This window comes from Idiotropiscis lumnitzeri, chromosome 4, assembly GCF_059441095.1.
Source record: "Idiotropiscis lumnitzeri isolate Australia: NSW breed Sydney's pygmy pipehorse chromosome 4, RoL_Ilum_1.0, whole genome shotgun sequence".
NCBI lineage: Eukaryota > Metazoa > Chordata > Actinopteri > Syngnathiformes > Syngnathidae > Idiotropiscis > Idiotropiscis lumnitzeri.
The window spans coordinates 18,187,359-18,473,540 of NC_142394.1; the positions used below are offsets into that span (position 1 = coordinate 18,187,359).

Consider the following 286,182-nt stretch of genomic DNA (forward strand, 5'->3'; position numbering starts at 1 on the left):
ATGTTGTAAGAATTCGTAATAGAAGCAAAAACATAATTTTGACTTTTAAGAAACTCACATAGATCCACGATTGCATGTGCATGTTTGACTTTCTAACCACAAGTATTTTGAATAATTCTTAGCAACTTGATGACTATTTGGCAGGTCTCTGTTGTGTTGCTTCTCTCTGCTATCGCGATCGCAAACAGATGCACGTTGTTATCCTCCCCGCAAGATCACAAAAGGTAAGTTTGAGTAAGCTTTAAAACTTTTCAAATAGTTGTCAGCTTTTTTATATTAATTGAAAACAATTTTGCACCGTAATGGACATTTTCAGGCTGCAAAAAAGAACTTTGAAGTAACGGACATTCGACTTGCCTAAATGATCACATAATTAGTCATAATGATTAATCAAACTTAATTAATCAGTTAAATTGAGGTTCCCTTTTCATTTTTTCTAATTTCAAATGTGTTTTTATTACTCCTTGATAAAAATCAACTCACCAACATACCAAGATGCAGTGATTACGCCTATGTCAGCTTTTGCTATCGAGACTGAATGATCGTGTTTAAATGAAATGTACCTTTTGTGCCTTCAAAAAGCAGCCTTTGCACAGATGGCATGAATGTAGGATGCCTTGCACTTCCTCATGTTGGCATATGTTGTCTTTTCCAGATCAGGCTGCTGAACCTGTTCAAACAAGCCGAATTTGCACAGGGGTCACGTTATTGATAACGATGACGACTGGAATATTTACACACTGAACCGAAGCACACCTGCCTGATGGAAGCCATAGCAAAAAGGAAAATGATATCTTAAAAAAAATGATCATCATCATTCAAACTCGCGATGTCCCTGAATGGTCAGGTGTGTGTGTGCCAAAATCAGTGGTCGGCTGGCACATGGACTGTACGGTGGCGCAGCTGTGAATGCGCACACACAGATACCAAAAACACACACGCGCTTCCACAGAGCAGTCCTGCGCATCCCTAATTAGTTCAGTGACACGGAAAGACTACAAAGTCGAAAGCATCTGCCTTTTCCCTCCTTTTTTATACATGCCGACATTAATGTCCCTTGTTTTCCCCACAAAGAGAGCACAAAGCATCTGCCTATTGTCGTAAAATAATACATCTGTTATTTTAGCAATGCATGGAGGAACATAAAACCAGATCACATCACATTTTACACCACTTTGCCTTTTTTTTTTTTTTTCCCAAAAGCCCCGTGAGCATTTGTTACACACGTTCGTAAATGACGTGCAGCTCTGTTAAGAGCATGGTTGTGTCTTCCCCGAGACCACAAGATAAGCGGTTAATCGGTTCTTCATTTTTTATAAACTCAACGAGAGAACTAAAATGCTAACACCGAAAAGAGAAAAGCAAGTAGTAGATGTGCAAGAAAAAGTTGAAATAAAGTTGTGATCCCGTGCAGTAATAAGGGTTTAGTTGGGAATTAAGAAAGTCAGAGTTATACGGGAAAACTGTAATATGGTCAAAATGCTAATTTAGTGTGCCAACAAGAACTTTACGACACTGATGCCAGATTATATGGATGTATTTATGTCATAAGCAAATGGAAATATTTGCAAGTAAGTCTATCCACAAAAAGTACAATTGAATTAGAAACAGAAAAATGAATATGTTTTAGCTTATGTCCCATCGCTCAACAAGCTAACACATCAGTGTCGTAAAGGGACACAAATGTCGGAAAGCACAATGTTTGTTGTGGCAAACAACTTCCGTGAGTAAAATTCTTGTTAGCACACAGTTGTTTTTTTTACATATGCTTACACATAACATATTGGCACCAAAGATAATGTTCCACTTTGTGCCAATTGGAATCACCAAAGCTAGCCAGGATAACCACAATTCTCATTTACCAGCAATTTATTTTCATATTCCATGACCAGCTCAGACGTATGAAAACTGTGTGGCCTGTGCCGGAATTTCCACTAAACATGTATAGGACTCTCCCAAATTACAACTACAATTCGCGTAATGGTGAGTTGTAGCTTTTTTTTTGCCATGCTAGCTTGTTAAAATATGCACACAAAAAAGGTTGTGAACTGCTGTACTATGCTGAAAAAATATCAATGCTCGTCATTCAACCCCTAACTTAACTCCTTAAATTAGTCTGATGGCTTTACGTTCAACATTTGTATCAAAGTATTTTTTTTCCAAATATCCTTTATAAAATAAAGGTTAAATATCTTGACACCATCCAAACTAATATTTTCCCACATCTTCAATTTTGTAGATGTTTACAGTTTAGGGCATCCAAACAACTTCCATTTTACTGACATTTCATTGTGTTCTTAGTAGGAAATCAAACATTAGTTGTACAATATTCTCAGCTAGGACAAAATCCCTTTTAAAATATTAAATATTCAGTGTTTTGCAATATGAAATATTCACTAGCAGCCATTTAAGGGCTGCAACAGTGTTGAGGTCAAGGAAGCGAGTGCAGCAGAGTGGAGCGATGGGGAACTCTTTCTTCTTTTTCTTTCTCTCCCCGTCTTCATTTTTTTTTTTTTCGAGCAGTCATTATTTCCTGTGGACCCAAGTCAACAGAGAGCCCCCATATGAATGCGGCTCTGCATTTACGTCACCTCGTTTCCATCCATTATGCATTCCAAGATTCAGTGCTCACGTCTCTCTTAAACACCACTTTTCGACGAGCACACAGTGTCGGTTTAGTTGTTCGCCCACTGGTACAGACACAAAGCTCCACATTCGGTAACTTGAGTCAAAATGAACACTGTAACAATCACAGAGTTAAAATCAAATTGTGTTCATAAATATTTTACATAATTATGTTTAATAACATAACGGCTGTTCACTCAAATTTGTGTAAAAAAACTATTTAAAGGGGACGTCAACCCTCCAATAAAACATTTGTAATAATAATATTAATAATAATAATTCTGATTAATATTGCATTTGTGGAATATGAGTTAAGCAGCAAAATCAACCCATTTTCAGCCATTTCAGGTGGCGGCCATTTTCTAAATTCACACTTGGCTCTGGTAATGAGCATCAAGGCTCACCTGTTTTCTGAAACTTGGCCATGATTGGTCATTACTTGAGCCCTGGACAACTGTGATGTCATTTTCAATCCACAGAAGTGACAAAATGGCTGCCCCCTGAGATGGCAAAAAACGGCTTGATTTTGCAGCTTAACTCATATTCCACAAACACAATATTAATCACAATGTCATTTTTTGCCTAGTAGGCCGGCAGAGAACATATTCTTGCCAAGACTATTTTTGGGTTGACATCCCCTTTAAGTTTAAACAGGATAAGCCACATAGAAAATGCCTCGGAAGAGAAGTACCGTACTGTTGAATGGATCTAGAGTCTCCACGCCCCTGTTCAAAGGCCAGGTTCTTGTGATATAACATCATGAGACTAAAATAAATCATTAAAAAGTATTAACACTACATATGAACTGAAATGTACAACTCAACTGAAATGAAAAAATATATAGTTTTGAGAGGGACAACGAAAAATAAACAACTGAATGCAGCTGCACAGACATTCATACGGGTTAACTAACTCAAAATAAATTTCAGCTGCTCAACTCTCTAGCAGAAACCTAAAGGGTTTTGTATATAACAAAATCGCCCATACATGTGTAATTAAACATATAAAAAGTATTCAGGGTTTAATTAGAGACACTTTAAATGGTGACAAGTGTGTGCTGACTCCGATTTAACCCGAAATGGAATGTGAACAGCCACATAAAAGTTTCTCGTAAGAGAGTGTGCACGATTGTGCAATCACACTCTCGAAAATATTTTTCATCAACTGAGTTGTAAAGGTTACGGTGTAAAACGTTTAGAGTTCATTTGAATAAGGCTGTGCAGACTTTTTAATACAGTATTTCCTGTTCTGTGTATTATTCTCACCTCATGAATATACCGAAAATGATCCACAATTTAGAAAAGTTACCAAAGCAGACTTATGTGGTACTATAATGCATGGGAACAATTTCCTGGGGTTAAAATTTCCTATCATATCTGTGCGAGTCCATTGAGGGCAATAATGGTCGTAAAAGTTTGAGGCCAGCCAAGAAAATGCCACCTTGCACTTTGTTATTGAAGTGATAGACTGTATTGAGTTTTAATTGAATTTAGATACATCTTCATAGTTGTTGACAATCATTACACAACATATTTACATCCTTTATGAAATATTACAATTGGAATTTACATAAACTTTGTACAAAATACGCCTGACTTCAATGCCTGGATAGCGGGGTCCTTGTTAAGTCGATTGCGGAGAACAAAACATGGACCCGGTAGCCACTGGTGTCTGGAAGTGCTTTAGTTTCAGCAAGGAGGTGCTTCAAGAGTCCATTAAAAAGAAAGAAAAGGGAGAAAAGTCCAAAAAGCACATCAACAGCAAAGTTGTGAATTTGTGTTTCATTTTGTTCTTTTTTTTTTTTTAAGCTCAGTTGAATTGCTCGTTTCTTTTTTCTTTTTCTTTTTCTTTTTTTTTTTGACGGCATGGAAAATTATTTGTGTAATTCAACTGCAAAACAACAACAGTTAAATAGAATAAATTGATATTTACACAACGTGAGTATTGACTTATAAAAATGAATCATCTCTTTCTTTTAACATGATTTATATTTATCTACATTTTTTTCATAACAGAAACCTAACCACAATGAAAGGTATCATACTTCTATCATTCAATTCTACTGATAAAGATGATTGTGGATTGCCATATTTATGCAGCAACACATTGTAATGAAAGGGCAGCTGATTAATATCTTCTTCCACTAGTTTGTCCCGTTAAAGCCATTCCCCGCCTCTAAAGCTCTTCTCATCATGGCAGAAAGCAAGGAAGAGTCAAAAAGTCCTTTTCTGTTTGGAAAAAAAAAAAAAAACACCCAAAAAAAAACAAGGTGAAATGGACTTGATTTGGTCCGTGCTGCAAAAAGCAAAAAGCAAAACATAAAGGTCAAAATGTCCTCCTTCACCAGATGTCCATGATGTCTTTTTTTTTTCCTTTTCTAACCAGCATTGATTGGCACTGCCAATTCCAACTTCCACGCCGTCATCACTATCATCCTCGTGGCAACTGAGATGCAAATGAAATCAAACGTGAGCATGCTTTTTAAAGGATGTTTTGGATTTACAGTAATTATAGGAAAATAGACTATCAAGGATGACTCCTTTGAAATCATTTATAAAGCTTTCCCGGATGCAGACGGCTCGGCTACGAAGTAAATAGATACTAAACAAAACAAATCCTTAAAGTATATGCAAACACAAGCATAAATATTTGATCCACAGAGAGTAAGCTACGAATGACAAATATTAGTGATATATTGAAATTCCTGCACCATCACTGTCCTTTTTTTTTTTAAAACTCTTGTTTTGAAAGTGTTTGTCCAATCCGCGGAAGGTGTTTCCCAAATGCTAAAAGAGTCACCGCAGTGTTGGTGCTGCTGCTGCTGTCTGTCCAAAATGTCTTTGCGCTCTCTTCACGTCGCCTACAATGAACCCGCTAAAAGGTGGTGCACCGTTCATCTCTCATTCTCGCAATCACACCATTTCTCTATTCCAGCAAAATCCCCTTCTTCCCCATCTTCGCGAGCCTGCCTCCAGATGGCCGCCGAGCTTAATGGACGTAGTAGAGCCAGTAGACCACGTTGAAGAAGGAGAAGACGGTGGGGAAGATCATCCTGGACCACTTATCGATAGAGTTCACGTCGGACAAGTCCGGGATGTTGACCTTGAGCTGCGAGGCCCGTCTCCGTAGGCGCGACTTCTTCTGAGCGTGGCGCTCCAAGGCGCTGTGGCCATAGTTCTGGCGGGCCATGGCCGCCCGGCGGTACTGCAGCGTGGAGCTGTCGTAGGCCAGCATAGTGTTGCGGGGGTCTCCGGGCGCTCCCAGGCCTCGGGACAGGTCTCCGGCGCCCCCCATTTCGTTCTTCATCTCCAGGGTGCTGAACAGGATGTTGTCGTCGGGAGTCATCTGCAGCGTGAGGGTGCAAAGATAGGCGGAGCCATGAGAAGTGACTGCTCGTGGGAAATCCAAGAAAGCTACGGTCAGCTACACCGTGTACGAGACTTCATTGTGCCAAACGCAACAGAAGATAATGCAAATGACTCAGAAAAGACGTACATTGGAACCTCTTTGTCAGAAACAAAATTGCGAATTTACGGTGGCTTTAATTTCATGCCCAGCGTAAGTCTGAAACAAGGCTCGGACTAAATCTGTGCAGAGGCAGGCTAGGCTAAGTTTTAGTAATTTCACAGACCCATGTAAGTGGGTGCAGCGTAGCCCAGTTCAAGAAAAAGGTGTTTTGCGCCGTTTGGGTGTGAGCACCGCTGACTTGATTCAAAATGGCTCCTCTCCTCCCCTAAAAATTCTTTAAATGGATCGGTCCATCTTTTCAGCCATGATTGGTTATCCAGCGGTCCTGGTACGACGTACTTTGTCAGTGTTTTACTCATTTTGCTAGCTTGTGGTTTTAATATTACAGTAATGCGCTCGAGACAATTAGCATCTGGACATGCGTCAAGCGTCCATTATAGTAATGGCGAGAATCTGGTAACTTTTGAAAATAAATTATTTTTCAGCCTTGACTAATAAATAAAACAGAAGTACTGCAAGTGTTTTCTTTCATCTGTGCGGTCTGCCGCAAAGTGGCCCACGGACCGGTATCGGGCCGTGGGCCGGTGGTTGGGGACCACTGGTGGAAAACCTTTTTCATAATCTTGGAAAAAGTTTGAGAAGCACACTTTGAGTGGAATGCAAAATGCTTTCTGGTAGAATGTCTTGATGTGAGAGGCCTAATATGCTTCTGTTTTGTTTTGACTTAAGAGGTTCCACTGCACATTTTCTAAACTATTGATCATCTGAAAGTGTATGTGATAGTATAACCACAGCACTATGACATAACATTCCTGGAAAAGCAAAAAAAACACACGCCACAAACTAATTTCATCTCAGAATTTCAACCAGCGTGGCTAAAATTCTGGCAATTCACAACAAAGACAAACAGAATTAAATGAAAGAGAAAGCAAGGCAAAGGAAAATGTGACAGGAGAAGGTTGAGAGAAACTGTCGGGACTTGGCAGAAATGGAGGAGAGAGGCTAAGAAGGTTCAGGTGGGTCAGGAAAGGTGAATTCATTTGAACATTTCTTCATCCATCGCCTGACTTCTGAGGAAATTGTCCCAACATCAGCTAGACCTGTGAGTATTGTTTTGGAAGTGAAGCCACTCGGAGTCAGAACACTGAATGATCTCTAATGGAGCAATCCCATTTTACCCACAGTGACTTTTCTGTATTTGTAGATCAATGATTCGACTGTAGCAACAGATGCTTTCTCCTCTTGTGTCATATTTGTAATTGTCCGTCAATTTCAATGTACAGCTCAAGTTGATTTTAGGGAAAGCCTGCAGAAATCAAACTGCTAAGCCGTGGACGTCAGGAAAATGCATGAAGAGCAAACCAAGAGAGGGAGGAAAAAACACAATGGTGGGAGTGATGATCAAAGTTGCCTTAAAAAAAAAGTCTATGGAACTCAAAGAGATGCACAAAAAACTAACAGCATTTTCCTCTGATCGCGATCGATTCAGATTGATGACATCATTAGTTTTGACGTTCAAAACCTCCAGTACCTTATTTCTTTGCTCGCCTAGTCCTAATGCGGCATCGTCCACAAAGATGGGATCCCACATCGAGTCATACGCGTCAATTTCCCTCTGTTTCATTCTGGCATACAGAGCATCATCTCTCTGAACTACATTTCCCACCAGCCACTGCAAGCATACAAAATCAGCACTGTTACTTCTGGCAAATTGTAGCTTGCCACACTCACAAGGAAAGGTAGCTTCATTTCTTAAAAAAAAAGAAATATATATATATATATATATATATATATATATATATATATATATATTGCTGTTGTTGGCCTATAGCTTCAGAATACTTAAAAGAGGAAGGTCACATCCAGGGATTTTTTTTCCTGCAAGGCTCCTTGGCCTTTGAGAGAGACAGCAACATGGAGATCAAGTGTAACAAAGCCACTCATTGCTTCTGCATTCACTCCTTCGGAAGCACAAACAAGTATAAATGGAGTGTAAGAGGACATTTAGCATTGGTCACATTGATCTGCAGAGAAGAAATTGGCTACCACCACACATACAAACACACACACACACACACATAACGGTTTGTTTAGTTCACGAAAACAAATGAAATAACTCAAATTAAAAAACAAATCTTTTCCTTCATGAAATGAAATAAAGACAAATCTGTATTTAAATAAATTAAGCAAAACCATATCTTACATTAATAAAACTAACAACAATTATAGCAAAATTGTCCTTTGTTTTCATCTCGGTCAGTTAATATCATTCAATTTAAATGTATTCATTTCGGTATTGCTGTCCATGCATACAGAAGAAGGAAGAGAAAATATTCATTTGAACGCTGCAGTTGACTTTTTTCTTAAACAATCCTCTTTGAAAAATATTATCTAGCACTCAACAAATACGCCATGTATTTCAAAAAAATAAAAATAATACTAAAACTAATAAAAACTAACATTTTCCTCCATATAAAATTGACAAAATTTGCTCCAAAACCAAAACAAGAAACTCAAATTAAAAAACAAAAGCCAAACGAAATAAATACTAACTATAATGAAAACTCTAAAAATATTATAACCCTAACACACACTCACAAACACACACTAAAAAACAAATCTTCTCACATGAGTGGTGCCGGCACATGTACCTTGTTGGGGTCAGGTCTCAGCTTCTCATTATTGGCCGTGGCTGCCTTCTCGGCCGCTTTCTTCTGCCGCTGCGGGCCCTGGCCAAAGAAGATGTAGTTGACGAAGGCGTACTCCAGCAGGGCGAGGAAGACGAACACGAAGCAGCCCATCAGGTACATGTCGATGGCCTTCACGTAGGGGATCTTAGGGAGCGTCTCTCGCAAGTGCGTGTTGATGGTGGTCATGGTCAGCACCGTGGTGATCCCTGGAAAGCAACATTTGGCCACTTTAGTCGTGACAAATCCTCTAATGGCATTTTGTTGTGCACCTTTCGTGACCTCAAAGCATGTCAGTAATATCGGAAATCCAGAAGCCCCTGGCACAAAGTTAGAAGGCCACAAAAGGCCGTACAATTTGGAAGTCATATGATACTTGAAACTTATTATTTTGCAATATACGTCAATAACCATGTCCAAAGATGTACATTATAAAATAAACCTAAAGCCGTTGCTTTTACGTAGGTGTAAAAAACAGGAATAATGGATTTAACATTCAACAATTTTCCGTAAAAGCCAGAAAATATCTTGATATAGGCTTACTTCCTGTTTAGACTCTTCTTCTTCTTCACATTTACGCAATGGAAAACTAAATTTTGCCATCTAGTGGCTGATAGTGGATTTACACCTAAAATAAATGGGAGTCATAAACAAATTGAGTGATAAACTGTACCAAAAAAAATATTTTTATAATTATAACTATTATGAACAATATATTTATTATAATGATGATTATTATTATTATACTTGTTCATTATGGCTATAAAACGAAATGCTCCAAAATCTCCTAAAACCTCCTTGTAGTGAAAGTGCATGTGCGTGTTTTAAATGGCTGTTTATAATGTTTGCAATTATGTATTCAAATGGACAATAAACAAATTGTAATGCTGTCAAACATCTGCTATTACGCACAACATAATTCACCTGTTTTGTTTTTTTTGTTTTGTTGGTCTTATTTTTATTTATTTTTTTTATGAACACACATTGTTCTTGATACACATTAGTCATCTGCATGCACAATCTGCATTTGGTCAGATTCACACGTATTATAAATAACCCAGCGGTTTGTGTAGCTCGCAGCCTCCCATCTCATTGGCTGCACTCGCTTGCCGCTGCATGTTCGCAGGACGCTGCAAGCGGGCAGATCTTGAAATCACGGTTCGCCTCCAAACATCCCATGCGGGGCTCCAACCTGCATGCGTTCCACTTCGGAACACAAATGGCGCGTGACAAGAATGACACACATAAACGCTCGGAGCCGGCTCCTCCTGCGGCTCTGACCTTCCGAGCCCAACGCCAAAATTGAGCTTTGTGGCATTTCGTTTTAAATATGAAAAAGTGCATTATTGTAATGGGGCTTCACTTAGCTAGCCGGTGAGAGACAGACGGGCAGAGAGGAAGACAGCACGCTTCAAGGTCGAGCCGCTGCGCCTCTCTCTGCATGAGTCATGCATGGAGTCATCTGAACAACAGACATTTAGCGAGGCAGCCTATCAAAATCTGCTATCAGTGGCATGCTTAAAGCTAATGAGAAAACCAGTCAAAACACGCATCAGACACATGACAGACACAATGTATGTGAAATGGCTTTTTATGATGTAACTGGAGGTTATTGTTAGCGGCAGCCGGGCCATCCTACCCAGGGCCACTCTGGCGGCAGAGGCATCGTAGTTGATCCAGAAGGAGACCCAGGAGAGGATGGTAATCAGGATGGAAGGCATGTATGTCTGCAGGATGAAATAACCGATGTTCCTCTTCAGTTTGAAGCTGAGGGACAGACGGGGATAGGAACCTGAAGGAGGAAGAAGGAATGAAAATAGATTTTTACTCGATGATTCCCGCTGCAAGCAACTGTCGTATATGACGCCAATGCCCAAATATCAATGCGTGTTCCTTCACATATTTGCTGATTCGCTTATTCGGATTTTTGTGCTCAGGATAAAGGCCTGTCTAATATAAAAGTAGTGCATTGACACCATCTTGTAGTGTTTTGATGCCAAGGAACTATGTTGACATAAGGGGAGGAGCTTTATTTAGTTTACTTGGAAAGTAGAGCTTTGTCGCCATCGTGCCTCTGTGCTTGTAATTTATATTTAGTTTGAGAAGTTGCAGAAGGTTCAACAAATTAAAACGTTTCTCTTTTCCTGCTTCACTTGCGCATTTATTGTATTTGAGAATAGACTCGCTATCGGTCTCATCCATTGGATTATGCTCTCATTCCTTGCCACGATTGTATTTTCATATTCTAGATCGTTGCCTTGTTGGTGATGCAGAATATTAAAGTCATACTAATCGGTTCAACCCTTAGTGGCATCTATCTATAGGCAATTATAAAACGTTCAGTGTTTAACCTCTCAGCAAGACTGGGTCCGTATTCCACAGAACTGCTTTGGCCAGTGTGAAAGCAAGTCGTAAAGCAGAACTGAAGCATTCTTTCGGATACCTGTGGAGAAGACCACCTTGGTGGAGATGAGTTTATAGTCGACAATGGAAAACTGCGGCAACTCGATCCTGTCGACGCCAGACACCGCACCTTCTCCTCCTCGCCAGTAGAACTCGATATCATCTGTGGTGTAGCCATCTGTTGAGCACAAAGCAAAAGTTGGGGAACGATTTCACATCATTTAAGAACACATCACAACAACCACAGCGTCCATTGTGGTGCATTTCGATAGTGCGGGCGGGGAATATCACTTGGCAGGATTTCAGTTTTTAGCTTAACTACTTTTACGTTTTATCATAAATTAAAGGGCAGTTGTGGTATAAAAGCTCATGTTATAAGTAAGTACTGTGTACGAATATACTAACAGGTCTTGGGGCAGTTTCTGATTGTCACAGTAAAATGCTGCTTGTTATTTTATACGTTTTTATATTGCCTGGAAGGCACACATTTCCTCAGCAAAGGGCTTTATAATGATATCTAATATATTTTGGACTGCATTTGATTATCAATTTATAAAATTAACAACACAATATAATGTTATTTTCCCACTGCGCGATACCAACGCTACACGCTTTGGTTTTCCACTGAAACTGAAAAAACTACACCGCATTGAACACAACAGTCAAAGTGATATCAGAGCAACTTTATTCAGGCACAGACTAGAGGATGAGTAAGTTTCATTGTAATAAAGTTGTTATAACCTAAATAAATTATTTATAGCCATATGGCAAACTTTTGCTGGTCCCGTATGTCTCGGATCAGTACATAAAATATGGATTGTCATATTTTGTTATGGTAAATAGTATGCTTGGCTAAACAGTTTTGTATGTGTGGCCTCTGTCTGCATAAGAAGCAGCAGAGATGTGTTGTCCTTGCATCAAAGGGACTCAGGTGCCCAATGAATCCGTGGAAAATTATTGAAACGAGCACACGAGTCTTTGTTTCTGTGCTAATGAAAGAGAAATTGTGCAGGAAGCCCCTAATAATATCGCTGAGGACAATGTGGACGTGCACTTAAAATAACAGGATGCTTGGCCGTCTATAATGAGAGTCGTGTGACGTCATCCTTTGGACTCGTGTTCTGAGGGCTCAAAAATATGGCAACCTGACCATTTGCTATTTTTAGAACCGGACACAACCAGACTTGGATAGTAAAATGGCACTGAATGGAGTAGCACCTGGTCAAGCAATGAAAAAAAAACACAGACACGATATCTTACTGTATTTGAAAATTGTTGCCGTTTTCTTTTTATCAAGTATGTTTAAAATTATTTTGTAAATTGAAAATGTCTATGCAGTAAAAAAAAAATGGAACTGAAATCAGGGAAAATATAAATACATATATTTATACAGTTTCTTTCAGGGGACTTTTTTTTTCAATTCATATTGATTTTTGATGACTAAGCAGGCAGCGATTTTTGACATACAAAAGAAACAAAAAAAATAACCTCGCTAAAAAAACTGTCTGCAGCGTTACATTTGGTTTATTTCCCAACCATACACTCCTTGAAGAATAATTTGCAGAAAAATGTCAAAATATGTATTTGCTAACCACAGATATACAATATGTCATCTACATCAGGTTCTGTCAAATAACATGACATAAACAAACAATTATCCGAAAAAAAACGCTGTAATCGCAGAATTTTGTGCGGCTTTGTTCCAAATGAAATGTTTTGGCTTTGATGGTTTCGTTTTGTTTATTTTGTTTTGTTTTCGTAGCTGCGACACTGTAGGCAATACTTTAGTTGCACATTAGATGCCAATGGTTAGCTTTAATTGATGCATCTGCAGCATACTGAGACATTAAAGTGGTGCATATTGCTGAGATGGATGATACCCGGAAGGAAATTTTTCAAGGGCGTTATACAGATGCTTGTGTTAGATCGCTGTACTTCTTCAAGGTTGAGGGAGATAACGCAGGACTTCTCCGACGTGCACATGTAAATGGAAACTTGAATGGAGATTGGCTCTTTTGCGTTGCTACCGTATATTGAGTCACGAGGCACAATTCAGCAACAAAGATTTTTTTGCTTGACTGATCCATGTGGGGCTAAAAAAAATCATTTGTAAATATATTTTAGAATATCAAATAAAATACTGGAGAAGCTAACAGCATTTCAAAAATGATTTTTCACTATTAATATGACTATTAGCTCAGCCGAAATGTACTTAATGTTGAATGAAAACTGATATAATGTGGTTGCACAAATATTCACACTCATATTTTACCCAACATTTGGGAGATTTTGGTATGGTTGAATGACACCAAGGACAAACGTTAACGTTAATTTTAATTATTCTTATCAAAAATCTTCAGTCTTCCGCTAGAAAGCCAAAGAAAGTCAAGGAAAGCAAACTAGAACAGCTGAACTTTATTTGAGGTTAATCAGAGGCAGTAAAAGCCCATATTAGTGGTGGGAAATCTTTTGAGATGATTTATCTGGGTCTCGGGTTTTTTTTTTATATCACAAAAAATGTATTTAAACAAGGGTGTGTAGACTTTTTCGATCCACTTGACACTTCTGAATGATTAATGAAATGTTACTTAAAACATGTATTGTTATATTGATTTTATTTCCATTATTGACTTTGGAAAATTGCGAAAAATCAGAATTAAACAAATGTCGGACCTCGGTGGTTCCACTGTAAATCTTTGATGGCTCAGTTGCAACCCAGCATGCAAAACAAGTGACGGGAGTCCCTGCTGCTGGAACACGGGGCTAGCCGGGCTTTTAAGACCCGTGTCTGTTAAAAATGCATCAAGTTTATCAAGTCAAGTGAGAGTTCTCTGCGCTCATTAGTCTGAATAAAATAGCATGTTCTGGCATGAAGCGATTCCACCGTTAAAACCGCTGCCAGTTAATCCATATGAGAGCAGATACTGTCTGCTGATCAAAACCGGGCCTGCGTGCTTCAGTGTGTGTGTGTGCCTGAGAGAAGAGGAGGAGAGAGGGGGGGGGGGGTTATGAGTGATGGAGAGAAAGAGATAAAAAGGCTGCAGGATGAGAGTGTGTAAAGAAAAGAGATGAGGAAGTGGCGAGCGCAATGGAAGAGGAGCGGAGAGAGGCGGTTCTGACCCGCCGCTGTTTTTTCCGCTGCTTACCGCCGGCACTTAATTCCGGCAACACTGCGATGAAACCCAGAAAGAGTGAGCCCTACACCGCATCCCAGCCCCATAATCCTCCTCCCCGGGGACCCAGATAAAGCACGACGAGGACCTCATCTTCCCCCCTCTCCTCCCCTCCTCTTCACAGCGCGGTAAAATGACAAACTCCGTGAGAAAACGAGCTCTTTGTACCTTGCCAACATGGCGGCGTAACATCCACAAACACTGGACCTAATCAAGCCAGTGTAGCTGAATTAATTAGGCTGGATGTTATCAGGCGGTGAACCATTAGTGATGTTCCCCTTCTTGATCTGTATCTCCTCAAATCTCATCAGCTTCTCTCAGCATTTTACATCCCGCCTTATCACGCCGCTTTCTACCTTGCGTTTTCTTCAAAAACCCACAGAGCTGCATGCGTACGTGGGATCTAAATCTACGTCGGCGAGTGGGAGTGAGAGCCCGTTGTCAGGGACGACGGTACTTACAGCTTTCGATCTCCAGGGTGCAGTTTTGCTCATCGAGAGGGTAACGGCGCAGGTCCATCATGCAGGCTGCAGTGGTGGTGATCCTGGACACAGAAAAGACACCGGTCCGTTTGCTGCGAGCCTCCTTCGAGAGATAACAAGTCGCCATAAAACATGATGAAGGAAAACGTTCACACGCTCAAGAATGCTGTGTTGTTTTTCCTCACGCACTTGCTGGAGATATTTAGTCGAGTGGGTTACATCTGCTACGATGGTCAAGCGCAAATTTTAATCAGGAATTTTATTTTTGGCGATGATTTCAAAAATGTCTTTTCACTAACACATCTGGTTTTTCTGACTTTTTTTTCTTGTTCAAGTTTGACCTATAACATCTTGCGCAATACAGATTATTATTGTTTTATTTTATATTTATGATATTTCACAGAAAAAAGAAAAAAAAGAAACCTGATGACCAACCTAAACTTTAATTCATAAATATGACTAAATATATTATTCTACCTATGACATAATTAGTGCTGTCAAGTGATTACATTTTTTAACTAATCACAAAAAATTCCATGATTAATCACAATTAATCACATTTTTCAACTACTATTTTTTGTGAAGCTTGTAACAGATATTTACTTGAATCATCTTGGAATTAATGCAAAATCACCAAATATGAAGTATATTTAATTTTAATAGCTTTCTTTGATTCTTGAATAAGATTTAAAAGGAGACATTTTTACAGGCATTTTTCTTAGAAATATTTCCCAAAACTGCTCACAATCACCACACTCCAGCAGTGTTGGTCCACTGGTAACTTGAGCACGGTTTTTTGTTCTGAGATAATATGTGCAGGTAATATGGTATAATATTTGCAAAATATGTCAATTATTTTGAAGTAAATCAATCTGAGTTAATTGAGTTAAAACATTTAACTGAGTTACATTTTTTGGGATTAATCTCCTAAATTACCGCTTTAAATTTGATAGCCATGTGATTTTTATTATTTTATTGCTATGATTGTTATGAAAAAAAATAAACGTGCTACAGGAAAAACAAGGGTGGACTCGGAATCAGCGCTAAAAAAAATAAAAAAATCTAGGAGAAACCAGAGCCAAGAGGAACCAAGCACAACTGTAGCAAAGCGAGAAGGCGCAGTCTTGTGAAATGTACAAATAATGATTTGTTTACTTACTGAAAGTGATCTTTCGGACTTATATAAAGGTGGGATTAGTGTGTGTGCGCACATGCAGCCATTTCAATGTGTGTGTGTTTGTGTGCATGTACATACGCGTGTGCGATTCCTGACATTTCCCTCATGCACATGTCCCTGATATTTGCTCTTGGGAAACACAGAGTGTGCAAATTGTGAACGTAAAACTAAGAAAACAACATCATCCCGGCTGAGATTGTAAATGATTTGAAATGCATTTTTAATAGGAAGGCTGCTGCCATTTGTCTAAACAAGCTTCAATACAGACCGTATCTTAAGCCCGCGACACAAACCGTAAAATTATTTATAAAATGTCAGAAACCTTTCACATGAAAACAAAAATCCACATGTGGTCGCGGCTGCAATCCAGCCTGAAGGAAACTACAGGAAGGATAAATACAGGAAGAAGTCGAGACGCTAAACTCGGTTTTAGCTAATTAGGGAACAACATTGCTGTAGTTTTAGTTTGCTAACTCTTTTTTTAGTCATTTCTGTTGTGGCGACTGATTTCGGGAACACGGCACACAAATACAGTGAAAGTGAAATTTTGTATCTTGTATTTGTATCGCGGATTATTCGCTATAGCATCTGTGTTTCTTCGCGAGAATTAAAGTTGCTTTTTCTTCTTAATAATCGCGAAAAAAGTTGGAAAAGTTTCTAAATATAGTGTTCGTGTCACTAAATTGGCAAGTGTGGCTGTGCTTTTGTAAACTTGTTTACATGTTCATGGACATGTTACTTGAAGAAGCGCAAGCTAGCTTGAAACGGATAAATATTACATTTTAATCAATTCAATTTGGAAAAGGCTTCATTCTTTTAAATTAATAAATAGAAGATTAATTAATTAATACTCATGATATTAATCCAAATGAATACAGTTCCCATTGCATTTTGGGGTGGAAGTTTAAAAATCTATTTTCATATTTATTGTATTGAGGTTTACTGTTATCACCATTTTAAATACGGAAAGGCGCAAAAGTCCATAAACAAAACCTTTTTTTTTGCCTGAATTTAACTCACCCGCAAGGCAGCTTTTTCCATTTCACAGCCTTCAACCTCCTTGCCACTCATTTCTCTGACACTCGTAGCTAGTTTGCACATGTATAGAATTGGGATCGTTGCTAGATTATCTTTTGTCTCATAATATAAGAAAACATGCTTCATGCTGTGGTTACACAGTTCTTAAATGAATAAAAAGCGAGTCAGCCACATCCGACAGCTCCTCTCAACGTACTTTCTGGAACACACACACACACACACACACACACACACATGACAAGACGGTCCAAACTGAGTCAGGCAGGGCCAAAACCTTGAGGCTGTCTGGATGTAACCATGGAGACGTCATCTACGCCTTTAGGATACACACATACACACACTGACTGATATAAAACATGATAGCATCATGCCACCATAATAATAGTATCAGTACTGGTTGTGGCCTTCGGTTTACTTGACATTAACGATCACTCTCAACTTAGTCATTAATAAATTAAATTAGAATTGAAAATAACTGTGATGACCCACGAGGAGAAATCCTATCAGAATATGATTAAGATGTTTTTTTGGTTTGAATCAGGTGTTCGGTCAAATTTTCTATACATGAAGCTAGAAGGGGTGGGACATAGGGGGTCGGTGTTTACGATATTCGAGCGGACGGCATAGACTCATCTCATTCCTCTATTGCTAGTTTTTAGCTCCTCCCTCCTCTGTTTATGTTCTAACACCTCCCACCAGCAAGTCCATCAAGGAGGGCGGAGATGGCAAAGGGGCAAAGCGGGAAGAGGTCGAAATGTTTTGGGGTTACTTACCTGATGAACCAATGGGATCAGTCACGTCGGCGCGGGTGCTTGCAGACGTGAATATAAAAAAAGTCTGCGCCTCAATTATCAACATTATATCCCTTGACATGAAGAGCGGTTTACAGTTACTTCTTTTTAACTTTTGTTACTCACTGGTAGTAAATAACAAGACAATCAACTAAAATAGTCTCCTGGATAAGTCTGCTAAATTTGATGTCGTGTCATTGACGCCTGTCAGAATTGCACCCGTTGCGTGTCTGAATTAGGACTATTACGCTTTACGTTTCAAGGGGGAGTAAATCAAAGTCAAAGTAGCCCCTCTGTTCCATTTCGAAACATTGCATTACCTGATTGGTTGCCATGACAACAGAAATTGACAATATTTGTTTGAATCTAATATTTTACATGTGTGTATTTATTTACATATAAACCTTTATGATTCTGATTTTCTGTTCATTCTGGTTTAAATTATTTATTTTAAAAAGTCCCGAATGCTGAATGAAGCGTCACAGAGCGAGAGAGAAAGAAGAACGCGATCACTGAAGACAGGACAGTAATGTCGTGTGATGGACTTTTATTATCTTCCATTTATCTACTACTGCTTTACAAGGCGCCGGTACGTTATATTTAATTTATTTATTGAATGCTTGTGTCCAACAGATGATTGTAAATATTGATTGTAAATGCTTTGGAATATCTTTATGATGTTCCATAATGGACGAGCAATAAAACAATTGTGGACATCAGTACGTGGCGTGGTTCTTTCCTGGACTCGGATTGCACTGCGGACGTTCGTCACATAGTAAGTATTAATCGTTCGGACGTCACTTTGTCCGACACTTGCTGATGTTTCTAGAGAATAAAATTTGCACGGTTTAAATTTAAGTGAAAAAAATGTTGATCAACTAAAAATTTAAACCAGTCAGTCCTTCGTAGTAAGTGAAATGTGATATTTTATCAACAAATACCCAAAAATGTGATAGCTTGCTGTCAATTTGGAAGTCAAAGGGTCACGCACAATTGCATGTTAGAGCTTTGCAAATATCCAAAATACCACCAAAATGCATCTTCTGCATTAGCCAACAGTCGTGCGATACGCTGGAAAAGTGTTATTTGAAATGCTCCCATGTAAAATATGCCGGGCTGGTTAGGGATTTTATGTTTGGAGCTGTGGAGACATAGTCTTCCTCTCTCTCCCATTCTGCCTCCTTTTTCTTGCTCTCTGGGCTCTTACGTAAGAGCCAGTTAGCAAGGCCGTGGCGCATTGGGCGATTAACGCAGGAGTCAAAATTCCGCCCTTCTCTACCCATTTAGGACTAAAATGTTGTTTCGGTGTTTGGCGTTCTGGCAAGTCATCGATCGCTAACCGTCAACGGTGCCGCCAAACCGTTCCAGAAGCGCAGAGGAAGCGAAGCAGGGGAAAGGAACAAAAAAATGAGGCCAAAATGGCAGGGGTATAAATACCAGACTATTTATAGCCCACCTACATCATCAGCAGAAGTCTCGAAGCTTTTCTGTCTGACAGAGACTCTGCAGAGCGGCTTGAGCGTCCCTTAGCCGAGCTAGCATGTCAGATACGAACAACTAATAAGCAGCAAACGATGAGCGAGGTGATGAGACAGATTTTTGTGCAGGAGACGCCTCATTCCTCCTTTTGTCTTTGCTGCAGTGAGTGAGAGTAGACCTCCGCAGCATGCAGGCGTGTTAGCGCTTCATCTCCATCACAGCAGGGCCGGGCCGGCCCGGTCCGAGCCGGTCCCCGCTCTCGGCCCGACCTGCCGGAGGAGAGGCCTCGTTGGAGCATATCACGCAGATTCAAACACGCTACATTTGCTCTGCGTCCGAGCTAATAGGACATGCAGTTCTAAAAAAAGACTGTTTTTGCTGCATGTTCCCGGCCTAGCCTCTGAGTGTGTGTGTGCGCGCGTGTGCGTGGACCCCCCTGAGGGGAGCTGTGCACCTTTGTTCCCAATGACCTTGTTTACGGACATAGCACAACCACCACAAATTCCCAGACAGAATCTCATTTCGAGGCAGCGTCACAGCACAAAGTGAACTCAAGAGTGCGAGCTTACGAATGTGAGCGCGGCGTAATCAACCTGACATTTGCATCCAATCATATTTTACCCCGTAACAAAGCTAGACGTTGCAATGAAGATGGAGTAGATGCCTCCTCCATTTTGGAGAGAGAGCTCTCTGCGCAGCCAAATTTCAAAATAAAATGTCTGCTGTGCCAAAGTCCAAGCTCATCCTCCACACAGGGAACATACAAAGCGGCCTGGTTTGATCATTGGCTTGAGGGTGAGATTAATAACTTTAAATAACCAGATTGAGTGTATTGATTTGAAGAGGGCTGGATTCAATCCCTGTACCTCCACTCAGCATCTTTTTCCTCATCCTGGCCTGTGGGATGTCTTTTATTGAGCTGCGAGGATACGTCCGCTCACAAAAGGAGCGTGAAAGATAGCGAGAGGGGCGGGTCAGCGAGGGGAGGAGGGAGGGAGAATCCTAATAATTTCTCCCTTTTGAATGAAGTCTGACCTTCATGTCTCTTTCTCTCTGGATCTCCCTCTCTTGACCTTTGCCTATGAATTTTGAGCAACATGCTTCAGGAGGTCCTGTGTGGTCTTTTCCTCTCTCACTAGATGTTTTGTTGTGTGCTATCTGTGTTTACCGTGAGGATTTTTTTTTTCTTTTCGGGGGGGGGGCTGTGTAATTAGATCACACTGCTTCTCCCTGACATGTGGGACATTTGGGAGCACTGTTGTCATTTGCAGGTTGAGGTAACGGTAGACCAGAAATTGGGAAAATTTGGAATACACGATGATGCTGTAATTGCTAGACATCTATATATACATATATATATATATATATATATATATATATATATATATATATATATTCGTATATATATATATATATATACACATATATATATATATATATGTGTATATATATATATATATATATATATATATATATATATATATATATACACATACATGCGTGTGTGTATATATGTGTATGTGTGTATTTATTTTTATACATATATATATTCATATGTATGGATATGGATATATATATACATATATATATATATATACATATATACATACACATATATATATATATATATATATACATACACATACATACATATAAATATATAAATATAAAAATAAATACATATACACATATATACACACACGCACACGCACACATATTGACTTTAAGTATATGAGACTCTAGCAGGATTTCCATGCCAATGAATGATGTTGATACTCATCACGGTAACCCGTATCACATAAATGCACTGCGGTTCCGTGACTGGTGATGCATTTTCGTCCATCCTGTTTTCCCAGTGAGGACCCTTCACTCAGCTGGCCATCTTGCACACATCCACTACAACCATGCTGTTGAAACCAGGCGGCCCGTCTCTGCAGGTATGTGTCAGCCTGCTCAGAGCACTCCGGCATCTGGCCGGCCTGACTCTGACAGCAGCTTGTGTCTGGACGCGCTAGCATCAAATAAAACCTGAACCAAACCCACGAAGCAAATAATGGAGGAGCCGGGAGGCACTGACAAGGACGACGTATGTGAGGTAACAACTGCATCTCTCTGCTGCACGCACGCCCGCAAATTCACAACAAGCCCTCTCTCCCAGCCTCCATTTCTTTTGGCAGTTATGCAAAGCATATGTGTTGGGCTTATATAATTGGCTCAGAGTGTTATGAATTACATTTCTCAACAAAATGTTGGGATGAATAATCTGGTGCAGTGCAGATGCTTTAATATTTTAAAGGAGCATTTGCGCAAAAAAAGGCATCTCCGTGTCTGGCGAGAGAATGACTGAATGCAGCAACATCTTGAATTCAAAACAATTATCTTTTTTCCTTTTGGTAGCACGTAAACCAATCGGCGATTACGTGCAAATGTCCCAACTCGCTGTACGAAGGAGGAGGATGCGACGGATCAGCTGCACAGTGATAGACGGGCCGTGCCAGGCTGTGCGGCCACATACGCGGCTTCAGATACAGATTCGGTGTTTGTATTGAACTGCTACATTATTGATTGGGCGTTATCAATTATAGATTACATTCTCCTCTGAGGTATGCCGGTTCAACACCATGCAGAGACGACTTGCAGACGGGGTGAACCATCTTGGTCCAATCAGACAGATAGCTTGTTTGTATCGCGCTGCTTCATTCTAGATGTGGACCGATCAATTATGGATTTTCATGATCATCAAGGGACGTGGGCAGCTAAATTAGTGGCGTTTCTGCCAGACACACCTCACTAGAAAGATCGAAGCACCTTGGCATCCCAAAGTCATGAACAAGAATAGACAAGGCGAGGACAGCCCTTCTACCACTCACGCAAACATGGTATTCAAAATACAAGTTTACCGAGAATATACACCAACACGACTTACTCTACGGGCCAGAAAGATGGATAACCGAAAAAGTAGAGCTTTTTAAACAGAAGCTTGGGATGAAACAACAGGTAATGAGAGTTGTTTTCATTATTAATTAACAACAAGAGCAAAATGAAACAGATCAGACGGTGAAAGCCCCTCCAGCCTAACCAGGCAGGCCTTATGCCAGAAACCACCTGGGTCATGTCACGAAAACCAAAGAACACCTCGAGGAGGCCAAGAGGAAATGGGAAGAAGGTGGGCGAGATCACCCAGGACAGAGTAGAGCTATACCGAACCAAGCAGCGGCAGAAAAGTACAATGGCGAGGCTTAGCTCAACTCCAGTTGTGTGGTCCGGTTCGCACTTCACATTGAACATAACGCTCACGACGACACATGCTAACATACAGCAGCAGGGGAGGAGAAAAAGTGGCTTTTCGATTTACTTTTACAGGACAAAAGACAGGGGACAGCGAGAAAGACAGACCGCTGCAGCAAAGTGGAGAGTGTGGAGTAGAAGACTGCAAATTCCACAACTAAGGCACAACAACAGAGTAAGCTAATGTTAGCATGATTGTTTATTTTTGGCATTTGTAGCCATGTCCTCAAATGTTACTTTGACTTGTTTTACACACAACTAAATTCTTCTCATCTATGCAATGTCATTATAGCTAACGTAAACTGACAAAATACAGTAATTAAACCAAAACTGAAAAAAAAACATTCTCATAAATAAAGTAAAATAAAAACAAGATTGCTTTAAAAAAAAATAAGGATAACTAAAAAAAAACTATTGCACATTTCATGTTGATAAAACTGAAGAAAAAAATTAACTTAAATATAGTCAAAATGTTCTTTATTTTCTTCTGTCAATCAAAATCGTATGGTTTTGTTTACAATTCCCTCTATTCAAATCGTCTGAACCATCACTATACCACAAACAATGATCCCAAAATGCCAATTACTATTTTCTTATTAGCTCGGTCTTTATCACCATCTTGTGGCATCTTTGGGCATTACATAAGGAGCATGATTTTTTTAAAATGTATTTTTTTTTTTTTTTTTTTTTTAGCAATTAGCTTAAATAAAACAAAACTGGATTTATGGGTTAATTTTGAATAGTGAAATGCAAATAGTTCACTGTACATTTTAGAACAGAACGATAAATTGGATCAAACGCTTTTGACCACGAGTCCCTCCCCCAGCTTTAAACATTCGGCCTGGCTTAAGTGAGTCAAATCTAAACCACATTAGTTCCGATACACCAGCATACAGTACATTGTGAAAAAGGCCCAGTTAGATGCACCAGATACAACCTTGTTAGCTCATTACGCTTCGTAATCAATGCGCTAATCACGGCACACAAGAGGGGGGCAGCTTTAAGCGGCTTACCTGAGTCCATAAAGCACGGTGCCGTCGGGATGCAGGCGGATCATCCTGTTCTTGACAGTGACGCCGTGCACAAAGGACTTCTTGTCGTTAAGGAAGTAGGTGTCCGGGACCCACAGCTGGTCGGCCACTCGATTGTCCAGAGTGAGGTTGTAGGCGATCTCGGAGTAGGAGAGCCGCTTATCCCGCCACGCTTGCTGGAAGTACATGGTCAACGTGTAGTCCTACGGGAGAGAGGACGAAGTCAATGGATGGATGCTGAGCCGAATTACATAAATACAATCATCAAACACACTGGATGTTCCTTTGTGGAATGTTCTCACAAGGATTTTAGGAGGATTTTGGATCAAATGTAATGCGCTTTAATTAGTTGAAAACGGCAATATTCTGGAGGTTTGCTTTTTTTTTTTTTATCTACATCAAGCACCAATTGCACTGGACTACCCCCAACATTTCAAAAGAGTAATCGTCTCTCCAGAGATATACACTATAAATTAACCTACAGCCATCGCTGTGTGCATAAAAAAACAGGATTGGAGAGAATTCTACGTTCAAGAAAATAGTTTGGCGCCATTCAGTGGTGTAACAGTGCAATTACACCCAAAATAAACACCAGTCAGAACAAACTAGTTATATACTATACAAAAAAACCTCTTCAAATAAGCGGGACCACGAAGTCTGTATGATGCTTTCCATTCTACAGGTTGTTTCCCTTAACGTGAATTTTATTTTTATTTTTTTGTTATTACCATTATTTATTAATTTATTTATTTATTTAATTGGAAAGTAAACCACATTCTCTCACTCGAACATACCACTATATTTAAACATTTTGGCAAGATAAGTTTTTAATTCATTAAAAAAAATCAATTTAATTATTCGAGTTGTCCAAAGCACACACGTACAGTTTTTGTATTATATTTATTCATATAGCGTCTGCATAGGTTTGGTGGAGCACGCCTCATGTTTGCATTATCTTTGTTCGTGAACAAGAAAAGTTGAAGTAATGAAGATTTTTATTTTTTTTTGAAGACCATTCATGATGTACTGACGGATGTCTACCCCACACTTGGATGGTAGAATTGAGTGAAGTTGATGCTAATTAAAGTAGAAAAAAAATTGTCTTCCTTATGAATTCATGGTTCATTTACATTTATTTCAGCGTAAAACCTAATCTATATAACCAAAACATTTATGTTTAATAAAATCAATAATGTGTTTTGTAATACTGTTAAAATAATAATAATAATAATAAAATAATACTTGAAAATAATTGCACATTAAATCACAATTTCCAATTTGATACTATGACAAGAGTGATAATTTGCCAAAATTCCAATTAGCCCTCTTGTATTTCTTGTATAAATTCTTGCAAAGAAATATGTTTGTAAAATACGCCAGAGGTGAGGCATACATTTTCAGATCATGTGTAAGCGGTCATGTGTACAAATGAGGCAAAACGTGTACGCTGCACCATCAATCAAACTGCCAACAAAGTCATCCTGCACATAACATGTAAATATGACTCCATCATACATGTGTGGCCGCACGCTGTACACGCTCTACATGCTAAGGAGGTCATCCAAAAGGTCGTTCGCAAACTCAAAGGCCACCGCTCGTACCGCGGGCCATCTCCGCCGCGCTCGGCGGGTTCGAATTCAACAATCCTCTCCTAATTTTGACATCATAACCGGAGGGTAACGTTCTCAGCTGGCTGACTGTTGTCGCGCTAAAAATATCTGCTTCCGCTGGAACAAATGACGAAACTTTCCGCTTTATTGAGACAATTTTGCCTGGGATGCAAATAGCCAATAGCTTCCTCCAGCTGGGGCTTGGGCGCTCACTCGTCTCCTGGCTGGCTTTGCTTTTAATTCTGCTTCGTGATGAATAGCCAGAAGTACTGAAGAGATGGCAGAATGCGCGAAATATTTCTGCGTTTACACCTCATCTCTCTTTCTCTGCTTCTCACTCTTGACACCCACACACCCACAGAGAAATACAGCACTGCGGTGTTATGTGCTCTTTTACGGTGTTGTGCAGAGCCATTCCTGTAATGAAGGAATACAGCCTGTAAAACAAGGCCATCATCATGGCTCGTTACAGCAGTTTCCCCGAGTCATTCTTTTTTTTTTTCCCTCCCTTTCCAATGCGCACCGGCGTGACAAAGCAATCGCCACTTTTTGGGTCTCGCTCCCTCGCTACAGAAACGTTGTGTAAAAGGGAAGCTAAAAATACACGGGGCTTCTGCCATGTTGATGTTGTTGCGGGAGGGAAAAGTCAAGCGAGGACTTTGCCGTCCTTGCCCCGTTACCCAGAGTTCCCGCTGAACCTTTTCCTCTCACGCTCGCTCCCTCTCTGTCTCATTATCCGGCTGCCGATCGCACGGCTCCATCACCTATGGGATCGTTAGCTGCTGCTTGACGGCGCAGCGCCAGTTGCCATGTTGAGCAAGCACTACGTCCAAGGTTTAAGGTTTTTTTTTTTTTCAGATCCAGAATTTACATTCGGGCTAAAATTTATTTCAATTTGTTCAAAAACTGTTTTTATGGAAAATGGTTTATATCTAAACTATTAAAATAAAAAATATAACATCATTTATTGTCCCATTATTTAAATCTAGTATCCTTTATTGCATTCAACCAATTTTATTATTGGTTATTTAAGTATGTTTAAAACTATGGCCCATCGATATTTAAAAATATATAAAAATAAAAAATCAATTAGGGGTGAGTGAATAAAGAAACCATAAGAAAAACACTCATTAAAATCTTCATTTTAACATTCCAAAAATGTGCTGCATGATGGTTTAAATCTAATTATAATGCCCTTCGTTTTCTTCTTTGTCACATAAACCTTCAGGGTTAATTTTAAACATATTTCCGTATTACTGCACGTCTGTAGAAGGGAGCGTAGAACTGCAAATGTGGCAAAATTTTGGACTAGCAAATACATTTGAACCTACTTGCAAATATGTTTAAACATATAAATCTTTGAATGTACTGTTTTTCCCCATAAAGCTAACGATTCACTAATATGTTTAAACGTATTTGCAAGAATGTTTAAATGTATTAGCAAATAGGTTTGAACGTGATTTTTTTCCATCTTCTACTTGTCAAAAAGTCAATACATTAAAAAAAAACTAATACTAAAACTAATAAAAATGTAACCAACATGAAGCATTACAAAAAAAAAAAACTAATAACCTGCTCTAAAAACGTATTCAAAATATCTGAACTGAACAACAAAAGTAAAAAAAGCAAAATAAAACCCAACGATAATGAAAAAATTAAAAGGCCGCCCCTCAAGCACGCCCGCAACCCTAATGAGGACAAGAGAAAATTCTCGGACAGATAAACAGACATGTCAAATAAACATCGTTTCTCGACTTAAAGCAGCAAGCAACGGCAGCATATTATTAAACGAAAATGTCTTTGGAAATAAGCAAAAAGGCATCATAAATTCTGTCAAGGCGTCTATGTCTTGTTTTCATTCATGGTCAGTTAAGTGTGTGTGTTGTTGTGTACGTATGTGGCTATGTTGGCCTCGCGAACACCTGCATGCGGCCCTCTGGCCGTGCTGTGACGTTGCGAGTGCAATTACGAGTTTGCAGATGGCGCCTTCACACGCACACTACTGGGCAGATCTCGCTACTGATAGCCTTTAATGCGTCTTTAACGTATAACGCTTCCTCCATTTTAGTTATTAATGATTCATTTGAAATAATTTCACTTCATATGTGGCTATATGTCATCTTGGGTTTTTTGAAGTAAACAAGCAATATACATTCATCTGTATCACAATAAACCATTTCAAATCCATCATACCTAAATGTTTTGCTTTTATAGGTTCGGTTTATGCTAGAATAAAGGCAAGTGAACCATAAATTCATAAGACAACAAGTATGGCATAAACAAGTCAGTAAGTCATAAATCAGGTTATCACAATAATGTAAAATCTGTGACTTTATCACCTCAACTTTTCATGTTTTATGAAACAATGACATAAGCATGTGGACTGCACTTCTTAAGCATTTAGTCCATCCAGACCAGGCGTGGGCAAACAACGGCGCGGGGGCCACGTGCGGCCCGTTAAACATTTTAATTCGGCCCGCCAAGCTAGAAAAAAAATTGAAATGAATAAACCTTGTTACTGTTGTATTTTCTAAATACTCTGGTGTGTCAAACAGATATTTTGTTGTAATACTTTTGTTCATTTTCATTTAAAATTAAATGTATTTTTTTTTTCTCCAATGAGGTGAGGTTACCAAAACACTCCATCCATCTGCACCTGGGCCGGCCCCTCTGTCAAATTTTAGAACCCATTGTGGCCCACCAATCAAAAATTTTGCCCATCCTTGATCTAGACACTATCAACAAATAAATGAAAGATACATATACAGTGTGTGTGTGAAAATTCTATTAAATTTGATTAATCAGCTCTAATTCACACGCAGACCTTTTGAGTTTTCAGTGAAGTAGATATGCGTGCTTTGGGAATGTGGAAGGAAACTGAAAGCCTGAGCTGAGATGTAAACCACCAACCTCAAAACCGTGCGGCAGACGTCCTCACAATTAGGCCACCTTTTAACTTGTGTGCCTTGTAATACTTTATTCTTTATTTTAGACCCTGAGGGATCCATATCACAAAGTAAAATACATTGAATATTTTTTTTTTCAAACTTGCTATATTGTAGTGTTTAATATTGAACAGTTCTGTTTTTTCTTCTTTTATATTTCATTTTTTTTTATTCTTCTGCGCAATACAATGTACTTGATATTATTTAGTTAGCCTTGTCCTCTTACAATTTAAAAATGTGCTCGTCTCGTCATAATATGCGGCAAAGTACAATGCAAAATGGAGAGAGTTTGTGCTCATAATAAAAATAGAATAAAATAATGAATAAAACATAAACAAAATTCAGCAAAACACAACCTAGTAGAAGGCCCAGCTACGTCTTTCTTCAACTAAATATAGTCAAAGTTACTCTATGGAGTTTAATGTATTCAGAGCCGAGTGTCCGCATAGAAGATGGAGTAGAGACGGACGGTGCTGGGGGACGAGGCAGGTGAGAAAGGCGATGCAGCACGCAGCATCCCAAAAACGCTGCAGATCACAGAGATCCCGTGTAGGAGTGCGAGCACGACGAGCGACCTTCACTCTCCTTGTCACAAACTCCATTAACGTGCCGCAGACGGCTCAGTGAGCACCAGTGAGGGAGACATCTTGTGGAGTGGAGAGCATTGAATAAAAAAAGAAGCATGACAACACCCCGAATGCATAAATGCAGTGAGGATTCACAGAGGGCGCAGCCGGTTTGGAATGTATCAAGGCTGGTTGCACAGCGACAGCGGCGCCGCAGTCGTGTTTGTGGGGCTAACAACCCCCCATTAGGAATCTGACAGATTGACAACGACTATGTTTGTGTTTCGCCGAGAAATCTGACAGGCGACTGTTGTTACAAGACCTCCATTACGACTACATCAGCCGTCACAGCCGATACGGCAGGGAAGTGCCAATGAACACGCATTTATGTTGCACGGATTTGAAGGCTCCCCTTATGAAGCGTTCACTTCATGACGGAACTGCGTCCCGCTCTGTAGTATCAAGCAAAACACCTTGTTTTTCTGTACAACAGGGACGAAACGGTTAAAACTTTATCTTTATCACATTCCAAACGGAAATATCTTTCACCTGAGATGGCTTAGGGCCTCTATTTTTGTGTTCATCTCCACGCAGAGGCAGGTTAGATCCAAATCCATCCAACCATCCACGATCAATTCTGCTTCTCCTCACAAGGGTGACGGGGTCAAAGTTAATCTAAAACTAACGATAAAACTAGAACTAAAATTTAAAAAAAAATAAAAATTGTTAATGAAATAAAAAGGAAACAAACTGAAAATACATCGTAGGCTTATAAAACTGTCTAAAACAATAATTATGGCAAAAATGTCCTTTGTAATTTTTGAGGGTTGATCTAATTTGTTTTCATTTTTTTGTATTGCTGTACATCTGTAGCTTCAGAAAAGAGTTGTTTGATATTGGAGTTAACTTGGTGACATTTTCTTTTATATTTAACTCACTAGCTACTCTATAGATGTTTAATTAAAAAAAACTAAAACTAATACTAAAACTAATGAAAACTAAACTAAAAAAAGAAGCATTTTCCCCAAAATAAAAATTAACAAACCTGATCTAAAAATAATTTAAACTAACTGAATTGAAATGTGAAAACGAAACTAAAACTGAACTCAAATGAAAAATCCAAACTAACATAACCCTGGTTCAGACTCAATGTTTGTAATTTCGCGGACGAGGACAGGCTGGCGGATCTGCGAGAGGAAGAGCTGCACTGCTGTGGAAGTGGTCACAGCTGTCTTCCACTATTAGCAATCAAAGTGGCTTGACTTTAAATTCGGCAAGATAACCATGCGCTAGAGTCTTGACATAATTGGAGAACAATCCCCGTCCCTAATCGGTCATGATCTAAAAAATTCAAAACAATAACTCATAGGGTTTGATTCCATCTGTGACCTCAGAGCTCAGATTGTGTCTGCCTGTGCCTCAATCAAATTCAACAAAATCACGATAGCCTAGTTGCGCTAGTATTTACACAGTCTGAGCAGGCTTAGGTTTATACTTTCTGCCATCAAATTCTCCCTCTGCCGAGTGCATTTCAGAAAATCCGAAAATCAGGATCCACTAGCATTTGTGCAACACCGCAGGTGCACTGTCTATGTAAATCGAACCCTTTGGGACATGTACCAAAATAAATGAACACTTTTTGGCGTCCTCATGTTAGCGTACCAACTGCCGTTGATGATGCTATGAAACTGCACATCAGCCAGTCCTAATGCATTCGTTCAACTGCGCTCGCTGCATTTGCTTACATGCAGAATTAAATGCAAGGGCTGAAACGGCAATCTGAACGATTTCCCGCCTTCCACCCTTCCCCAAACCCCGAGGGACCCGATGATGCTCGTATGATTCTTTGGCGTTTGCAGTCAACGAGCTGTTTTTCAGCCACTTAGCTTCAGTGCAGAAAGTGCCTGACAGAATCATTAAGGAAGTCATCAACACATTAAAGGCCTTTAATGGAGATGTCTGACGAACAAGCACCAACAGCTTTTTGTCCCTGCATCAGCCTCCAAGACTGAACAGTAGGGTCAATTTCAACCAGCTGTTTTTTTTTTTTTCCTTTTCCACGGAATAATCTTGAAAAAAAAATGCATTCTTTTATTTTCACAGGAGAAATTGACAAATTAAAATTTTGTTGAATATTTATGCTTTTTCATTGTGGTCACTATGTTTAGGATATGACAGGAAATACTGGGATTTCTTTTCTTTTCTTTTTTTATTGAGTATTCCAGGAAAAATGTGAGTAAACTTTTGAGTAGGGGCGTCACGAAAACCGATTTGAATTGGAAAATGGGTAATCCTCATGAAATCGTTACATTTCAAAATCGTTACAACTTTGAATTGTATTGGACCTCATATATCGACCTGCGCATCGAACCAAATTTTATGAATAATGCACACAGACACAAAAATGATTGCTGATTTGTTGTTTCTTTAAATATAATTAACCTGAGATTTTACATGTTTGTGGATATAAACGTGAAAAAAGCTTCCGCCTTCAAATCAAATCCTAATCACACTCAATCGAACTGGACTGAATTGTTTGATCTCAAAATTCTAACCAGTGTGCTGCGGCAGATTAGAGAGGGATCATAAGGTATGTTGTGGGAAATTATCCAATGACATTTTTTTTTTAGTTGGACAAAAAAGAAAAATCCATATTAAAAAAAAAAAAAAAGCTTGGTTAATTGACCTATGCCAAACACGTATAGTAAGAGGCAGAACAATCAAATGCTTTTAAACTAGACGACAGAAGGTACATAATCAATGTATCCACTTTTTGTGACTCATTCTTATAAATTGCATGCCATTAATTGTTTTTTAATGTGAAATATGTGCCTTGGTTTTATCAAAGTTGGCAAACACTGATCTATATCTGTGTGCCCCGTGAGTGACTGGCGACCAATCCAGGGTGTACCCCGCCTCACCCCCAAATTCATCTGGGACAGATCCCCCATGCCCCTAATGAGGATAAGCAGTTCAGAAAATGGATGGATGAATAATATAATCATATACAGGTTTGACAATCAGGAATGCGGTAATGGCTCATGTCATGCGTCACAAACATACAGTACTTAGTATTTACAAACAAGGCCAGTCTCTATGGATTAAATATAAAGCGGAAAAGCCCAGTTTGCATGGAAGAAAGCCCGGGATTAAGTGTTGTTCTTTTGCTATAATTATGCTTCTGACCATATTAATCTGCGCGTCCACTTAGCATAACTAATGACTTTGTCCTGCAGCTGCCATTCGTATCTTAAAGCTGGCTGGAGAGCTCAGTGGAGTCAATGGAGCAGTCAAAAAGGCACAAAATAAGCTACTTTTTGTAATTAAGGCATCATTTATGCCAATAACAATGACGGATAGTTAGGAAATCAAAGTAAACCGGTGATCATTGCAAAGATTAATGTGTTGATTCTGTACGTAGGCATGAAGAAATCGGCATCATCTGCACGTAGCTCAGCTTCCCATTAATAATAGAAACTGAGTTAATAAATAGAAAATAAAATAAATATTCTATAATATTGTTCTTTATAAAAATATATAAATCATAAAATAAATTGATTATAAAGGAAACTTTGTACATTATATTTTAATGCTTCAACTCTGTGCTCAGTAAGCCCCCAAAAATAATTGCTTTTCGCAGAGGATAAAGAATATATTCCTGTCTACATGTGTTGCTTCGTTTGTTTTCAAACATCCAACTTTAAAGGGCTGTAACAACGCAAATATCAATGCTACTCGTTAGCCGATCCTTTGGCGTTTTCCATTATGTTTAAGCAATAAGCTAGCGTGGGAATTCCGAAGACAAACTTGTTTGGTTGATTCATATACACATGGTGTAAACGCTTATCTTTATTAAGAATTCAGAAACCGATCATGTTCTAAGATGATCGGAATTACAAAATGAAGACATTAAAAATTTCAGTCACTCAACAATTACTAATTATCTCATTCACTGCCATTGATGGATTTAGACGGCAAAAAGTAAATTTATCTGACCTGGGCTGGCAGTGAATGAGTTCATAAAAAGATGACCATTCATTTTGAACAAAAGGTGCTATGTATATGCTAGGCTATACTTCTATGCATATGCTAGGTCGAAGCTACAAACATGCGCTGGAATTCAACACCCTACGGAGGAAATATCTTTTATATTGCACCGATATGTCAATGGTCTTTGCGCCCTAAAACTGGAAGTTGCATCATAAAATCAGACGCCAGATATAAATGATTTCATTTTCTTCATCATTAACTGTACGCCATTTACTCTCCTGTGCAACAAAATACAAATATTCATAAAATGTGTTGTAATTGTATTATTCTAATTTGTGAAATTCATTTTTATTATTTGTCTTCATGGTGACTCAGCTGAATGGTAGCGTGGCTCCCTAGCGCTCTCTATTGACCGGCCGCCATTGTCCAGATGTGATGCAAATGCCATTTAGCCTACATCTCAAGGTCAAATGCCAATCAGGTCATAACTTCAGTAAAGCCAGAAGCAGAATAAAATTTTACATTGGCTAACGGGTAAGCCGGTGAAAGTCGGCATTCTCAGAGAACGTGTAAACTAATACACGTAAAAAGAATGCAGGAAATAAAACTGTGTATACCCGTCTTCTAGAATATAAATATTAGAAAGATGTTTTCTTCCCTTGACTTCCTCGGATTCAGCAGAAAAAGAGAGAGAGAGAAAGAGATTGTGTTGTCATGGCAACACTGAATAAAAATAACAAGCTTATTTTCCACACGCTGAAAATAAAATGGAGCAGGATCAGTTTGGACAAACACGATCAAAATTGTCGTTACTTCACACAAACACCAGACAGAGAATGCGTCCGTCATGCAGACGTGCTGAAACGTGTTACGTTTTTAATGCCCGGTCATGTGACGGTCACGTCCTCTTCCGAATGTCAGTGTAATGACGGTTCTAAGGGCGACGCTCACGCCCCGCTAATTCCTCCGTCGTGGAAGCCACCACAGCTGGTTTGCTTAAATCTTTTAATTCGCAGGCAGCTAATTAACATTCAGAGAGGAGTATTATATTGCAGGCGAGCTCAGGTATTTTACATGTAATTAACAAGCAGGATGAGGTGTGTGTGGGGGGATGAGGGGGGGGGGACAGCCTAATTCCAGCCTGGCACTGAATGTTGCGAGCTGAAAATGCTACACGGACGCATTGCTTGTATTAAAAAGCCGCACTGCATTTCTCATGCTCAGGTGTGATTTTGGTGGGAATTATGCGACCCGTCACCGTTTCCGACACCAGGGGGCGATGTTGCATTTGAGAGTTTGACAGCAAAGAAGAAAAGTACAGTCGTTTATTTTATCAGTCTCACCTTCATTATCTCCTTCAGATTCGGAATAGTGTGGTCACAATTTATGATAGAGAAACCTCATTTATCCCGCTAACGTAAGTATTCTTCTCTTTTGGTTACCAACTCACATTGCACAAAGTCTGACAGGTGGTCCATTTTTTTCTGTGCAATATGCAAATGTAATTTCAGTTGCTAACTGAGGAGGCTGAGTGATGGCGAGAGAGAGAGAAGGAGGGAGGAACATGGAGGGATACACGGCGAACGGGTGGTGTTATGGCCATGATATCACAGTTTGCCAGCACGGATGTGTGGTCACACCTAAGACTCGGAGGACTCTTCCCTTTCCAAGTAGCACATTTGTAATGTCAGGCTACCACATTGCTGACTTGACCAGCACTTTCTTACTGGCCCGCAACACGGCAAACCTTTGAGCCTCAACGGGCCATCGCTGTGCATCACAGAAGACCAAAAAATAAATAAATAAAATAGACTACATTGGATATTTTGTGTTTGTTAGTTAGCATGTTACTTTTCCCTGTTCATGAAGAAACAAACGGACAGGACTCTTCCATTTGCATTTTGGGGCAGAGGATCACAACCATGACACAGCAAAAAGAGTAAAGAAGGCAAGAAATACACTGCTGGTTGAAGTGCCCATTTCCGATTTAAAGCCAAAAATTTATCACATTTTTGAAGTAATCAATTTCCATGTAGTGGCACGGTGGTCAAGTGGTTAGCACATTTTGCTTTACTGCTATTCAGGATTCAAATCGGGGCTCAAGCGTTCCTGTGTGGCATGTTGCATTCTTCCCACATTCCAAAAACATGTACGCAAGTTTCATTAAGGACTTTGAATTATTTTATAAAAATTTTGCAATGAAACGAATACTAAATGCTACATTTAATTGTAATGTCAATTTGAAGATATTTATTGTGCAGAATTCAAAAATTGAAATCAAATCTCAAGAGTATTTTGACAGACAACATTACTGTTCTAAATATTTTGATTATATATAGGCCAATCCACCTTACGGTGTCAGTTTTGGGTTAGTTTAGCAATCAGCACGGCTTCTCCATCATTCCATGCCATTCCCGTTGTGAGAACGATACTTGTTAGAAGTATAGCTTATTTCCCGGCATTAGCGACTTAGGAGCAAGCTAGCTGCTGCTGCTAAGTAGCGAACTGAGTTTGCCTCGACCTCAGACTTGGTGACATGAGCGACGTGTGTGCGTCCAGCCCAGGTCAGCTTTTAGGAACCTCCCGGCAGGTGATTCTCAGTTTTGTCATTCAATGTGTTTTGATGAGGCGCAAAATGCTAATTTTGCCCCGCTAACTGCAATGACAAACCGCTCTAATTTTCATCCATATTCGGAAGCGGAAGCTAATCTGAGGATATTTAGTTTCATGCATTTTCATTGTGTCAGTTGAGTTACGCTGTGAAGATCCAACCTGAATTCCTCAAACAGATTTGCTTTGGTTTATTCATCATTGGGTCTGCAAGTCACTTCTCCGTTCATGGAGGATGACTTAATGGAAGGACTGAACTATTTATGGCTCTTGGACAGGGTAACAGTTTCATCCTGACTCGGAGAATGAAAATCAATCCCCATAACAAATAAAGTTTGATGAAATTTATGAGTGAGCAGGGTATTTGCTTTGCAGATAGAAATAGACAGGTAGGACTCAACCATTTGCCTCCTGTGGGGGGTGGGGGGGGACGGCCTAAGTTGTATTTTGTTATTCTATTTCGTTGGGGGTTTTTTTAAGATGTGAAACATGGTTATAGAACAAACCCAATTACAAATTCCTGTTCCACTCCAAAACAAGCAGCACCTCCGCCGCCTCAGCGCCTTCAATGAGCCCAACCAAAATGTTGAGTTCATTCTTCACCAGAGGCGTTTGGATCTTTAATTAGACGAGCGGGCAGCTGTTCACAACCAAGACCCGCTCAGTGCTATGATGACAGGCCAACACTGATCTAACGACAGCTACTTTCACATGTCCTCCATTTTGCTTCATCCCCATATCATGAAACGCTTGTTGTGAGGCCATGATGAAACGCTGCGAGTTAGTCCCGTCTACGCATGAATTAGAGAAGCCAAGGAACGTGATTGGTTGACCTGCTTTTAAACGCGAGGTAATTTCATTTGATTTCTGATTTTGCCATTTTTGTTGTGAGCTCTTCAAACTTGATGTAAGAACAGAAAATATACCTTTTTAAACAAATGTGGAAGTTGAAAGCCTACATGGCGACGGCAATTGTGTGGGGGGTACAAATATGAGGAGAAAGATAAAACATGCACTCACTGGCTGACAAAATATATCACAAGATCCAACACAAAAACCTTCTTGACAAAAATAACTACTTGTGAAAAATCTAATGCCTCCTACCGGACATCCTACTGTTGTTTATGACATCTTATGAAACAAATAAGAAACCAATAATACTTTAAGGGGCAGGCGTGGGCAAACTACGGCCCGGGGGCCACATGCGGCCCGTTAAACGTTTTAATCTGGCCCGCCAAACTTGAAAAAAATTATTTGAGTAAAGCTTGTTAATGTTTTATTTTCTAAATACTGTGGTTTTTCAGACATAAATATTGTTGTCATGCTTTTGTCCACTTTCATTTCAAATTAAATGTTTTTTTTTCTGCGATGAGGTGAGGTCACCAAAACACTTCATCCATCTGCTCCTGGTCTGGCCCTTCTGTCAAATTTTAGAACCCATTGTGGCCCGCCAATCAAAACGTTTGCCCACTCCTGCTCTAAGGTCAGATTCCTTTGCTGTGATAGTTTGATTTGCTTTATAGTGACTGGCCATTTTATTAGGTACTGAGGTAAGAACACAAGTATCTGCCTTTACAACAACGCAAACAAACATTTAGTCACATTCACACCTACGGACAGTTTGGAGTCTGTAATGAACCTAAGAAGTTTTTGGAATGGGAGTGAACGTCACACTGCAATTAGGGGGCACTCGAACGATGGCGCAGATATGCTTCAGTCATGTCCAGAGAGACTCTAGTGCGTCACATTGAAAAGGAATGAAATAAGCCACTTTGATTGGCCATGATTGAAGATGGCCGTGATCACTTCCTCATCGGCGCAGCCCTCCAATTTGCAGATCCGCCCGGCCTGCGCTCAACCATGAGATTAACAATATCAGTTCGAAATCGCCTCTGTGCAGAGATACGGCATGCGCCACTCAGGATTTGCATTGGTGACGAAAATAGAACCCTGATACTGCAGGTAACACCCTTGACAAGTTTATTTGTTTTGATCTCATTAGATTGTCGACAAAACATGGTTGATGTGTATTTGGATCTGGATAATAAGATGACACATCTCAAGATGAGTTCATCAGCTGGCCACCACGGAGACATAAAAAAAAGAGATAAATCCACACCCTCCTTGTGTTGTTTGTCAAAAGCATCCTAGCCCGATGAGGAAGATCAAAGCGGCCCAGCACCGGGCGGAGGTCACCAACTTCAATTCCCACAATCACGCTTGCGCCGCTGATATTATTGATTTCGAAGAGCTCAATCTCATCAGCTTCTCTGATCTCCTCCATGTGAAGAGAGGAGGAGGACATCGTGACCCGTTACGTAATTTGCACGGCTCCAGCGAGCAAGTTTGCGCAGAAATGTTGCCGTGTCAGATTCGAAAGACATGTGGCGGGCTTTTCGCAAGACGATTTCTCTGTCATGGCCACAGGGGGCTGCGTGACGTCAGTCACCATTCAATGTTTGAGCACAGTTTTGTGTTGGGCTCCGCACACGGATGTACGAAGCAGTGTTTTTTTCCACATGAATGCTCGCATGGACGCCCAGTTCTTAAGTAAGAGGAGCCTTTAGAGCAAGGCAGAGGTGGATTACATGGCTGCTGAGCCCAGAGTCACAGCCAGGGATCCAGTCAAAGCGGTGGGAGGGAAAGGATGGAGGCGGGAGGGAGAATGGGAGGTGAAAAACCAGTGAAGGGGTTTCTATTCCAAATCTCCCCGCGGACGCCCGAGGCACTTCCGCTGTGGCTGCATCTTCCACCAAAGCGAACCATTTTGCTCATCTCTGACCATTCCGTTGTTGTGCTCGTGCGGAGTGAGCAACTCTGTCTGTGCAATTTAGTAAATAACTTTCAGCGGCACCTCCAGCACAAGTTGGACAGGTGTCAGAGCTTTATACATATATATTGTGATTGTGAATTAATATGCCATTATTTTTTTTTCAAGGTCCTCTTCCTGTGTATTTTTTAACAAACAAAAGCAATAAATGAATCTGTATTAATTATAAGCATCAGCTTATATATATATATATTGGTTTTATGGGTTTGGCTACTGGATAATGAATAAAAAAATTAAAGTTTATTGACTAAGGCTGTGCACAAATCGGTGGTGACTCGAATTGAGTTGCGAATTGCCTCAACACGAACGTCCAATCAAATATTTTCAGATAGGAGTCAGAACAGCTCGTAGCGTACTGTCATCCGAAAGCAAGGATTGGATGGCCCTCACGTCTCTGCGCATGCGTGCATGCTACGTTCCACCAAACTTGAAGTAGTTGAGTGGGAATGGCACAGATGTCTGTAGTGTGTGGGAATATTTGGCTGTGTAGCAACACCTCGATGTTGGCCTTGCACGCCATTCTAGCGATCTATCGTAATGCTAATGAGCATGAGGCTAGTACGACACAACAGGATTTAAAATTGCACCAAAAAGACAAAAGCGTCCTGGGTTCTATCAACGGCCAGACTATGGCTCAAGATCCTGGAGACTTATTAAGTTATTTGAAACTAAAAATAAAAGGCTTTCCCTGGGTTGATAGTTAGTAGGCTGCGGCAACGTGCCGGTGTAGGCGACACTCCGATACATTTGAATGAGATATGTGAATATGGCTTTGCAAACGTATGATGAAGATAAAGCGCTATACACTATAAATGCACTTTATTTATCGTCTAACATTTTGCTAAAATTCGATTTTTCATTTGTTGTACTATGACGTGATTGGAATCGAATCAAACGTCACTTGTTGATGTTAGCGCGAATGGTGAATAAAGAGTTTGGGTGTGAGTCCGATTCCTAATTATTGCCTTCTTCAATTGGACTTGTTAACCTACCAAACATTTGACCTGCAGTCTTTTCAGTGTTCACTACAATTCTGCCAAAAAAGTTTGGTGTAAACGTCAATAAGTCATAAATTGGATTAGAATCCTAATGCAAACACATCTGCGGCTTTATCGCGTCAACTTTTGATGTTTCATGAAACAATGATACGCAGACTTATGGACTGCATTTCTTAAGCACTAACCCTCTCTAGAAACCACATAAATAAATAAAACGGACAAAGTAGACATATTTGGAAAAAAAAATAAAGCCTATCGAGTGACCAAATTGCAGCCTATGCAAATTGGAATTTGCATTGCGATGTCGATTTGAATTCGATTCATTGTTCAGCCCTAAGAGGCGCCCAAATCAAAACCTGAGGAGGACACTTTGATACCATTCACTTAAAAATGGCGCCATGAATAATTGAAAACACCACCACTTCCAATCCCTCTTACTATTTTCAAGCTATTATATAACAATTCTCCTCTGCTGGGCCATTTTGTGAATCCCTCTGCAAACACAAGCCTTGATATACTGTACATTTTTCTCAATGGACGTTGTGCCCCAATTAGTCGCAGTGTGTATCATCCCCTTAAGACATATAAATGCCTCCCTCAAATATCCCCCGTGAAAGAAAACTACTTTTAACTGCAATAACTTCTGTCTATACAAACTATTGTTCACACAAATTTGAACTCTATTGTAAACCAAATCAGCAGCACCTACTGAAACATGTAAAGCAGGAGTGGGCAATCAATTCCGGTCCTTGAGGGCAACTCTTCTGCATGTTTTCGATGTTTCACTCCTCCAACACGCCTGATTCAAATGACTCAGTTCATCAGGATACTCTACAGTAGCCTGACAAGAATCCTGAACCATCGAAAACGTGCAGGAGGACCTCGAGAACCGGAGTTGCCCATCCCTGATAGAAAGTTTAATGTCAGTCTTACAGATGACGTGAAATGTGACGGCAAATCCTGCGCAGTAATAAAGATAATCGAGGAGCGCTGCCATTTATTTGTTCCACCCAGGATGCCTCAATTCTTGCACTGTATGAGCATTTCTTTGTTGCAATGTAGAACTTTGTATGTTGTTTTAAATTTCAGTTTCATTTCACTAAAGTTGACAATCCTGCAATTAATTGATTTTTGCACAAATAAAAAAAATTATAACAGCCAATTGCACCTGGATGTAAACATATATTATGACCATATTTTTAGCTATCAGCATTAAGAAAAATTCTTCTGCAAAAATTCTTCTTCAATTTAATGCCACTCCAGCAGAAATTTATAGTCAAACTAACCTTTAAACAAAGAGAAATACATTTAGGGTATTTTAAACAAATGCATTGCTCAGCCTAAAAAAAAAATGTCCATTTAGACAAACAAACATTGACATGTTCACATATCGTTGCTGTCCTGTGAAAAACAATTTTGTCCGTTATTTTTAGTTCTTTTATTTTCACGGGAATGGGGTTTCTGCGTTACAGACATCCATCGCATTAGCGTGAACATTTTTTAAAAATAGTATAAATTGGACATATGTGTTTTTCACAGGACGCTGACAATATGTAATGACACTTGCACAATATTGTATGCAATATTTAAACAAATGGTGGGGTAACACAGGTACACAGATAACCTAACATTATTGAAATAATCATTTTTCCTCTACAAAAAAATGACAAATTTTGCAGCAATTTACTGAGTCGTGGCCATTTTGCATACACGCAACAGTACAAAAAAAGATGGTGTTATTTCTGAGAAATGTATGAATTTGGGAAAGTGTCAAAACAATTGCATGGCCGTTATTTTAAATGTATAAAGTCAAGAGTGTAATGGCTTCAATGAGTTGTTAAGAACATTAATGTTCTTATATCTTCAAAGTTTAAACAGCAACAAATTTAAACTGTGCAACTCGCATGGTTGCTATGAAGTTGCTTGTCTTATAAGTGAATTTCAATGGACCACCACGACTTACTCTGCGTTATAGTAATAATGCAAAGCAGAATTTAAATCATTAGCATTAGACTTGCATTTGACTGCCATAGTATTTGTATATTTCCAGCCATCCACAATCCAAAGCACAATTTCAAGCATGAGAAATATTTACACATATCAAACCAAAGTGGAATAAAAGCAAAATTCAAAATTGTGTGTGTGTGGGGGGTGCGGGGGTAATTAATAAAATTATATTGAATTGGTGGGCTTGTTATAATGACTCCTATAAGGTTTTATTTGATTTAAAAGTTGCACGATAGACCAGATCAAACGTTCCTGCGGGTCACGTATGGCCCCCGGGCCTAAGGTTTTCCACCCATGCACTAATACTTAAGAAGAGGAGCGTGTGCGTGTCAACAAAATTACACTAGTGGAGCAAGAGAACATGATGCACTCACACACACGCACACACACACCCGCGCACACGCACGCCCACACGCACGCCCACAGCTCTGAGCGCGCGTAGCCGTGCCAGTGCGTCTGAGTGCGCCACTGAGTGTGTGTTCGGAATTCAAATGCGGCCACTGAGCAGAGCTGCAAATGCGGGACTGAGTCGAGCATCGCGTCGGTGGCCACGGACATACAAAAACCGCATTCAGCAAAAACAAACAGACAAACAATAAAAAAAAAAAACATTTGATTTCATTGTATATTTACATGTAAAACGGTGCTAATTATCACGATCCCAACTGCGCCATGCATGCACATGATTTTGTGCAGGAATGAAGATGCACCTACCATGTTGACTTCGGACACCATGTCTATGCTGGCGATGTCTATGTTCATACCCACGGCCACTGGTGCACCTGCAAAAACAGGCAGCCATTAGTAGGAGGACAAATCTTCTCATATCAATTACATCTTCGTGACACAACACGCCGATGACCCGTTCGTCTTCGTCGTCTTGTCAGCGGTTTCCATCGACTTATTAATCGCATTTCGTTTGTCTAACCGCATTATGTCAATTAATGCAGATTTTGCGACCCATGTCATCACCGCGATGGCATTTCTGGCGGAGGAGGAGGAGGGGGTGGGGGTTGTCTTACCTCCAAAATCGGGCCTCAATCGAATGTCGTATCCAGTCATCAGTCTGTCCACCGTCTCTTTGACCAGAGGCATGTTGCTGGGATCTTTTAGATCCTTGACGCTAAAAAGGAGGAAAGGGAAAAAGGTGGTGTCATGCCCCCCTAAAAAAATGAAGGTAATCATCGCATGAAGCACAGCCGACGAGAAAACAATTTACCTTTGAGTCCAGACAAAAGTGACGAGCAGGGAAAAAGTCAAAATCCCAAAGTGGTTTTTCCTGATCCTCCCCATCTCAACAGTTTTTGAGGCGGTTTCGGGATGCGAGTGAGGAGCGCGCACATCCAACTTGCCGGAGACGGTGCAGAGGAGCCAGTGAGGTGCGCATGCGCACTGCCGAGCCGAGATCAAAGCGCGGAGACGGCTGATGGTGCATGAGAAGCTTCCATTGCGGAGGAAGAAAATGTATGACAGGCACAAGTGTATGTGCTTAGTAAAGACACTATGGGAGAGGAACACTTTTTTTAATGCCCACCACACTGCACCTGCATTTGTCAGCAAGGTCCAACATAGCAGTGGAGCGTTTAAATGGTAGACAAGTTTATTACCCCACACCAAGAAGGTTGTTGTCATCAATTTGTTTTTGTGCAACTTCTGACTACATGTTGTTTTCATTTATCAAGATGCCTGGCTTGTTTTAATGGAGAGTGCGGTTTCTAGCAATAATGGCCAAATTCTGCATTGTTAAGAGTTCAAAATAAAAAAAAATCCCTCAAATCTCCTTGTGTGTCATTCTGGACAGCAACAATCTCAATTCAAATTTAAAACGGAAAATAGGTGCTGCGCTTAGATAAAATTCAAATTTAACTAGGATCAAATCAAGCCTTACAATTAAAAAAAAAACAATCGACAAATACCGCAGTATGGTACACATTTAAATCAGAATTTAATTTATATTTTGATTTAAAAATGGTGAGCATTTTGGACACAGCAGGTTACAATGCTGATTTTGAACACGGAGATGGGAATTTAAATTCTAGATAGGGTGAATGGCGACATCCAGTTGGAATTTAATGTAAAACTAAATTAATCCAATCAGAGTATAATTTCATAGGATTTTAAAACTGAAAAAAAAAACCTGTTCCTGAGAAGCGACAGGATGTTTTAGCAAGGAGGGAAAGTCTGATTGGAACCTAAATACTGGTTGCGATGAGTAATTTAGTACAGCTGTGTGGGAGCTCAGCACACCTGAGCACGCCCAGGCCTGAATGCAAAAAATAAATAAAATAACTGGAACTATTTCAAAATTAAGAGGGAAAAACAAACGACTTACAACAAAAACAGCAATTGGTAAGAAATAATGAGGACGCCACCGTTTCTTAGCTTTAGGTTGATTTTTTTTCATAGCCACTTAGCACAGGGAAAAAATACATCCAGTGAAGACTCAGTAACTTCTGACGACACACACGGAGCTGATTTAACTCTTCCTCGACAAGCCTCGTAGGACTTCTGAATCCTTGACATCAATTACTACTTTCCTAAAAACACGGGCTACAGCAGCATCTTGTGGCATTTCAGCAAGAGCCCAGAAATACTGTCTGCAGATTTGTGGTGAATGCGTAAATAGCGAACCATGAGAAGGTTCACTTGGATCTGGAGAAGAATTTTTTCAACCTGGATGGAACTTGTTATGATGCCAGAATGTGTGAAGATGATTTTGTTGTTGAAATGTGACTGTGGGGATAAATAATTGTTTAATTCACTGCTGTATTTGTAGGATGACAAAAAAAATTATTTATCTTGACCGAGAATATCGGGTTGAAGATTGAATTTGGGCGGGTTGAAGAGGTGTTTTTGTGGACAGTTTTGAATATAATTGAAGTTTAAGTAAATGTGATGCAACATTCTTCGAAAATGTTAGTAACAAAATTTGTATTATTTTTAACAGCTATACACAGGTAACCAATTTTTTAGTAGCTTTAACTCATGGGTAGACTCTGAAATCAGTTGGGTCAAAAATGGACCGAAATACCACTTTCTGTGTTGCTTTGTAATAAACAACACAAGCAATTATGCCATTTTGGGAAAACACGTTTTATACAAAATGATACATGTATAAAAGGAGTTTTGTACAAAATTACACATATTTGTGTTTTGTGCAAAACAACCCAGAAAGTTGTTTTTTTTGGGGGGGGGGCCCAACTGTTTTTAGAGTGGCCTTACCCCTTGTTGGATCAAAACTCTTGACCCAACAAATCCTCAACCCAATTGTGCAGCGCATAAACAACCCAGCATTAGCTCAAGCCCTTTTGGACCGGCGCCGAGTTAGTCATTTCACCCAATTTGGGTTCATTTTTAGGTTGCATTTCTAATGATAATAGTTGAAAGAATTGTGTCATGTTTTCAGAATCAGCCCGCAGTAGAAAAAAAAATGAAGCCCCACCGAGATGCGCGTGGACAAAGGTAGGATGCAAAGCCCACCCTCACCATTCAGTCTCTCAGCTTTGAGCACATTTGAAGAGGGAAGTTGACTTTGATGTGCTTGTAGTGGCGGATGTGACTCTGTAGAGGGCAGTCTTCTGAAAGCATTGGTTCATTCTTGCATCACCAGCAGGTGCAGCCATCATAGATGATATCATCCGCTTTCTTTTTCATGTGACTTGTGCGCTTCTCGGGGTGCAACGCGTGCCGTTATCGGCCCGTCGTCGTCTGGTTTGAGGGGTCGGCAGGCTTGATAGCGATGGAGACCCGTGAAGGGTAGCTCTTCAGCCTACTGATCAGAACACAAGTGGGCAGCGGTCACAGCCTGTGAAATGAATAGATGTGCAGCAGCAGAATAAATGAGTTTCTGATTCATTTCCTCTGTCAGATGAGAGCAGAACAAATGCTGAGAGCTTCACAGAGAGAGAGAGAGAGCAGAGGGGGGAGGGTGGTCTCTCGCTCAGCACGTGCCCTTTTCCTGGTCCTCTTGCTTTTAAGAGGTTGGATCCACATCCCTGCGAGACCAGAATACATACAGCACAAGATTAGCCCATCTATGTGCACGGAAACACATGTGACTCCTAAGCACCGCCTCTCCTTGCAAAGTGATGCAGAGAAAATATGTGAAATTGTGATTCAGCTCTTCTCCACGTTCTCGCTCTCAAAACAAGCACAAAAATTCTCTGACAGGAACACGAGAAGCATGATGAGCAGATTTGCACTCCCCAGGCGTTACATAACACATCTCTCTGCCGCTCTTCTGTTTCTTGGTTGCGTTGGAGAAGTGGCCCACTTATTATGAGTCGCCGTTCAAAGTGAGCGCTGATTTATTTGCCTGTGTGACCAAGTCCCCGTGGAGAAAGAGAGTTTTCATTAAAGCATTCGGGGTTTTGCCGGCCCTCAGGTAACCCTTATATACTTTGTAAAAAGCATGATGCATTCACAGGCACGTGTTGTCCCGTAAATCTGTTATTATGATAAAAGCATTGTGCCTCGGCTCTAACATTAAGTCTACCATTCAGCCTATCAGGTGCGTGATGCTAGCAGCTAGTTATTGAACATGAATTCCAGATGGTGTGTTGTGTTGATGTTGATGGTATCAGGATAACATCTTGACTGAAATATTGAAATGAATTCAATAAATTAAACAATAATAAAGAAAACAGCCATTGGGAGTAAGTACATTGGTTGCTAGTCTAACTTGATTTGATGTTTTAAATGTATTATCTATAAAAGGAAATGGAAACTTTTATGCTGGAGGGGAGCTGAATTTAACCACAAAGTGTATTATTGGTTTCCAGTGCAAAGGCCTGAAAATTATGGTTGAAGGACGGCGCAAAATCTCTGAACAAGAAAAAAACATTCAGTGCAATGCTTCATTTTATATATATTTTTTTCAAAAAATAATCTCACTCACGTCATCAGTGTAAGCACAACTAAGAAATTGTGCCATCCAGTGGTGATTAGTGATATTACAACTTAATACTGAAGGTGACCCTGCATACACATACATTCCCAAGTTTTTATTGTTTTTTTCCCAATAGTTTTCATATTTTAGATTTTTCACATTTTGTGCGGGATTTCGCCTCCCCTTTCCCTCAGTTTGCTGAGGGGAACCTACGTGGAATGTTCAGCAGGTGATTTTAAGAATTTGAGTTTGTACATTTTATATATTTTTTATTTTTATTTAAATTTTTTGTATTTATTTTATTTATTTATTTTCATATTTACTAAGTTTGAGTCAGTGATAATAAATTAATTCACATGACATTATTTTCTATAGAAATTATGAAATAATAATAATGATAGTCAAACAGCATCACTGAAACAACTCAGAACTCAGAGGTTCCACTGTATTGAACATTTTATATTTAGTTTTGGTACCGTTTTCTGTACGCGCAGAAGGCCTTTTGCTATCTGCTACCTTTGTCATGTGTGTGTGCAGCTGGAGGTTAAATCCCGACCAGGAAGGGTAAAACGTCTGTAGGGATAGCTTATAAAATATTCCGCAGCAAAGTGCTACCTGACTCATGTTGGGGTTAAGCCGTTCATCCGTCAATGTGGTGCCACTTTGCTCATGAATATTTGTGACCTGTCGCTGCTCCTGATCCCATCTGGCTCAAAGGCCAGCTGACATGTACGATGCATGATACAATACATGCGTTGAATAGAATAATAGTAAGTTAATTTTCTCACAGTCTTGCTGAATTATTCAAACATCCTTCATTCTAAATTCCTTGAAAATCAACAATAGGTCATTCTGACAAGGTTTGTTGTTGGATGATCACATTGAAGCACGAGTGTCTTGTAGTGGGTGTACCTGGCTCGCTCCATGGTGTCCTTAGCCAGGTAGATGTACCAGTAGACCAGATTGAAGAGGCCAAAGGTCAAGGGGAAGAGAATGCGGGCGTACTTGTCGATGGGGCTGGTGCCGGCCAACTGCGGGATTTGGGGGAAAGCTGAGCCCTGCTGAAGGAATATCGGCACAGGCGTATCCTCGGCTGGTTCACTGGGGCACACCGAGTGATTTCTTCTCTTCAGGCCTTCTTGAGTGCTGGTGTTGGACTCCTGGGAGGAGGAGAGATGATGTAAGTGTGGCATTGCAGTGATTATAACGCAGTGTCACGTAGTATTGTTTGTTCCCACGGGAGCTTTTCAATGGCATGCAAGCATGCTTATAGAAGACAGCAGGTAATTTGATGAATGCCCATAGGATGCTCGCAGATTATGCAGTGGTGGATTTCTTCTCGCACTGAAGCTATTTTTAAAACATCTAACCATGAGTCCTGCACGTGAGACAAGTCCCAAGAGGATGCCATGGTGGCTTACTGTATTAGCATAAAGCATATAGACACAGATGAGAGCGTTCTAACAGAAAATATTACTATTTAATGTGTCGTGTGCCTTGAATTGGAATAATGGCGGAGGTGGGGTGATTACTGGGAACAACAACTGTAGTTTTATGTTCATTATTAACATTCTTCATCCAACTCCAATCCACACAGAGGATACAAATGTTCACCATTAGCACAAACTATGCAAATGCCTAAGTAAACTTGGGCCTTGTATTTTTTAGGGATTGACTAGGTACTGAGGTTATCATGGTTAGCGAAAACTAACAAAAGAGCTAAAATTGAAATAACATTTTCATTATGAAAACAAAAATCATTGCAAATGTAACTATAATTACAGAGAAAATGTTTTTCATTACTGTTTCGTTTCTCTTAAATTCATATTTGAACTTTTGGGTTTTATTTATTTATTTCAGCATTTCGGCCATCGAGAAGATCAAACAGTCGTTTTGAATTGTAGTTTTTAATTTATTACACAATACTCAGTAACTCTCTGAGTTATTATTATCCCACACAAATATGCCATACATATAAACAATAAAACTAATACTAAAACCCTAATATGGAAATTAAACATTTCCGAAAAACATAAAAACTACTAGCAAGGGAAAAAATATTTTAAAAAAACTAAAAAAACATTTAAAAATAAATGTATTGTAAAAACGGAAATCGAAATGAAATAAAAAACTAACTGTAATCCCAGATTATTGAACGTATAACAGCAGCAATGTAGTTGATGTCATGCTCTGTTTATTGATTTTGGTTTAGGATTTAGTTTCAGGTTTTTCCCTGTGTTCCCTTGTGTTGTTGTGATTGTGTCCACCTGTGCCTGTCGTCCGATTCCCATTCAATAATTGTGTTTATTAATCGCAATTTCAACATCAATTAAAATAATCACTAGTGTTTTGTTTTCTTTCATCAAATCACGCAGCCTGCGTGCAAAACATTAAGTGTGGCCCTGCGCTCACCGAAACTGCATCCTCATCATCGCTCGCTGTAGCTAAAACTTCCAGCTTGTCTTGTCTGGCTTTTGTCCTCTTTAGGCGGTTGGCCTGCAGCGTGGCAAAGTAGTTGACTGCCGCAAACTCGACGAGGGCCGACGCCACGAAGGCGAAACACACGGCGATGAACCAATCCATGGCTGTGGCGTAGGCCACTTTGGGGAGGGATTGGCGGGCGCTGATGCTCAAGGTGGTCATTGTCAGCACTGTGGTGATGCCTGCGGGGAAAAAAAACATTGCAAAGCATATGTTGTGAATGTCTCTTTCTCTCACACACACACATCTGTTAACAGCAGGTTTTCATGGTGCAAGTAAAAATGACACCACTTTTCTCACTGTATCAATATTTACGAGAATTAACAAACATGGGTAGATCTCTTTCCATTATTTTGATTTCCAATATACGATAGTAATATAACCATTTGCATTGCTGCCTCATTTTTGGCTCTCCAACCATTTTCTATAGAAATGTTAATATAAACTTTAAGCCACAGATATTTGAACGCATATGTAGAACTAAAATATAACAATACTCATGGGAATATATTCGGCAAAAAGCGATTCCTATTACAACAACTTACTGATTCATTTATAGTAGTTGTGAAACTCTTCTTCACTTGTGTATGCACGACTGTACTATTGTAAATAGAAATAATTTTATCTATGGCCTGACTGATTAATCGGCTGGCCGATTCAATTGACCGATATTAGCCATTTTAAAGTTGGCAAAAAATGCTGTTGATTTATTTAGTTGTTTTTTTTTGCTGGTTTTGGCTCAGTTGCTTTTTAAAATATTCCAACAAAAGATAAAGATAATGACATTCCCACATTCTCACCCCAAATAAAGATATGCCAAAAAGGTAGTGGTGGATATTTTTCTGCAAATTTTCTCACTGTTGTAAATTTAAAAAAAAAATACACAGGACAAAATAATGAAAAAACAGTCAAATCATCTGCCTGTAATTCATATATTAATTGTTGTAAAGGGACAGAATTTATTTTTTTCTTATTTTGTTGTAATTACTTATGGTCATATTGTACATGTTTAAATGGTATATAAAGAGGCGTATGTTCGCTTTCTTATCAAACATACACACAGCTGCATTTGAAATTCACAGTAAAGGTGACATACCGGCGACTGTCCGCGCAGGGACAGACTCCTTATTGATCCAGAAAGAGACTTGTGACAGTACGACAACCATAATAAGTGGAATGTACGTCTGGATGAGGTAGTATCCCAGCTTCCTCTGGAGGTGGAAATGGACCACCTGCACAGAGTAGTGACCTGCAAGATAAACAGCACGTGTGAGGAGAGCAGCCCTGAGGGACAGAGCGGGGCGAGTGCACAAACAATGCCCTTGCCTGCCCTTGAAACAAAATAGCTGCTGGGACATAGCATCGAGTAAAGAAACTGTAGGAGAGAGGATTGGGGTGGGTGGCCTACAGTGTCTTTATGCGCAACGCCTCTGTCAAAAGCATACGCATGCTTTCACAGAGCAAAAATAAGATGCACACACACACACACACAGATTCTCTTTCTTCTTGATGAATGGGTATCACTGCTCTATTCGTCAGCCTTTTCCTCTCGTTTTCAGCATTCCGCTGGTTTCCCGGTAGGGGAATGCTTCTTCATCTGGCAGAAAGACAAAATGCTCACACGTGGCCATCTTTGCTGTTTGTCGGTGTGTCGCTTTAAACCGTGTACTGTATTGGTATTTAGAGGTACACTATTAAGGCTGACCACGCACACATCTTGAAGACGCGCCAAATTAATTGGGCAGCGCTCTGTCAAGGTTTGAGGTTTGCGTAGTGGAGTGTGGGGGTTCCCAAGTGCAGGAAAACGTGAAGGAAGACTAGGGAACAGGAGTAATTGCAATTTATATATATATATATATATATAAATATATATATATATATATATAAATTAGTGCCACACGACAAATACCTCACGTATTAAAAAAAAGAATTAAACTAATACAAAATCTTATAAAAACAAAACAAAAGCAATAAAAAAAGAAACTGATCAAAACTAACAAACCTGGTCTAAAATGAATCAGAACTAAGAGAATTTTAAAAAACAAAATTCAAAAAGAAATCAAATCTAAGCACGAATGAAAAATCAAAAACTACTGTATTCGTGTGTGCGTGCACCTGTGTTGGACTTGAAAATCTCACTGGACAACGTCTGTCCCACCAGATCATATTGCAAAAGGCTCATGGACTCTTTGGGGCAGTCGACAGATTTTACAGGCCCCTTCCTCCAAGTGAAAACTATTTCACTGCTGGTGTAGGCATCTGAAATGTGAAATTTAAGAGAAAAGTTAGTCACATTTGTGAATATCCCTTCACTCCTTCTGTTTATCATAACCGTTCATATTACTCACAGCTTCCAAATCTGAGAGGACAAGCGTGACCATCCATGGGGAAGTCCATAAGATTCATAGGACACTCTGAACTAATTGTCAGTCTACAACAACAGGTTGAACAGAAATCATTTCGAAATTGTCAACAATAAATTGCTTACAAATAATAAATGTACATTGTAATCATTACCTCATTGTGTAGAGGACAGTTCCATTTTGCATAATACGGAAAAGTTTGTTAGGTGTGGTCATGTTGTGGGAAATGGATTTTTTGGAGTTCCGGAAGAAGGTGTCGGGTGTCCAGATCTTGTCTACCATAAGGTTGTTAAGCCGCAGGATTTCAATGGGACCCTCAAATTTGAGCCTCTCGTCAACCCACATCTGTCGAAAAAACATATCGGTGGTGTATTCCTGGGGGGAAAAAAGGCAGCACATTAAAATATTTTCGTCATCATTCCGCACTTTGCATTCATCCTCTCAAACAGTATTCTGGTATGCATAACAACACCAAAAAGGTCATAACAACTTTCTCCGCTTGCAGAAATAAGATGACAGTTGCTTGTCACTCATGCCGGATAATCATTAATCAGTCTATTAAGCCCTCCCTCGCTGACATGTTGTCATATTGATTCAGAAGTCATCAGTAATGGCGTTATGGAGCTGGTCAAACAGATTAGAGCTCATTAGATGCATTCATGGCAGGATGCCCATCGGGCAGGCAGTCACCGGTCACTGTACGTAAAGTCAAGGCGTCTTTTTGCATTCCAGAATTAAAATCGTACCATCTCAACATCTGACACAGGTCCAAAACTTGTGACAAAGATGTCTGTTTTCACCTCAGTAACTCCGCCTGCAAGACAAATCAACAATCATATAAAACAAAATGGATGACGTGCGTTATAATTAATGATATTAATTAGGACTGGGACGATACACTTTTGTCACGATCCGATACAGATTCTGATACTTGGGTGCGATTCATTACGTATTGCGATATTTGACTATTAGAACGCATTAACCTTAAAATATGCATTAAAAACAGAGGGATGTGTTCCCAAAGTGTCACAATTGAGAAGTGCATAAACCGTTCCAGTAACTCTTCCTGACACACAGGAGTGCAAAATATATGTATATTTTTTTAAAACTCCAACCACAGAGCGTAATCGTATCGACAGTATCAATATTCCTCAATGTATTTATAGGTGGTATCGGCTGTAATATTAATGTATGTGAAGATAATGATTATGATTTAACAAGGGAGGAAAGAGATAAACATCAACATGCAACACTTATTTCTATACGTTTCTGCAAGTGTTTACATTTTCAAATAATTCTACCACATTCCTAAGAAATCACTATGACTGCCAGCTATTTTTAGAACAAACTACAACTCGGCCATTCCATGGTGTATCCTGCTGGTTTTTGGATCATAGGGACACAGGAAAACATGAAAACTCTACGAAAGGCCAGAGCAGATATGCTATTGCTAACAATATTTTACCGTGCTGCACCTGACACATAATGTGCCTTGCAAATATAAAACATATCGTGTCCAACTGTCCTCAGAATCTTGGCAGAATTACCTCCAGATCCAGGTCGCAGTCTGTTGTCATAACCATCCAAAAGTCGATCCAGAATGAGAGTGATGTTGTCTGAGTAAATCTTCTCATTTGAATTCACATTGCCTAGACTTTAAAGAAAAACATAACACATATAAATCAAACATTATGTTTACCTCAAGCATTCTCGGAAAAATCTTGGACAGGATGAGGGCCTACCTTATCCCACAAATACAGGCAAGAACTGAATTAAAGAAAAAGATGGCCATCTCTAAAGGAAATGTGCTTATAAATCCCGATGCTATACTTTTCTATGATCAAATCATATATATATATATATATATATATATATATATATATATATTTGGTAGGAAATATTTATGTAAACTGAGTTCTTAATGGTGCGGTAACCTGTAGCTGTGCATACAGGCAGTCATGGACTTCAGGAAAAAACAAGTAATCCAATTAACAGATTACAAAATCCACTCCTGTTTTAGACAAACTATACATTCTGTTGCATTTTTCCACAAATAATTCAATAAGTCATAAAAACACAGTGGATGACCGATGCGGAAAAAATCCTAAGCGTTAAAAAGCTTTTTTAAAAACTTGTTTTTTTAATTCCTTACCAAATTTGCGATGTTGTCAAGAGACACAAGATGGCGCCGTGACGAAAAGAGTGCCGGAAATGACATCACTGCTGGAAAACGAGGAAGAATTTTTGCGATAAGAGTGGCGAGTGGCAACACAACAAACACAAATTATTGGAAGATTTGATCAAATTGTTATTTCATTACACTACAGGGGGGAAAAAATTAAAATTTTCATTACAAATCAATTCCACGCGAGGGGCATGTCGGTGCACTTCGACGAGAGGAGCGGGCTGGTTCCCTGTCAGACAAGCTGGGGCTCGTGGAGCCAAACTATGGAGGAGGTGTTCATCGAAGTCAACGTGCCGCCCGGGACGTCGGCGAAAGAAGTCAAGTGTCATTTGGGAACCAGAGACGTCGAGCTGAACGTCAAAGGGACAGAAATAATCAAGGTTGGCTGCTGCTATTCTGAGAATGACTGATTGGGTTAAGTGGTTACATTCGCGTGGCAAAAAAATATATATTCGAATTTAGTATGTTTGGTTTTTTTTAAACATCAGATTTAAGTTTGCCTGGCCCATAATAATGTTAGCAACTTATTATCTGATAACAGCAAATTAAGTCAGCCAGCAAAACTAGCGTAACAAATCTGTAGTGATCTGTGCACAGTAATAATACATATATTAATCAGTATTGCTGATGAGTGTGATGTATTCGAGTTCAAATGCCTGATTTTAATCAAGTCATTGCATACATGTTGAATTTGCTGGACTGTCATCAGGAAATAGAAATTGTATTCCAGCCACCTCATTGACTGTCCCATATGTCCATCCTTTGACAGGGCAGGTTATTCGGTGCAACTGTGTCTGATGAGGCAACATGGACACTAGGTGGGTTGTGATTATTTAGATTTATGCCTTCCCTCACTCCTCTCCACTAATCTTATCCACAGAGGACAAATGTCTCATTCGAATTGTACTGATGAAGACCAACCGAGAGGCAGGGAACTGCTGGTCATCTTTGTTAGAGGGAGAATACAGCGCAAATGCTTGGGTCCAGGACCAGATGCAGAGAAAGCTCACACTCGAGAGGTTTCAACGAGAGGTCAGTAACTCAGATTTTTTTTACACCCGTTTTCACTCCAATGATGACAGAATTATTTAAAAATCTCCTCCAGAATCCCGGATTTGACTTCAGTGGTGCAGAGATTTCAGGAAATTTCGCTGGAGGTGGGCCAGACTTTTCCAGTTTACCAAAGTGACCTGCACCAAAAACCCACATTGGGGGATGTCAGGTTGGCCGAATGAACACTGTTGTCTTCACAGCACACAGGACATTTAGCGCCTCCGTGTCAATAGACTTTGTGAATGTTCCACCAGTCTTTTCCCAATGGAGAACAAATAATTTGGCAGAAATTGGGGCCACTGAGCACAGTAATTATTCACTTGCCTTTTGACACGTGTTGATTTTGAAACAATGACGCATTCAGCCACAACTTTTCAATAAAGTTTTATTGAAAGGTACAATTCCATTTGTAGATGGTGTATTCAGTCCTTTTGAAATGTATTGGTTGGAACTACTCGTGACACTTGTCATATGACACAAACAGCAAAAGGAACTGCAATGCAAATTCCCAAAGTCACATTTCAGACTAAAATGTACCATTGTGTTCTCAATTGAAATCATAAAGAACATGTAGCACTTCACGCCGTGCCAATTAATCTATCAAATGGTGAAAACAACTCATCTGTAATCACTGATGACCGCCATATCAATACCTTCAACTTGCTTTATTAACAAAAAAAGAAATATCACCTTGGGTAGGAGTGTGCATTCAAGACAGCTTAGCAACCTAGGGTGGAAGTTAAGGATTTTGGGCCCGATTTCTTGGTTCCATATTTTTGTTTCGCAAAATCCTTCTCCCTCCTCTTCCACATGGTGGACTGAGGACCTAGGTGGTTCAATACTTATTAGCTTAAAACCAGGAACCCGTTCCAGGAAATGCCAAACACCGTGGTACGGATTCAAACAAGAACATACTCGCACTCACACACCCTCGGAAGGAAAATCGATCAGAAGAGTTGTGCCTAATTTACTACTTCCTGTTATTGCGGGAGGAAAGCATTTTCACTTAAAGAACGTCATCTCACAGATGAAGATGTTTAAGTAAAAAAAAAAAAAGTGAGCACAGTCACCTGACAAGTTAGAGCCAATCACATATGTTTTGGTCAGGTGACAAGATGGCGGCTAAGTGTTTAACAAGCCGACTCGGGTATGGTGGGAAGGTGAGTGATCTTGTAGTAGCTGTGCTTCAGCTGGCGAGCGGTTCTTCCCGAAATGGTCCAGCGAAGCCTCTGGCCGTTAGGCCTTGAGCACTTGGCGGTGGCGTACTCAGCCAGGCATTTGCCCACCAACTCACGCACACACACAAGATCGCCATCTCTAATCTGTTGACAAACAAGAAAATATAGTTGGTGTTTTTTTTTTATTTTTTAACCTAAATACAGTCATCTTAAATGTTCAGATATATGATACCTACATTTAGTAGCTTCTGCAGACTTTCCAGAGCCTCGAAGAGTTGGTCCCTTTCCTCTGGGTCAACTTGGTCCTCCACCTCAAGACACAGGAGAGCCATGGCAAGCAGAGATGGCTGGAGACAAATCAGAAGAGACGGGAGATTCACTTTAATGGGGGAGAATTCATCGTCCGTGACAATAAGTAGACTTTTTTTAAATAGATTTGGCAGGCAGGACTTTTTGTTTTCGCCTCTGTTCGCTCTGCCACACTGTCATATGGTGTTCCACAAGGTTCACTTTTGGGGTCCCTGTATTTGCTCCATCTTAAGAAAACATGGTCTGTGGACCAGACACTACTGGAGATAGAGCTTTTTTTCATAGTCTGTCCCTCACTTTTTATACATCAAGCAAAGCCATATTTCTGTCCAACTTTAAAACACTTTTTCTTTTGCTTTCAACTCAGCGTGATACTAAGCATTCTTTTAGCCTTTTGTGTTAACTGTTTTTAAGTTATTGTTTTAGCCGTCTTTTTTTTTTGTCTGATTTTTACTTCACGTACAGTACTTTGTATGCAGCTGTGGGTATACTCCGTAAATGAAGTTGAGTTGAGGTTTTAGCATGTAAGGCGTTAGCTTGTAATCTGATGGCAGAATGAGTGACACCTACCTTCATTTTGGAGAAGACGAAAGAACAGTGACATGCTTTCAATTGAGCCTCTATTCTCTCAAGGCTCAGTTTCTTCTCGCTGTGTTTACGAAGAAAAACAAAATAAAGCAATACACATTAAGAATTTTATCGTAATGATTCTACGAAACAATGACATTAGCCAATTATAATAACTTTTCATCACCTATCTGCACCAAGCTGCTCCTGGATGTAGCCGTGAAAGAGGCGGAGGAAGCGGAGGGCAGTGGGGGCTTTCACCTTCCAGTTGAGTTTCTCCATAATGATCTTCTCCATCCGCATCATATCAGACACCGTGAAGCGGTTCTGACTGATGCGGATCAGGTCGTTGGCAAGGGGGATGTTCTTATTCTCTTCGGAGGACTTCACAGCAATGTAGAAGCAGCAGAGACCCACGCAGGACAGGTGCTTTGGTTGAATCTGAACAGAAAAAGAAGAATGTCATTCTGGTATTTTAGTGACAAGATTAACAATTCAGGTATCGTCACACGAACCTTCATGACCGAGAGGAAGCGGTCGAGCAGGCTGATAGCCAGACAGAACGTCTCCGAGCTGAAACCGAAGAACCTGCTCAGAGTGAGCAAGTCCTTCACCTCCAGTTCCCTGAGTCTGCTGGTCATCCTCAGCCCGTTGTCCGAAGCGCTCTCAATGATCCGCAGACCGCTGAGCTTTGGCTGGTAGCGGCCCTCCAGGTCTGTTAAGGCCTTCAGCTGGACTGCAAAAGGCAGTGTTGTGGGTCCTGTCACTGTGTCAATCATCTGTGTGCAAAATGACAGAACATTTAGGAACAACGTCAAAATGAAGGAGACATCAACACACCTGATATGCCGACACTGAGGTTCAGGAGTAAAATTTGCATTCATGAGGTAAAATAAATATTCTAATTGTCCATTTTGTAAATATAGCTTTTATTTTACAATTTGAGAGTAGTCATTTTTCATTCAAGTTGAAATCTGACTGCATGCTCCACATGTGATAAAATTATGACAAACACAGACGAGGGCGTTTTTGGTTTGATGCACGTAGATAATTTAAATTTGGCTTTAATGCCTTGAATATGAAGAGGGCTCAAGTAGAGATTGTATATTTTATTTGAAACTAAGATACATTTTCAATACGGACACAAAGTATTTGGTGCCGCAACAAACCATTTTTAATAATGTAGCCTCTTTAATATTAATATGATGATTGTTTTGCTGATGTAATAAGTTAATTTTAATTTCCATTCCTCATATTCCAAAGGACATTTTTCAAAAATGTCAAGGCAGAAAATGCACAATTTGGTCCGTTGTCACATGTTAGACAATAGGCAAAAATGTTCAGTATTTTCCAAGGTAAAAGCAGATGTTTGTAGTTCTTTTATTTTGATTCACCAAATACCATACATCTGCTTTCATGGGGGACGACAGAAATCTGAGAATATTTATTGTTGAGAGGCTGAAATTCCAAGTCACATGGAGCCACTATTAAAAAAAAAAAAGTTTCTTCCAATCAACTAAAGTTTTTCCAAGTTACGATATTGCAGACTGGTGTGTTCTATTAAAATGCGGCGGTCGTGTTGAACGTTTCCCAGTCATTTAAAGTTAAGGGGCGTGAGGGAGTTAGGCCGTTCTTGACATGACCGAACATGTCCCTCGCCTACATAAAGCTATGCAACAGCGCTAACACTAGATCCAGCAACAACAACTACAAGAACAACAACAACAAACCAAGGTCAAATAACACTACTTCCAGCTAGATCTCTATTAAACTTCGGCAATCGTGTTGAACGTTTCCCAGTCTTTTAAAGTTAGGGGGCGTGAGGGAGTTAGGCCGTTCTTGACATGCCCGAACATGTCCCTTGCCTACATAAAGCTATACAACAGCGCTAACACTAGACCCGGTAACAAGAACTACATAACGGCAACAAAGGTCAAATAACACTATTTCCAGCTCGATAGCACAAACAAAATATAGTGACGCCCATTTAAGTGTGACATACACGATCGTTGTAAAAAAACCAAGCAACTAAAATGTACAAGGGCTATCTTACAAAGCTAATGCTAATAATCGCTAAATATGAAAAAACTACAAACGACCAATAAAACCTTTTGCATGTTACATACTTGATACATTTAAATGATTGCATCCTTCTTGTGGCATAGGTTGTTAAATAATATGATTACTTAATGAAAAATAAATCTGCCTTTACTTACCTTGGCTCAAATTACGTTAGTTGTACGATTAAAAAAAAATCCGGAGGTGGAAAAGTGGGTGAATTAGGTGTAAAACACCAAAAAATGAAAGTATGAACTTTCTTTAAGAAAGTTTTAAGCATAGATTTTGTACCTGTCTATGCACACCCCCGACCCTTGGTGTAAGGCGACGGGGAAAAGGATAGATTTGGAGTTTAACGGCCCTTAAAACCAGGCCCCTGTCCTAACACGGCGAGCTCTCATTGGTCGGCAATGGTGACGTTTACTGTTCTGTTATTCTATTGGATAATCTCTTTGTCTTTCTTCAGTAAATCCCGCCTTTTACGATAGGGAAACCAATCACGCGACGGGAAGCAAAGAGCCACTTGGAAAACGCTGTTTCGTCAGGTCATTTCAGTGTACAGTATTGTAAAATAATTATAATAATAAAATTAAATGTAGAATCGACACGAAAACGCTAAAATCCAACTCTATCCAATTCAACCTGGTAATTTAGTCACATTTTAAGGGCAAAAAACTGTAAGTGAGATGATTATGGAGCAATATAATAATTAACAACTGCATCTTTATCAAAGTCTATTTGAGGTCTTTGAAAAATCATTAGTTGTTCAAATTCAGTGCAGCAAAATGATATCCTGGCTAAGACTGCCGACCCCTTTTTCAACATGGACTTTGTTTGATCAAAACCTAGTGGGAACTTTCTGGAACAATCTGGAAGCAGGCCAATTTGTTTCTGAACACTGAACAGCTATTTTTTTTAAGTTGAAATCAAATCATGGGCCAAACGAGGTACACTTCAATAAAGTTTGTCTTTATTACATAAAATGGCCAACAAAGATCAAATATTTGTACTTACATACAGCGTGTGTGTGTGTGGGGGGGGGTGCGTGTGTGTGCGTGTGTGCGCGCGCTCGCGCAAATGACTCCACACAAACACCGTAAAATGGACATTCATTAGCCACATCATTAAAAGTAATTCTCTGAAACGGCTCAACATAAGCTCCCTCATTAGTAACTGTAATTTCTTGCTTATATTTCTTCATATTTATACTCACTGATGGTAATGTTCTTGCAATGTGTAAGGTCAGGGTTGAAAAGTGTTCCTAATGTATAACAGTAGTTTCAATAGACATTTCTGTACAAAATGGATGGCAGAGATGTTTTATTGAATCATATATCATCATAAACGTGAAACATACACATTTCCAGTTATAACTCTTTACTGTTAGTATGACAAGGTGCGGATTATGCTCATGGGAACCTACTGTAGTCTCTTCATAATATTTATTTGAAATTATATATAAAAATAATAAGTTAGTATATCCGTTACCAACAATTTCTTGTCATTTTATAGTAAATACAGTCTTATGTATTATTTCACAGTGTGATGAGTCCAAAAGTACATTTTAAATACAGGAAGGGCACGTTTAAAACTAGCACTTTTCCATGAAATGAATTTGGATTATTTGGGAGATGGTTATATGTCATGCACAATGCATGCTACATGGTAGAGGGTAGAACACACAAAGAAGACTTTTGGAAATTAATTCCCAGCGATTTAAGTGCATTTCTCTTAAAAGTGCTCAATCAAATGTAAAAAATTATACACTTGCTTGTCCATCTGCCACTTCGCGTCGGCGTAGTTAGAAAGTCTTCTAATTCAAATTCCTGGATGAGGTTAAGGAACACGCAGAGGGAAGACTAAAGAAGCTACGGGAAGAAAAGACAAAACATGAGCAATCGTATACACTACATGTTATCTGTTAGTAGAGGCAAAAATGCAACCTAGTAAATTGTTTTTAGAGGCACACCTGCTAATCCACTAAAATGCTAGATTCACATTCTGCATTAAAAAGAGTGGTGGTAGTAACAAGTCTTTGTTATGAGATAGACTTAGTGGGGATCGCATTGGGTACTCTTACACATTCGAATGAGCTCCAGTACATACATCCCGCCTTTTAAAATATATTTCATTGTGGCTGCCAGAGAAGTATTAATAATGTGTTTATTATTGTAGTTTGCAGTGGTAGAATGGAACTCCATCATACTTTCAGCTATTTATAATATTTTCTTCATCTTTGTATTGTTTGATTATCAAACGATTTGGTCTGACAGCATACATAAAAAGTCTACACACCCATATTCAACTGCCAGGTTTTTGTGACATAAAAATGAGCTCAAGATAAATTTCAAAGGTTTATAATAGTTTTCAGTTTAGTTGTCCAGATAATATGTCACTTCTGTGTCATAGTTGCTCGTTACTTCAATACTCGTGTAGCTCTTACGACCAGAGACAAATTCCTTGTGCATTTTTTACATACTTGGCCAATAAAGATTCTGAAAAAAATTTGAAAACCTATAAAGGTCTACTCTTTCGAAGTATTGAAACCGGGCAATTGAAGCGGGCTCTGTATACTTTACAAACACTGTATCTGTTGAATCACATTCAATTGTGCAAGGGTAACTAATGATGTGACCAGGCAGTGTTTAGCTTTCTGTATATAATAAAAGATTCCGGATTAGAACATTCGGAATGCTAGTGTATACTTTTCAACTAATCAATTATGAGACTATGAATTAGTATAATAATAATACACCACAGATACTGTAGTTTACAAAGATCAGTTCAATGTGATCAGCCCAATGAAAATTGTAAACACACATTCATGGCCAGAACATAAAATAACAGCTGCTATAACTATTAAAAACAGTCCATTGATTTGTTTTGATGTGTCTTGCAGAGTCAGCATCAATACAGTGAGCAAAGCTAGCGTTATCATCGGTAAGTACACAGTGGATTACAGCAGGCGCATTCATATTCACGCTCACACACCACCACAGTCTCTTTGACCGACGCTGATGGCGGCGGACACATTCATGGTCTGCCTGGATGATGTAAATCAACTGAAAAGGGACAAGACATACAACAACAAAATATGGCGGGAGGTAAACAAACACAGGATTTAAAACGTAAAAGGATGACGTGACAAGGGATGGGACAATGTGATCTCTCTTTCACGTCTTACAAAGTGTAAACTCTTGTCTTTAATTTTCTTACACCCGACAAAGATTCACTATTTTAATCATGACCATCAGGTGGGTATGCTTCCTGCACATAAATCCTCCTGACATATGGTGTGTCCTCCTGTGCAAAATAATTTGGTACTGTGAGGTCATCCGTGTCAGCAGTGAGACCAGTCGTATGTAAACACAATTGCCCCTGCCTGATACCGTCTGGCAGGTCAGCCCGCAGAGATAGAAGCATCAGGCTGTGTCAAACTGTGACACATCCTACTGTGTCTGGGCACATAGTGTCACTCTCAATCTGTCCCTGGATCAGTATCTGAGCAATACATGGCTCCTGGGAGGATGTCACTACCTCATTAATCACGCCCCGTCTACATAGGCTGCCGTGGAGAATATTGGCCACGCTTGCATGATAGGCTTTAATCACATATCGTTATTTGGCTTACCCAGCATGTGCAGAGGGAACCTCTCAAAACAAAATCTGTTACAGGATGTTGGTTCAATGATATTTAAAAAAATATATATTGCGAGTGGTTAAATTGTTGGTAATATGAAATCTTTAATCTAGACCTGGACACAAAACGGATACATTTGCATGCAAGTGAAACTTATTCTGTTGTTTGATGGCATCAGGTGAATACAAAGGTGAATTGTATCTGCTGCCATCTAGTGGAGGACTACTTAATTGTTCTGCCAAATGTATTATTTGTCATACATGGCGTATATTTTTCAGACCAATTTCATGAAATTGGATAATTTTCTCTGACTTTAGGGGCTAATTGTTCATACAAATGTGCGTCAAATTCCAATTTATATACCTTGAGGGCTGGTCAACAGTTCCAGATAAAAAGTTTTTTGCCTCATTATTTATTTTTTTTTATGAAGAAATTTGTCATTAGCGCCACCTAAAAAACCAAAGAAAGTGGGACTTACTTTTTCTTGTCCTTGTCCTTCTTGAGAGGCTGAGAGGCACCTTGGAGAGCCTGGCCCATCAGCGTCTCTGCAGCGACCCTCCTCCTATTGAAAGCATTCATCTCTTCCTCCAGCTCTCGTCGTTTCTCCTCCAGGTTCTTCTTTTCTTCCTGGTGCAGTCGTTTGAGCTGCTCAAACCGCTCATGGAGCTAGAGACCAAGGGCAAAATCAAAATTGGACACAGGTTCCTTGACGTGTTATTCGTGCTAACGGTCACCTCTTTTTCCTTTTCTTTCAGCTCTGCTTCCGTCTCCTTTACTTTGTTGACAAACATCTGCCTCATTCCTTCCTCCTGGTGTTGCAGTTCTCTAAGGAACTCCTTCCTCTTGGCTTCATATGTCTCCTGCAGGCTGAAGGGCACAGTAGTTGTAATTTTATTACATTTTATGTGAGACTCATTGTCAACTTATGTTACAAAATTCATTCAGAGACTAGAGTGGTAGTGTCCGCAGTACAAAATCAGGCTGGGCGACTTTGTTGGAAGTTGAAGTCTTATCCCACCTGAACGACTGGCTGTTGGGGTCTGCGTCCTTGAAGCCCATCTCCTCCAGCTTGCAGCGGCGGTAGAGCTCATAGTGGCGAGTGTGCGTTTGCTCACGAAGATCCTCCATGTTCACACGCAGCAGCATCTCTCTCAGTTTCACAAAATCACAATGGCTCTCATTCTCCACTAGGGGAACAAAAGCCGAACGAAAGAAATTCAGAATCTTGAATGACCTTTTAACAGGTGGAGACTTAAAATGCGTCAGTTGGACTCACCTTGTACTGATCCCCAAGGGTACAGTCTTGCTTTGACCATTTTATTGCCTACTTTGACATCTTCAACACTGCCAACAACAGCAAATGGCAGGTGAGTCTGTAGTAGAAGATGAAAACCAATGCTGTCACGTTATGAGTTGTTATCCGATGTTGATGAATGAGTAGGCTTTTTTAAGAATACTGTCAGCACACATTGCAATTAAAAATACATAATTTCAGGGACCAATGAACCACTGTACTATCTCATGTACCCCCAAGTGGCGGCAACCCCCCCTTGCAAAGTAAACTGCACCATTTCGTGGCTCTTCCCAGCATCTAAACGGAGCCCAAAAATTGAACACTAATTTGGTTATAACTCAATTTGATGTTTGGAATTTTAAAATTTGGATATATATTTAGAAATGAGTGTAAACACTGCCAAGTTTGACTACTAATTCCTGTAGAATCTCAATGTGAAACCCAGAATTAGTTATGCTGCCAGGGTGACCACCAATAAACGAGCCTCCTCATAAAAGATGGGCAATCTGCCCCCTGCTCTTCGTGTAAACCAGACAGTGTCCCACATTCTAATAAAAGGTTGCTGCATCCTGCACGTGTATTAGGTATTGTGTGTGCATGCATGCGAATGAGAGTGATGAGCAAGAACATGTGAGTGAGTGAGTCAGTGTGTGAGTGAGTGTTGTTTTTGTGACTGAGTGCTGTTATTGTGAGTGACTGCTTGTTTTTTGCGAGTGGGTGAGTGAGAGCTGTCAGTGAGTGAGTAAGAGCGAGAGAAAGAGAGGGAGAGAGAAAGAGAGCGAGAGAAAGAGAAAGAGAGAGAGAGAGAAAGAGAGAGAGAATGTGTTGTGGGGGTGAGAGAGCGTATGTGTCATGTTTTGTCGCGTGAATGTTGTTTTTGCGAGTGAGTTTTCCTGAGTGAGTAGTGTTTTGTGAGTGAGTGTTTTTTTTGAGTGAGTGAGAGTGAGAGAGAGTGAGTGAGTGAGTGAGTGAGTGATTTTATGAGTGAGTGAGTGTTGTCTCTGTCAGTGAGTGAGTGAGTGAGTGAGTGTTGTTTCTGTGACTGAGTGCTGTTATTGTGAGTGACTGCTTATTGTTTTTTGTGAGTGGGTGAGTGAGAGCTGTCAGTGAGTGAGTAAGAGAGAGAGAAAGAGAGAGAGAGAGAAAGAGAGAGAGAGAGATAGAGAAAGAGAGAGAGAGAGAGAGAAAATGTGTTGTGGGGGTGAGAGAGCGTATGTGTCATGTTTTGTCGCATGAGTGTTGTTTTTGTGAGTGAGATTTTCTGAGTGAGTAGTGTTTTGTGAGTGAGTGAGTGTTTTTTTTGAGTGAGTGAGAGTGAGTGAGTGATTTTATGAGTGAGTGAGTGTTGTCACTGTGAGTGAGTGAGTGATTCTATGAGAGAGTGAGTGCTATATTTGGGAGTGACTGAATGAATGAGTGAGCGAGTGTTCTGCATGTGTGTGTTCTGTTTTGTGAGAGAGTGCCTGCGTAAGTGGGTGACCAACTGTCTGACTGAGTGTGTGTGTTGGGGAGCCCCACATTCATGGAGGAGTTGATTTCGGCCACAGCCTCATCCTCTGTCGGAAACTGGTATATCTGCACTCCATTGCTGACCAGCTCGCTCATGATCTTGATCTTTAACTTGTCCAGTTCACTCCTTGACACGGTGTCTGCCTTCGCAATGACAGGAATGACGTTCACCTGCGAGCAAACAACAAACCAGACTAATTGTACTAACTGGGAGAATTATACAGAACATTGGGCGGCCACCTTGCTGTCGAGCTTCTTCATGGTGACGAGATCCAGAGACTTGAGGGAGTGGCCGTTGGGAGCGATGAAATATAGGCAGATGTGGATTCTCGTGTCATGGAAATTGCACAGGGAACGTTTGATTTTTAGCTCCTCTTGGAGGTATGTTTCAAACTGAGTGTCGATATACTCTAAAATGGGTTTATGACTGCAAAGGAAAAAGGAAAAACACAAATATTATTCTTTATAAGCTGTTTTTATTTTGGTCATTCACTGCTTTTAGCATCTATTAAGATAATTTGCTCAATCTGTAACACAGAGACCAGAGTTCAAGTGCCTTTCACATTAGTGTACATTTTCTATACAATTTTAACAACTCTACCACCTTTCTTCTTTGTTAATCTGGTCCCCAAAGCCGACAGTGTGAACGATGGTCAGCTTGAGATTGACGTTGCTCTCCTGTAGGTCATACGTGTGCGGTCGTAGAAGCACGTCTTTCTCGTAGTGGCTGGCCTCTTCATTTTCAAATCTTGTATTGAAAAGTGTGTTCATTAAGGTGGATTTACCGATTCCTGTCTCCCCTATGAGAAAAGCAGACAAACAAATGACAGGAGGTGAACAGACCTAAGGGAAAAAAAGAGGAGTGACTTGATATTTCAAATACAAAATAAGCATAAAAATTCTACTTGCCTATGCAGAGGATGTTGAAAGTGAAGCCCTGTGTGACTGATTTGCTGACCAACTGATCTGGAAGACTGTCGAAGCCCACGTGACCTCCGAGCTCCAAGGTTCGTTTGTCTTCATTCTGAAGAGATGGAACACAACACGGTTATCGTCCCTCATCACGGGTTCCGGGTTCACGGTCCTGCTATATTTTGTCCAGAATTGTCACAATTTTGTTCTGTCTCCTGTGTTTTTATTGTAATTCAACTGTCACCACTAGATGGTGGCACACTATTTCGTTTAAATACAATAAAAACAGGAAGTAGTTCTGAAATGTGAGGATTGGGTGGTTGTTGGGTACCACCAGGCTAGCAGCTTGGATAGCCTCCCATCCCGTGAAACAACATCAAGATAAAGAGCTCTTTGTATGTGTTTGTTGAAGAGGCCGAAACGGATGAATGTTGTCTTGAACACATCCCGGTTCTCATGCTGAGCTGCTTGCCAGTTTCTCATCAGCATGGATGAGCACTTCTCACTATGCATACAAACGCTGCAGCAGGTCAAATGATAGTCTGTCGATAAACAACATGCAAGATAATCAGTTAATCAGTTAATCGTTCTGTCTCAAGTGGCCAATTTACTGGTACATTTGTTGCAGTAAGCTTTTTGGCTGTCGAACTTCATTTTGTTGCGGACCATTCGGTACTTATGGCAGTCAAACCAAATACATGTTTAATCTTTATTACAGATACAGAACAAAATGATGGCCTACTAGTTTTGAAATCAGACGTCAAGGAAAATAGTTTGTTCAATTAGTGTTCAAATTACTGTAGAAAGGTTAACAAAAAAACCTTGCAACATCTCAACGTTATTGTTGATTATACATGACAATTTGAAATATTGATACAGATTTTAGAAAGGATCGTGTAAGATGACAAACAGGACTTGCTTTTGCGGGACACATAAAAGCATGTGGTGAGTCGGATCTGGCCTTGAGTTTGACACCTGTGCATTCGATTAAACAAAACAGTACCAGCGGGACTAGTAAGGCACTCATTCCACCAATGACCCCTAATCGTTCTGCTTGTTCGCTGACATTTCTGCACACTAATGGGACTTTGGCATTGTATCAAAACAGCCATGGGCATTTTTGCGCGGGTAGGCGACTAGGAAGCTATAATCCGCGATACTTGATTACTTGACTGGTTTATTTTACTAGTGCTCCACGTTAGTTTACCTTAAGTTGCATATCAAGCATATGGAATAAGTGCTCCAACGGCTTTCCATGCGTATTTGTCATAAAGTCGCAAAGCAGAAAATTTAAGCAAGTCACTTGACTCTGCAGCAATTTATCCGCTTAACTGCGTTGCTGCATGCCACCCCATGTTTCATTAACGTGCACGGATTTATGCACACACAAAAAGATGTCTACTATTTTTAAAACGACAGCGCATCATTTCTCTAAGTGCAGCCGCAGGAGAAAATCCGCATTCATCACCGAGTCATTGAGCACACACATTCTCAAAACATCCCCATCTGTTCATGTACATACACCCGAGTGAGAAAACTGAATTCGCATGATAGACGATCCTACTTACAGCGAAAATGTCCACCTCGCTGGCCGCCATGGTCACAAGTGTTTCCCTCCTCATCACAGACGCACGCTGTTATTTAAATATGGCCACTTGGAGGCAACACCCCGTGAGTACTGGAGGACGACATGGCAGCCCTCCTTTCAGTGAGTGCAGCGCCACTGAACAGTGGAGGTTGTTCTGCTTGTAGGAGTAATCTCCACAAACTGTTTTTCCAGTCTGGGCCTCTGGATGTCGCTGTTGCCATGGCAAACGAGCTGTGGTCAAAAACCGTTGTCCTAAATGTTCACCCATGGCACGGATATAAAGAATGGATAACAGGTTATGTACATACGCGATTAACCACCGCACAAACGAGTCACAATGACGAAGACGAAAATTAAATGATGAAAATAATGACTGGTAAAATTGTCTTTTTAAATTCATCTGTTTTGTAACATTTTGTGACCCACTCAGTGTTCAAAACCTTTTGAGGCAGTGTATCAATCAATCGATGAAAACTAATTTGGATAGTACGATTTACAAGACAATTAATGTTCAACCATATTTTTTACTGTATTTTATCAAAACTAGTTGGGACAGAAAATCTTTTTTTTCATGTTTGGGGCTAATGTTACTAAGTCAGTAAGTTATCTATGAATAATTAAGATGTTTCTTTTGTAGGGTTGTGTAGTACTTTTATTAATCTATTGTTGCCTATTTTGTTATATATATATATATATATATATATATATATATATATATTAGGGCTGTCAAAATTAAAGCATTAACTCAGGTGATTAATCCCAAAAAAATTTAACTCAGTTAACTCAGTTTGATTTGCTTAAAATAAATTTGTATACTTTGCAAATATTGTGCCATATTAGCTGTCGTTAGCACGTCTCAGAACAAAACACTGGTTGAAGTTACCACTGGGCCTTGCAAACCAACACTGCTGGAGTGTGGCGCTTGTGGGCAGTTTTGAGAAATGTTTCGAAAATAAATGTCTGCAAAGATGTCTCCTTTTCATATTCAAGAATCCAAGAAAGCTATTAGAACAGTATTTGAATTAAATATACTTCATATTTGGTGATTTTGCATCAATTCCAAGATATTATTCACGTAAATATCTGTTATAAGCTTTGCAAAAAATAGTAGTTGAAAAATGTGAATAATCATGATTAATCATGGAATTGTTTTAGATTAATTAGTTAAAAAAATTAGTCACTTGACAGCACTAATTATATATATATATATATATATATATATATAGTATTAATGATTCATGTTAATAATATTAAAAAATATATTTTTATTATAATAATAATATATAATAATAAAAATAATGATAATCTCTTCTCGCATCATCGATTTTTCAGTCAATTTACATCTTTTTTTTATGAGATTAATCTGCAGGCTTGAATTGTGGTGCAAAACAAAAATACATATTTTTAATCATATATATTCATAAAATTAAAAACAGATGTATCCATATACGTATCTTTAAACTACTTAACATCATATTTCGTATTTTTTATTCGGATTATGAAATGAAAAACGTTACACCACATGTCCTTGCTTATAAATAAATACACGACAGTCAGCCTTTTTAAAGACAATAATTCACACCGTTTGGTGATCTTGTTTTGGATCTCATTCGAGCATGTTGCAGTAATTCCAGTCATTAATTGACACAAAAAATGGCTGTTGGTCGATGTATTTTTTTCAGGGGGTTTAAGATGAAACTGGGAGTGTCACCATTAACAACGCCAAAAAAAAAGGAGCAAGGGGAGTGGGGGTGAACGCGCCGGAAGCGGCAGGTTGTCGCTACACACAGCAACCCGGGAGGAGATAATCCCTGCCGACATCGAGTCTTTATTTCTCCTCGCCTCCCAATCGGACTACAACGCGATGGCTTTAACCCAGGAGTCAGTTTTGTCTTTTTTACTGGAGCGAGGCGGCAAAGTGCGCAACGCCGAGCTGCTCGGCCATTTCGGCGCTCTCATCCACGGAGGCTCGCCCGCGGAAAGGCAACACAATAGGGAGCTGTTCAAAAAGTTGGTCAACAGCGTGGCCGTGGTTCGCCAGACGGACGGGGTGAAGTTCGTGGCGGTCAAGAAGCGGTACCAGGACTTTGTGAAAGATGTGCTGCATGAGTCTTTGTCCTGTTCCAACTCGACTTTGCAAATCGGTCATTCGGACGTGGAGAATAATAACAATGCGTGCTACCCGTCGCACATGAACTTGCAAAGACGTAAGTCAGACACTACTCTCAAAGTGTTGAATATTAGTAGAGATCAAGTAGGCAGCAGATCATCGGGAGCTGTGTTTGCCGTCGTAGCAGTTGCCTCTCCTCCTAAAGAGAAACCACAATCTATATCCGAACCTGAACTTCTAGTTTGCAATGAAGACAAAGCCCCACTAAATTGGAGAAACGGTTGCGTAGATAACCTGAGCAAAACGCAGGCTGACGAAGCCGAAAGCTGTGGGTCGGTACCCCTTGACCCCCTGACCCACGAGTGGCTGGTCAAGTGCGCCGCCGGGCTGTGGGGGCACGTCCACGCCATGCTCCTGCAGGACGCCCGCCTGGTCCAGAAGAAGGACTTCATGTCAGGCTTCACGGCATTGCACTGGGCCGCCAAGGACGGCAACGGAGAGATGGTCCACAAGCTGATGGACATCGCCCGCAGGAGAGGAGCGCACATTAACGTCAACAGCAAAGCCCACGGGGGCTACACGCCTCTACACATTGCCGCCATACACAGCCACATAGAAGTCATGATTCTACTGGTGCAGCTTTATGGAGCCAGCGTCGACGAGAGGGACAACAACGGCAAGAGAGCCCACCACTACCTGGGGGAGGGTGTGTCAGAGGAGGTTAGAGCCCTCGTGGGAGGTTTGCGGCTATCTAAATACGGGGACAAGACGGATGACGAGGATTACCTGGAGCAGCCGAAAGGTCTCAACACTATCAGTAAGCTGTTCCAGCCTCACAGGAAGCAGAAGCATGCAACAAGAGTCACGCATGATGAGTGAGACTGTCCAGTTGGTGCTTATCTTGTGTCAGTTATGTACCCTATCCAGAGAGTGGATATGGTTCATCTGTTTTTTTTTGTTCAAGCTCTGTCCTCCTCAGTAGGACAAAGTTGACAACAGTGGGCTACTACATGTAGTAAGTACTACATTATAAAATTCTACTAGTTGACTTCTAGCACGTCACTAGTTGTCTGCATATGTGAACTATAGTGCACAATTTTTGCCTCACTTCACATCGAGTTGTCCTACTTGAATGTCAACGCTGTCCTTTTGATGAGGATATATACATTCTAATACATGGACCTTAAACTGAATTTCAAAAGGATAGCAAAAACCTCTCTCTCTCTCTCTCTCTCTCTCTCTGAGATAGATATATATCGATAAACAGCACTGTACCTACTGTGGACAATGAACATACTCATACGTAGCACTTAAGTTGAATATAAAGGATATTGAATAAATGCGCAAATGACTTTCTGTATAGTAGGGCTGTGCACTTAATGAAAATGAAATTATGATTATTATTACCAACGATTACAAAATTGGCATAATCATAAAATTAGATTTTTTTTTCCACCAAGCAGCCCTACTATACTTGATGACCAAATTGTAAGTACTACCAACTGTACATAGCAATGTCTGTCATTGTACCAAGACTGCAAGGCGAACTATTTGTTTGTGTGTCTGGCAGTTGCAACTTTTTTTGTGTTACTAATACTTTTCACCCAACAAAAGCCCCAATCTTTTGACAAATGAAAATGTTGAAGAGGAACTATTATTTCCTCACTGGTTAGAGTGACTGGACAATTTCATACGTTTTGCTCATTTGAATGCAAAACATCCCCAGAAGGCGTTCTGTGGTTGATTGTGGTTCTCCCTAGCGATGCATCTGTAGTCACGCTAGATCGCATGAAGATGTTTCATCTAAATAACAAATGTGAAATTCAGCACTTGTTGCAAGCTCTCACTATCTGTGTATAACTTGTCTATAGGCAAAAAAATGTATTCTTACCTTCCTTGCCTCTTTCCTACCTACGTGATGAGTGACTGAAAGTTATTTTAACATTTTATGAATTCTGTTTTCACAAGAGGAGCGAAATCCTTTGAAAATGCAGTTGCTTTTTGAGGGGACTTGTATGGCGTTTGGTTATGCAGATCAGATCATTTTCTTGGTGTGTGTGTGCGCGCGCGTGCGTGTGCGTGTGTGTGTGTGTGTGAATGTGTGTTTGTCATGGATACAGGAGCATGGGCCCAATTCGCCGGCAGAGGAGTAGGATGGAACCTCCAAAGCTTTTGCTGAGTTATCGATGAGACACGAATGACATATTTTCATTCAAACGGGTCTAATTATAATTGTTCAAGAACAGATGTTCCAGTCTTGTCACAGTTTTATTTGGAACTGACCTAATACAAAAATATGACATTTGTAAAAATAAATTGTGCCGAGGTGCCTAAAAAAATGTGAATCCTTTGCCAATGGCGGACCTAGCTCGACCTTGAATAAAGAACTATGCATAATTGAGATGACGCTCCAAATGTTTTTTTACCACAAGATGGCAGCAAAACGCCTCTTTTGGCTCAAAGAAGTTTCTCAACTCACTTTCACATAGATTCTTGGTCCCAAGATGGCAGCAAAACAAGACCACTTTATTTATATAGCGCATTACACAATAGCAGCAGCTGTTACAAAGTGCTTTCCATATGGTGTAATAAAAATTAGCGGGAAATTAGAACACAAACTAAAACAAATAACCACATAATGACATTGGACCCGCGCATACGAGCAGTTAGGCAGTTTCAGATTCACCTTTAAATTGATTAAAAAAAAACTTTTTTCGGGGGGTGGGTATAATTTGCAGAGGTTCGCTGTATTATGTAAAACAATAACATATCATTGCATAAGGGCTTTGACAGAAATAATACAAAATATGAAATTATAATTGATGAACACAAATTAATTTGATTTGAATAACTTAATTGTAAAATACATTGAATCCATTTAAAAATCTCAAAATAAAGCTGCTGAAACGTCGCCCACGAGAGCCCCGCGACCTTACCTGATGACGCCATAGAGGTGACGGTTGATTGGCAACACCTGCCGCTAGTTGATCAGCGGCGCCACGTGCGCACAGTTGCAGCTTCAGTGCGGCGATTTTGTTTGGTCTTTTCGGCCCGGTTCCCCCTGTTTATTTTGCATGCATAAAAAGCAAATGTTGACGTCAGTTGCCCTTCGTTGTTTTTGCGCTGCACTGTTTCTGCTGCTGGTCAACAGCAGCCGCCCGTCGGCTGTTCGATCCTCTGTGGGCAGCACTGACTCCAGGAGCGACTTGAGCCAGTACGCTCATGGCACCATCTTCTCACCGCTGCTCAAAGCTCTGTCCGACCACGGAGGCTCCAGGTGGAACCCGGCCTCCGCGAAAAAGATCAAACCTGAGCAGAAGTATATCAAGTATTTGGCGGACACAACGTTCAAGGGAACGTCCAGAGCGCAGAGGAGTTTAGACGTGAGTGCGCGCTACAACGTCGTCAGACTGATCAAGCCGCAAGAGCAATGTCTTGCCAAAAGCGATAAAGGTGAGCAGAACTGCGACGTGCGCTATGAATGCAACCGCAACACCAGCACTATAGTGGGAAAAAATCTAGCAACAGGGGCGCAACTATCTACTTTCTGGAGGGTATGCAGACACAGCCCCCCCCAAAAAAAAAATTAAATTTTTTATATGTAGCCTCCAAATACATTTTGGGGGGAATATAACTTTGATTTCAAACTTTTATTGAACATTTCATTGAACCACAAGTGATTCTTACTACACTGAGCCATCACAACTTACTTCTACTGCTTATGTCTTTTAACCACTTCGAGAAGCTGGTTTTCATGCCTGCATCATCTTTATCCCTCTCCCTCTCCCTCTTTCTTTTTTTTTTTTTTTGACCCTGCACACTTTCTATTTTGCTTCTCCATCTTCAGCATCATCAGGCATTTGAATTGTAAGCACTCGCCGCTCGCGTACTTGAGGTGACAGTCACGGAGCTGGGGGGTACCTATCAGTGACGTACCTCTATTGGCATTAGTGATTAGATCAAACCATGCCTGTGAACAAACAGCTGTTTAATACATAAAATGGCCTCTCAAATCATTTTCCTCCCATCGCTTTGGCGCCGCCTCTAGTGCCCCTATGCGCAGCATATGCTGCATACATACTTTTTGCGCCACTGTATTGCAACATTTTGAAATGTGGGATTTATGGCGACAAAGTAAAGAATTAGTAACAAATACTTGTTTAGAACTTGTCAGAAATAGTAAAGTACAGATACCTGAAAACCTCTATAGCTGTGTGAAAGAGCCTAGTCTTGTTTAATTAATGGGGGTGGGGTAATCAAGTACTGAGTAACTGGTAAGTAGCTTCTGACTTTTTTTTAAGTTGTGCATCAATATCAAACAAATACAAAATAAAAATGTATGCATTAAAATATTGCCGAACAATGTCAGTTTGTTTTTTATTCAATGTAAAATAAACTGGGAAATTCAGCCAAAAAAATGGCTAATGAACAATGGCCCCAAAAAAACATTTATCCTATTGTAGAGCTGGAAATGTCAGAATATTATAGCAGCCATGTCATAGTTTAACTGTCATGATTTCCTCTATTTTCCTGCAGAGAGTTTCACACGAGATCTCCCCTACAGTCTAGATCAAGTTGGAGAAAAAGAGCAGCTCATGAAGGCAACGCTGCTGTACACCTCAACCCACATCAACTCTGTGTGCTTCCTGAGCATCAAGGAGCAGGAGCACTCCGATAAATGTCCGCTGTGTCCCGGCGTCCACAAAGCTGTAAACGTCACTTCCATCGCTGATGGCCCAGGAAGAGGGAAGTGGGTGGAAGTCGACATCACTCCGCTGTTTCTGCCGCATTCAAAATTCCCCAAGCACAGCGTTCACCTTCACGTCAAAGTCATCTGCCCAGAGGAGCAACAAGCCGGGAATGCCGGGCACGGAGATCCTCTGGAGTTCACCGTGGGGTCCCCTCCGCTGCTGCTTTACCTTCATGACGACAGCAAAGTGTCACACCAGGCGTTGCCGCCCACCACTGAAAACACGCTAAACGAGCAGATAATTTTCAAAGCCCATCGAGTGCTTCGAGCCAAGAGGCGGCGAAGGAGGGTGTCCGCAAAGAGCAAACGAGGCGATAAAAGCCTGGACATGCACTTGCCGGCGCTACTTCCAAGCTCGGAGTTCCCAACAAGTTACTGTGCCTTGTATGATTTCAGGGTGCGGTTCAGCCAGCTCGAACTGGATCACTGGATCGTTTTCCCGCCCAAATATAACCCGAGGTACTGTCGAGGCATCTGCCCGCGGACAATTGGCTTCATCTATGGTTCACCCGTGCACACTATGGTACAAAACATCATATATGAGAAGCTCGACTCCTCTGTGCCGAAGCCATGGTGCATCCCCTCCCATTACAGCCCCCTGAGTGTCATGATCTTCCAAGAGGACGGCTCGTACGTTTACAAGGAGTTTGAAGAAATGGTGGCCACCAGGTGCACCTGCCGCTAAACCAAACGACCCTCCGTCTCACCCCATTTCAAATGAATCTGACCGTAAACCTTTGGCGCACTAAATAGATGTTCTGACCAGGCTCTGTGATTTCATCAATGGTTAAAATAGTTGTGCATAAAAGATGTTTGTTCTGGAGCAGGTGTGTTTACTTCAACAATGTATTTTAACATTGGGGTAGTAAGTAAAGCAATGTTTATTTCGTTTTCGTTGATGCCTTATTAGAAAGGATGCAAATTCATCCAGTGTTTCACCTTTGCATGAGGGTGCCGATATGAAACACTTGATGACAAAAAAGAGAGTAGTACAGTATATGATTTCGTTTTTCTTTTTTTAACCTTAGTTTTTGTTAACTTATTTTGTGTGGGTGGGCTGTTGTTTTTGTTTAATTTAAAACAGTAAGAATTAATTCGCCCTGTTCTGGACCAAAGAAAAAAAAAGAAAGGCAAGATCAGTCACAAAATCTTATCAAACCTTTTACATGTTGTTTTATTTCTGAGCATTGGAGATGGCCGTCTTGAGTGCCGGCTATCTTGAAAATGTTCCGAATGAAAGCTGTCAAGGTGTCCGTGTGTATTTATTACTTCTGGTCACTAAGTGACTGCATACCTATAAATTTGTACTGGTAAAATGTGACTACATGCATGCCATGTGTATTTATGCAAATCATGTGAATTCACTGTGTGTCTGTGCTCAGCTTCTGGATATTCAAACTGATGAAAATTGTGACATTCTCTGAATAGTTGGGAAATAAAAGACAGGATGCATACAATTGGTCTTTAGTTTTTATGCAAATGAAAAAAGGAAATATCTTCATGCTAAAACACTTTTTTTTTTTATCGGTGTGTGCAGTCAGTACTCGATGGAAGCAATATATTTGTAGGTGAGGTTTATTTCTGTTGTGCTCAACAACAAATCAAGTTCATATATTCATTTTTTTTTTTGGGAATTAATAGCTTTTTTTCTTCCCATTAGATTTTTTTTTCTTTTCAGTTTTGCCTGTTTCTGAGAATTTTTCAAATTATATCTGAATAGTTTTTGTTCATGATTTTTTTTTCTATTTTTTATTTCTCCGTTTATTTTTCCTCTTATTTTTTTCGCCTGAATTAAGGATATTTATCTATTTTTTGGGAATATTTCTTCCGTTTATTTTTTTGTTGTTTTCATATTAACCTCTACCCACTTGAGCCCGTAACAATTCATTTATTTTGAGATCATATAAGAGAACATGGCCAGTCTTTTATTTTGCTGTGGGATAAAGACACTGGGAGTTCATTCTTTGAGTCACATTCGTTTTGTGCATGCCAAACACGTCATAGTGTTCGTCCAGGATCGTTGGACAGATTTGTCATGGGTGCGACATGTACCATTTGAAAAAAAAATACTCGGATTTTTTTTTTTAATTCAAAAACGGAAAATGAATTAATCAAAAGGAAAAGTTTAGTTTTCTTTAACACCACAACCCCCACGTAGCAACCCTCTAAGGATGTCTTTTGGCCTCCAATCCTTTAGATGGCAGTAAAGTATGTACGTTGGGCACCGTCTTTCACAAGGTCACTGAGGAAGAAACGGAGCACCTTTAGCAAAAGACGAGGACAAGAACGGTAAGCTTCAATGTCAAACTAATACGACTGATTTCGCGAAACTGTATGCGGCGACAATCTAGAATAACACTTACCAGCAGATTAAAAAGATCTTCCTCTGCTCCTGGTTTGTTTTCTTTAACGACTGGGTTTAAAGTCTCATGTTTGTACTTAAGCAGGCCACCGAGGCAAATGTTAATTTATCTTTTCAAAGTTGCTCGTTTGTTTCGCAATCATTCATTTGTATCCGGGTTGATTGGTCAAATTTACGTTCTTTAATTTACTAGTTTGTGTGATTACGCAGCTGCGTGTCAGGAACTCGCTCACGTTATGTGAACATTTCAAACGAGTGCTGCCATGAATACCGATAGAACGTGTTGTATTTGGATTGCGTCTACAAACGTTCTTTACAATTACTTCACTTGCCTAATGTTTTTATGCCCAGTTTGTTGTAGCGTTCACATTGAAATCACGTCCTCAAATTGTAGCCCTTTCTCCTTCACAGTTCGTCTACCCCCGTTGGGTTCGCATTTTGATCAACATGGGCCGCCACTTCGGAGACTTAGCCAGGGTCAGGCATATCATCACATACAGTCTCTCCCCCTTTGAGCAGAAGGCATTCCCCAACTATTTCTCCAAGGGAATTCCCAACTTGTGGAGAAGGTTCACGTCGTCTTTCTTCAAAGTTGCCCCTCGTGAGTATCTAATCACAACAGGTATTCCAAGAGTCCTGTTATGATGGCATCGGCTTGCGTTTTGAGGTTACAGATGGTGGACAAAGAACTATTTGGAGCAGGGACAGATTTTTTTTTTTTAATTTATGGCCCGGAAATGTTTTTAATTCAAATGTTTGCTGTACCTATATGACATTTTGAAGTTACAAACACAAAGTAGTTTGTGCAGTGGCATGAGAATATAACAAAATACGGTGGTGAGAGGGACGGTAGGTTCCAGAGTCCAGACCATCCAGCCACAGTAGCATATAAAAACATTTTTCTTTAGTTTAGCCCTCCCACACATATAATTTGTGTTTAAAGTAAAACAATTCACAATAACTTAAACACTAAGGTATCCCCTATTGCTTTTTCTCACTCTAGCTATCAAGAAAGGAGACTTCATACAACATCACTTTGAGAAAACAAAATTAAGACTCGCTTGGACAGTTATCTAAATAGCCACAGCGAGCTTACCTCAAGGTGTTTGTCAATCCTCAGTTTACTTGACTCACAAAGTTTACTTTTTGTAAAACTGGAAAAATTAAAAATTGTGGATTTAAACAACATTGTTAAACAAACCCTATGATTTCCTCTTGACAAAATTTTGTTAGCTACAAATACTAAACACTGTTGACAAATTTATAGAAATGAGCTTAAATGTTATGGTATTCATAAACCATCAAACTACACTAAGCAGCAACACATTGCTGGAGCATACAGTCATTGGGGACCTTCTCTGCCCCTTATTCTTGCTGTTACGCTCATAATGATGCTGCATCATACTGTTAACCTCGTCTCAAGTTGTATTTTGAAGTGCAGCCTTAATACAGAATTTTATGAATCAAGTGTTTATTTTTTTGCTTCTAAGACAAATTGTTGTTGAATTTACATTGACTTCACAACAAAATATAACTTGCAACTTTTGTTGTTAGGTGTAGACTGATACAAAAACTGAACTAAAAATGCATATCCCGGTGCATATGTTCAATTGCAGCTATGGCGCTCATGTACCTGACCTACACTTGGGGCAACAGTGTTCACAAGCAGAGCAAGAGGAAGAATCCTGCTGACTACGAGAACGAAGAATAATCCTTCAACAGCTCTGAGGCTTCTTCTGTTGTTAAATGCTGCTTCTGTGTCACTAATAAAGATGAGAAAATATTTATGTAAAATCAATTTAGACTGTTTATTATGCCTTTGTTCATGATGAGCTCATGGCATACCTGTATTGGGAGGTGGAGGTACTGGTGTACTGAGCAACAGACATCAAAAAGGTCGGCCAGTGATCAATTGTAATTTATGACAGAAACTTTGTGAGAGCTGTGAAGAAAAATCCAAAGACATCACCGCCTACCTCCACAGGGCAGGGTTGCAGGTATCACAATCCACTATTCGAAGAAGACTGAGAGAAGTATATAGACCACACCACAATATGCAAGCCACTCGAGTAAAAAAATACTGAAGGCCAGATTGGGTTTTGCAAAAAAAGTACAGCGATAAGACAAATGTTTTGGAACAAATTGTCCTTCAGTTATACAGCGCTTTTCCACCTATTAGCATCAGGTGCGATTGAGAATTTCGTATCTTGCTCAATGACACTTCGACATGTTCCCAAGGGCTGAGAATCAAATCCACAACGTCTGGCCTGACCCTTGTCCTGTCCTGCGTTAACACCTCGATACCATGAAATAAAAGCTGGAATTATGATTTTTTTTTATTTTTGTTTCATGTTCATCTTTTGCTCCGAAACTCAATTGTCTTTAGTAAACAAAAACGAATGAATTGACTGCCTTTCCAATACTTATGGAGGGGACTGTATCAGACTGAACATCGAACACGATGACGGAAAGGTTGCGTCCCAGCGCTACTCCTTTTGGCCTGTAGGGGTCGCACTCGCTCCCTATCCCGGCCTCGCACGGGATTGGTTGGCGACACGGATAGAAAATTCTTGAAGCCTCTCGCTTCATCTGCCGGTGTACCGCATGCTGCTGTGCTCAGCTTCATGGAACAAGAACGAGGTTGCACCAACGACAGCCGCTGAGTGAAATCCTAACCCTGTAGCTGCTCGCTCCTCATTTCACACGGAACTGTACCACTGCACTTCCCGGTGTATTCGCTCTACACTACTCTGCCCCGTTAACTAGTTATAAGATGTCAGTTGTCGGATTCGACGTGGGCTATTTGAACTGCTATGTAGCAGTAGCCCGAGCCGGTGGAATCGAAACTGTCGCCAATGAATATAGCGACCGGTGTACACCGTAAGTATGATGGCGATGGCTGGCTTTACTTTTTGTGCCGCCTGCGCCTAATAACGAGTCAGGAATGTTCGCGAATTCACCCCTGATCATCCTGTCGTGTGAAGCTAACGATGCTAACTTGGCGAGGTAGCATGCTAACGAATTTCACAACAGGAAACAGCATGTGAGTGCTACGGCTAATCCTAGTGTCTATCACTTAAAAGACGACCCATTTTTTCTTGTGTGGATAAAGTATTTTATTTGCAATTTGCATTTACGGTGAAGTACCGCGTCATTGTTACGGAATGTACTATAGAACAATTAAGGGATTTTTTTTTTATTGCCGGTGGGCACTGAAAAGCGCGTGATTGGGAGGAGGCCGTCGTGCACTGGCTGTCAAAACGGCTTGATCAATTGATTGTACTTTGTTATCCTCCAAATCACCAATGAGACGCTGATACAATTCAACACCATTGCACGAAACACATTGAAATGCGTCATGTGAAAGCGTATTGCTTGTGACAGGTTCATTGTAGCTACAAAATGTACAATTGTACAAAAAGGAGGACGAAACGGATATGTCTTCTCTATTCATAGAGCATGCGTTTCTTTTGGACCACGGAATCGATCAATTGGTGCCGCTGCAAAAAGCCAGGTATGATTTTATTGGAAATGGTATTCATGGTCTTGATTGCAGCATTATTTATGGAGGTTTTTGACAATGAGCATGTTTAGAATGTGGCATGAGTGGTGGTATCAAACAGAATATTGCAAAATGTGCTCACTCACTTGATAAGTTTGTTGACTGAATCTTTGTGGTTGAACAGGTTGTCACAAACTGCAAGAACACGGTGCAAGGCTTCAAGAGATTTCATGGGCGGGCATTCTCTGATCCATTTGTGCAACGCCTCAAATCCAGTCTGGTCTACGATGTTGCACAAATGCCCATTGGGACTACTGGAATCAAGGTAAGCTCATAGTGAGGCATTGTTTTTCTGTGTGCTTTACGTCGTCTCAAATAAATGCACCAATCCGCTTGTTAAAAAAAAAAAGCTTGTAGATAAAGACTTGCTGCCATGACAAAGTTCACCTCCTTTGTGTCATCATGCCCATGTCGGCATAGTGCACAACTCAATGAGTTAAATGTATGGCTTACTCAAGTGAATTCTCAATAAAATAACACAACCCAATGAAAACATATTACACAATGATGCATATTGAAAGGGATATCATCCAATCAGTTCTGTAACGCTGGTCCTCTTCTGAGTTTGTGAAATTACAATATTATTCCCCCTTAGGGAATAATGGAAATTGATTTAAGCTTCTCCAGAGACAAACTTGCCATTATAGGACCTTTAATTGGACAAGCAATGTCTTCAGTAACAGTTTAACAATATAATTTTTAATATGCTGTACAAGCGTGAAAAACAAATTGATCGGGACATCCCTAATCAAAAGGCAGAAAGACATGTAGTGCATTTGCAAATTGACCTTCATTGCCTTTTTTTTGGGAAGCGAGGGTCATTTCCTGTTATTTGCTTAAAAAACTATTTGCTGTTTTTGTGCACCGACGTGACATTTTGGTGGCATGGAACAATGTTAAAGTGAGTTGAGGTACTATCTTTGGACAAACAGTGCTTTGTCACAGTCTTGTGGCATTTCATTGCCAAGGAACTATGCTTTGCTGTCATTTTATAACATGAACGGCTTTTTAAGGGCGTCTAGAACCCAGATTTTTGCTATTCGTGGTAGAGCTCACCATGATGTATTACAGACAAAACTGAATATCTTTTTTTTTTCAAGGTGACATACAGACAGAAGGGCAGTACATTGCGGTGTTTTATGATCAGTATCGATTCAGCCATATAGATAGTTGCTAATCATGTAATCGATCGATATTTGTCTGCCATATTGGAGGTATTCATCTGACATTAGCTAGATTTAGATAGATCGCCAAAACTGGAAAAAAAAATCCTATCCTTAAATTTTACTAACCAGTTAGTAGTAATAGGATGAACGCTAAAAAGTTGACTGAATCTAGAGGCTTACTGAGGCAAAGAGAAGATGGGATTGGAACAATAAGTGTGGATCTCCAACATGGTGGCCGATGGGCAGAGCAATGTGTACTGCTTTCCAGTGTCACAATGCAGTCCATTTTTAGTTCTAATCAGAATCAGAATGCCCTTTCTTGTCATTGTACTCAGTGTACAACGAGATTGTAGCAAAAAATTTAAAAAAATCAATTGAATTAATTGAAGAGTAAAAAAAAAATGAAATTAAGTAAATAAAATGTAATATTTTTTTTACCCGCTGGTGAAACTCACGGTGGGGCTATTCTTTTAGGTCAGTGGTGTGGAACCTTTTTCAAAGTTTTCGAGGGCCATGTCATTTTATACTGTAACAATCTCGCAAATGCTTATTGTTCTATGAGAATTTGATTCATTGGTGTTCAATTGACCAACCCTATAGGTCATGTATATGGAGGAGGAGAAGGTGTTCAGCATTGAACAGGTCACTGCCATGCTTCTCACCAAGCTGAAGGAAACTGCAGAAAGTGCACTGAAGAAGCCCGTTGCTGACTGCGTTGTCTCTGTAAGTATCACAAAACGGCAGAATACTTGGAAAAATCTCAACCTTCATACACATCCTCGCCCCGCCTGTGTTGAGGTTACCTGCTGACTAGCTATCGTGGCGTGTAGCGCCCTGGAATTAAAAAAATGTTCAATTCAAGAATGCTGTTGGGGTGATGTAGGAAGGCGCATCCAATAGAAGGAAAGCTAACTGAGTGATTTTAAAGTGTTTGTTACCCATTTTTAAGGTTGAATAGAATTTCTGAAAACATGCCACAAAATAAATCAAATTCCTGATGTTTCCCAGATTCCCTGCTACTTCACCGACTCTGAGAGGCGATCAGTGGTTGATGCTGCACAGATTGCAGGACTCAACTGCTTGAGGCTCATGAATGAGACGACTGCAGGTGTGCGCCACTTTTTATACATCGTGTTTCACAGCAGCTGGTGAATGTTCTTTATGTACTGTAGGCTTATTAGCCCAATCAGCATCCTCGAGTACTCCTTTACAAGTACACGCTAGCTGAATTTACACTGATGGTCTAATTCCTGAATTCCAATTTAAGTGCTTGTACTTGGGCTGAAACGATTCAATGAAAAATTCTATTACAAAAACCAAGTCAGCTCAAAAACAAAATAGAGACGTACTAAGCACATTAATTCATAAGCTGCAACGGCTACAATGTGAGTTCCAGAAGACGCAACGTGCGGACCGGCTAACCTTTGCAAACAACAGTCAACCATGCTCTCGTTCGCTGATGCACATCACTCACAAGGCCATGCCTTTAGAGTCACATATATTCAAAGTCACTGATACAATAGTGTGGAACGGAAAAAAAAATTGTATTTTTGTTTGTTTAAAACTGCTAAATCAATTTGTATCCGATGAATCCATGGGAAATTCAGTAGAAGAATCAATGCCAAAAATCTTAGATAGATACAGTCCTGGCTTGTAGTACCAAAACGTACTGTATAACAGTTTTTCAAGTCATGAGCTGTCACTCTCTTTTTTTTATTTCCTGCTTGTTGCTATGAGCCGAAAAGGAAAGCCGCATTTATGGATGCACCTTCATCCCTTTACAGTCAAATACAAAGTGAAAACTCTAGCTGGAGCTTCCTTATTTCTGAGAGCAGCATTGACCTCTTTTTCGGGAATTCTCTAGATATTTTATGTTGCTAGGATACCAGCACTGTCTTCGAGGAGGTTCATATCGCCTCCTTGTCAATTAGGGAAAAAAAACTCTTTGTCATGGTCTTGACTACTGTGACCATTCGAGGCATATAAACTGTCTAAGCACTATGCATTTATGTAACTTGTGATTATTTTACACACGGGCCAGTTGATGCTTAACAAGCGAAGACGCATTAAGTATTGGTATTCAGCCAGATTTCATTTAATCTGTCACACCCATGCTTGTCCTGCCATGACATGTTTACTTTCACTACATGAATTACAGACAGATAATTACAGGGTTTGTTCTTTTCTGTCAAGGATATTAATTATGTGACAACTGTTCTTCTGCAGTGGCTCTGGCATATGGGATCTATAAGCAGGATCTCCCTGCTCCGGAAGAGAAGGCCAGGAATGTGGTGTTTGTGGACCTGGGCCATTCTGGGTACCAGACATCAGTGTGCGCTTTCAACAAGGGCAAACTCAAGGTTGGGAATTGTCCCGAAAAGAAAAGCCGCGCTATCCGAGCTCTGACAGGCTTTGCATCAACTCTTCCTCCCCTGTCTTGCAGGTTCTTGCCACAGCCTGTGATCCCGAGCTGGGAGGCAAGGATTTTGATGAGGTATTAGTCAAGTACTTCTGTGAGGAATTTGGCAAGAAGTACAAGCTGGATGTGAAGTCCAAGCCTCGGGCTCTGGTCAGGCTCTACATGGAGTGTGAGAAACTGAAAAAGCTCATGAGCGCCAATTCGTCCGACCTGCCGCTGAACATTGAGTGCTTCATGAACGAGATAGACGTGACGGGAAAGCTCAACAGGTCGGCCCAAGATGTTTCTTTCTCATGAAGTCAACTGTCATCTCACTTGTCGCCTTTTCTTCATTTACAAGGGGTCAGTTTGAAGAGATGAGCACTGACCTTTTTGCCAAAGTGGAGCCTCCCTTGCAGAGTCTGCTTGAACAATCCAGTGAGCCTCGCACCTTTTAATTATTTTTATTCATGACACATGTGCAATCCTCAAATCCTTCCACTTGTTTCTGTGTCCCCTAAGAGCTTAAAAAGGACGACATTTATGCGGTAGAGATTGTGGGCGGGGCTTCCAGGATCCCCGCCGTCAAGGAGAGGATCAGCAAATTCTTCGGGAAGGAATTGAACACCACGCTGAATGCTGACGAAGCTGTGGCCAGAGGAGCTGCTTTGCAGGTACATCTCACCACATTCTTTTTGTTGACTGACGCACATTTTTTCTTCTTCCGCCTGTGAATTTATCAGAAGCTTAACTAGAAATATTTGAAGCTGTTCTCATGGTGCCATATGACCACAAAACTATAAATGTCCGAAATGCACATCGACGAGCTGCTCTGATCGAAAAAGTATGGGTTCCTAAAGATGAAGATGAAGATGTCCTTTATTAGTCCCACAATGGGGAAATTTGAGATGTTACAGCAGCAAAGATATAGATCACCCAGAGTCGGCGGCGTAATGTAGCCGTTAATGTATAACATTAGCAGCAGACATTCATAAAAAGCATGCAAATATACACAGTATAAACGTATCTAGTGTAAGGAAACACTCCTAATGCCTGTCCATTATACAGAGGGGGAAACGCTGTAATGATAAAAACTACTGAATGATTGAAAATACTGCAATGATAAAAATATTGCAATGATAAAAGTACTGTAATCGTAAGAGTACTGAAATGATAGAAAAGTACTGCAATGATAGAAATTACTGCAATGATAAAAGTACTGTAATGGTAAAAAGTACCGCAATGATAGGAAACACTGCAATGATAAAAGTACTGTAATAGTGAACGTCCTTCAATGGTAGAAATACTGCAGTGATAGAAGTACTGTAATAAGAATACTGTAATGGTAAACAAAATACATCATTGGTCAATATTTAAGTACACCATTGGCTGAAAGTACAGTAGTAGTGTATATTGCATCCTAGGACTGCACAATTGCACTAATGCCCTCCCGTTTGTAGGCCTGACCCAATGTTCTTGTTAAAAAGTCTGACAGCAGTCGGCAGGAAGGAGCGGCGAAATCTTTCTTTGGTACAGCGAGGGTGTAACAGTCTATCACAGAAGGAGCTGTGGAGTGTTCTCAGAGTGTCATTGAGTGGGTGGGCTGGGTTGTCCAGCATTGATGACAGTTTTGCCGTCATCCTCCTGCCCCCCACTGAGTCCACAGAGTCCAGGGAGCAGCCCAGGACAGAGCTGGCCCTCCTCACTAGTTTGTCCAGTCTCTTTTTGTCCCGGCCCGAGATGCCTCCTGCCCAGGAGACCACTCCATAGAAGATGACTGATGAAACCACAGAGTCATAGAAGTTCCTGACGAGTGTTCCCCGAACGCCAAAGGACCTCAGCCTCCTGAGTAGGAAGAGTCTGCTCTGACCCTTCCTATAGAGAGCGTCTGTGTTGTCGCTCCAGTCCAGTTTATTGTTCAGATGAACACCCAGGTACTTGTAAGTTGAGACCCTCTCAACGTCTGTTCCCTGGATATTCACTGGTGCAGGTGGAGAGTGCCCACGCTTGCGGAAATCCACCACCAGCTCTTTGGATTTCCCAGCGTCGATTTGGAGGCGGTTCTGCTGACACCAGTCCACGAACCCCTGCGTAACCCCTCTGTACTCCCGATCGTCACCGTCAGTGATGAGGCTGACAATCGCAGAGTCATCAGAGAACTTCTGCAGGTGACAGGTTGTGGAATTGTATTTGTAGTCCGTGGTGTAGAGGGTGAACAGGAAGGGAGCCAGAACAGTTCCCTGCGGCGCTCCCGTGCTGCAGAGGAGCACGTCAGACACACAGTCCTGTGTCCTCACGTACTGTGGCCGGTTTGTGAGGTAGTCGTGAATCCATGTGATGAGGTGGTGGGCCACTCCCGCCTGCTCCAGCTTGTCTCCCAATAAGGCGGGCTGGATGGTGTTGAAAGCGCTTGAGAAATCAAAGAACATGATCCTCACCGTGCCCCCCGCCTTCTCCAGGTGGGAGAGTGAAGTGTGGAGCAGGTAGATGATGGCATCATCCACACTGATGCCAGGCTGGTATGCGAACTGGAGTGGGTCCATTGAGGAGCTGATCAGGGTGCGCAGATGGACGAGGACCCGTCTCTCCAGGGTCTTCATCAGATGAGACGTCAGCGCCACTGGTCTGAAGTTGTTGAGCCTCCTTCGGATGGGGTGTCTTTGGAACCGGAACCAGGCAGGATGTTTTCCACAGCTGGGGGACTCTGCCCAGCTTCAGGCTCAGGTTGAACATGTGCTGGATGATTCCACACAGCTGGTCTGCGCAGTATTTGAGGAGCTGGGAGCTAATCCTATCTGGGCCTGCTGCCTTCCTCGCCTTCATCTTCCTCAGCTGGTTCTTCACCTGAGATGTTGTGAGGAACAAGGCTGAGCAGAAGGAAGTGGTGGTTGTCTAATGAGGCTGGGAACTGGAGCCTGTGGAGAGAGAGAGGGGGAGAGAGGGTCTCGTTCGCAGTGGCAGGAGGGGTTGGTGGGGGTTGCAGCAGGGGAGCCTGAGCGGGGTCAGGCATTTGATCAAACCTATTGAAAAATAGGTTCAACTCATTTGCCCACTAAAGCCCCCCCCCCCTTCTGGGTCTTACCTGGTTGTCCGTGGCCTGAGATGGTCTTCAGGCCCCTCCGGACATCCCTGGCATTGTTCCGCTGCAGTTGTTCCTCCATCCGCATCCTGTAGGACTTTTTCCCCTCTTGGATCCTCCTTCTCAGCTGACGCTGCATTCTCTTCAGCTCGTCCTTGTCGCCTGACACAAAAGCCCTCTTTTTCTCCTTCAGGAGAGCTTTAATGTCCGGTGTGATCCAGGGTTTGTTGTTGGAGAAACATCTTACAGTCCTGGTGGGAATGGTGTTCTCCATGCAGAAGTTAATATAGTCTGTAATTGTGTCTGTTAGACCATTAATGTCCTCACCGTGAGCTTCGCTGAATACCTCCCACACAGTTGTGTTGAAACAGTCCTTTTGGGCCTCCTCGGCTTCTCCGGACCATCGCTGAACTGTGCGTGTCACAGCTGGCTGCCTGCGGACCAGAGGTTTGTACACAGGCAGGAGAGCAACCAAGTTGTGGTCAGCTTTGCCCAGCGGGGGGGAGGGGCAGTGATGTGTATGCCTCCTTGGTGTTGGCATAGAAAAGGTCCAATATTTTATTGTCTCTGGTGTGTCAGGTTACATATTGTGTGAATGAAGGCAGAGAGGAGGATGGAGAAGCATGATTGAAGTCACCAGAGATAAGGAGCAGGGCATTTGGGTGCTGTGTTTGTGGCCTGGTCACAGCTGCAGTCAGTACGTCACAGGCTGTCTCACTGTTTGCAGAGGGTGGCACGTACGCCGCCACCGCGATCACATGACTGAACTCTCGCGGTAAATAGAACGGACGCATGCTAACAGCTATCAGCTCAATGTCCCGACTGCAAAGTTGATCCTTAACAGTTATGTGCCCACGGTTACACCATCTATCATTAACAAACACAGCCAGCCCTCCCCCTTTCCTCTTACCGCTCTCCAGTGTCCTATCCGCGCGTAGTATTTGGAAGCCGTCCAATTCCACGACGGCGTTAGCTCTGTTAGCCACGACTCCGTGAACACCAGCAAGCTAGCCTCCCGGACAATCCTCTCGTGCCGGGTTAGCTCTGTTAGCTCGTCCATTTTATTGGGGAGGGATCTAACATTCCCCATAATAACGGACGGGAGGACGGGTTGTATCGTCTCCTCCTTGCCTGGCGTTTAGCCCCCGCACGACATCCCCGTCTCTTTCTCCTCAGCTCGCGGGGGATATTGGGTCTCGCTCCGGGAGCCGACGCGGGGTTAGCACGGAGTGCTAACAGCTGATCTCTTGAGTACACGATCGATCCGTAGCTCCGAGTTTCGTCTCCGGACACGATCACGCAAAAAACAGCCCCCAACAGCAGTAAAACCACCGCAAGTTGTATGTCCATTGCTGAGATGAGGTCAAAATAAAATAAAACAGGGTCAAGGGAAAAAACACACGAAAAAGGCTAAATAGTGAGCCACGCTGCTGTAAACAGGCAGCCACTTGCGCGGCGCCGGAATCGGAACCTTTGTGTTTCAGCTCCATGACAGTGGCGTGTAAATTGTAAGCGGAGCAGGCCTTCTCAAAATCAATCGTCCTTTGTTCTCTTTTTTTTTTCTTTGATTAGTTTAAACATTCAGTATTTTTTAATACTTTTGTTTTTGTTTCTGCATTATTTAATCCTGAAATGATGTCATCTCACTGAACTATTCAATTAAAGTCTGTAATTAGATGTAATAATTCTCTGAATGCATTTAGTTTGGGAAAATAGTCTTGTGTCCAAACTTCGCTCTTTTTGTGTTGCGCTTCTCCCTTCAGTCTCCTCTTCAGGAGGTGAAATGCAAGCTCTGTTGGGTTAACGAGGAATGAGATTGACTTGGCCAATCAACTTTTTCCCACAAGTCCTTTTGTTGTGTTGGCAGTGTTTTGGGTCATTCTTGTTGCATGTTGCTTCTCCCAATTAGTTTGCATCTATTTTTTGTAAAAGGCCAGACAAAATACTTTGGTGGACTTCTCCCTTCTACCATCATGAGTAACATCATCAACAAAGATGAGTGAGCCCATTCCCAAACAGCCATGTAACCACTGCATGAGATTATCTCCACTATGCTCCACTGATGAACTTGTGCGAGGTTGATCTTGGTCTCATCATTCCATAAAACTTTGTTCCAAAACATTCATAGCTCCTCTTCTGTACGTCTTTGCAAAATGCAATATGGTTGAGATTCTTTGTGCTGATTTGCATCTTGTGGTGTGGCTTGTATATCTCTTCTCTCCAAGTCTTCTTCGAACTGCTTTCTTCTTTGCTAAACTGCAAATGCAGTTTCTATAGGTGAAACCAAAATCCCAAAACAAGCACTATCTAACAACACCTCAGGAACGCGGAACTCCCATCAGCTAACATGCAAACCAAAGTTCTCATAACGGAAGCAGTTTTACCCAACGTGAAAGCGATACCTTTGCCTCCTTTGCAACATGTGACGACAACGCTTCTTCTCCACAGTGTGCAATCCTGTCACCTGCCTTCAAAGTGCGTGAATTCTCCATCACCGACGCTGTTGCCTATCCCATCTCCTTGAAGTGGCATTCTGCCGCTGAGGAAGGTGTGAGGTAAAATCAAACATACCTGCTCCATTTTATTCGCTCAACTTGTTTTGAAATGTAGCATTGATGATTTGACTTTTTTTTTTTTTTTGTAGTGATTGTGAGGTGTTTCCCATAAACCATCCTGCACCTTTTTCCAAAGTCTTGACGTTCTACCGCAAAGAGCCTTTCTCTCTGGAGGCGTACTACAACAATCCTAATGCACTGCCCTACCCTGACCCGACCATCGGTAAGCAACAAGAGTGAAGCCTCTAAGATCAAACACAACTTTTCCCATATAAAATATTGGAATTAGTCCATGCCAGGAGGAAACTGTTGACACTATCTTAAAAAAATGTAAAACGAAGTTAGCCACTGTGCGATAAAACAATAAAACCCGATTTATATCTAGATTTTTTTCATTGTGTTTATTATTTTTAAGAATCTTGTTCAAGCTTCTCGACGATAACGACACACTGAATTGTCCAGTGAAATTTGATGAACCAACCTCCCCAGGCGTGCTAAGGCTTAATGTAAAATGCTGACGGCCTTCTTTTGGAATAAATGGTAGGGGGGAAAAAAATAAAACGGCGCAGAATGAATCCGTTTATGCTTGCTAATTTGAGGTGACTTGCAGCACACTGAGGTGTTATGTGACATCATCATGCTTGGCGGCGATCAGAACATTTTAAGTTTGGGGTGACCAGACATCTGCAGTTTCATTGTACAAAATGTTTTTTTCACCCCCTAAAATTAAGTGCAAAACAAAAAGGTCTTCCTCAAAAGAAATCCTGTGATTATATTTTTTTGGTACTTTTTCTTAGCAAATACCCTTGCTGAAAATATTTTCTGTTCCAGAAAACGTTTGAGTTAGGCAACTAACTCATCAGGATAATGAAATACGAGCACATTAATTACCGTTGTAATATTTGTTTGATATTGATTCCTAATTCTTCCCTGTCCATTTTATTCAAACAGGTCAGTTTCAGATTCAGAAAGTCGTCCCACAGGCTTCTGGTGAGAGCTCCAAGGTGAAAGTCAAGGTCCGGGTGAACATCCACGGAATCTTCAGCGTATCCAGCGCTTCCCTAGTCGAGATGATAAAGTCGGATGAGACAGAAGAGCCCATGGAGACGGAGCAGGTCAATGACAAAGACGGGGAGGTGATAAATCTGTGATCTAAATTCTCAGTATGAGTTGCAATTGGGTTTGAGCTTGAAGGGCTAAAAAAAAAAAAAAAAAAACTTTGCTTGCTTTCTGCTCTGCAGAACAAGATGCAAACCGACCAGGAGGAGCCGGATGAGGGAGATGGTCAGAAAGAACAAGAAGAGAAGACACCTCGAGAGAATGAAGAGATGGAGGTGAATTGAAAATGTTTTTTAGCACAGGCGTGTGAATTATTTCCACAATATCAAACGGGCAATTTATTGTTTTGATTAGCATTGGCATTAATAGGGCTGACTGATTTTGAAAAATGATTAATGTTGCGATTACCGTTTATCATGCATTTTCTCCTCCCATTGATGTATTTTTGCCAAGCACAAGCATTAAATAATCTGTATTACAAAATCTAAGCCTTGCTATGTTAATGCCTATTCTAAAGTGTTATTTCAAAAGTCAACTTGTCCCGCTCCTTCTCAGACTACCACTGAAGAGGGCAAAGGCGAAAAGAAGTCTGACCAGCCACCTCAAGCGAAAAAGCCCAAAGTCAAAACCAAAGTCTTGGATCTTCCCATTGAAAACAGCCCACAGTGGCAGTTAGCAGATGACATGCTGAATCTTTTTGTTGAAAACGAGGTACTAACAACTCCACATGCTCGAATTACTAGACCAATCCGACCCTCATTTATTTACCCGAAGTGATGTCCCCTCAGGGTAAGATGATCATGCAGGACAAACTGGAGAAGGAGAGGAATGACGCCAAGAATTACGTGGAGGAGTACGTGTATGAAATGAGAGACAAGCTGCACGGCATGCTGGAGAAGTTTGTGGGCGAAGCAGTGAGTTGGCACTTCGGACCACTTGGGGAGCATGAATGAGGCGCGGGGCTCCTAATGCGATAATACTTTTTATTTTCAGGAAAGGGATGCGTTCTCAGCAAAGCTGGCGGATACCGAAAACTGGCTGTATGAGGATGGAGAGGACCAACCCAAGCAGATGTACATTGACAGGCTGGCAGATTTAAAGGTAATTGCAGGTTAAATTAATCCTTGTCTGGTTCTGTCAGATGGCTGAAATTATATTTTGACAGTCTTGACTATGGTTGCTTTTCTGTAGAAACTGGGCCAGCCTATCCAAGACCGCTACACAGAGGCTGAGGAGAGGCCTAAAGCGTTTGACGAGTTGGGGAAACAAATCCAGCAGTACATGAAATTTGTTGAAGCGTGCAAAATGAAAGTAAGCTTTTCAAAGCTTGGAACGTTTTCCGAATCCTCAAACCAATCCGTTCCCCCCAAAACTTGATTGCGTATTTTCTCATCTGACATTGAATTTCTTTGTCCGGCAGGAGGAGCAGTACGACCACATAGATGAGGCGGACGTTGCTAAAGTTGACAAGTTGGCCACTGAAGCGATGATGTGGATGAACAGTGCCATGAACCAGCAAAGCAAACAGAGCTTGATGATGGATCCTTCTGTCAAGGTTAAAGAAATTCAAGCGAAAACCAAGGTGAGAAGCTGCACAGTGTTTGAGAGGCTTTTGCTCATGAGAAATAATTCATACTTTATATTATAACCTCGAGTAAAAGTAGACAAAAAGGTGGTTGAACATTTTATTAGAGCTGCAACGAATGATTACTTTAATAATCGATTAGTCTATTAATTTTTTTTTTTTTGTCGATGAATCAAAAAAGATTTAATTTCCAGGCCTTTTGTCAATATCAGGACATTATTTCAAATGTACAGTGCAGTAAATGCACAAACAAGTTATGATTCAGTTCCTGGTTTGGTCTGTAACGTGAAAAAATTGGCAAGAATGTTGATCATTGTTTTACATATAAAAAAAGCTTTGTTAAGGTCTTTTTAAAAAAAAAAAAAAAAAAAAAGAAGTCTGCTTTCATGGAGGAATGTGGATAACTGTACATTCAAACAAGGTCTCTAAGATTAATTTATCAAAAATATTCAATTAATTTGATAATCGATTGTTGCACATTTTACTAAAACATTTTCTGTTGAACCAATCATATATAAACATTTGTACAAAAAACTGCTCTTCAAACATCAGCCTTATTTACGAAAATCCAAAATAACAGCCACTGAATATTTATTTTTCGTTTTCTTACATTGTGTTCCATTCTATAAAAACATTTCCAGGAGCTATTCTCTGCCTGTAACCCTACCGTGACCAAGCCCAAGCCAAAGGTGGAGCTGCCCAAAGAGGACACGCCAGCAGAGCAGAACGGGCCCGTGAACGGACAGGAAAAAGCCCAGGAGGAAGGCGCAGACAAGGGAACGAGCGAAAACACGGGCAACGCCTCCTCGGAAACAGAAACCAAGCCAGAGATGGACCTTGACTGAAGCGGCATCAAGCTCGCAAGTTTGGGAGCTGGCCGCTTGAGAATGAGTTGCTGTCTTGCGTGTGTTATCAGTGCAGGTCGAATGTTTCAGGAAATGCACTTAAGTCAACAGCAGGCAGAGTTTTTAGCACACTAATCCCAGCTGCGGGTGGTGGCTCTGTCTGATGCCATGGCATCCATCTCTCTCTCTCTCTCTCTCTCTTTCTCTCTCTCCCTCCCCCCCAAACCCTTCGATGACATCATTCTGAAGCCAGCTGCAATAAGCCTGTTTGACGAGCGCCATCATGATGGTATTTATTTCTGTTGTGTGCTCTGTGTTCTGGTCTGTGTCACAATATGATTTTAATAAAGGTATTGAAAATCACTTGTACTGTAAGAAAATTGCAAGGCCTAATTCTTAAAAGTGATCCAAACACTAAACTGACACATACTGAATATGCTCTGACTGCCCATAACATTGGTGGTGTGCTACATCGAATGTAGCTGAAAAATAACTGTTATTCTGCTTTTAAAATGAAAATGTTATTTCAATGACACAACTAGAATGGAATTCATTTCTTGGTGTTTCAGTAGGGTAAAAGTGCTGTCTGCGTTTCCAATACGTTGAGTCATGTAGTAAAAAAATTGAAAATCGACAACATTAAGAGGTGACAAACGTCATGGGCTACTGGGCTACACAATGGTGCATATGTAACATAAATAGGAATAGTGCAAATTCTACATTTTATCAAACATGTTTTCATTATATATATATATATATATATATATATAATACACATACGCATGCATACGTTTTACAGACGATGCCGTGCTTGTGCTTCGAATGACGTCACAAACGACGCGAGACGCATATCAACTTGAAATATATTTAGCTACATTAATATACTTCGTTTTCTTTTATTGAAACTTATGAGAGAGATCTTATACTGCAATTTATTTTCATGAAATATGTGAGAAAGAAACCTTTCACAACGTTGCCACAGGGACGTGATTTCCCACAGTAAACTTCACTTTCGTTATGACGTTCGGCTTGTACCAACAGGGGTCGACAGAGCGCCTTAACACGTTTGGAACCGTTTTGTGACATTAATCCATACGAATGCATTTTATATGTACTTTAATAATGTAATCATAACAAATTCAGTATTTTTGTAGAAACGTCTTTCAAGGCTTCACTAGTCTTTCTGGTCATCACGAGTTGCTAATACGCAGGTTTTGGTGAATGTTACGTCGCAAACTAAGCCCATCTAGTTTTGATTCGTTGGGTAGACAAACGTTTTTCTGAAAAATGCACTTGTTGATTTCACGTCAAAATCCTCGCAACCTTTGCCCCGGTGACATGGCGTCATTTCCGCTGCGAGTTCCGTATCCATCCGCCACTGCGCATATCACATGATCAGAAGACGGCGCACACACTTTGGGGCAAGCTGCCGCAACAGTTTTCTGTACGGTCTTTAGGGACAATAGTGTGCTTAAAGTTTTACCTTTCATGTGCTCTGAAAGTTTTTGCAGCTCTTATTTTTAACTCGCTCGTAACCTCAATTTTTTAAGCATACTATAACTGGATTAATTTACACCTTTATGAGTCTAAAGTCTGATCAGGCTGAAGTCTGATGTAGGTGTGTTGTCCTCAGTTCCACAGAGGTTAATTTGAGATTAAGTAGTGCAGCATCTCTCGCTTTTCCCCCTCTTTTTTTATACACAAACGGGAAAATGAAACTGATTATCCTCAATGACTACGACGCGTCAAGCGAGTGGGCTGCAAAGTACATCAGGAATAAGATTTTACTTTTCAAACCTGGACCCGACCGCTATTTCACTCTTGGTCTTCCTACTGGTGAGTATCCGATTGTCAACCTCGTTATTTTACGAATGCTACACTATTATGTGATCTTTTGGCTCAGAACCAGTGAAGTAGTCACAGTATACACTATAGTACAGTAGAATGTTGCAGCCCAAACTAATTTTTCTTTGACTTATCTCCAGGAAGCACTCCCTTAGGCTGCTACAAGAAACTGATTGAGTATTACAAGAATGGAGAACTCTCTTTCCAGTATGTCAAGACGTTTAACATGGATGAATATGTGGGTAAGTTATCACTCTAATGGAAATAGGTTGTGCTTCTTTTAACCAACACAATTTACAACAATTTCCATTTGTCTTACAGCGCCCCGGTTTTCACAGTTGAAAACAAAACCATATGGGAGCAGAAGGGGGCAAAAAAAAACAGACTGAGTTCCTGTAAATGGAGCACAGTATAAATTTTGGGGAAAAAAACAGGCTTGCATTACACACACACACACACAGACTATCCCATGAAGGGATGGGGTGTGGGATAGTGGGGGTGGAACATTCTAGTCCCCTTGCAGAGGGCAGGCTTGGCAGCCAAAAGGGTGCCACCACATGCATTCTGCAGGTGCGCCATAACAGAGGAAGGGAAACCAACGAAGGCGTTGATAGATAAGGTTGTGTATTGCTTTTGTGTGATCTTATTGGAGTGTGTATGCGTGAGTCCGTGTCTTCTGTCCTAATGGCACGCCGACACGTAGTCTCATTGCCATGGACCCTCGGCTAGCTTACAAACATGGCACAGGAGACTGAAGATAAGCCAACAACAATTCAGTTAATCTTGAGTTCTTCAATGCAGTTTTTTCACTGCAATCAGCATAGCTGCCAAATCATTGTTTTGCTACATTAGCCTCACTGTTGTGTGTAAAATAAGCTGAAGATCATAATAACCTCAAGTAACCTTATATAATCAGTTTGTGTATTTCTAATCAGGTTTTTATACACTAATTGTATTAATGATTGCACACGCACACACACATTTTTGCTCTATAGTTAAGTTTCTCTTGTCTAATCTAACTTTCGTTATGCGTTAATTTTCTGTTTCCTTACTTTCGTTGTAAGCCATGATGAGCTAGTTTTTGTTTTGTTATGAGTCTGCTTCAACCTCGAATGAAAGCGGAGGCGGCGGGGCGGAAGGCAGGGAGTCCGACGGAGCCGAGCTGCGAGCAGGCCACTGCTTGCTCTCTCTCTCTGTCCCTCACTCCCTGCCGCGGCCGGTAAAATAATCAACCTTGCCTGGTTCCTTCTGGCCTCGGCCACCTTTTGTAAGCTCTCCCACACGGCGTCAGGGCATTTAAACCTGACATGTGTAACAGGGCGGTGAAAATGTAAATAGTATTTGTATTGTGTATTGTGTGTTTTTGCATTGTGAGCCAAAAACAGATATGCTTCCGCTTGAGTGAAACAAAAAACCAAAACAAAATAGAGCCACGATGCCGATGGACTTTCAGCCATTATTGAACAGTCGCTCAAATCCGAAAATGATAACACTTGCAAGGAATCGAGCAGACGTTCACACTGGCCAATCCAATTGCCTTCAGCTCCCGATGCGACTCTGTAGGCAATGCCCCTTGAAGGCAAACGTCCACACCACTAACCCGGTGTCTGTGTGAATTTCATTTTAATTACGATAAATAAAAAACTAACCCGAAGAAAGAAAACAGGAAGTGTTTACGCTCAGCCAAGTTTTCTTTTCTTTTTTTTTGGTGGAGATTATTGAATGTGAAATTATTTTCAGTTCTTCTTTTTCCGCCTCTAGACAGTGATGGCTGTCGGTTCATTTATGTACATGTGAAAACTTGGGTAAGGAGTGTTTAAAAAAAGGTGTTTAAATATTGCGGTTTTCACTTATTTTGAGAGTCGTCTGGAATTTAACCCCCGTGATGGACAATGGATTCATGTATATCCATTATTTATCCAAATAATCAAGTCAATTTATTTAATGCTTGACCACTGTGCTTTGCAGGACTTCCCAGAGATCACCCTGAGAGCTACCATTCCTTCATGTGGAATAACTTCTTCAAGCACATCGACATACGAGCCGAGAACACAAACATCCTTGACGGCAACGCTCCAGATTTGAAAGCAGAGTGTGACGCCTTTGAGAAAAAAATTACAGCGGCCGGGGGGATTGAGCTGTTTGTTGGAGGTATTGAACCGAACTCAGATTAAGCGCCGTCTGTTTACGACAGGTCTAATCTGGCCGTGGCATCAAGACATCAATGTTACGTCATGCAAATGTTCCTTCTGTCACCTCAGGAATCGGTCCGGATGGCCACATCGCCTTTAACGAGCCTGGGTCAAGCCTGGTGTCTAGGACCAGGGTGAAGACTTTGGCAAGGGACACCATTGTGGCCAATGCTAGATTCTTTGATGGAGACCTCAGCAAAGTTCCCACCATGGCGCTGACAGTTGGAGTGGGCACCGTCATGGATGCAAAGGAGGTGAGCGTCACGATCAGTGTCAACGCTGCTTTTTTTAAATGTAATTTTATTTGAATACAGAGCATCTTACGACTGTACTATTGTGAGATGTGAGACAGTCGTGTCAACCAGTAGGTATCACAAGGTCACCGTGCTGCCCAAATATAATCATAAAGGCTGCGATTTTTTGTTTTTGTTTTTTGTTGTCTCGACAGGTGATGATTCTCATCACTGGAGCTCACAAGGCTTTTGCTTTGTACAAAGCCATAGAAGACGGTGTGAACCACATGTGGACCGTGTCTGCATTCCAACAGCACCCACAAACTGTTTTTGTGTGTGACGAAGATGCCACTCTGGAACTGAGGGTTAAGACTGTGAAATATTTTAAAGGTGAGATTTAAACCCAGCATTACAAAAGTGTATTGCCACCAGATAAAAAAATAAAATTATGTAAGGCTCACGATCATGTACTGCGTGTGTGAAAAGTAAATTGACAAAAATTGTTCATAAAATCCATGTGTCTTTAATTACGTGGGAAAGTGAAAGTAAAGATCAGAAAAAGAAAGTGAACTGATATTTCGGCTCGCTCTTGAGCAGTCAAGTGAGCCTAGAAAGACAATAAAAAAATCTGCTTTAGTGTTGTCTTTAAAAGCAAAAAGAAAATCATAATGACTTTCGTGGTACAAAAGATTTTTATCACCAACCCGCCCTGTAGAATTGAATTTGTTCATGTGATGGGCAATATTCTGGTTTCACACCTGTTCAGTCACTTCTTTTATTGTCTTAATGTGACGATATCTTAAATAGATAAACACATCTTGAAATAAAGTGATGATTTCATGCATATTGAAATAATGTGACAACTAGAGCTTGTGAGAATTATTTTTAATTGTAGCTTCTGTACATCAGTCAAGATACATTTAATCATTCTTGTTTTGTTTTTCTCTCCTGTAGGGATGATGCATGTGCACAACAAACTGGTAGAGTTGCCGGATTTAGAGTCCAAGAAATGAGGATGCTTCAAACAAGCGTTGTGATTACGCATTTCAAAAAATGTAAACATTCCAATAATTCATTTACATTTTGGCAGTGAAAAATGAATTTGGAAACAAATCTTTGGTTCTATTGCTCTTTCACATTTATAATAAAAACATTTAAAGTTGAACTTGGAATGATGCTTCTTGTCCCACAACGCATGTAACCTTTATGTGCACCGGGAACCGTTCATTAATCAATGAGTGCAGTTGTACGATTAAAAAAAAGTGAGCTCATAGTTTACGTAATTCGTGTTGGTTATTACTTCTAATAAAAGACAATACCCCATTGTAGTATTTATTTCTCGCTTGTAAATTTGTACTGAATTCGACTAGCTGTGCCGTGCTAGCAATTGACGTTTCATTTTCCGAAAGCCATGAAGGCATCATCAAACCTTGCTTGGAGGAGCTTGCGAAGGAAGGAAAAAGGTGGCCGACTTGAGGCAACCTCACAACTCCTCGTTCGTCGGCGAGGGCCGTTATAATTCGCCGTATTCTCACCTACATGGTCGTAGGAGGATATTTTAATCAACACACACATCATCGTCTACGATGGCTGAGCAAAACAGCAACGTCAGATATCAAGAGGTAAAGTCTAGTCAAGCATAATCGGCCGATGCTAGCATGCTATCTGCTTACGCTAGCTTCCTGTTAGCCTGTCATTGGCGAGATCGAACGCACCGTAGTTGATAATGTGTCTCTGTTGCCTCTATTAAATCCTACAGAAAACACTAAAAACGTACCATGAACCGTTTGTCAAGTGCATTTTAATACATGACACGGTTTTGTTTCCCCACCAGTGTCCGTTTACATTTAGCTGGTGTTCGCTTCGCAGAACTGAATGTTATTCGCCCATGGGGGCATTTTTAAAATGACACTAAATTACAGTAATGTCAGAGAATACAATCCACACGGATAGCATCTTGCAAACCTATAATACGTTGTGATATAACTACTAGAGCCTATATCATTTTTTAAAGCTGATACCGATTCGGATATTTAGTATACAATTCTGAAAACCGATTCATTGGCCGATTTTTTTAAACGTGTATATGATGAATAGAATAACTTATTTTTGTTCCATTGTTTCGCTAAGATAAATTCCAGTCAGAACATTAGGCTCTTTTACAATAGTTTGTTCTTTAGTATTAGTGCAACTCTACAACATAGGGGAAAATATCAATTAAATTTGGCTTTTTTTTTTGGCCCATTTATTTACTTCTTTATTTATTGGTGAGCTGGGAGGTTTAATGTCATTATCTTTGTTTTATGTTGTAAAGAAAATAAAAACAATCAGCAAAAATTGGCCAGTTTAGCCCATTTTAAAACAGCAACCCAATTTAACGGGCCGACCGATTAATCGATTGAGCCCTCACAACAACATGTAACTAGGCGTGTATTGTTGCTCATGTAATGTTTACTTCCCTCGTGCAATAGGGACCGGATCAGGCCTTGAATAGTGATAATCTGTACAATTCAAATGCATTGCGGGAAAAATATTACCACCCAAAATTTATTTAAAAAAAACATTGAGAAACATTCAGTATATGTTATATACTGGAAATGGAAGAAAAAAATACCCTCCAAGCGAAAAAGCAAACCCACAAATATCTGCTCAAAGACAGCAGGGATAGGCTTCAGCACCCTCGCAACCCTCGTGACTATAAGCGGTTCAGATAATGGATGGATGGATTTAAAAATAAAATCAAATATTTTATTATTTAGTACATCAACTGAAATATTTTCCATTTACTTGTTACGCCTGACGTAAATGCACATTATGCACTTTTAATATTGATTTAGTCATTATTCCGTTGATCTATAGGTGACACTTGAGTTAATGCGTTCCTCCTCGTCAGCATGTCGAGATTTGGCCAACGCGGCATTTGGTATTGACAAGTTGTTCCTGATCACACAGCTGGTGAACGAGGAGGAGCCTCTCCCGACATCTCAAGAGGGTCCTTCCCCTGATGCGCCCCCACCATACAGCAGTGTTGCTGCAGCTAATGCAGGTTCGGAACCTTTATTTTGCTTTATCACATACACGTAGTCCTCCAAGTTGGAACAAACAAGTGGGAGAAATGCTAAATGTACGTATTGGTCTGACACAACTGCGTGTTTATTTATTGTTTGTTACTTTTTTCACCTCTCCTGGTTGGCAATGTATGGGGATTAAGTATTTCTTATTCAGGAACAACAGGGGTGTTTGATGTACTCTCTTTTTATTTATTTGTGTTGTGATGGATATTTGAAACACAGAATGAGACAGCAGTAATAGTACAACAGTAATGTTACACATGAGTTGGATTTTATTGTGTGCATAAGAGTGGCAACGTTTCACCCTGTGAGTACCAATTAGGAAGGAGTCTTGGAGCCGCAGCGAAAAGAAAAATTCACATACAAGATGAATGATATCATAAGTCATAACAAGAAATCATAACTTGAACTAGTTGGTGTTCAAATTCATATGTCAGCAGCAGCATAAGATGTCTTTCTCTAGGATCCGGCCACATATAAGTACAACTTGAAATTAAGAAAAAGTAAAAGTGAAATTCTTATATGATACAGATGCATTTAATACCTGCATCTAAATAGCAGTGTGTCGGCCAATATCTAACTGATTTCTACATTTATCACATTCAATTGTTTTGTGTGGCTTGTTATCAGTTGTAAATTGTTGCTATTAAAAAAATGAAATATTACACTGTGTTGTGAGTGTATAAAATACGGCTTTAGAGTTTTCTGTATTGGATTGAACTACTAAAATGAACTACATTGTCCACAATCTTCGATTTTCTTTCTCAAGTATAGACATATGTTTTTTCCGACCACATTAAATTGTTCTTACTAATGACGTGCCAAAACGTTGATAGTTTGACATATATGTTGTAATTGGGCGTGAGTCCACTGCCACGCTTGATTGCTGCCAACACAAAGGCGGCTGCTGGACGGCAGCCACATGAAAGGCTTGCCTTGCATGGAATGATGGACCATTAACAGTAATGGATGCACATCAGCTTAATGTATTCCACCTTCTCCCTCACGCCTTTGCTTTTAGTAAATCGCCATATGCAGGCAGTCCTCGGTTGCGACAGTCGAGACATAACCTTTGTTGTGGGCCACCTCCTCAGATTTGCGGCTTAATTCACAAAAAGCAATATTAATCGCTACATTGTGTTTAGATTAGTGGGGTTGCATAGAACATATTTTCATCAACAAAACTTGAGTTGACTTCCCCTTTAAAGTTGAGTTTTGACCGTTGATAGTGATTATTAATCGTGATTTCAATATCAATCACATATTAGAAATATTACAAATAAAAATTCTCCTTGTCCTTCCCAGCTTTCTTTGAATTCAAGGAAGATGGCGGCAGATTCCCCAACCCTCCGTCTTACAGCGTCGCCACCACTTTGCCATCTTACGACGAAGCGGAGAGAAGCAAAGCGGAAGCTGCCGTCCCCCTCGTCACCGGAAGAGTCACGGTACTTTCTTGGCTCCGTCGACCGCTCGTCTGTTTGCTGCCGCAAGACACAAACCTCCTTTACTTCATCACTCACGTACTTGCTTGCAGGAGGATGACTTTGTGGCCCGAGATGACTTTGAGGATTCTGACCAGCTGCGAATAGGCAATGACGGCATATTCATGCTCACTTTCTTCAGTAAGGAATATATTCCTCCCTTTTTTCCCTTGGACATGTCCACTTTTAAGTGTGCCGAATCGCAACCGATGAAGTGGAACATGATGTATTCCATGACGCTGGGCCACCTCCATTTTGTTCATTTTATATCCATTTTCTAAAGTGCTTTTCATGATCACGATATACGCTGCTAGCAATGGACATAGCTGGATAATTTAAGCATACCAGTTGTTCTCCTAGTCTGCCAAAGTTGTACTACTAGTAAGACTAGTACTTGGACATTTTTACAAAAACAAGTCACTCACTCCCAAAAAAAAAAAAATCCACATCCTACAGAATGTTAGTCGTGCATGTCATTCAAAATCGCCAAATGAATAGGCTTGACTCACTCGGCTGTGCAGTTGTTCCCCGATGCGTCCCCTCGACATCATCAAGGGTACGCCAGCTCTTTGTCCAATTAAGCCACCTGATGCATTTGCAACACTATTGAGCGTTGTTTTTGGATGCCACTAATTTAGTAACTCCTCATGCATTTCAAACGAACTGTCAACGGTTCGCTGGTGTGCTTTTGAGGTCGAGGTTGAAATCTTTCATAGCTGATAGCTTTGTGTTAAAATTTGTTGAACAATCTGCCGACTTATTTACCTGAACGCTATTTTCTTGACTTTGTCTTTGGTCCTGGCCAGGAGCCCTCTTTCTTCTCTGCAGAAATAATCTTGGGTGTCGAGGCATACTTGTAAGACGTCTGTCATCATTTTTCAAGATAAAAAAAATAAAAAAAATCGACTTTCAACTTATATCTGCCTTGCTACTCTATTAACCTACTCTCGCCTGCGACCGACTTCAGACAAAAAGAAAAGCAATGTCAGTGATCATTTGCTTTTGGTGAATTCTTTTCAGTGGCATTCCTCTTCAACTGGATCGGCTTCTTCTTGTCCTTCTGTTTGACCACGTCAGCTGCCGGCCGTTACGGAGCCATCTCAGGCTTTGGCCTGTCCCTCATCAAATGGGTTCTTATCGTCAGGGTGAGAGCTCGTTCACGTTCATTATGTATGCGGACTGCAGCTCGTGTTTTGATTGGTTGACTGCTGCTCTTTGTAGTTTTCCACCTACTTCCCTGGTTATTTTGACGGCCAATACTGGCTGTGGTGGGTGTTCCTGGCCTTGGGTGAGTTTAACAAAAAAAACAGATTTTTCTTTTGTTATTTTTGCTCAAATGCGAGCTACACTTTGTTTGCATTGCAGGCTTCATGCTGTTCGTCAGAGGCTTCGTCAACTACTCGAGAGTACGCAAGCTGGCCGATCCCGCCTATGCCAGTCTACCGCGAACAAGGGTGCTCTTCATCTATTAGACCCAGGTGGGTGCGGGATGATGTCATTACGTAACACTGAGCTGGGAGTGCAGACCGGTTTACATGTTTTGACAAATGGGCAGATGACTAAAGATGTACATGGTGGGCAAGTTCTCAATCATCTTTGGAGATTCCACTCTGCTTGCATAAGAAAATTGTTGACCTAAATGGTAGAAATATGATCCTTTTTTTTTAAAAATAAATTAAACGTGTTATTTCTCCATGACAACTAACAGTATTTCTCTGTTCCCAATTTAGTTGGTCGGATATGGAGGACGATGACTTGACGACACGACAGAAATCAAGACGACTCTTTAGCAAACGATCCATTTGAGGAAATAGTCGACTTTTTGTTTGCCATTGTATTCATGGAAAGCGTTTAGCAGTACCCGTCCCTCAGTGTAGCCATTAGCGGCGCGTGTTTATCACCATCTTGTGCGTAACGTTTAATATGTGATGCCTTAATATTGCTTTGCTCAAATTACAAGCATGACTCTTGCTCTCCAGAGAGAGGCTGGAAGTCACAACAGGTCTTCATGATTCAACATGCGCCATATCAGCATGCGGCTCACTCTATAGCGCCACCTCATGCTTTTTATTGTGACTGTTATCTAGGCTCTGTTCACACTCTTGCACAAGCTTGCTGTAAATGACTACGCCACATTGCTCACGCAACTGTTAGCTTGAGGGTTAGCAGTGTTGTCTTCTGCCCCAAGTGATTCATTCAGGGCATTCTTTCCAAGTAAAGACACACGATACGTAGATAAAAGTACTGGGATGCAGGAGGTGTTTCCCAATACTTTAAGTCTATCTCGTGCAGTGTTTCCCAACCTTTATTCAGCCAAGGCACACGCCACCAAAACAGAAAAATGTCCAAAAAAATAAATACATGTAAATTGTAGCTTCTGACGTACAGTGGGAGAGTATTTCATTGTGATGCCTGCCACTATACGTCACTGGCATAGTAACATGAACATAGATACATTATTTGTGGGAAATAAATAATTTACAAAGCAATTCAGTGAAATTGGATATTTTTCTGTGGCACAATAGTGGCTGGGAATTACTGGTTTAGTGTACATGCTTGTAATGCATGCGTTTTGTACAACTCAGGTGCAGTGTCCAAAATTGCACCCTTGTGTCACGTGTGATTTTTGCCCGTTTTTGCTGTTTCTCAGTTCAGATGAAATACTTTGTCTTCAAAGTGGATTTAAAGTCAGTGTGAGATGTTGGAGAACATCCAATGACAAAGGAATAATTAATTACCAATATTCTGACGTCCTTTTTCCTACCTTCTCGACAAAAGTGAAGATATTTGGAGATTTGCCATTATGTATTTGAAAATGAGGAGGTGTGAGGTGTTTGCCATCTTTTGGGTAAACCCAAATCTTTTATCAAAGAATGTCGTATGCAGGTGCACTTTTTTTTCCCCAATACGCAACTGTCAGAAATTGTCAATTGACCGCAAGCTTAAACAAAATCCGAGTGTGGTTACTATTCTGATTTGCATGTCGGAAGGATTCTCCTTTGAAGCACAACAATTTTCTTTATAGCCTTAATGATTTCAACTTCACTGTCACAGCTTTGCTCATTTAAAGTGGTGTAGAACAACATCTTGGAGGTTTTGTTGTTATGACGTTGTACAGGAGGGAAGACTTAGTGCAATAAATGTCACTTTAAAATAGCTTTTTCATGAGTGGTCTTTACTTACTGTTGGCTAAAGCTACACAAAATAAAAGAGGTAAGCTTTGCTAGCATGTTTATTTTTTCCTCCCTTCTCTCAAAACAAGTTCACAATAGTCAGAGGGATATTCATTTTCCATCCATGCATATTTAGCGAAGGATTTTTTTTACGATTTTATGCATCAGAGTCACTGGCTCAACATTTATTCTAGTGCGTGAATGTCCTTTTTTTACTGTTTGAAAAGTGTTTTTCGAGTGTCCTGGGACTTTGCAACAACGATACTGAATTGAGTAGATTAGTGACAGACTGTCCAATTTACATTCAAATTTGTATTCTTAAAACGTGACGTCATTTGAACAGCATCCTACCCGGATGTAGCAATTCACATCATGGCCACTAGGGGACAGTTTAAGCAGGAACAATTGCTGGTGTGCGTGCTTAGTTGTAATATAAGAGGTTAAGATTTGTTAGCTGTTGATTATAATTTTGCAGTGCAAATATAATTTTGCACGTTACTTTTTATTATATCTCAAAACTGTTTTTCGTGAGCCATTAGCTTTGTATTGGCAGCTAACATTTTAGCATTAAGCTGTGTAGATGCTGCTTGATACATATCTGAGAATCAATTGGTGATTATGTAATAATAAAACTGTACAGAAGGATGTAATTAAGGGAAGTATCACATTATAGTATTTTTTCTAAAACACACTCAGTTGCGATTCATTAGGGCCAGTATCCTGGATGTTTTATGTGTATTTGGTCCGTGTGTTGCCGACCTCTGGGTTCGAGATACGAGCACGAGTGGTCTACATTCGTACTCGTAAACCGAGAACTATAGATTCAAAACTCTATAACGCCAGTCACCATGATTTTTTTTTTTTACACATTATTGAACAATCTAAAATGTAGAAAATAGCTTGGTCTCGTTCATGATGAAATATAAATGGTTTTGGGGGTCACCTGAAGTTTTTGGCCTGTCTTCCAGCGGTATGTCATTAAAGGCTCTGTTAGAAAATGTTAATTAGATAAATATTTTACGCTACACATTTTAACACAATTTAAACTAGTTTATATACATCCTTTTTAAATATATACACTTAAAAAAAAGTATTTTTCACAAGTCATCTTAACTCTCCGACTGAGGTGTTTGTGTTCGCAGCTTGCTGATTAGCATGCGGAGTTGGCTACTGTTACATCGTGTTAAATATTAGCCTGTTGTATTGGTTAGTAAACAATGAGCACATATGTATTAGAACTAAAAGGTGCTGTTAATATCTATGACGATGATCCGGTTACACAACGACCATTAGGTGACGGTGTTTCATAGGAAGGTCAGTTTTTGGTAAGCATGTTTGGGTGAAACCTTTACGGCTATAGATGAGGCTCTTTCATTGTAGCTGGCGGGGGAGGAAGAAGATGGCCTTTAGTCCAATGTTCGTTTTGGAACCCAGCTCAGGTTCCCCATTCTTCTTCAGCGCCACGTACCAGCTGTTCTCCTGATACTTCTGAGACCGGTAGGTGTTGTGATGATTCTCTTCCAGTCTCTCAAAGAAGTGACACTCGTCATTTACGTCAGGCTGTGAGGCAACATGCGAAAAATGGAAAGAGTCGTTTGAATCACATATCAGATAGTCATAATATTTAGTCATCTGGAATCCATGTTGACTGGCGGTGCGCAGACACACCGAAGTGTACAGTCGTCCCTCCTCGTTCATGGCCAAGTATTGTCCTGTTTTTTGTCCTTTGATTACCACCACACCTGGAGTCACAGCCGTGAGCTGCAAAAAAGCTGATAAAAATGGCATTTAAACACTAATAATCACCATAGTTGCATCACTATCTGCTGAAAGATGAAGAGCTGGTGAGAAAGCTGACACGGTATTGGTTTATCTATTTGAGTTAGGTCAATTTAATTTTATTCTGGTTCATTTAACTACAATAAGGGAATGGGTCCAATTTAATTTAGTTGGGTTCAAAATCCTAATTTATTCGGTGTTGTACTATATATAGTTGGTCTATCAAAACTCACACCTACTGATGATTTTGATTGATAATAAATGTCCCAAATTTAAGAGCTACCGCCTCTCTCAAATATTCTCACACTCATTTAAACAATTCCTATAATTTCAGTCCAGATCCTTCTTTAGCAGTTAGACGCAATGGCTCCAGAAATAGCATTTTCTAATTTTTGTATGTAATCATAGTCATTTAAAAAAACGTTTTATTCTTTGCCTTTCGACCCAGCATTGTTTTAGTGGTTTGTTTTTGCAACTTTTTTTTTAAAGCGTCTAATTTTTACCTTGTCCAGCATTTTGTATGCACCCGTTTTAAAGAAAGCTGAGATGAGTGATTCAGATGATGGTTAGATTGCTTTATAACCTGTTTTCTCTGGTTATCATCCCCTCTTTCTTCTGTAACTCTTAGTGTGCGTGTGTGTGTGTGTGTGGTTTGCAATGTCTGCACGATTTAATAATATTAAGCTATCAGTGATACTCAGTCTTGGCTCGGCTTTCAGTGAGGTTTTAAATTAGGTTATAATTGTGTCATACCTATGTTTCTAATATTTTGTCCATTTCCTCTACATAAAACTTTTATTTTTTTATTGTTTAAAATAATGTCAAAAGTAATACTGTCAAAAGTAATAAATTTCAATTTTATGCAGTAAATGCAATAGAACCTTTGTATTGCCTCTCCGTTGGATTGAACAGGTTTGCTAATATACGCAGTGTCAGTAAACGCCTCAGCCTACTGTGAACATCCGTGTCGTCTCTCTGGCCGCAGACGGTCCCGTCCGGTAGAATCTGGAGGTGATGTCCGCCGTTCATGCAGTACAGTCGGGTGGTTGTCATCTTCCAGCGGCTTTCCAATGGCGAAGTGGAACGGAAGTGTCTCCTATAAATGCTTCTAAGTGTACTTGTGCTGGGAGAAGGGCACACTGGGGGCTATGAAGGCGCGTCCCCGAGCTGCAACGCTCACCAGATGAAAGGACGGACGGCTAGCAGGGACAATTTTTATAGGCTCCCTTAAAATATCAGGTGATTTCGCATATTCGTCATGATGTAGTTATCTTAAAATATCAGGTGATTTCGCATATTCGTCATGATGTAGTTATCTATCTAAAAATACAAATGTCTTGTTGTCTATATATAGGCCAAGAAAGGCCATTACACACATTTTTGCATTGGGAAATCCAGAACAAACAAAACCCAAAAGTTAATTATAACCAATATTTGAATCTGACGTCCACCCATCCATCCGTTTTCTGTCCCGCTTCTCCTCACAAGGGGTGCTGGAGCCTATCCCAGGGTACTCCCTAAACTGGTTGCCAGCCAGTCATTCCAGTAAAACAAAAATCAACCCAGAGACCAAGTGGCAGGATGGAAAGCGCTTTTATTTGCTAAACTGGTGCTTGAACAGTGACTTACAAAGAATTACATGACTGCATTTTGTAAAAATCCAGAGTAAGAGCAAACTACAGCATGGACAATAAGGATGGGTGACAGGTAAAGAGCGCAATGAAAGAAACGAGGGGGGGGGGGAATGGAACAAGAGTGGCATTACAGTGGCAAGGAGAGGAAACAAAAACAAGAATGTATAGAAAAACAACCAAGTTCACCTTGTCTTTACATGGGATGTATATATCTATTTATATAGTGTATGTACATGAAAACGAAGCTCGTATTTGCCCTTGACATGTCTATAAACGTCTGCATATAATTTGTACAAAATTGATTTCCAAACAACAGTTGGCAAGTGCAAATCTTTTTCCCGTTCAAGCCGACTGATGACTTTTACAAACAGTTGGTGTGAAAAAGACTTGAATCCTATCCTATTCTATTCACAGTTTTACACAATGTCACCAAAGCTGTCATTTTTCCTTTTTACGAAAAACAAAATAAAATAAAAAACTGAAAAAAGAAGTTACTTGGTGAGTTTGTGGAGAATAAATGCTTTGGTCAGCTTGTAGTCAATCGAACGTCAAAATAGGCTTTGTGTGTGTGTGGTCTGCTCCATGTTTGTGTATGTGTTCCTGAACGTCTGGTCGGTATTAAAATAGCTTATATGTGACATGGTGATAAATTATCTGTCATTTCTATTGCATATTTTGTTGAACAGGAAAAAAAGATGGCCAGCTTTCTGAACAGGACGAGGCAAATGCGTTATTAGTACTTAAAAGTATTTGTGTATATATTTAATATATATCTATTTTATAAGTCTGTGATTCAAAAGAGCAGCAGCAGAGATTTGTGTTCGCTGAATGCGAAAGTAAACCTTAAAGACGGCGAAAAAGTGACTTTTTCCTGATAGGCAGACTTCTTATGGAGAAAAAAAAGCTAAGAATTAAGCACTTAAAAAAAAAAAAAAGATGAACGCGAGAGACAATCACCTGAGCCTGGATCAGACATTAGTAATCGGCGCCTCCAGATTTCAGCTTAATGAATTTGGCCTTCCACGGAAGCTGACGGACGTCATTGTGTGGATGAGGAAACATTGTGGTCTGGGCGACTCCACAGCTGGGTTACTTTTTAAGTTCAGTTGCTTTCAAACAGGCCATGAATATTTCAGTAAAAAAAAAAAAAAAAAAAAACATCCTATGGGATTTAAGCGAACACATTTTTGTTTAATCAGCAAGAGGGGGTTCCTTGTATATATTTCCCCCCAAGTAAGGGATGACTAGATTCAATTTTGACAAAAGTAGTGCCTTGGTGCCATGAAGTGATCTGAGGAGTTAATTTTGTCAAAAATAGTCCCTTGTTGCCATCTAATGGCATGTAAGTGCCAAGGAGTTATGTTGAATTGATTTGAGAAGTTTCATTTAGACCAGGGGTGGGCAAACTTTTTGATTGGCGGCCCACAAATGGGTTCTAAAATTTGACAGAGGGGACGGACCAGGAGCATATGGATGGGAGTGTTTTGGTAACCTCACCGCATCGGAGAAAAGAAAAATACATTTAATTTGAAATGAAAATGAACAAAAGCATTAGAACACAATATCTGTGTTTGACACACCAGAGTATTTAGAAAATAAAACATTAACAACAAGGTTTATTCATTTAATCTTTTTTAAAACGTTTAACGGGCCGCATGTGGCCCCCGGGGCTGTAGTTTGCCCACGCCTGAGTTAGCCCAAAGTATGGCTTTGCTACAATCCCATGGCATTTACAAGCAGTTATAAACCTTTTTAGAGTGGATGTCAAATGCTTGATTTTCACTAGACTCAATCCATATCCCCTGTGAACAAGTTCATGGATATTTGAAACATTGGTATTTTATTTAAGGACAAAATTAATAGTTCCTAGGGGCTAATAACTTTGACCTCATCAGTAAGTGCCTCGAGGGGTCCGTTTTTTTTTTTTTTTTTTAATTATTATAAATATTATTACGAGCATCTGTGGATTCATCGTTTTTTTTAGACTTATTAAAAGGGTCTTCACTGGCCCTTAAACTGTGGCATTAATTTCAACTAACATTTCCTTGATACATAATAGTAACACAAGTTACCATTTCACACGATACGCCAACTATTCACCATCTTTGATGACCTGTCCAATGGATTCATCCATATTTTGGACGTACTAAAATAATCTCACAATTTACATTCATTTGATAAAACTGGAGTATTTTGTGTTTAGCACACACAACAGATCTCGACGGCAGAGAATACCTTACACGGAGGCATGCACTTTGAACACAACGAGGGAGGAGCTCATGAAGCGCGGTAACAACATTTAACTTTTTAAGACAAAGCGCACACGGGGACTTAACGGGAAAGTGACTACCAACGACAGTATTTCCTCAAATAGTGGCCTTTTTTCTAATTAATCTCCGTGTTTGTTGTCGACTTGAAGAAACACTACAGACGATAATCGGACATAATCCAGAATGTGTACTCTTTTTTTTTCATGACAGATTTTCTAAATGTGTCATTCAGTAATAAAAAAAAAAAAGTTCAACTAAATTTCAACTCAATTAACAAAGGTCATTCCCATGACAAAACTCTAAACGAAGAGTTTTTTTTTTTTTTAATTTGCGCTGCCGTTCTGCCGTGTACGGACGCTAGTGTCCTCCTTGTCCATGATTTGTGTCAGGCCGCAATATTACCCGGCAGGTGTAGTAAGCTGTTTCACAACTTTGTTGACGTTTTAAAATATATATTTTTTTAAATTAATACTTGTGACCGTCTGAAGCGAAAGTACGACCTTCAACAGGCAGCGGACGGCATCTTGAACAAAGAGAACTATTAATGTGAGTCATTTAAGAAAATTACAATTTTGCCCATTGACGCAATTAAGGCTGTCACCGTCTAATCTTTTTAGACTTAATTAGCACATTGAATAATCGCTGCCACAAAAATAAATTCCTATTTATGGTTTGGAGGAAATGTTTTTTTGTGATCAACATAGCAAAGTTAGTTCATTTCCCCCCCCCAGCCCCTATCGTGGTGACCTGCAGTCTTTAGAGACACTCACCACAGAGCGTGCTTTAAGGGGGCGGGGTTTACAAGGAGTGACTCTGATATGCAGGTATTAGGTGGAGAGGGGGGGGGGGAAAGTAATCCGATTATTTTTCTCTGACATTTTTAAAAGTCACAAAGTGACAAAAAAGCACAAAAATATTGACAAATGTAGAAAGAATAGCACTTGCTTTGGTGAGCTCAGAAAATCTACGGCATCATCTGTTTACAGTGAACCCACCGGCAAAAAAAAAAAATAAAAAAAAAATATTTAAAAAAATCTATTTTTTTTTTTAATGCATTAGCGCAAAAATATATTGTTCGGCTAGGTCCCTGATGCAATTTTTCTCAAAATAATGAAATGCATTCTTTAGCATTTTGTCAAAAAATGCTTCATTTGCGATGTTTGGGTCCGAGGGAGGATGTAAATTCTAATATTTGGGAACCACTTGACATAAAAGATATAATATTGTAATTATCATAATACATACCATATAGCAGAACGATGTAAAAATTAAGAACCATGATTTTACGATAAAATTAAAATCGGTACAAAATCGCTCTTCTATGTCCTAACCTCAATACATACCTAGTACTCTTCTGCAGTCAAGTAAAAAAGCCACTATATGAGGAAATATGCTAACCATCAATGGATGTGTTAACTTTAAAGGTGTAGGTGGACATTTCGAGTAAAATACTGAGAGAGAATTTTGGTGGTGACACATGATCAGGATCACACACTTGCCATCATAGCCGCGGCGGCAGCCTTCGGATGCACTAATAAGCTCCAAATCTGCATGAAAATAGGATCTATTTTCTGATTGGTCGACGCAAATCACATTCTGTTAAATAGATTGGAGGGTTAAGGTAAACGAGCAAAGGGAGGTGCCAAATTGAGATCAAGAGGGCTAAAACCTAAAATCTTGCACGAAGACTGCGACGAAACCACAGTCGTCCTTCACAACAGTCTTTTAAAGCCTTTATAGTGGAGTCCAAAATGCTTACGTTGCACTTTGGCAATCTCATGTGTGGGATGGCGACTATTCACACGCACGTACGCACACACATCCGGTCAAAGGAGCAAGGAAAAACAGTCGTTTCAAAAAAGGAAGCGTTGCGACTGCATGTAGTACAATCAGGGTAAAGTTGCGACGGGCTGAGGAGAGGCACGCCCCCCGACATGTAGGAAGCGATAGCTGAGATGATATTTTATGCAACAACAAAAAAAAGAAAAGAAAAAAAAAGGCACATTTTTTTCCCTTTATGAATCGACGTGTGTAAACCTTGAAGAGGTCAGCTTGCGGAGTAAATCGTCCTTTTGAATGGCTAACGTAAAATTGCTTTTCATATCAAAACGGATCAAAGCGCTAAACAAAGCTGGATAATTAATAAGGTTCGTCTATATAGTCGCAGCTTCCTACGACAACTCATGAGTTTGAAAATACTAATTAGTCATGTTTTAGTTGGCTTCCACATGACTATAACCTGAAAAACTGCCCCCGATGCGAAAATACGATTCAAATCTGTACAGAGTAATTCATGTGTAGAATCTATGGGATCTAGTTGAGTATTTGAAGGAAGTCACCTGAGACAACATGGTTGTGAAAGCGCTTTCGTCTGCGAGACAATTCCTAAGAAATCCTAAAAACCTCCGGCCGCTCCCAAAGACGTACTCGGTCTTTTCACTGCGACTTTTCAGGGTGAAGGTAGGAGGTGTTGGTGGTGGTGGTGGTCTCGGGGTATTAAGGCATGGTGTCCGTTGGGGGCTAACGGTCATTTCTGGTGGAAAAGGAGCGCTTTGACGCCACCGGCCTTGACTTTGGGAAGCTGGTGGCTTATGACCTCGGCCAGCATCTCTGGGAACTCCACGCTCAGCGATTTATTCACAAAGGTGTAGAAGCAGAAGTTGAGAAGCCCGCCGACCATCTGCACATATGCACAATGACAACGGTCATGCAGGTGATTCGATTTTTCAACGTGATCACACTCACCTTGAGCTCAACAATTTCGGAGAATTGTGATTTTTTTTTTTTAATCGCCTTTAATATTGTGATTTAATGAGATTCTTTTTTCAAAGGTTCTCTTCTCATGAATTTGAAATCATTCAATGCATGTTCACAATGCAGTGCTGCGCATTTCTTCTTGCATGTACAATTCGTAAGCACTCGTTCCAAACCAACAATGCTATCCCTCTGATACATTTGTTTTCCCGCACTTTCTTCACTGCATTGAGGTCTCTTTGGATATCATATTGCTAGCTGCAGTCAGACTGCTAACAAATGTGGAAGTCAACACCTGAAGCACTCCAGACTTTTATATGCGTCATTTGTTTTGAAGCAACTAGGCAACGAACCGACCGGGAGAATCAACCAATTATTGTGCATACTTACTTTGCATAACATGACTTACAATTCCTAAATGGTAAATTCTATATTTGTTGTAAAATCGCTTTTAGTTTCAAATCAATATGTATTAATGTATATGACATGATTGTTACTCTTCTATGATTCTGTATGTTGACAAAAGTGCGATTGTGTCTCACCTCGTGCATGGAGTCCAGCAACTTGGTGAGCTGGTAGAAACGCTGCCAGTTCTGGCTGGAGTTCTCCTCTCGCTTCACAATGGCTTTTCCCAGTTCCTTGATGTACGACATCCGGATCTCGTCGAAAGCCGCCTGACTCTTCAGGCCGTCCTTTGGCACTGCAGAAGAGGAAAATAATGTCACGCTTCCGCGGATTGCTTGGAAGTCAGACGTGACGAGAGACTCACCTGTGCTGAGAAGCAGCAGGACCTTCATGCAAAGATACTCGTCGAGGGAAACCTGTAGCCGGACAAACTCGCTACTAATCCTCATCATTTGTTCGCACTGGTCGGCCATGTAGGGCAGCTTCATTTGTTCCCTTCAATCACAAAAGAAAAACAAGAAGGGTAAGGCGGGCGAGAGCAGTGCGTTCGAGAGGTTGGTCGTTCCGTTTTTGTCTCAGTAGTTCACTAATGCGTACAAATCTGTCACATACTCGTTCATGATAAGGTCCGGAGCAAAAAAGAGGATGTTGCCGTTACACTGCTGGTAAGACCTCCAGCCCAGGCTAAAAGACATGAGGAAGAGCCACGAGCACTGGAGAAGGGTCATCTGGTCATCAAGGTGGAGGTTCCTGAAGCCTGAATGGGAGGAAGACCCGGGTCAAGACTGAGAAATCTTGAACAATAAAAACTAATGAATATATAAAAAGGCGAAAGCCACCTGGCAAAGCCTTCGCCCATTTGACTGCAGAGACGAGCTGTCGGCCGCCAAGTCTGTTTAGGGAGGTCAAGACGCGCGCGAGGGTGTCAGGCAGGGTGTTGTCGTAGCCCGCGTAGAGCGTGTCGGGCTCGATAGCCTTCAAAAGGGACAGCATTGTGGGGGCCAGTTGAGGCATACACTTGGGGACAAGTGCTTGAGGTTCGGCTGGCTTTGGGGGCAGCAACTCGGGCGGGTTGCTCGTCTGGACACCTTTCACGCGATTCTTCTTGGCTTTACGCGCTGCACAAGAGTGAAGACGCACAAGTCAAGAACATCATTCAATGAACTTTAGGGCTGTTTTGCAATCAAAAGACCTTCTAGATTCATGCCAGCCATCAGACATTTGCGGAAGCGGCAAGCTGGGCAGTTTTTCCTCCGGATTTTATCGATGATGCAGTCATTTCTTCCAGCGCACAAGTAATTATGCTGGCCTGAAAAGAAACAGAAGAAGATTCATGTTAGCAAAAAAATAAAAAAAATTCAGCGATCCTCTGTTACTATGCAGTTCAACTTTCAAGACCGAGTTCTATCATGGATTTTGAAGCCATCATTTTATACGTGTTTAAAAAGCAACAGAAAAGTCAGAACTTTTTTTTTTTAAATATTGAATATCTATCCTGCAGATTTCAGGGTGGCACATAAAAAAAATCTAATCAAATAAAAAATGTGCAAAAAAAATGTGTGGAGTTTTTTTTTTTTTTTTTTTACAAAGTGAGAGGCAAAAAAAACAAAAAAAAAAATTCCAGATACTCGCCTCATGTCTCACGGAAATGTTCCGAAAGCTAGCGCTTCAGCCTCCTGGTTGCTGTGAAAGCTCTCCGCACCACACTCTTCCTTTTCTCCCTTCCGCTTCTCAAAACAGTCATGCGTGATTATAGAATCTCGTTTGATTATGTTGCAAATGTTCAGCCCTAATTCGTATTAGTATAAAGAGTCACCATTATCCATTTGTACATACTTGTAACGGTACTAAAAAGATCATTAAGGGACCCATTTTGTCATTTAATTGATATTTAATGACTGAAAAATTTGGAAACTCAGAATTTTCCTGTCAGTCTTTTGTGGGTTAAATTACTTTTACATTTTGACCTATTAAAATACTTCCTCTACCGAATATGTTTTTATATACATGTCATAAATTTACAGTTCCACTTCTTAATCTTCTGCCCATCACAATGCCTTGTTGAAAAGAAATTGACAGGCACTCAAGAGTGACTTGCAGGTAGTCTTTAATAATGTGTAACTTTACGTTTGTGCTGTAACTTCAGAACAGTTTTGAGAATGGCCAGTAATGCAAAAAAAAAAAAAAAAAAGGCCCGAATTACAAAGTGACAACAATAACCTTTTGAAGTTTTGCCAGAGAAAATGATTGATCCTTGCCATGTCATATAACGTGATCATGATGTCACATAACAAATGTGACATCATATAATACAACGTATTCCGACTTCACCTTCGACTGCTCTTTTGAAGAACACCTTGCAACTTCCACATGTGAGCACACCGTAGTGGCACCCGGAGGCCTCGTCGGAGCACACCAAGCAGATTTTGTGAGCGCCACTTTTGCCCGGAGCCGACGACGGTGCCGTGGTGGCTTCCGGTCGAGAAGTCGAGCTGAGGGGAGACGAAAAGAGCGGTGAGGGACAGTTCTCTAAAATCACATTCCTGCGTGAAATTTTAATATGGAGGAAAAACAATATTTTTGTGTTACAATTTACTACATCATTTTAATAATCACTCGCATAGCACTCGATGGTCAGGGCTCATCCACTCTTGGTGGATTTGGTGTCCCCGTTGTCTCCGACAGCCGTAATGTCCCCCACAAAAAAATAATTGATAACTGAACTTAAGGTGATTGACTCTCGCCATTCGCACAATTGGAGGATGCGCATCCCCTTTGATCGAAGAACAGCAGTTTTTAAAAAGGAGCTAAAAGCACACACTTTAACTGAAAACAGCATTTGATTTTTTCACTCATTTACTACAATTGACGTTTAAGACGTCAAAGATCCATTTTTTTTTTAACTCTGCCGGGGGGGCGATTATTTAAGACTTCTTATTTTTGTTTGATTTGTCGTTTATTGTATTAACTGTAAAACTTAGTTTCTGTTCTGAACAATTAGAAAATTAAAATTATTTTCAAATTGTAAAGGCTTTAGCTTGGGGTAAAAGATTTATTTAAATCGGCGAGGCTTTATTTTCTGTATGTATTTGTTTATCATATTTATTTTTTTAGTTTATAGATAAATTCAGTCAGAAGTCACTGTTTCGTGAAACATGAAAAGTTCAAGTAACACAGCCACAGATTCCATAATTGCTGCAATTTATGTTGACGCCACACATGTTTGGTAACATTTTGCAAAGTTGCCGCAATGAATGCTTAAAAGATTGCAAGTCAAAGTGTTTATTAAGTAAACAACTCTAAAGTAAATAACATGCCTAACATATCTCATGGTTCGTTTGCTTTCGTGTCAGTCTAACCTAAAAGACCAAAAATGTATGAGGATGAGCAGTTTGGAAAAAGGACAGAGATCGGATATTGTTATTGTAAAAACGATTAATTCGTTGCTCGTTTGTGTAAAAGTAAATGGGAAGAGGACCTTGAAAAAATAATATTACGATTCAAATACGTGATTGAGGGGGAAAATTCAGATTTTCCAAAATCATTAAACCCTAGTTTCCGTATTTTTTTTTTCATTCATGTATGACCGTATAACTTTGTGAAGTATTTTTCAATCTATTCAAAATGTTCTTTATAAATAAAACGTACTTAAAACTACTGTATAATTTAACGTCAATATCGTTTCAACAATGTTTTGTTTTGTTGACACAGTAGTAGTTTTCAATCTCATCGCGTTGTGCCTGCTGAGATGCAGTTCACCTAAACCACCACCAGAGGTCACCTGGCTTTTGAAAATGCATGAGAGGTCCACACCCCCTTTCCAATCCAGTGGCTTCATTGACAAACCAATCTCAAACTAGAGCTGCCATCGTCTGTGTTTGTGCATCTTTGTGTCTGAACTCTGTGCAAGCCTAACAAATAAAATAAATTAAATAAATAAAAAAATTGGGTACGTGTTCAGATCTGCTCGGGAGTGCACGGAGCGCACTGCTAAGCCACGTTTGCATAGTTACACAACGGAAAAGCGCACGCTTGATGAATGGGGGACAGACCGAGGCAGTCGGTGGGTGTAGAAGGGTGGGAAAACCTGAGAGAAACAAAAGGGCCTCACAGTCTAAGAATTCAGGGGCCTACATTAAGGAAGGGGTGTCATGGAAGTGCTCTAGTGTGGGAGGCACATTTTTATTTGTAGTCAAGAAGTTGGATCCAAGATAACAAGCGAGCTTGTTTTCTTTCAGCACAACAGCGCCATTAATAAAACACTAATCAAATTTCCATGTTTTCTCTACACTCTTGACTTCTGACTCAAAAACAGTTTAGTCATACGGAGAGTTTTGGGATTTATACTCTCTTTGGGATCATTTTAATGAATCCGTCTTTAACTTTCATTACCTAGTGGTAAACCAATTGCAGTAAACATGCACTGATGCGAAGGGTCATGTGGCAAATACATTGCTGAGCCACTGCGGGCAAGTTTTTCAGAAAGATCAGCGAGTCCGACATGCAAGGTGAGGCCAATAATGAGTCCACTGTGAAGAAGCTGATGATGTCACAGGGTGTGGAGGGCTAATGACGCCACCTTTCATTGGCCCAATGGAGTGGTGTCATTTGGACAACTTTCCTGTAAAGGCTTTAAGCCGCTTATTGAAATCCAATTACTTTCACACAGCTTAAAATGGAGGTAAAATTGTGTCAGAATGAGGAGGAAAGTAAGGAATAGGAAAAGAACTGGACTTGATCCAAATGTGGTGCATTGTGAAATGAATGGAAATGTCATTAATCCATTCCAGCTCACCGTATAACATCCAACCCCAAAATTGTAAGGGCTATTCGTAGTATGAGACATTATAAGACAGCAAAAGCAGGTCAGCAGATTTGTTTGTTTTTCGCAGAGGAAGAACATATGCCTCCGAGTATATTGTATGACTGCATATTGTCTGCCTATGTGTTAGAAAATGTGTCGCTTAAAAGGTTACAACTTCATCAATGCTCAATTTGTTAACCCATCCCCGGCCTTTGTCATTGTGTGTTAATTAAGATAGATTTGCGTAAGACAAAGTCATTTGGTCTGATTAAATACTAATAATTTTATGCGTAATCTTACAGCAAACCTTGAACGGGAGTGCCAGTGAAATTCTTGAAGCAAACACAATAGTGAAAGAGGAACAAAGCAGTCATTTAACAGCATAATTTCTGATCTGTTGAAATGAAATGCGTGCGCGCCGTCAAAAGGAAGTTGCTGCCTTCCCTTGGAGTTAACTATCGGTCAGCGCAGAAGCATTGAGAGAGGCCATGACTTGAGCGGGAGCTGGCTTGGGAAGTTAAATCGCTTTCTTTTTGTATGCGTCATCGATCAACACGGCTTTTATAGCGACAGGCTACGTTTGAAATAACGCTGGTGGCCCAGTGACCAGACTAACAATTTATAATCCCTTTTTACTCCGAGTGTCACGTGTTGTTTAACAGCTTTCTGCTCCACACACGGTGTATTTGTAGCGATTCTCAGTTGAATAGATCATTTTGTGTTTACCTAACATATCGGTTTACATCACGTTCGTCAGGCTCTCCAAGTGCAAACTGATGAGCTATATTTAATCACGTGATTGCGCGTCAGCAACAACCACAATATAATTTATGTTAAAATCATTATTTTATCGGAAAGGGGGAAGCAGATCCGTGAGGCCAACACAGCGGTATCTAGCAAGAAAATGTATTGTGGATCCACATTTCGGGTAATGTGCCGTATGGTTGGAAAACAGAACAATAGATTTTGTCAATTTGAGCCGAAGAATAACAACAATGGGCTTGATTATGAATAAGTGTGACAATTCTGTCCATGAGTCAAGCAAAACCTGGGTGAGCAACTCTAAGCAATTATTTGCGTGGAGTGTTGTTAGTGTGGAACCGTTGACACGGTGGCAGAGGTAGATTACGGCTCGATTTGCACATCACTACGGCCTGGAGTCATGACATGTGTTCGCGCATAAATTGTATATGTAAGACCTACTCATAAATAGCAGCTCATGACCATGTGATTGAGAGACGGGGACTAGGAAAAGGAATGCAAGGGACTGATTCACTGTTTTGCCAATGACAAGACACACTTATAAATAGAGATGCAACACTGGCGCAACAGCGGGATGATATGTCTTCATGAAGCAATTTGCATCGCTTCTGATCGCAATTTGATTCATTTGGAAGTAAAAGGCTGACATCTGATGGCTATGCGAGAATGTCACATGATTTGCAATTTCCGTAGCTGCCATATGCTCTCCCAAATGCATAATCCAGTAATTTGCAACCCAGATCGCACACTGGCAAAGTGAACGAAAACGTGTCTGACTGCGCTTTTATTTGGTTTAAGTAAAATAAACGAGGTGTAATATTAAATTGGCAGTTCTTCTAATTATTCACCAGTTAGCAGTATTTGTTGATTTACATTTTCCTGCTACAAAAAGTTGCTCATTTCAAAATTAATTTTGCTGTAGACATGTAGATCTAAAAACAAAGCATTATTCAGCAAAGGCCATACTGTTGGGGTCCCATCATAGAAAAGGAAAAATAATCAGAATAAAACCCTAATCACAATCCCCCTATACTGTTTTACCGCAGAGAAGGACTATCTGACTTAAAGAGTGACATGCTCAATCTCGGCTGATCAGTGCCACTGCTGTGATTCTAACTGATATCGCGTAGCCGAATCCACTTGTGTCATGCAAAGGAAAGCAGAGCAGCGACAGGAGGATGTGTTTCTTCCTCTGAGCTAAGAGCTACCAAAATAGAACGAGGAACTGGTTTGCACGCTGCGCATCCCTCTGACACGCAAAAGAGCATGGCTTCTAATTTTGGCATGGGGACACATTATTGGTTGAGGCAGAGACTGTGAGACAATATATTAAGGCAGCTGGAGGTGTTGAGTTGGGTTGTTGCATCCGACAACCAGCTAGGTCTGACGTAAAGCATCAAGCAGAATACTTCAGGTTTTTGGTCCTACTGACCGACAATTTTGTGTTCCATTCAAAGGATGTTTATGTAACTGATCCTAAGAGAAATACATATAACGCGATCCCCGGGTTATGCCGTTTCGACTGAACGACGCCAGAGTCTCGTCCGCCATTTTGGGTTTACACTGCAGGCAAATGTTTGGATATTTTTTGCCAGTATATGACCTGCATCTGATTTTTTTTATGACGGTCTGAATGGCTCGATTCCAATTTACGGCTGGCTGTAGTCCTAGATTGCATACGTATCAGATTTTTTGCAACGCGAGCACAGTCTGAACGGCCAGGTCATATATATCATGCACTCCGCAAAGGTCGCGGCGAAGACTGCTTGGGAGGGATATTGACTGATTTCCAGGGAATTTGCAGAGTGGTTTTGAATGATGGTATTGGTTTTATATTCACAATTAATTTAATCCCAATATAAACATGAAGTGGACATTTGTGGTGACAGTTGACGTGACGTGACGTCATCTTGATGTCTCCATGAAATGAGATTGATAAGACTGGCCTCGTTTCCGCAAAATGCCATATTTCTAGTTCCTCCTGAATCGCTCTTCATGCCGAGCCACATTTACGTCCGTAAACACGCCGCTGAGAGTGCTGACAATGCGGGTCACTTTGCGGAGAGATTTAGGGGGTAGTACAACAGTAATTCTGATTCTTGCGGAAATTCAGGTTGCGTCGCCAGCGTAGGAACGGAACTTGTTCGTAAACCGAAGACCATCTGCACCGAATCTCGATTTAACAAACGCAGAAACAACACACCCTGGATCCAACTACATAAAAAAATAGTGTCCACTGTCCAGTCTATTAAAATTGCCACTTTGGCACCTTTCAAATCCTGTTTGTTCCAGAATTGTCTACAATTTACCACACTGCCGCAGAGACAGAAACTTGTGACGGATTTCTGACTTGCGTTGCTCTCGCGTCAAGGATAAACCAACTTAGAGTCGACTAGAGCGGGCAAAAAAAGCGCACTAACGTGGCGGCCATGTTAACAGGCGCGACTGTCCCATTAAAAGCAACGGAAAGCGTGGACTCTACACGACTATTTGCATTGTTTTGGAGTGAAAAGGAGACAAGTTTTATTTTAGAGGAGACTAAGAGGAGCTACAAAACTGTGGCAGGAAAATGGAGATAGTGGCAAAACTCATCCGATGACTTATTTGATAGAATAACCGATAGGACGTGACAGAAGTGAGTGACAGAAAATATGAGTACTCTAACTCAGTTCAAGTGGTATCGACGCATCCCTACTCTTGATGACTAGCTAGGTAGCGAATGAGCTGTACTGTTACTCACGAGAGCCATGCGGACGTGTCAGATAATGATAGACAGTCACACTGCGTTGCAACATGAACTGGAAAAGCAGAAGCAGTCATACTACAGCTGTAGTACCAGTACTACTAAAACCATCAAGACAAATTCAACTTCTTCAATACATACTGCAAATTAAACAAAATATCACCCGATGATGGATGCGATGCGTATGAACTATTCAAATTTAAAAAGGTGTTTCTCCTCCGTTTCTGTTAAAAGTGCTATGAAAAAAAAAACAGATCGCATTATAATATCAAGTCCATCAGTTACCAGTGACTTGGCAGGCATGATTTCATTTAATTCATCAGGTATTTATTTTAATGTCTTATATAGTGTAGCCAGAACAGCTACTAATTCGTTAATGCGTGGAAGAAGAAAAACAACCCTCCCAAACAACTTGACTTTTCACATTAGTAGCCATAAATGGTGCAGTTTGTCAGTGTGTGTGCAGGTGGGAGGAGGTTTCCTGCCGTAAGAATGAATTAGAACCCCGCTGCTACTGTGCACACGGCTGTGACAGCTCAAGCTGGATGAGGGAGGAGCCTCCTAAAGTTTGCTGACTCGACACATGAACACAACGGTAAGACAAGGAGCTCAACCCGCACCCATACTTCGATGGCAAAAGCTTTGCAGCGCTTATATGGTGTCAAGCTAAACACAAGTATGAAAATGCACAATTGCGGTTTGGAGCCGGTGTGGTGAGAGAGCAGTGGTGACTGGAATGGCTGGCATTCCAATCCATCCAGTGTGTTCACTCCGCGGCAGCTGTGTAAAGGCGGGAAGTAAAAGTAGGTCAGGGAAGTGAGGGCTTCACGGCAGAGCTCAGTGGTTCCGCCTGGCTGCCTCTGAGGCACATACACACGCACACACCCACACACCCATGCATTATACACAAAGCTAACCGCTGAATGCAAGGTGATATAAAAAGCAGCTCGGAGACTTTGGTGTCAGTAAGGTTGAGGTCCTTGGCTAAGAGCCAGAGGTGATAATGGTAGAAGTTGAGGCCCCTCTATATTTTGACCCGGGACAGTATATAACATACTGTATGCAGTATACAGCAGCCAGCACAGCAATATGACCACTTAACCAATTCAAGAGTGCAATATAAAATTACGCCCTTGCAAAGATACTGCCAAGATCTGATCCACAGAAGTATTCAGTCCATTGTGGAAACGACGGTTGTAGTACGTCCTAGACTGCGCTGCAGCACAATGAGAGCAATGTTGAACATTTCTATTACCTCAAAGAATTATACGAGTCTTGTAAAAATATTTGGAACAGCTCTCAGTATAGTGGTAGGTCTACACCAATGTGGAATTTCCCTAAGGCCTCAACACACCAATCCGACGTCTCGTGTCGCGAGCAACGTTGGAAAGCGGCCGATTCAACATGTACTATCGGGATGTCGGGACAAATGATCACCACGATTGGCTGTCAGCTAGCGAATCAGTACACTGGGAAAGTACGGGAAGTGATGGAAACGGACAAACGGTGAAAATTGAAGCTATTCCTCGAGGACTAAATCAACTTTGCTTATTTTTCACATCCCCATTATGGATATAATGGCTAGCCAGACAGAAGAGCGCGAAGACGAATTAATCACTGTCATTCAAGAAAGGCCGTCGTTATTTGACATCATTGTCAAATGCTACAAAAGTTAAACCATTTCCCTTACTGCTATACGAATAAAATTAACATTCTTTTCAGGCTAAAAGATGTAATTAGATATAAATCTTCTCCTACAATTCCGTCTCCTACCCCCGAATGACAGTCTGGTCTGCGACGCAATAAACAGCCACTTATAAAATAGAAAGCATAAAAATGAGAAAAGCGTGATGAATTGAGGGCGACAAAATCTTGCATCGGACACAAACAATGCTCCCCATTCACGCAAACGTTGAGTTAACAGCCCACAGGAAATTCCAGCACCAACATGTCTTCATCACATTTAATACTACATGACAGACTTAAAAAAAGAAAAAAAAGGAATACTACTTATTTGAAAAACACAGTGAGGATCAAAATGTGGCACACTTAAAAAAAGAAAAAAAAGAATACTACTTATTTGAAAAACACAGTGAGGATCAAAATGTGGCACTGCTCAAGCTAGTTGCAGGCTTCGTCCACATGCTTTGGAGAAAATGTCATGTTTAAAACACAAGTTCAATGACATGCTGAATTAATGAGCTGTTACCAGCAACTACAGTCTGGACCTTCCCCGTTCTGTTACATAACTCAACTGTAGCGTAGATCCTACCATATCATTATCCTGTACAACTAACAGGTTTCAAAACAGAATGGATTATTTTTAGAATCTTCACAACAATGCAACCTTCATTAGCTGAGAAGTAACTGTTTGTCCGAAGTCCAGACGACAAAGTAGTGTTGCGTAACATGAACGCTTGCGCTTTGGGACTTTATATTGTGCCTTTCCAAATCATGTCCAATCAACTGAATTTAACACAGGTGGACTCCAATTAAGCTGCACGGATCTCTCGCGGTTCAGTGGAAACATGATGAACCTGAGCTAAATTTTCAGCTTGGTGGTAAAAGCTGACTACATATTATATTGTATTATGCACAAGATTTTTTATTTTTTTTTTTAAAATAGGTTTGCGAAAAAGAAAAGAATATCAGTTATTATTGCGTGTTGTGTGTAGAGTTTTGAGGGAAAAAATAAAACACTGATTACTTTCCCGGTGCACTGAAACTGAAATGTCTCGGCAGATGCGATCAGCGCACATATTAGATTTATTTTAACCTCTCTCTGACCAGAGGATCCAAGCAACCTTCCCCAAAGAGCCTAATGAGGGCCCCCAGTGGGCCAGCCAAAGAAAAACAAAAAAGACTTCAAACAACAGCACTGTCTGATTTGACCACGAAGGTCACTGGAAACACACTCTGGTATTCAAAAACGCCACCATCAGACGGGGGGAATACGTTCGTCCTTGATAAAATTGTGATTTGCTTCCGTCAACAGCGTTTCCTGTTTGGAGAGGTCTTCTGGGCTGCAGACTTTTCCAGTATAGCCCAAGAGTCCATGGAGAGAGAAGAACAAGGGGGCCTAAGAGGGTTAAACCACAGAGGTCACTCGGTCTTAACCTTGCATTTTTGCTTTGAGTTTAAATCAAGCTCCAAGGGAACTAACAGTATCATTCAGCTGTCTTTTCAGAATGAGAAAAGGTAAACCTGACTAATTATGAGTTTGCAAATGATATTGTACTACTAAAGCTTGAGGTGTTTAAAATAGACCCGTCAATTTGCAGGACTAGTGTCATTTTTAACTTGTTAAAAACACAATATTATAGAATTATTAGAGAAGCTGTGTAAAAGTAAAAGCATAAATATAACGGCTGATATGATACCTAGGATTATAATGTATTGAGCTAACTTGTTTTTCTTTATTGTAAATAGTGCTTTGAGCAGCTATACATGCAGAAAATTAATTCTCTACAAAACATGAAGTCCATCGAAACGGGTTCTAAGAAGACACCATCTCGACTGCTCTCCATCCACATTTGGACTGTAAAGATTTATACATGTGAATACTGTTCTCAGACCTTAGCTCAGCATTGAACGCAATCATTCTTCAGCAGGTCGTAAAAACACCCAATCACTTAGGACTTGATGTATCTCTCTGCAACAGGGTGCTGGACATCCAAACCGGACGACCACAAAGTGTGCAAGTCGGCAGCAGCTCCTCCAGGACCATCATGCTAAGCACTGAGGCCCCACAAGGGTGTCTGCTCAGCCCACTGCTCTTTACGGAGTAATGACGGCTATGTTGCAACTTACAACACCAATCACATCATATAGTTCTGGGAATACAAGATAGTGGTAGGCCTCATTACTAATGAGGCAGCCAACTTCAAAAGAGAGGTTAGACGGCTGGTCTAGCTGGGCAAAGACAACAATCTCTTCTTTAATGTGGTGAAAATAGAAAAGATCGTTGAAGACCTCAGGAAAAGTGTTTCACACCGCATGCAACCCGTTTTACTACGACCACATACTGTAGGTTTCTCATCTGCACGCTTACTGCCATGTCAAATTTTTGGACAATTGAAAGATCCGCCAAGGATTCATGGCAATCATGCCTGTCACATTTGGCCATCACTTCCATCCTTGTTGACTCATGACCGGTCTGTTTAATAATTGAATCGATCAGCGCAGCATGATAAACATTTCACAGGTAAAAAATATATATATATATAACATGAACAAATGACATCACAGTTAGACCAATCAGAATATTAGGTCAGGAGCTATCCACCTTATTCCTTCTATGAGACACCGGATGCAGCAGAAAGAAATTTTCCAGACCAGATTATTTGAATGTTTGTTTCTTTTTCAAAACAATTTTTAAATATGAAATACCAGGAACTAAAATGTTCAGACTCACGATAGCAGTTTTACTTACTTTTATTCAGCCATCTGAGCATGAAAGAGATTTGCGCTGCCACGCGGCTGTGGTGATTTTGGCATGGTTGCGTATCATGTTATTGATGTTAGAAATTTATTTTCATTGGAAACATTGTTCTAGCACATCAATTTGGGAGATATCTTCAGTTTTTTGCTCTTGGGTTTGAGCTGTAAAAGCTTACACGATACGGATTTCATCATGTGTTGTAATTTATAGCTAGGTTCCAGAAAGAAAAATACCTGTTGCAAAACCGGACCCTTAAATAATAAATATTACTAAATATCTTATCAGCGGTGTGCATCGTCAGTCTGTCACTAAGTTTCCATCAGTACTTCAGCCCGACCCACGTAGGCCCAGTCCGTCCCTCATCGGCAACAGCCAATTGGCATTGAAAACTAAAATAATCAAAATAATGGAATAAAATAATTTTCATGTCACACGCAGGCGCCGCACAAGAAGACAAACAGCAGACACACAAACGCACAGTGTGGCGATCGGTGAAATAAAAGCAATATGGGACACGTCATTGTGATCTTAGGGACAAAAGGTATACACCACTGTTTTATTTTGTATTTATTTAGCTCTGCATCAAATGTGCGGCACCATTCGGCTGACTTGCGTTGACTGGGCGGGCCTGAAATACTGACAAAAGCTGACAGGCGGACTCATGCACAGACGAATGCCCACATCTGTATATTACCATATCACATGGTATTTAATTTTTTATTTGATCATTTTAAACCAGAAAAAAATAAGAGGATCACACCTATTCAATAGGGCCCATCATCACTTGTTAAACGCATCCTATGTATGGGGCATCTGTGGATCACAGTGGCCCTGAGAAGACTAATGACCTTCATCTAATCTGTGGCATTGTTGAAGGAAGTTGATTTGTCTCTTGCTGATATATTACAGCGGCCATCACAAAAGAACTGATAGCCGTTTTAAATTCTTTGTGATCCTGGAAAAGTTTGGGGACACACTGCTCTGACTCTCTTGCGGGATCTGATGTTTTGAGCCTTCATGTGATTCGAACACCCTTTCTGCTCAGTTTTCTGCTTCAGTGCACAATGACCTCTGTCTGGTAATTTGTACTTGTAAGATTAGCTTTAATGCAAATTGTTTTTATTACTTTTAATTGCTTTATTGCTTTCACATGTTACTTGAAGCTTTTAGGAACAATCAGTCAAATCTCTGGTCAATCCCAACACACTACATTAGTAGGAAGCAGGATTATAATGTTGTCTCTTTTTAACTGTGACGATTGATTTTCCTACGCTGTTCAAGTCGGTAACGCTCATAGATAACGGTGAACAGTTCCGGTTTATACCGGAGGTCAAGTGCAATTCACTGTGGATAACTCCAGGTTTGGCCAGAATCTTATGCAATGCCAAAAAAAAAATTTTTAAAACAAGCTTATACAACATATCATTTTAAAGTAAAAGGTGTTTTAAAGACTTTGTCCTTATGTCACGTTGAAAGCCGTCAGAAATATCCATCGTCTAACCGCTTTATCCTATTTTTTTGTAAAATTTTGATATACATATTTTTTTGGTTTTACAATATACAATCAAAATAATTTTGTGATAGATGCTGTTGAATAAAAGGAACGGTAACTAATATGCCCCTTTTGTACTGCCTCTAATAGCCGAGACGTGCGTGTGAAGTTTAACACCTGGAGTCATTCCTCACTCCTGCCATTTCCGATGAGAACAACTACTACCGATCTGTCTGCAATGCAAATTATGTTAGATGAAACTAAACGGAAAAAGTCTGCGTGGCGAGTTAGTCAACTCAACTTTATTTTGGAACACTTTCAAATAAACAACCATAGCTACATACAGACAACAATGACAATCCATCTCAAATCAGTTAACCACTGCCAATTTGTCTTACCTGGGAAAGCTGGTGCGGTAGGTAGGAGTGGCTGAGAAGGCCTCAGAGGCTTGATTCAAGCCTGAGGCTGGCCCAGGAGTCAGGCCTCTGTTCCAGGGTGCACCAACAGTAGGAACAGGAACATACTGGCAGGTGACCGACTTCTGATCCTTCAGCGGCTGTGTATCGAGTCCAAAGTGGAAGCTCTGACCTCCCGAGGTGCTCACTCCGCAGATGGCGATGGGAGTAGACGTGGGCAGGTCAGGGGATGTGGTGCTGCTTATCTGGCAATAAGACATCTTCTCTTGTTTAATTGCACCTTGAGTGCAGAGCTGAATGAAACCATCTTTTTCTTTCTTCACCAAAGTGGGGGTTGGCGTTAAGCTTGTGGATACGCTTGAATTGGACTGATCAGGACTGGTGATGTTGTTGCCATTGAAAGTGGCAAGTGGGCCACTGTTGTTAGCGTTCTCAGTGGTAACAGGCTTCATTTCCTTCCCCGAGGTGACATCCACAAGCAGAGCATCATCTGCTAAGGTGGACAGGAAAGCGTCATCCCCAACGTAAAAATCTGATGGGGAGCCGGTGAGCTCAAAGTCACTGAGCAGATCTAAAGTGTTATCACTGAATAATTTCTGGTTCATGTCTATGTCTTTGCCAATGTGCTCAAAAGCATGGTCAAGGTCAGTAGGATCGTGACCTACTTTATCCAAAGAGAAATCCTCAGTTTTCATGGTGAAAAAGCTAGGATCTGATCCTCCGATAAGGGAATCCATGGAAGACGGGGTTAGGTGTGCTATTCTACCCCCTGACGGCATCAACGTCTCCTCGAAGTTTAGGCGGCTAGATGAGAGCAGCTTCTGATCTTTGGTCAGGCCCTTAGGTTGTGGATCTTCCTGCAAGGCGCTAATGGTGGCAGCGATAGAAGAGGACAAGACTTCCACTGGCGCAGGGCTGCTGTTGAGGCCGTTAGACTGTCCAGGCTGCATTAATTGGCTGGATGGGAGAGTAACAGAGGCCGGAAAACTGCTGGCACTGTGAGAGAGCACTTTCAATGGACTGCCCTCTTCAGAAGTTTGGATGTAGACCGGTTTACCTGTATGGTCATCTCTGCTTAATGTGATCTTTACTTCACCGTTGTCCATCTTTCCATACAAAGAGAGAAAGAGCGACATTGAGCGTGTGATTTCAGATTGGACAGCATAAACAGCCATTTTCACATGCAGAAATTGTTATTTTTCTCATTCCATTTTATTGTGAACCACTCCGTTCCTTTTATGTAGCTCTGCAGACTGTAACCGATTTTACAAACGGACTAGAGTCAGCGGTGACCAAGGGAATGTGGTGGTCAAAGGCTTCAGGCGGGTGGGAGGGGTTTCTTCTATTTATTTTTTTTTATTTTACGTTCGTGAAAGTCTTTTTATTTCTTACATAAATAATGATGTATTGCAAAAAAGGGGGGAGGGATGGTTACCACCCGTGCGCATGAGCTAGCCCAACCAAACGACCATAGTAAGACTAAAACAACCTCAACAACATAAATAAAGGTTCATATTGAGAATAATGGGCGTGAATTATTCAAACGCTGATTTATCTGTTGTTATTGCCACGCTAAGCTAGCTATATGAATGGCGTGCCAACACGTCTCGAATGACGCGAAAAGTAATGCTAATATTGCCAAGATGGCTGGGTGTTGAGCGTTCGCCTCCGTGTCCGTGTTTAGTCAACAAAAGCATCGAGCCAAACCTCGAGAAAAACTTTTGATTTACCCTTGAAATGACTTCCTGTTGATGGGAGCCCCCTGGTCGTCAGTCAACATTGTTATGGATTAACGTGGCCGATCACAACACGCCACTACTGACTTGCTACTTGTGAATTCCTCTGGCGTCGTATCCTCCTACATGTGTCGATGAAAAGAGGAAACAAAGCCGAGCAAGAGTTAGTTTCGTCTCCGCGTCCTTCGATTCTTTATGAAGGCTTGACAAGCAGATTGGAAGTGCAAGTAAACAAGCTGAGCTACGGTGCTCCCCAGCTAGCCATAAGGGAAGTACTGTACACGCTAACCTTCAAGCAAAACATACAAAATGGAGAACCAAGCAAGGGAATCCGTAGCTGAGCTCTTTGCAACCTGCAGCGACATCTGTCGGTCATTGCGGGTTACTACAGTCTATCCACAAAGTACAATTGCGTCTCAATAAATTCGAAATGTATCGATTTAAATTTCCTATTTAAAAAAACCTAAACTCATATTAACAGACAATTACTTTTCAGAATAGCAACCCATATTTATTTTCTACATTAGATATCATACTACTACGCTCTTTGTCCTTACTTTTAAAACAATTCGGTGTACAAGAACACTGCCTGGAACACACACTAGTTACGTTTTCAACCTACTGCTTTCTATTAGACCCTTCAACTGTATGACACACTTGTGGAACAACTTTGGCATACTAGTAGGATAACGACAAGTTACGAGTGAGGAAAAACTGCATAGTTTAGCTCACACCTCCGACTACTAGAAATGCTAGATGTTAACAAGTACAATTTTATAATACCACCTTAGTAGCAGTACTAATAACACATAGTTGTCAACTGTAGAACACAATTTTGCCTCACTATTAACATATTTGCTCTATAGTGAGGAACTAGTAGCACATCTACATGTTGCTTTTGATGCAGTCTGAATATTTATTGAAGACCCTTGATATCCATCTTAAAATCAAGAGCGAGATGTACTGTTCATGTACTACCATAGTCTTTGTCTTCACTAATAACACAATACACCACACGAGTAGAACAACAGAGACTTATTAGTAAAATGCTTTCTACTACCGCCTTTACCTCTATATAAGACGTTAGTTGACCTTTTGACCTTATTGTGAAACACTTGCAATATATTATTATATAGACACGGTATATGTCGTAGCTGTACCCTTGACAGACAAAAGGCCAATTCTTCCACTCCAAGGCATCACACTATTGACTAGGAAAGGAAACAGGAAGGAATATAAAGCAGGATCTCTTGCATGCATCTATTGACAAGTATTTGTTACTTATAAGTCATACATTGCATGTATTTGACTCACAACTATTTCTTTCTCATTTGTCATTCTTTTTCATGTTTCACGTCTGCAGCATCTTGTAACCCACCTGGCAGATTGTAATAGAAGACTATGCAAAAATGTTCGACTTTACATTCACACATAAAGATTTTCCGACATCATTTCCAGGTGGTAAACATTGTATTCTATTATTCATGCGGAAGCGGCATGATACTCAACTTCCCTCAGAAGATAGAATCCTACCTGAGAAGTGAAGGATGAGAGCGAGATTTACTGTTCAATATTAGTGTTTTTTTTTATTTTGCCTTTACACCACCACCATGTAATAGAAATAAAACAATCGAGATGTGTTTGCAATGTATGTTTTCAGCTTTAACTTAAGAGGTTTCAAAATTATAGAATTAATCGTTTAGGAAGTTACTGTCAATTTCTCAAAAAGGCTCAAAAAGTAAATATATTTGGCAAAATGTATGCTGCATTTTTAATATGGTACTTGGATTTAAATTCTATGAGGGCAATGAATTGCTGAATTCTGAAGTCCTTGCAAGTTTTGACTTGGTTATTTATTTAAACACAACACATTTTATTATTTTGTGTCATATTGAACAGTTTGCGTTATTTTAGCAGTTTAGCATTGATATTCCCCCCCCCCCGAGGTCCTATGGAGAGGGACAAAAGAAGTGACAGAATGCGCTAAATCAGAAAGTAAATTTTAATCACTCCCCTGTATGTACGCTACTCGCTAATGAATGAACTAACATCTATTAGATAACCGCAGTTGTTTGTTTACATTCAAACTTCAGCCTGTTATCTGGAGATTACAATTTCAGCATCCCTCAGGCGCTTTCTTCGTGGTCAGCGAAGACGTATGCCGCATTTACGAACAACTTCACACAACATGTTGAACTGCATAATGAGAGGGAATCATCTTTGGAACTAATTATGAGTTCATTAATTGTGGTTTATCTTTTATATTGGACTTTTTTTGTACAGCACTTTGTTACAGTTGTAGTTAAAAAGATCTATAAATAAAGCTGAGTTAAGTAAATCTATTTATAATGTCCAACTCAAACCCAAAGTATCTACCACATTGTGATTTTTGGTTACACTCCGAGCGATTAGACATTTGAGTTGTTTCGCCATTAAGCCTATAACCAACTTTGAAAATTGTGACACCCTTGCTCTTGTGCGTTGCAGTAACAATCAAACACAAGCATCAAAACCTCACAGCACCGAAAAATACATGCTTGTGTAGCTCTAAATCCCGTCTGTTTGAATCCCACTCAGTCCCCGGTGGCTGCTTAGCAACCCTTCTACAGCACAATGTACTTGGAATTAACAGGGCAAAGCGTGACCGCTGCCTCCTCAAAACCAGGAGTCAAGGGTGCTCCGCTATCATCAGCACTGTGGCAATAAAAGCCTCTGCTTTACAACAATGCGGCTCCAAACACACAACAAGCAAAAGAAGCAAAAAAAAAAAAAAAAAAAAAAGCAGTTGATGGGATTCGATTGGGCATAATTGTTCACATAAACATAAACATGCAGATCACTTAAGATACCAGTACATCAGAAGATATCAAGAATATTTGCTAAAATAAAAGAATAAACTATCATTTCAAACCTGTTTCAGTGTTGCTGGTTTTACTTTATTAGAAAGAAAATAAAATTAATGATGTTGTGAAAATGACCGAATTTAGCCACTTATGAGAAACAAAAATCACATGGCTATGTTCACACTCGTAGTGCCAAACGTTACGCAGATATGCAGAGCCGGGCACTTTTTTTTGCCGGTCAGTCCCCTGCCCTCCGGCCGCAACCTATAGATACTCCTCTGGCCTTATTCATAAAAATTGTCGGCCCCCCAACCCTTTCCGAATTGTAGTCGTTTGCCCATTTCGCTGAGTAGGTTGAGAAGAACTTTTGGCTGTCTCGCGACCACATCGCATGCACGAGGGCCGAACTTCGGCCTTCCTTAATCGCGCCCTTTTTTTTTAAATTTGTCACTCCGCACCGCTGCCCGAAAATGGGCGTCCGGCCCCGACCGTTCCTCCCTTGGGACGAACTGCGCAGCTCTGCTTGTAACCAATCTAATGTGTAGCTCAGATCATTAATAATTTAAAGTTATCAAGATTCTTTTTTTTTCTGATGTACATGGTGAGTTCTTCTGTTGCTCAAGGAAAGCGATTAAAACTTGAGAGTAGTCCAGGGGGCTCTTCGAAGAGTTTCACTCTTCTCCTATTGGAGGGCACGGCGGCACACTGAAAACGCAGAGTGCCTTATGTTCCAGATTTTATTGGCATGGTATGACTGTGGACATTGATGAATGCGTAAGTGTTACTATACCTTCCTGATTTGTTTGAACAACCAGAAATATTTGAGCAAGAGTAAACGCAGAATTACTGCAATATTGAATGCGCTTGCATATGGATTTTGTGTACGTGTATAGATTTTGTGTTTGTACATATATTTTTTCTCATCTGCTTTTTAAGCTGCTCAGGAATACTAATTAGTTTCCCAAAGGGGTGAAAACATTTCTAAGTTTCATAATGCCATGCAGTCATAAGTTATGCAAAGTTAGAAAGTTATAATACATTATTCTGCAAACACGAATTATATTGTGTATAAGATCCAGCAATATGACTCGTGCCAAAAAGTTGTCAAACCTCTCACTGATATGCAACCATTGCAGTGTTTCAAGGCTCCAAAAGGGATCGAGTCAATGCTGGGTTATTTAGGTTGAGGATTTGACCCAGCACGTTGGGTTGATGCGTTAAACCTACCATGCAATTGGTTTCCAGGTTATCAGTACAGCTGTGGTTCAAAGTTATCCAAATGTTATTTTTTTTAAAAAAAAGAAGAATAAGCACCTTTCCCCTGTTAGGGGTTGCCACAGTATGTCATGTTTGACAGTTTGATACCAGATGTCCTTCCTGACAGAACCCACCCGCTCTCTGTGGGTGGGCCATCCGCCCTGACTGGGAGTTGACCGCCAATCCCAGTGTCCAAAGTGAGCAAAGAACCCACTGAGCCATTCAGCCGCCACCAGCGTTCTCTAAGAACCTTCCAGTCAATGGAGTGCACTTCAACCAGCTTCCAACCAAATCTAATCTTCAACCCAATTTGCTGGCTCAAAATCATTTCCCAACCTTGTGTAAAAGTAACCCAATCTGCTCAAAATACACAGCAACTCAATCTGATGGGTCAAAAATAATTAACCCAACCTTGGGTAAATGTAACCTAAATTGCTCAAAATCCACAGTGACACAGCGAGTCGGTTAGGTAAACAACACAGCATTTTTTTTTAGTGTGAAGTGTCAAACCGAAAATGTAGTATACTGTAATTCCCCATGTCCCACTTCCTTTCTTTCCACTGCCTCACACAAGTCTTGGCTTCGATGTGAAGTGATGGCAATATGGAGAATTCTATGAGCGAAAGCCCCAAGCAATAACATGGCCCCCAGTCCTTCCCCTGAGGAATCCTGCCATCATAATCCAGAAAAATGTGACACAGGTTTGTTTCTTTTTCTTTTTTTTTAACCAATTCATCTGAGCCACATTGGGATGGACCTTACAGCAGAAGGTATGTCAAACATTTTCATTGCAATATGTTCTGTGCCCTCACTGGGCTAAACACGGTATTCTGATTAATTGTGTTTGTGTTCATGTTATAAAATAGAATAATCCACCTTTTCTCAGTCATTCCAGATGACATTCTATGCATCCCCGCTCACCTGTTTTCTGGGTTTGCTTTCCATTTTTCAATTATCAGTCTCAAACTAATGTCAGTGTTAAAGATGTTAGTGAGGAACATTGATACAATGAACACTGCACCTGTCTTCAGCCTCTTATAAACCTTTCATTCACCATGTGCGATGATGTAGTGTCATGGAAATATATGTTACTTATTCTTGTATGTCGCCGGAGTCGAGACAAAATAAAACACATTTTGGTAAATCTCCTATTTTAAAAAAAAAAAAATCTGTGCTATTGGGAGGGGGCAGCGGATGACTGGTTAGCACGTTCGTCTCACGCTTCGGAGGTTCAGGGTTCGATCCCGGCTCCGGCCTTCCTGTGTGGAGCTTGCGTGTTCTCTCCGTGCCTGCGTGGGTTTTTCTCCGGGTTGTCCGATTGCATCCCACATTTCAAAGACATGCATGGTAGATTGATGGGAAACACTGTATTCATGAGAATAATATATGCGATACTTTCAAACAAAATGACTCTCGTGAGAGTGTGAGGGTGAGTGGTTGTTTGCAAGAGTGTTCTTTGCGCTTGGAAAAAAAATTGCACTGATTAAAAAAATATGTGGCCCCTCCAGAGCAGCCATGGGAAAACTACGGCCCGGGTGCCACATGCGGGCCCGTTAGACGTTTTAATCCGGCCGGCTGAACTTGAAAAAAATTAAATGAATAAACCTTGTTAATGTTTTATTTTCTAAATATTGTGGTTTTTCAATGATATTGCTGTGATGCTTTTGTTCACTTTCATTTAAAATTAAATATTTTTTTTCTCCAATGAGGTGAGGTGACCAAAACACTCCATCCATCTGCTCCTGGTCCGGCCCCTCTGTCAAATTTTAGAACCCATTGTGGCCCGCCAATCAAGAAGTTTGCCCACCCCTGCTCTAGAGTTTAAGTTGCCGGTCCCTGGTATGGAGCCACGTGAATGTGCATTGAAGTCAGTTAGACCTTCAAGATTAGAAAATGAATGAATGTATTTAGATTAATTTGTATCTGTAAACCATGTCTAATTTTGAATCAATGATGCCAATCGGATGGATTTTTCCAATTGAGTTCAATTCGGGCGACAGAGAGAGAGCGTCTGGGTTAACTTCATTTCAAATGGATAATTCAGATGTTTGATGACAGCAACGAGACCGGGCTGCATGTGGTCCCACAGAGCTGTCACTGGTGATGAGCGCAAGTGGCACCCCCACCCCCACCCACACCTACACCGCCACCGCCTCTCTCTCTCTCTGGTTATGAGCGCACATGTAAATATGGGACAGCCCGTAACGGGATTAAAATGTGGAAGGCTGGATGATAAAACTGCATTAGTCGCCATTCCTTCGCGTCGACAGTGCCTGGGAGATTATTTTTTTTATTTCTCTCGAGCCCACACACATGAGGTCTTTCGCCATTCAAATGTCATTTGTCTTTAAGATGATGTAAGACATTATTGGACCCCGCGCTCTCTCTCTCTCTCTCTCTCTCTCTTTCACAGCTTGGCTCAACATGATTTTAAACCGTCTGCTGGCCGCACTCAGCACTTTGGATGGATGTGGGTGCGCACCGGAGTCCCACTTGCGCCCATCACCTCTACGAGCTTCCAGCGTCCAGTCAGAGTGGAATTGTGACTTTTACGCACTTGTCTTTGATCGTGAGAAAACAAGACGCTTTGTAAAAAGGGAATTTCTACTTTATTAATGGTGGTGAGTTACCGAGTGAAGATTATGTTCCTCTGTGGGCATTGCGGTGGATGCGTGTAACACGATGAGTTTATGATGATCGATTGCGATGAAAAGAGGATGCGCACATTTACGCACAGACTCGAAGGATTTAAACTGGGGACACACCTTGGATTGTGATGACTGAGGCTTCGGCTTGTCAGTGCTTTACCAGCATGCATCTGCACCGCGCGCCCTGAACTTGACGCCATCCATCCACTCACATTCCAAGGCAAGATTAAGAGGAGAGGGGGGAAATGAGCGAAAACTGCAAATCCGCCAAAGAGCCCGGCTCGGCACAGAGCCCTCCATCCGATGTCATCGAGCTAAACGTGGGAGGGCAAGTGTACTACACCCGCCACGGCACATTGACCGCCTTCCCAAATTCCCTACTCGGGAAGCTGTTCTCCAACAAGAAGGGCTCCTCCAATGACCTGTCCCGCGACTTTAGAGGACGTTACTTCATCGACAGAGACGGCTTTTTGTTTCGGTACGTATTGGATTACCTGCGGGACAAGCAAGTCGTGCTACCGGACCACTTCCCCGAGAGGGGGAGGTTGAAACGGGAGGCGGAATACTTCCAGCTTCCAGATTTAGTCAAACTTTTGTCGTCTGACGAGTCCAAATTCTTCCCGGACGACTACAGCGATTTGGACGATGCGTCCGTGGGCAGTGAGCATAGATTTTACCCGTCTTACTCTGTAGACAGGAGGTACGGCTACATCACGGTGGCTCTGAAAGGAGCGGCGGGGGGCAAACAAAGCGAGCCCGACTCCAAGAGTAGAAAGTTGCCGAGGATCTTCATCAGCAGCAGGATTGCTTTGGCCAAGGAGGTCTTCGGAGATGCGCTCAACGAGAACAGAGACGCCGACCGACCTCCGGACCGCTACACGTGCAGGTTTTACCTCAAATTCAAGCACCCGGAGAGGGCGTTTGACATGCTGTCAGAGAGCGGCTTTCACATCGTGGCCTGCAACTCCTCCTTGACCGCCTCCTCTGTCGCTCATTACGCGGACGACAGGCAGTGGTCCAATTACGCGCAGTACATCTTCTACCGTGAGTCGAGCGCACACACGCACTCATTGACCACCGCACACATTTTGCTATAACCGCTCATTACACATTTTTTTTTCCTTCAAAGTTTGTATTTTTCATATACGCTCTAAAACAGTTGTGTCAAAAATAACCCAAGAACCATTCCAAAAACGGTTTGGCCAAAAATAACTAATCGGTCAAAAAGAACAGATCCTCTACTTGGATCAAGTTCATTCGACCTTTTTGCACAAAACAACCTAAAAGTAATTGGACCGTTTTGTGCAAAACCACCCCAAAAAATATCACACTCTAAAACAGTTGATTAAAAGAAATAACACAATATTTACTCTATGATAGCTGGGTCAAAAATAACTTAATGTGGGTCAAAAAACGGCCAACGTAGTATTTGAGGCAATTTGACCCAACTTTCTGGAAATGGACGGCCCGAAAATTTGGGTCATTCGTTAAGTTGAATGAAGAACCCACAATTCTAACCATTTTTGGGGGGTTGCTTTGTGGGTTATTCAGTTTGACCCAACGTTTTGGGGGAAATCAATAACCCAATCAATATATCAATAATCCAAAAAGTCGGGTTGTAATTTTTTGACTCAAATAGTTAAAAAAAAAATTATATAATATATATATATATATATATATATTTTTTTTTTGACAACTGTTTTTAGAGCGTATTAGCCTCGCAGTTCTGGGGCTCAAATACACCCTTTGCGTTTGCATGTTCTGCCATGTGCTTGTGCTGGGTTTCCCATATTCTAAAATCATGCAGGTTAGGTCCAAATACTGTCACCGGCTGGCATCTGCACTGACAGCGAAATACAATCAACATCACATGAGAACAAGAGCCATTAATGGACATCACAATCTCGAAAGTCGAATACAATCTGTTCCAGGACACTGGTCCACCAATTTGATTGCACTTGTCGTGTGTAGTGGTGCACACTTTTGCCTTTCATGTAGACAACACAGGTTTGAGTTCGAGCCAATGTCCCAAATCCCCCCCAAGCCCCCAAAATATAACCCCTAACAAGAGAAGAAAGGGATCCCAAGAAACTTGAGTCATCTTTCACAACCAAAAGCTGGATGTTAAGTTAATTTAAAACACTATAGTGTTCATAAATGTAAACGTGAGTGTGAATGCTTGTTCATGAGCGATTGGCAGTTCAGGGTGTCCTCCGCCTATACTGCCCAAAGACAGCTGGGATAGGCTCCAGCACGCCAGCCACCCTCGAGAGGGCAAGCGTTTTGGATAATGGATGGATGGACAATACAAAAATATTTCAAATTTGGTCTTATAGGTCAAGGTTCAAGTTTTCTCTCTCCCAAATTGCAGCCATTGTGATTTGAAAATTGCATTTGACTACATTGCCATGTTGATTTGAATTTGAATTTAATGCTTCAGCACTAGCCAAGCTCCAAAAAAAAAACTGGCCATGCCCCTCAAAGACATAATCTTAACGCAACAACTGTTGATAATTACTCTTAATAAAATGAGTTTATTTCTTGAAATGGACTGTTTTATATTTCATTGTGGTTGATTAATACAGTTCTATTTTTCTTTGTTAAAAAGACATCAGAGGGACTGTTTAGGTGCTGTTGTTTTGATCAGCAGTTCACTCTGAAATGATACAGGGGCGGGTTACGTCACAATCCTGCTGCACATCAACTACATATGTCATGCATAGACATAACAACTTACTTACTGGGCCTGCCAGCCCCTATGAATTATACAGCACCAGTAGGCAGAAGAAAGACAAAAATAAAATCTGCCACTTTCTCTCATATCAGCTTTTTACTTGGAGTTCTTCATCAGCAAAAGCCAGATTTAGCTTCAAATATGGCTTATTTGCAGGGACGAGTAGGGCCATATGGCCAATAAAAAATCACTTTGTTCATTGTTCTGAATGCTTCCCTTTGGAATTCAGGAAGAAAAAAAACCCAGTTGGCGTGTTCAGGTTGGAAGTGCAGAGAAGTGAGTGAGTGAGAGTTCTCTCTAATGTTGTTACTATAGACTACATCTGAAGGATGCAGCCTGAGCTGAACTTCACTACAGCGAGTGAGTCATTCAACATGAAGGAGCAGCTCCAGGTGCAAGTTAACCCCACTTTCTGTACATGGACCGTCCTGGAAAGCTGGGAGGGAGGGATGAGATTTTTTTTCTTTTTTTTTTTTTAGAGTAGCTCGAGGAAAATAATGAATTTCAAGAAGAAAAGAAAGGGACATGGAGAGAGAATTTAAAGACTTGGGCTGGAAGGGAAGAGGAAAGCGAGCAGATGGAGGCCGGAGCGGATGAGCAGGAGGGATGAGGAAGTAAAAGTTGCATGAGGCCTGGCCAAGGGGGAGAGCGAAGCGAAGCAGGAAAAAAAGGGAGAGGGAGCTGGGAGCAAAATCACTGATTCAAGTAAGTATATGACAGAAAAGTTCACGGAGTCTTGGGAGAGTAAAAAGGCAACATCCCATTTTGTTGGTGGTGCACTATGAGAGACAACACACATTGTGATGCGGGATAGGACACTGCGACCTGGTCAGGACAGAGTTGTCATATTTAGAATGCAGCACCGTGCTCAGCATCCACTTTCCAATGCTGTAACCTGATTCCAAATGTGGAACTGCGACTGACCTCCGGCGGGCACTCCCAATTGAAAATTGCACGGACTGTAATACTTAAAGTCCTCGTAAAGTGAACATGAATGTCTCTTGAATTTGACACACCACAGAGAAGAGTGTTGTTAGAAACCCTGCCAACTTGAAGGATTAAAAAAGTATATTAAATGAGGATTCTAAATTGTGAAAAATGCGCACACTCATGGGGGACAATGAGGCACTCTAAAGCGCATACACTGCAATTCTTCTGGAGGTAATTCTGCACCTAGGATGTTAACCAATAGTGTGCTATACAAAATGCAGCATTGACAGTGCAATGATAATGCAACATTCTAAAAGCATTCAGATAAGCATCAAAATCATAGTAATAACATTTGTGGTCAAAATAAGCGCCTTGTCATCATTATGTTGTTAAGAATTTTCCTGAAAGTAAGGAATTCATTTAGTTCCATAATTTTTCCACTGAGGGCGTAGTGGCAACACTATTATATATTTGACAAGATTCTTTACCTTGGTCAGGATATTGGAGCGTCTCTCTGTGCGTGAACGTTGCCTTCATTTTGACACTTTGACAACTGGCCGGTTGGCCAAACATCTCATCACGGACATGCATTTATCACCTGATGGCTGTTCAGATATTGATTGGTCTGGCAGGGTGTCCTTCAAATGCACATGGAAGCAAAACAGAGTGAAGAATATGGACGCAAAACAATTAACATGACATCCTGAAGTCCACTTCATGCAGCTCTACATGGCCAAATGAGAAAAGCCGAGAGGTTTGTGAAACGTAATACTCACATAAGTGGAACGACGGCCTTGTCTTCCAGATTGAGGAAGGGAGCGACAGTTCCATGGACATAGATAATGTCGACATGAACTTTTCATATGAACACTTTTCCATCAAGGGCACTTGGCTTTTCACACCATCTCATTTACATGTTACATTTTGAAGAATGGGCATATTCTTTGTCTGGCAACTGACAAATGACCCTCTTTTACAATTAGCTGGCCTGGCCAGAACGGGATTCGGGAACGACAATTTTTATGAATAATGCCGGAGGGTACAGAGATAGTGGCCGGAGGGCGGGGCACTGACCGGCAAAAAAGGGCCAAGTGTCCAGCTCTGCTATTGGAGTACCCGAAAGGAAGATACATTTTCAGAGTGTAAGCATAGCTGGCGTGCTAATTGCACATTACTTTTACGCCATATAAAAGGTACGAGGCATTCAAGTTCTTATGTAATGGGCAGGGGCGTGCAAAGGGGTGGGGTTGCCTGAGGGGGTGGGGGGTGGGAATCATCTGCATCCAGACCACCGCCACCTTTGGCGATTATTTATGAAGGAGCATCAACTATTCAAACCATTCTATCATGGGAAGATGCCGGCGGTTGTATATCAACAGTAAATGGCGCATTTTTTGCATCGCGGTGCCGTGTTATAGACATGTCCTTGCCCCCAAAATCGTGAAAACTCCAATGATGTTACCTTCAAACTTGATGTAATTAGATACAAATCTTTGAATTTACTTACTCTGTCATCAAGCGGATTTTTCAAAAGAGGGCACAAAACAATAGTCTTCTCATTACGTACCTCGCACGTAAGTCAGTGTTTCCCTGGTACAGCTTGGCGTTTGGGTTTACCCCGAGTGAAAAGGGCAAATCAATAGTGTAAACTCCACAAGACTCCTTTCTCGAAATCATTAAGGACATCCTTTGCGCCGTTTTCTGCACGCTGCTTTGTCTCGATTCAAGCCGTTATCAGTTCATGCCATCACAGCAAATTAGTACAGTATTGTGCAATCTGTGCCATTAGTCAAGGGACCAGTTTAGATGCTCAACTCCCATTTCTTTTATATACAGGACATAGTCCCCCGCTGACTAAATTAAATGATTCCATCAGCAGATTCTGTCCTGGGGAGATCAAGGCATTTATCAAAAAAAGATTTTTTTGAAGCTGATAGTGATAAAATCCACATTCGAGCAAGTGCAATCTGCACATCCTTTCAAACATTTATTTGTCCCCGTAGGGTGATTTTAAATAAACTGTTCAGCAAATGTGTGACAAGTAGTTAGCAGCAGTCACTGCAAACTTGACACTGCAAACCAGTGTAGGATCGATTCTCTCTCACTGACTGGAGGTGTGACTGTGTGGTTGTTTCTGTGCCCTGCGACTGACTGCCGACCATTCCGTGAGTCTGCCATTTGCACGCAGTCAGCTGGGACCGGCTCCAAGTGACCTGTGACCCTGAACAGGATAAGTGGTAGAAAAATGGATGGCTGAATGGATAGAAAGCAGTGGGCTAGATTTCTCCACTTAAATTTATAAAATTGTATAGCAATATATATTAGAAATTAGACACACACACACACACACACAGTGTTTCAGGTGCTTGGTAAATGCAAGCGGAGTGATACTGGGTATGCTGTAGTTCACCGAAAGTCTGATAAGCATTAAAGAAGGAATTAGGCATACGTGCAGTGTAATGCCTGTGAAGTCAAATAAAGATCCTCTGGTAGCAGCATCTTGACAGCATCCAGAGGGATTGCGGGAAGGGTTATTTATCACCAAAGAAGTAGGTCATCCCGCACAATCAGTACATAGGCAGTGGTGATATTATTCCCGTTAGGACGAACAATTCCAAACTCCCAGCTGGCATTTGAGGACAGTCTTATTACCACTAATTATCTCTGGGGAAAGTGAAGGGTGTTGGCTGATTAAAAAGCAATCTGGGAGCCCAAAATATTTCCCTGTCTCAAGCCATCCACTGGAGACACAGTTTGAAAAGATGAAGGGTAACCTATTTTATGGGCTGCTTAATCAAGTCACACATTACCGGCCAGAAAAAAAGGAAGACCGTGAACCCCTGCATATTCGGCTTTTGCTTTTTACGAATTCACCTATTCAGGTTTTTTCCCCTGTGGAATCTGTTCTTACCTATCTGTGTTTTTTTTCTGCTCTTGGTTTTTCCCTATTTCCTGGTGGGAGGTGTCAGTAAATAGAAATTATGATACCAGAGGTTCCACTTCACAAGAGCTTGTGAGATTGTTTGACGTATGAATGTCATGGCACGTAGTCATTAGCCACAAGGTGGCACAGAAAGAGGAGGGAAGCAGAGGCGGGAGTAAGTCACACATGTGCAAGTCGTAAGTATGTAAGTCAAGTCGTAACCTTCAAGTCTCAAACAAGTCCCAATAATACTGTAGAAAAAAAAAAATCAAACAAGTCACATTAAGTTGCCACCTAATTTCAAGCAAGTGGGGTCAAGTTATTACTTGGTCAAGTAATAAAGTCTTAATTACAACAAATATTGGAGTGATAATAAAATATTTTTTCACTGATCATCTCACAAAAAGTATATTCGCTCAAAATATTAAATGAACATTTAAATCTCTAAAAATGAAATGGGCAATTTAAGAGTGTGAAATGATTGCATGCACTGAAATGATTATTTTTTTGGTAACGTTTGGATGAATGTCGCACTGTGAATGTGAGCAGTGTGTATAATTATCAAATTTAAAAAGTACATGTGTTGTTTTTAGCACTGATGTGTTTGTCAAATCTGTTAGTGTGTGAAAAAGGGGAAATGTGTGGCATAAACCTTGTAGGATGTCACTTTATGATGTTCAGGGAAGCTGATGCGTATTAGTTTACATCAAATATGACAAGAAAAGTACTCAAAGTACTATGCATAGATGGCTAAACTTAAGTGATGACCACTTTTTAATTTTACACTCTCCAGGGTGTCTAATCTTTCACTTTATTGTCCTCTCAATTAAAGGCATTACGTTTAATTAATATTTGACCAGCTATTGGTGAGCTAAACTTTTGAGCTAACCAAGCTAGCTTAGCTTCACAATTCACACAGCTAGCTTACCTGCGTCTGACTGATGAAATTAAACAACGTAGATATTGTGTCTCTTATATTCAAGTTTCAAACCTTGCATGTTTTATTTTCTTTTTCCCGTTTTCAACAAAATGATAATCGTTCAAGTAAATGTATTAATCATGGTGACGCTTACTCAACGCGTCAGCCTCAGCTATATAGCCGAGGCACACGGATTGGAAAAAAATAATCATAAAAATAATAAAAAGGGCTCACCTTACTAACAAATATATTTTCAAATGTAAATTGAATGACTTGTCAAGTCATGGAGTTCAAGTTGAAGTCAAGTCGAGTCTTTCAGAAGTTTTTTCCAAGCAGGTCGCAAGTCATAAAATTTTAGCGACTTAATTCGACTCAACTCCAAGTCGTGTGAATCGAGTCCCCCACCTCTGGGGGAAAGTAATCCATTGTCAGGCTGTAATGCAGGCAGAGATTGGGGCCAGCCTGTTTGGAGTCAGAATGGATTGGCGATGCCTCCGACAGATGGATGGTGCCAGCCATGAATAACTCATCCACTTCTGATGGAGCACTTGTGCGCAGAAATGGTCTGATGTAAGTCACGGCTGTGTGCCGCTGCCATTTTGCACTACATCACTTCAAGTAGATGTGCCACCTCACCTTGGCAGAAAATGGGAGCTTAGGTTGGAAATGTGCAGACTCAACGGGAAAACATACTTATTTGGATCAATCATTGGAAGCTGATCATTTGTATTTCAGAGCAATATGCATCACTTGGCTCATCCCTTTTCATTCAGATCTGACCACGAACTTTAAGACTCACTTTTAGAAGGTCGGAATGAATAAACACGAATCAAGCATTCAGCATTGATTATTGAAACATGATTGAGTTGTTGAAATTAAACATTTACATTATGCCGAAGTCACATTTGTCAATTTTGTATAAATGCGTCGTTTGAAGTTTACACTTGAGGTATGTGGTTGTGCATGTGATATGGTTTTCAGAGCAGTACTACTTTGAAGTGGTGGAAAACTGATTTTCTATTTTTTTTTTTTTTTATGTACAAATGTAACTAAAAGTGTAGATTGGTAACTTATAATTATGCTTATTCACAAATACAGTTCATCATGAACAATTGAGACAAGAATTGACCTGGACAGAATTAGCACTTAGCACTTTGGAGTATTTTCTAAGCTCCCCAGTGTAGCCCCTGGACACCCAGGTCAATTAGACTTGTTTCACATTTTTTTTTAAAACATTGTTTGAAGGGACTATGCGTGTGTCGTTGCTGTCTGACATTCAACTCCTTAATGCTCCCTCCTGGGAGGCCTTCCAGGACAGTTTGGATGGTATAACGTGGACAGGAGAGTTTTCATGTGAACAGGGAAGGAAGAGACTTGTTACTGCATAATGTCTCTCCGTGACACTATGGAGCTTTTGAAGTCATTACATGTTGTCAAAGTAGCCAGGTGTTCTGTCTTAAAATGAATAAACACATAGATTTTTGACATCTTAATTCATCCACACATGAGGAAAAATTGGCATCTTTTCTTACTGCTCTTGAAGTGTGTAGTGTACTTCAGCTAACCAACACAGCACAGAGCACACATAGGCTACTGCATATTTGCACTGACAATCTCGGGTATCCTTTCCAAAACCACGTATGTCAGAGGAACAAGACTGATCTGTAAGAGGCATAGAAAATCTAGACAGGCGGAAAATAAAAATTTAAATAAAGAGTCGCATTACAAGAAGATGCGAGGGTGACTGTTAGCTTACCTGGTAACTACTATGCAGTTGGAAACACGGAAATATTTAACAAATACTCAACACAACCAGCTTTTTTACAGTTTGCCGTAAAATTGACACAAATTATATTTAAATCAGCCATCAATCTTAATAACTTACGTACAACAACACTATAGATGGGCTAACGGAAATGATCACATTTGTTCCAAAATTATAAACCTTTAAACAATTGCAACTTTTAACGCACATGGAGCAACAACACATAGAAGCAGGGCATGCAACAATTCTTTCAGACATGGATTCTCTCTGCACTGTTGCGGAGTTCTCTGTATGTATGCTATACTGAATAAAAACTATAAAACATTATTATAAAAAATATACAATATAGTCGGGTTTCACTATATAACTTCTTGGTTTCAGCCTGTCTGCATTGTTGGTTCATCTATTTGGCAGCGGCAGCCACCTTCATTTTGAAGGAGGATGGCGTACTTGTCAGAAGCAATCAGCTGAAGAAGACGTCAGTTTCTCATAAAAAAGAATTAAAAAAAGAATTTGGGGTCAGGCCATAAAGTCGTGAGAGACGTTTGCAGATTATAGGTTAAGTATTTTAAAGCCTAGTGGGGCTCCCACGTGTAACCGTGGAATACTCCCCAGTCCTCACTATTTGTCACTGCCTTGAGTTTCAGCGCCATTGGCTGGTTGAGTGTAAGCACTTTTATATTGACACATTCAAATATATGCAAATATGACATGACGCTCCGTGCGCTGACGATCAGTTAATCTGCCGCAGAGATGCTTGTGCAGCAAATAGGACCGTCGTGGTCAAACAGATTTCTTTCCTGCTATAGCAAGACAAGCTTTTTTTCCTCCCCGCTGCTGCAAGGGCACACTGACCTAATTCGTAAGCTAACAAGCATGTAAACTACACTCCTCCTGAGGCTGCGCAAGCTAGGCTAAAATATATTTGCGTGGCTATGAGAGGACAGATTTATTTCAACAAATTAAAAATGACCAAAATTGTTTTGAAATCATAGCTGTTGATGTAACACTCACGAGATGTCGTAGGTACCAATAAATGGGGCCCGACTTCCAATCAAGTCAGCAAAGGCCCGAATGTTGCATGTCGCAATAACATTTTTCTGTCCAGGCGACCTGTTAAATATTTTCAATCGCAAATCCTTATGTGTGTGGTCAACCACTGGTTCCATGACTGTGACGTTAAATAGAACGATAGTCAATTTGATAGCCACTTGAAGTTTGCGCTAATGAGGAGTAGAACTGCAAGATTTTGTTGTGAGCCAAAATTGGAGGTTCAGTTATCCTCAATTCAAACAACATTTTGCATTGATATCTGCTTAAGGCGAAAAAGAAGATGCTTAAATGTCGACATGAAGGTGATAACTCTCCATTAACTCATCCTCAATTTTCAGTTAACATCTAACTCAGGTGTGGGCAAACTACGGCCTGGGGGCCACATGCGGCCCGTTAGACGTTTTAATCCGGCCCGCCGAACATGAAAAAAATTAAATGAATAAACCTTGTTCATGTTTTATTTTCTAAATACTGTGGTGTGTCAAAGACATATATTTTGTTGTAATGCTTTTGTCCACTTTCATTTAAAATTAAATGTATTTATTTTCCAAGATGAGGTGAGGTTACCAAAACACTCCATCCATCTGCTCCTGGGCCGGCCCCTCTGTCAAATTTTAGAACCAATTGTGGCCCACCCCTGATCTAACTTAACTTCAGTCTTGGTACCATACATAGTTTGAGGGAGAAGACTTGCAAATGTCTTGTTGGTCGTTTGCTACAGTGTGAAAGTCATGTTGTTGAGTCACACTGACCGTAAAAATCAAATGTTCTTTAAGAAAGACAGATTCTTTTAGAGTTTGCATCCAGTTTTTAATTATTTAAGATGTTAAAAATCACAATGCATATACCTCTCTGTCAAACTGTTTTTAAATATAAATATATTCCAGCTTGAGTAATAGTGGAAAAGTACGTTTACAAAAATACAAAAGTTGCAATAATATTCCAAGCCAAGTCCTAATGGCACGAAACGATAACGATGCCTATTAAGAAGCATAATTTTGTTGAATTCAGCGCAACCATTCTCAATGGATATTAATGCCATCCCTAATCGCATTCCTCCCTTTGTAAAAAAAAATACTGTTAATCAAGAAGATGCGGAATGCTGTATTTGTCCCTTGAGGCTACAAGTTGCACACATTAGAGGGCAGAAATGCTCACTTGCACAAACATGGTGAGAAAATGCAGTCCAGCTCATTGGAAAGTTATTCGACGGTTAAATCAAGTGAAAAAGGAACAAACAAGTCCAAAAAGCACTGCATGACAATTCGTGGGGGTTCAGTGCCTCGCCTGAGGGCACCTGCAATTCCTATTTTCCTATTTTAGTCCATAACTTCCAGTATATAGTCTTCTATTAAATCCCTTCTTTAGGAACGTTCCTTCGTTTGGATTATGCACTAAAAAAAGGATTAAAAAAAAGACATGTATGGCTAATCTTTTGATGTTCACTGGACTGAGCCCTCGTAAAGTCTCACGACATATGTCGTCGTGCATGACAGCAGTTCAAACGGTGATGTGCAGTTTTCGTTTTGTATGACTTAGGAGACATATCTTTCAAAGGCGCAGAACAGAATCTTCTTGCGTTTAACCTTTCAGCCCAATCCCCAGAACTGCTTTCCCAATGACGGAAGTGTGCAGGAAGTGTGTTCATTTAGAGGCAAGCAAACAAGCCCAGTGACATTTGCATTTGTCGGAGCCCCCTGCCTTCAGTCCACGTCATGTCCTACTTCTTCTGCCATTTAGGACCATTTACCAGCGAAAAAGCGTCATTTTAATGAGCATCCAAGCCGGTGAATTTACGTAAAATGAGACCCCCTCCTGTCAGGGCAAGTTTTCCTGCTCTCATTAAGGACGGAATTTAGCTTAGCAGTGTTGAGAAATGCGGAAGCAGAGTCTGTTCTGTACACCAGCTCCTGTCTCTTAATGTGGCTGTAACAGGATCGCTTAAGAGAGGTTGTATGGATCTGAGAACAAAGACAGCAATCAATAGCTTCCCTGAAAAGATTCCAGAGGATGCACGCCCACTTGCTTCAACATACCCACATGTATGACTCGACTGCATCCTGGTATCGGTCTTTAATGACTTGTCTCCTCGTCTCTTAGCGACTTCTAAACTGAACTCCATCATGTTTAAGGAGACAATGAACTCTTTATGATGTGTACTTTTTGTAGATGTCTGTTTGTTGGTAAATGTAGGTGAAATAAACAACAATAATCAATTGCAGCGGATATGATGTAATACTACCGTGAGTATACCTGTGTCGGAAAAGTTCCAGGACTGATGTCACAAAAGACACATTTTAAACCTAAAGTACGCTTGAGTACAATGACAATAAAGGGATTTCTAATCTAAATCTAATCTACGAGTTTTTCCCCTTATTGTGGGCCAGACGACTAGCCAGCGCATCAAAAAAGAGATCATGCTGCGTTTGCTTCGTTCAGTTGCCCGAGAAGAGGATTTTGAAGACATGGACGTGATGACAAAGGAACATGTGGGTAATTGTGGAAGAATATTTCCAGGAGAGTTACTTTGAAAGGGAAAACTTGAAGGCTGGAATTTGTATTTCCATCATCATTTTCTGACGCACGATGTACCTTAAAATGGTTTTAAACTTGAACTGAACAGGCATCACATATACTGTATAGTACGTGACTGAAATAAAGTCCAGCTGATTTCAAGTCATACAATTCTTTCCACTACATGGCCTGAAATTGCACACAGCTATTATTGGGAGTTGGCGTGTTGCCTTAATGGGTTGCCCCCCTCCGGTCTCCATCCATTTAGAAGCAATACTCACAACTCCGCCCCCTCCTCTGGATCCTGGTCACTAAAACGCCTGCATCCATTTGTGGAGTGCTACTCGTCTGCTGGACTCAGCTCGATTCATTTTTTGCGGGGGGGAAATTGGCGAGCTGATTGGCCTCTTTACTTATAGATTAGCCATTAAAAAGCTGTTAGTGACTCTCTCGCTGTCATCTCAATACAATCATTGCGTCTACGATAAGGTCATTATTACAGTGAGCGCAGAGGGGTTAACTTGAACTCTGTTCACAAGGAGATAATGGACAAATTACCGTTCCCTGTGTGATATCATAGCAACTGAGGACATATCATCACATTGGGACTAGGCCATTAAGGGGTGTTTCGGGTTGCGTGTATGATTCTATCTCTCATAAGCGGATGTTGATGGTGCAACTGTATTTTCTTATCTCCAAATGCATTGAAAAGTGAGATCTGTTTTTCAAAAATAGAGACACAATGGTAACAAGGCAGTAAAAAAAAATGTATTTCCTCTGTGTAATTGACAATTGTGGGAGGATGTGTTGAAGGAAGAAAAAGTTGAGAGTTATGAAGATGAAATTTATGCCCCGTTATTGTCTCATGGTACACTCCCACACATTACATTAACTGAAAAAAGTCAAATAAGTGGAACGGTGCTCAGTAAGGCACAGAGCTTCAATATGACCAAACAGTAACGGGAGTTAACGGTACAGCAGTTGGTGTAATCCTGCATGTAACAAAAATCGACCAGATGATTTTTCATTCCTGTCCAGAACCCAGCCTGACTACATTGGAATAAAGCATACATGTATATGCTCATGATAAAAAAAAACTTAAAAAACAACAAGAACAACACAAAATACATGAATAGATAAATAACTTGAAGCCTGTGCCAGCTGATTCAGGGCGAAAGGTTGATTACACCTGAACTGCTTGCCATTCAATCACTGGTTGATTATGGAAAGTGGGAATCGATCCCCTTGCCTGGCCACGCAGGTGTGCCTTGTGAGGACTGAAAATGATGAACATTGTGAGAGTTCATACGGGACCTGGGAAATAGTATTTTTCAGCATTGAAGTGGTGTTGGTGAAGTGATATTTTTTTTGTACACAGGTCTTCAAATCTTTGGCGGCCCCCTTGGGTGCACGAGTGTGAACCATAAGATGATGCACTAAACCACACTCGATTTTTTTTTTTGTACCCCACTCTTGTAGATAGCAGTAATGCACTCTAAAAAACTGTTTACTGTACACAACTACAGTATCGTATTGAAATGAACAGAGTGCTCACTGCCGGATTGCTGATTGCACCAAGGACAGGTACTATGTTGCTCACGGTTGAAAAAGGCTCACTACTGGATGAAATGAGTCGTATAGGATTTTCCAGGTCTTCGGGTTAGAGGTTGCATATAAATGAGTCACCTCAGGTGTCGTTTTGTGATAGAGTTGAAGCATTTTTTTTCTAATGCTGCACCCACACAAACAACCACAACAATCTCCGAATGAGAAGGCTTGAAGGAGGCACATTATGCATTTTGTTTCACAATAAAAAATAATTCTTGGGTGTCTTATTACAAGGTCCCTGATGTTATTTAGTCAAAATACAGAAAGAATTAAAAAAAAATACAGCACACCTAATATCACAAATATTAATATTTGTTATTTTCTTGCTGTATTTGGCAACAAATCCAGCGACATCTGTGGCATTATCGGAGACTTCTAGAGACTCAGAAGACCCTATTTCTTTAGACAGGCATCTTGTGCATGGCATAAAAACTAGTGCATCTTCATTTTAATGTCTGAGCTAGTCTGGTGTACCGTGTTTGAGACCGCCTTGGACCTTGCGGGTCATTCTGGCAGAAGCCGCACCTGACAGAAAGTATTTTTCAGTCGAAAGAGTTTGAAGTATTTCTAATATGGTGAGAGATAGTACACTGTGCTCGGTGTAAAAATTGGCCCGTCTTCATTTTAGTCTAGTTCAGCATGTTTGTGAGTTGGTAGACCACGCTATGCTTCGATAAACATTTCGGCATCTTCTGTAGCACGCCCCGGAGCATCTGGCAATTTGGTAATCAAAAGTAGACTATATTTTAGACTACCTAAAAGCAGGTCTAAGTTGTGGCACATATGGTGGAGAGCAACTGGATTTGATCAAGACGCTGGCAGAAAGACTGATATCCGCAGACGTGCATGGTGCATGGAATCATATTTAATTCATAAATATGACAACAACATGGGACAATCACTCTGAATGAATCATCGGGGGGGGGCGTTGTTTGCTGATTAATAAAATCCTAAAATAAACGCCAATCGATGGTGTATTTTTATGTACCTGTACTCGCAGCACCAACACTATAACAACACTTTAATATGGTCATTGTGGTAACTCTTAAACATGCAACAGACACCACAGGACATATATAAAGTGCATCAATGATACAGCAACACAAAAACTTTGATTTTTCCCATGATTGTTTTTGTTTTGATTGATTTATTTAATTTTTAATTTTATTTCCCTCCCTCCTCCAATGCATTTGCACGGGCTGACCGGGCCAGTCCCAATCCCTGTGAATGGTGTCAGTCCACAGCATTTGAAAGAAAAGGTGTGTTTGCTTGAGTGGAGTGTGTGTGTGTTGGTGGTGGGCTGGTGGGTGAGGGGAGTTTGGGGGTCTTGCACACGGTTCCATACAAGCTAGAACCACATCTGCGAACAAGTGAACATAAATGTGTTTATGTGTGTGTTTGATGTAGGTGGGCCCTCACGGTGGTCGTCCTCACACTGCGACTGCTGCTGCAAGAGCCACAAAAGTGAGCGCGAGGGAGAAAGCGGCACTTCATTCAACGAGCTTTCCACTTCCTGTTCCGAGACCCAGTCGGAGGCCAGCTCCCCTCAAGGGACCGTCATCCGCGGACCTGTGACTCGACGCCCCAACATCCAGTCCCTGGACCGCCCCATGCACAAAGGCCCCGCCCACATGATGCAGCAGGCAGAGATGCGGCGTAAGACTGACATGCTACGGGGAAGGACCTTCGGAGTCCGCGAGCGAGAGGCTGCCAAGAGGAAAGCCAACAAGGAGAAGATGACACCTGAGCAGGAGCTGGAGAAATGCATCCAGGACTTCCGTCGCATTAGGATTCCCGATCGCTTTCCGGAAAGGAAGTACATGTGGCAATCGGAGCTCTTGAGAAAATACCGGCTCTGAGGGTGGAGTGGAGAAGAGCATCATGTCACCAGGTTATAGTGAGCACCCACAATGACGCAATGTACTATTAAAAATTACTACGACCAACAAAAAGAGGAGCTTGGAATTAAAAAAAAAAAAAATTGCATTCAGGCTTATAATTGCCCCACGATGTTGTGCATCCGACTACTCGTACACAAGCACACAACTCTGATCTGAAGGCGAAACAGAGCCCTCCCTGTAGACATTTTAGTGTCTTTGTCGACCTCTTGAGAGAGTCCCATTGGAAACTGTGCCTCACAAGCACAGTTCATAGTGAGCACTATTTTTAGCGAGATTCTGCAGGGGTGCACAAAGTAAGTACGTACAAGGCAGTGTGAATCATTGATTTGTAAAGTGTACCACCGTGTATGATAAGCACACGTGTAAATCAGGTTACTCCTGTTGGGGGGGGGGCTCACATCACGAACCTCTCTCCACGTCTGAGGCGGTCTGAAGCAACAAAGCAACCTCAGGGGCAACATCTTGTCAAGCTACCACATTATCGTCGTGATCTCGTTCGTCCCTTTTTCACTTGCAGATGGTGCTTCGAGTTCACGATGCTCCACGGATAACACAAACCTGTAGTAGGCTTTGACAACGGCACTGCATGTCATTTCACTTTTATCATAATTATGCAATATCACAAAAGATGGTGCGGTGGGATGGAGAAAGCACTGCCCGGTTCTGTCTGCCGTTGTAAAACATTTTGTCTCATGTCATTGTGTGCTTGATTGATGATGATGCTGTGTATGTAACGCAAGTGGCTGTTGGACTAATCTTGGATTGTAAGTGTGAATAAAAGCAAATAAAGGGTAACAATTGAATGGGTTGATGGTGAACCTTCTTGGTGCAGGCATTAAATAAATCATTGAGATTTACTGTGGGGGAGAAAAAAGTAGGTTTGCATAAAAATCACTCCAGTAGCTGATTTTATATAAACAGTCTTCAAGCAACCTGGCGTATACTAATGATTGCGTTTTTTTTCACCTCAATATTGTGATTGCAATTTATTACGTGATTAATTTTTCATGCCATCCCATGCATTTTTTAACAAACACAAGCAATATATTAATATGTAAAACAATAAGAAAAGAACAGAATTTGTTATACGTAAATTTATATAAATAAGGAGGCACTAGTTAGCACGACGGCCTCACAATACGGAGGTCGTGGGTTCGATTCCGCTCCAGCCTTCCTGTGTGGAGTTTGCATGTTCTCCCCTTTCCTGCGTGGGTTTTCTCCGGGTACTCCTCCCACATTCCAAAAACATGCATGGTAGGCTGATTGGACACTCTTAATTGCTCCTATAGGTGTGATTGTGAGCGCGGATGGTTATTTGCCCTTATGTGCTCTGCGATTGGCTGGCAACTAGGCCAGGGGTGTATCCCGCCTACGGCCCGAAGACAGCTGGGATGGGCTCCAGCACCCCTGCGACCCTCGTTAGGAGAAGCGGCTCAGATAATGGGTGGATGGTATATATAAAAAGGTCTTATTGGTTTGGCGTAAGATAAAGCTAAAGGCAAAATAACAGTGAACTGATATGAAAGACAGTTTTTTCATCGATCAATTAGAGTTGATGACTTACTAAACACTTTGGGCTCTCTTTTCATGCTCAATTTACACCTAGCGCAAAATGCAGCCAAACTGTGTCCATTTTCTTTTGGCATTTTCGGAGACAGCCGCAGTTAGACAATGGGCATTTGCACCATTATTGGACTGAACACAACCAATTTGATTCCGTGCCAAGAGAAGTGGTTCCCCCGATTCCCTTTAAATTCAGCGCAGGTGAGGCATGAGGTCAGCATGTGCAAAGTACTTTTTTAAGGAACTGTAAAAAGATCTCCGTTTCTGCGCTCATTACAACAACTTCCAGAGTTCTCCCAAACAAGTCTGACGTAAACATAAATCAAGTCATTCATTAGTTGAATTACAACAATACATTTTCAGCCCTTCCCTGAATTATCCATAACATGAATGGCTGTTTGTATATACAAAGGCAAGCGCTAGATAGAATTCAGCAGACTTATATTCAAAAGTCCACAATCAAAACTCCATTGGGAAAAACCAAAATAACAAAAATTTGTGTGGAACTAGATTAAATAAAAATACAAAAAAAGTAAACCCATTATTAAGATTTACTATTTTTATTCATTAGCCAAGCCAAAATGTTAGATACATCGCTCAGGTTGATGAAGTGCAGTTTTACAACACTACAATAATGAACATACTCCATTGTAAATGAATACCTCTCACAATGACGATAAAATATACCACTTGGGTGGTCTCTACCCACTAGATACCATTAGATTATTGCCTAATGAAATGTCAGCAGACTTTGTAACGATCCATCATGTTTTGAATCCTATTTTTAGCAAAGTCTTCTGCAGTTACTTTTTTTCCTCGTGGCATCCACAACGAGCGTGGCCTGGGGATCATACTGCATGCTGGGTAGCCTTAAAACAGCCTGTGTGATGATAGATGAAGCAGTACTTCTCTCTTGGGACAGACAGTGTCCTCAATGACTATGAAAAATGCTGGAAGGGCTGCATTAGGCAGAAACATGACAATATGCACATTTAGAGAAAGACAATTGTGCTGCCACGACCCTTTTGTTCACAGAGTTGAATGTCTTGATCAAAACAGGCGGAGGAATTAAATAATAAAAAAAAGTACTTCCAATATAAAATAAATATAGCAGAATTAATTTATAATCTTAATTGAGACCAAGTAACTTAAAAAAATTCTAATATTACATTTGCAGTAATATGGACGGAATTATTCTCACCCACACTTCAGCAGAACTCATTACATGAAATAGTCGACAGCAATAAATGATCATAACTTCCATAACATGGACAAAAGTAATGAATAATAAAACAATCAATCAATCATGCCCCTTTCTCACTGCTTAGCGACGATTGAAGCTTTTCCTTTGCCAACCTACCAGCAACCATGCGATGTAACCTACTGAAAAAAAAGGCATTAATCAACACATAGATGTTTGCTTATTGTATTGTAATGCTTTGCTGCTGTACAAATGTCCACGTTTTGTTTATTTAGTGCTTGCAAATTCTTCTGTAATGAGATTTGTCGTTGAAAAACCACAGTATTTAGATAATAAAACATTTACAAGGTTCATTCATTTAATTGGTTTTTCAAATTCGGCGGGCCGGATTAAAACGTTTAACAGGCCGCTTGTGGCCCCCGGGCCGTAGTTTGCTCACGCCTGGTTTAGCGACGACCACAAAGTACTGTGTGCAGTGGACATGCAGTGAAAATAATATTGAGACATTTTGGACGGTTCTATTTTTGGCGTGGTTTGATGTGTTTGGCCTGGAAGAACTTGAGATTCCTGACCTTAACCTCTAATAAATGGGAGTTTGTGAATCAGGCCCTCACTCAATTCTAACCTCGGTGATTGCCCGAGTATCAAAGTAAAATCTGTTCCAGGGAACTTTGCCTAGCAGAACACGATTATTAAAATTGGTCAAGGACATCGTCTTTTGCAGCATGTCTATACAGTGTTCTTTCATTTTTAATGCAATATTGTGACAGACGGCAATCGCTATATGCAAATCATGTTTCATGTAAAAATCTAGCAAAAAGTCTGGAAATTAGGCAATACTTGTAGTCAACAAATGCAAAAACAAGTGATCTCAAAGCACAAATTCAACTTTTAGTTTTTAAATATTTGAAAGATTTGAAATATCATAAATATAGATATCTCAAAAACTAGATTCAATTAAAAAAAAACTGAAATCAATGAAATATCTCTAATTTCCGGTGTGTCTTTTGAATAATTTGATTAGATAACTATTACTCCCGATGATGTAGATGGCCCAATTGTCTGCTGTTACATTGCATTTTTTTTCAATGTGGCATTGATAGTTTCTATAATCAAGACAGGATTGTGCTGTCATTAAGAGGTTGATTAAGTCGAGTAAATCCCCACAGAAGGCGCAGAAGCACGACCCACCACTGATCAAAAGTATCCGCTTCCAAAGCCATTTGGAGAGTCTATCAAAACCTAATCTGCTTTCGATGGCATTTTCCTTTTACTAAGCAAGGGTGCCATCGCTGTGAAATCCTAATAGGCTATTAAAAAAAATAAAAAAATAAAAATCCATGACTTTGTGCATATTCGTCAAGGTGTGACCTGGCCGGGCCTGCTTGACCTTGCAGGCCTATCCCACACAAGCACCTGAGTGTGGCCGTTGCCACGGCGCTTTCTCAACCGATCGATAGGCTCGGATCCTGGCCCTCGCCTCTCAAGCTTAACAGTGGGTCGATAACCAGCATCCTCTTCTTGGATGCAAAGTTACATTAAATCTTCGATCAAAAAAACATCAGCGCCGCTGAAAGCCGGCTGCAATTATCCAGCAGGGCTGCCAGCAGACTTTGCACTTCCCACAACGTCTCCCTTTACTACAAGACATCTCTGACAGCATGATTACAGTCTTTGTAATAGGAAATTACAGTAAAGGCTGTGGGGAATCAAACATGTGAGAATTAGCCCGCTTTTCAGAAATAGGCGACCAGACAAGATGGTTGTTCACACACTTACAAGAATAATGATGTAAAACCATGCAAATGGGATTGTATTTGTTTTACAGCAAATGAAGAGATTAAAGTATATAATGAGAACATTCTCTGTGTCTTGGTGGTTGTGTTGAGGACTTGCACATCAATGCTCAGAATCATTTCAGAGCTGGGCAACTGCAACAGAAATATGAAATATTCAACTTATCGCTTTCATGTGGAAAAAACATCCGAGCTCCAAGACGAGGTGCTTGCAGCATGGTCTCCATAAATATCCCATTTCCCCCCCCCCTGCACACTCATCTAAATTTAGATGAGTGACATATCAGAGTTGAATAAGCACAAGGGAAACCAATGGAAATGTGGCTGACTAATGACAAGACCTATGGTCTTCCACCTCAGGCTCACAGCTTAGTGGTTTGCACATTTTATAATCATGATAGCAAGATAGCAGAAGCTCAGGGTTGACTCGAAAGCGGGGTACACACGTACCAATTTTGAACATCTGGAGCAATTTTTAAAATGAGACAGACCCCAGATAAATTCACTTAATTGGTGAGAAAATTATTCATTTACTACAAATAAGCTATTTTTGTTTATATATGTATTGACATTGTGACAGGCAGAGCCCTCAAATGGACTTTCACTGAATCTCAAACGGTACGATTAACCTGTGTGTCCACCAATCAGCACAACAATTCCTGCTAAACGAAATTTGTGTGCGAATAGCGGCTACGTCTGTGTATATTTCAGTAGAAATACTTTCTGACGTTGTTTGATGGTGTGCTGTGACATTTTTCTGTTGTAAAATATGTCCTCCAGCGCTATAAAGGTTGGAAAACACTATCGGGATAAAATATAAATCAAACGACCTGCAAAGTGATAATAAATATCTTGTAAATTTCACTCAGCGCAGAAAACAACGTTATTAACAACCCTGCCAAATCTGAATGATCGCCAAGTACGTGGATAAAATGAGGCTTCAGAATTGCTAAAATCATGCTGTGGGCAAGTCCATGCCATGCTTAAATGTCAACTGTCAATCATATATCACTTCTACGACCTGGAAAAATGGATGTTACTTGCATCTTGCCTACACACAACTACCAGAAAAAAAGACGCGCTTAAAATATGGAATATATCGACCATGTCATCTTGGGCTCTTTACGTGGTGCAACAACGAGGCACTCTAAAAGCGCTGGTCCACAGACGGGCTGTCAAGTTGAACTTGATGTTTTTCTACCTTGCTCTTCCGGTTTTTCTTCATTTTGTGTTGGCACTTGCAGCCAACAATGAGATGCTTTAAAGCCAGCGGAGTACTGAAGGGAAGCTGAATTTTCGGGGTGTAGCCATGGCAAGCAAGCGAACTGCATTTCGGAATTACTTTTGAGAACCACTGATGTGGAAGAAGGTGGTCAAGTTCTTATTAGGGCCTGACTGATTTTTTGAGGCACATTCCGATTGTTGGTGGAATACAAGTCTGATAACTGATTAAACGGGCGATTCATTTTCCAAAATATATAATAAATAAAATAACTTTTCTTTTTTGGTCTATTGAAGTTTGCAACAATAAAGATATGGATTACAGTCCAAACATTGGATTGTCCAATCAACCTACCAAGCATGTTTTTGAAATGTGGGAGGAAACCGGAGAGAAAAATCATTATCATGATCATAAAAAAAAAGAAAAAAAATCAGCTGATTGTTGTCAATTTTAAGAGCTAAGGTATAATGTCTTTGGAAACGAATCTCTGAATTCACTTTAAAGAGTCTTTAAGCTGTGGTCAAGTAAGGCTAAGTATAATAAAAAGAAAAAAAAAAAGACGAGTTTAATGTGTTCATACAATTGGTATTCATGAAAAAAAACCCTCTCCAGAACAAATGTCATTTAATATAAAGGGGTAAAAGTTTTATGATGTCAAAAGTTTGACCTTATTCACTGAGGCAAAAAGTTCAAACAAATCGGAGGTCAATCAGGATCAGGTTGTGTTTGACCTTAGGCGTTCCATTGTACATTCAATGCTTTTTAACTGGGACACGGTGCATTGGAAGGTAATTTTAAAGCCTCACTACGTCTTTTCTTTTTCCTTCGGCCTGATTCTGCCAAGTCCACTGTGTGGGAGCGCAAGTGGAAGAACTCACAAATGAACCCAGGGAAAGGAATGACAAAAAATGGTGACGAGTGTCATCATCATCAACCCTGACAGACGAGTGGGAGCCGAATTCTGCATGAGGCCTTCCTGCCAGGCGGGAAGAGGAGCAGTCTAATTGGCGTCAAACTCTCCTCGGCAATATTTACACTGAGTCTCCCAGCTCCCAGCATCCAGCTACCGACCTTGCACGGGATTTATGTGGTTGACAGTGGAAGGGTTGAGTTCTTATGCACGAATAACAGTCTGGGTCCAGTGTCATACACTTCTTCTGTAATTTGCCTTAAATTATTATCTGATTTTACAATATGAGTCTATATTGGTTATAGGAAGTAACAAAGTACAAATACTTATTTGTTGTACTTTTTCTGGCATCTGTTGTACTTTTGACTTTTACTCAGTATAATTGAAAACACAAACCTGTACTGTACTTCCTATTCCTTACTTACTCAAAAGAGGTTTGTTACTTTTTCCCAACCTTCAATGATGATATAATTGATAGTAAAAACTCATTTGTGCATTTTAAGTTTGTGCTTATGTACATTTTAGTTTGTTCTTCTACTTTTACCAGATCCAATTTACTCTTGTCTCAGTACCTCAATTTCAGTACAGAATGTGAGCGCTTCTGACAAGTAAGATACAAACACATCAAAATTGACAAGTGTCACTCTATCGTGCTGACTTCAGCAGTCCTCCATTAAGTGTGCTTGTCCATTTGTTTGGCGCCCGATGTGCTCCCTCAGCTCGCTCCGCTGGCGCCAGCACTGAGTTACTGCCACCGACACAAACTCATTGACATCCTCAGAGTGCTCAGACACCAGCATTCATCGTTAGTTATCACTGTAAGCATCCTGGAAGCCACCCAGCAGTCTTCCCTCTGCACTGCGGTCCGTGAAACTACACACGTGTATATACATATGCACATATAGACATATATATTTGTACATATATGTATGTACAAATATACATGTATGTATGTATATATTACACACACACACACAGCAGTGGGCGTGTCAGCAAATTTTGCTGTCGGTTTTGTCAGCAGGCGGGCCACCAGTCCGTCACCGTGATCATTATTTTTATACTCGAGCAAATCCGTCATCGTCAATCCATCATTGTTTTTTTAACTGCGCTTCCATCATCAATTTCACACCCGCATTCTATGGACATTTTTCGCTTCACTCAAACCGCTTGTGGGTAATTAGCGCAGGTTTTCGTGAATGAAATGTTGTTTATCAGTGAGGCTTATTTACACGTATTTGCAGGATTAATGAGCGCTGACTGCACTCAGTTCCTCCGAACATACATACTCTCAAAGTAGTGCATGGGCATCTAGAGTGAATTTTTGAAAGCACACCAAATGTTCATCGTCTTCTTTTTGTAAATCAAATTTCTCTAAAAAAAAATAAAATAAGGGCGGCACGGCTGACGACTGGTTAGCACGATGGCCTCAGAGTGCGGAGGTCGTGGGTTCGATTCCGGCTCCGGCCTTCCTGTGTGGAGTTTGCATGTTCTCCCTGTTCCTGAGTGGGTTTCCTGCGGGTACTCCGGTTTCCTCCCACATTCCAAAAGCATGCATTGCTGGTTGATTGAACACTCTAAATTGCCCCTAGGTGTGAGCGTGAATGGTTGTTCGTCTCTGTGTGCCCTGCAATTGGCTGGCAACCAGTTCAGGGTGTCCCCCGCCTACTGCCTGAAGACAGCTGGGATAGGCTCCAGAAGCCCCCCGCGACCCTAGTGAGGAGAAGCGGTACAGGTAATGGATGGATGGATGTAAAATAAAATAAATAAATCAACATTTCTGGGCTGGTCCGATTTAGAAGGAAGAAAATAGTAAGAAAACCCACAAAGAAATTAGTAATGAAGTTATGGTGATAAAAGCCAAACGAAGTAGCAAAGTATATAGTTAACACTATATATTCATGCAGCAACAAGAAGAAACAGATTAATTAGAGTTTTATTAATTTCTTTTATATGTGACGCTTTATTTTTTGGATTCATTTTGAAAACTGAGGCTCCAACTGCAGTCACTGCACTCACCTCGACTCCAGTGAGATAAAGAGTCCTCAGTGGGTTGAAAAAAAAATAGTGCGATGTCACACAGGTGAACTTGAGGCTCTGCCGCATTTGAGCGGGTGTACTCAACTTTTTCTTTTTTTTTTTTTTTAATGCCTCTCTGCCACTCCGCAGCTGTAGCGAGGCTCATTTACTATACAAGCAAAGTGTCTTGGACTTGTCATTTTCTCCCTCATTACCCTATCCCTCTCCCAAGGACTGCTCTGGAGAATACAGACGCTCAATTAGGCTGGCCTGACCGGAAATCCCATCTGTCATAAATCAACTCTCAGGGCTGCTCCTGATCAGCGCGAAGAGCATCTCTCCAAGCAGGGCAGCAGCTGTTATAAATCAAAAAGGAGTATATTGCAGGGGGTAAAATATAGCCGTAAACTCTGCCGTAAATTGGGAAAATCATAATGATTCCAAACAATAAACGCAGGAACAGCTGTGGTGTCATTGGAGAGTCAACAAGGGCATGCAAACTTTGATTTGAATTTAACGTCACCCTTAAAATCAACAGTTATCGCAAAACTCAGCTGTGTGCTACTTCTAAAATCAACAATGTGATGCAGCCTATAAATGCATATCCTACCTTTAGGCATGACTGGTTGATAAAACTTCCACAAATAGCTTCGGGCGCTTTTCCTTTTTTAGAACATTGTAAGAGTTGCAGCAAAATAAAGACCCAGTTTTAAAATCTTGCTACTTAACAAGGGCCCCGGGAAAACCCGACTCCGAATGCAATGACAGAGCAATCCCTGCATACGGGGTGGGTAATCTCTGTATTAAATAATTAGCATTTAATTTGACGCCAAGGCAACCAAGAAAGGGAGAAGGAGGGGTGGAGGGTCAGGTTTAATTACAGCAAACCGTTCATCCAGCCCATGTGTGATGTGAACATCAGAGTCACATTGACACTGAGGAAGGTTTTATCTCTCTCTCTTTGAACATCAGCGCCTGTTTTGTTTTTTACATGAGGGGGCGGTGGAATCTTTACTGCACAACATATGTAAGTCAAACAGTGCAAATAACTTCGGCATCATTAAAATGATTATCGGGGTGTTACAACAGTGTCGACGTACATTTCAGAATCAAAATCAGAATGCCCTTTATTGTCATTATACGCAGTGCACAACGAAGATTACGAATGGCAAAATGCTAAGCGCATTACACAGCCTTGCAAGTGCTGTAGTTGCCTTTCTTATCTACACAACCTAAAGTGTATTTTTTTTAATAAAACATAAAACAATGATAATGACATTCAAACGTTCCCGTCACCTTGAAAAACCTGGGAATTTTTCTCACTGTTGTTAAGTTAAATACTAATGGACAAAGTGTTGTAAAACAGTCCAATCTTCTTTTAATTATTTTATTCATTATATATATATATATATATATATATATATATTTAATAATTGGCCGATTCATCTGTGATCAGAATTTTATTCTGACAAACACTGTAATCGGCATCTGTGTCACAATATCTGTATTGGCAGGACCATAATTGAAATACTGGAAAAAAAAATGGGATGTAATAGGCATGTAAATATCCCTTGAAATTGCCCACGGAGTGCCAGATTAAAACTGGCAAAGATAAGATGTTGCACGCAGATGGTGTGCATGCTTGATCCACATCGGCTGACCTGCTACCATTGCTGTGATTACCAACAGTCACGACCGTGCTGCCCTCTCCCGTGCTGCTGTGTCTGTTCACTGCCACTCTCACTAGATGCCCTGTGGATGTGCAGCGTTATCGCCCGGATTTATCTTGAAATCACACTTATCGTGTCTCCGTGGTGGTTTTACCCCAGGCTTCTCTCAGTTTTTATTCCCTCCTTCTGATTGCTTTATTAATTCATGTGTATTTTTTACTTGAATATTTAATACAACAAAATAAGCCCAACGTATCCAGAAATCTTTACTATCGTTGCTGGGAAAATATTTACACAATGAATCCTTTAGGATTACAATGGCTTGTTGGTACAGAGTTGACCTTTATAACTTGGGAACATAGATAGACATTTACATTTCTGGACCTGGAAAATGTACAAAATAATCAGAGGAGTCAAATAATTATTCCTGCGTATAGTAGTTTTTTTTTGTTACGTGGCCTACCCAAGTGGACAAACTCGTTTACGTCACACATGTCATTTTTCAACACGGGCAACAAATCAGATAATGGATGGTAAGTGTCCCATGCACTTCATTTTTTTCAATTTCATTCTTCAACGTGAGCACATTAGTATTTAACATCTTCAACTTTACACTTTTTGGAGTTATTTTATCCTTGCCCAGGTCCCATCAAGTGACATTGTAGCAGTATTACGCAAGTTTTATTTTCTATCCCCAACTGTATTTCAGCGCCAGTTTGAGAAGTGAGATCAAAAGTGTGTTAAAAGTGTTGGTGGCTGTGTTACCTGACGCAATGTGGATGAAAAATAGACCAATGAGCCCAGCGCAAGACATACATCGCCACTAGCACCAGAGAGTCTGACTTATTCAAGGATTTCTGCTGGGTTTGATTTTCCCCAAATTCCACCGTTGTGTCGGTTTACTCGACCAGAGAGATGAAAGATAGACTCGTCGCTGAACCGCGGTTCAAAGTTTTCCAAGAGATGAGGCTCGGTTTCGGTTTGAGTGATTCACAATTGGATCAGAATCTTCCGCATGAAGCCTTTGAACAACTTGATGTTGGTACGGGTAAAGCTGCATCAATTTCCAAAGCATCAGCTGAAACAAGCTGTTGTTCATGCTGAATTCCGAGGCAGCTCCGAGGATGGATATTCTCTGGCTTTGTTTCATCGAAACAATCCGATGGATGGTTTGTCTAGAACAGACAGTGTTTCAATAAACTGTCCATGGATAGTAGGGCTGGGCGATATGACCTCAAATCAATATCGCGAGAAATTGAGCAATTTTACCTCGATAACGATAACTGCACGATAAATTTCCCACGTGGACTAAAATCAAAATAAATGCAGGAAATGCATATTGACTGTTTTTTTATTGACCAACTGGTAAACATTACTTTCAATGAAAAATAAAAGTACAAAAATCATTTGTATAAACATTCCAAATAGCTTGCTTTGCATGACTTGAACAATGTCACAAAGAAAAAAGGTACCTCTTGCTAAATCTTTTTCTACAAATAGATTGCGCCAAGATGCTGTCATGATGTAAATAATGCCAAATAAAAAAAATGCTAAGTAAAATGAAAGAAAATGTCAATGTAAGCCAAATAAACAAGTGTGCATCATCGGGGGAAATGTGCCGTCTCGAGTACTCTGGTGCGCAGTCGCCACTTGTCATCTATGTAATGCACAGTCAGGCTCAATCCGGGATCCATGTTGCGACCCGACCTCAAGTCGGATGTAGATGCAAAATGCTTGACATGTCTAAGCTCCCGGCCCGATGTAGTCCATATCGGGAAATACGGCTTTCATGAAGCGTTTAAATCCTGTGCACGCCACTGGAACTAGAGGAGCTTTATCTTTAGCTATGTGCTAGGCGATCGCGTCCACCTCTGAGACGTTCTCTCATATGGTGTCGCCTCCGTTCATGGGCTGTTGTCACTTGTCGAACCTTGCTTCTCACTTTGAACTTTCAGCACAGCATGGTTGTGTTGTGGGTGGTGAAAAAGCTTCTGGATTTGAATCCCAGCTACGACAGCGACGTCTGTTTTCTTTCTCGAGCAGACTGGTAGAGTCACGTGACTAGAGGCGCTGTTGCGGGCTTAAAGGGGCATGAACATTGCCGCAGACAGAAAAGGCATTTCTTTTTTTTTTAACACCGAATTTACCGACATGGAAAAACTGATTTCGGTCATTGTAATCAATTTCGGTAACGGTAAATTTTCGGTTTATCGCCCAGCCCTAATGGATAGCCTAAATTCTACCACGTTGGAGTAGTGTGACAGCCAAAAAGTTCTCAAATTTTCGTTGAACTACAATTGGAGACTTTTTGCTAATTAGTGAGCCAATGTTAAGGCAATGACTTGCTTAGAAAACCTGCAAGGCCTGACTGTCCAACAATGATGGCCTCACGTCTGCCCAAATAAAAACTGAAATGAAATAGGAAAAAAAGAAGTGAAGACTAACTTTTGGCACACTCTGAACATGAGACCTTCACATTTTTTCTTAAATTAATTTATTGTGCAATTACATTCCAGTTGTCCACAATGACCGCATTCTCGTTCACAGCGCGAGAAGACTCTAAAGCAGCTGCTGGTAAGAACAACACAAAGCCAAACATGTTGTCCCTCTTTTGCGGTGAAAGTGTTGACTCGCTTGCCTGCTCATTAATCCCCATCGGGCCATGTCACCGCTCGGCAAGAGGGGCCAGATTACTCCCATTTCTGGCCTCAGACTCTCATTTAGCCCATACTTCACACCATTATTCAACCGTTCAGCCATAAAGCAAATGGTATTTACCTCAAAGGCCAGGGCACCTCAGGCAGCAAACGAGGAAGCCAGGAGAGGGGGAAATAATTAATACAAGTGTGAAAGTAGAGACTGACTTTTTTTTTTTTTTTGGAGAAGTATAAGCCTGTCATCAGTCATCCAAGAACACAACAAACGACTGAAATGAGCTGGAGAGGGATTTGACACAGATGTCTGACATCCCCATCTAATCCTTCACCACAACTGGAAACGCCTGGATGGAATGGACTTGATTGCCATGGCAACACACGGAAAAAAAATAATCCCGGCGACCCCAAAAGCTGGGGTGATTGGGTTTGATTTGGATGTCAAATCACTGGCTGTCAGCCAAACAGTGACTCAATGAGGATGCTGGTAATTAGTCAACATCATGGGCAGGGCCTGCGGTCCATTATCAACCGCAGCCATGAGATTCTTTGCCTTGGATGCGCAAGCCTCTTATAGAGCAGGCACAAAGTTTAGCCGCACGTGTAACGCTGATTCCATCTGTTCTCGTCTCCATATAGCTCAGCTTCTCTGCCTGTCATTTGTTTTAATGCCACACAAAGAATTCCATCTTACCGCAGGACATGGTAACATCTGGCTTGCAAAGTGAGCATTCCAAGAAAGACAAGTCAAGGTCGGAGGAAGAGCGCAAAGTGACCTGGATAACCTGGATGATGCAGACCTCTTTGAGCAAATAATGAAACAGAGGATTGCTCTGATCTCCTCTGATTTGAAAGAGAATAACATATACGCGATAAGAAATTTATGCTGCAGTGCTGCACAACTAACTGAAAAAGAAAACAACAGAACGTCAGCAAGAAGCAGACTATTTGTGTGTGTGTGTGTGTGTTTGTGTGTTACGCGTCAGATGAAAAGAGCCTTTACTGAGTACATAAAACCCTGCGAGGCCCCGGTGACATTTGTCCTTTATTGTGCTCCATATGGATTATATCCACGTTATAACCGTAGTTATGATCTGGCCTCTGGATGACATTTGGTGTCACCTTAATCTTTTCTGACACATTTCTCATCACACCTGCGACCACATCCTATATTACAGAATTTTGACTGACAGATGGTTTGGTACGATGGACTTCCTCCTTTAACCAGCCCCACCGTATTTGTAAAACAACATAAAAATGTCAAATGCAATCTCCATTCATTTTTCAGATTAGGGCGGATACTTCACAGAACTCCGCAAATAGTTTGCGGCCATCTTAAAAGATACGGTTCCAAAATGAATCCCCCCACATTACTATTTTGAATATATGCATTCCCAGGTAGTAACCAATTATGTGTTCAAAAGCAGGCATTTAAGTTTCTTTATGAATAACCACATTTTATCTCTTTTACTAACCAAAAGAGGAGCACTGACCGGCCGACCATTTGCAATCGTCTTTTTCAGTTTCATAGTCTTCCTTTTTATTTAGTTTTTAAACTCCACTTTAATGTGACATAAAGTGTAATACATAGGTAATATAGTCTATTTTGAATCCAAAAATGTATTTATACAAAATTCTCCTTCAATGTGTTGCTGAGTAAATAAACTTACTGGGCCACGATTTGCGGACGTAAGGTAAATGCGGAGCAAATAACATCACACTTCTCATCATTTCGATGGACATTAGACACACGACAACACATCAAAGCATACATGATTGCATGTGTTTGTGTGGGTGGAATGATGTGAGTTACTTTCGTCATGTGCACACACACGGCGTGCGAGAATAATCTTGCGGCTGCAATGCAAGTTTTGAAGCCCAATGAACACACAGAATATTGGAACCTTAAGCATGTGATGCTGCGTCATCTCATACTAAATCTCCCATTGCTCACTCACGGGGGTCTTTGACTCCTCGGCGGTCACCTTTCATACACCACCATCTAACACAAATAAATATCCAATTCTAATTTAAAAAAAAATAATAAAAAATGACAACATTTGGGCAAGGTATGAATAAACTACGATGCATAGTGGAATGCTTTGAGAGGAGAAAGTGTGCACAGGAGTTTGAAAATAGTCAAACGTAAAGAAAATAAAAAGGCGAGGTTTTAAAGAATGCAGTTTTAAAATTTAAGCCAGTTTTTTGGTTCAGAGAGACTAAAAAAAAAACTCGTGTTTAAAAGGCATGCGTGATCGCCTGCCCAAGGTTTCCTTTTTTTTTTTATTCCGATTTGCTATCATATAAGACAAGATAATAAGTCTTAAAACAGATCATCTTTCTGCGGGTTCAATAATAACTTCTGTGGGCCTCTCGGATAATTTGATCTCGGGGCCGTGGGAGCAAGACTTCACATTTTTTTGTTTGAGTGCTCTGGTCTCTCATCAGGTTCAATAATGGACCGGAGTGAGGGGAAGTGGTATCGTGTTTCAAGTCTTTTATGTCAGGAGAGGACTGGCTAGACACACACAGCCCGACTTATAACCAGCGGGAAAAGTTGGAGAGAGAGAAAACAAGAGGTGGGGCAACAACAAGCACTCAGAGAGGTTGTGGAGATGATGAACGAGAGAAAGAGAGAGAGAGCGAGAGAGAGAGAGAGAGAGGGTGGGAGATGCAAAATGCAGAGAAGAGGCAGCCGTCTCAGAGGTGTGTGTGTGCGTCCTATTTTTAGTTTCCCTAATGCACATCTTCCAACTCAAACAGCTGCTGGAGCATTTGCATACCAAAACACTTGAGTCCTGTTGTTGTTTCCTGCAGACAACGGCAGTGAATTCCACGCAACAGGGAGGCTTCTGCGAGCTCAGGTGTAGTTTTGCCGTAGAGGAGGATGAAGCCCCGCCTCTCAGTCCTGCGGATGTTGTTTTTTTTTTTCGTTAGCATGAGTGACCTAAGCGCAGCCACACGACAGCGAGGTGCAGCATCACATGACCCGGAGTGCTGCAGCTGCACACGACGGCAGGAAATAGTTTAAGTCCCATGTGAGCATGTGAGTGGGACACAAAAGGCCGGAAGGGGTCATTAATGGAGGTTGTTAATCCCGCGATGGAAAGGGGCTCTAATAATTGACTGCGGTTGGAAGAGGGAAAACTGTGGTTAAAAAACGCTTACTACATTCTCAATATAGTTGGGTGAATAATAACCCATTGAGGGTCAAAAAGGGGATTGGACTTTTTTTTTTTTTTTTTACTCAAATTGAGTTATTTTTGCCCCAGATTTTTTAGAGTGGATTGTTTTCCTAACCCACTAGATTTGGGTAGATCTGGAGCAGACTGGGTTAGTTTTAATATAAGAATGGGATGAAACTGCGACATAATGTGTTTTTATATATCCAATTTTGTATTTATTTTCTATTTAGTTATTTAATCATTAATTAATCTAATTTATATATTTAATTACATTTTTGTTGTATTGCACTGGAGAGGGGAGCTCTCTAATATTGTTGCACACTGAGTACAATGACAATAAAGGGCTTTCTGATTCTGATTCTGAAAATGGGTAATAGTTGGGTCAAAAAATAACCAAACTGCTTTGAAATTCGGTTGTGTCAGGAATGGAATCCGACGTAAAAATCACATGAGAGACTCGTTGTGGTGACGCCTGTGTAGGGAAAGTTGCTTCTTTGTCTTAGAATATGTTGGTAATAAAATTATTATTTTTAATCACAGCTGTACTGATAACCTGGTAACTCATTTCTTGGTATCTTTAACTCATCAGTATTTCATAAATAGTTTTCAAAAATCCTGATCCAAAGTGCTGGGAAAATCTGGAACCCAATGCGCTGGGTATAAATAACCCAGCATTGGCTCGGTCCCTTTTATGCCCAGCGCTGGGTTAGCTATTTTGCACAATTTGGGTTAGTTTTAACCACGTAATGTCTTGAAACATTCTTGGCCCAAACCTCATCTGAGGTTGTCATGAGAAGTTTCTGCAAACGTAGGTAGGGGAGCAACACTACCCAGAAGTAAGAAAAGAGGTTGTTTCATTTATTTATCAAATGTAAAATATTTATAAGATTCAATCTACTGGCAGAGGACGACCAGGCAGAGCAAACTGTGGGTGGAAGAATAGCAAATGTTGCTTTATGGGTAGATGTTTAAAAAAAGCATGTGATGGAGAGGCTGCCTGCTGCTCTGCATACATTTTTGTCCTGAATTACATTTGCCGGGCTTTCAGGCAGTTAGAACTGAGTGGGTCAGCACACCGGGAGCCACTAATGCGTCACTGTGGAGTCGTCGACTGACACTGGGAGTGGACACCTCAGCCGCATAAAAGGAGTCTACCTGTTTAGACACAAGAAAACTGCAGACGTTCCAGTTGAGCCAGTTCAGCAAGGGCGCTGTTTTCCCTCAAACAACTCCTTAACGCATATCTTTACAAAGTTCATTACAAGGCTTTGATGCACCTATAACCGCTGCCTTCTTTGTCATTAATCCGCGCCAAACTCTTGTGTGAGGAGTACACATTTTGACTGATGTCACATTGAAATTCAACTCGAAAAACACACGGCCATCCCCTCTGACGCACATCTTCACAAACGGCAGACAGATGATCAAACACAAACGGGGGGGGGGGGATAGGAACTTGGGGAAATGCGAGCGAGGCAATGCTGCGACAGATCACATTCAGTGAGTTAGCAGCACTCTCTGAGCATGGCGCTATTTTAAATAAAACATGAAAGCAGGAGAAGAAGGCACTCCTCCGGATGCTGTGACTTGTGACAAAACATGATATTGTGAGAGACAGCACACCCAGCTCTCAGCAACCCCTGGGAGTATTCGACCCTCCCCTTCATGTGGACTCTAAGTGGAAGGAGCGGCGGTCGACCACAATGTGTTCCGCGACATACATCTGATTTGTTCTATTCAAGTTTTATGTTTTCCAAACAAACTAATAGAAACAGAAACAGCTCTTCGAGCGAGCAACTGTCACACCCTGTAAAGTGAAGTGAGCTATTTTCTACGGTATATTTTAATTTTATAAGATAATACAGGTCAACTAATTTTTACAAACTTTTTCAATCATAGCTGTATGAAAAAGTGCAGCTGCCAATGTGGAGTAGAAATACTTTGACTGGCAATTCAGAAAAATGCTACATTTTTAGCAGTTAGCCTACAAGTACATTCAAACGTATTTGCAAGTACGTTCAAAGGTAAATTTTTTTTTTTTTTTAAATGTCATAGCCTTAAATGACCACACAATGCAAAATCCTCAAGCCTTGATAGATCAAAGATTAAAATGATGTGCAAGAAAAAAAAAGTAATGACATTTTGAAATTTGTGTCAAGAATACATTTAGGGGCACATTAAACCATTTCTGAAATTGCAGTTGAGCAGTGAAATAACTTAAAATTGCTCCAGATAGTCCGCTGACATGGCTGCTTTAGAGCGCCTTATTGTTGTTATGTACCAATGGGATATATTCCAGCCACTGGAGGGTATAAGTGGATATATTTTCGTGGCTCAAACATGTATTTATGTGTAGGCATAAAAAAGATGCAAGACAAAGCCCATTTTCCCACTACTCCAATCCAATTCAATTTAGAGGTCCCATTGTATATCAGAGCCAATCAGGCCATATCGGAGGAGTCTCAGAAGAGCCCAGGTTGACCTTTGGGACACTCGTGCTTCCTCCCTCCTCTTTAGTCTTGCTACACGGTGACAGACACGCCATCAAATACACACAAAGGAATGCTACAGTCATCAGTCAGAGGAGTTTTGACAACAAGGAACATTACCCATGAACTGACATCCAGATCTGTTTAGGCCCACTTTCACTCAGTGCCATTAAACTCAGAGAGCCTGGAGAGGATGGGCCTGTGTCAACACTGATATGACCATGTAAATAAGTCATGTGTATCTCGCTCGCTCACTCGCTCTCCCACATGCATTTTTAGAATTCCCTGATTTCTGCTGACGTGGAGAAACACATGAAAATTTCATGTCATTTTTAAAAAATTCAAAAGGATGTTCTGAACTTTTGTAGGCAAGATGGCTGAATCATTTATTCTCTTTGGACAAGCAGGGACTTTGGGGTTTGGAATTTTTCAAATCTAAACAATGATATGGATACAAGAGCGGAAAAACAACAGCAATTGCTGCTGGTTCTCTCACAATATTAACGATCTAATCGAGAATTGGTCAACATTTGTCAGATCTAGAGAAGGGATATAATAGTTTTGGGTCAGTATGGCATGGTAGTTTTTATTACGGTTTGACAGTTTTTTTTAGTTAATTTTAAACATTTTTAGAGCAGATTAGTTAGATTTGATCCGTTTTTATTTTTTCTGAAAACGGTTAATTTTAGTTTAATTTAACTAGTCTTAGTTTTAGTTTTTTCATTATTTAATATTCAGCTTCTTTGTATTGCATTATTTAAGGCTTTAATGATTTTTTTGCGTTTTTTTTTTTTGCAGTGCAAAATCAAACTGGATATTGATCATTTGGCATTTTATGAACTTTACATCATGTTCAGCCTTACTGTGTGGAGTTTGCATGTTCTCCCCGTGCCTGTGTGGGTTCTCTCCGGGTACTCCGCTTTCCTCCCACATTCTAAAAACATAAATTGAGTTAAGGTTTGAGCGTGAGAGCGAATGGTGTTCGTCTTTGTGTGCTCTGCGAATGGCTGGCAACCAATTCATGGTGTACCCCGCCTACTACCCAACGACCTTTGTGAGGAGAAGCAGAACCTATAATGGATGGATGAATACTGCTCCAGTCGGGCCAGTGTCAGGGAACTTCGGGTGACCTAACACAGTCCCACAGTGGCCACAGGACTAATATTAATGTAGAACCCTGGTATGGACAATTAAAATCAAGTCAAGTGAGTGACATCCAAAAGAGTCTTCAATTCAACTCACCTGTATATTTTTGAAAGTACCTGTAGGGAGTTACCTGGAAAAACCCATTGCAAGAACAAGCAAACTGGAACCCTGCAACTCAGACGTAGTAGCCATTAACCGCAGTTGCGCTATTTTGTGTAATTGATTAATTTGTTATGTTTAATTTAATGTTCATCTTCATTTTCTCAATCTCAGTAAGGTGCTTTGGAAGGCACTTTGAGCATGTATTTGTAATTATTTGAAAAAAAACGATAAGCCCCTGTTTTTAAAGGCTATTTTTGAACAAAATAGAACATTTGACAATCAGTTCACAAAAGTGACTACTGCGTATGATATGAGACTTGAGGTGCATGGTCAGTAAACGCACCAGCAGAGGGAGACCATGACATATGACAAGCCTGTAAACCGGTGCTATTCTTACATTCACCGATATTCTGACAGAACACAGTAAACTATAACACCTTGTCGTCGGCAAATATTAAGATTTAAAAAAAAAAAAAAAGAAACTTCGTATTGAATCATTATCACAGGACGCCAGCAGCCTCTCGGCTCAGAGAATGCGGAAATGCGATTACACCGAGTTACATTAGTAAGTAAATCCTAAATAATTAAAGAGTTACGTCATCTCGCTCTCGCTGCCTAATTACCCTGTTTAGTCGGTGACAACGTTAGACCGTGAAGGGTTAATGTTGACGTTAGTGAAATTCGATACAGCTCCTGTTGAGGGTGCCCAATGGTAGGAAGGAGCTTGTTACCTGTTGCTTGAAAACGTTTGTTTCCACGCTTCTCAGGTGCGTCGTGGTCGCCATTAGCCGCGCCGACTACGTGTCGTGCCGAACGGGAAGACGTCATGGTGGTTGCGGCGGAGAAAAAACTTGCCCTTGTAGTTGGGAGTTGGTTTGGCAGCCTGAGGACGAGCATGTAAGTTGTATTGTCAATGTTTTCAGTCCGTGTTGTTCAAACAAAAAAATGGACAACTCGTGCAGTCACTTTCAATGTGCCAGGTGAGCTGACATGTAGTGTGGTAGCAGGTGCTGTTGTATGGCCCGTGTGGGTTTGGAACGAGATATAATAAGCAGAAATTGGATTTCTTCAAACTACGACGTCACAGTTTACTGATGTCTTTTAACTAGTTTTCTATAAGGTGGCAGCAGCAACATATTTTCGTAGTCGTTAAGAAGGTGGAGACTTTGGTTTGTTTGTCTCATATGTGACTCATTCAATACAACGCTCAATGAATAAATTAACAATGTTTCATATATTTTGTTTTACGTGTCAGTTCCCCAAAATGTTAGTCTGTCAAAGTATGAATTTGTTTTTTTGTTGTTTGCTTTGTAAATAAATGGCCACTTCAACCAGAATACAGGTCACCAAGAATTTATAAAAATGGAATGATGGGTTCCAATGAAATTTTGTTACGTTACCAACCTAAAGAAATTATGCGCAAAAAAATAAAATAAAAAAAAGAAAAACACTTTCAAATGCCAGCAAAACAAAAAAAAGTTAGTTAGGACGTCCGCCCCACAATACAGAGGTGCAGGGTTCGATTCCAGCTCTGGCCTTCCTCTGTGTAATGTAGCATGTTCTCCCCGTGCCTGCGTGGTTTCCCCCGGGTACTCCGGTTTCCTCCCACATTCCACAGACATGCATTGCAGATTAATCCCCTAGGTGTGTATGTGAGCACGAGAGGTTGTTTGCCTTTGTATGCCTTGCGATTGGCTGGCAACTAGTCCAGGTTGTACCCCGCCTACTGCACAAAGACAGCTTGGATAGGCTCCAGCATACCCGTGACTCTTTTGAGATGCGGCTCAGATAAATGATGGATGGATGAGAGCAACACAGCATTATGTCATTATTTCTCGACTAGGGGTCTTTTGATCATGCTTTTATGCCAATTCCGATACTAATCATCCAAGTGTGACATCGGCTGATACAAGTTGTGACACTCATCCCATGGGATTAGCTACACATTTTTTTAATTTGCTCACTAACATTTATTTCACTTAATTGATTAATTAGAGCAAGTGTCAAAATTGCCACCCCCTGAAATGGATAAATACGGGTGGATTTTTCCTCAAACACAATATTAATCAGAATACCGTGTTAAGACTATTGAGGCCGCATAGAAAACATTATTATAAAAAACATTTTAACTGAACTGAACTTTCTAAACAAATTTTCATCCTTTTATTATACAAAAACCTGCCCTTATTTCTATTTTGCAGTGCAGAAAATGCACAAACATATATTACGATTAATTTACTGCTTTGGTATGTAACGTGCAGTGTTGCTTGGGTTGTTACAGTGCATACCGGCTTGCTTCTAGTTAGCTGCAGGCTGCAAACTACGAGTTGTGGGTGATGGGTTTTTATGATTGACAATGACAGTTATTCACGATGAATGGCCTATCGATCGGAGCTCCTCTATTCTCAGCATATTGTAGCTCCTTAACTATAGGTGAGAACGATGGCCAAAAATGTATATTCCGATACAGGTAATTTTATATCCTGATAACATATATCACAGTGTGGTATTTTTCCTTAAAATTACATGAAATTAATAGCCACTTACACCTAGGATCTTTTCTCAGTTTATTTATTTAAATACTTATTCTTGAAATGTTTCATTCAAAACCAACAAAATGGAACAATATGATAAAAATCCAGATTTTAAAACGTGAACACAAACATGCAAGACTTGTCATGAATACCAAGTCAAAGGCAAATAATCTTTCAAAAATTTGAGCCAAGCAACAACTGGCGACTTAAGTCAAACTCAAGTCTCTGCTAATATCGCTCTCCTCCTTTCTTTCAGTATGGTGGATTAAGTGATCAAGAAGCTACAATCCCCACACAAATGGAGGCGCTCTCCATAATAGCCTTGTTGGAGTGCCCTCTGTGTTCCGAGCAGCTGGATGCATCAGCTAAGGTGCTGCCCTGCCAGCATACTTTCTGTAAGGCCTGCTTGCAGAGACAGGAGGCGGCACACTCACAGCTGTTCTGCCCAGAGTGCAGAGCTCCCGTCAGGGCCCGGACTGTGGAGGAGCTGCCTGCGAATATCCTGCTGGTGCGGCTCTTGGAGGGTTTACAAGGGTCAGCAGGGCCTAGCCGCAACTCGCGCTACGCTGTACCCTTTGCCAGGAGCAGCGGGAGTGTCAGGCAGGGTCATTACAGAGAGCAGGAGGGCCACAAAGAGGTCAGTGTGCATCTCTCTGTACTATGCTGCATTGGATAAAACTGAAGAAGTATAAAAATAAGACAATTTGGATGTACCACAACTTTATATTGATTCAGTAAATGTGTTACGCACCAGAGGCAGTGATCCGAAGGTACATTCACACAGCGTGGCGTTATTCCCAATTAGAATTATTTGTTAAATCCGATCTTTTTATGTACTCGTTCACGTTACAAAAACAAATGTAACTTTTATTGTGAACGCATTGCATGCGTGATGTGATACGCACCGCACGTTGTCAGGTGACGTGCACCCAAAAAAAGATGTGGCACAATGCCTACCAAAGTAAATATGTACCCACGTGAAAGGGCTCATTTTATCATCTCGTAGTCAGTCATATTTTCCTATTGTTGCCAAGTCAGGACTCACCTCTATTGAAATTAAGAATAATATAACAAAAATGTGTCATTCAAAAATTACAAATTAAACTTTACGTGGTCCTTGTGCCTTTCAGAGCACCTTATTAAGAAACTTGGCGTGAACATTGCCACTACATACACATAAATGAAAGTACAATTGCGTCAATTACGGCTGCAAAATTTCACTTGTACTTGCGAAAAAAGAGAAGACAAATTTTTCCTGTAAATAATTACAGGTGTAGCTGTAATTATATATAATTACCAGTAAGCTTAAGCGGTATAGAAAATGGATGCTTCTACCATTGCGATCTTTTATGAAAGTGCCACAATAATGCCTTGTTAGGGTGCAAAGGATGCAGACAGGCACCGTCCAACCACGTGGAACGATAATATTTGTAAGGGACACACTTTTAGTCCATAATTTTAAAAAACACATGAAAAAAGACAGTACGGAAGAATCCGAGCATGTAATCTTACCCCACTTTTTTTTTCCCTCTCAATGTTGTGATTCTGATTAAATATGCGAATATTTTTCCAAGGGTTTCCTTTGAATTTTTAACCAGCACAAGCAGTAAATTAATTTGTATGACAATAAATAATATCAAATTTATTATACATAAATGTTTTGGTTTTATAGATTAGGCTCACACTAAAATAAAGGAAAATAAACCGTGAATTAATTTGAAAGACAATTTGCGTACTTCAATTCGAGTTGTTATCTTTAACTGGCTGTCTTTCAAGTGTTCACGACGACAACTTATTTGTTTTGTTTTTTTTGAGGCAGAGGAGATGAGGTTTCGTGCCCGGAATTTTAACCGTATAATACTCTGACCTGGTAAGCGCCAAGTGGCATATTTCTCACTTTCTAGCGGTCCCAAATGCAACATGAGTCATCTGTCTTATTTCTGGCATACCTCCTTATGTTCAATGTAGTTCTTCATACTTGTGTGCTGCAATACTTGCCATCTGTTGGCATTCTGTACAACCCAAATTTAAATCGCTCAATCCACCCAATCGTATGTTTCAACATAATGCTCATCAATGGCCAAATGGCCATTGAAGACTATTCTGTATGATGCCAAACTGTAAATGAATGCTGCCTCACGTTGAATATTCTTCCGCAATGTCTACGTCAGATCTTCTTCACCACTAAGTACGTTTATTCATGCAAAAGCCAGAGGAGATGAGTAAGCTTACCGAACACGTCACAGCCCAAAAACGATCTGAACTATCAAATTATTTCCTCAGGCAAATTGCAAATCAAGGGCTTCTCAGGTCTCAGGGCTTGCGGTTTCTTTCAACCAGCTTCTACAATGGGGAACTTTTCCTTGACCTCTGCCGCTGGCTGACATGATAAGAAGCTATTTTGTCAAAGTTAAAGCAGCAATATGTAGTCATTTTATGTTTGACTATCAGCTTCAGAATGATGATGATGATGATGGTAGATTGGCTCCTAAAAAACAGAAGAGCATTCATTGTTAGAGTGACCTTTCATTTCCGTATTAAGTCATCTGTAATAATGGTGGGCCAGTCAGGACACGCTTACAAGCATCCCTCCTAACATTAGCTTATTTCACACCTAATTTCAGACAAAATGGTAAACACAATACCTTCATTAGAGTATCTTATTTGTATTCTGACATGTCTTTGTCTGTTTCCCTTCGTTCAGGTCGCAGTTTTCCCGGCACAATTAAAAGCTGACGTTGTACTGCCAAACTGTTAGAGGGAGCCCTGTAACTGTAATTACTTTTTAGAGCATATGTATATCTTTTTATAAAATTGGCTCATTTTAAGGGTGCATCTCTGCTGGGCCAGTGGCAAGTCTACTTTTGTTTATAATGACAACCAGTGTGCTAAATCTCACTTGAGCCTTAACTCTTGATTGGTGGATTTTATTTCAGTAGCCATCTGCTTGATTGTACTTGTAAAGGCTGAACTCAGAGTATGGAAAAAAAAAAGCCAGTGCCCAAGACAATGAAAACATTTTTGTGGCATATGGACACATGATTAAACGCAAAATTAATTAAACTTTTGATGGGTGGGCACAGGCACTCCAGAGACCTATTTGTACGCAATCATTAAAATGTCTAGTTTTAATACAGCTTCATGAAATTGTGTTTTATGTTAACTAAGGAAAAAGTATAAGTGAACAACAACTTTGTTAAACATAAATATTAAATAAATCCCAAAAAGTTAGTCACAAATCAAGACTACTGAACAGTGATTCTAAAGTGTAAAAATAAGTTAACCATTGTTAAAGGGGGAATTTGCAGTTTTTGTCACGTTAAAACTGTCAACATGACCTGTCAGTAGAATATTATTAAAATTATATTTTTTTTAAAACACCCCTCGCCTATGCCTGCAATATAAACACAATTATTATTTTAAAACATAACCCACCTTGAGACTATAGAGACAAAATCTGTGACCGAGGGGTGTTGTCATTCAGTCATCACCTCGCTTGCAGACCTCCCATCCGCAGTTTCCTTGGCCTGATTATTTACCTCCAGTTAGCTATAGAAGTTGAAAAGAAGTTGGACTGCTCTCAAGATAACATAAGAGCAAACAAACGGAATGGTAGCGTCCTAAGTGGAAACGGTAAAGTGAGGCTTCAGTACATTCATATCTTGCTGGCAGTTTGAAAACTGCAAACTCCCCCATTAATGTCAAAACAATAAAACTGTCTGTTTTATTTTTAATGAGGGAAAGCAAATGTGAGTCGTAACGCGGATGCTGCTCACATTTCTCATAACTCTTTAACATTCTTAACCGTCGCAACTTTAAAAAGAAATTAAATATGGCTCATTGAAAAATGAAACCGTAGCATTTAACTTTTATAACAAATGATGGAGTGAGTCTTGCGACTTTGACTGTGTCCTCTTCACCTTCCTTCTGGTTAGATAGATAGATATATTGCTCCATCTTGTGATCAGATTGTTTTGGGGTGTTTTAGCTCGATGATGGCGAATCAAAGATGTTGATCATGTAAAGCCTAATTTGAACCATTCGGTGTTCACAAGCTGTTGTAAATCCTTAACTTTGGTTCAGGGAGAGTTCAAAAAGCTCGGCCCAGTTCAAAAGGGAGGAGTTTGTGATCATCGTGCTATTTAGACGCCCGAGACGAGCTGCAGTTCAGAGCAGCGTTATATAACCTATTCTACTTATCCTCTCAATCGGACCAGGCTTCGCAAAATGTAATTTTAGTGTGGTTGATCTTAAAATAACATCAACCTGGCCATGAGAAGCCCACTGTGCCTGATAAGAAGGAAGCAGACGTCTTTGTGTCTTTATTCAGCTGAGTTCCTATTAAGTTGTCTTCAAATGCTGCATTTAAGAACAACGCCCATCAGGAGAATAATGCGTCTGCAGTATTGTTTGGGAAAAGTAGGCTGTTGATGATTCAATTCACTGGCACTTAAGTCTTCCTTTGCAAAGATAATATTTAGAATATTTGCTTCTCTTATTAACCCTAATGAGATAACCAGAAAATAATCTCATGAAGTGGGCTGCGATAATTAGTATTTATTTGCTGAGTAAACATAAGAGTGACAGTTGTGCTTTGAATTTAGATTGTAAACAGTTGCAGGCTTTGGCGCCGCCTAGTCACATCTCCACTTTTTATAGTAGTACTGTATTTGTTTGCACCACAATTCTACCAATTCTCAAGTGATCTGAAAACCTTTTGTGCCTTAGTAAGGCTCTCTGACTATTTTATTCAGCATTAATTGACCTAACACTATTTAATGTGGAAAATGTTTTTAAATTAGGAAAGCTCTGAAGCTACTGACAATTTATGTCTACGGAACTTGGATTACCTTTAGAGGTTCCACTGTGTTTTCACAAATCACTATTAATCATGCTTCTTCGTGACATGTTTATTTTTGTGAATATGACTTGAATGTTTTTAGTAGTACAACCTTAAAGGGGGAGTCGACCCAAAATATTTCTAAACACAAATATATTCTATGCAGCCCCACTAGTCGAAACACGGCATTCTGATTAATAATTCTGATTAATATTATATGTGTGGAATATAAGTTAATTATTTTATTATTTTGTCACTTGGGTCGAAAATAACATCACAGTTGCTAAATAAACAAAAATGTTCACAGCCATATGTAACCGGTGATAACGCAAATACGTTTTTTTTTTGTGTGTGTTCTCCAGGTGTCTTCAAGAACTTCAATGCACAGCCAACAAGAAGATTCAGAAGGAGAGCTCATCCTCACCCACGTTAATGGCATCACGCCAAAACACAGAGCAACACCGGGCGAGGACTGGCTCCATCAACACATTAGCGACAACAGTGGCGCATCCGTCACTGCGGGCACGCTGAACGCCACCAACCAGACGCCCCCCCACCAGCAGTCGCTGGCTCTCTGCCGAACACTGTGTGACTTTAGTCCCAAAGAGATGAACGTGGAGAGCAGCGATTCTTGTCTTAGCTTCCGAAAGGTACATGTCTCACAATCATACCTGAACGTTCAGCGAGGATCCCATGTCTGTAAAATTCAAAGTTCTGTTATCAGTAATATACAATCTGAGCCTGATTTACCAAAATCTTGAATAGTGGGCAGTAAATTGTGTGTTGTGTTCAAAGTGGTGGAACAACTATGTTTAAAAGTTTTTTTGTGCTTTAGGTGGCTCTGATGGTTTTCACCCAAACAGCAAGTGCAAAATTAAGTTTGAAGTGATGGAATTGGAAGTTGTAGTTAATGACATACCTATTATTGAGCTACAGAAAAAAAGTCTATCACTCCGATACGTAGGTGGTTTTATGGGTGGCAACTGCCACCCTCAATCAAAAGTTTTGCCTCCCCGATGAATCTATAAATACTAAACTAAATGTTTTAGTATAAATGTTTCATATATTGTCTCCATTGTGTGTATAAATGTTTTAATAACCTGAATAGAATTCACTCCCGCACTCTGACCCCACGCCACCTGCTTTCAAAAAGAAAATGTTTGCATCCCACCGTGGGCAGCGCACCAATTAAGGAAAGCCAGAATTTCATTGCAGTCGTCTAATGCTGGGCTTGCACCAAAAAATGTTCATAGTCTCAGAATAACAATTATAAAGTAATCAAATCTTTTAATTTTTAATTAGCCTAACTAATGCAGTTGTACTGCCCAAGGACTACACAGTTGAATCTTAAAGAACACAATCCTTTCTGAATTTATTTTAAATTGGAATTGCATTTTATTAAATTAATAATTAAATAAAATTCCTCTGTGCCCAGCAAAAGAGTGTTGTTTGCTGTCTCTATTGGCTTCATATATCCTTCCAAGCACAGGAAGTTCCTTGTGGTGCTAATTCGTAATGGTCATGGTCATTTTTTTTTTTTGCTCTTTTTACCGTTTTGCCGCTTTGCTACCCGGAAGGATTTTTGAGAGAGTTATATAAGGGCCTTGTTGCTGTATGCTTTCCATTAAAGCACACTTGAGGCTTGCCTTTCTTTCATTTTTTATTTATTTATTTATTTTTTTAATGGCCGTGGTTTTATAGCGGCAAGCCTGGTCACAAAAAAGGCCCGGGCCTTCACTGATACACAGAGGGAGTTGATGCCTCATGATTGTCCATGAGCTTTAGTATGAGCATAAAAACCTGATAAGCTGTCATTATATTTCCAACAGGGTCACCTCTTGCCCCTTTGTCACTTTTGCCTCCCTTTAAGTTTTCTCGCTGATGTGTTTGTGCTCTGCAGGGAGACATTCTCACTGTTGTCAGACGGGTGGATGAACACTGGATTGAAGCCAAGCTGGGCGACAGCGTAGGAATTTGCCCTCTACAGTTTACCGAGGTGAGTTTTCCCCTCGTCTTTCACTCATTTGTAGATGCGTTGAATTCCACGGCACTTGCGGGTTCCTCTGTCTGTTTTCCACGCAAAATCTTTGGATTCATCCCTAAGTGTCGTCTGTGGCTGCAAAGTGCTGAGGATAGGGAACTCATCTTTGAAGCCCTGCTGCGTATGCAGATGCTCATTAGTCAGGTTCGCAGCGCTTGCTTAGCTCGCTGACTGTCATTTGTTTTTCTTTGAGCTTCCTGACAGCCGGATAAACCTACTCCTTGCTGGGACACATTGCTGGTTCATGTGGTGGGTTGAATGTGTTGGCAACTGATTTTCCTCACTTGCCACTTTTTTTTTTTTTATGTCACAGCTTTCCTCTCTTATTTTCCCAAGCACTTCCCCTCCCCTTGTCGGTCCTTACTCCTCCGTATCGTTCTCCTCAAGCTCCGCCTCAGCAGCCTTCAAATCTTTTCTACCTCTGGACTCTTTCATCCTCCTCTTCCCTTTGCTCGTGCTGTTCAGCCAGGCGTGAAGACACAGTAATGCTTTCTCTGCTTGGATGGCATAACAGCACATCACTGTGGTGAGTGAAAGCATTAACCCAGCCGTGCCTGTCTGTGACGCTCTATATTTCACCTTGCCTCCCGCTCCGCTCTCAGCGCCAGTCGATCCTTCCAGGCTTACTGGTTGCTACTTATCTTCCCTCCTGCCCGTCCAACAAGTTGGAGTGGGTGAGCGGAGTGATGAGCAACCGTATTTAGACAGCAGCTTCACTGCTCAGCACTCAGCCTGTCAGGTGCTAGTGACAGGTAGACTTTGAGAGGCTTTCCTAGTTTAAAGACGGGCTGTAAGGAGCTGACATCACTTTTCTTCTCTGCATCCATGCTTCGCAGCTAAACTCGGTGGCAACGAAACTGCTGGAGGGAAAGAGTCCGCGGAGGAGTGACTCAGCAGAATTTCAGCATCGGACCGGAAGCAGGAGCAAAGACAAGGCCCCGGAGGCATCCAACAGGACCGCAAACCAGAGAGTCACGCAAGTTCCCGCAAAGACTCCTCTTACCAGCGTTCCGGTTCCCTCCAACTCAAACAAACAGCCAAAACACAGAAGCAGCAACTTTTCCCGCGCGCTAGCCATAGATGAAAGCAACATCAGCGGCTTCAACCTCCAGCGACAGTCACACCGCTCCTCCGTGCACACACCCACCCGTGGACACGCGCATCCCTCGAGAGTTAACTCTCAGCGAGTTCGACGCCACTCTGACGGCCCGCACAGGCTCCTGTTACTGGTGAGTCACATGCCTTGATTTTGTCTTAACATCTCATCAGTCTTTCGTCTTCTATTTTGCTTGCGATCAGGTGTGCTTGACTTGAATCAGAAACATGTGGCTAACAAAAGCGTGGGTTTCTATGAGCTGATAAATGTTTCCATTTGACAAGATCAGGTTTTCAGGAGTTAAGGGTGGGGGACCACTGCCGTAAGACCCAAGGAATGAAAACAGACTGGGGAGTTGCCCTGATGTTAGCCTTTGCATGTCTAAATGTCTCCTACTAAGACAAAACACATGTGAAAAGGACTGAGCATGAGAACTGTTGTGTTAAAAGATTGAAGGCTGAAGGTGAGCGGAGTGAAACTTTTCAAAAATTTGTAATCAAGAGTCCTGGGACCCGAGCCAAAGTTTTTTTTCTCAGAGGTGAATGTGAGGATATGTGTGTCGTTTTCCTCTTTCAACAAAAACGCAGCCAAAATCAGCACAGAAAAGTTGTTATTCTATGAGGCAAAACATTAGAATGCCCTTGAGAAAAATGCATGAAAAGTCGATTGGAAACAAACTTTTCAAATACATACAGTACCTTAATCTGACTTTGACTGAGTATATTGAAGTTGGATTCACACATCAAAACCACTCAATTGGAATTCAAAGTTCAAAGGATGATCACCATTAATAAAACAGATTCATGCAACCTTAGCTCAAATGTTAACATTTTAAAAGTGCATTGTGGTTAGAAGGTAAACCGACTTCTTAAAAAAGCGCCTCAAAAAAAGCCCTTTTCAAACTGTTTTCTTTTTGTAGTTATAGTTTGCAGTGATGTGAAACTGCTCTACAACACACTGAAAACTGTTTCTGCTATTTCCATTTGCACCATTTGGCTTCATTAGAAAGGGCAAAGTTTTAGAAATGCCTCCACCCACAAAAGAACATCTTGTTACAACAAAATCCAGCATCGCTGACTTTGTAGATGCTGCTGTTGCATCAGATTGCATTTTTGTACCTATCATAGTGAACAGTGACTGCATAATTTCATTTCATGGGGCTAATCAAAGCATTGATAGTCTAAACAGGTTCATTTGACAGAATGATGGATGGCTGATGTGGACCTCGAGCTAACATTTTGGATTGTATCCCAAATGAGACGAGGGCATTGTGGAATGGGCAAAGGCGAGGTCAAATGCATGCTGGATATGCTGTGTTCTGATCACCTCAGCATAAAACCTTAAAAGGACACATGTCAATGTTGTGTATGTGCTGACCATCCACTTCCATTTTTTTTTTTTTTTGAGGGTGTGGGACGACACAACTTAATGAGGAAACTACACAGAGTCACAGTAAGGTTATGCAGTTACCAACATGAAAGACTTTGCAAGGTTTTCAGCGTTTAACTTTCCGTCAAAGTACTCTGCTTCCTGAGATAATGATTTCCTTTGATTCAGCCAAAGTTTCACTGCTCTGCCCTGCAATTAGACGTGTCAGTTCATAAAACCCCCACACCTTATGTAGGTCTGAAAGTGAGATAAAAAAATATGAGCGATAATGATGATATTTAAAAAAAAAAAAAAAAAAAAAAAAAAAAAAAATGAGGTGGTCAGCCTGGGAAGAGAGAATGAAAACAACATATCTGAGCTATACGAAGGCAAGTAAGTAGGAAGATGAGGAAAAATATGAGATACTGTAGATTCAGCGTGTAGGAGGCTCGGAGAGTCCCTCAGTGCGTCTGCTTATCTCTCTCATGCTGATGATGATGAGTCACTGGTGAAATTTGTTATATAAGAGACCCCCATCTCTCTTTCTCTCTCTCTCTCTTTCTCTCCCCCCTACTGCTTTAAAACTCCTTCCTCTTCACTAAGCAGGTAACGTCCACTCACACATCAGTGGGCCAGTAATAACAGACAAGCCCTGCTTTCTTAAAGGAAGTCAGTCCAGAAACATATAGCTCTAACCAAGGGTTCTCGTGAATCAGGTTTCAGCCAACTGAGGATGAAACAAATTTCCCAAATTTAAATATACAGCGGATATAAAACACACCCTCATTCAAACGACAGGTTTTTGTGACGTAAAAAAAAAAAATATGTGGCAGTAATTTCAGAACTTTTTCCACCATTAATGTGACCTTCTACCTTTACAAAGTAATTGAAAATATGATATGTATTCAAGCACAGAAGTAAAAATAAACATCTGTGGTTACACAAGTGTTCACACCCTTGTATAACGGGATGTAGCATTCCACACATTCAAGCTCATCTTAAGTCGGCACAACCCCAAGTAAAGTTCAGATGTTGCAGTAGGCATTTCTTGACATTTTTGGAGACCCATCTTAAAGCATAAATCATGGTCCAATCTCATTGTTTAAACATATCAGTCTGGAGAAAAGTACGAAATAATTTAAAGGCATTACATATACAATGAATCACAGTGAAGCCATTCATAATCAAGTGGAGAGAGTATGAAGTGGACATTCCTTCAAAATTGATGAAAAGTTGAGAATAAAACTGGTCAGGGAAGGGACAGTAACATTGAATTAGCTGCAGGGATTTCAAGCAAATCTTCGTTATCTAGTTTATGTGACAACAATCTCCCATATTGGAAAAAAGTTTTGAAATTATTAATCTACGCCCCCATGATTATTTTTTTGTAAAGGCAGAATATTTGATACAGCTACTCTAATAAATATATGCTCAGAAGAAGTACGACATGCAGACCCCTTGCATGCAATGTCACTCCATCCCATCTGAGAGGGGTTCTGAATTCAACAAATCTGATCATTCCTCTGTGTGAGTGGAGCGAGTGGGGTAGGGTGCGTGTGTGAGGTAGGCAAATCCTGGGAAGCAAACTGAATAAAGTCGTTCAGCAAAGGAAAAAGTGTTAAAGCTGCTTCATACTTTCTGGTTGTTTATGCCTGAATTATTTGTTTGAAGGTAGTTTATCCAACATTTATTAATTAGTTTCTTTAATATTTATTATATTTGTTGGGTGTTTCCATTTTCATCCCGCACTGATCACTTAAAACACTAACTTTTTTTTAAAACACAATTTTGAAAGTCAAGCAATGATGGGATTACTCGAGAATAGGATGTGTACTATTTTATTTTGATGTACAATGATACCAAATATTTCTGACTGCTATGCAGTGTCATGTTCTGGGCTTATGACATTTTTGTGAGCTGGACCACCTTAACCTTTCAGTGAAGAACCCTGCTGAACTACTTTTTTCAGTGTCCCTTTGTAGATTTACTAGTAATAATCTGTCTTGTCTATACTCCTGCATTGGGTCTTGGTGAAATAAGAAGCACATTTAGAGTTTTTTGTTAGTCATCAATAAATGAACTTAATCTGTGGGGGAGGGTGTGAATATGAAATTGTAGAAGGATTGCTAAATGCTGGTTAAAGTCACACACAGTTTGTAATTATAACTAAATAAGTTATTTGGTGCCCATTTTAAACATCTTCCCTGTTGCAAAGTATTTAAAGGGGTGAATTAGAGATGCAATCATTGATTCAGCAAATACACATAGTGTGGAAGGTTAATATATATTTTTTTTTCTTTACGGCATCATTGCAAAAACTGGCAATGTTATTCCAAATACCATTTCCAATGGGTTCTGAAACGTTCTATTTGAAACGATCATTAAATCTAAATGAAAAGTATTATAGATCAACACTATCCATTGATATTGTATGTAAGTATATTCACAAGGGCGAACAATTACACGCTTAGAAACAAATCACACCGATATATGAGCTATGTGTGATGTCAACAGTTCTGGGTGCAATGTGTTAAAATTATTGGAAGATTTGGCAAATTGTCGAGTATTTTCCCTGAATAATACAAAAATGGGGACTGGCCATCTGCTATACAAACTATCCTTGGTGAAATGTATTTTATGTTTCTGTTTTCTAGTCTAGTCATGCTTTTGACTTGATCGCTTTTTGAATTTTCTTCAATAGTTGGGTAACTTTTGGCCCATGGGCCAAATACGACCTAGAAAAACAAGCAAGCGAGCACACCATGCAATTCTAACGTGAAATGGAAACAGTTTGTTTTTTTGTTTTTTATTTTTTTAATGCCCCAAAGGCCACAAATCTTCACAATACATAATAAACATGTTTGGTTATTGCATCATAGTTTTAAAATAAATTCAGTATGGCGCTCAGAAGACTTTACAGGGCGAGATGGCCTCTGATGGGAAAATGGCTCTCAACCCATGATTTATAAGTCACGCATTTGGCCAATAGAGTTCCTCTTCCCTTGTAAATACTCAGTAGCCATTGCTGGGTCATTGCACGCGGCAATTGCGTGACTGCTGCTTGAGTGAGACGGCTGATAAAACAGACCAAGAATAGAAGACGGACACAGAGAAGTGAAAAGACTTAAATAATTGAATACATGAAGAATGCAGTGTCGTGCTTTCCGCCTGCTGTATTACTTGCAAGGAGTTAACGCTGTTCAAAAATGATTAATTTCCATCACTTCGTCAGGAGTTTGTTCACATTTAACCCTCTTCCCAGGAAAGATGTCATGGCTGAGATTTCCTACATCATCATCCCTGAAAGCTGGAATGTCTTCAGGACATACTCACTGCACTTTATGCCATCTTTGCATGTGTGGCTCACAGCCTTGCTTTTCACAAGTGACTTGTAGGTAGTAGCAATGAGTTCATGTAAATCATAACTTACTTTATGTTTCGTGCTAGCGTTGAATGCGAGTGTATATTCAATGCAGCCTAATGGCCACAGAGCCTCAGGATCCAGGCACCTCCTATAAAGGGTCCCTCCTGCTTCACTGCCCACTATTAATTCTTTAAGAACAAGTTGTGCTTTAAATAGCATCAAGCTTGCGCTGAGGCCAGAACAGGGAATATTATTTCTCTGATTTGCAAAGAGCAGATTAAATAAATCAAGGTACTGATTGTATACTTCCCAGTCACAACATAATGTATACTTGCACAGTCTGATGAGGTCCATTACAAATGCTGCATCAGAAATTTAGCATGTCACTTTTGAATTACACTGTCAAAAAGGTATTCTGGCGTCAAAAATAAATATGTAATGGTGTGATGTCGTGTTCGGTTAAACACATTGAATGTTAGAATAGGCTAAAGTACTGCTAGCGTAAAAACATGGCAAAGGTGCCACGAAATGATCACGGTTAGTGATGTGAATGAATCATGTTGCGGCCTTTCTCAGTCAAATTTTCTCAAGCCAATCAAACACCTTGGGGGTGATTTTGGAGTGACGCAATACGCTGCCCTCGCCATTGCTATCTTTAGAAGACTGAGTCAGGCAGTGCTTTATCTGTTTCGAACATATGTCATTGGGTGAAGGCAAACATTGCGTCACCAAATTTAACATGAAATATCAAGGATGAAACCATTACATTCGGATGAGGACTTTAGACCTTAGTGAATACCTCAACTCCCTGATGACACATTGAACAAGCGTACATGCACAAACCGTTTGTTTTATTCTACATAGTTCACAGTAAGTACAAACCGTTAAGTGTTGTATAATGAGATCCAATACAAGAGCTGCATCAACTCTGTCATGACACAGATAACAATGTTCAGTTTTGATTGACACTACCAGGGAGGTATTCATATAACTTCGACAAAGTTAAATGAAATACATCTTCGATTGTGTCAGGAAGCAATTTTACATTGAATGTCATTAAATTGAGTCAGGCGTATAATGTGGCCCGTGAGTGTATGCTTTGGTATGCTGTGAGTCATGTCCTCAAGTGAACTGTTGGTATTCCCCAACACCACTCTGACTATTTTGGACTGAGTGTGCTGAGGTTTAAAAGTCCAGCCATCCTCCTTAAATTTTAAGTTGATGATCATTTTGCCTCCCATTTCGTTACAGAGTGAGAAGATGGCCAACGAGGCTCCACCCAACATCTCGATGGCTCTGTCAAACCAGCACATTTCTTCCGCTTCTGCAGACAGCAAAAACTCCAACACGCAGCAGCTGTCAATTAGTGTGTGAGTCCCTGAAAAAAACTTTTGCAGGGATATCCCTGAAATCAAACCCAATATGTACGCCAAAAATGAAGGTTATCATAGAATCTTTAGCTCTGCAGCAATTGTTCCCCCGTTATACAAATATAAAAGGTTAAACACGTTCGTAGGTAAAAACAATGAACGTGGCGTGATTCCAAAAACTTTTAGTTGAGTGACCCTTTAGGCCACTCAAACACAGGGATCATTCAATTTAGCCGTGACAGTGGCGAATGTTGGTCTTGTGCTTTGAGTAATGTCAGTGTGCCAACTTATCCCATTTAATGATTTGATGCTCACAACCGAGGTCTTGCAAAACTTACTGTTACTGTCATCCGTCAACGTTTTGTGAGACTTACTTTTCCCAAAACATTGGTTGAATCCCAATCGGTATGACCATTGGGGCATTCAATTTTAAACAAATTGAGGACATTTAGAACCACATGCTTGCTGTCCCTGCTTACGATATGATAATAACATGGAATACCTCTCCCTTTAGGTGTGCTGTGCTGTACTCCTATAAGCCGCAACGCCCAGAGGAGCTAGAGCTGAGAAAAGGCGAGATGGTGGGAGTGTACGGCAAGTTCAAAGAAGGCTGGCTGCGTGGGTTGTCTCTCCGAACAGGCAAAGTGGGCATCCTGCCCAGCAACTACATCACTCCTGTGCTCAGGTGAAAGGCCACGATCCCTGACGGCAGTATGCATCAGCCGAAGGATGCTTGGATGCTGATGCACTGTGTTTGTGTGGGCTGGAATATGTTAATCATTAAAATTGTACAATGCAAAATGCATCAGACCTGTAGAGTTATGTAAAGGGTTCTGTAAACTGCATCATTTAAAATGTGGCTGGCTAACTTTGTCCTACTGTGTCTCATTGTAGAACGTCAGCCAGACTCCTGGAGACCAAAGCGGCGAGTGCATCGTCACAGCACAACACAGCAGTGGCAAAGAAGCACACAGCTGCCAGGAATCCTGCTGTGGTCCTTGCTCCTGATAGGGTAAATACTGATGGAGCGCTATACTCAGCAGGACAGGTCCCACATGTGCCAAATGGAGCGCAGCACGCAATGTCATCCACAGGCGCTGGAAAATCAGCCTTCTATGGGAGCACGCCAAGTTGGGAGACAGTTAGGCGACTATTTAACCCACACAGAGGTGAATGCAGCCCGACCATCGCCTAATTTCCGAATGACTGTATAATGTCTCCTAATGTGTCCTTTTTGAATACATTTTCCAGTATCCAACACTTTCAACCATTCGTCCAATGTGCATGTACCTTCCAACTCGGAGCACTTCGCTCAAGTTCAGGCATCCGGCTACTCGCCCGCTCTGCAGAGGAAGAAAAACGGTGGAAATCTAGCCAACTCTGGAAGACCAGCCGGCTGGATGAGTGAGCCAACAGCGCTCTCTGCTGCCCAGCTGTCGAAAGACAGGGACTTTGTTGTGTTATATGAGGCTGGGGGTTATCAGCAGCATGAGCGGCATCCATCCAGTGGCCCTCACTCAATTCTTGTCAGGCCCGATTCGCATAAAAGCACTGCAGACAAGGTAAAGTAGTGCGCAAATTCAGTTTTTATCTAGCCTCATCCACTAGAGTGGTTTTTCATTTACTGGGCACAATTTTCTGCTGATCTAGTTAGGATTTTCCTAAGCTTTTTGTCTGTTTCAAAGCAAATAGTATTGTAAGCTAGTTTGATCAATATAAAATAGCGCACAGCTGTCATCTCTGTGTTAGGACACTAAAACTACCTCTGAAAGGAAAACGTTTAGAGCGACTTGCTCCTACAGATTATGTGTGATCTAGAAAAAAAAGTCAAATTGTAACTAACATTTTCCACTTTAAAGTCTTTTTTGTCTTTGGTTCATGTTACTTTGCCAACATATATTTATGTCCTGTTTTTTTAGCCTGCCAAGTCAGTGCGCTTCCTCACAGATGAAGACCCCTCACCTCCACGGCTTCGAACGTCCTCTTGGTCTTCAGGAAGCCAAGTTCCGTCCAACTTTTCTCCAGCACCTCCCCCACTCGAAGTATGGGCACCATCACTCACCTTGGGAAGAGACGGACCTGGAATCATCCTCAAAGACGGAAAAGCTCCAGCTCTCAGGAAAGGCATGGAAACTGTCCTCTCGGATCTAAACTCAAACCCGCAAAAAACAATGTCATCGCAGCCATCGCAATCAGCTATGTCAGCTCAGTTTAGCCCCAACAGGTACTTTGGGAATTGGAACTACCATTAACTTCAGAACCATTGTTTTATCACTTGAGCACAGAAAAGTTGACTGTTTTTCTCCCCTCAGACACAGAGTGAGTTCGACATACCTAGCCCAGACAGACTCTGAGCTCAGTCTGCTCCAAGGAGAACTGGTCCTGGTCCACAGGCCTCGACCTGACGGCCGTGTCCTGGTTACTCAGGAGACCAGCGGCCAGACGGGCCTGTTTCACAGTAGTATTCTTCATGCTCTGGAGAGGCTCACTTGACACTTTGATGAATTAATATATTTTGTATCCCCTTTGTCAAGATCCAGCGATTGAAATTGCCAATAGAGATTTCCTTGAAGAAGTTTATTTTTGCCCCGGGTTCATATTAAAATGTGTAGAGATATATTTTGTGTTTCTTTAGTGTAAAAGCATGTACTGTATGTCTCACGTGTACTGAGGATTTGCACACAAACCCACCAAACTGCTGTCTCCCTGTTTCTGCCCTTGTTACATACAGTACATAGGTGAGTGCCTTTGTCAAAAAACACCAAGAAAAGATAATCTATATAACTATGTAAAGTCAAATATCAGTGCTTCTTATGTGGCAATAAACTACCTAAGACAACTATCTCATTGAATGTTTTGCTTAAGGAGTTTAATTGATGAGGGGCCAAACTAACTCAAAAAACAAAAGGAATAAATCCATTTTTATTTCTCCAACAGGAAGAAAATTCACATAACTCCTATACAATTGTCAAGATAGGACTATTATTTTTCCAAGTTCAAACTAAATTACGAATATGGTCCCTACAAAATAAAGCTTGATGTTGAATATTGCTCATTTATTCACAGATAACACATTTTGAATAGCCATTTCAATAAATGTAACTTAAGTTTACCAAGTTGCTTCTACAGAATATTTAAACGAGTATGTGGTCTCTGCATCTGTTTGTGATGGAGTGTGTAACTGCACCAGACTTATTATGAGCAATTTGGATCAGAGTAGATGTCAGCTGACATCTTCCATCCATCCATTTTCTGAACCGCTTACGCGGGCCGCGGGACATTTGCATCATTAATTTAAAAAACAAATAAAAAAACAACGTCAGTTAAAATGTTCACATTATGGAACAAAATATGTACTTGGCGTGATGGGTGACCTATTTGTTCTCACGAATTTTTTATTTTTGTGTGTTGCCGTGGTGATAGTAGCGAAGACGCACCAAGGCTTGTTGTCATCCTTTGAGCTCTTCACGTGTAAAATGGAGGAGATTGAAACGGCTGAAAAGCACTTAAGTTATGTTCTTTTGATTTTTCTTGCTTAAAATGCTGGATTCATACAGTTGACATTGGGTCTGATGAAGCAGGTGAAGGTTCGTCTTTTTTTTCTCAACAATAAAAAGCATATATTGTACATTTTGAGACCAAATTTATTATAGTTTGGAAGTTGAGAACGACTTTTGGAGTTAGACATTATAAGCGGAGGAAATTCCATAGTCGCCTCACAGCAGGTGACGCATGCGCAGACAGTCTCGACCAAGCTTCCGAACGTGAGACTGATGTTATGGATTCTACGAAGCCGTTTAAATTCTTCAAATAACCAGTCTAATGTCCAACGAACACAACCATACGAATATCAGCCACTGCACATATACTCTAACTACATCGCTGCTGTCTTACTATGCCGGTAAGTCGCGTTGCCCGTTTGTATTTTGTGTTTTATTCGCCAAGGGTTCCTCCCTCCGATTTCAATGATGTGATGCTAACCGGTTAGCTTGTTAGCTCACTCGCCGTTTTCCAGACTATTGGGGAAATTGACACTTTGCGCTTTGTTACACGTTCTCCGGATCGACGAATGCGATGCGTATAGTCACTTGAAATGCTTCTCATTTTTTCCTCATCGTTGATGTTATCTGTTATGTTTGCGTCTCGTCATCCTTAGCAACCAAGTGCTGACTAACAGAATCTTGTGCTAATAATCAACCTTCTCGTGAGTCTTATTGGGTTCTCTTAAATTCCATCCCTGTCAGTTTTTCACTTGAGGGTTTGACTGGTTAGGTGTCGCGCAATGACCGATCGTGATGTCTTCCAGAGCAATAAGCTTGACAAGCCCGAGGTGAGCGACAACGTCAAGGTGGTGGTGCGATGTCGTCCGCTCAACCAGAAAGAGACGTCGATGTGCCACAAGCAGGCCGTCGCCGTGGACGAGATCCGCGGCACCATCACAGTCAACAAACTGGAGACCCAACAGGAGCCCCCCAAAACCTTTACCTTTGACACGGTGTTTGGACCAGAAAGCAAACAACTGGATGTCTACAATCTTACTGCCCGGCCCATCGTTGACTCGGTGCTGGCAGGGTACAATGGTAATAGAGTATAAAGTGATATTAATAATTGATTACCGATACCAATCACCCATCTATTGATGACTCGAGAAAATGTATTAACTGTCACAGGATTAAGGGTGCTTGTTGTGGCAGTGGCAAAAAAGGTGAAGACAAGGAAGGAGTGCAGGACAAACTCCAAACAAAATACATCGGTCCTCTCATGAATCATAAGACAATTTTTCTCAACCTTTGTTGAGCCCAGGCTCATATTTTACATTAGACAAATCTATCCTCCCACCACCAAGCAAAGTATACAAAACTTCCTCTTAACCCTATACGATAAGCTTCTCATTCAGGTCTGGCTAGATTATCAACCAGCACGCCTACAAAGCGAACCTGTTTCTTGTGTATCAGTCAGCAACCCATCTCGAATCTCAGTGGAGGTTTTATCGTTCTCTTTATTTCAGGTACCATTTTTGCCTATGGGCAAACTGGAACCGGGAAGACCTTCACCATGGAAGGTGTGCGAGCAGTGCCAGAGCTCCGAGGGATAATCCCCAATTCCTTTGCCCATATATTTGGTCACATTGCAAAAGCAGAGGGGGACACTAGGTATATAAACTATTAACTCAAGTCTTTTGTTTTCCACATTATCAATTACATTATTGCTTTTAATTATGTATACAATATACAATCTAAAGTTCAATGCTGAAACATTTATGACATTTTTGGATGAACCATTTGTGCTTCCCTTTTTTTTTTTTTTAAACTTGCCTCTGAACATTGTGATTTTGGTGAAATTTGAAATGCCAATGGAACGACTTCTAATATTTTGATGGTACAAATTCTTTGCTCATGTCACATACTTCTACAGGTTTCTGGTTCATGTATCATACCTGGAGATTTATAATGAAGAAGTGCGTGACTTGTTGGCCAAGGACCAGACACAGAGACTGGAGGTATCACCAGAGATAGTTTTGATTCAGTGGTTAATAATGAAACAGCCGCTAAAGACGCCGTCATCATAAAGTGTACCCCTCCTCCCTATATTAGGTTAAAGAAAGACCAGATGTCGGCGTGTATATCAAAGATCTTTCTGGATATGTGGCGAACAATGCTGACGACATGGACAGGATCATGACTTTGGGCAACAAAAACCGTAAGAAGAGACATAACAACCACATATTCCAACATTATTGGTAAACTGTTGGCAAAAATTCTCAATACAGTGATGTATTGACTCAAAGTGACTACAAAGAAGCTTTAATGACAAGCGTGTACTTAACAGCATTGGGTCGTTATGTGCGTGGCTTCATTATTGTTTTGACCGAACTACCTGCTTTTTTTCTGTATTTCCCACCCTCAATAGGCTCTGTTGGTGCAACAAATATGAATGAGCACAGCTCCAGATCACATGCCATCTTCACCATCACCATCGAGTGCAGCGAGAAGGGTGTGGATGGAAACCAGCACGTGCGCATGGGAAAACTTCATCTGGTTGATCTCGCAGTATGTAAAACATTTGCTGCATCACTTCTAAAGAGGGGAGTTAGTATCACAGTAAAATTCCAAAAGAGTCAAGTATTGTATATATTTTTCCCTCTCTGCCTTCCAAATCAAAGTGAAATCGGTGCTGTTTGAAATCCTTGATTGAATCGAAAATCTGTCAGAGTGAATCGAAAATCAAATCTAATCGGGTCCTTCGAATCAATTTGGGAAATTTGAATCAATACCCAGCCCTCGTAAAGAGAGATTGTTTTGAATATCGTATGTAAAGATAATAAAAAAACACTTCACTGTAACACATTATTTTCGCCTTCACCAGGCCCAAATTTTAGAAATCAATTGTGCTAATGTGGGTGTGGCCTGTGTTTTACTACATTCAGGGCTCAGAAAGGCAAGGCAAAACAGGGGCCACAGGCCAGCGCCTGAAGGAAGCAACAAAGATCAATCTGTCGCTCTCCACTTTGGGTAACGTCATCTCCGCCCTGGTGGATGGCAAGAGCACCCATGTGCCCTACAGGAACTCCAAACTTACCCGTCTGCTACAGGATTCACTCGGAGGGAACTCAAAGACCTTGATGGTGAGTTCAAACTTGTCGAACAATCGAGTCACTTTCCAACAATTGCTGACATTCTTGCTTGTCGTCATCCAGTGTGCAAACATAGGTCCCGCGGACTACAACTACGACGAGACCATCAGTACCTTGCGCTATGCAAATAGAGCCAAAAACATCAAGAACAAAGCCAGAATCAACGAGGATCCCAAGGAAGCTCTTCTCCGCAAATTTCAGAAGGAAATTGAGGATCTGAAGAAGAAACTTGAGGAAGGTAATTCTCCTTTTTTTTTTCTTCCCCCCACACTTATGATGAGCCCACAATTGCAGCCACGTTGTAATCGTCGGCATGTAAACTTATAATGCCTTGCCAATCCTAGGTGAGGAGATCTCTGGCTCAGAGGGAAGCGGGTCAGACGAGCTGGATGAAGGGGAAGAAGAAGGAGGGGACGCTGGACAAGGACGCAGGAGACGTAGAGGTAACTAATTACAGGAAACAATCCTTTTTTTGTCCGCATGAAGAGAGGATTAATTTTGTGAAATGCTTTCATTATGCCTATGATCGCATTTTATTGACTTCAACTTGATAACTGTTCTGTATTTACTTGACAAAATGAAACAAAACGGGTGGCAAATTGCATACGACACCACACATCCTCCCATTGTTGCTTATGTTGTATTAAATTATTATTAATGAATGTTAGACTTAGTTTATTAATGTGCTCACATTCAGCTCATGAGTCAGCATGGCTTTATTGTTCTTCTCTTTCGGGCCTTCATCTTCATCATGTTTCACTCATTAATGTGCGTTACGTCTTCATATTGTCTTTGTCTTTGCTGGAGTGGTATTTGTGTCTAACAATCATGTGTTCTTTCTCCTCCTCCTGCCATTTTTTTTTCTTTACAACTCCTCTTCCTTCAAGGAGAAAGAGGTCGGTGTAATAATATTCATGATCCCTCTGTCCTGTTGCAAATGTTTTGCTTTTTGTAGAATGCAATTCTATTTCCGGGGTTATTTCCAAGTAGTTTGTTTCCAAGTCCCCGTTGACATGCTTTTCCAAGACTGAATTCCATTTGTGGTCGTCTATCTTCATAACCAATTTGCATTTAAAATATTGGATAATGTACAATCCCATTGACATGAACCTTATTTTTATTTCAGGGAAGAAGAAGGTTTCACCAGAAAAGATGGTGGAGATGCAGGCTAAGATTGAAGAGGAGAGAAAAGCTTTGGAGGCGAAGCTGGACATGGAGGAGGAGGAGAGGAACAAGGCAAAAGCCGAACTGGAGAAGCGGGAGAAGGATCTTCTCAAAGCTCAGTGAGTACACCAGAAGGATAACAACACGTCTTTGCATACTTTAAATGAATTTTACTCAAGCAGCATGCACCAATGTTTTTTTCAGAATACACTTAAAAGTTTCATTTCGAGCACTTTGATTAACTGTTTTAGGACTACTTTACCAATCACGTGACTATTGCGATACATACTGCTATTGAATTATCGCTCAGCCCTATGTCCTATATTCCGAGTCAAATTTAATTGCGCAACATCACATATCTCACCACACACTGTCACCTTATCACCCTTAGGCAGGAGCATCATCTTCTGCGTGAGAAATTGTCAGCCTTGGAGAAGAAAGTAATCGTGGGGGGCGTTGACCTCCTGGCAAAGGCTGAGGAGCAGGAGAAGCTCCTGGAGGAGTCCAACAGTGAGTTGGAAGAACGCCGGCGGAGGGCGGAGCGCCTTCGCAAGGAACTGGAGGAGAAGGAGGTAAAAACATGTGATAAGTTCTGTTATTTTTTTCCATTAAAGTTTGATGAACTATTTTTTTTAACTCATTCACACAGCTAAAATGAATGTACATTTTGGCTTCTGTACCCGTCAATGGCAATGAATGAGATAACATTGGAAATTAGTTTTTTGTAATCTGATTAAAACATTTATTGACATGCTGTATACAAGGTTGCAGTCAGCTCATTTCCAGCATGGCAAAAACTGAACCACGATCCCAGGATGTATCTTATATATGTAATATCTATCTTGTGTTTGTCTAAACACAGCAAGAGCGCTTGGACATTGAGGAGAAATACACAAGCCTTCAGGAGGAGGCCCAAGGGAAGACCAAGAAATTGAAAAAAGTGTGGACCATGTTGATGGCTGCCAAATCAGAGGTAAGTAAATCTGCCGTGGATGTTCAGCATTAAGTTTAATTGCATAAAAAAAAGGCATCTGCTGAAGGATAGTGCGGCCCTTCCAGGTTGAACACGTGTGTACTGTAGGTGGCAGGAAAGTGCCATATGAGTGCAGCTTGTTTAGCAAATCTCTGATGCCACATTGCGCTTCAATGTTTTGTGAGAATCAGTAGAATTGTGCTGATAACAAATGCTGGTGAAATACGTCATCATTTGCACGTGGTGAGATGTACTATGTGACAGTTCCTATTGAGGCCCCGTCTTCTTCATACCTCATACTTCATTTTAGTTTTTTGTACTTCAGTTGGCAGATCTACAACAAGAGCATCACCGAGAAATTGAGGGCCTCCTGGAGAACATTCGCCAGCTGAGCCGGGAGCTCCGACTCCAAATGCTGATCATAGACAACTTTATTCCTCAAGAATGCCAGGTCTGCTGAAAGCTTGTTGACTCACATTTTTATACTTAGTTCAGTACGTGGTATTGAATCTCAAACTAGTTATCGTGAGACAACGATAATGTAATGTGACAGTTGCATGCTCATATCAGACAGCCAAAGTGTTGTTGTTGTCAATTAAGCTTGCAAGTTGTTTCTCAGTATTTTTCCTGTGCTTGAAATATAAACAAAGCCCGAGGTTAAAACTAGATGGAATAATTGTTCATTGATTCCATGACTGCTCTCTACCAAGCTTGAAAAAGCACCGCTAGCACTTTTTTCCTTTCCTTGCTGTGAGTGGTAAAGAACACGTCCACTCTGTGCGAAATGCCAACGCTACGTGGATCCAATTCAGTAGTGAAAATATGTATCATCATCATCATGTTTGTCTAACGTTGACATTTTTTCCTTTGTAGGAGATGATTGAAAACTATGTGCACTGGAACGAAGACATTGGAGAATGGCAGCTGGTAATTTTTTGTTTTTGGTTACGAAGCTTAGACTCATCATGTTTGGAATCCTTGTGAAGCTGCACATTGTCTATAATTTGTATCTTTCTTGTGCCAGAAATGTGTTGCCTTCACTGGAAACAATATGAGAAAACAGACACCTGCTCCCGGCAAAAAAGAAAAAGATGTAAGTTTTTTCTCTCCTCCACTTGTTCGAGTCCAGTTGACATATCTGTCACTTTACTTCTCTCTCATCCGGCAGCCTTTCGAAGTGGACCTGTCCTATGTGTATTTGGCTTACACAGAAGAAAGTATGCAACAGTCACTGATGAAACTAGAGAGGCCCAAAACCTCCAAAAGTAGCAAGAGCGGCCGGCCCAAGACTGGTCGCAGGTAATCACATCACAGAGATCACACTTAAAGGCCACTAGAACTTTATTTGGGGTTAATTGGAAGCAATTGAAAGGGTGGCAAGCGTGTGATAACTATTTTTAAAAATGAATTTGAATATAATTGCTTAATTCTGAACATAGCTCAAGTTATAGCAGTTGTTTATTTTTTACTTGCCTTCTCAAATACATTTTTTTTTTTCGATTAAATATAGGTCATTGGTGGTGAAAAAACTGTTTGGAAATGATCTCTCAGTTTTTTTAATCACAAAAACCTGGCCTTTGAGCAGGGGGGTGTATACTTTTTATGTCCCCTGTATTTTATATCCAGTGTTTTTCACATTTTAGACAATTCTCAGGTGCCTAAATAACACGTCGGTGCAACAATGCTTTCGTCGACTTATCTGAAGGATAAACATCGTGTGCTATTTTGATTCAAATTCAACGGCATTTCAATGAGTTTTAGTGACGTGCGATACCATTCCTTTAAGTTGAGAGCGTGCTCACAAAAATAAATTAAAATCTTAAAGTATCTCAAGGCACCATTGTATTCTGTTCATGTATTTATTTGTCTTTCGACTTGGGTGCAACAACATTCCAGAGGCACTTTTTGTGTATTTTATAATGAGCTGTTGCTCAAATTGGATGAGGAGACTAATTGCAAATTGGGTTTGCGCCTCAAAAGATGAACGCTAAATCTGTGCAATGTTCTTCACGCTCTCGCACCGTGTCATTTAGGGCTAGTAATTGGGGCACTCGTAGTGTTGCGTTTCACTTTCGTGATTTCCTTGAAGGCAGGTCGGTGTCCAGTCACTCAGGTAGTTCTACCGCTCGCTTATCAGCCAACCGGTGTTGAACCACATTTCACTTCAACATTGAAGATACGCAATAGAAGATGGATGGCTTTTCTTACCATTTTAAACTTGAAACTTCCAATATTTTGTGTAATCCTGCAACTTCATAAGTTTGTGCATTCACTGAGAGTTGATGCTTGGGCTAAATAATTGTTGAAAAAAATAATAATAATCAAATTGACATTGTATTTTCCCTCACTATTGCAATTGCAATTTAATGTGCAATTTCTTTTTTTCAAGATTCTCTTCATATGTATTTTTTTAACAAATACAAGCAATAAATCTGTATTACACTAAACAATTTTATCAACTTTATAGGTTAGGCCTATGCTAAATGAGCCATGACTTAATCTGAAAGTTCATCTACTTCAATTAGTTTTCACCTGATTTAGCACTTTGGCTTGCGTCAAGATAAATTGATTAAATCATAAGTCAGATTACAACAACAATGCAAACAAATCTATCCCTTCTCATGTTTCATGAAACGACATGTAAATATGGGCCTCACTTCAGCACTTATATAAAATTTAAAAAAAAAATCCTTTTTGTCCAGTGTCGAGCTACGTATTGAATCTTTAATGATACACTCTTTGCAATTTGAAAATTGCATTCTGCTACATTGCAATGTCGATTTTTAATTTGTATTGCCTTCATTGACACAGTAACACATGTCCGTTTGTGCTTATATCAGGATATAATCTCCCGTTCTGAGAAGCAGCCTTCCCGCTAACACTTATGTGCTACCATCCCCTCACAGGAAAAGATCTGCAAAAGCAGAGGCGGCCATCGAGTCCCCTCTGCAATGAAGACATGACAGTGTCAAGTGAAGAAGTCTCTCGTCGAATTAACAGATGAGCCTTATTTAAAAGATGATCTGAGTACACTGTATAGCTGACAGATTTCAATTCCACGCACGGAGTATTCGAGTCAATAGGATCCCCAGCTTCACATATACTCTAGCTTTTGAAATGCATTTTCAAGAGCAACAACCCGCAAGGGCAGCTTAGTACATGTCGTGACAATATTTGTTCTTTTTCTGCAACAGAGTGATTGTTCGATAATACTCATGAAATGTCTTTGGACTCTTCCAAAATGATTTATTTTTGATGAGCCAAACTTCAAGGTCATTTAATTTACATTTGGTGGATAGCTCTCTTATCTAGAAATGACATGTGGCATTAAAATTAAGATTTTTTTTTTCTTTAGAATGGACATCACAAAAATATTGTACAAGCTAGATGCATCGCATGACGTGTTTTAGCTCAAATGCTTCTCAACACTTGTCCACGGTAGACTTTTACAAGGGACAGAGAATACAGACAAGTTCACTTTCGGGAATTTAAAATCGTTGTCATAGCAAGTACATCAACGTGTAGCTCCTTTTGAGGAAAAACTGGATTATCCAAAACACGTTTTGAACATTGGGAGGGTACTTGCGACATGATCTAGGTTAGAACAATAACTTTTCAAAGGTGAAATTATTTTGAGATTGTAACCGTTCAATAACGTCTTACAATCTTTTGCCATTTTATTGCGTCATTTCCAGCGACACCATTTCTACAAATACAAATTTACTTTATGGGGAAAAAAAACATTTTGGTTTAACCGTTTAGCCTTTTTATTTAAGACAGAAAAGCCATGTTTGTTCTACAGTGACTCTGTTCCCGAAAAAGAACAGTTCATAGAACTTCCCGCAGCCCAATCTTTCCAATAAAGGATGTGAAACTACATGAACATTAAACTGGATCTGTATGTCCTGGTAGTTTTCACACATTTGTGAAGCCTGTCAACTGTTTTAGTGATTGAAAACTCAATGCAGTAATGCTCTATGATAAAGATCCTTGAGTCATATTCAATTCTTGAAGATTAAGGCAAATGCTTCTCTGAGGAGAGATTACGTAGTCATAAGTATTTAGGTGAAAGTGCGCTTTCTACTTTGTAATGTGGGTCAGAAACTTTGGGAGCGTGCATGCCAGCCAGCTCTCTCGTTAGTGCCACTTTATCTTTTATTTTGAAAAGTTACAGCTGTATTATTGAAATGCACCGTATTTACTGTATGCCTTAGTATAATGCACTTGTATGAGGCTCTGTGAAGGTCACGTTAATTTCACGCGCATGTTTCATAGTGGAGGCAAGCCGGCTTTCGTTTTATATCATGCTATATGTCAAATGTTTACATTCACCCTGGATGTTTTATTTATTAAATTATTTTACACACGTTTACCTCACATTCTTGTTTGCTCTTTTTGTCATTCTCAGCGTTACTGAGCAGGGTTTCCTGAAGGGAATAGGGGTATGCGATTACACTGAAATGGGGTATGTGGAAACATTTAATTAATTTATTTCAGTGCTTACCCGTGACACAGCTGCTACAATCACAACTGACACGTCAACTCACGTGGCTCGTTAAAGCTGAAATGACTGAGGAGAAAAAGTAAAACTGCTATAGTGGGCTGTTGTTTTTTTTTTTGGTATTTTATGGGTGGTGGGGGGTTCTTTTAATTAGTTTCACGACAATTAAGTGCGAGTTAAAAAGAAGACCATGTCTAAGAATGACATTTTTTCATTAAAGAAACGAAACAAAAATGATTCTCATTTTATAATCATCAACATGTTTTAAGAGGCTACTCATGCTAAGACAAAAGTGTTGCACAAAAACTGTAGAAGACTGTTGAATGGGAATGTGTGTATGTATAATGTAGAACCAGAGCTGGGCACTTGACCCTTTTTTTTTTTCTGTCAGTCCCCTGCCCTCCGGCTGCCTCGATCCTGCGGCCTTATTCATAAAAATTGTCGTCCCCCGCCACGCCCCCCTCATTCTTAAAAAAAAAAAATAAATATTATGGTCTTATATGTCTCCTTTTCCATGAACGTGCCCAATACAAGTAAGTACGCAATGTTGGTGTCATAGGGATTGAGGTATTGCTCCCCCTCTTGTAATGGTATGCCGCAGTAGCAGGTGGGAGGGGCAGGTTACATGATGTCAGAATAAGGACGTACAGGCGCGCTTTAACACATTGCTGTGTCACGTCTCTTAATACACAGATGGCAGCGGCGCTTTTGAGGCGTCCAGAGGCAATTTTTTGTCATTTACCCATTTCTCAAGGAGGTTCATTACTCGCATGAGGGCCGATTCGTTGGATAAACTAAAATTCGGCCTTTGTTAATCCAACCCATTTTTTAAATTTCTCACCTCTCGCCCCAGAAATGGGAGTCTGGCCAGGCCAGAGGGCCGGACCATTCCGCCTCCAGGAAGGACAGCCCAATGCAATGTAGATGTGCTTCAGAAATGTTTAACTCAATTTACAGTGATCAAAAGTACAGTATTTAGACAACTTGTGGTCGTTGAACGGGGGTGTGTAGACTTTTTCTACATGCTGTAGGTGCGCTTATAATTGACAGGTGACCAGTGCAGGTGTACACTGCCTCTTGGCCAAAATTAGATGGTATACGATTCAGTCGGTGACTCCAATGCGCAGAAGTGCGACAAAGTGGATGCATATATTATTTTTCTTTAACCGAATATTGAAGAGCTCATTAAAATGGAGGCTCGTGATATAACATCAATCTCTTTCCTATGTGGTAAATTAATAAAAGCTGGAAATGTACACTGCAGTCACATTGAATGTTTTATTTCAAATTCATTGATGGTGTATCAAGTCAAATACTTTCTATGCCATTGATATTAGAAATTACACAACCTTTTGCTGATAAATAAATAAGAACACTTTAACAAAAATGTGCAAAAATAAAAATCTGGTTTTATAGTTATTATTAAATAATTCATAAGTTACTCTCAAGATAACCAAGAAACAATCATCACTTTTATCAGGAAAACTGTTGCAGCGCACATTTTGTGATATCCGCCAACAATTTGCATAGAGAATATTTTGTGTTCTTTATCAGGTGACACTTCTCAACTCCATTCTGGAACACAAAATGTGGATGAGTTCATTAATACACAAGACTTGAAGTTTTTATGAATGAGTCAGTGTGTTATTAACAGATTACCCTCTTATTGTACTGATGCAGGTTACGGGCGAGTATCTCTAGTTCTTCACCGGTAGTATTTTTCAAGGCATTCTCAGCTTTGCAAAAGGAATTTTTCTGGAAAGGAAGCCCACTGTTAATAATGTCAACTGCACATTTGTTTGACAAAGCCAACGCTGCTGTCATTCGAAAATGTCTCAAACCTACCGGACATGTGTTGTTTGGTCTCAGCACCATCAGACTGTGCGACTTCGAAAAAGCATTTTTCAAGGCTTTCTCAGCTTCGCAAAAGAAACTTTTCTGTAAAGAAAGGCCGTTGTTAATAATGTAAACGACACGCTGATGTGACAACGCTTGTCATTTGAAAAATCGTCTCAAACCTACCACACATCTTGTGGTGATTGGCTTATGCACCATGAGACCCTGTAACTGTAAAAAAGGCAAAAATTAAAAAAAATAAAATAAAATAAAGAAAGAATAATTATCTTCGTGTTAATTTTTGTTTGTATATACTTACTGGGAGACGACATGCATCCTCTGCTGCTTCTTTGATAGCATCCAGATGGATGTCGTCAGAAAGTACAAGGGATGCTGAAAAGAAGGTCATGAGTAAGGATATTACATCAATCCTAAATGTCTTCATGATTTAGAAGGCGAGTACAGGTCGACGCTGTCAGGTAGAGCAAAAAAATCGAATGAGCCCTACTTTCAAATATCTGCTTTTTATATCAGCAACAAATGCGGTTGTTGCCGACGTGAAAGGAACGCACCACCATATAAGGACTTACAGTAGAGATGGGCCGCGCTAACACCCTGAGTGTCCCCTCGATATCGAAAAAAAAAAAAAAAAGTGTTTCAAAATGCAATGATTCAATTCATTATATCAAAACAGATTTTCCATTATGAATTTATATATATATATATATATATGTATATATATATATATATATATATATATATATATATATATATATATATTAGTGCTGTCAAGTGATACATTTTTTTAACTAATTAATCACAAAAAAATTCATGATTAATCATGATTGATCACATTTTTCAAATATAATTTCTTGCGAAGCTTATGATATTATTATTGAATATTATCTTGGAATTGATGCAAAATCACCAAATATGAAGTATATTTAATTCAAAGACTGTTCTTGGATTGCTTTCTTGGATTCTTGAATACGATCTAAATGGAGGCATTTTTACAGACATTTATTTTCGAAACATTTCTCAAAACTGCCCACAAGCGCCACACTCCAGCAGTGTTGGTTTGCAAGGCCCAGTGGAAACTTAGACAGTGTTTTGTTCTGAAACGTGCTCAAGACAGCGAATATGGCACAATATTTGCAAAGTATGCAAATAATTTTTTTAAGTAAATCCAACTGAGGTAACTGAGTTGCATTTTTTTGCATTTATCACCTGATAACTTTAATTTTGACAGCACTAATATATATATATATATATATATATATATATATATATATATATATATATATATTAGGTCTCCCACCAATGACTAAGCATAGTCTGTGCGAATTTTGCGCTCCATGGGAATCTGAAAGTAAGCTTCATGGACGTATCACATAGCTATACTGAACGTGACAAAATGTGGCAAAATAATGAGAATTGTTCTGTGTCCGCCAAGGGGGTGAAAATAGTTTCCAGATGATGAATGGATTAATACTTATTTTTTCATATTTTTCAACTGGCTGAAACTGGTCATTACCAAATCAAAGGTAAAAGTATTTTGAGATTTTTCATTATAGTGAGTTTTTATTTTATTTGGACATTTTTTTTCAACTAATAGGTAAAAAGTACGTAAGTTTAGCCATTTTGTACGCAATATCAAAACAAAATATGAATTTTGTGAACCCTATTACTTGTCAAAGATGAAAATGAAAGAGATATTGATCATTAGTATTAGTTAGTTTTATGAACATGATATGTTGTAGTTATTTTTCGTTTTTTTAAATAATTTTTATTAACGAAATTGAATTGTACTTTTTTTGTTAGTTTTTGTTAACCATAAGAACCTTGTACTCCAAATGATGTGGTATGACTTGGATCATGAGCTGTTCCTTTCTCACATTGATACAAATTTCATTGGATTAAGACAAAATCATAACTGTAATTGCATTAATAATTATGGATTTAATTCTGAACATCATTGCAACATATCTTGTTTAAGGATTTATTTTCAGCAGCATCCGTTTTAGTGCTCTGCTTGCTGACCCTCTTCTCACACCAGATAAGAAAACCGTGAGCCAGCGTTTATCGAGCCCCCATCGAAATATTTCTTCCGTAGCAAGGCCACAAGAAGGTTTTGAGTTATTGAAATTTCCCCATGTATGAAGTAGAGGAAAATGACACACTTTGGTATTTATTGACCAGACACATTAACACAGATCTAATTGGGTGGATTGGATCATCACATATTCAGCATTTTATGCAAAATCAGTGATCGTTGTTTTTTTCATAATTCGTAGATCGCTCAATTACGTCACAAATGTTTTTCAGTCAGTATTAAATCAAATAAACCAGGCCAAACATGACAAATCACAAAAAATGTGGTGTCTAGTCGCAATATTTATTACCGAAATCAATTGGGAGGAAGACCAATACATACATACTGCACTTTATATACACACTAATAAATCCTGGGTCGTATGGGCTGAAATATATTCCACCAGAAATAATTTTCGACGCAAAGTAAATCGATTATTCACCAGTTTAAAGTACCGATGCTAGATTTTGTTTAATTAATATCACCCCTCAACTATGCGGGGATTGATAGAATAGCCCAAAGCAAACCAATTTACCAAAAATCAGACCCTGGTTGCCAACATAGAATTATACTGCCCACTGGTGGCCAAGACGTGCACTCTCTTAACCCAACATGATTTCGAAAGCACTTGGGTGGGGGGAAAACGAGCTCTAACAAAGTTTATAAATGAACACAGCTAAAATAATTGTTTGGTTCTTTCATTCGATTTAATCATTTTATATGTTTTTATGAATCACAATAATAATGTGGTGCACTAATTTTATTGTTATCTAAAAATTAGATGTTTCGACTTCTTTTTCTGAATATCTTTTTTTTAATCTTTTTTTTCAAGAATTTAATTTTAACGCCCACGTTTTTCTGAAAATTGTCTTTTCTGGAAATGTTTTTCCTGTTTTTTTTAATCTGGTCTCTAAGTATGTTGTTATTATTACTATTACTATTATATATATATATATATATTTTTTTTTTTTTTTTTTCTTGTTCCCGAGTATTTTTTCCATTTTTACCTTTCCTACAACCCCTCCTGTTTTTCGTTTTTTTTTTTTTTAAATGTTTTTTTTCAGATTTTTTTGTTTCTGTTTTCTTGAGTATTTTGTTTTTTTTCCGAGGATTTTGTTCTATTTAATGGAATTATTTTTTTTCTGTTTGGGGATTTTTTGTCTGCTTTCCAGAGCATTAAATATTATATTATTATTATGATTATTAACAATAATCATAATAATAATAATATATTATTATAATAATATTTTCTTTTCAATAAAATATTTCCCCCTGTTTTAATTTTTTTTTTTCAGTTTTCTTTTCCCTCCTGTTTTTGGAATAATATATTGTCTTCCATGTAATTAAAACGTTTTTGCAAGTAGTTTTTCAGTTGGAAATGTTTTTCCCCTGAAATAAGCGAAAATAGAAAGCACTGATGAGGGTTTTCTTCCAAAATAAATAAATGCAACACGATTTCGTATATCAAGAATAACTATTATTTCGTATTTTCCACATGCTCACTTTTTTAACCTTATCAAAGGATGACTTGTCTCGTCTCCACGGCGGCACAAAAGTCTACCCCAAAGCCTTTAGACGCTGCACAATAGGCAGGACACAAATATTGCACCACTGTCGCCATGCAGTCCTTTGCAATGTCTGCTTGAGCGTCTCGACTCTCCGGCTTGCAGGGTCCGCCCACCTTGTAGTGGACCAGTGAGAGCGGGAGGGCATCCGAGGACGTCAGCCAATGGGAGCCCTCGCAGGATTTGGGCTACATGCGCCATTTTAGCGCGTCCACGGCCATCCGGCAAGATGGTCTCCCCGCTTTGTCTCCACTGACTGGAGTTGTGACGCTTATTCTGGGACTTGGGTCGCCTTCCTCCCTCCAAACATCGCCACTTCAGGTCCATCTGGCCCGTCCTCGACGTGAACAAAGCCCGTCTTCGTGTATCGAGAAATGACGACCGCAACCAGCAGGTAGGGAAGGCTCATTTTCGTATGTTTACACAAGTGTGTTGTACATTGATTACAGTGGAGTGAACTACCCTTTGCTAGCTTTACGCCGAACCATTATTGCTTGTTGGGATTTAGCACGCTCGGCTAACTAGCCGCTACCGACCAGCAATCTTCAACTTATTACAAATGCAAGTTCCAATATTCTCGTGCGTGTCCCACAATGGTCGCCGGGGTTAGTTGCAATATTTTAAACTGACTTTATACAACCGACGCGGTTAATTTCGCGTTCTAAATGACTAAATGTAGTGGCTGCTAGGTAGCTAGAGCAGTGTCAGCCAGCCTTGAGCGCTCCGGTTCCTGCCATGATATTCGGAGGGATGCAAGGCCCCGAGCATTGCATTTTTCGGTGCATGCCCATGCATTGGGGCTGGCATGCACCACTGGGAGGGGGAGGGAAGTGCAAGGTTGCCAGGGCAACATGGAGATGGAGGGTAAAAAGAAGTCGCTCTGCTCGCTCGGCGGCGGCGGCGGTTGAGCTGGTCAGAACTTAGCATCGCAGACAAGAGTTGGTGTGTTTTGAAAACATGTCAAGGCGGAAATGAGAAGAAAGGAGCACATACATGGGGCCTTCTCTGTCGGGCTGAGCAGTCGAATTCAAATCGACATCGTGTAGTTTTCAAATTGCAATGGCTGTAAATTTGGGAGGGGACAAAATCGGCTCTATTTTGCGCGGTCGATAGACTGCCCCTAAAAGGTGGCATTCCGTTAAAAACGAGACACTGTAAGTAAATATTTCATTGCCACGCACGAGTTAAATTCAAATTACTATGCTTTAATATTTTAGTGCTGACAAACCTCTTCTCAACACTTCAGCCCATTTATCATTGATAGAGTGAAAATGAGGGGAGTGAAGATTCACCTTGCAATTCAACATACACGTGGTGCCCTAAATATTCTACTTGTCCCCCAAAATTTTCTGGTTATCCTTTTTTTTAATATGCTAAGGCTGCTTGATCATGGAATAAAAATTAATCCAGATTATTTTGGTAATAATTGAAATCACAATTATTCAAGCGATCATTTATTCTTCGCCGCAAAACCAAAATATTTCAATGTAAAATAAATAGTTATGCTGATCAAATTCTTTGAAACACTCCGATTATGTAGGTTCCTTATTTAGTAATAAAACAAGATGGAAATGTATAAATTAACATATCCTTTAATTATTAAATTACATTGGAGTTTACTTGGTATACACTTATACATCGCCATAGAACTGTTGTAGGATTTAAATTTCAATACATTTCTCAAGTGCAAGCTTTGCACTCAAGTATGCTGACTATCATATTAGATATTGCAAAAGGAGTACTATTTCAAAACTTTAACAATGGTGCATGTGTGTTTATAGGTGTGTGTGTGTCTGTCACTTTTTACGATTATGCCAATTTTGTAATCATTGAGTGTAATAAATGTCATTGAATTTAGATTTATTGCACAGCCCTTGTTTGCACACATGTATAGTTCCTTAATTCATAATGTGAGGACACTCAAAAAGCTGTGTGACGGTGGCAATAATTTTTTTCCAAGGTTTTTAAACTGGTTCAATAAAGCAAGAACTACTCTTTGATTTCATACATGTATAATTAATATGTAGTATACTGGATGTAAAATGTATATGGTAATTTTTTTTCTTTTACACAAATGTACATGTTTATTGTACGGTACATAAATGCAAGATCATATGTAAATCGTTTTTCCAAATTATTGCTTCAAATGGAGACTGAAGGCTCAGCGGTATGGCCTACTACAATACATCTTTATTCACATAATGCTTTCACAATAGCTGCAACAAAGCCTCACATTTATACCATGGTATAAATTAAATTGTGCTATAAACGTAAGTGTAAAAATTATAATTGGAGTGTTATTTAAATGTGAAAAGTTAATGTTTTCTGTTAAAAGACGTCAAAAGAATTAAATGTATTCTTCTGTGCTTCCTTTCATTTTACATTTACATACATGTAAACGTGTCCGCTTTTTATTCTATGTAATTAAATTAAACAAATAAATCACATAAATATTGTCCCATACCAAATGTAAATTGATTTTCAAACAAAGCAACAGATCAATTTTGTCATAAAAACTAATTTGTACATACATTAGCACCTCCAGAATGTAAGCCCCAAGTTTTCACATTATTAAATGAGGTATTATCTATATTATAAACCCCAGGAGAGACTTTTCCCCCCTCTCCAAGCAACACAAACACAGCTATAGTTGCGGAGTGTACCAGAACCTTTGCCAGATTCTTGTCATACACGGCAAATTCTAAGATTTCTTGCACTTGAACACTTTTCTACAATTAAACGCAATTTCACATGCTTAGTTTGGCTCTCAATTGCTTCTTCACATAGCCGCGTACATTGCTTCTGTGTTTTTGTCGCATCCGAAACTCACTCGCTCACTCAACCAACCGGCTTCTACAGCAGTTGTAAATAATGTTGTTCCAATCGCAAATAGCTGATGAGTATTCAATATGACGATGGACTTGGACCCTTTCATTGGTCCACTGTGACGTGTTAAGTCATTTCATTGGTCAGATGTGACAAGAATGGATCAACTCTATCGATGGCTTGACGCTTGTCAGTAAACATCTATAAATAAACCGAATCACATTAAAAGCTGCAAGGCTAACATTTTTTTGGGGAAAAAATAGCGGCTTGTAGTTTGGAAAAAAAAATACACTAACTACATCCCAATCCGGGTATCATTTGTATATGTAAAAAAAAAAAATGCAACAGCGTCTTCCATTCGTTTTTGTCATAACCCTACTTACAGAAGTGTAGCTTTTTAACTGACGTGGAGGAAATATTTGTGACTCAAGCTCTGTAGACTAAACGAGACGTAAGGTGTGGTATTAGGATTGTGTTGTGCCTTTTCTTTGCAAATCCATGGTTCAAGTGTCTTCATAGTCAGAGAGCTGCAATACCGATGTTTTGTCCCAAAGAGGAATTCTGGATGAAATCCTTGATGAAGTAGAAATTGAATCTCTGGCAATTTTCCGGGAAAAGGACTTAAAACTGAACGCTACATTGTCAAGTCTTGGTGAAATAAATGCATGAGAAACGTCATTGTCTCCTATCATCAAGTAAGCACATGAAGGGCCAGCAGAAGTTGGAATCTGCAACGCTAAAGCGACAGCTCAAATTTGCCTATGACACCACTCTGGCATCCCCAGAGAAGGACCAAGCTGGGAAAAAAAAGCCCTATTCGCTGAGCTTGAGCTTTCGGAGTAAATTCAGTCATTTAATAAAAGTTACACCGTGAAGAATGGCAAGGTATTTTTGGTGTAAGTAAAAAAAAAAAAAACATTCTTGCAATTTTCAAGTTTAGAGTAAGGCCTCATTCCAACACTTGCAAGATTTCCCTGATATTTTATTTGTCAATGTCTTGTCATTATTTTTTTGTGTGTTTGTGTTTTAAGATGTAAAAAAAAAAAAATCCATATCATGAAGGACATATATTATCTGTTTCTTTAGGTAAAATGAGTCTGCCTAGTCCCGAATCCAGTCAAGACCAAATGGCAGAAAATACAGAGGAGGTAGGTCTTCTTCCGTTTTGCTCTACATTTTGACTCCAATTATGACACATTTCCCTTAATCTATTCCCCTTTACCTTTTTTGCTTGTAGCCTTGTAGCTCCACAGAAACAACACTCTCCTCTTCCCGTAGCAAGAGGTGAGTAACACTTCAGTGGTGCAACGGATCACAAAAGTCACGGTTCATCGGATCACAGATTTTGAGTCACAGATAGGATCGTTTTTCACATTAAATAAAAGAAGATTTGTCGTCTTATTTTGTGTTATAACCTTCACATGCCACACAGCTAGGGGGCAGTGTTACTTGGGGAAGATGGAGAGGGCACGGGGTTGGGAAAGGAGAGAGTGTCTTTGCTATGGGGGAGAAGGTGGCAGTTGCAAATAAAGTACTTTGACAAGTTGTCAACATTATGAGTTGTCATTCAAGCTAACAGATTAATAGAACTTTGTCTTCATTTATTTTATAAAGCGATTTTCGCCATAAAAAAGAAATTAATCGTAATGTCTATTGTAGCAGTTGAGGATTTAAGAATGCAATATAAGGGTAATATAATGGTTGATCTGAACTGATCACGGTTCAAAGATGATCCGTTGAACCACTACTTTGAATAACTACCGATTCCAACAGTTCTCATTCTGTTTGCATACTCCCACATGATAGGAACCCCACTACTGTCGCTAAAGTTAGTGGAGAAAATGAATCTCACAAGTCGGATGACAGTGACAATGAAGGGGCCACTTCTGACAGTAATGCAGGCAGCACATCCAAAGGTATGAATGTGTTTTTTTTTTTTTTTTTGTTTTTTGTTTTTTTGCAATTAACATGAAGTTGATCATTCTCTATTTGTGTTTCTAGGCACTTTAGTGTTGCGGCCTGCAGGGAGTGAAAATAAAGGCACCGTCAAGTTCAGAGTTGATTACAAACAGAAAAATTCAGGTAATCATTTGCCATTGACGAGTGTTTTTGTGTGGTGATGCAGAGTCTAAGCTAGGGGTGGGCAAACTTTTTGATTGGCGGGCCACAATGGGTTCTAGAATTTGACAGAGGGGCCGGACCAGTAGCAGATGGATGGGCTGTTTTGTTAACCTCACCTCATCGGAGAAAAAAAAAAATACATAACATTTTAAATGAAAGTGAACAAAAGCATTACAACAATATATATGTCTTTGAAAAACCACAGTATTTAGAAAATAAAATATTAACAAGGTTTATTCATTTAATTTTTTCCAAGTTCGGCGGGACAGATTAAAACGTTTAACATGTGTTTAGCATGTGGCCCCCGGGCGTAGTTTGCCCACGCCTGGTCTGAGCAGTCTCTATGTCATTGTGTGGGAACGTTAACTTAAAAAAAAATCTGCCGGTTTGAAAAAGGCCACAGTATAGGTTGATGTTTTTTTTAAACATTTCAAACACAACCAAATAAGTGTTTTCCCCACAGATGATACCCTGCAAAAGAAGATGAACTGCACAGCCTGTGGAAAGCAAGTTAACCAGTTTCAACGAAACTCTGTGTTCCAGCACCCTGCCCTTAAAGTGCTCATTTGCAAGGTACATACATGTTTGTCACGTAGTTATGTAAATATTTTTTTCTATCACCATTTCAATCAATCTCTGGTGCGATAGTGATGTCTACGATCTCGCCTTTCCTCTAGTCATGTTACAAGTATTACATGAGTGATGACATCAGTAGAGACTCCGATGGAATGGATGAGCAATGCAGGTAAGACATCAATGTAGATAATCCATTTAGTGTAGTTGAAGTTCCAGGAGCAGAGTAAATCTAATATTATCCAATCCTCCACTTGCCAGGTGGTGTGCTGAGGGGGGAAAACTCATCTGCTGTGACTACTGCAACAATGCCTTCTGCAAGAAGTGCATCCTTCGCAACCTGGGCAGGAGAGAGTTATCAGCCATCACTGATGAGAACTCCAAGTGGCACTGCTATGTGTGCCGAGCCCAACCCCTCCAGGACCTAATCTCCAAGTGTAACAGCATCTTGGCAAAGATTGACAAAGACAAAATCAAGCAGCGCAAATCCAGCAAAGGCGATGAACGCAAGAGCAAGTCATGTAATAGTGAAGTCAAAGAGCACAAAGCAGTTGTAAACGGGAAGGAACACGCTGACGGCTCAGGGACCATAACATTCTCTTACAAAAAACTGCAGATTCACAAAGAACTCTTAAAGAAAGCAAAAAAGTTGGTTGAAACCACAACTGGTTTGAACAATACATTCATTCAGTTCATACAGCAGGCTGCTGAAGAGCAGGATGACAAGTCTGTCAGGTACAGGCATTTGAAAGCGTTCAAAGCGGTGCTTTCTGATTTGAAAAAAGCCCACACTGCTTTGGAGGACGCCTTGGAACCAGAGTTCAGAAGTATGGAGCTACAGAATGGTGACAAAGGGCAACAGCAAGTCAGAAAAAGCAGGGAGGCAGTGCGCCCTGTTGTTAATGACGAGGATGATGACGTGGGGGAGGCAGGCGAAACAGAGGACTCTGATGCGGTGAAAGAGCAGCATGAAGAGCACGATGAGGATCCAGCGGTGGCCAAGGGTAAGCCTGAGGATCAGCATACCGACCAGCAAGTTACAAAACAGCTTGTCGGGCCAGAGGAGGAGGAAGCCGAGACTCTGTGCAAGAAACTGGAAGGCGCGCCAGATGGGGAAGCAGAAAAGGAACCGCGTGAGGAACTAGTCGGTAAAAGCAACCAAACAGAAGAGTTAACCAAAAATGTAGTTAAAACAGAAGTGCGTGATGGTGAGCTTCCGTCAACTGGTGAAAGAGCACTTGATCGTGACATTATGTCTGTTCCTCCTTCAGTTCCCGAGGAGCTTTTTCAGATGGTGGAAAGTCTCGGCGATCCCCACATGCTGGCTCAGACTACTCCGACTTCGGCTGCAGACACGGACGCAAAACAAAATGGACGCCCCCAACAGAAAGTGAAGAACCTTATTGTTAAACTGACTCCAGTGCCCGTTGTGAGGACAAGTATGACAAATTCCTCCAGGTCCAAAAACAAAGACGATAAGGAAAATGGTGGTTCTGATACAGGTAATAAATCAGCCAGCCCGCCACCCAATCGGCACTCCAGTAGAGTGAAGACCACTCCCCTGAGGAAGCAAGCTGATAAGAAGAGTCTTGAGGACTCCGACTCAGAGCAGGAGTCAGAGAAGGAAAAGAGTGACCCGTCTAAGTCCTCCAAAAAATCGAGTAAGGCTAAGAAAAACAAGGAGAGTAAAACTTCCTTGTCAGAAAAAAATGCAGGAGATTCCGACTCAGATGGTGTTCCTGACATATTACTGGAAAAAGTGGCAGCATGCGACACGACCGATGAGGAGAAAGAAATCCAGAGTTCCAAAAAACGTTTATTTAAAGAGAAACCCTCATCAGATACAGAAAAAAAGTCCAAACGCAAGAGGAAGTCGGAAAGCTCAGAGTCAGATATTGGAAGTAAAGGCAAGAAAGCATCAAAGAAAAAAAGACAAAATGTCTCAGACTCCTCCGACTCTGATCAAGACGAAACGAGAACGGCAAAGAAGCGATCGAGCCGCGTGACAAAACTAGATAAAGCCAAGGAGAAAGACAAATCTGAAAAGAAGCCTGCGAAAAGATCTTATGAGAAAAAGCGCAAAGGAAGGAGCTCAACGGCGGTCTCCAAGCTGGAGTCGTCGTCCAGCGAGGAGGAGGAAGAGCAGCCGGCTGATGCGGACTCTGCAGATGATAGTGACCAGTCGTTCGACCCTCTGACGGAAGATGGTGAGCTGGGAGGTAATTGCGCTTCACAGCATTTTAAACAAAAGAAATTCCCAAACTGATTACTTGGTTGACTGGATGGTACTTGTGGATAATTCTGTCCAGGTGATGAGACGCCTGTCAAAGAAGAAGCCCCTCAAATTGGCGACGACGATGACGACGATCCTGAGAACAGGTACCGGCATCATACACACTACGCTACATGCCACGCTGACGATAAAGGACAACGATATTTCGCTTCACGTTTCCCCCCCGACTTTAAGATAATTTAATTTGTAGTCTTCAAGCAGGTTGTAGTTGGAAACTGAAAATTACAATATTTGCCACAATACAGTGTAAAAGTTATGTATTCCTAATTAAGCAGCAGTGAAAAATAGTAGTTTTTTTTTTTGTTTTTTTTTAGATTTTTTTTTCCTTGGCCAGACTTCTCTGAACGTAAACTTATCTATTAAAGCTTCAGGCAGAGCACCCTGCTCAGTACTCCCACATGAGGTGGTTTAGAATCGGCCACTCTGGCTCTGTAACGTTCCCATGTGGACTTGAATGTTGAGAAGCGGAGAATAGAGCTACAGTCGGCTCTCTCGCCGTCAAATATGAAGCAACTTTCCGCTCTTAAATTGATTTTGTGCATGGTCTGGTGCCTCATGAAGTTAGTTGTGTTGCCATCCATGGCGATGATTATTTTCATTTTTTTTTTGAGGGGGGGGGGCTCAATTTTATCCTCGGTGGCATTTATTTATTTCTAACCTGTTTTAACGCAGCAATGATATTGCTCATACTTAAAACTTGGCATGGAAAGACAAGGGATTTTGATACTTTCCTGAAGCATTTTAGTTTTGTTCCAAGCCCTACTTAAAGCACAAGGTTTATTTATTCATTAATTTATTTATTTTGAGAAAATTTAAAAATGTGAATTTAGAGGCTAGTATTATGCTCTAATCATGGCCCTCCTAATCATATTTATCTTCTCAATTACAGTACCTAGAGTCGAATGTGTAGTAATTAAGCTCCAACTAAAATGTGTTTTTATTGTTTTCTTTTTACTCAGTTTGTACTTGGGATCTTTTCAGTATGTATGATGGTTTTCTGTATGCCTTTCTGTGTGAAATATTAATAATTGCTTTTTTCGTTGTTTTTAAGAATCGCAAAGAAAATGCTTCTCGCCCAGATTAAGTCCAACTTTTCCTCCGGAGCTGAGAGCTCCTCGGAAAATGAAGATGAGGACGTGACGGAGAAGCCCTCCAAAAAAGTAATGAAAAAGGAAGATGACGAGGAAAAGCAAGGTAGTGTGAATATACTGAATCGGTCATGCTCGTGTTTTTCCTTTCCTCTGATACGGATTTTGTTCTCGTTCTGCAGTTGAGAAATCAGAAGACTCCGCGTCTGATGTGGAGGTGAAAAAGAGGGGTCGACGGCACAAGTTGCTTCGTCACAAGCTCTCGCTCAGTGAGGCAGAGTCCGATGATGACAAAGATGACAATACAGAAAAGACCAAAAAGGGGTCCAAGAAGAAGAGAGAAAAGGAGAAAGGTACATAGTCGAGTAACTCATCAACAATTGTGTGCTCAGTAATTGCTTTCCGTTAGTAACAGAGAGTAACTTCTATTTTCCATCCAGCAGTGGACAGTGACGATTCAGCGGATTCTGACTTCAAGAAGTCAGAATCCACTGCAGAGTCGGCGATGAGCGAAGCACTCAGTGAGTCGGACAACGATGTGAAGCGTCGAAAGACAAGGTGTGAAATCCAAGTCCGACAATCTTATTTCGTCATTCATTTGCTGCTGATTCTGGACACTCGACTCTGTTGGCTTTCGGCCTTGCCGAGAAACTAATTCCGTGGTGCATCTGTAGATCTTCCAAGAAGAAGGAAGATGAGAAGCAGAAAGGTCAAAAACCACAGAAGAAGAAGAGACGCAGGATCAAAGTACAGGATTCCTCCAGCAATGAGAAGGTGAAATATAAACAGTGCTTAACATACATGAATCCACCAAAGACAAGAGTTTTCATTGAGAATCATTATTTTCTTTGGCGAACTATACTGCTAAAAATGTAGGTTAAAAGATGGTTTTCACACTACACTGCCATAAATGTGGCTCATCAGAGAGCTAAAGAAATTGGATGAGATTTCCTGTTAACAGTCTGAAATGAGATTAGTTGGACAATTTGAAGTCAAACAATGACGCTAAATGATGAATCGATTATCAAAATAAAGTCATCCCTCGCCACGTTGTGCATCACTTTTCGCGACTTCAGTGTTTTTCCAAAAATATTGATCCGAAAAAAATACAGCCATTTCGGCAGCCATTTTGCAGAAAGATGCGCCGTTTCAAAGAGATGAGTTGACTTGGAGGCTTTGTACATGCCCAGTGGCACTCATTCAAGGCGCGTGATTCGTTCCCGGCCGTGAGATGGACCAATGAGAGCACCAGTGGATTTATCCCGTGAGCTGATTTGCTGTGTGTCATCCTAACATCTTCCCTTGCTGTATCAGCCAGGCTCGTCCACATTAATAATAAATTTTGAACACCATTCTGTTCGCAACCTCGTAACGTTATTCAAATGGGAAGTTCAGTTAGTTTGTCTCTCTGGATAAGTGGATATTAAACAGCTGTGCTCAGAAGCAGTGAGCCGCCCGACAAGCACCGCACGCTTGCGTGCCAAAACATCTGCAAATAAAAACAATTATTTAACCACAGGTGAGTCGTGAACCTTGCAATTTTTAGGAATTGCTCTTTCCTGATAAATAGATCAAAATGAAATGTGCTCATTTAAGTTGACCAATTTACGAATAGGACTCCTCAAAACTACAACTACAAAAATCGTTTGAAACCGACTTGCTTAACCTTACCAAGTACAGTCATGCATGATGCCCCAAATTTATTTTAACTTAACCCTGGAGTGTGTTATAAGGATTTCAGAGGTCACACATTAATCAAGGAACTCACAAGCTACCGATCAAAGGTAGCCGTTTTTTTTCCACCCCGAAGGGCTGAAGATCTGAGACCTTGCCTTAATTTTCATTTCCACAGAGCGGCGAGGAAGACGGGGACGACCCAGATGGAGAAGAACGCAAAGGGCGCAAAAAGATCCGCAAAATCCTCAAGGATGACAAGCTGCGTACAGAGACGCGGGATGCTCTGAAAGAAGAGGAAGATCGGAGGAAACGTATTGCAGAAAGAGAGGAGCTGAGGAAAAAACTCAGAGAGGTAAAAGCCAAGTATTGAAAGTGGTACTTTCATTTAATGGTGAGGATAACAGCGCAGATTATGGCTTGGTTGATAAAAATACTATCCAGATAATATTTAAGATCTTTTTCATCGATTTATTTTTTTTTTAAATTATTATAATAGGTGTTTATTTTTATTTCCCTAGGTATTAATTTCTGCTTTTGTCTCGATCAGATAACAAAATTTCAAGTCTGGATTAGTGTTACCCCAAAGATCATTATTTCCAAAACTGGTGCATTTTGGCAACAGGGTATGCGCTTGCCCATTCATTCAATTATAAATACTGTTGCATCCGGTTGTAAAACACAAAAATGACCACAACTATTAAGTGATCACTAGCAAAATGAAGAAATGTATTTATCGCACGTGTAAAAGTGAGCGGATCACCCATGCCATATCACAGAAAAATGCTTGTACTTAAATGAAATCAATTGATTTATTTAATTAATCAATAAAACTTTGGGATCATAACTCGTGTGAACATTGACATTCGCATTGGGCACCAGACGCAGGATGCAATGAAATACAGTGGGACATTTGAAACATGTAAAGAAAAAAAAAACATCAATGCATTAAACGTTAACTGTAAATTTCGAAACAATATGGTCTTTCTATCAATCTAAAAACGCTGAGGTGTCAAAAAGAATGATGTGGTGAAATCTCTTGCTCTGCGCTGCGCTTCACTGCTCTTTTACTGAATTACAATCAATGGTTCATCTGATCACTTGTGTTACACTTAATCAAATCACTGGGCTTCCATTCTACAAGTTTTCCCAGTATTATTGGTTTGCAATGATTTTAATTTAATTAAAAATGCAATTAAATTAAATTGAATAACATTTTTCAAATTGTATTTTTTATTTAATCATAAGTTTTTGAATTAATAAAAATAAAACAAATTTGGAGCTGCTTAGATTTTACTGCTCTTAACCGATGATTTAAGTTTTTGTTTTGTGTGTTTGTTTTTTGCTGTGATATTTGATGCAGGTATATCGAAGTCGAACAGTAGTGCGGTTGCACTTGTAATGTTTTTTCCTTTTGAGCAATGTTTTTGTTAAATCACAATGTGACATTTTTGTGTTCAGACAATTGTGGTGGAAGAGTCTTCCCAGGTGACGTGTCCCATAACCACCAAGCTGGTTCTAGATGAAAATGAAGAGACCAAAGAGCCACAGGTGCAGGTGCACAGGAACCTGGTCACCAAGCTCAAACCTCACCAGGTTGATGGTAAGCACAACATGAACAAAGCGGGGATGGCCATGATTGTTTTTTTTTTGTTTTTTTTCTTAAATTATTGGAATTTTGATTATCACATTAGCAGAATTTTAGCTAATATTTCTAGCGTGACGTGCTTAATGTCTAGCCTGCAATTTTTACATAGTAGGCCTAAGTGTTCATCAAAAAACAAGACAGGTGCTATTCCTAAAAAGTTTGTGTTATATCAACAGTAACATTATGCTGAAAAATACTCAAATGTTTAAAAACAAGTGCTTGTCAAATATTAAATGCAAACGTATTGAACTTAAAAAATAAGTTGAGATAATTTGACAAGCCTTTTCATCTTTGTCCTGTTTCAAGGGGTGCAGTTTATGTGGGATTGTTGCTGTGAGTCTGTGAAGAAGATTGTGAAGTCAGACGGTTCTGGTTGCATCCTTGCCCACTGTATGGGTCTTGGAAAAACACTTCAGGTAGGTAGAAGACAGAAGCTGTGAGCCAGTGATCAGGAGTGGATGCCCCATTTTTGATTGGGTTCAAAATTCATTATAAATATCGTCTTAATCATCTTTTTGCATGTTATCTTTAAGATCGGTCTGGCATATTTGAATTCTCATTGAAATTTGTTAACTGCAGTTCTCCTTTCCCCCTGCAGGTGGTGACCTTCCTTCATACTTTGCTTCTTTGTGAGAAGCTCAACTTCTCTACAGCACTGGTGGTTTGCCCCCTCAACACGGTCCTTAATTGGGTCAATGAGTTTGAGAAATGGCAAGAGGGAATGAAAGACAATGAGTGTTTAGAGGTCATAATTTGCTTTGGCAGCTGTTCGCCACCAAACCTTACTTTTGGAGGCTTAACCGGTGATCCGTGATATATTCAACAGGTGACGGAGTTGGCCACAGTAAAGCGGCCACAGGAGCGAGCGGTCGCCCTCCAGCAATGGCAAGATATGGGGGGTATTATGATCATTGGCTATGAGATGTACCGAAACCTGACTCAGGGAAGGAACACCAAGAGTAAGAAGCTGAAAGAGACATTCCAGAAGACTTTGGTAGACCCAGGTATGATTGTGCATTACTACGGCACATATGTGCTTTGATACAAATACAATAATTATTAAACTTTGGAAATCATAAGACTGCCAACAGCAAATTTTATTTAACCATGCCTTTCTTTATGTGTCCGTAAACTTATTTTTGACGCTGAGTTGGAAATTATTTTTTAAATGTTTTCAGGTTTAGCAGATTTTGTTTTATTTTAAAATTCGTCCATAAACACTTGGCACGGTACGGATTTTACCATATAAAAATATCCACTTGAATTTAAACTTTAATTCACAAATTTACATATATTACATAGGTTGTTGTTAGATTACCATTTATTATCATTACGAAACCGCGCAACAGAAAAAAGACCAGATTCAGAATCAGTGAGAAAAAAAACCTAGAAAAGTTAATTTTATTATATATTTAAAAAAAAAAACGTTGACCAAAATAGAATAATTAAATGAAATACAGATCCCATTTCCAACCACATTTTCTTTTGGATTTCGCTTTATTTTCCCTTCAGGTCCCGACTTGGTGATATGTGACGAAGGTCACATCTTGAAGAACGAGGCATCAGCTGTGTCCAAAGCCATGAACTCCATCAGGACAAGGAGGAGGGTTGTGCTGACTGGAACGCCTCTTCAAAATAACCTCATTGAATGTAAGCCTGCCGACAGTTGTTGAATTTCCATCCCAATGTGTCAATCTTCTAACTTCCATGTCCCTCTTATCAGACCACTGCATGGTGAACTTCATCAAGGAGAATTTGCTCGGGTCCGTTAAAGAGTTCCGCAATCGCTTCATCAACCCCATTCAGAACGGGCAGTGTGCCGACTCCACGATGCAAGATGTCCGCATAATGAAGAAGAGGGCTCACATCTTGTATGAGATGTTGGCCGGATGTGTTCAGGTAACACGCACGGCCCTCTGATTGTCTTCTGTCCTCACATGGTTTGTGCTAAAGATGTCTTCTTTTTGCTTTCCCAGAGGAAAGATTACACAGCACTAACTAAGTTCCTGCCTCCCAAGCATGAATATGTGTTGTCCATCCGAGTTACTCCACTCCAGTGTAAACTCTACAGATACTACCTGGAGCACTTCACTGGTGAGCTGCAAGCTGCATGGGAACATTTTATTTTCTCGCTCAGAACCATTTCATTGCTGACTTTCACAACGCACTCATGTTATTGGGAGCTATTTGCAGAATGAGCTCTCAAGCCTTCTAAGATGTCATTTTAGCTCACTCCTAGAAAAGACAAGCAAATAAATTAATATAGAGAATTGTACTCGTAATATGCACGAACATTGACAAGCCTGAATCCTTTTCTAACTTTTGTTTTTGCTTTTGCATTTATTGGAATCATCAGTTCTTTCTGCTCACACTTTTCTGTGCTTCTTTGATAAGTCGTTTAGTGGACTTTCCTCTTAGTCTGCGTGTGTGTGTGTGCATGTGTGCGCTTACAAGTGTGGCAGCTGGCAAAGTGCCGCAGGCAGGGTTTAAGCACGGTTTCCCACATCTCCCTAATGAAGAGCTCTGGGAGAGGGGGGCGAGAGGCGGGGAATGTGCGGGCATGCAGGAAAGGGAACGACGTTGAGGGGAATATCAAAATTTTTGCACCAAAAATGAAAACAAAGAGGTGGAGGGTTGGCAGTTCCGAAGAAGGGTGTTGTTGCTCTGTGCTGTGGTTTCATTAGCGGCAATGTGGTCCACCGGGTACTGAGCTGATGTTGTGACTTTGACTGCTGACCTCCACTGTAGTGTCTTTGCACCCGACCCAGACCACCAGGCAGTCTGTAAGGGTCGAACATTTCTTCCATTAGTGCCGTTCCCGTTGCCCAAACTAGTTGATATTGGTGCGGCCACCACAAAGTTTTTCGAGGGAACTACGCCCTCTGACGGTGCACCTTGTTTTGACTATTGGAATGCAAGTTTCAGGTATGAATAAGACCCCTCTACAGGTTCTACATGACCATTTTCCATATAGAGAGAGGAACCTTCAGCCTGACATGTTCACATGCATCTCACTCTCTCCCTTCTATTGCAGGTGTGGGGAATGCTTTGGAGGGGGGGCGAGGCCGCGCAGGGACCAAACTCTTCCAGGATTTCCAGATGCTTAGCAGAATCTGGACCCATCCCTGGTGCCTTCAGCTGGATTACATCAGTAAAGAAAACAGGGTAGGTATGGAAAGACGAAACGAAACCTCGCTATGTGATGGACTGGGAATATGGGAGTAATGATCATCCACTTTTTTTAAAAAACAAATGAGCATTTTCTTCAATTTCTGCTTCAAAGCATCGGCTATCTGAATTTGGTACACCACTACAGGTTTGAGCCTCATCCGTCACATCTCTCTTTCAGGGTTTTTTTGACGAAGACAGTATGGAGGAATTCATTGCCTCTGAGTCCGAAGAGTCCTCCCTTAGTCTGAGCTCAGAGGATGAAAAGCAAAAAAAGTAAAGATTCCAGTTCTCCGTGTTGGATATTTATAAAAACAGAGACGCATTTGTACTCCCTCTGTTCTTCCATCTGTTACTCTTGCTGACCCTGTGTCCTCCACTGTCCCTCCTTAATAGGAAAAAGAAGAAAGGCAAGGGAAGAAAGAAGGGATCCGATGACTCTGATAGCGATGATGTGGAAGTGATCAAGGAGTGGAACACCAGTTCCCGAGGCAGGAATGGAGAGGGGCGCAACAGGCCGGAGCCTGTAGAAGAGCGTAAGTTTGGAGCCCCAAGAACAACTTTGCATGTTCTCGTTGAACGTAATTGAGCTTGACAACCAATGCTAACAAAATGTAAGCATCAACCACGAGGGGTCACACACAGCCAGATGTGGCTTCGCAGCTTGTAGGCCTGTTGACACTGTACGTGACGAGGGCATCCAGCCATCCATTTTCTGTATCGCTTAGCATATTGTGTCCAAATTTCAGATCTGTCAAGAATTTGGTACAATAACAATGAGCGTGTTGTGCTAATGAGCATTATTAATTTGGTGGTGTATTGTTGTTGTGAGGGCTGTTTACAGACTTAGGACTCATTTATCTTTCTTTGTTACAAAAAAAGCTCAACCGTCTGGCTCGGCACCAGGGAGCCCCACCGCTGACTGGCACAAGGAGTTTGTCACCGAGGCCGATGCTGAAATTTTGACCCACTCTGGAAAAATTACGGTCCTCTTTGAGATCCTGCGCATGGCAGAGGAAGTAGAAGATAAAGTGTAAGTATGTCTGTGCTGTGAGGATATCTGCACACATCTCTGGAATGTGCCGTTTGTGTGTAGCTGGTTTGTAGTGTAATGGGATAGCGTTTTGAAAAGTAAAGTGACACCATGGAATCTTTGTGCCCATCCACAGGTTGGTGTTTAGTCAGTCGCTTATCTCTTTGGACCTGATTGAGGATTTCCTGGAGTTGTCTTGCAGAGCTGCAGATGAAGACAAGATCTCCCCATACAAAGGTAGGCTTTATACTTCCATCCCACATGTTCTTTTATTTAAGAAGATCTCGTTGGGCTCTCTTGTGAGGCTGTTAATTACTTGACTGAATGATCCTGTCCTGTATTTGCCTGTGATCAGCTTCCCACTGAATGTTTTGCTTTGTAATGCTGCTCTTAGTCATAATGTGCAAAATTACAGTAGCCAAGTCCTTTTTTTAATAAGAGAAACCAGCTACTATTTATGTGGAGATTGCTGGGTATCATTGTGTGTGCATTTATCATTTTTGTGCTCATACCAAGAAATTTTTGGGTAATATTTTGCTGTGTATTCCTTGAAGCAAGCGCACACGTAGCACGTATTCTTGTCAATGCATTTTAGCATGAAGCATGCATACATATACATACGTACTAACATAGTGTAAGGTCACAATTCCTAATTAAACTTGAGCAGCTGTTTTAACTTTGATTTTGAAAATGATTTAGGCCTTGACTTTTTATTCCACCAAAAATGTTTGCTCAAGGGTTTGTAATTTGTAATGAAAAGATCACAGTGCTCTAATTGGAAACATGCTGAACTGCTGCTTATGAAGGCTAGCGAGGGGCTGGCCATCTTGAAGGTTACACTCAGAGGGCCACCATCCACCATAACCGTCTATCTGCGCATACCCAAACCAGGTCCTCTTTGACAAGAAACGGCCTAGTTGTTGGTGACATGTTTTTGAAGGCTTTTGGCAGTTTGATGATGACATTGACTAGCAGGTTTCTTCACTCTCATACGTCTGTGAAGGTGAGGGCAAGTGGTTCAGGAACATTGACTACTATCGTCTGGATGGCTCCACCAACGCCACCACCAGGAAGAAGTGGGCTGAGGAGTTTAATGACCCGACCAACACAAGGTTATTTATTGGTTTAAATATATTTAATAAAACCATTCAGACATGATTCTTCTAAAGTCTTTTGCACTTTCCAAACCATTTCAGGGGTCGTTTGTTCCTCATTTCCACACGGGCCGGCTCCCTTGGCATCAACCTGGTGGCTTCCAACAGAGTCATTATCTTTGACGCCTCCTGGAATCCTTCATACGATATCCAGAGTATATTCAGGGTGTATCGCTTCGGCCAGCTGAAGACAGTCTTTGTCTACAGGTTCCTTGCACAGGTGATCTTAGCAGGATGGGTTTTTTTTTGTCATTGTCTCTTAAGCAGTCAACAGATAATCTGAAACTGTGCCAGCCAAACATGGCAACTAAGCAGCAAAAAAAAAAAAAAAAGATACATGATGCAGTACAGGAAATGCACATTTGCGTGAATTAAATAACATTTGTCTGTTTTTGGAGCTGTAATGGAGTCTCCACCTCTGTGAACATTTCTTACTTATAGTGTGAAAGCGAAACTGGAACACCATTTTAACTTCTTGGAACCCTCCAAGTTGTATTTATGGGACGTTCTTTCGTTTCATATTCTCCTTTCAGGGCACAATGGAAGAAAAGATTTATGACCGGCAGGTTACCAAACAGTCTTTGTCATACCGAGTGGTGGACCAGCAGCAGATTGAAAGGCACTTTACTATGAACGAGCTGGCGGAGCTCTACACTTTTGAGCCTGATATGCTGGACGATCCCTCAGAGAAGAAGAGCAAGAAAGCCACACCGATGCTCCCCAAGGTAAACCTTCAGTGTTATACCAGTCCTATACTTCACCCTCATGTGCCAGACCAGCCTACAAATAAATGAAAGCTAAACTTAGATGTGTAATTAGGCGTGCCAAACAAGCCTTAAATCCATTAGTAAATCCAGTATCAGTGTTCTCGTTTCTCCTCTGTTGAATACCTATTTATTCATGCTTTATCTATTTATTTTTTTCTTTTTTAATGTTCGTTAAATAATAGGTGTGAATGTAAGAGTGAGTGATTGTATTTGTGTGCCCTGCTAGCTACCGGCCATGATTTGTGCCCAATTCTAATACGTTAAAGTGTGACTACTGTTATAGAATTGGTCACATTTTATGGGTTGAAGTATTTAATGCCATACTTAAGACCAAAGCTAATTTATTTCTCTAGATTATTAGGCGACTTTGGAATTTCTTATTAACTGTTTTCCATTGCTGGCGTGCAGTCCATATTATTTGTGGCTCTTCAGAGATGTTGCACCGACCTCACAGGAATTCTGCAACGCGCACTCTGCTCGCTGTTAGGATTTTGTGACCTTTTTTCAAACGTGAATCAGCATTCTTACATGAATTGTTTTTCCCCACTCACATTTACGTTGTTATTCAGGCCCCCTGGGTTTTTAATGAGAACACACTGCACTCACATGAGCTGTCCAGCATAGTGCAGCTGCACACATCTGTTTACTGCTATTTACTAAATAGTCTCCTCCTTGCGATGCTGCTATAAACCTGCGCTTTTCCCCCGTTTTTTGCCATCATTTACTTTGTTGTTGATCTCTTAATTTCTCCCCTTTCCTGCACTCTTTTTTTTAGTCCTCAGAGTTGATTCACTTTTGTTGTTGTGTTAAGATGCTCTTAGTTTGGGTTGGACCAGGATTCCTAGCAGAAATCCGTAAACAGGGCGGATCAAATAAACAGCGCAGACCTTTTCACGAAGCCATCTGTCGTCCATTTACAGTGCACAGTCCAAATCGCCTTTCACACTTTCCTCGATGGTTTAATGAACAGGTAGGAAGCCTGAAGAACCTCACCGCAAAACGGAAATTGTGGCTTTAAATCGTTGTAGCTTCCAACTGTAGTATCAGTCACTTTTGAAGTTTTGTATCACACGTATGTGTTTGGTGAGCCACGCCCATTTAGACGTACATGACGCTTAGCGGGATATCCGCATTTATTTGACATATTATAAAGCCTGAGGTTGAAGTCATTGACAAGCTGTCGATTTGGGGCAACTTGCTGTTGATGATGATGATGGCAACAGAGCTGAGAGTTAGATGGAAGGAATTCTGTCTGGATTCATGTGAAGATGAGTCAGAAAGACTCTTATTGCTTTGAGCCAACTGCCTTCTGCACAGACGGGGAGTAAGTCAAGGCACAGCCGAAGAGTCTTCACTCTATAAACTGAATCGATGTCAATACAATCCTACAAATAATGTGCTCGCCAGTGGCCCCGAGTGCTGCCCTTTTCAGCATCTTGCGTATCTGATGTCTTTAGTTCCGACTTAACTTCCTCGGGCTTCACCTATTATGCCCCTCGTTCTTCATTACGCTTCGCCATCTTGTCCCCATGATCTTCGCAGCCATCTGTTACGCTGACTCACCTCTCTACTGCTGCATGTTCAAAGCGAGCCCAGTTAAGTTGTTTTTCTTATCCTCCCCTTGGACTCCCCCCCCCCCTGCCTGATGAAGGGTCATTATTTAAACCCCTCTTTAAAGATGTCTCTCTGCTCTTCAGAGAAACTAATTGAAGACAAAGAAGGCAGGCGTGCTTCCCCTTAATGACAAAGAAGGTTGTGCGTCCCAGACTTGAGGGTTTGACTTCCCACCCACCCTTCCAGACACATCCTATTTCCTGCTCATCACGCTCTTCCATGGAGCAAGCATCCACTTGCAGAATGGTCCGCCAGCCCAGCTCGCTCTACATACTTTATACTGCGCTACTGCTTCTGAATGCGTCAACTGCTAGTCGAAAATACAGGCTATGTGCCTACATTACGGTTTGCACTCTGCAGGTGACGGTAGCAGTGATCATTAGGCCAAGGTGCATACCATAAGGCTGTGCGGAGGCTGCGTTGCGGTATAAGTGGGAACAAACTGCAGCGATAAGCCACACACTCATCTCATTAAGGCATAGGCGAGTATTTTGACTGGTGATGGATTTTTATTTTCGCGCAGTTCCTCATATTTTCCTCTCGAGTATGTTTGTCCACTCTCATTTAGTCCTCATTTGGACCTTTAAAGTGTTGCTGTTGATTGAGGGTAAAAGTGAGAACTAATCTCTGCCTTTTTTGTTATTGATCACACTTAAGGAGTTGTGTGGCGTTTGTAATTTTTTTTTTCTATGTTATTTTAAGGGAATCTAAATATTCCAACGAGTTGTAGGTCAGTTATAAAAAAAAAAACACCTCCAATGTCACAAAAAGTGAGGTTTAATCATCATACAGGGTTTCAAGACTTCAGCGTCACAAATGTTTTGGGATTTTTGGATACTTTCGATGTCGAAGAAGACGAGTGTGATGACAACACACAACCAGAAACGAGTTAGCTAGCTGCTCAGTGCAATATGGCTCAATAAGTTAAGATTAGTTGAACCACAAAGATGGCATCAGCAATGTAAAAAAGTGCTGAACAATGTAATGGAATATCAAGTCATTATGCGGGAAAGTTACAGTAGATAGGATCTGACATTAGAGACGAGCATTTCGCTTCAAGTCTGGTTGAGTCGAATCACATTGTGGTGACTCCAGGTAGTCAAATGCCGAACTTTACTTACTCCAATGTCTCTGCATGGAAGCCAGCGCTAGCCCGCCGCCAAAAGTCTGCGGATATCATGCTCAAGTATTTCCATCATCAATCTTTGTTAAGAGTCGTTTCACCTTAGGTTGTGATAGCTCAATTGCTTCCAATGTGAAAATGTGAAATGCAACACCAGATAATCAAAGATATCCAAAAAAGGCAGACAGTGGTACGCGCAGCTGTCTTAAACACTGGAGCACCATAGCCATAACAAAAAAATGTCATGGTATTTTCCTCCAAGGTCAAAATGGTGTGCAGGAAACTCCATGGAGAAATGACTGAGCCAAGCTTCCATAAAAGTGCATCGACTTTTCTATTGAGTTCAAAATGTATTGATTAGCCCCTGATCTACTAGCATTTTAAAAGATGGGCTACATTTTTATCAAGCCTTTATTTTTTTTGGTATCTGCTTAATTGTGTCCCTAGCATGTAGACATAGATTATAATTAAACGGTTTGTAGAACATGTGATTTTTGTCTTGTTAATTGACTGATTGCCAGAAAAACAACTTTGGCATGTGTTCGTGGTGTGAATGGTGTAAAGTCCTCAGGGCGGTCTTGGCCTCCTCCTGTCAGGCACAGCTCCAAGTTTTAAGTGCGTTTCTGCAGAGAAGCTTGTTTAGTACTGTCTGCTCGTGTGTGCGTGCGTGCGTGTTTGACTCGTATGCAGCTGTGGGTGAGGGAGTTTTGACTGGCTGTGTTTAGCTATTACAAATATCTCTGCCTCATGCATTCCTGCTATTGGGATCTTGTCTTCGACCCCCTGTTGCTAACCCCTCCTGTGTGTTTTAAGCCGCCGCATCAAACTCTGTTGTAAACTATAGTGGAAAAGGTCAAGCCATTCATAGGGGGATGGCAATTGACATTTGATTTATTATCATTTTCCAAAAGAAAATGGTGGGAATTTGAATGTGTTGGAGGTGTCAGCGCAAAGCACAGTGGTGTGCATTCTTCAGCATGCTTTAGTGATATTATACTGAGCAGCCACGACAGCAATGTACACTGACGTCTCACGAAATATACTAACCATGCACACTGCTGGATTTTGTGTGCATTTTTTTTGGAGGCACTGGTTCAATTCATTGTTTAAATTTGGAGAATGTACAGAACTCTCCATTTGTTTGTTTTCCAAGTCCTTTACTTTTCATCTATCCATTATAGAGAGAGAGAGAGAGAGAGAGATTTTAAGAATGGTATTTCACGCCACAGATGGATAATGCATGTAGTATTTTACGCCATGTTACATGAGGTTTATTGTCATGGCAGTAAAAGTACGCCGCTGAAGCGGCTGTCTTAAAATAATCACAATGAAAAACAGTTTACACAACACAATGAATGAGGTACTTGTTCTCAACTTCAGAAGGTATCCGATAACGCAGCCAGAAATCTTGCCTTCGTGGAATCTAAAGCTATTCATGCCGACAGGTGTTTAATTGCATCTGAGCTTTTCGATTGGTCATGTACGCATGGATGCCCTGTGCCAGCTCGTAAAGTCCAAATGAGGCTCGATTATGTCAACTCCCACGTTTTCATCTCCATCTAGAAAACTGCTTTCCATCATTTGAATGCCTGCACGGAAGACTTTTTTGGTAGCATGCATATGAACGAAGCTTTGATTTTTAAAAATGTTCTGGTGGATTGTATCGTTGCCTGTCTTGTTTGGGGGTTTCACTTAATAAGTTTTCTCTAGACTCTCACCTCAATCCATAAACATGCATTTCAGATGCCACCAGTTACAATTCCTTCCCTGATTTCACCCCGCAGAAGTACCCACTCATATGCCCCATATGCTCATTGATTGGGTTCACTTACATCATTTCAAGCATCTGCCCACCCAGCGGCTCTCACTTTTCCAGCTCTCCTGCAGTAAAGCGTTGGGCTTTTCCATCAGAATGCCAATAGGCCGTCTTGGGTTACTGACAATCATTAGTACCGGGTCACATTTGCGCACAGTTCACCAAAAGAGATGGACCGGACCACCCTAGAGCCAATGTTGGAGGGGGAATGCAAGTATATCCCAGCGTGCATTTGGTTCCAGGGTGAGCATCTGTATTGTCATTTGACCTCCTACATTGGTGACCATTTACTTTGAAAATGTTGGGAAAAAAATGCTGCTCGTTCAAGCTAGCTCACTCCATCAAGGGCTTCGTCTGCCCGGCTTGGTGGCCTGAGTCGTTTTACCACGCAAATTCTGTGTGTATACAAGCTTGTCTGCTTGTCTTACATCTCTTAATTTGAGAGATCCAGTTTCACCGTGTCTGGCCCACTGTTTATTTTCTCTCTTATTCTGTACAGATTTGCAATCACTGTCTCCTTTCATCCTACTGTGTGTCTGTTTTGTATTCCCACTTGCGTTGCACCCGTGACATCTATGATTAATTTGCTTTGCAGACTTCACACTCATTGTCAGAGTTCAGAGGTGGCTGGACAATGGAGGGGGGGGGGCATGGTGGCACTCCTGCGTGAAATGACTTGTAAGGAGTTTAATGATGCGGCCGTCGTATGACGTCTCCACTTTCCAAAATTCCACTTTAATGTAAAGCTTAGGCAGGACAAAGCAAAGCCCTCTGTAACCAGAGTAATTTGAACCACGTTTGTGTGAGAGGAGTCTGGAGCTGCTTGCTAAATAATTGTGTTGTCATGGAGGCTGAAGTTCTTCAACCTCTGCCAATAAAGCCTGTTATATTTATTTCCGTAAAGCATGAAGCAGGAGGTTGTTTTTTGCCTGTGTTTGTATCTATGGAAAATCAAAATAAAAAAATTTAAAAAAACTTTCCATTCCAAGTGTGGCACGAATCATGGAATGTAAACAAAATCTGTGCGGATCCATACAGGTTGAAGGCTCACTCAGTTGCTACCTCCACCTTCAGGACTGGAGTGGAATAACGTCATCCATAACCTCATACCGACTGGACATTAATTACTGGAATGTTCAGCGCATGCCGTGATTACTTAAAAATCCGCCCTTTGACATTTTGTCCCCTTTCTGTCACTCTGGCTGCTGCAGGACCTCTTCCTAGCGGAGTTGCTGCAGACCCACAAGGACCAGATTATGTGCTATCATGAGCACGACTCTCTGTTGGACCACAAGGAGGAGGAGGCCCTCAGCGAGGAGGATCGCAAAGCAGCTTGGGCTGAATATGAAGCAGAGAAGAAGGCAAGTGTGACATGCACTGCATCATGTGTTTGAGAACATTCATCTTCCGTAGGCTATACCTACGTCGTTGTCCAGGATCTTTGTAGTCCAGCTGCAATTAACTCATTCACTTCCAGCCAATTGAAAAAAAAATATTTTTGACGTCTTTAGCCGTCAATGGCAGTCAATGAGTTAATACAAGTGACCAAAAGTTCTGTTGAAGATATCTTAACATCTGCATTTCTCACATCACACAGAAAGCAATCAGCGATGCACGCAAGAGTCGCATTTGGTTGAATTTAGTGCCATGTTGGGGGGATACCGTAGCTGAATGTGTTTTAGCATTTTACGGGATGACGGTTCCACCACATGTGCCAACGCCCACGTCCATGCAAAAGAGAATTGTCTCATGTTCACGTTATCCTCCTGTGGCCAGTCCTTGCACCTTCTCGCCTATTCCCTCCTGCCCCGTCCTTTTGTAGGTCGAATCAAAGGGCAATTAGTGTGTTTATTTGGAAAATGTGTGTGTGTGTGTGTGTGTGAAGGGTTGATCGTGCAAGCGAGCGGGAGTAGGTCTCCCCTCTCCTCATGTAATCCTAGATTCTAATTCACTCTAATGATTATTTTTCCAACACACTCTCCCTCTTCTGCCCCCTGTGTGCCGTAAGCGGCTTTCCCTGAGCTTGTCTGCCTGTCAGGAGAGCGCAGGGTTTTCCACTCACAGGGGAAACAATGGCACTGAGTTCCAGTGGCAGTCTTTCAATGGCTTCTGCATCTTGACGCTGTGCCGTGCAGATTTATTTTCGCATCCATGGAAAGCAAAAATTAACATTTCTTGTAAATCTGACACACACCAGAGAAGAATTGTTAACAGCTCTGCCATATTTGAATGACTGAAAAACATCATGAGAAATCAAGCCATTCTCTCTGCTCTCAAACACGGACAATATTAACCATAACAATATTAAATTCGATTTACATCGTGTCTTTCAGTACACAAACGATCTATATTACAAGAAACAATATCAGATTTATTCCACATTGTCATAGTATTTTAGGTTAAGCTTATGGTAAAATAGAGGCAAATGAACAACTAATTAATATAAAAGACAGTCCAGCTACTTCAATTAAGTTAATAACTTAAACACTTTGCCTTACAGTCTTTTAAATGTTCACTACACTTCACAAAACTAGTGTGGTTTAAACCTATAAATCAGCAAGTCATACTGTAAATAAGACTACAATGATAATGCAGACAGATTTTTGGCTTTATCACTTCAACTTTTCATGTTTCAGGAAACAATGATATGTAAACACGTGGACTGCACTTCTTAGTCACTCAACGCATATAGAAATTTCCCTCAGTGTTCAGCCTTTGTGATTTCAAAATTGTATTCTATTACATTGTCGATTTTGAATTCAATTATTCGTTCGGCCGTAGTCTAACGCGTAATTTCACAGGATCTTTAACCGTTTACTCTGAGGAGAAACCACTCGCATTAAGTCAACCTATCTATGCACATCTTAAAAAAAAAAAAAAAAGGATCAAACCGTGAGAAAGTGGTCTAATGCCCTAAGCTAATTTGAAAAAGAAATGCTGCCACAATATGCGAAGATTCTGTTCACAGGCTGGTCACAAGCTCGGACGTGTGTGAGTTGGTTTTGTAGTGTTTAGTCTTGCACACCTGTCTCTGACCAGGTCCATAAGAACCCTCTCTCCTCAACCTCACACCCCCGACACACTCGCACATACACACACACCCCGGATGGCCAGATTACAGGGCGCAAGAAAACCATCTGCAGCAGAGTTTCAATTACACACAGACATTGGTATCCTGCTGGCCTTTACTGGGCCACGACTGAGTGGCTCACACACACGCACACTTTTCTTTTTCTCCCATGCAAGTAAAGCGAGGATGATTGTCATCTGTCATATTGAACCAGTTTTATGCTTTTTGTTGAAGACTGTGTTGTCTTTGCTATCTCAGGGTCTGACCATGAGGACCAATTACCAGGCACACCCCCAAATGGGCGCCTCCACCATATTCTCCCACTACAACATGGCGGCTTTGGCCACCATGACCAACCAGCAGCTGGAGGTAAGTAATGAGCTCCACATGCCCCTCTCTTGCCTCCCACTCACCGGCCTCCTCCTTTCCCCCCCACGGCATGTCGCACCACATTCCTCAGTCCCCGCCGCTAATTGTGACAACAGTCATGCAGCCGGCGAGCTCAGCTCCCCCCCCGCGTCACATCGTAATGCCTCATGTCTGGGCCAGCGGGTATTTATACGTGCTGGCACATCTGACTAAAGTCGTGGGGAAGATCAGCAAGGAGAGCAGATGGGTAAAAATATTTAGGCTGGTTTCAATTATTATAATCATAGTGCGATATAGAAATAAAGTTCCTGGGCGATACGCTCACTTATTGATGACGTGATCACACAATATAGCCCGCAACGGTTTCATGTCTCCTTCCAAACACCTCCTTAAATTGAACTCTTTGGCACATGGAGTTCCACCCATGTGAGGATTCTTGTAGTCCCTGTGACACGTAGGTCAAATCAAAACACTTCAATTATTTGGTGGTTTCTGTGGAAACACTTTTAGGTCCGCTTGCAAGATGTTGGAAATCACCAAGCTGAGTCTTTTGACCAAACATTCCCAAACCAAAGGGGAGCGGAACTTGGTTTTGGCAATTCTCCAATTAACTGCTGCAAACGCTGCACTTTGTGATTTTCAGTCATACAGTAGGGCTTAGCCATATATTGATTGTAATACAACGTTTCAGTTCATAGCTGCTGACTCCGCCCTAACACGATTCTAGTCAAACTTCTGTCAAAAGGCAAGTGTATATCGATGCACTTATTTTGTTTTGTTTTTTCCCGACTCTGGATTTCACAACAACTAGCACAAGCCAATTTAGCGCCGAGCATTCAAGTAGCTGCAAATACTTCCCGGGTTACGGGCGACATCTTGATGTAAACGCAATGTTTTTTTTTTTTAATTATTATTTTTAACTAGTTGGTGCTGGTTAGTGTGACCTGTTTACTGTATAGCGCTGACTCATGAGCGTGGGGGGCCTTTAAAAAAAAAAATTGCAACTTTGACAATCTCGAAATTGCGTTGTCTGAGATCACTGCACTTCTGAGGGGAATTATGGAGATGCATGGGCAGGTCATTCCAAGCATGCGTTAAATGCGTCAAATATTTTGACTCAATTAATCATGAAAATTAATTACCGCCTGTTAGCAAGCTAAATGGATATAGATAGATCTAGACTCTTATACCTTGTCTAAATAGACCCTGTTCCGACATTGTAAGTCATTCTTGAACTCTTAGCTGCATGCCACAGCAACAGGGGGCTCTCTCTCGTCCCTAATTGTCAGGCCAATTCGACGTGTAACTATGACACAAAATGTTGGGGGCATGACTAAATGTTGTGGATTTTGTACATTGTCATGATGTCATCTCACCAACAAGTGTTTTCTGATAAATCCAAATGTCCAGGCTGTCACTTTGAGGATATCTCGTGTTGTTTCCAAGGGGAAAAAAAAGCACCCGCCGAGTGCATCATGTTCTGTGGCACGTAGCGGTTACGTTTCAACAATGTGCAGTGAATTAAATGACTTGTTGCTGGAAGTGCAGCGAGTGGATGATACAGTAAATCTCGTGGGCTGCAGCAACTAAATGAGCTCATAATAACTTCAGAGCTCAATAATCCTCTGTGGTTTTGTCGCTATAAACAATGCTTGATGACATTAATCGTTTCAGTCCATGTTATTTGCACAATCCCAGCTATGCGACACTTGAAGCGGTCCCGTTGTTGCGTTTAGGCTGAGCTGGGGGAGACGGCCGGGGGGGGAGCTCGACTGCTCATGATGCTAATGAGCTAAAGGCGTTGTTTCAACTGTTCCTCCGTCTTCATTTGCGGACAGGAGCTTATCAACCAAGGGCGACTGAAGGTCATCGAGGCAACAAATGCGTTGAAGAATTTACAACGAGACTCTCTGGAAGATACTATCGGCAGAATTGTAAGTGCTGACATTTTCCGTTCGCTTAAGATCATCCCGGCCTCTATGTGTTGGACATGATTGTGTGAATTGTTTTCTCCGTTGTCCGCAGTGGCAAGAGAACCCCACTCTTACTGAGAACCAGGTCCAATCTTTGGCTATGGGACGAATGGCCACTGTGGAAATAGAGGCCAAACGCAGAGAAGCGATTTACAGAGACACTCTCACCATGCAGCAGTCGGTAAGATCTCCTGCTTCTATGGTGCATTTTGGACAATGTTATACTGAGGCCCAGACCAATTAATCGGCCATTATCAGACTTTTTTCCCCCCACATTAACACATAATGTAAAGATAATAACATTGAAACATTTAAAATAGGCAGATTTTTTTTTTACCATTTAAAAAAAAAAAAAATATATATATATATATATATATATATATATATATATATATGTATATGTATATATGTGTATGGGTGTGTGTGTGTATAATGTACGTATTTTTTTCTTCTTTTTTCAATCTTGTTTTCATTTTATTTCATTACCGAAAGTTATTTTTCAATTTTAGATTATTTTATTACTTTTTTGTTAACTACAATAACCTTGTTGCAGACCACTTGCTTTTAAAAAAAATAAATAAACAACAACAAAGCAACTGAAAATTGCATTTATGGACTGCCACGCAGTGAGGTTGTTTATAAAAATGGCTCAAATGGGAATGTCACACTTGAATATTTAGTATTAGTGTTAAGCGGGCTTTTCAGTGACCTCTAAGCAGTGTTGACATGACATGACATGACAAAAAGAAGTACAGTGAAATACACATTTTCTGAATCTGTTTATTTAAACCCCATCACCAATGTTGATATAATTTTTACTTCTCGTCAGCTGATGATGTACGTCCAGAAGGTGATAAACAACAGAAAGGTCCAAGAGCAGCAGCTGGCCATGGCCAACCAGACCAGCCTCCTGAACATGGCCCTGCAGAACGGCATGCTGGGAGGAAACCGGCTCAGCCAAATGGATCTGCTGGGCTTGTACCAGCAGCTGCACGGAATGAACCCCCATGCCGCCATGGGCAAGAATCCCGGGCCCTCTAAGGGCCTGTAGGTCACACCAGCTCTCTGGTACGAGTGGGCCCAACCTAAGCCGGGTCTCTCTGTTTTTACGAGTCAGACGAGAGCCCGAGAAGAAGGTGGCGGCTCGACCGCTATCCACTGGAGTCGCAATTCCGTCGTCCATCGGAAGCCGGCGGAACCCGATGTAAAAAATGACTGTTTGAAAGGGGTCTATTTGCGAAACGTGTCAGAAACACAAAGTGTATATACCGCCTTAATGTTATTCAAGTTCTATATCTTCATTTTTCATGTATTTAAAGTCAAGTCTGTTATAGTTTGTTTAGCAGCGCTTTAAAGTGTTGCATTGTTTCCCTCTTAAAAGAGGGTTTCATTGTTGTTTAAACGCCATTTTTTTTATACACTTTTAAAACCCCAATGGGACCAGTGTGGTTGGAGACAACTAGTATATTCCTCCACCAATCCAACAAAAATGGTGTGTCCTTTAAACAATAAAAAATAAATTAATTGGAAAAAAAAAAAGTTATGATTGGTGATGGCCTTACATGAGTTTTGTCTTAACACATGGCTGGTATTGGAATGCTTGTGTTGTTCAAAACATCCTGCTGGCCCTTGTGACTTTTTTTTTTTTTTTTTTTTTTAAATTGCGCATTGTCATTCTCACTGTTCACGTGATGTCTAGCATAGCACTGTGCGTCCTCGTCATTTTATGTTCCACTTGTTGGTCAATGCCCCCAGTGGCTTGGTGACTGGCTTTCACAAAGCACAACCGGTACAGCTGACGCTCCAATCGAGTTTGGGGGCTTGAGTGTGTGAGTGTATGCGCGTGCGTGTGTCTGTGTTCGGGCTGGCTTTGTGACACCTCAGTTTCACCTGGCGGCTCTTTTACAGACAATGTGCTGCTTGTTCTTTGACACGTTCTCCTTCAATGCGGCATTGCTGTTGATGAGGAGTTTGGTGGAGTGAGAGAAGCCTGTTGTCTCTCCATGGCTCCTGTGTTTGCACAAAGTGTATTTCATATACATGTAGACTGTTTTTGCCCTTTTAAGAATGTTCTGATGTTAGCAAATACGCCACAATTTGCCATGATGACCTAATCTGCTATTATCTTGTTACGTATTCAATATAACATTTAATAAAGTGACCAAAAGGATGAATATATCCCACCATTGGCTCTTTGTGTGCATAGTGTACTTGCGGTTTGCACGTCTTCCTTAAACTATCTAGATCTGGACTTCAATCTAAGCTATGTCCTCCTATGTGAAGTTTGCGTCTTGACGATCATTCAATTCTTATTTTTATAACACTTCATTGAGTGCAAAAAAAAATGTAACTCAGTTATTCACATGAGTTAAAACCAACCCGGAACCTAATCATTCCATTTTAAAACTATAGAAACCCACAGATCAAATAGGAGAGAGAAATATTTGAAGTGACACATTCATTGTACTGACAAGTTCATCTGTCCTTTTCAACACCATTTATCCTGTTACTGGGTCGAGTTGCTGAAGCTTAACCCTGCCGATTTTGGGTGAGAGGTAGACTACACCTTGAACTGGTCGCCAGCCAGACACAGGGTCGCACAGACAGTTACAGAGTGAGAAGTGATCCCACGCTGCCTGCTCACAAGTCAAGCTAGTGTACCTATCAGTGGTGGGTGGTCAAGCCTTTTCTGCTGGCCTAACATAAATCAAGAAATCATGATCATATTCTAAACATTTATGTCATATTATACCCCAGTGTTGTATTTTTAGTGAGAGATTTTATCCAATCAGAATTCAATGAGCCTGTTTTGCCAGGCAGATTTCACAATACCAGTACAATACTTACAATCGTGCGGGCATGTTCCGTATCCATCAATGAGTTTTCAAAATTGATTGACAGCTGCGATAGCCAATCAGATCACGAGTTGGCTACAGTGAGCGTTACTGCTGGCCTTGAGCTGAAAGTGATGAACGCGTTTTGTGATTGGATACTCACTCGTGAGTGGGCAGCGCTACTCGAAATCAACACACCCGGCAGTCGTAACTGGCGAGGCGACCGTTCATAAATGTAACATATATTTTTGCTTTTTTTAAACCACAATGGCCGATGGAGGGAAAAGTGTGGATTTAATTGCAGATACACTTGCGAGGCCATTTTCAAGACGGACCTTTCAAGAGAAGCTAGGTCGTCCAACACTCACTCAGTACTGTGTAAGTGTCTTTCTGTATATTATTTGTCCAGCCGTGGTGTCATAAATGATGGTATTACGAGGGGGATACATTTAAGTAGGACTTCACTGAAGACCTACGTGTGAAATACACGGTCCGCCACTGGCTATACACCATTAGTGACCGTGACAAGTTCATACAATATAAATGTTAAATGATGAGAAACTCACGGCATGATACCCTCGAACGCAGCCATCCCATACTGAACCCATCCATTATCCGATCCACTTATCGCCGGTGTGCTGGAGCTTATTCCAGCTGTCTTTGAGCAGTAGGCGGGGTACACCCTGAACTGGTTGCTTGCCAAACGCAGGGCACACAAAAACAACAACCAGTCACGATCGCACCCAGAAAAATTTAGATTGTTTAATCAACCTACCATGAATGTATTTGTAATATGAGAAAAAAACTGAAGAACCCGGAAAAAAAAATCCACGCAGGCATTGTGAGAACATGCAAACTCAACTCAGGAAAGCTGAAGCCCGGAATCAAACCCTGCACCTCTGAACTGTGAGGTAATTGTGCTCACCTGTCGTCCACCGTGCCGCCATCTCTCTCTCTCTCTCTCGCTTTCTCTTTTTTCCTCAATGCCTTTACAGTATAATGTGATTTAAAATTCTTAAACGCATGATAGTTGAACCCATGAATCTAATATTAATATTGTATTCCAAATGAATTTAGCAGCTTTCACTATGCTCGGGCTGAATTTGGATTCAGGACTTCTGGTTAGTTGCCCTTTTAGGTTAACAAGTCCACTATTCCCATCCCTCTTTTTCTTTCATCTCTTTTCCCTTCTCCATGTATTGTTTTCATTTCTACGCCTGCCAGGGTTTTTCCTCTTCACGTCTTTGACTTTTCCATCCCCTCTCCTCCCCCCCAAGGGCAGGAGTGAAGTGGGGGTGGATCAAGCTCTCGCCTCGCCACTCAGATATCTGCCAGTGGAGGAGCATTACAACTATTGCAGATGTTGAAATGTTGATCCCGTCCCCCCAGACTGGCGGCGCTGCAGGTTTCTCGGCACATCCCCGCTGCTGGGCCGGGCAGCCGGCAGCTGTTTCTGTCCGTTGTGTGTAGACGACACTATAGTTGAGCCTGTGGGCCCCCGCGCCCCGACAGCCGATCACTACCCAAATCCACATTGATGTGTAAAGCCAATTAGGAGTTTGGATCCAGTTGCATGAGGAATCTGATTTAGTACGGTGGATGAGGCCGACTAAGAGTGTACTGTTGAGCCAGCGGGGCTTGTGCACTTTACTTGCTGAAGGTTTTATGGGGGCAAATTGGCCTGGGAGTCATCGTGTTCTCTTCAGCGAAACTAGATCTGCCGCAAATTCTTTTTATACAACATTCCCGCCGTCTTTCAGACAGAAAGACAATTGTTTATCATTTGTGACGTGCGCCCGAAACTTTTCAAATGAAGGAAGAGCAAACTTCATTGACATTGCTTCCCAATTTGTGCAGATGTTCTTTTCTACGTGCAGTGGAACCTACGTGTGGTGGTCGGTTAGAGATGATTGTTTGTTAAATCGAAATGTCTTTTTTTGGTGGCCTATAATCGCACAATCCAATATATTTTTTCTATTTTATAGCCTAAAATCTCCCAGTCAGTACAAAATAATCGTACTGTTTGAAAAATGTTCAAGTTATTCAAACTTCCGGAGGCAAAGAGTGGCGCCCACGTTTCAAAGCAAACATGGTCTGTCAGCAATGACGATAGATAAAAATCCCTTGTAGGATGATTCCGAAATAAGAAATGAATGAAGGACTTTTTACACGTGAAAATGTCTCAATTCATCCCCTTTCTTGATGTGTGTAAACACTTCATATCTAAGCGACCAATGAAAACTTTATCTCAAGTTTATGCGTTACTAAATGTATTGCCTCATCTTTTTAACTCTTGGCTGCTCTGCAACCAGCCGCCCCCTTGATTTGGATTTGACAAAAAGCAATGACTCACAACACAAACAAAATGAGCTGTTCGTCATTACTTTCTTTTAAGGACACAAAGTCGATAAAGTCCGCGACCCTTGTGAGGAGAAGCGGTAAAGATAAAGGATGGATGTAAGTCGATGAAGTCAGATTGCGAATGTCATATTTTAAGGTAATGTTTGACGTTGAAAGTATAATTTCACTGAACCAAGTCCTAATTAAATATAACACACAGTGCTAACTGTAAAACTATAGATTTGATGACACAGAATCAAGCAAATAATTACAATAAAAAAATTAAATTTCACGCCTTTGCAGGGTAGAAGTGACGTATTTAGTTCGTAAATATGTGAATTACTATTTCCCACAGCGACGCACCCCTCCCTCTCGTGGATCTGCCAGATTTTGCATTAAAGTTCGTTTTTATATTAACTTTTGTTTTTGAAATGTTTTATTTGGTTTGTAGAGCGGGTTTGCTATTTTTAATTAGTTCTTATTATTTAAAAAATGCTTTTAGTTTAGGTCATAATCTATTTTTTTATATATGGAGTATTTCATAAATGCGAGGTCACAAAAAGTATTTTGTTTTGACTAGTTCAAGGTTTTGGCCCGACGCAAGCGATACGTATTTATGTACGTTGCATTTATGTTGAATTGATATATAACTTTTATGAGCAGGAAATGCCCATCGATCATTCACGATATAATATGCATACAAGGAAAGACACAGTTACAAGCTCATGAACATTCTACATATTTTTAATTGGTACATCAAATTTGGATCCAGGCACAAATAGTCTTACTAGCACATGTCACATAGCAGGACAATTTTATTGTCATGTTAACTGCAGACCTTCTTTATCCATTTTAATTTCTAAAAATGCTTTATTGGTGTAATTTCAGTAGAATCTACGGTCCAGATAATTTCAAGTTCATTACAAAATAAAGTCTTTGCAATAAATAAATATATAGATTTATATTTATACTTTATATGTCGAAAATAAATATATTGTACATCTCATAAATAGGATCGCACATATGTATCCCTCAGTTGCTTGCCTTTTTTAGAATGTTCCTGACACGCTGAACATCACACGTCAGTTTTGGCTTCTTCTCTCTCAAATTGATCACACCGATCATTTTAAGCCCATGGAAAAGCCCTTTGAGCATTTATTCCATAGCCTTGAGATCCAGCTGAATGCACTAGTAAGCGATTTGGGCTCACTAGTACAACAATTTAGCACACTAGTAGAATGACTGTGTCTACCAGTAGTGGAAGAAATGTGTTCTACTAGTGCACTGATGCTGATGTAAACAGTAAGGAGAAAGAGTTTACTAGTGCATGGCACTTAAGACAGTGAATAAATGCTCAAACAGCTACAGGAAATCTGTTTGGGTGTTTATTTAATTAGCCGCTCACAAATAGGACAACTACATATTACCAGTGAGGCAAAACTGTGCAGTAGTTGCGTGCTACTCGTACCACTAGTTGTATAAAATTCCACTTGTTAACAACTGGTGTGTCAGTAGTAGTAATGGTAGCGCACAGATGTCAAGCGGTGCACAGTTTTGCCAAACTGGTAACACGTAGTTGCCATACGAGTAGGCCAAACTCCTCCTTGCCATATAAATATGGAATAAACGCCCAAGGGGCAGTCCATACTGTCCGCCATCTGGGTTGGTTCAGTAAGTGCTCTTGGATGAAGACCACATTCGTCGTGTTCTCTGTCCAACGCGGGACATTCTCGTCTCACTTCAGTCCATGACCACTTGGAACACGTCACAGGAATTTTGCGCAATGTGTGTATTTAAACACATGAGCCCTCTTCCCATTCTTCCTTTCTCCGTGTCCATGTAGGAACGCGGCTTCTCAGCCGTTAGTTTGAGTGCTTTCTTTCCCATCGAGTGTGGCGGCCTTCAAAAGGCAACTGTCCGTGGGTTCTGCGCCAGCGTAGTGCTAATTGATCTCTTGGAAAAGTGGTTATAGCGCCCGACCGGAGCGTCCTCACTCGCCGCTTTTAGTCGGCCGCAGATGCAATGAAGCAACATCCGGGAGCACGCAAAGATCTTTATATCAGTGCTCTTGGTAGCGAGCCGAGGCGAAGGGTAAACAGTTTTGTAACAAACAACCCCCCGTGGCCACGTCTTCTTGTAATTGGGACCGTGTGTCCAAGCTGCGGTCACCTGTATTGGAAGAGGTCCCGGTAGGCCTGCGGGATTTTCTCAATCTCCACGGGCCGCGGTAGGAAGTGGGTGAGTTTCTGGTGCTTTTTAGTTCTGCTGCCCTCCCTGGGCGAGCCATCTTTGTTCAAGGCCACGTAGTAGAAGCGCGCCGTGTCGTTGTGCTTGTACAACGTGGAAGCGTACGTGTTGTACCAGTTCTCCTCAAACTGCTCCCTGAACACGCACTCCGCCGTCAGCTTCCGCTGTGAGGAGAGGGCGAAAAGTTACATGTTATCATTTAAAAATAATTGAAAATCACATTTGAAAAACATCATAATCTATTTATGATTGTTTCCCCCCCCTCAATATTGCATATTATATGCAATTGTTTTTTTTCAAGGTAATCTTACCACGTATTTTTGAACAAACACAAGCAATAAATTATTCAGCATTACCATAAACAATATCATATTCATATACATAAATGTTTTGGTCTTTCTTTCTAAACACTTTCACTTGCTGACTTTGTTCATTTCACGGAAATCTACCAAACAAGTGTGGCGTAAACATAAATCAGTAAGTCATATGATTCATTTCACATCTCAAATCTTTTTTCCCTGTTGAAATCCATGGAAATGCCATTAATCTGTTCCAGCCTCTGTTAATACTGCCCCTAATATAATTGATACAATAATTGAAACATCTTTTTTTTTCAAAGAAAAAATAGTGCTTTATCGTATTGTAATTTAAAAAAAAAAAGTACATTGATAACATAAGTAAACAGAATGTAAAGGATTTCACAGTTTGGACGTCATGGTTTCGCTCATTCATTATACAAAAAAAGACATTCACAACTGCTCAGCAATGTGCAATAACATTAAATATTTATCCAAGAGTGAAAATAATATGTCTGTCATTGCATGTGTTGAAATATGTGTTGCTTAAAAAGTTCAAATACATGTTGACGCCATCTCGAATCATTAACCCATCAATGGTGTTTTCCGTTGTGTGTTAGCGTAAAGCTAGCGGACTTTCATCAGACAATGTTATGTGGCTTGATTAAATACACAACATTTTATTCCCTTTGTTTTATGTTTACTTTTCTAGTTAATGCTGACTGGGAGTGGTTATAAACAGCATAAAGAAAGTCCTTGACCTCTTTTTTTCTGAAGAATGGGTCACTCTCTGGCGCTTGCAACTCAAGACAAAAATCGTCCGAATAACGGCTGACGGGTCATTCGTAAGTAAACTGTCTCACCAGTCAACACTCTTCTTACATCTTGCTGGATCAATAAGTTGTGAGGTAATAAAAACTCAGCTTTGACTGGGTATGGGTTAGTTTTGACCCAGCTGTTTAAAGAGTGGCGATCTTTTGCCAATCCCCTGGTGTCATTAACCACATCAAAAAAGTCACTTTGCAATTTGATTTTCCTACAGATAAAATCCATTATGTCCGAACCTTTAAGAGTTTCAGTCTATACTAACACATCTTCGTGCATTTAATTGGTTGAAAGTGTCTGGGAACTTACGGTGCTATTTTGCAAGAGATAGTCGTTAATCACAGTGACAATGCCTCCTTAAAAAACAACAACATCTTGCGGCTGTATTTCAAAATGAATTGGGACAAACTGTCGATTTATGACTTCATCTGCCTTCAAATGCAGCCACTGAATGACGCAGCTGCTGAACTGGAACACACATTTTGGACCGCATTTGTCTGTGTATGTTTGCCTGTATGATTTGCTGCATGGAAGTACCATTGGGGCTGTTCAATTGGTTGAAAGCAGTCCAGGGTACAACCCACATTATTCCCAAAATCAGCAGGGATGGACTCCTGCTCAGCCGCGCCCCGGACAAGGACAAAGAGTGCAAAAAATGCAAGGTTGAATAGAAGTATTATTGCGCACATAACCGAAACTGTTTTTTTTAATCCGTTTTCACTCATATTTTTAAGTTGATTCTCACACTACGCAACTGACTGATTTAGATGAATGCTCGTGACCTTTGCCCTTCCACCTAAATACTGTGCAGTTACGTCTGTGTTTCATTCTGGCTGCATTGATTATTGTTGTAATTGCACTGTTGGCCACAAGATGGCGACATGATATTATAGTACACTGTTTAAATTTGAAAGAAGCCGACTAAAAGCAGGAAGCAAGCCCAGCTCCGGTTAATTTATTCTCTTGTACCGTCCCAATCGCATGACTGAAGGTAAAGTTGACTCACACATCCGGCGGGATTCTCAAATAAATGTCACCCTCTAATCAGCACATAACAACAGTGTTTGCGCAATATGTTTGTCTCATTTATTGCTATTGCTCTCTTATAGTGTATTTTGTTTAAACATGTTTGTATTATTAAACAATGTGTTTGAAGACCTTAAAAAGAGCTGTTATGAAAACGATAACTATATCAAAACAAAGTCAAGGGACTCCTTGAATTGTGTAAATCATGTATTTCACTTATTGGTCTGAGAGGTAGGCGGGCTTTACTGTATTGATTCCGAATTGTTTCAGATAATGTATATAGCACTGCCCTGTGTTGTTTTATTAATTTTTGGGGGGTAGTGCTGTTTTTGACATTTATAGTCATGTCAGAGTTGGATAAAAATTCACAGCCTGTGAATGCCAGATACTCATTTCAATGTCTTCGGGCTGCTCATTGTACATCCAGCTTAACTTGAAATCAGCCTTGACGAAGCTTGAAAAACTGTTTAATCGCATGTCCGATGAGACAGTTCGCCATCGCTCCCCGCAATATAGCGTGCGTGTCATCGAATTCGACCCGCAAAAACTCATTTAAGCAGATGCTCATTATGACGAGGGCGAGTCATTCGGGATGACTTTTCACTTTACATTCCTCACTCGCTCTGCAGACCTGCTGACCTCTCATCGTGCTGGGGGATCATTTCCCTCCCTGTAACGCAACATGAACGCTTAACAGGCTGCACACACATACACACCGACACACACACATAGCGAGCGTCTCTAAAAGCTGTCCTGACAGCGCAGCGTGAGCGATGGCTGCCGGTTCAGCAGGTGAGAGCGAGCTGGCTGGCTGAGCGTGTGAGAGCAATAGAAAGACACAAGGGTACGAGCTCCTCGGCTGCCAAAGACCAGTCAGTCATGCAACTCCTGCTTCTGGTTCTGCTCCGTGAGCAGCCAGCACAGAGGGAGAATCCCCCCACAAAGGAACCCCTCGTCAAAGTGATTGAGAAGGAGCCGGGGTTTAGCTGATGGTCTGTAAGGCTGAGCAGTGCTGTTGTGTGTAAACACAACCCTCAAGACACATGACCGGACCGTCCTATTAGACACTTCGGCGCATCACAAGCTCGTCAAGGTCTGGTGAGTCATTGCGGCAAAAGAGCCCCTCTAACTTTTGACCCCGGCCTCCTTATTCTGGGGCAACATGGCGCACCAGTGGTTAGGGCAAATGCTTCACAGTGCAAAAAAAAAATCCTTCATTGAGTCTGTAGCATCTCCCAAGACATATTTATATTTTTGGCTAACTGAACCTAACCCTCCGTTATTCACAGAAAATCTCCTCTGTTAGCTGTTTATGTGCTCAGACCAAAACAATAACATTTCTACATTGGTGCTATCTGGTGGAATTTTTGCGGTTTGTTTTGTCTGCATTTGAGATGACCCGTTTTGTTGCTTGTGGTCCTTCTTTGCCCTTCAAATGTGAAAGTACAAGTATGTATCTGCCCCCAATGATACTCTGCTGTTACAATTTACTGTTTTTGCAAACATTTATTACTATGCGTAATTGCCAAAAGATGAATTTTAGGACTTAATGCCGTTCATGTAAAGTACTAGTACACCAATTTGTTTGCGCATGGGTGCTAGCATGTTATTCTGAATAGTATGCTAGCTAGCTTGTACTGAATAATTGAACTGAATATTCTTGTTTATGTGGCATGGATTCATGACAGTGTACATACTAGATGCATGGTCCTGTCCGTTTTAAGTGCTTTGCTGACATCCGGTGGCTTCTATACGCAACTACAAACTCCTTTTCGGGTGGGTGTCCACTATTTGCGGATTTTTTTTTTAACTATATGCAGTGTATCGCCGATGAATAGCGTATCCTGTTGCTGTATAAACATATTTAATTTTCAGACAACTTTTTACTTTTATTTCCTATGTTTCAAAAATGTCCAGCTAATGTTTTAAGTAAAATTGTAGCGTGGTTGTCTTTTTTGTAAAGCCAGAAAGATGATGCACTCTTGTCAAAGGTATCATTTAAAAACGACCTCACAGACTTTTGTGAAAGGTAAAATGGGAATGATTATTGTGAGGAGGCCTTTATTCGTAAATGTACAGTTTTATAAAATAACCAATGTCACATGTATGCTACATGTATAAAGTAAGTGATGTGGAGTTTAAAACAAAAATAAAAAGGGCTTTCGTTGTCTTTGTTGTTTTAAGTTTTTAACTTTAGTTTCATGTTATTCCTTTTGTACCTTTTGTGTGCCTGTTTCATTAAGCTTATTATGTCCACCTGTGCTTGTCGTCCACTCCCAAGTGTTGCCAATCCGCTCCCTTCATGCCTTTATGGCTTGCCCAGGGGTTCGTCGTTGACTCGTCAATTTGTTTTTTTAGTTATATTTAGCGCCACACCTGATTCAAACGATCAGTATCGTTACACCTTGCTGATTATCTGATCGTTTGAATCAGGTGTATTGCAGCAGGGAGAGATGAAACACAGGCCGGACGCTGGCCCTCGAGGATCAGGATTGACGACCCGTGGTCTAAATTGTCCAAAGCTGAGAATGTAGATGTTAATGGTAGTCTATATGTGGCCTCTAATTGACGACAACCAATCCACAGCGTTCGACAGACTTTCGCCCAAAGTCAGCTCAATTAGGCTAGTAGGTTACTAAAAATGTTATGAAACTTGGAAGATTGGGATCAATACTCTGTAATCCTCAATGAGCAGGTCATTGACGCCAACGCCTAATTGTTGTCTTGATCCGCAATTCACAGAGAGTAGAACAGTAGAACTCACATGTTGTTGTTTTTGTAGCAGAATCTCCAACGGCCATGAGGACAGGCAAACAAATGCGCAAAAGCAAAATGCTGGGCAACGAGCCAAAAGAAGAGGCAAACGATTTATGGCTGACTTTGTGGTCAGAGACGCAGGGGCTTCACAGGATAGTGCCGTGCTGTTGTGTGTCTTTCATGGATGAATATCGGCCAATCTGAGAATCTATGATTCATCCACAAAGCCTTAATTTGTGGGGTTGTAGTCCAACTGGCAGCCTGTGATTGGCCGTCATGGGAGACTGTGATTGGCTAACAGGTGCTGCTGTTTTGGTTAACTCTTAACTATGAACTGTGGTTATTCAGTCACTACTAACATTTTGACTATGGCGTCGGTGAGAGGGACATCCACTCTGACTTGGGTTATGTTGGTCAGCTGTACAGCTGGGGTATCCGACATCCCTCAATCACTCCCCCCCCCCACCATCCACCATCACCTGCCCCTCAGCCCCTGGGGGTCACAGCCCTGGGATACCAGACTCTGATAGCACACAGTAACAATATCTACCGTCTCAACACAATGGGCGTGTTTTAAGGTAAAAAGGTGGCCTCTGTTTGGAACGCTCTGGGCTGGAGGTTGTTGGGTGGGGGTGGGTGCTGCTGGGCCCCGAGAGGCCCCAGGTAATGCCTTGGGACACCTGATACACATAACCCTCACATACTTCCCCCTGCCTTTGTCTTCATCTCTTTCCTCTCTCTTGAGATAAAAACAATCTGCATGCATGACAAAGAGGGGGAGATTCTTGAGAACTAAGCAAACTGGCTGCTTCCATGTTTAACGCTGAAGGTCATCAAGTTCACCAACAACACACCTCCCAAAAGTCATGAATCACTTTGGCAAGCCTTTATCAATATTTCTTGATTGCCGTAAGCTTGAATGACTACTTTGATTCCATTCCAAATGCATCAAACTAAAGAGCGTTTATGTGTCTTTTCTTCGGGTTGCCTTGTGACCTGCTCTCGAGGGTTCATTCAAAGATGTGAGGCATCAAGCGGAGCGTGTGAGACATAATTGTTTTGTCTCACTGCAATTTCCTATCAGCTCACGAACCTTGACAACGCTCAGAAACACAGATGATTAAATGCATTTGCTAGCAAACACTCTCTAAAGGACATTCGGAGAAGAAAGGATCATGACTGCACATTTGACCAATAATCTCGGGCTTCAGTGACTTTGCTGAAACTACGGTGGAATATCCACCCCCATGAAATAAAAATAAAAACGACTACTTCTCAATTGCCAACAACTTGGCATAAGACGAGCAGACAGAAGCAGAGAAAGGAACCTCATAAATGCAGTATGGCTTCAATACAAAACTTTTAACAAACCAAGAAAGTAACGCAAAGGAATGGAGGGTTTTGACTCACCGACCCATAGAGCTCTCCTTTCTCATTCATGCCGAGGTATAGTCCGGCGTCCACGCCCCTAATGCTGACCAGACCGACTGCCAGACTGATGAACTCCAGGATACCTTGGGATCAAACAACCAAGCTGGTCAGGAAGCACTCTACTGTACACACCCTGAAAGAGAAGTCTATGTACTTAGATGATGAAGTTATGTTTTATTTTCTGGTTGGTTCTTTTTCTACTCATACCATGGGTATTTGTGATACAGTTACAAAGGCAGGAACATGTTTGTGTATAATTTCCTTTTCCTGTTCTAGTGGGCCATCTAGTTGTGGACTGGACAGGAATCTTTCTTTTTTTTTTTTTTTTAAATTAGCATTTCTTTTTTTTTTGATGAGGCAGTTCAAGTCTGCTTAGCAACAAGTGGACTAGTGAATATGATAAAACATTACAGTACACCTGGGAGGAGCAACGACTAATATATTAATTATAAAAATTGTCCAACTCCTCTGATTTCAGGCTCTCAACAGTAAATGTCATCCAAGTTTTGTAGTCCTCCATCAAAGCAGGAAAATAATAAATTTTGTGTTGTATGAAAATAAAGACATCTGTTTTTACTTTGGAAAACAACAATCAACATTTTTCCCACTTATTTAAACTACACACACACACACACTGTCCGCTGTGTGCAATCAGAAGTACTCGTAAAGAGCTGGGTGCTAATAGTACTTCTAGTAGCACGCCAATGTCAACTAGTGAACAGTTTTACCTCACTAACGACATTTAGTTGGCCGACTTGCGAGTAGAAAAGTCATTCATTTCATTCGACTACTGCGCTTTACTAGTAAGAACAAGATGTCTACTTGTAGGCAACATGGATCTTTCGCTGAATATCACAGACATGGATTACTGTCGCTCAAAGGTCTTTTTATTGGTTGCCTATTTTTGTACTTTAATTTGAATCCCAATTAATAAATAAATAAACCCTTACTGTATGGCAGTGCTTTTTCATGTTTATTAATTTAAAAAAAAAAAAATTGTGCTTTACACATGGTTGAAATGTGAGACGAGAGAGGTTTGGTATGAAGTCTAGTGAGCGGTCGGTGTCCCAGATTTTTTCCTCACCTAACGAGCAGTGACTTTTATGAGGACACTGAGCCTCGTGTGCCTCCGATGCCGACTCACAGGAAGTTCCAGTGCAAGCATATACGTGAACTTCAAAGGGTGGGAAACAAGCAGTCAAATTAAAAGCTTGGATGCTGAGATGCAGAGGTTAGCAGTCAGAGAAGATCCAGCTGGCAGAGGCCAGCGTGCGGCCACCTGGGCCCGATCTTCCCCTGAGCTCAGGGGGTGCCAAACACTGACACTGTGCCTTTTTAATCAGAGCCATGTCTGACAAAGGGCCTCGCATCTGAACCTTAAGTCGAGCCAGAGACAAACACGAGGACCACCCATCCTTTTTATGCGCACCGTCCTGTTTTTTTGGAAGCCTGCACTGGAAGCCTACCAGTAGTTCTGCCTCAGCCTGCACCTGCATGTCTGCGTGCTACATGTCCGCACCCTCACGCCACTTGTTAGCGGCCGAGGAGAGGAGAGACACCTGCGGCCGGGGCCCGAAGGGGATTAGAAGGGGAACTTGCTTTTCCCTCCACGCCAGATGTCTGTGAAACACGGCCGGGTATCCACTAGTGACGTAAAGAGCTCAACAGTGACACTGCTGGAGATTCATTTAATTGGTTGTGTTCCCTCACCTGTAAACAATATGGAGCCTACATTTGCAAGCGGAATAAACAACACTCATAACTGTAATGCTTATGTAATATAATTTTCATTTAAACAGTGGTGGGTCACAGTACAGAAACTTTGTTGTTACTGTACATAAATATATATTAAAGGTCCTTCCATACATTTAAGAGCAGATAAATACTTTCCAATCTTTGCTTTATCAAAAATAACCTAGTTAATTTTTTTTACATTCACAGATGTAAAAAAAAGAAGACTCTGCTTGAGGTTTTGAACGATTGATTGAAAGAAAATAGGATATTACCCTTCCATACTCTCATGAAAGAAAATTGTGTATTGATTTTAAATTCTCTCACTTTTCACTCTGTAATATTTCTTGTAGAGCACTTTGTGACCATAAGAGAAAAGTGCTAAAGGATATAGATCATTTTGATTTACTTGTGTTTGCACTTATTGTACATAATTTTTCAACATTACTTTGACATATAGCCAAGGCCAGTAAACAGACATGCACGAAGTGAGATGTGTGGAGATGGAAGAGCACAGATTTTCTCACTTGTGTGTAATCTATCTATCTATCTATCTATCTATCTATCTATCTATCTATCTATCGAAATTGGTGCCTTGCTCAGTGGCTCCCACAACACTTCCAAATTTTCCCATTTGTGCTCAAACCAGAGACCCTCCACAGCCAAGTCTCCAACTGTCTCCCAATCCAAGGTGCGCATAAATCAAGTAAAACCGTGTTTTATGTTAATGACCCTTTCTGTAAATTGACATGAACTTACTACTTACCAAACCTGCTGTGGTCCTGCCTGGTCCCGTGCACGGTCCCATTAGGGAATATCTCCAACTGGAAGCCGGTCCGGCAATAAAGCTGCCGCCGCCTCAGGATCCCTTTGAGGTGGCCGAAATCGGTGGGCGACCCCCGCTGGAGGCCCCCTTCAATCTGGCCCAGGCGCTCGTTCAAGCCCAGCGGCGACTCCGGCTGCAGGGGCGCGTTCCCAAACGCAGGAAAACTTTGTAAATCCAAGTCGAGCGCTCCGAACAAAGTCCCCACCTCGGCCATGGTGTGCACGGCCGTCAGGTTTAAACTAAGCGAAGGCATTTAAAGTGGTGAAAATGTCCGAGCCATGCAGGCAGAATGAAGTCCTCTCGTCATCCGGTTTGATATGTGCGCTAATGAGAAGGAAAAGACTCTATTATATACATCCTCCCCACGCATTCTCCTCACTTTGGCCACGCCTGGCTGGCATCCTCTTGTTGCGCGCACCTCACTCCGAGCGTGGACTCTTCTTATCCAACTTGTCTGCAGCGCAGTCGTCTACATTTAATCGTCTCGTCTCCTCAGTGGGAAGTAGCGAGAGGCGCGTTCAAAGCCCATCCTTGAACACGGAGCACGACACGATCCATGTGCTGCTTTTTGAGAGCTCGCGCCTGCCGATTTCCCAACAAGATGATGAAAATAACTTGTGCATATTCTCAGTGCAATCCAAGCTTGCGCGCAAGTGTCAGTGCCAACAACTGGAGCTTCTCATGAGAGCCGTCTCTCCTCCTCCTCCTTCTCCTTCTCCTCCTTCTCCTCCTCCTCTTTGGAAGCAGGTGCTTCCTCGCCCCTCTGCACTACGTCTGCAATGTGTTGCAACAAGGCAGCGGCTTTAACCACTTGTAGGGCCTACTACTGAAAGGGAGGGGGAAATGGGGGGGGGGGGGCTCCTTAATGTGTCGTGCACCATCAAATGTGACTGGTGTGAAACCGCCACAGCTACTAAGTGACTTTTAAAGCCTTGTAAAGTGAACTCGGATTTGTTTTGAAGTGCATTATACATGTTTGAATACAAGTGCTGAAAACGTGATGAAACTGAGAACTAGTCACTACGGAATTACGGGGGACAGTCTACCCAGATAACAAAATATGTGAAATCAATGTTGAATTAGGGTTAAGAATGTTGAGTTGGGGGATTTTGGTCAATCAACGTTGGTTCATCATTTTGTAAGTATCAACGTTTGCAATTCAAAACCGACATTGAATCTACATTGTATTTTGGTTAAATTAAGAAATTTGAAAGCTCCATATATAGTTTCTATACGCAGATTCAACGATTAAGCCGAACCATATTGCAACGTTGATTAGCCCATGTTTTGTTATCAGGGTAAAATGCTAAATTAATTGCAAATATTCCAACAATCAACCCAATTTTTGTGATTTTGTGGACATTAAACATGTTCCATTCCAAAGATGCTCGCTGCAAATTTTCACCATACATTTGGGGGATGAGTGCTCATGATTTTCTGACTGCAAAGCGCGCCTGGGCGGGCTGAATGTTGCTTATTTGTGACGGTTCGTTCAAGGTCACAAATGGTGGCAATGATGATGATGTTCAACAAATATTTATTAACAGTTTTAACGACCGCAATCGGCTTTTCTTGACACCAGGAAATTATTATGTTAAAAATTTCATTGCAACGAGAAAATCTGTTTTCTATCGTTAAAACTGTTGGCGAGCATGTTTTCGACTGTTTGTGACCGTGGATGAACCCTCTTGGAAAAACAATTTTCGCTACGTGGGCACACACGCGCTTACGCAACATTATAGGTCTTCCCAATAATGACAATCTTTGGGGCGTTCATAAAATCCCAAATTGCCACTTGTAAACCACTCGCTGAAATACAGTACTTTTAAATTTTAACCCTACAAAGTTATCATAGTATTTTTTAATATTGTTGGATTTCGTGTGGCATGCTAATTACATACAGCGAAAACATAAATGAGTTTAACCAGATTTGGAGGGAAACCTTGACTTTCCTTTCAGAATCAATATTTTCCAGACCATAGGCTGCTATGCTAAAAATATTCACACAAACTTGCAAAAGACAGAACACATTTATTTTAAACACTGCCGTTGTACGGTCGAAAATTCTTAATACTTTAAAGTTGTATATAATTTTTTTTTGCATTTTTATAATCACCTTTCTTTGCAGATTTGACAATGTGGCTTTTGTATAACCTAATATTTTGATTAGATTGTGCCACACATAACGTGCATATATATATTTAACACCAAAATATTTTAACATTTGAATTGCCTGTATGTGTAATATATGCCAAGAGAGCGTATAGAAATAGGGAGAAAGATAAGTCTGGACTTTGTATCTCTTCTGTACACAGTGGGGCAACAAGTCCCGACATGTGGAAGCATGACCTAAAAAAAGGAAAAAAATGAAAGAAAACACAGCTGTTTTGCAAAGACTTTGCTTGTGTCAAGTGAAAACAAACTGTGGGAGTGTTTTAATTAGATCACTGTTCTTGAGATATCAGTGACAGCGGGGTGGCTGGTGTGAGCGGCATGAAGACATCAATAGCACGATTCAAGTCGGAGACATGTTTCGTACGTTAGACCACCCTCGAGCTGTCTCTTTGGAAAGCCCCCCCCCCCCACTCTCGGCCCCTCATCAACACAAGCAGCAGCATGACATACAACTAAGTTATGTGAGTCACAGTGTACAGTGCTTGGGGGGGGAAGCGGGAGGGGGGTCAACAATCCACTGGTTTTAAAATGGATTTAGGTCTGGGCTCTAACTTGTTCATTTGGATGTATACTTTGGAGCATCATCACAATCATAGTTAGTTTTCTCAACACACTCAAAGGTGAGCATGAATATTAAACAGGTTTAACGTTTACGATTGTCGGAGCCGACGCTTGCCCGCAACACAGGATAATTTTTAAGTGACTTCCGATAATCAGGCCTGACTTTGATCAGAAGGTAAAAAAAAATATGAAAATGCACAAATTACGCTCGATTCTCCGTATTAGTGCACTTAGTGGACGGCACTATTGGCTGACAAAATGAAGCTACTTGCATGACTTCAACATAGTTCCTCGGCAGCAGGATGTCACAAGATGACGCCAAAGCAATACTGGACCCCCGGAAAATCTCTGATTTGTGATCATCCGTGTTGTAAGAAAAAGAAAAGAAAAGAAATGACATAAATAAAAGCCCTGCACTTGTTTTAATTGAAGTTGTTCTTGGCCTTTTAAATGTCTTCACATTGGACAAATGAATTATTTCTAACTTTCTCCTGACTGACACCCTTAAACAATGAGATTCATCTGCTGCCCTTTCCAATCTCGATGAACTATTGCTTGAATTTTCAGATGCGAATAAGTAAATGTCAGGCAAATCCTGCTAGATCTGGTGAACTTTATTTGCATATAATGTTTGTTGGCAGGTCTGCACGCCCTTTAGTGAAAAAGTATTTTTATATATTTTTTTTAAAATAAAAGTTGTAAATGTTAAATATGTTTTTTTTGGGTGGCACGGTGTAGGAGTGGTTAGTATGTCCACTTTAGCGCTGAGGTTGGGGGTTCGAATCCGGGCTGCCGTCTTCCAGTGTATAGTTTGCATATTTTGCTATTTCGTTCCGTGAGTACTCTGGCTTTCTTAAAAACATGCTTGTTTGTTCATTTAAGACTACGCTTATACTTAGGTGTGTCCTGAAATTGACTTGCAACCAGTCCCGGGATTTTCTTTTGGCTTTTGCCCAAAGTTATTTGTGATAAGGGACAGCTTCTCACAACCCTGCAAATGATAAAGAAGCACCCTAAAGAATGGATAGGTTATTTGTTTGATCTTAATGCTTTTGTCACACTCTTTTGCAACTGTTGTACTATTCAAAGTCCGGCACTCGCAAAAAAATGATGCTGTAGTCTCCATCAGTCTCCAAGTGATCGAGAGCAAATCCAACAGGTGCTGACCAGGTTTCACCAACACAAGGTGAAGTAGACCCACTCCCCCCTCTTCCATTTTTTTGTATGTGGTCCTCTGTGGAAAACATTTGGAAATCCCGCTGAGACAGTATGACTTGACACCCTCCAAAGCATGCAGGCCTGCTTAGGAGATACTTATTGCGGGGCTATAAATCTTGCGGGTGTGTTGGGCCTTCATTGAAGTCGGCGCAGGGACAGTGGCTTTCAGCACCATGCAGGCTATGAAAGGTGGCGAGGGTGACGGATGCCCCGGGGCCTCCGCTCGATGAATTGGCCGAGGGGTTGGCGAGGAGTCAGGTCAAGTACGGCTTTGTGCGCGCGGACATCGGGGCGCTCGCAACACAGGAGCCTGAAAAGACGTTTTGTCTCAGTTAGCGCAGAGATATGAAAGAGAAAGGAGGAGGCCGAGAGAGAGGCTGATGTGTAGTAAAACAGAAATGATCTTATTATTTCGTTTAGAAAAATACTATTTAATCATATTGAAAGCAAGATTAATAAACATGAATATGCAATTATTTCAAAACTTGGTATCAAAACTCAAATTTAAATATAATTTAAAACAACAGAATATAAATCAGTATCAATAAAATAGTAATATAGTAAAAATAATAACTTAAAATAATAGGAAATAAAAACGAATACCTGCTGTTGCTTTTGTGCGCGGCTCTTAAGGTAGTGTGGTGCATGCCCTGAATAAGGATACACACCGACATTAAGATAAGAGAAGAAATTCATGATTGAATTTTAGAAATATAACTCATGTTTTGCAGATTAGGGAGAATATATGCCTTTGGGTATATGACATGATCTGTCTGTATGTTTTCATACAGCGTTTGTGTGTGAATATTTGTCATTTGATGGTAAATCCCTTGCATGAATTGTAATGCTAATTCTTACTAGCCTAGCAAGCTAGCGAGAATCTGCCGATATCTCTAAAACGATGAATGTATTGTGTTTAAATATACAATGTGTGTAATTCTTTTTGTTGTGTGTTTTGTTTTTCAGCAAAGTCCAACTGGGTGGGATTTTCCAACTTAAGGCACACACAGGGAAGGTAGAAGAACAAGCTTGCTGCAATGGTGAGTAGCTGGCATTTATTTATAGGAGACATGAGGCCTAATTGGAAATGAGCCTTTTGTAAATGTTTGCGTAAGAGTGGGACTAGCTAGCTAGCTAGCTAGCTAGTGATATTGTCTTCAAAAAGCGAAATATGCAAAGTTGAATTATTAGAGTTTTTGTTACATGTTTTTGTTAAAGGAAAATTGACTTGATTGACTGTGTAGACATAATGACATGGCAGAAAACAATCTAAAGAAATCAACTGGTTTTATGAAGCCAAAAGTCACACACTGTTGTACAAATGTGTGTTGTGCCTTTAAATGGCGTGGCCTCCTCAGGGCCTTCCTTGGGTGCTCTACGGAGAGCTAATTCACAGCAAAACAAACAAACAAACAAAAAACAATATACCTGAAATACATGATGCGAAAAGCAAATGATGTTTGCACTATATAAGAGAATTCTCAAGTGGCATAGTTTGTGAACTGAAGCTATATTTGGCCCAAAAAATTGTTTGTTGAACTCAGGTTCCTCTAAAAGGTTCGACCTTTATTATTAATTTTTTTCCACTTCATTGAGATGTGGAAAACCTGAAGCTTAATTGTAACGCAAGTCAAGTCATTGCTCTCACCTGAGGTAACCATTTATATGACCATTTGTTTCAGTTCAAGTTTGACTTTTTCAAATGACAATATTTAAAAGTTAGTGCCGTGAAGCGAGACAAGATAAAAAAAAAAGACACGCTAATAATACAAAAAGTGTCTTTTCTTCGACTAAACATGTTGTCTTCTTTTTACATAAACACAAACTTTTCTCCAAAAGTCAAATTAAATCGAAAATGGTGCGTAAAAAAATACATCAGAGGTGGTACCTTTTGATTGCTTTTTTAAATTTTTTTATTTTATTTTGGGAGCTATTAGAGCTACATCTGTTGTTGGTCAGCTGTATTTTATAGTTGACAAGGCAGATTTATGGCTGCAGACACACGCACGCAAACACACACACACACACACTAATGCACACACACGCACAGATTTAAAATGTTCCCATATGCCGCGAACCTGCCGAGGATATAGAAATGAAGATAATGACCTCAAGTGTACGTCTGCAGCTTTGAAGTCGCTCTCCCAGGAGCACACGCGCACACACACGCACACGCAACCCCCCCACACACAGAATCACAATTGAAAATACTCTCGCCGACCTGGATTGGAGGCTAACAAGTGCCTCACCTATTTGTTTGGATTAGAAAAAAAAATCATACGCGTCCTCTTTGGAGAGGTTAGCAAAGGTCTGCTTAGCCAAATAAAGCGGATATGTTTTACATATAGATACATGTTGGATTCAATTATGGAGCCTTGCCGGAGGACTGTTTTGACATTTTGGGAAAGCTGTTCATGTTCTTGATGTTCTTGAGCTACAGTATTTCTTTGAAATCCGTGCAGTGCGGTCGAGACCACAAATTCAGAAACAGCTCGCCGTTCCAAAAGCTGCTCCAGTGCTTTGTAAATACCACCATGCATCTCATTAGTTAAACTAATAAAACAAAACAAAAAGGAATGCTTGGTTATGAAATGGGCTGATGGATTATTTTGCAATGTCTGATGGTCGTTCTTTTTTTTATTTTTGCATTTTATTTACTTCTTACATGTGAATTTCAAAAGAAGAAAATATATATTTTTTTAAAGTTAGACGCAAACTGGCTGCATAATCCATTATATGTAACCGATATGTTATGTTATGTTATACACAACAAATCATGTCAAGGCTTATGAACGTCAAATGATCAAACTTAGAAAACGGGTGGGTCGTGATTGGTCAATATCTCAGCCTTGAGCAACTGTGATGTCATCTTTACTTGACAGCAAGTGGCAAAATGTCCCAGAGATGGATTAAACCCGTACATTCCTCATTCAACAAATGCAATATCAATCAGAATCCTGTGTTTTTACTTGTGCGGCGGCATAGAACATATTATTGTGAGAATTTTAGACTTTATTTCTTCACTTTTAAAGTTGGAAGATTTACATACTTGATAGTTTAGACATAAATTGCTGGAGGTAGCATTTTATGATGTCATGTTGCATTACGATACCAGACTCGGGTGAACATTGTTTTTGTTTTTTTTTATGATCAAATGTTTATTCATTTATTTTATTAATTTGTTTTTTTTTATGTTTTAAGTTTACAATAAACAAATCGGAGGGACAAATAAAGAGAAGCGTTTTTTTACCTATTGCTGGTGGGCCTGACACTTGTGTACATTGTATAATGTTTTAAAAGCGACTCATTCATGGTGTAGTGATTTATTGGCTTGACTTCTGTGCAGGCAGCGTGGGTTCAGTTCCCAGTCAATGCTGATGAGAATGTGAGGGTTGAATGCTTGTGTCTCTATATGTGCCCTGTGATTGACTGACCTTTCACCTGAAATCAGCTTGAATAGGCTCCAGGTCCCCACGACCCTGAACACCATAAGCAGGGTAGAGAATGGAAGGATGGATAGCCAGATGGACAGATTCAAATATGCTGTAATGCGTTAAAATACTGGTCCCTTAAACACTCTTACTGGTTAAAGCAGTCGCCCTCCTGCTGCTTGTGATACGTCACTTGTCTGATCACATCTGATCTGGGATCAGGTTCTTGTGAACCCCTCTTAACCTCAGCCGCGTGAGGGCAACAAAAGATGACGGGACTTGATGTCGGCGGCGAGCACGGGAGAGTGCCCCAGGGGGGGTCAAAGCCCAGCACGTCCCGGTCACCAAAAGCAGCGCAAGTCAAGTTGCAGAGAAGAGGCACACGCTCCCAGAGACAAGGGCTGCTATCATCTGTTCTTATTTTACCTTTTGTCAACCAGCATGTGGAAAATGATCTTCGCTGTGAGTTATTTGCAGAGCTGGATTCCGTGTTATTTCATTCCCAAGCAGAGACATAACAGAGAGGGTCTCCACTTTCATGCAGGTGGTCCCTCGGCCTTGTTCAAGGGCGCCGTGTGCGTCGGGGTGGGTGGAGGGGATGCTGGAGGGGGTTCGGGGCGGGTGGCTTGATTGTGAGGGAAGGGGAGACGGACAGATGCATGCGAATGTAGGTAATGGTTTAACATTTCACGGCCTGCCCACCCAATGTAAAGTTTGTGTTAATTCATTAGTTTGCTTTGCTTTCATGCACTAATCAGCGGACCTCAGCCCCCCCCCCACCCCCGACCCACCTCCCATAGTTTTGAGTACTAGTACACAAGTCTTACACCTACATTTGCTGTGCAAAATGTCTTGCATACGTACATGGAAGAAGAAAAAATAGTGAGATGCCTTATCTGTTTTTTCTTTTTTTCTTCTATTCATTTTAATAGGAATTTGTTTTTCTTGTCTCATGAGCTCTGGTTGAGCAGTAAATTATCTACTAACCTGTGGACTATAAATATATAGTATAGTGGAATGATATCACATATCATCATATACATATATATATATATATATATATATATATTATCTTGTCCCCTCCATAGATTCTGATTTAGGGAGGGTCATATTATAATGTTCATCTTTGGACATATTACTGGTGTATATTGTGAGATGATAAGTTATTTTTCTTCAATGTTGGAAGAGATCCAAAAGGTGAACACTGTACACAAATTGAGGTTACTGTGTTGGCTTTGCCCTCGGCAAGCATTCCAGATTGCCATGTGGCCTCTTTGCAAAATTAATTGCTCACCCATGCAATAGAGTTTTTGAATAGGAAATTTGTATATATTGATTTCACATACTTTTAAATGACTAGTCATTCTTTTTTTTTTGTTAAATGGGTGAAACCACATTTTTAGATATCTGTAACTGTAGTTATGACCAGTCAAAATCACTTAATATGTGGAACAGAAACCTCAAACTGAAGTTACAGTTAACTGGAGTTGGGATTTCCATAATTCACTCGCAGATCTCTGCAACTGAATTGCAGATGTCTGTAGTGGGAAACACATATACATGAACGAGAAAAGTGACATCATTTGTTCTAAGCGAAATGACATTGCCGATATCTGTAATTTAGTTTTGACTAGGCCAGACTGAATTACAGATATTTCAATCTGCTGTTTTGACTAGTCCCAATTACATTATAGACAATCTTGAATGAAAATCCCAACGATGCAAAATGTAATTATTACAACGGTGATATTCTAGGGATGACTTCAAAACAAGACCTCTCTAATTGTGTTGTTGGACCCGCTCGTCCAAACGGATGATTGACACGTCTTGTGCGAACAGCAATAGCGTCTCCACGTGTGTTTCTCGCTTTAACCTCGAGCGGTGTGACATTAGAGGTTAGTTTGGAGTGCGCGTATGCATGATCATGATCCTGTCTGATGAGGGAACAGGCCCTTGGAGCGAGACTATTATGTTCACTACAACCCAGTGCAAGGATCCAGCCTCAAACAGATGTCAGGCGGCCTTTGTAGAGGCCTTGGCATGCAGCCCAGGCCTACCTATCTGCACAGCTATTTACATGGCAATCCAGCTGCTCGCTCTCTTTTCCTGCTCGCTCGCCCCCTCTCCTTTCGCTTGTGTGCCGCGTGTATTTGCATGCCCCCTCTCTCCCCTCGCCGTTTGAAATGAAATACCCGCTCACGTATAAACTTTGATCAATCAAAGCCACTAATTTGTTTAGCTGACAAGACAGCTGAATGCAGGTTCGCTTGCTAGGGAATGAAAAAGGCCAGGCGGTCCGGATCCCAGAATATCTTTGTGCTGACGCAAACCTTTACCCCACGATTTATTTTTAGTGATTTTTTTTCCCTCTTAGAAAGGCCGACTGCATCGCTAATATTCTTACCTGCTGCACTTTTTTGTCTGTCCGCTGGAGAGGTGGGCAATTCCGGATCTGCTTTCTCACTCACCGATTAAGCCGATGTTGAACGTTTTTGCGCTGCCTTTAAGTCATGTTTCAGTCGAGTATTACTATTGCCAAAACACTTGAAAGGAAAGAGACCAAAATAGCTATCATGTACCATAGTGAAAGGCTGTGAGGTACTTAAAGGGTGGCGTAAGAATCGGAAGAACACAAAACACAAACTTTCTCAAACTAATCTTGTCATCGACAAATCCTTTTTTGGAGTCCAAAAGTTATAATCAAGAATTTATTACCTCAATCAGCTTCTTTGGGTCTCACAGTCTTAAATTGTCTCTGATTGCAGAGACCTTAAACCACAAATGATGTATTCTATTCTATTCTATTGTTCTCAAACGTTTGAATCCGGAGACCACAAAGATATTTTTCCACAATCCCCCCTCATCTTATCCTACCGCTAATCTTCATGACCTGTTTAACAGAATCAAACTTAACCAAATTCAGTTGAATTCAATTCAATAATTAGCCATCGTCACGAGCTGACATGTACTGTTTCTATGATCAACATGACTGTGAATAAAGAAGAGCCAGTTTTCAAAAGCACAGTTGGTGCTGCCTACTTATGTGGTAGCTCTAGCTAGCTTTCTGGGACGTTGCTGGGACTATTTTAAAAAGAGCGACTAGCAGGTATAATTCAACAAAGAAAGCGTAGCCATTTTCCCCAGACAGGCAATCACAGCATTAAAGGCAATCAACATGCTGGAAATTCTTGACCGAGATATCCGAATCCAAAGCCCCAATATTTTGCAGAGTTCACTATTATATCAGAGATTTTAATTGGTCAAAACCTGAAGTATGGAGGAATACTTGAAGTATGTTCATGTGGTTGTCCCGGTAACTGTATGTAGGTTGATTGCAAATTATGTCTTGGTGACTCCCGGAGGTCCAGGAACCCCAGTTTGAGAACTACTGTCCCAGAGTACAGAAGCAGTTCCAGTGTCAGCGGGAATAAACATCATTTGTAAGTGGAAGAAAATGGAGTCAAGTCAGTAGTGGGCGCTGATGTTTTCCCAGCCGACACTTCAGATTGCGTCATGCAAGCTCATGCTACGGCAAATGAAGATTCATTAGTTAATTAAAGTGGGGAGTTCATCCTTTTGTCTGTCTTTATCATTCCGTCTTCCAGTTGGATGAGTTCTGTCTCCGTTCGTGCAATCAAAGCTGTGTGTTCGTTTGATGTCTCTGCTAATCGCAGTCAGACCTGCCACATTGTGGAGGTCATTTGCTGTCAAGAGTGATGCACACTTTGGCGTGACTTTGTAGGCCTGTGCACGAGAATGTTCGCAGATTGTTTACCAAATAAGATTAACAGAAGGCATGTCTTTCCTTTGCTCACGGACATGAGGACGGTCCTCACCCAGAGACATTTTAATTGACTCTAAGGGTGTTTTGGCAATGAGGAAGCACAAAATCAGTCATGGAGACTTTGGGTTCATTGTTGATGAATTGTATCGTAGGGAGAAAATGGAAAAAGAAAATCCATTGTTTCCACCTGAAGTCCTCAACATCTTCAACATTGATGTTATAAGGGCAAATAGTTGTTCGGTTGAGACAATCTCTCCACTGGCAAAAAGCAGAGTGGAGGCCGAAACAGGTGCAGCGTGTTCATCACATCCTGATGGACCAGAATGAGGGCCAAAAACATATTGGACGTGTTTGCAAACAGATGGCCAATGTTAGCTCACTTTGTCCAGCAAGAAAGGAAACAAGTAAAAAACAATACTTTAATTGCCAGCGGCACGAAGGACATGGGATCGATAGAGACAAGATTGTATTTTAATTTGGAGCAGATCACTCTTGAATGTTGTGCCAAACTATTGGTTAGATTCCAGGTGACTACAACATCCAACTGCTAAATTGTGCAAAACCGCAGGCAGGTTCAATCATTTGTCTCAGTGGAACCTCGAAGGTGGAACATAATTTTGTCGTAGCTAGATCGTGACTAGCTATGACTTATTTTACATTATTCTCCGCTGTTATATACGTGTAAAAAAAAAAGTACAACTTATCCTCATTAGGGTCCTGGGTCAGCTGAAGCCACCAATGTCAATGTTGCAACATTGGATATTTACACGAAAGGATGCTGTAAAAAGCCCAACATATAAGTAGTTTTATACTTTGGATATTGCCAGTGTGAATTGAACTTGAGCGAAGGGATGAAGTGCAATAAATACAACCATCGCTACAGTGCGACACCGGTCTGAGCTCATCTGTAAATTAGCCTCGTGTGACCTCAAGTGTCTGAGAAAGGTTCTGGTATCCTGCGTTCAGCATCATTTGGGGAATAATATCATCTATCGATTTTTATAATGTAGTTAGTACCCAATTTAAAAACTTGGAGACCCATGGCTATAAGTCGGAAGCGACTAATGTCATAATATACAACTGTTATCGCCATTTTCTAAGGACCAAATTTTCCCTGTCTGGGCTCAACCCCAGCAAGTATATTGCACGATATGTTTGGCACAGTTTTTATAATGAACGCCCATCCTGACATGAGAAACACATTTTCCATGGTGGTCTGTCTACCCTGACCGGCGGGTCTCCCTAACATTTTCAAAGAAAATTAAGTTAAATTGGCTTCAACTACAAAATACAAACCTATACTAGTATACAATCCAAAATGGTGACCACCTTCAACTTTTCCGTCTTCCAAAATCCAACTTTCAACCAAATCTGCTGGGTCAAAAATTATTTTACCCATCCTTTGGTAAAAGTAACTCAATCCGTTCAAAATCAACAGCTACCCAGTGAGTGGTTTAGGACAACAACTCAGCAAACCAAAATAAAAGAAACCTTATGATCAAGGAATGTAAACGTAATATTGAATGTTGACAGCGTCAAATTTTTTTTTTTTTTTAAATGCAGCTCTTTTAGTGAATCTCATTGCCTGTGCAGGTGTATCACGCGCTAGTGAGTCACATCGAGCAATTTCGTTTTAACGTGCTTGTGATTTTCCACAGTGTTTTTCTGTCCATTGTGTCATATTTTCTAGCATTTCTCAGTCACGTGCACCCCCCACACCTCACCTCAACACACACAAACACACACACGCACACACACACCTTCATCTTCCATGTTTGTATCACAGCCATAATTCTTTTGTAAGGTCACGCAGCAGCACAGCTGGCATCAATATGGCAGACGTCTTTCTCCGTCCAGCGCTGGAAACTTATATTCATAGAGCTAATCAGTTTAAAAGATAATGAAAACAGAGATTGTTTACAGAGATTAAGCCTTTGGAAATGGAGTAATCAGCGTTTTGAGAGCAAACTGACAGCGCTCTGCGCAGCAAAAGCGAGCGATGTCGGCTCAGCTCTCCGAGCCCTGATGTCATGGCAGATAGAAGATAGAGGACGTTCTCCTCGCCTTCTCTCTCCATTTGCTCCTCTTTGCTGGAATGAAATCAGTCAGCGTGTAACGGTCGGGGCACCTGTCAGCCAGATGTGTTTGAGTAATGAGCAAAGTGGAGCATGAAGTAAGCGTTTTGACAAAAATGTGGAGAGAAAAATTAATCTCGGGCCTAATTTCACTCCAAATATGTGTTTGGATGACTTCAGAGAGGTGCTACATCTTCAACATATTTGTAACCATAAACTGCAATGAAGCGCATTAGTGAGAGTTTGTTGCCTGCATTGTGTTGTTTGTTGCCGGAGCAATTTGAACCTGTTCCCATTTTATTGATTGGAGAGACACAGAGGGCTCCGTCTTAATTGGGGAGGGGCTCCCTTGTAAGCCATGAAAGAAATTATCAGCATCTCACATCTCATCCAACAAGGGGGCAACATATGTTTAGAATTTAGACTTGCATACTTATACCACCACCCCCAAATCGCCAGCCAAAGAGAAATTGTACACTTTTAAAACTGCTGGGTTAAAAGTAACTCCAATTGGGTGAAACAGCTAACCCAGCTCTGGGTCCAAAAGGGACCAAGCAATGCCCTTCTCAGACTACAAGACTTTTTTTGTAGTTCACGACAGTTGTGCTGTCAGATTACAAGATAATATCTTTCTGTGTCTTGAACCGGGCGAGACGTCATATGACAGGTCTGTTTCCGACCAGCCTTGGTCAAAGAAGGACGGCGTAAGACATGTCACGCTATGCGGCAAGACGTGGAAAATTTCTGACATTCCAGACTTTCGTGGTGGTGGTTGTGAAGCGTCCCAGACGCCAAACGACCAATAGTTGAGTATGTCACACAACGCGGGCGACGGTGTCAAGACAACTCATATTGGCTATGAGACTACGTTTGTCTACAACACGAATGTCAGCCCAAAATCAGGCTACATTTGTGTAGTTTGTCGTCCGGATTATTTATACCCTCTTCATTGAGTTGAGGATTTGTCACATGTTGGTCAACAATTTTGGGAGGCAATGGATAAAAACTATCCCATACTGATGAATTTAAGAAACTAAGAAATGTGTTCATCAGCACAGGAGTCCTCCAAGGATGCGTCCTCTCGCCACTGCTCTTTTCCCTCATGGCCTGCCACAGGTGCTGTCGAGTGCCCTCCTATCCACTCACGAGGACCTGCACACTGCAAGAACCAAGAAAAGGGCACGGAAAATTTTCCTGGATCCCTCACACACTGGTCACCACCTTTTTCAGCTCCTCCCCTAAACAGTTGGCTCAAACTCTATCGTGGCGCTTTGCCAAAGTTTGGGGCAGTTTTCCCGTGCGGATCATTGTACCTTCAGCTCGCTACATACTTGACCAATTGTCAGTGATCAATATTCTAGAGCACTAGACACTTTAAACCGCTCAAGGACTTTCTGCGTAATTGCACATCTAACGTTGCATTGCAATTACTGCTACTTAAAATGGTGCATTGACTATCTGCATCAACTGCACAACTGTCATGGTATTGTACGTACCGCACCACAGATCACTTTATCTGCTTGATGATTCTCCACATTGGTGAACAGTTGTGATTTGGGTTGTACTTGTGCCCAATGGTACCCTTACATTGAGGAAAGACTTTCTATACGTACAGTATACGTCTTGTCTTTGTTCATCGTACGTTCTTGTTACGGAAACACAAGGGTAGGTCTAACAGAGACAAATTCCTTGTGTGTTTGACAAACATGGCCAATGAAGATGATTATGATTCTGAATGCTCCACTAAAATTTCCTGAGCTAAACTTACATTTTCAGCCCTTTTATGAAAGTAGTTCATATGTGTCATATGAGAATTACATGAAGTCTGGTTAGTGTCCTTTTTTTCACCTCCTGGCTTGTTTTCGCATATTTTAGGGCGAGGACTCCTTCTGGAAAGGAGCACCAGGGTGTGAATCTTTTGTCTAGGTCAGAGCACACGCTTTCATTGTAGCGGGAAGCAGCGAGGCAAACCTCGGCCCAATGACCAACGCCAATGGCATCCTCCGCTACGGCACCGGGGGGAATCTGTATTGTGAACGCTGGACATAAAAGTCACATAAAGTTGCATAATAATTTGAAAAGAGTTGCATGGAGGTCTTTATAAAAGATTCGTTCTAACTTTGGCACCATAGTGCAGGGGTCTTTTATTTTCATTTTTTTTTCTCAAGCACCATGGGGCTTATATCAAGAGTGTTTAAGTGTTGCGCATATGCCAGCCGTTGCTTCCACTCTGATGCTCTTGTTTGCTAAATCTACCCATTCAGTTCTTGTGAGAGCGACCCTGACAGTGTACTCCATCCATTTCCTTCCCAGAGGACCATGACAGGAGGCGGCCTGTGCTGCGCCGCGCGCCAATAGGAGCTCAGAGTTGGGTGGTCTGTCCGTCAACAGCAGATTTGAGGCCGGGCCTGAGAAAAGCAGCTCGGCCGTATCACTTTCAAAGAGTGAAACCCAAAGCAGCGGCTGCTCTCTGCAGCCTTCTGCAGCCTCATGTGCACAAAGACACCTGTTGTTCAGCCTCCATAGGAGGACTTGATCCATGGAGGTGTTCACATTCATGCCATCTTGTTTTCACTTGGTTGGGTTGCACATGATAAAGTAAGTGTAGTGCTGAAACCACGCTGTGTCAGAAACAGCTTTGAACATAAGGAAATGGCCGACTGTAACAGAAACACAATTCAACATTCTTTTGTACCATGCCAGATCCAGCAAATTAGGTTACAATTTTAATGTATAAGTACTTGGGGTGTAATGAAAACCAATATGAAAAAAAGTGTTTTTTATTTAAAAGATCAAACTGAATCGCTCCAATTTAAAATTTATTTCCCTTCCTTGAATCTCATCTCACTATATGTATTTGTATCGTATGCATATTGAATTATCTTTTAACGAGAGATGCACACCCCTTATATATATATATATATATATATATATATATATATATATATATTTATTTATTTTTTTACACAAGAAAGCTTTTATTACCCCAATAAAGTGGTGAAAATAGCCTGAACGCAACTTATGTTTGCGAAGTGTGGCAAAACTACTTCAGTTTCTTTGTTCTGCAGAGGTTGTGTGACCTCATTGTTGTCTCTATTTAACGTCTGGATGTTTTTTTTTTTGGACAATAATGAGTGAAAATAGTACGGTTCGCTACATTTGAGTTGGCTTGTTTTTTTAAAAGAAATTGATCCCTGTGATCTATCTATCTATTTATGTTTTTTATATTCGCGCTGAAAAAGTTACAGCATTTATTTTGCAGATTATTTTTTTATTCATTTATTTTAAATCAATGCTGTCAACACTTTTATATTTTACTTACTGTGGGAGCTGACATATAACGTGCCGGTCCGCCTTTACCAATGGGCTTACCTGGGCTACTACGCCCACGGCCCTATACGGTGTCCAAGGGCCTATGAGAACAAAACAAATAAAATCCCAAATTATTGATTTTCCTGCCAATCACTTTACAATCTTGGTTTGACTTGACCAATCTGTGCATCGGCTGTAATTATAGTGTTTTAAAAGTCTTGATAGTTCCATATTATTCGACCACTTGTTGAACGAAGAAGTCAGATTTACGGGGCCTATAGTTTAAGGATGGAGGGCATTAAATGCCACATTATTCTGGCTTTTGTTTATTTATCAGTCAGTCATATCAGTGTGGAATTCGCGGACCAGTAACGCATCACATGATTGATCCTCGCGTGCATTTGTTTATGCAGCCACGCTGACACGACCGTAACCACTGTTCTGTCCAAGTGAAATCACATCTCACTTTGATGAAAATGACATCATGAGATGTTAGTGAAGCTGGACAGGTTAAGTGAATATCACAAATGCACCAGGAGTGCTTTTTACTTTTAACTATCACGACAGCAGTTGAGGAGCACTACACTGGTGAATTCTTTGCGATCATACAAAGACTTGGAAGGTCCAATTTTTGGTCACGGGCCATGTGTACTTAGAATTACATGGCTTTAATCTTTGAGACCAGCATACTGGCAGGATCAAGCAGGTTGCCTCAGAGCCAGGGCGGCAGTATGTTGTTGCCATTGGAAGTGAAAGCAAGCACAGAAGAAAAGACTAAGTACTGTCCTAAGTGCTTAATGCGCCACACCAAAACGTGTTCATCTTAATTTCAGTGGTTAGACATATTTTCTTTGTTCAAGCTTAATGCAACCACAAAACAATTATTGCAAGCAGTTGTGCTTTTTTTCTTTTTTTTTGTTATTAAACAGCAAATTACAGCTGTGTAATAATTAAGAAGGTTAGCATATTGAAAACCGTCTCTGTTCATCATTGTTAATTTCACTGAGTCAAGCCAAGCTGCGATGAGACTTTCTGTACTTTAAATGAGAAATAAAATGACACATGCGGTAATTTCATTGATTTGTCTTTGGACACCATTACTACATTGTGTTTCTACTCGGGGCGTTGACGCCGTATGAAGGCCAGACACTTTAGCTACACTCAAGTGCTAATTGCAGTAAATAGAAAACAGAGAAATACAATTGTTCAAAGCTGAGTTAAAAAGCTCGGCCGTATTTGGTCGACTTCTTTGATCCGCGGAGATGTTTGAAGTTCATTAGGGTGATACTGACATGTTCTGTGTTTTCGTTGATTTAGTTTTGTTACATATGTCATGTTTTCCTTGGGTTCCTTCTTCATGGCACGTCAGCTCGTTAGGTTTGGTCTCCATCTGTATCGTCAGCGGTTTCTTGTGTCAGCCAATCAACTCTCTCGAGCCAATCAAGTCTTATCCAGGTGTGCCTCGTTGTTTCGTCACTTTGCTTGTATTTAGTGGCTTGGTTTCATTCTCTGTCAGGTCATTGTTGCAAGTCGTGTACCCTGTTGTGATTTATTTTTTTTGTTTCCACTTTCAAGTTTTGTCTGTTATTGAACTCAACTTTTTTCTTCTTTGAGGGGGTATACTCCTGCGTTACTGGCTCGCTTCTCTTGCTTCCCTGCAGTCGGGCTGTAGACTTTTTGCCCGCAACACCACAAAAACACAAACCCTTGACAGTTTCATTAAATTCCCCGGCTCCTTAATCTTCCCCACAGTTGTAGGGACAATTCAATGAAGAACACTTAAAAAATGATTGAGCAAAGAAGGGTAAGCCTGTCGGCTACCTAATATGAACGATGAGGGTAATTCGATGACGCGCCGCCACTCTCTGGGATCAAGCGGTGTGAGTGGAGGCTTTGTTGGTGTGCCAAAAGGATTTATGGAATCAAATACAAGTTTTCATTTCCTTGTCTGAGTATACATGGAGGGGATTAGAAGAGGAAATATGTGATCGGAGTAAAACAAGAGTTACCAGACATTCTCCCATTTTTCATGTTTTAATTCAAATTTGTGAGACTTTTCCAATGCACACAAAAGGGTCATTTCACTCAAAGTTTGTTGGCAAACGTGTCTTAACTCCTTTTGCGGAGATAATGCATCCACATCAGAGGTGTGGCATATCATTAATTAGAGTGATTATTGGTGTAGAGCAGGCGTAGGCAAACTACGGCCCGGGGGCCACATGCGACCCGTTAAACGTTTTTATCTGGCCCGTCGAACTTGGAAAAAAATTAAATTAATAAAGCTTGTTAATGTTTTATTTTCTAAATACTGTGGGTCTCCTATTTTAAACTTCACTGCGGTCTAACGAATACAATTGGGATTTTTTTTTAAATTTAGTATGCAGCTACTCCGAATTTAGGATGCACACCTTTTTTATCAATAGCTTGTAGGAGCATTTCCAGGCAACATGGAAGACATGCTGAACTCAAAAGTGTACTCTTTTTTAAAATGATTTTTATGGCAGTGGTTATTTTTGCCGTGACTGGTAAATGTCCTGTTAATGTTATTTTGTCGTGAATGGATCTGACCAGTTTATCGGCCTGCTGTAATCGTCTATTTTCTCGCCATTGCAGTAGGTTAGCCGTGAGTAACTTATTTTTGCGTGATGTGGAGGCTCGCGTATTTCCGTTCAATTGGGTTCCACATTAACTGGCTTCCGATTCCAGCTGTGGCCGTTAGGCCAACGTCAGTCCAGTAATTTTGTATTTCCTAATCATAAGCTTACTTTAACTTTATTAATTTTTTTATATTAAACTCTTGAACTTTTCTTCATTCTACCACATCCTCATTTTTAAATATTAATTTGACTACTTTTTAAAAATTATTATTAACACCCTCAGTTATGATTCATAACCTAACTATAACTTTTAATTTTTGTGGGGACCCTAATCATTTTGTTAATGAGTTTTAGAATTTGTACTTGCAGTTCCTGCACAATTCATGGAAAACATGCCGCGTTGCTGCTCATGGCAAAATAACTTTTGCGTATTAATTTTATATAACGTTGGGTGTTCTGTTGCTGCGGGAGCGACACGATCCAGAACATGTCGTAAAGTTAATATTATAGCCCAGTCGACCACTACAATACTCCGTCTGGCACCTGTGTGTTTACAAATATGCAGATTTTTGTTCTCATTTTGAAAAGAAATAAAGTTTTTCTTTTTCCCGTGTATTTCATAGAAAATGTAGAATGAATGTTTATCACAGTTTTTGTGAAGATATTTTGGGCGTTTGTAAATGAATAAAAAATCCCCCAATACATTTCAGTGGGTGTCAATTTTGTGCAGTCACAACGGTTGACTGTCTAAAATGATAAACTCAAAAACAGTACGAAGCAGTACTGGTGACAATGTAGTCTTACCCCCATTGCACTCTGTAACCTTTAAACTAATACTTTGAGACGTACGTAAACGAGGACCCATTTTAATGACAATTTTAAAAAAAATTCCATCAGGCTATGTTTAAAAAATGTGGCCTGTCTTTTGAGTATGGTGAGAACATAGCACTTCTAATCTTATAATGCAAGTTAGCAACGCGGCCACACAATGCAGCAGATGAAAGTGTACGTCAACATGTGTTACGCATGCAGAACAACAAATGGGCTGAACGTGACAGTCGGAGTTGTTGTAATGTAAAAAGACAACACCGTTTAAGTTGTTTGAAGAGAAGTAACGAGGGTTGAGGGCTGTTCTTAATGCTTTTGTTTCCTCATGCATGTTTATGTGCGTACGTGCTCCAAAAGAGCAATCGCGTCTACATGTGTCTGTTCGCTGCCGTTTATGTTCTGAAAGGCAGACAACATTCCTCGTTAATCGCTTTCTATCTCATACACGAAACACATTTTCGCTACGATGAGATGGCTGACGTATGCTTGCTGTTTTTTTCCCCGTCCTGCGTGTGTGTATTCTCCAACTTTCATCTGCGTCATTTTCTGAAAATCCGACAACATTCCACTGCGCACTCACTGACATCATTTCACGTCTCTAAAAAGTTACTGAAATATCACAGCGAACACACGAAAGCCCCTCGCCGCTAGCCCACCAGAGACTCTGCTGGCGGGCGCTGACCATAACAACTTGATGGAACTTTTTCTGCCTGTTTAACTTTCAGCACGCACTCTCTGGATCACCCCGGAATTATACTCAACAGCAAGTCACTGATTAGCAGAGTGACATCGGCTCAGAGTTGTAGCGTCCTGGCCAAAATACTTCCAAATATGACCTTTGAAGCATCTCCGGTCACTCAATTTTTGCTCACTTTAAGATCAAAATCCTGAATGATCCTCAGAAATTGATATGGCCGGGGGAAACCTGACATCTGGTCACATGTCATCAAGAGTCGTGTCTACTGTACAGGCTTTTCTACTGTCTGTGTGTAGTGCTGTTTTTTTTTTTCTATTACCTGATCCATGTTGTCCTAAATGCGAAAACCCATGAACTCAATCTGGACTTATCCAAAATTTTGATTGTTTCTGTATTTTTGGTGAAGAGTTGGAACAGTAAAATTCCCCAAAGGCATTTTTTCGGTGTCCTTCTGTGACACATCCAGTTATTCTATCTATTGCAGGCCTCTCAAACTTGCAGCTCGGGGGCCATTTGTGGCCCCCAGGAGAACATTTAATGGCCCCTTACATGACATCAAAGTTTGCCCTGGGTTTTTCTCTGTTTTTTTTTTTTAATCACTTATGGGATACCAGAGCACAGGCACATCAGTCATGTCTTTTTCGAAACCTGCTGTGAAGATAGAAGTGGGGAATGACAAATTAGATCAGTCGTCAGTACAACTAGACATGCTGCAAAGCACCAGGGAGATGAGCTTCATTCAGTATTCCTTGAGATAAATATCTAAAATGTTTCTTATTTATTAGGTGAAAATCTCATCATGTATAGGCTACTTGTCCTAGGGCTGGAATTGAGGTGGCCCGTCAAAATGTATCCTCTAGTCACATGATTTGAAGATGCCCCCCCCCAACCCTCCTACGATGTTTTCAGCATCTGCACATTACAGGATACATTGTGTCCAGATGTTGCAATACCCGATTTCATGAAAGAAACAGAAGACACTGATGAAATGATTTTATAATCTGCTAAGCAAATATTCTCTCAAGACGTTTGCTCAGCAGATTGGTCCAGTGTGCTACTAGTGTGTTGACATGTCTTACTGGTAAGGACAAAGAGTCTACAAGTACATGGACCTTAACCTTGATAGTGAATCAACCCTCAAACCGTTTTTTTTGTCAGAGTAACGACAACCCAACATACTCCACACACAAAAAAAAATTCTCCAGCGCACTGCTTTAGTTTTGGTCATTCTGCCTGCGACCCCAGGCTGGGGAATTGCCCATAAAGACGCATGATGTCTTCATTGTAGTCAGTGGTCACAAAACCAGCCTGCCTGTTGTCAATCAGAGCCACGATGCTACTCTGCGGATGCACCTGGCCCATAAGGTTTCACTCGCATCTCCTCTCCAACGGAAAATGAAATGGTGACAAGAACTGGAATGGTTGTGTCATCTTTCAGCAGACTGTTGGGTGGCGCAATAATATGTCCCATGGAAGGGGTGAAGTGAAAACGTCGTTCCAGGACCTTTGCTGCTGTTTATGAGTGAGTGAAGAAGACATGGTCCAATCCCGTCATCATGAGACGAACAGATGTGCTCTTCTCGTTGTTCTCCGTTCAAGCTGCCATGGCCACCATTCACTTGTCAAGTTTAGTCAGTCATATTTGCTTTCATTAAGCCCAATACTAACTATTGCCGTGAGTCTAACATGAAGGACAGGGCTCTAATAAATAACGGGTTATCTATAGCACTCTAATTGGAAGCACCTTTCAGTCTCCGTACTCTCTGGTGACTTTAGTGCGTTGCGTCACCAGAAACAGATGTGAGTGGGATTCTTTCTGCTTTTGATTGAAAAGCTGGTCGATAGTCAGGCTGATGACATTTTGCTTGCCTGTGAACATATTTCTGATTGGATTTATGAAGTGTCTTCCAGAGTTCCCGACTCCAACTGCATATGTCACATCAAACGATACTTTATATCACTTACTTGGGGCACAATAGATATAAATGAATTAAATATAAATGTGTGCCATAAAATGGACATTGAAGCAGGATTTAAAGACCCCAGAAAGCAAGAATAAATGTCTTGTAAATTTGACCAATCACAATGAAGAACGTCATTAAATGTCTGTCCAAACAAATAAAATAAGGCTCCAAAAATCATAAAAAATCAAGACCATGTTTCAAACAAACCGACCTTGATCAGCCATTAACTGCCAATCAAACATCACCACTGGAGATAGCAGTGTGTGTGTATTTATTGCAATTATTATTATTTCTACACTACAGACAGTACTTTGTTTGCTTTGCTCCATATTCACACTTTTCTCTACGCGTTCAAGCAGAGATCATTCAACTTTGAACAGCAAAATAGCAGGACAATTAAATAAGGGTCTGGACTCTGGAGAGATAATAATACTCACTAAACAAAACCAGAAACGTGAACAAAAAATTACTTTAGTTACGTCACGGCATACATCAGCCAGGGGAAGTGACCTATAAACTCAAACGTATTATATACTTAGAATATCGGAAATGTTATTTGTTTTTGTGTATATATAATGTGTAATATATTCAGAGTCTTGATCTTCATATTAGATGTCAAAAGTGATTTTGTGGCTCTATTATTTGTTTCTTTCTTTTCTTGTATGAAACAAGTTTAAATGGGTAATGTGTGACTGCTCGCTGTGGGTGTGCCAGTCTAGCCCGTGTCCTCATTCAGCTCATTTTACTGACATGTGATGCCATTATACCACACAAATTAAAAAACATACAAAAAAAAAACCCTTGCGGATTCGCTTTGAGAAATAATCCTGAGCCATTAGGAAACTGACGAAAGCTAGCTAGCTAGCCAAGTAAGCTAGCCAAGTAAGTTAGCTGGCTAGGTGGCACAAAAATGGAGTAACTAATCAAGCTAGTGCATCACGACAGGAGAAAGCCTGTATCTATAATAAGAGTAACAGGTTTTCCTGTTGTACAGTATATTTAAGTGGAAATTGTTAGGGTAACATGATTAATCATCCCTGTTAATCACCGCTCCACTCGTCAGGCAGAGAATTAATGAACAAGCGAGCAGAGCGTGTTATATGATTTGTGTGTAACCTTTGATTAAACTGATTAGTCATAGCGTGGCGCTGGAAAGCAGAAGGAGTCTCTATTCTTTCTTAAGCCCCACCTCGCTCCAGAGGCCCTGTCGCTTCACATTAGTGCCTACAGGCCGCCGCGTCTGGCAATCAGCTCCACAGCTTGAAACACCTGCTCATGTTAGGCACTTTCCATGGAATCATGCAGTAATTCCATCAGGAATTGATTGGGATGGCGCAGGGGAAAAAAGGCAAGCGGGAAAACAACGATGTGACTGCACGTACAGTAAAGTCGATTCCGCTGGAAAGAATGCCACCGTTTGTTTTGTCAAGTTAAAGAAAAAATAAAATTCAACTGCTGTAGATCAGACCTTTTGTGATATGAGATGGTCAGGATGCCTTGCTTGGAGCTTATAAACTTCATACCCAGTAGAGAAATATACAGTGGGTTCTCTCAGGCAGGTATCAAACTCAAAGCTCGGGGGTCACATCTGGCCACTGCATCAATTTACATTTTCCCCAAGCAAATAAAGTGTGTCTACCTCATGTTTCTTGCTAAATTGTTTTGTTCTGACTGGTTTCCTCTGAAGGAAATTGACATACTACTTATATGTTGTACACCGCTATTTTACTCTGGACTACTATTATAACCAAATCTGTAGCGCTATTCTTACCTGATTTATTTTTCTTTTCACTTTGTTGGTTTTTTCTATTTGGTGTAATTATAAATATTGCTGCTGTGACTCTCTATCTGTCGATAAATGTAGTAGTCTGCAATGAAAATGGGTTTGATACCCTAGCTATAAGAATTCTGGGACGTGAGTCAGATTTGTTCATATTTCCCATGGGATATAAATTCAAATCTGAATAGCCTGTTCCATCACAAACCCTTTGTTGACACTCGAGATGATGTTTTAACATTTGTAACTGTCATTGAAGTGTGAAAATCAGTTAACCATAACAAATGTGAATAGTTGACAACAAAAACACTGATGACCGGTGCCGCAGCCTCGTCAGCTAGGATAAGCGGATAACCCTAATGAGGATGAGCACTGAGAAATTCCTAAATACAGTAACATTGTGAATTATTTTTGAATATATTGTGTACTGAATTACACAAAGGGTGCCAATAATGGCAAGCAGAACTGTATGTTTTGAACAATTTTCACTCATAATTGGTAGATTTTGTTAGGGATTGATGAGACCAATATTAAACTGAACACCAAAAGAACATCACTCATCAAGTGAAACTGGAACTTGAGCCTGAAACAAGGTGCATGGAATTATGAAAGCTTCCAAATGGCAGTCAGTGTTAGGACAAAAGCTTCGGGCTAGAACGCAAGAAAATCTTAGGAAAAGCCAAGTAGAACATCTGAACTTTATTCTGGGTTAATCAGGCACACATTAAATGGTGTCAGGTTAACTTGAGTTTGAATATGATTGGGTAATTATGAACCCAGTTAGAAGAGGGTGTGAAGACTTGTGCAACCTCATTTTTTTTTTTTAATTTTATCTCTTGAATCATGCAGGTTACATTAATGATGGAAGAACAGTCACATTTCATGTCACAAAATCCTGTATTTGTTCAGTGTGTCCACTTTTTATACCCACTTTAGTCTCCTGGTCCCCAAAGCAAGGTCATACTGTTATTTTTTTAAGAATTAAATTTTTTGAAAATCCACTTGCTATACACCAGCGGAGCAGATGAGCTCCTCACACATCTTGTGGTATTTCCTGGCTCGTGTCAGCTGTTTTTGGACAACTTGATTCCTTTTTAAATTCCCCCCAAAGCGCCTCCTCCTTTAGACACTTTTACAATCCATCAGGATTTGTTCTGACTTTTCCTTGAATGCCAAGTGGTTTTCATCAGCGGTATCTTTATCCACACACAAGCTCTCTTTGTTTGAATCATACTTGTCACTTTGATTGTTTGGTGCTGCACATGTGCTTCTAAGACTCAAGTATTCCTTCGCCCATGAGAGCTGCGAACACATGATATCGAAGTGCAAACGGTTCTACTTCTAGTGTCTGTTTCCATTGCTAATAATAGGAGCATTCGGGCCAAACTGAAGTGGGGAAAAATGGACATTGAAGTTGTTCATTTTTGGATAATTCTTTCTAATCCTATGACAAAAAAAATGAATTTTCATAAAGACATGGTCTGAAAATTACAAAAAAAAAATAAAAAATAACTAATTGAATAATTACAAATTGATTTAAGTAATAAACAGGTACTTAAGGTTTTCTCAAATGTCAATTTTATCAACACTGAAATAGGCAGCATCAGTATGAACAGTTTAATGTGAACTAAATGAGTGGAGACAAATTGTAATCTGCTGGGTTTGTTCAATAATTCTACCTGAAGTGTTTTATCCATTAATATTAGGTGATTAGCATAGAGCAAGTATCTAAAGAAATTGCTACTTTTTGGTTTCTGTGGGAAGTGTGTTTACTCCCGATTTGCATTTCCAGGCTTCCATACCAGCATGATTGTGATGTGTATCATACTTTAATTGAAAAATCTCAGTGAATCGCTCAAGTTAGTGAAGTTATGAAAATCGTTTTTCTTTTTTTTTTTCCTCAACCCCCGTGCCTGCTTTGCACATCACATCTTCCCATCAGATCCAAGTATTAGTCAGTTTATCATCTACTGGAAGTCCGGCAACGTGTTTTGCAGGCTAATTTTCTTTTGCTTTGTAATGTTGCCCATGCAGACAACATGAATTTCTATGCTTCTATATGGATAATATTCAATTTATATGTTTTTGATCGAAGACGCTTACCCTTTCCTCCTTCCAGTTGTTCTGGACCTGTTCCTCATACATACAGTACGTACATGTTTACTTTAAAATCTTAACCTGCAAAGACTTGAGGTGATAACATCATCTTTGTCTCACAGGTATTGTACGTGCTTCATCTCACAAACACACACACATACGCGTGCACACCGACACACATCCCCCTGTGATGATGGGTAGGACAGAAAAACATTCCTCAGGGGTGAAGGCGCCCTGAAGCATCGTGTGAGTGTGTGCCTGTGCGTGTGCGTGCAATTAGTCGATAAGGCACATTCAGTTATAATCCCTCCTGTTGCAGTAGACACACACTCACACAGAACACAGATTGTACACACACTGCTAACCTGCTGTGACAGGGTTTGCACGGGTCATTTAAAAAAACATTTAAAGTCATTAAATGGATTTTGCGAAAATGAAAGCCTTAATTAAAAAAAAAAAAAAGGGAAATAAATACGGTGGTCCAAAGGCTTTAAAAAAGGAAATACAATTAATGGAAAAAACATGGTTATTGACTCTTTATTTTTGATTTTTTTACATTAATTCTGGCTGTCTGCGGCCTTATTCATAAAATTGTCCGTTCCGCCCCCGAGACGGACTGCCACTTTGGCTGTTTGGTCTGCAACTGGTGCTCCAAGTCAGAACGTTGGCCGTTGGTAGTGTTACATCTTGTGAACGAGAGCATGCTGTTTCGAAAACGCAAAGAGGAATACTTGCACATTTCAGCACAAGCGCTTGACTGAGGAAGACAAAACGTGATTAAAGCAATGTGTGCAAAGAGGTTTTTATTTAGTAACACCAGAAGATAGGATAGCTCGTGCAGAAGTACACACAAAAAAGTCGAAAGAATGCGTTTTACAATTTCTGTACACGCGACCACACACGCATGGGTGCCGCAGAGTGAATCCAGGTGGATGACATCAGCTCTTGAGAATCACTTCAAGTGATGCTTTGTCATTGCATAGAGTTGATAACCACAGCAGCAGGCCGGTTGTTGGTGGTAGCGGGGGGGGGGGGGGGGTCATTGGGGGTGCTGTGCATTGTGTTCAGGAATAACAGCCAAAAAAATAAACATGTTGTCAAGGCAATATCGAGCATGTTCCCTCATGCCTGAGACTGGCAGCGGGATTGTTTCCAAAGCGCTGCTGCTGTTTCTGCACTTAAACACCTGCGACACACAATATGAGCACAGCCTGGGAAAAGCATGCTTGTGGTTCCCTTGGGGAGGAGGGGGAAGTGTTGGCGGGCATGCGTGTGAGGCCCAAATAAGTGTGTTGTGCAGGGTGTTTGCCTCACCGTCCAGTACGGCGTGCTGAGAGCTTCGGTTTGGAGTGTGTGTTCAGCTGGACTTGCAGGATGTTTTCATAAGGGAGGCGATCCCGTCCTATTCAGGTGCTGGCAGGCTTTTGGAGTGTGACGCCGCAGGTGATGTGGTCACAGCACCACGCAAGATGTTGGGTATGCAGCACACATTGGTCATGTGCGATAGCTACTTCGTGGCTTTCGTGCTAGGCCGACTTCTCCCCGCTGCGCAAAAACGGCAGTTTTCATGAAAATTTTTAAGTGAAAGCAGATTTTAAAAAAGACTCATTAATATTCTATGTGTAATGATTTATCTGTTATTGGATTGCTGTCCCCTTCAAATTGAATATGGAAAACAGTTTTTTTCTGACTGGAAGCTGACTAACTAATTCTGAATATTTACCTCCCAGGTGACACACCACCACAAATCGAGCAACATCAACACCCTGAACAGTGGACCTGATTAAGGTTTTGACATAGCTTATGTACCGTAGTCATGCATAAAACTGTGGGAAAAAAATACTTAAGAACACGGAGAGGAAACTTAACATACAAGCTATAAATAATTAGGGCCTGACCAATTTGGGATTTCTTGAGGCGAATCCCATTTCGTTATTTGGCAGAATCAAATTCCAACAACTTATTCATTGGCTGATTCATTTAGAAAATATGCACAACAATAACTGCTTTTTTTGTCCCTTAATGCTTATAACAATCAAGACTCGGAAGAACATTTCACTGTTTAACATTACTTTGCTCTTTAGTATTTTTTTTCAACTATGTAATTGTATAATAATAATAATAATAATATACATGTAATTATTTAATTAATTGATCAATTATATTATTATTTATTTCAGATTTGGATTATTTATTCATTTTTAACATTTTTTTTAATGTAATTATCTTGGTCTTCTGTTTTAATGCATTAAAATGTAAAAAACCCCAAAAGCAAAACAAAGTCGAAGTCCTCAATTAAACCCAAAATAGCCCTGAAAGGTGCAACATTTTCCAAATGACCAAAACACAAATTACTAGTGGGAAATACCCAAATCCCAATGTGTCATTGTCCAATACCAGCCATTTTTGGGGCCTTCTACTAGCCGCCAGCCAATAATATCTTGTACGGAAGATTTCCGACATTCTTTCATTGCGGTGTCTAAAACGTTGCCAATGCGGAATAATGTCAGCCATCTCTCCGGGTCTCCCCTTCAACTCTCAATCGCCTGAGTTGCCTGCGCTTTTTCGACGTCACTGTTTGGAGAAGACTCCGGAGTAGGTAGACTTCGCGTAAAATGCGTCGCTGCTGTGTGAGTTTGAAAATGTAGCACTCTGCCAGGCCTCAGGGGAACCTCCATTTTCCCCGCAAGCAAGCACTTACACTAACTCTTTGCCTAAATCTGCCAGAAGGGGAATAAATAAGGGAACTCCACATCATAACGTTTTAATTGGCTTTAGTGGCTTAACTGTGGCTTGCCTGTGGTTAGCGCGGTCGGGCCAGTGTGGAGCAGAGCAGCCACTGGATGGTTTTGACTTTTAAACACATAAGCGCTCTCTAAGAAACACACACACAATTTTGTAATGACACATTTAAAAAACCTGGATTACACCACTGCAGCAGTTGGCATTTCCTCTCGATGTAACCGCTTGAGGAAATCCATCTCCTTCATTACAACACGTTTGAATGAGAGCACACACAGATGCCCACAAAAATGACACAAACTCTTCCTCCGAATAAGTCGGCTTGTTTGTGTTGGGCCTGCTCTTCGGCTTACCCGTGTCTGTCTGTGTAGGCAGCGTTTTGAAGTGTTGCGAATCCAAGTTTTTTGCCGGCTGTGGTCTTGGTTCTGTGTACTGGTGACAGCGTTGTATCGTGGCCCTTAAGTGCAAAACTCAAAAACAAATAACAAGAGAAAATATCCAAAAAGTCAAAAAAATATATATATTCACCACATCAAATTAAGAAGCAAAAGTACAAAATAACTGATCACAAAAGCAAATTAATAAACAAAAAAGTCACGACAGCAAAAAGAAAAAAAACCTTTCGCGGTCACTTGAATAACTTGATTTCTCTGTCGCCTTATCACATTATTTTCTGTCTCTATTACAAGAATGCCGCAGGATGTGGCGTAAGGTTGTACCAATAAGTCTGGGAGAAGCACTACATTAATTTCATTTCATCGGTAAGAATGTGATTTAAAATTCTCTCATATAAAAGTGCAACTCAAAGTTTCGTCTGCATCATGTTGTCAGAACCAAGAAAAAAAATTTATGCGAAATGTAAACTCACTTCTTTAAATTACGTTTCACGATACACAGATCTGGATGGCTGATGCAAACAATATCTTTCATTCGTTGGGAGGCTCTCATTACGCCATACTGGGAACCGAGCGTAAAACAGGAAGTGTATCGTATGAACTATCAAATGAGGGCGTACTGAAAGGTTGGGAATCACTATCATAAACTACATGTGTGTTTTCTGACTGTGTTCACGTGTATAAATCCATGAGATAAAGATAGAAACAGATCGGGAACCACTGCATACAAAAAGTTGTGTTTTGCCTGCCTCCAAATCTTTCTTGTACGAGTGAAACGCATTAAAAATCTTTAATTAGACTTTGAGCTCCTGTCACACATCTGCTGATGCCATTCACCAGGCGCTAGTATTTTCTTACCTATTTATGAGAAACCCAAATATCTCTCCTAATCCGTCAGTCTCCATTATTGTGGGAAAGCACGCCGTCACCATAGAAATCAAGTATGAGTAACAGAAAAACAAAATAAGGGGTGGAGCAGGATAAGAGGAAACAATAGAGACAATTCTCACTGGTGAAATTGAAAAAAAATAAATAAATAAAATCATCCACCAAAGTGTCAAGATGGAGTTTGTGACGCATTGTCGGTGCACTCACTGCAATGAGTCCCAAGGGCTCTGTATTTCTGATGTGTCACTTGGAGGTTCCCGTGGATTGTGACTGAGGAGTATCGTCTATATTTGCATCTCCTGTCAAGAACTGGAAGAAAAGCCGATTAAAAACTAAGCACTCAACAATAGTGCAGATTTTTCCAAAAATGTTTATCAAACATGCTGGAAGACATATAGATTGATTGATTTTTTTTTCCGATTACCTGCAGGCAGACCACACTTTAAAAAAGTACATGCTTTAGGTTGGTAATATCACTTTATTTAATAAGAATAAATAAAAAAAATGTGCTTGTTACATAAGAAAATGTCCCTTTTTCAGTAAATCAAAATGCATTACGGTTCACTTAAAATTTAACAAAATTTCTAACCAGTTCTCGTCTTTTCTGCCCTTCTCCGGATCCCGCCTATGTAAAGTAAATGCAAAACACTTGACAAGAGGTGTCAAATATTCTGTTTCAATAGCAACTGAAGTAATGGTCTGTGGTACTTGTTAATACATTCAAGTGCATTCCCATTTTCTCGGCAGTGAAAAGAGCAGGAGGCACCGAAACATGACATTTTCCTCTTTGGATTGGGAGATTCCATGAGAGCTACAAAGGTTAAGATTTCCGAGGCTGCCTGCGAACTACTTGATGGGATTAGAGGATATATAATTGTTCAACCGCTCACATGTGTCATAAAAGGCGTCGGCAAACCCCTTTGTAATGAGGATTATGTGTCTTTTCCATGCATTCATTTCTCCGAACACTTGGAGCATTCGGACAGCTTTGTCTCGCCCATCCTGATGTTGTTGTTCGATGGGCACACACGTGCCGAGTAGCTTGACTTTCCACTGAGCTCTTGGACAATTTACTAGTCAATATGGACTGTGGAGAAGCTTTGGCCAAAACATGTAAAGTGAGTTTCATTGCAGCACAAGGTGCGAATTAATGGAGTCGTTGTTTCAATGGAAGTGAATCCTCAGACTTGATTGCTATTTTCCTTTTAGCCAGGAGGAGAGGTCAAGCTTTTTATGAAGTGTTGAGTTGTAATGACAATCTTATTTTAAATGACTGTCACACTCTGTTTATTGTTCAGAATAGTAACTGACTTTACGTTCTCAGAAGTGTTGTAAAGTCAAGAAATCCTCCATCATCACTTCCCTGAGGGTAATTCAGATTACCGAAAGTATTAGTCATTTGTATGTTATTCAATGAAAATATTGTGCGTAAGTCTAAGTGTGGAATACATATATATTGAGAATATATATATTGAGAATATATATATATATATATATATATATATATATATATATATATATAAAGCTATGTATATTTATATTTATATGCATCTGTGTGTATGTATTTGGAGGTGTAACAAACAATTTGAATTGGAACATCGGTTTTGATTAAAAATACGTTAGTGGATTGAATGGGATAGTACTTCAAAATATATTGACTTAAGTATTGTATCATCTTTTACTGAAAAAAAAATCATATTTGTAGGAAATCAAACTGAATCAAATAGTTAAACGGAAACTGTCCTTGGTTTGTTTCACAGCCCATGTAGCGAGATGCGTATTGAATTATCTTTAATTGGAAAGATGCACGCTATAGTGGTGTGCCTTTGATCCCAAATTATGTCATTGTAACAAGCCTGGCTTGCCATTGGCCTAGCACAAGTCTTGCACCTGGCTCACTGCACAAGCCAGGTCCACCCTTTAAACAGGCCAATATCACAATGGGCAAGAAAATGTCAAAACATACATAAATCTTAATCCATGGGATATGACACCTGGGGGTTGTTAAAATTGTGAAAAAAATGCATAGTATGTCTCCATTAAAGGGTATATTTGATAGTTCCCTTTGAAGTGTGTGAAGTTACATGGAATCCATTAACAGTTTAGCAGGAGAAAATTATTTTTCCAGTAATAGACTTTGAGCAAATTAAGAGAGGTCGGGCAGTAATTCATAGAGCACCGAAAGTTGGCAAACGTGCTGGAGTCAAAAGCGTTGTGGGCCTCCGGGGACCAGTACCAGGTCTCTTTTGTTTGATGTTGATTGAGCTTTCCATCTCACTACCACCTTTGCTGCAAAGTGACATCATCTCAAAGCGCTCACATAAAAAAAACATTTGACATCGGTGATTGTGTTTTGGTCATGTGTTTGGTCTGCATTTGGCCCTGAGCGTCGATGAGTGTAAATGCAGAGCAATCACTGATGCATGCACTGAAATAAGGCTTGGCTGTGGGGAAAGGAAACATTAATTCCTGTGGCGCACAGAAAACAGCAGAAACATTCCTCATGACTCTCATGTGCGAGTGAGGCAAGCAATGCATGTGAAGCGGCTACATCTAAATGAACTTTGAAGGAAACTTTTGTGTAATGACTTTTCTTTCTCGCTAGGAACTTCGATTGTGGGAAAGAGCGAACGGTCGGAGCTGCTTTGCATGGTCTGGCTGGAGTG

General features: G+C 40.7%; 18 protein-coding genes and 1 long non-coding RNA gene across 27 annotated transcripts; 12 read left to right on the plus strand and 7 right to left on the minus strand.

Annotated features, from left to right (window-relative positions):
* Positions 1–4,070: 4,070 nt before the first annotated feature.
* gabrb2a (gamma-aminobutyric acid type A receptor subunit beta2a) lies at positions 4,071–42,644 on the minus strand. 2 transcript variants are annotated; one of them, XM_088293908.1, is made up of 10 exons: positions 42,418–42,636; positions 42,221–42,321; positions 41,913–41,980; positions 23,625–23,845; positions 14,818–14,900; positions 11,224–11,361; positions 10,420–10,572; positions 8,745–8,989; positions 7,625–7,765; positions 4,071–5,970 (listed from the first exon to the last, which is right to left on the minus strand). In XM_088293908.1, exons 1-10 carry the CDS (start codon positions 42,489–42,491, stop codon positions 5,614–5,616), a joined length of 1,581 nt encoding a protein of 526 aa, XP_088150034.1. In that variant the 5' UTR covers positions 42,492–42,636; the 3' UTR covers positions 4,071–5,613. The 2 variants fall into 2 exon arrangements, with proteins under 2 accessions (XP_088150034.1, XP_088150035.1); XM_088293909.1 differs by lacking the exon at positions 7,625–7,765 and having other exon boundaries at positions 42,418–42,644.
* Positions 42,645–42,759: 115 nt separating this feature from the next.
* Positions 42,760–52,913, minus strand: gabra6a (gamma-aminobutyric acid type A receptor subunit alpha6a). Its single transcript, XM_088293910.1, has 10 exons — positions 52,673–52,913; positions 52,478–52,584; positions 51,677–51,744; positions 51,085–51,305; positions 50,916–50,998; positions 50,683–50,826; positions 49,664–49,816; positions 48,499–48,749; positions 46,999–47,246; positions 42,760–45,193 (listed from the first exon to the last, which is right to left on the minus strand). Exons 1-10 carry the CDS (start codon positions 52,720–52,722, stop codon positions 45,172–45,174), a joined length of 1,347 nt encoding a protein of 448 aa, XP_088150036.1. The 5' UTR covers positions 52,723–52,913; the 3' UTR covers positions 42,760–45,171.
* A 219-nt stretch (positions 52,914–53,132) lies between these two features.
* Positions 53,133–55,305, plus strand: nudcd2 (NudC domain containing 2). Its single transcript, XM_088293912.1, has 4 exons — positions 53,133–53,495; positions 53,885–53,933; positions 53,996–54,147; positions 54,221–55,305. Exons 1-4 carry the CDS (start codon positions 53,307–53,309, stop codon positions 54,302–54,304), a joined length of 474 nt encoding a protein of 157 aa, XP_088150038.1. The 5' UTR covers positions 53,133–53,306; the 3' UTR covers positions 54,305–55,305.
* ccng1 (cyclin G1) lies at positions 54,537–58,636 on the minus strand. Its single transcript, XM_088293911.1, has 6 exons — positions 58,439–58,636; positions 56,738–57,001; positions 56,410–56,663; positions 56,226–56,304; positions 55,583–55,693; positions 54,537–55,490 (listed from the first exon to the last, which is right to left on the minus strand). Exons 2-6 carry the CDS (start codon positions 56,999–57,001, stop codon positions 55,299–55,301), a joined length of 900 nt encoding a protein of 299 aa, XP_088150037.1. The 5' UTR covers positions 58,439–58,636; the 3' UTR covers positions 54,537–55,298.
* Positions 58,637–59,583: 947 nt separating this feature from the next.
* On the minus strand, positions 59,584–72,562 carry LOC148338395 (septin-8-A-like). 3 transcript variants are annotated; one of them, XR_015842785.1, is made up of 11 exons: positions 67,204–67,372; positions 65,633–65,747; positions 65,328–65,523; positions 64,964–65,150; positions 64,733–64,894; positions 63,197–63,293; positions 62,939–63,107; positions 62,655–62,787; positions 62,399–62,586; positions 61,272–61,342; positions 59,584–60,148 (listed from the first exon to the last, which is right to left on the minus strand). XR_015842785.1 is itself a non-coding variant. In XM_088292570.1 (10 exons), exons 3-10 carry the CDS (start codon positions 65,492–65,494, stop codon positions 60,094–60,096), a joined length of 1,158 nt encoding a protein of 385 aa, XP_088148696.1. In that variant the 5' UTR covers positions 65,495–65,523; positions 65,633–65,747; positions 72,270–72,562; the 3' UTR covers positions 59,584–60,093. The 3 variants fall into 3 exon arrangements, 2 of the variants coding, with proteins under 2 accessions (XP_088148696.1, XP_088148695.1); XM_088292570.1 differs by lacking the exons at positions 61,272–61,342; positions 67,204–67,372 and adding an exon at positions 72,270–72,562; XM_088292569.1 differs by lacking the exon at positions 61,272–61,342.
* sowahab (sosondowah ankyrin repeat domain family member Ab) lies at positions 68,980–70,283 on the plus strand. The gene has a single exon (XM_088292573.1). It carries the CDS (start codon positions 69,088–69,090, stop codon positions 70,210–70,212), a length of 1,125 nt encoding a protein of 374 aa, XP_088148699.1. The 5' UTR covers positions 68,980–69,087; the 3' UTR covers positions 70,213–70,283.
* Positions 72,256–75,540, plus strand: gdf9 (growth differentiation factor 9). Its single transcript, XM_088292571.1, has 2 exons — positions 72,256–72,786; positions 73,870–75,540. Exons 1-2 carry the CDS (start codon positions 72,408–72,410, stop codon positions 74,766–74,768), a joined length of 1,278 nt encoding a protein of 425 aa, XP_088148697.1. The 5' UTR covers positions 72,256–72,407; the 3' UTR covers positions 74,769–75,540.
* Positions 75,541–76,239: 699 nt separating this feature from the next.
* Positions 76,240–78,243, plus strand: uqcrq (ubiquinol-cytochrome c reductase, complex III subunit VII). Its single transcript, XM_088294197.1, has 3 exons — positions 76,240–76,372; positions 76,857–77,046; positions 78,062–78,243. The coding sequence occupies exons 2-3, from the start codon at positions 76,893–76,895 to the stop codon at positions 78,154–78,156; spliced, it is 249 nt and encodes an 82-aa protein (XP_088150323.1). The 5' UTR covers positions 76,240–76,372; positions 76,857–76,892; the 3' UTR covers positions 78,157–78,243.
* Positions 78,244–78,981: 738 nt separating this feature from the next.
* Positions 78,982–93,057, plus strand: hspa4b (heat shock protein family A (Hsp70) member 4b). Its single transcript, XM_088293682.1, has 19 exons — positions 78,982–79,325; positions 79,902–79,959; positions 80,132–80,272; positions 81,774–81,896; positions 82,182–82,281; positions 83,400–83,533; positions 83,617–83,861; positions 83,933–84,009; positions 84,094–84,245; positions 89,099–89,205; positions 89,295–89,428; positions 90,157–90,341; positions 90,447–90,539; positions 90,820–90,975; positions 91,053–91,178; positions 91,258–91,365; positions 91,456–91,575; positions 91,685–91,846; positions 92,491–93,057. Exons 1-19 carry the CDS (start codon positions 79,219–79,221, stop codon positions 92,692–92,694), a joined length of 2,532 nt encoding a protein of 843 aa, XP_088149808.1. The 5' UTR covers positions 78,982–79,218; the 3' UTR covers positions 92,695–93,057.
* A 974-nt stretch (positions 93,058–94,031) lies between these two features.
* On the plus strand, positions 94,032–98,129 carry gnpda1 (glucosamine-6-phosphate deaminase 1). Its single transcript, XM_088293317.1, has 6 exons — positions 94,032–94,530; positions 94,680–94,781; positions 96,508–96,690; positions 96,801–96,985; positions 97,180–97,354; positions 97,919–98,129. The coding sequence occupies exons 1-6, from the start codon at positions 94,407–94,409 to the stop codon at positions 97,975–97,977; spliced, it is 828 nt and encodes a 275-aa protein (XP_088149443.1). The 5' UTR covers positions 94,032–94,406; the 3' UTR covers positions 97,978–98,129.
* Positions 98,130–98,367: 238 nt separating this feature from the next.
* On the plus strand, positions 98,368–104,672 carry ndfip1 (Nedd4 family interacting protein 1). Its single transcript, XM_088293318.1, has 8 exons — positions 98,368–98,586; positions 99,917–100,010; positions 101,341–101,480; positions 101,570–101,657; positions 102,537–102,661; positions 102,738–102,804; positions 102,882–102,994; positions 103,247–104,672. Exons 1-7 carry the CDS (start codon positions 98,551–98,553, stop codon positions 102,986–102,988), a joined length of 657 nt encoding a protein of 218 aa, XP_088149444.1. The 5' UTR covers positions 98,368–98,550; the 3' UTR covers positions 102,989–102,994; positions 103,247–104,672.
* On the minus strand, positions 103,851–107,734 carry fgf1a (fibroblast growth factor 1a). Its single transcript, XM_088293319.1, has 3 exons — positions 107,422–107,734; positions 106,358–106,461; positions 103,851–106,249 (listed from the first exon to the last, which is right to left on the minus strand). The coding sequence occupies exons 1-3, from the start codon at positions 107,519–107,521 to the stop codon at positions 106,061–106,063; spliced, it is 393 nt and encodes a 130-aa protein (XP_088149445.1). The 5' UTR covers positions 107,522–107,734; the 3' UTR covers positions 103,851–106,060.
* A 308-nt stretch (positions 107,735–108,042) lies between these two features.
* On the minus strand, positions 108,043–130,208 carry nr3c1 (nuclear receptor subfamily 3, group C, member 1 (glucocorticoid receptor)). 2 transcript variants are annotated; one of them, XM_088293315.1, is made up of 10 exons: positions 129,920–130,208; positions 129,247–129,295; positions 128,172–129,146; positions 115,863–116,023; positions 114,724–114,840; positions 114,371–114,649; positions 114,144–114,288; positions 113,896–114,026; positions 113,669–113,826; positions 108,043–113,052 (listed from the first exon to the last, which is right to left on the minus strand). In XM_088293315.1, exons 3-10 carry the CDS (start codon positions 129,137–129,139, stop codon positions 112,900–112,902), a joined length of 2,112 nt encoding a protein of 703 aa, XP_088149441.1. In that variant the 5' UTR covers positions 129,140–129,146; positions 129,247–129,295; positions 129,920–130,208; the 3' UTR covers positions 108,043–112,899. The 2 variants fall into 2 exon arrangements, with proteins under 2 accessions (XP_088149441.1, XP_088149440.1); XM_088293314.1 differs by having other exon boundaries at positions 128,172–129,295.
* A 6,026-nt stretch (positions 130,209–136,234) lies between these two features.
* On the plus strand, positions 136,235–153,823 carry LOC148338404 (BTB/POZ domain-containing protein KCTD16-like). Its single transcript, XM_088294932.1, has 2 exons — positions 136,235–137,717; positions 152,527–153,823. The coding sequence occupies exons 1-2, from the start codon at positions 136,919–136,921 to the stop codon at positions 152,976–152,978; spliced, it is 1,251 nt and encodes a 416-aa protein (XP_088151058.1). The 5' UTR covers positions 136,235–136,918; the 3' UTR covers positions 152,979–153,823.
* A 19,618-nt stretch (positions 153,824–173,441) lies between these two features.
* sh3rf2 (SH3 domain containing ring finger 2) lies at positions 173,442–192,429 on the plus strand. Of its 3 annotated transcripts, none has more exons than XM_088292696.1 (12): positions 173,442–173,539; positions 175,765–176,145; positions 180,711–180,998; positions 182,249–182,344; positions 182,594–182,638; positions 183,226–183,618; positions 189,469–189,587; positions 190,102–190,272; positions 190,482–190,756; positions 190,839–191,149; positions 191,507–191,811; positions 191,900–192,429. In XM_088292696.1, exons 1-12 carry the CDS (start codon positions 173,516–173,518, stop codon positions 192,078–192,080), a joined length of 2,589 nt encoding a protein of 862 aa, XP_088148822.1. In that variant the 5' UTR covers positions 173,442–173,515; the 3' UTR covers positions 192,081–192,429. The 3 variants fall into 3 exon arrangements, with proteins under 3 accessions (XP_088148822.1, XP_088148824.1, XP_088148825.1); XM_088292699.1 differs by lacking the exon at positions 173,442–173,539 and adding an exon at positions 173,575–173,871; XM_088292698.1 differs by lacking the exon at positions 182,594–182,638 and having other exon boundaries at positions 173,443–173,539.
* Positions 192,430–193,321: 892 nt separating this feature from the next.
* kif3a (kinesin family member 3A) lies at positions 193,322–202,724 on the plus strand. Its single transcript, XM_088292700.1, has 17 exons — positions 193,322–193,488; positions 193,894–194,167; positions 194,596–194,740; positions 195,003–195,087; positions 195,182–195,287; positions 195,498–195,637; positions 196,015–196,212; positions 196,285–196,459; positions 196,566–196,664; positions 197,348–197,504; positions 197,777–197,957; positions 198,248–198,358; positions 198,684–198,809; positions 199,232–199,285; positions 199,383–199,451; positions 199,527–199,657; positions 201,265–202,724. Exons 1-17 carry the CDS (start codon positions 193,483–193,485, stop codon positions 201,311–201,313), a joined length of 2,106 nt encoding a protein of 701 aa, XP_088148826.1. The 5' UTR covers positions 193,322–193,482; the 3' UTR covers positions 201,314–202,724.
* Positions 202,725–208,537: 5,813 nt separating this feature from the next.
* On the plus strand, positions 208,538–238,845 carry atrx (ATRX chromatin remodeler). 3 transcript variants are annotated; one of them, XM_088293306.1, is made up of 35 exons: positions 208,538–208,746; positions 212,265–212,326; positions 212,416–212,462; positions 212,985–213,094; positions 213,180–213,260; positions 213,763–213,872; positions 213,977–214,044; positions 214,134–215,020; positions 215,144–216,091; positions 216,182–216,251; positions 217,217–217,359; positions 217,436–217,606; positions 217,694–217,811; positions 217,928–218,027; positions 219,106–219,282; positions 220,389–220,530; positions 220,882–220,991; positions 221,174–221,320; positions 221,402–221,579; positions 222,088–222,225; positions 222,299–222,474; positions 222,552–222,669; positions 223,610–223,740; positions 223,925–224,019; positions 224,140–224,279; positions 224,626–224,776; positions 224,913–225,013; positions 225,780–225,888; positions 225,973–226,150; positions 226,464–226,655; positions 232,462–232,611; positions 234,579–234,689; positions 236,528–236,623; positions 236,715–236,843; positions 237,492–238,845. In XM_088293306.1, exons 2-35 carry the CDS (start codon positions 212,270–212,272, stop codon positions 237,711–237,713), a joined length of 5,901 nt encoding a protein of 1,966 aa, XP_088149432.1. In that variant the 5' UTR covers positions 208,538–208,746; positions 212,265–212,269; the 3' UTR covers positions 237,714–238,845. The 3 variants fall into 3 exon arrangements, with proteins under 3 accessions (XP_088149432.1, XP_088149430.1, XP_088149431.1); XM_088293304.1 differs by having other exon boundaries at positions 214,134–216,091; XM_088293305.1 differs by having other exon boundaries at positions 214,134–216,091; positions 217,697–217,811.
* A 930-nt stretch (positions 238,846–239,775) lies between these two features.
* Positions 239,776–257,954, plus strand: LOC148338408 (uncharacterized). The gene is made up of 3 exons (XR_015842858.1): positions 239,776–239,874; positions 245,092–245,224; positions 257,896–257,954. It is a non-coding gene; the product is annotated as an uncharacterized LOC148338408 (long non-coding RNA).
* Positions 242,605–253,645, minus strand: fgf16 (fibroblast growth factor 16). Its single transcript, XM_088293702.1, has 3 exons — positions 252,916–253,645; positions 250,398–250,501; positions 242,605–244,247 (listed from the first exon to the last, which is right to left on the minus strand). Exons 1-3 carry the CDS (start codon positions 253,226–253,228, stop codon positions 244,002–244,004), a joined length of 663 nt encoding a protein of 220 aa, XP_088149828.1. The 5' UTR covers positions 253,229–253,645; the 3' UTR covers positions 242,605–244,001.
* Positions 257,955–286,182: the final 28,228 nt, after the last annotated feature.

Coding starts and splice junctions, on each gene's coding strand:
- fgf16 (XM_088293702.1), bottom strand. CDS start 253,228: ATGCCTTCGCTTAGTTTAAACCTGACGGCCGTGCACACCATGGCCGAG. Junction 250,502..252,915: donor GCAGGACCACAGCAGGTTTG/GTAAGTAGTAAG, acceptor TTTGATCCCAAG/GTATCCTGGAGTTCATCAGT. Junction 244,248..250,397: donor AAGGAGAGCTCTATGGGTCG/GTGAGTCAAAAC, acceptor CTCTCCTCACAG/CGGAAGCTGACGGCGGAGTG.
- uqcrq (XM_088294197.1), top strand. CDS start 76,893: ATGGGCCGCCACTTCGGAGACTTAGCCAGGGTCAGGCATATCATCACA. Junction 77,047..78,061: donor TTTCTTCAAAGTTGCCCCTC/GTGAGTATCTAA, acceptor GTTCAATTGCAG/CTATGGCGCTCATGTACCTG.
- sh3rf2 (XM_088292696.1), top strand. CDS start 173,516: ATGCGATTACACCGAGTTACATTA. Junction 189,588..190,101: donor CAGCAGCTGTCAATTAGTGT/GTGAGTCCCTGA, acceptor CTCTCCCTTTAG/GTGTGCTGTGCTGTACTCCT. Junction 190,757..190,838: donor ACTATTTAACCCACACAGAG/GTGAATGCAGCC, acceptor TACATTTTCCAG/TATCCAACACTTTCAACCAT.
- hspa4b (XM_088293682.1), top strand. CDS start 79,219: ATGTCAGTTGTCGGATTCGACGTGGGCTATTTGAACTGCTATGTAGCA. Junction 90,976..91,052: donor ATCTTTTTGTTGAAAACGAG/GTACTAACAACT, acceptor ATGTCCCCTCAG/GGTAAGATGATCATGCAGGA. Junction 91,366..91,455: donor ACAGGCTGGCAGATTTAAAG/GTAATTGCAGGT, acceptor GCTTTTCTGTAG/AAACTGGGCCAGCCTATCCA.
- nr3c1 (XM_088293314.1), bottom strand. CDS start 129,295: ATGGACAACGGTGAAGTAAAGATCACATTAAGCAGAGATGACCATACA. Junction 114,841..115,862: donor CTTCAAAAGAGCAGTCGAAG/GTGAAGTCGGAA, acceptor GTTTCTTTTCAG/GCCAGCATAATTACTTGTGC. Junction 114,650..114,723: donor GGCTGGCATGAATCTAGAAG/GTCTTTTGATTG, acceptor ACTCTTGTGCAG/CGCGTAAAGCCAAGAAGAAT.
- gdf9 (XM_088292571.1), top strand. CDS start 72,408: ATGCATAAAAAGCAAATGTTGACGTCAGTTGCCCTTCGTTGTTTTTGC. Junction 72,787..73,869: donor TCTTGCCAAAAGCGATAAAG/GTGAGCAGAACT, acceptor ATTTTCCTGCAG/AGAGTTTCACACGAGATCTC.
- LOC148338395 (XM_088292569.1), bottom strand. CDS start 67,257: ATGAGGAGGGAAACACTTGTGACCATGGCGGCCAGCGAGGTGGACATT. Junction 63,294..64,732: donor AAATCAACTCCTCCATGAAT/GTGGGGCTCCCC, acceptor CTTCTACTACAG/ACTCACCTGCCATTTGCTGT. Junction 60,149..62,398: donor AAGGACAAGGACAAGAAAAA/GTAAGTCCCACT, acceptor TTCTTCCCGTAG/CTTCTTTAGTCTTCCCTCTG.
- LOC148338404 (XM_088294932.1), top strand. CDS start 136,919: ATGAGCGAAAACTGCAAATCCGCCAAAGAGCCCGGCTCGGCACAGAGC. Junction 137,718..152,526: donor CGCGCAGTACATCTTCTACC/GTGAGTCGAGCG, acceptor TGTTTGATGTAG/GTGGGCCCTCACGGTGGTCG.
- gnpda1 (XM_088293317.1), top strand. CDS start 94,407: ATGAAACTGATTATCCTCAATGACTACGACGCGTCAAGCGAGTGGGCT. Junction 96,691..96,800: donor GATTGAGCTGTTTGTTGGAG/GTATTGAACCGA, acceptor CTGTCACCTCAG/GAATCGGTCCGGATGGCCAC. Junction 96,986..97,179: donor CCGTCATGGATGCAAAGGAG/GTGAGCGTCACG, acceptor TTGTCTCGACAG/GTGATGATTCTCATCACTGG.
- fgf1a (XM_088293319.1), bottom strand. CDS start 107,521: ATGACAACCACCCGACTGTACTGCATGAACGGCGGACATCACCTCCAG. Junction 106,462..107,421: donor AGACGACACGGATGTTCACA/GTAGGCTGAGGC, acceptor CATTTTTATCAG/CTTTTTTGCAGCTCACGGCT. Junction 106,250..106,357: donor AGGGACGACTGTACACTTCG/GTGTGTCTGCGC, acceptor GTTGCCTCACAG/CCTGACGTAAATGACGAGTG.
- ccng1 (XM_088293911.1), bottom strand. CDS start 57,001: ATGATTGACACAGTGACAGGACCCACAACACTGCCTTTTGCAGTCCAG. Junction 56,664..56,737: donor GCTTCCTCTCGGTCATGAAG/GTTCGTGTGACG, acceptor TTTTCTGTTCAG/ATTCAACCAAAGCACCTGTC. Junction 56,305..56,409: donor GAGCAGCTTGGTGCAGATAG/GTGATGAAAAGT, acceptor TCGTAAACACAG/CGAGAAGAAACTGAGCCTTG.
- sowahab (XM_088292573.1), top strand. CDS start 69,088: ATGGCTTTAACCCAGGAGTCAGTTTTGTCTTTTTTACTGGAGCGAGGC.
- gabrb2a (XM_088293908.1), bottom strand. CDS start 42,491: ATGGGGAGGATCAGGAAAAACCACTTTGGGATTTTGACTTTTTCCCTG. Junction 41,981..42,220: donor ATTGAGGCCCGATTTTGGAG/GTAAGACAACCC, acceptor CTGTTTTTGCAG/GTGCACCAGTGGCCGTGGGT. Junction 5,971..7,624: donor TAGGCGAGCAAAGAAATAAG/GTACTGGAGGTT, acceptor CTCACGCTGCAG/ATGACTCCCGACGACAACAT.
- atrx (XM_088293304.1), top strand. CDS start 212,270: ATGAGTCTGCCTAGTCCCGAATCCAGTCAAGACCAAATGGCAGAAAAT. Junction 219,283..220,388: donor TGAGGAAAAAACTCAGAGAG/GTAAAAGCCAAG, acceptor TTTTGTGTTCAG/ACAATTGTGGTGGAAGAGTC. Junction 236,844..237,491: donor CTCTCACCATGCAGCAGTCG/GTAAGATCTCCT, acceptor ACTTCTCGTCAG/CTGATGATGTACGTCCAGAA.
- ndfip1 (XM_088293318.1), top strand. CDS start 98,551: ATGGCTGAGCAAAACAGCAACGTCAGATATCAAGAG. Junction 98,587..99,916: donor GCAACGTCAGATATCAAGAG/GTAAAGTCTAGT, acceptor CTGATCACACAG/CTGGTGAACGAGGAGGAGCC. Junction 102,662..102,737: donor AATGGGTTCTTATCGTCAGG/GTGAGAGCTCGT, acceptor TGCTCTTTGTAG/TTTTCCACCTACTTCCCTGG.
- gabra6a (XM_088293910.1), bottom strand. CDS start 52,722: ATGGCCATCTTTTTCTTTAATTCAGTTCTTGCCTGTATTTGTGGGATA. Junction 49,817..50,682: donor GATTTTCAAGTCCAACACAG/GTGCACGCACAC, acceptor TTTATCTTGCAG/GTCACTACTCTGTGCAGGTG. Junction 45,194..46,998: donor GACACCATGGAGCGAGCCAG/GTACACCCACTA, acceptor CTGGTCTCGCAG/GGATGTGGATCCAACCTCTT.
- nudcd2 (XM_088293912.1), top strand. CDS start 53,307: ATGTCGGTGCACTTCGACGAGAGGAGCGGGCTGGTTCCCTGTCAGACA. Junction 53,496..53,884: donor AAGGGACAGAAATAATCAAG/GTTGGCTGCTGC, acceptor ATCCTTTGACAG/GGCAGGTTATTCGGTGCAAC. Junction 53,934..53,995: donor TGAGGCAACATGGACACTAG/GTGGGTTGTGAT, acceptor TCTTATCCACAG/AGGACAAATGTCTCATTCGA.
- kif3a (XM_088292700.1), top strand. Junction 194,168..194,595: donor GGTGCTGGCAGGGTACAATG/GTAATAGAGTAT, acceptor TCTTTATTTCAG/GTACCATTTTTGCCTATGGG. Junction 199,286..199,382: donor ACATTGGAGAATGGCAGCTG/GTAATTTTTTGT, acceptor TTCTTGTGCCAG/AAATGTGTTGCCTTCACTGG.